At 37.8% G+C, this 288,358-nt stretch overlaps 2 protein-coding genes across 11 annotated transcripts in view; both read right to left on the bottom strand.

Moving 5' to 3' along the window:
* Positions 1–13,649: 13,649 nt before the first annotated feature.
* Positions 13,650–162,714, bottom strand: RAPGEF6 (Rap guanine nucleotide exchange factor 6). 8 transcript variants are annotated; one of them, XM_087709549.1, is made up of 31 exons: positions 161,994–162,709; positions 125,022–125,092; positions 124,399–124,455; positions 123,378–123,461; positions 108,852–108,921; positions 101,598–101,741; positions 69,140–69,271; positions 62,557–62,737; positions 60,007–60,143; positions 59,039–59,197; positions 58,147–58,299; positions 55,639–55,803; positions 54,449–54,556; positions 52,989–53,192; positions 52,481–52,589; positions 50,642–50,885; positions 49,459–49,616; positions 46,533–46,547; positions 45,270–45,510; positions 44,163–44,546; positions 42,391–42,602; positions 41,576–41,699; positions 40,841–40,864; positions 36,037–36,257; positions 34,670–34,861; positions 33,993–34,127; positions 33,101–33,211; positions 27,988–28,213; positions 26,079–26,596; positions 21,095–21,391; positions 13,650–18,874 (listed from the first exon to the last, which is right to left on the bottom strand). In XM_087709549.1, the coding sequence occupies exons 1-31, from the start codon at positions 162,060–162,062 to the stop codon at positions 18,849–18,851; spliced, it is 4,971 nt and encodes a 1,656-aa protein (XP_087565675.1). In that variant the 5' UTR covers positions 162,063–162,709; the 3' UTR covers positions 13,650–18,848. The 8 variants fall into 8 exon arrangements, with proteins under 8 accessions (XP_087565675.1, XP_087565679.1, XP_087565676.1 ...); XM_087709553.1 differs by lacking the exon at positions 21,095–21,391; XM_087709550.1 differs by lacking the exon at positions 46,533–46,547 and having other exon boundaries at positions 161,994–162,708.
* A 35,213-nt stretch (positions 162,715–197,927) lies between these two features.
* The window catches only part of FNIP1 (folliculin interacting protein 1), a 102,890-nt gene continuing 12,459 nt past the window's right edge, over positions 197,928–288,358 (bottom strand). Inside the window, exons 1-18 of one of the 3 annotated variants that reach the window (XM_014051999.2) lie at positions 263,792–264,766; positions 253,626–253,752; positions 242,496–242,639; positions 238,928–239,028; positions 236,169–236,243; positions 235,838–235,929; positions 228,429–228,512; positions 227,463–227,534; positions 226,652–226,787; positions 225,281–225,482; positions 223,141–223,226; positions 211,916–212,062; positions 209,307–209,476; positions 206,421–207,843; positions 204,490–204,658; positions 202,646–202,843; positions 201,249–201,364; positions 197,928–200,316 (exon numbers count right to left, since the gene is read on the bottom strand). In XM_014051999.2, coding sequence (XP_013907474.2) covers positions 200,238–200,316; positions 201,249–201,364; positions 202,646–202,843; positions 204,490–204,658; positions 206,421–207,843; positions 209,307–209,476; positions 211,916–212,062; positions 223,141–223,226; positions 225,281–225,482; positions 226,652–226,787; positions 227,463–227,534; positions 228,429–228,512; positions 235,838–235,929; positions 236,169–236,243; positions 238,928–239,028; positions 242,496–242,639; positions 253,626–253,752; positions 263,792–263,802 — 3,432 coding nt within the window. In that variant the 5' untranslated portion in view covers positions 263,803–264,766 and the 3' untranslated portion in view covers positions 197,928–200,237. Of the gene's footprint in view, positions 200,317–201,248; positions 201,365–202,645; positions 202,844–204,489; positions 204,659–206,420; positions 207,844–209,306; positions 209,477–211,915; positions 212,063–223,140; positions 223,227–225,280; positions 225,483–226,651; positions 226,788–227,462; positions 227,535–228,428; positions 228,513–235,837; positions 235,930–236,168; positions 236,244–238,927; positions 239,029–242,495; positions 242,640–253,625; positions 253,753–263,791; positions 264,767–288,358 lie in introns of those variants that run through there. The other 2 variants (XM_014051998.2, XM_014052001.2) reach the window with 2 other exon arrangements.

Genomic DNA, 288,358 nt, shown 5'->3' on the forward strand with positions numbered 1-288,358 from the left:
TTCCTGAATTTATATGACCCAGCCAGGATTCTATCTGCCAAACTGAGTTCTGTGGATGGCTTAATATTATTAGTACACAACCATTAAATGACAGTTTGTTTTTCTGCATTATAATCTAAACATTAAATTTGACCAAATACAGATTTTATTCCAAACTGAGTGCTTTTTCACTTCTAAACTGGCTGCGATTCCTGATAAATTGTATGTCTTTATATTAACAAACTACAGTTTCTTAGCAAAACTTGTTTGCATCTACGGAATACCACCAAGATTTGGGCCTGTTATTTTACTTTATTGGCAATAAATACTTACCAAAACAAGATCTTAACAAAAGATCTATACTTACCTTCCTTCAGTATTTTTCCTTCAGTATTTTTTTTTACAAGCCTTTGTTTGAGTTACTACATATGAAGTATATATGCAGATTAACCAATATTAGTCCAATCAATTATTTTTCATGGCTCTTAATGTAATTAATGTATTTCAAGGACCAGAATACTTGATCACATATAGTGATTTGCATGCATGGTCATTCACATATACAGTTATTTTATAATGTGCTACTTGTGATGCCTATATATATATATATATATATATATACAATTCATATTGTAAGGAGAAAAATATGCAAACATTTATACTCTACAAGAAAATATCTAAAGTGCTTCATGCTATTCTGTGTACTCTGTTTTAAAAGGAATGTAGATAAACTGGAGTGGGTTCAAAAGTTATAAGGGGGAATCAGGAGACTGGAAATTGGTTTCCAGAAAGACTGATGGAGAATAAATTTCTCTAGTTTTGAGAAAGAATAACTGAAGCGAGTTTGCATATTTCTGAAACTCTGTCATACAGAAGACCATTGAACACAACACAGATTACAGAATGTGTGTCTTAAAGTACGAGAGGGAATATTCCAGTTGAAATGTTAGGGAGCAATTTAGTAGGAGAACTGATTACCCAGAGTGGGGCTAGGCTCCTTTTACTCGATCATTCAGACAGAAGATGGAAAGCCATCAGTTGGAGCTCCTTTAAGTTGGATTGGATTTGATGACCTAAATGCATGGGTTTCCATAAGGGAAATCTGAGCTGCAGTATAAATTCCGTCCCTAATCTAGTTGCATGCATAATGTGAAAGAGTGGAGGTTGCTTTGTCATGTCATTAGACAGGTTTTGTAATATTGGCCTAAATGTCTCCTTCCACTTTTATGATTCTGTAATTCCATGATATATTCAAAATGCTACATTTAAATAAAAATTAGTGTGCATATATGAAGTGCAGATACATATAAGAATACATGCAAGAAGGCTATTCTCTTGGACTAAATAACAGAAAAGATTTAAATGTTACAACTTTGAAAGCCAAATCTGCCCTTAACAAGTTAGTCCTTCAGATGGAAAAGAATAAAGATAAAATTGAAACTGTGACATTTGCAGAAATTGTGTAAGAAATGATCGATGAAAAGGATAATTCTCAAAGATGCTTCAACTGTTTTTTTCTTCTTTGTTGCATATATATGGAAATTTTTAATGATGGGTTTTCAATTCCAGATGCAGTGCCCCAAGTTATTGAAACCTGTTTTATCACCTATATTAAAAACAGTATCATCCAAACAAGTGTTAACATATGAGAAAGAAGATGCTTGTATCAAAGCACTTGTTAAGTCCAAACCTTTTATAATTAAATTGCTTCTTGTTAATTAGATTTTTGTTCTATAAATTGCTCGTTTCAGTGTTGCATTAATTCATATCTTTCAGAGAAATGGAAATATACCTGTTTAAAAACACATGCACATTCAGATTAAGTAAGTGCTGGCTTAAATTGCCACTTTGCAAAGCTAATTAAAAAAAGAACATTGCAAATGAAAACGTTTCTCATTTATTTTGTTTCTTCTAGCGGCTGTCTGTTGAACAAGACATATATCTAACAACAGGTAAAAAGTACAATCTGTCCTGCCATTCATTTCAAAACTGTCCATTCAGGAGAAATTCCACTAAAAGCTGCCTTGTTGTAAAAGACCCTCTATTTTGCATAAATCAGTTTTATTAGCACAAGGCTATTGTACCTGATGCTCATATATTTCATGTTCTCAACCTGAGTCCCTCTGAAAAAGGTGGGCTATTCTGAATTTTGCATTAAGGAAATCTATACCTCAGAAAATCTGCACGATAGGGGAAATAAACTTGATGAAATGTAACTTTTTTAAAAAAAATCTAATCTCTATTAATTCTAGAAACAGAGCTATAAAAGAAAAATTAAGATTCCCCCTTTCCTGCCCTATAGTCAATTTCACCAATGAATGTACAGTCCAGTGGCTGACATCCTCTTTGTTTAGAGTACGTTTTTTAAATTTTCCCTGATAAAGTGATGGCTGCCTCCTATAAAAACAAGCAGAAGTCAAGGATTTTGAGTAGTCTTAATACTCTATTTAAAAGGGAAGACTAAAGGATAGGAGATTGTAATATTCCAAGTCTTTAAAACATTATCTAGTCAATGCAGGTTGCTAAAACTATATGGTAGAAAAAGTAGAATAGCAATAGCACTAGACTTACATACCGCTTCACAGTGCTTTATAGCTCTCTGTAAACAACTGGTTTACAGAGTCAGCATATTGCCCCCAACAATCTGGGTAATCATTTTACCCATCTCGGAAGCAGTGACGTGCAGTGAGGTTTATGGCTGGTGAGGCACTGACACAGTGGTGGGTTTCAAATTTTTTTAGACTTGTGGACTTGAACTCCCAGAATTCCACAGCCAGGCATGCTCAGTTCCAATTTAAAACAACATCATTTGTTTTTCTCCTTTGCAAAAGAAGTTTCCTTCTTTCTTTTTCTTTTTCTTCTCCCTTCCCCTCCTTCCTCCCTCCCTCCCCCCTATCTCAAACACACACACACACACACACACACACACACACACAGAAGTTGGATTGGACTATCTCTCCTACCCCCTTCCCTCTCTCACTCACTCTCTCTCAAACAAACACACATACACAAACACACACACACACACACACACACACACACAAAGTTGGATTGGAGGGAGAGCACCAGCAAGGAGACCACAGGAGGAGGGAGAAAGCCAGTCAAAGAGTCATACTGGAACCACACACTTTCCCCCAGCCCCGGAAGGATCCAGCCCAGCTTCACTGATTACAGGTTTGAAAAAGCAATGTGGCTCTGCCTGCAACCAAGCTATACTTGGGGAGGGAGAGCAGAAGCGAGCCAGGGTCCTTCCCTCCAGCCTTTGCTCAAAGCCCCACACAGCATCAGGAGGATGAAGTTTGAATTCCTGCCCCTCCCTCCGACCCACACATACCTTTTCCAGCTTCTTCAGAGAGGACTTCAACTCTGCTCTTGCCTCAGGTCCTCTGAAGAAGCCCCGCCCAAACGAGCGCCCTCTACTATGAGGCAGGAGAACTGCGTGCCTCACCTACGTCAGGAATTTTTAGGCTTTTAGGCCTCTGCTTAACTCTGCTCAAGCGATCATAAAACGCCTAAAAAGTCAGACTAGAAGAGGCACACAGTTCTCCTACCTCATAGTAGAGGGCGCTTTTTAGAGGCTTTTTTAAACAGTTAAGCAGAGTCATCCACAGTGAGGCAGCAACTAGCTCAGCCTCACCTCAGCTCTCGCCTTTTTCCTTTTACATTTTTTTTCTTTTCATAATGACAGTGGTGAGGCTGTGCCTCACTTGCCTCACCTGACTGCATGTCACTGGTCTCCAGTTTCTCCCAGTGATGGTGAAATATCCTAGATAACAATCCAGCATTTATTATCTGGTCTCTTATTAAACTGGATTTATTCTTTAAGCAAAGCATCAAGAAAAAGGAAGAGATAGAAACTGAATGATGAAGCAACGCACTCTATAAAAGATTAGAGGAATTTCTGGTTTATGTACAATGTTAAGTGATATATTTTCTCTTTTTTGTTTTTCCTTCTGGGTGTGGCCTTTCTGCTGAGCCAACTCAGGACATATCAGCTGGGACATTAATGTCATAGACAGACAATCTTGTTTTGGTTAAATGAGGCAGAATCCAGGAGTGGACTGTAAAGTGAGATTAAGAGGTCCTACCTGGTGGAAGAAAATCTTTTGATATTATATTTATATCTTGTCTTTCACTTCAAAATGGCTCCCAGGGAATCTTTGGCCTGACTTTGGATTTTCTAGAACATCTCTGTCTAATTTGTACTGATTTGCTTTTCATTACCCATTCCATGCTTGGTGTCTCTTTAGAATGTATTTCTTCTTGGGACTTCTGGATTCCTGGTTTACTTGTTAAAGAAGAAAGAGTAGAGCAAATATAGCTAAGTCTCAAGATTACTATCTCTATACTTTGCTGCTATCTCATCAGAATTACTTGAAAATGTAGACTTTGTCTCTTAAATCAATCAAGCCCCTTTAAAAATAATTATATATGCAACCAGACACAAAATCTAAAATTCCAGGAACAAGCATATAGTTTCAAGTATTCAAAGGACAAAGAAGTTTAAAACTTCTTAGATGTACGAGAACACAGATTTCAAAAGAAAGAACTATGAAACAAGTCGGACAGGGGGTTGGGGGAATCTTCTAAGTTTGGTAAGAGGTGCTGCTGGAGGGAGAGGCCACTGGATGAGGCATGGAGCAGATGTATCAGCAGCTGGGAGAGATAGTAGCCAGAGGATACACTACTAGGGAGAACAACTCACAGAAAAGGGCCAGCAGAAAAAAAATGCAGCTGTGGATTCAAGACTATAAAAGAGTAAACTCCACATGATTCAAGGGCTGGATCACTGGGAGTATTAAGAGTTTCAAGAGCTGGATCACTGAGAGTATTAAGAGTTTCAAGGGCTGGATCACTGAGTGTATTAAGGAGAGAAGCTTTTGGCATTCCTAAGTCTGTAGATAAATAAAAATGGGAAGAGGAAGAAACTAGCAACAAAGCATTTTTGTATCCAAACACAACGGGACAAATGTAAGTCATTCAATTACAATCTAAGTATGAATTTAAATGTTAGTACACATTTATATTTCTTCATACTAAATGGATGCACATACATGCATACATGTGTTATTGTGTGTGTATATAAACATATGTACATAAAGTCATTTAAATACACTTTGCACTATATTTTATATTAAAGTCTTCACTTGTTGGCTGCTCATGTTTGTATTGGACTTTGTTCCCTTGTTCTTAATCCATTGTCGCCCTCTGATATATCTACATCTACCACTTCTTAATTTTTATTTTATATTTGGCAGTCGTGATGCAATCATGATTTTTATAAAAGGGATTACCAAAATGTTTGCTTTCCTGTGCATGTGAATGGAACTTTGCTATTGTATCAGAAATCTAGTATTTTGAAACAGCACATTCAATTCTAGTGAACATATATTATTTTTATAGTATGTGAAGAATAATATATGCTTAGCTTTAAGGCAGGGGTGTCAAACTCGAAGGCCCGGGGGCCGGATGTGGCCTGCAGGGTGATTAGATCTCACCCGCATGGCTGCCCTGCAAACAGCAAAGGACTGACCCATGGTGCCTCTGCCAGTGAAAACAGGCTCCTGAGCAGTGGTGGGTTCTGGATCCCATTGCAACCAGTATGGTGCAATGGGGCCGGGCGTCCGGCACATGCATGCCCACATGCATCCTTACCACCTGCAATGCTCCAGCTGCTTGGTGGAGAGTCACACAGGCGCCGTACACTCCATGCGCGTAGCAATAGCAGTAATAGCAGTAGACTTATATACCGCTTCATAGGCCTTAAAGGCCTCTCTAAGCGGTTTACAGAGAGTCAGCATATTGCCCCCAACAATCTGGGTCCTCATTTTACCCACCTCGGAAGGATGGAAGGCTGAGTCAACCCTGAGCCGGTGAGATTTGAACCGCTGACCTGCTGATCTAGCAGTAGCCTGCAGTGCTGCATTTAACCACTGCGCCACCTTGGCGTAAGCCCCGATCGGCTCAAATGCAGGTAAGGAGGGTGGGCAGGCAGGTGGGCCCTCTGGTGCACCGGAATGGAACAGTACCTGGTGCTCCCAGCAGCCACCTGTATGCCTGTACTGGGGCGCACTGGTCATATCCCACCACTGCTGCTGAGCTCCATTTTTGGCTGCGATGGCCTCCTGCAACCCTTTGCCACAGAAAACAGCTCAGGACGGCCGCGGGCTCCATTTTCTTTGGCAGTGGTTTGCAGGAGGCCCTTGCAGCCAAAAATGGAGCTCAGGAGCCTGTTTTTGCTAGCAGAGTGCTCTGGCCACCACAGGTGCTCCTGACACAAGTGTCATCAAGCTGGCCATGCCCCCCCCCAGCCCCCTGAGGTCAAACACAACGGTGATGCAGCCCTCAATGAAATCAATTTTGACACACCTAACTTAAGGAGTTAAAGGTACATTCTTAGTTAATACCTATAAATTGAAGATTTATATTCCATTCAGCAGCAGGAGAAAAGTATCATGGGTGAAAGGCAAAGAGGAAAGATGAAAGGATGTACATAAAACCTCTTTGGCTAGACTCTCTAGATCAAACGTTCACTGAATTATTTTACCATTAACTCAAATCAGAACATGAAAGATGTAGCCTGAGTCATTAGTTGACAAAGTACTCCCAATGAGCCATTAAATTGTTCCTTTCTGGTGGATTGCTGCACAACATAAGGCAATTGATGGGATGGCAGCTATTTTACCAACCCTCCATCTACATGGTGTCATTGGAAAAAACCTGAATCAGCTAATTCAGAACAGCTGCCAAATCCAAGAATGATCATTAATCCAATTTAGTCCCTCTTCTTTTTAAACCAACGGTGCCTTTTCCTGGGTTTGTGCTGCAGCTGCAGAAGTCACAGTTGGTTTAAGGAGTTTCAGAAGTGCTATGTGAGCATCTCACATTCTCTGGAGAAACTTTTTTTGTCTTTGAACCTGAAGTGCTATCCAAATATTTATAGACTTCCATTTCTTTCTCTCCTTTATTGTGCAACAAAAAACCTATTGGATATGTTAAAACAAGATATGAAGATTTGCTCAGTCATCTACTGCAGTGGTCCCCAACCCCCGGTGCCGGGCCGTGGAGTACCTGGCACCGGGCCGCGCAGCGGCGGGGGGCCATGATCACTGCAGCGGCCGGGGGCCATGATCGCTGCAGCGGCCGGGGGACATGATCGCTGCAGCGGCCGGGGGACATGATCGCTGCAGCGGCCGGGGCAAAGGCTCCTGGGCCGTGCGCAAAAGCTCCTGGGCCGTGCGCAAAGACTCCAGGGAAGAGAGCCCCACGCTGGTACGCACGTGATATATAAACAATCAATGTGTCGTCGCGAACAACGCCCCCCCACCCCTGCGCGCGCTCAGCGGGCCACGGTAAAATTATCAAAGGCTGACTGGTCCGCGGCGATAAAAAGGTTGGGGACCACTGATCTACTGAACTTCCATGGTGGACTTCAGCTTGTGCCTTTCAGGTTTTAGTTCCAAATCTTAATCACTGCACAAACTGGCATTCATTGACTTTCTTGCCCGCCACAACCAAGTTGGCTGTCTTCTTTCTAGCTGATGGACAATGAACGTGCATAGTATGTGGACACCATGTCCATGGAGTCTCCTTTGCGATTATTCTCCCTCTCATTCGTGAATCATAAGGAAAAAAAAACATTTTACCTAAATTCTAGGAAGGAACAATCCTCAAGAGGAGTTCCTTTCTGTGCAAGTGACATAGCAAGGTAATACTAGAAAAATAAACTTTGAACATCCTAATAACAAAAGCAAAAACAGTGATAGGCCTGATATGATGGCCAAATTAGAAAGGTACAGTTTTGTGGCTTAGAGATAAAAGCCAAGATATCCTTTTTCCCTATCATTTTTAATTTTAGCCCCGAGTAAATTATAAAAGGAACTTCTGTGGAGGAAAAAAGGAAAAACAAATGTGTCATGCTGTCCTCTGCTGGTAGATTATTTTGCTGCTGTTACATTGCTATCTAAATTGCTTAGCTGAGCAGTAATGCAAGTGCTGTTTCAATATTGATACGGTCCACAGAAGTTTCAAGTTAAATCCCAACGTTAGGTAGAAACTAGGGGGAAAATGTTTGCTCTTCTGCAAGTCCTCATTCCAAGCTAGTGCTTGAACAAGCAAAATTATGTTTTACCAAGGAAGCAGTTGGCAGCCCTGCCTTAGTCAGGGTGAAGAGATGGATACTCAAAGAGTAGGAGAAGCTACAGCAATAAAGGGAGGGTTATTCTCTGGAATGGCAGGTATAGGATGTAGCAGAGAACTGAATAAAAAAAACTTGAGCATGAATTTAAGAAAAACTTTTGACAAATAAGATGTCTCTTGTTGTAATATAGTCTCTGTAATGAGATTGGAGGGTCTCTGCTGCCTGGTATATATTTGTATAAGTTGAATGGCTTTTTTTACACTACAGAAAAGGTACTTTTTGGTACGATTGGACAGGAAGGAGATGCTTAAGATGTTTGCTAAGGATATTAGTCAGTCTCTTTTATGCCAATTTACAATTAGCAAGTCCAGAAAAGTATGGCAGATATGTTTGCCAGTTGTGAAAAACATATTAAGTAAAAGAGTACTTACTTGAAATATTCATGTAAAGATAATGGCTGAGTGACAATTACAACCTTGTCCAGGGAAAATTACTATTATTTATTAAGTTTGCATGCTTCCCAACTCTCAGTAACTCTGAGAAGTTTATAATTTTTAAAAATTATTATTCACAAAGAAAAAAAACATCTAAAAGTGCTTAAAAATGAAAAGAACAGAAATAAAGAAGCAAAGGATATTATAAGTTAACAGAATTGTGTCTTTTTATCTAATATAATTAGTATTTAAGTCCATATACATTTAGAATACATTGATATAATCGCCATCTGTTTTTAACTTGCTGTATTTTGTATAAATTATTTCCATATTTCATTACATTTATCCATTCAAAATCTACATCTACAAGCAATTCACTCTTAGATGGCAAATGCAGTCAGGCGTCCACTATACATTTATCTTTCTAATGTTGTAATATTAGTCTTTTGGTCACAGTAAGGACTTGAAGAATATGACTACCTTGCCCAGTTAACATATTAGGTATGTAATTCAAGAGAATATTACCTTTTGAAAATGTAGCTTTTGTCACAAATAGTCCATTTTCTCTCAAAATTAAGTAAGTAAAGGACATAGTAAAAATGTGTGTTTTAAAGATGCACTGCCCATATTATATCTCCAACAGAGCATTTGTATTAGTTGGTCCTTTTCTATTATAAACATAATGGAGACCAACAAATTCTAAATATAACTTTTTGTTGTGTATTGTCATAGTTTAATTAGTATTTAAGTCCATATACATTTAGAATACATTGATATAATCGCCATCTGTTTTTAACTTGCTGTATTTTGTATAAATTATTTCCATATTTCATTTAAGGTCAATTGTCCTTCTTGCTATAGAAGTTAAGACACTCTTGCATTGTCTAGAACTGTGATGGCGGACCTCTGGCACATGTGCCACAGGTGGCATGCGGAGCTATTTCTGAAGTCACATGAGGCGTTGCCCTGTCAGCTCCAGCACTGATTTTCAACCTTGGTTTTTGCCCATTTTTCACCCTCCTGAGGCTTTCCTGAAGCTTCTGGAGGGCGATAAACCTCCCAACAAGTAAACTGGAAGTTCGGGAATCGACTTCCGGTTTGAGCATTGGGCTGTTTTTCGCTCTCTAGAGCGAGAAAAATGGCCCAACAGGCAAACTGGAAGTCCTTTCCCGAACTTTCAGTTTGCGTGTTGGGCCGTTTTTCGCCCTCCCCAGGCTTCAGGAGGCTTCCCTGAAGCTCCAGAAGGCAAAAAATGGCCCAAGAGGCCCACTGCAAGTTTGGGAACTAATGTCTGGGTTGCCCGTTGGGCCGTTTTTCTCCTTTCGGAGGCTTCTGGAGGTTTTCCTGAAACCTGCAGAAGACAAAAAAAAACCGGCCCAATGTGTGCCCCAGAAGTTCGGAGGCTTCAGTGAGATCCACGCGCACACGTGGATGGGCTTGTGCACACATGCGCAGGGCGAGGGCATTGCATTATGGGTGTGGCACATGCCTGCACGACCCCCCCCCACGCTCCCCCATGCTTTTGCCATGACTTGACAAAAAGGTTAGCCATCACTGGTCTAGACAATATAGGAGTATCTATTTCTTTATTCTACTCATTTTGTGGCGTCTGAATACCAAATTGCCAAAGACCCAGTTTGGCCTAGGCACCAGGCAAAAAAAGTGGGAGATTTTGAATTCAAATCTTGCTTTAGGTGTGAAAACCAGCTGAATGACTTTGGGCCAGTTACTCTCTCTGAGCCCTAACCTATTTCATAGGGGAACATAGGCGGAGAAAGGTATGTTGGGTGTTTGCCACCTTATATTTGTAGAAAAAATAAAGGCAGGTTATAAATACATGAATGAAATGAATGAAACTGATTTATTGATTAATAAATACTTCTAAGTAATAGTGGGTTTTTGGTTTAAAGACCTGGGGGTGGGCATGAAAACAAAACAGCCAGGATGAAGAATCCCCTTTATTGTTCCAATATTCCACCAAATCTCCCACCATTCACTGGAAGTCCAGGAGCAAAGCTCTAAACTCGCACCTCCATTAGTTCCTGGCTACTATTAGTCCAGAGGAGCAGCATAGTTCTGAGAGTTTGGTTTCAGAGATTCCTTGTCATAGGAAGAGTTCCCTGGGCCTGCAGCACCACCTGGAGTATAACTGTGTTACTGTGACTTTGCATATAGCCAGGCCAGCATAGCAAACAAGGCAAACAAGACAACACACAGCAAAGTATCCATATGACAGTAACAGCATGTGAAGCTGGAAAAAGCAACACTTGTTTCCGACAAAGGCCCCTCCCAACAGTGTCTCTTTAACTCTCATTTCCCAGGTGAGCCTTGTGAAGAGGGGTGGGGGCCAGAGTTGGGTTCCTACCAGTTCGCACCTATTCGGTAGAACCGGTTCGTCAAATCTACCGAACCGGTTAGAAGAGGTTCCACCAGTGGACCCGGAAAGCAGGCCACACCTACAGAAGAGGTTCCAAACGTTTTTGAAACCCACCACTGGTCCTTGGATATGATTATTCTACACTATCATGCTCATATTTATAAAACTCAGTGCCTTTGTGAAAGGTAAGGATGACTGCTGCGTTTGTGGTGCAATCAGAACATTGCGTGTGTTGAAGTTGTTTTAACGCAAACCAAAGATGACTTTTAAAAAACAAGTTTACATCATATTCTTATGCATGCTGGTGTTGTGTGTGAGGTAATTTAAGGTGGTTCTGACAACTGTCGTCGGCATCTTCATATCTGGTCACATGGGCGGCAAGCCACTCCCATCCGGTCACATGGGCGGCAAGCCACTCCCACAAAGGAGGCCACACCCACAGAGTAGGTACGAACAATTTTTGAAACCCACCACTGGTGGGGACTCTCCTCACGAGTCGTCTGGTTGCCCTGTGCTGATCCCACTCCCTCCCCATTCTTTGTGCTCGGGGATCAAGGGGAGAGGTAATTGTTAGTCACCGGAGCTCTGTCACTCCTCTAATCCACAGCTTGTCCTGTTTCCCCTCTCCCCTGGTCTTCCTTCTCTTCCTCTTCCTCGCTGGTGAAACTTCCCTGGCCGGTCATTCCTCCATTGGCCCTAGCTGTGTCATCTTCTTCCTCAGACTCAGTCTCTGATAGGGCCTTGATATAATTTAACAAGTTATTCTAGTATCTATTCATCCTGTATCAGTTGGTCAAGTCAATATCCCCACTTCCATCCCATTTTTCTGTATCACCATATTTTCCCCAGCTTTTCAAATTGTGTTTCTTTATAAATTTAGCATCCGGAAAAGGATCAAATCTTTTATTCCATATTACACTTCATCATTTTCTAACCGACATGTTTCCAGAGTTCTAGTGTATTTTTATCTTAATACTATTCATCCAACCAAAAGTATGTATATTTCAATAGTTGCTCAAATGGGTAAAATGACACCAATTTTTGGCTTTTAGTATTTAATACTTGACAATAAGTAAGACTGATGATATAGCTCCAAATTAGGAAAGCAAATCCTCCCTTATTGATTAGCAGATGCAATTTTTGTAAATATATTTTCAAAATTGAATCCCGTAGAAATGTTCTAAACAATTTTTTTTTTCTGAAACTACTTTCCAGATATATAAATTGGAATTCCTCTCAGAATATAAATTAGGGAGTTTTGCGAAAACTAAACCTGTTTAATGCAACAAACTGTTTATATATTTTGTCATAGACTTTTTCAATGTCTGATAAACTTATAAACTGATGTTTTCATGCAAATCTATTAAATCTACAACTAACCTAATGTCTGCTGCTTGCCTACTTTTTATAAACCATTCTTGATTATTCTTAAGAACAAACGATATTGCTGGCTTTAATCTATTTGCTAACACTGCTGTAAAGATCTTTGTAGCAAGATTAAATCAATGAGATTGGATGAGATTTAGCAGTGTGTGATTCTTCACCTGGTTTTGGTATAACTGTAAAATAAGCCTGATCGAATGCTGCAGATAAAATTCCCTTAGCAAATACCGCATCACACAATTGACAAAGTTTTTGCACTAAAAATAATTCATGTAACACAGTATTTTAAATTACGTGGCAGCTATTTATTATCTGTGCCACCCATTTCAACCCCCTATCAGTTCAGCAGTTCGGCTGTTCAAATCCCACCAGGCTCAAGGTTGACTCAGCCTTCCATCCTTCCGAGGTGGGTAAAATGAGGACCCGGATTGTTGTTGAGGGCAATATGCTGACTCTGTAAACCGCTTAGAGAGGGCTGAAAGCCCTATGAAGCGGTATATAAGTCTAACTATTGCTATTGCTATTGCTATCCACTTAACTAGAACTCCTGAGGCTTCAAGTTAGTTGGCACAGTCAGTCTGCTCTAATTAAGCCTAAGTTGATGGTGCACTTTTTAATTTTTTTGGTTTGATCACTTTATTACAAAGAGAAATCTGATTCTTTATTGTCCTTCAGTTTCTATCCACAGGTAATCCTCAATTTACGACAATTCAGCCTAAAATTTCTGATGTTAAGTGAGACATTTGTTAACTGAGTTTTGCCCCATTTTACAACCTTTCTTGCTATAGTTGTTAAGTGAATTGCTGCAATTGATATGTTAGTAACCCAGTTGTTAAGTGAATCTGGCTTTCTCACTGACTTTGCTTATTGGGTTGCAGAAGTGATCACATGACCTTGGGACACAGCAAAGGTCATAAGTATGAACCAGTTGCCAAGCATCAAAATTTTGATCATGCAATCATGGGGATGCTACAGAGGAACTGTGAAAAACGGTCATAAGTCACTATTTTCACTGCCATTGTAACTTTGAATGGTCACTAAACAAACTGTTGTAAGTCAAGGACCACCTATGTGGTGTTAAAAATTATTTTTGCTTTCTCACTGAAATGAGGCTACTTACAATAATGCAAAACAGAACTCTTAGAATATTATTGCTAACTGCATTAAAAAAATGACCTCCTAATCAGAATCCTGTCATAAGCATTTGTAAGCTCATTTTAATTGAATGAGACTAGCTTCTTGGCCAACAGTTCTAGGACTAAAGTATGGAAATGATCCAAATATTTATGGGGGAGGTGCAGAGAGAAATGTTGAATAAAAATTAACTTACCCATAATCCATGATAAGTTTGTTTATTGGTTCCAACATCATTAGTAGATTGGATATTAAACAATACTTTTAAACATTCTCTTAACCAAAAATATAACAAATATTTACAATCACCCAGTAAAAATACAAAAAAGCATACAGAGGCACTGTCTTTCTAAAAGACATAAGTGTAAGAGGTATAAAAAAATAGAAGACAAACATTGCTTGTTACAGAATACTTTACAATCACTGATTTGTGCAGTTTTACAATTGCCATTGGAATACCATTACAACTGTGCAGTTTTTGCCCATATGCTCACATACGCAAAATGTCATGAATACCAAGCTAAACTGCATTCCATGTATATATAAAGAAATTAAAGACACAACAATGACAAGTACTACGGGAGGAAAAGGGAAAGGAATGAACTGGAGGTGAAATTCATTTGCTACTCAAGAGTTTTAATTGTTGGCATTAAACATTTCAATCAACGAAGTAGTTTTTTTTTTTCCTGATCAGTTTTTGGAAGGCAAGTGCAATGTTTTTAAAATTGCATATTGGGTAATATGCATTACGTGAACCTGTAGTAGCACTCTTTCCTATACATTATTTGTATGAATGCAAGGCTGAACAGATCAAAGCTTCTTTCATTTACCTCCTGAGATACATTGACATAATGGATTCTTATTGAAAATCCATTACTCATCATTTGGAATCGCCTCAGCTGTGCAGCAGGATCATATCTCAAGAAGTGTTTTCAAAAGCTGAAGGGAGACACCGTGTTTTTTTTTAACATTAGTGCAAAATTCTCTTAACTTTAGAAGACAAAGGCTGGCCGTGTACTTATTTAAGTGAAATCAAAACCTTTTTAATTTACCTTAGATGACACTCTGTGTCAAGGTAACCGAAGTGCATCTTACAAACCACTGCTTTGGAAAACATTTCCTTTCACGACTTACCGTAGTTTATATCTTCAGTATGATCCTGTCTCGAAGAGCAATCAAATGGCAAATTATGTACAGGCCTACTTACATATTACAATACAGGGTTTCCTTTTCCTCCTATTCATGTAAATTAAAAACTGATGCTTGTTCCACCTTTGAGATTTTTAAACATTCCTATTGCGTTTTTAGCATAAGGCCAACTTCCTCACAATACAATTTAAAAAGAATAAATGTTATATACAGAAAAGCATTGGCCCTTTCAAGAACTTGAAAAAAATTGACACGTAATATGTGTATGGAGGGGAGGCAGCACATGCTAGTAATAAGTTGTTATATAACGAATAAGCATTATGTAAACAGCACAAAATGGGATTAAGCAGTTTTATAATGAATGGCTTTAAAGAAAAGAAGAAGAAATTTATCTCCTTGGGTTCACCCAAGCTCCATTTCAGTTTGGCTACTGTCCCTGTACTATTCATCTGGCAAAAACCAAACCAAAACTCTAAAGGATCAGAGCAAGAACAGGTTGAGGCAGTTTGCACTGTGCAAAGAGGAAGCAGTTAAAAGGGCTGGCTGGCCCGCTGCATATTTACACTCTACAGGCTCTGCATTTTTTAAAAATGTATTAAAAGTCGCCCAGTGATTTTAAAAATAATGTAATTTAAAAAGCAAACTTCTTTGATGCCGTTGATACAAATACATCAAATTTAAGCGGGCGGTTTTTGGCTCATTAGATTTTCAACAAGGAAAGACCTCGAGGTGGGTTGGTAAGGTAACAAAAAGTACTACCAAAGAGAAAAGGCGTAAAAAATGTTTTGTATCTATAAACTGAAATATTTGAAATTTAAGAGAAATGCTATAATGTTGGCCCTTAGCACTCTACCATCTAGAAAGTTCAAAGTTAAGTTTGCACTTATAAACTGCATGAAACGTTGTATGAACTGGACTTGCGGAGAGCTCAGAACTCAAGATTTAAAACTTTACTTTTGACAAGGGTAACTTCCTTCTCTGACAGCCCAGGAATATCTGAAAGAAAGCATGTCCATACCACAGACATTCATGTCCATCAAACACTTTTAAACAGAATAACAACACATCTATTTGGTTGGACATCAGCTCTAGTAAAAACTTTTAACAGGTGCTATACAAATGCCTTCCGATCTCTGATATGGGTTTTTAGGAGACAATCCGTCAAAAAAACACATTTTTCACAAATCTATGAAACAATGGGAACTGTACTACTATGGAGTATGTGGGGTTTGTGTGCAGGAAAAGTTCAACTCTGTTGTGCCATTATTCATTATGAATGCTAAAATTATGGAAGCCAAGCTTCAATATTTTATCATGTTGGTTTCCTTAAGGTTTTTTTTGGGGGGGGGGGGGGTGAGAGAGAGAAAAGAGCCCTGATGTCTCAGCTATTTATTCTAGACATTTAAGTAGTAACATATATTCTGCAATTAATTGTTGAGTTTGGTTATCAGTTCTATGTTCAGATCTGCAATTTCATGTTACAAGGCATTGAAGGAGTTCTACATTAAATTTAGAACTATCCAAGCATATTTCACATAGGCTTTCTGGGAAAGCTATCACTGATCTCATATGCAAACAGAAGAGTTTGATTTTTGTACATAAAAGCAACATTCACCTTGCACAGAAATGTAAATCTGAAAACTCTTTATAACTTGAAGTGTAAAATATAGAATTGATTTGAGGCACCTTTAAGACAGACAGACATCCTTCCTTCTACCCTAAACTGTAAACATTTATGATATTAAGGTTTACAAGTAAACTTTAAATATACATTGAGACATTCATGTCCACTGATTTATGTTTGACTAGGCAACCATTATGCAGTAGGGGAAGAATATAAACACAAATAATAACTCCAGTTTCTGCTATGTACTCTGGTTGGCTAAGTAAAGCTGCCATGTCATCCCAATCTTTCTTTTTTTTATTTTACATAATACACATGCAAATGTGCATTATATATATGAGCCTGGGATTCATCTTTCTATGTAAATAGCACCTTTGTAATCACCCCACCCTGCAGGACAGCATCTCTTCCAGAGACACGTGGTGTGGAACTAGAAATGCCTGCAGCTTCACTGAATTTTAAAATGTGATTTGAAGTCACGTTTGTTGGACATTTCCAAAATCCAGCATATCAACTTGAGATAAGAGAGTAAATTCCATCTTGCAATTATACCAGGCACTTGAGAATAAGAAGTACTGAAGTTTCACTCTCCATACCACCACCCACCCAAAAAAAGCTTAGAGCAAAGCATACCTAAGCCTTGTCTCTTTTTCTTTTTAAAAATGTGCTTACTGGGGGTGCGTAAGTGACAGCGGTAAGTGACTGTGGTCACTTCATTTGCTTCATTTTACAAGTTCTCAGATTTGTACATCTTATTTTAAGCGTTCAATATGTTCGTGGGATGATCCAAAGCGATTTTCCTCAACATGGCAACTAGTTGGGATGTTACATGGGATCTGGAAAATTATTCATCTCCAATGTACTTTAAAGTCGCTGAATCTGTGGGAATCTATTACGTGGGATTTTCTAGATGACGTGTGCAGGCAAGTTTAACTCTCAATTGTCCATGAAATAGCATTGTGATAAATGTTGAAATCATGGATGTCAAGCTTTAGTATGTTCTCACTGTTGGTTGCTCTTGGGGGAAATAAAAGAAGAGTTTTGATATCTTAGCTACTCATTCTAAACATTTAAGGTTAATTAATAAAATATATTCCATTAATAATTCTTAAATTAGATGGGTTGTCCACTCCCTTCTATGTTCAAATTGTAATCACATTTTAGATATTCATATTTCATAATTTTTAACTTGCTGATTGGAATGCAAGGAATTTCTACCCAAATATATTGAGAGGACAATAGGTAGAGAAAAGATGATATAGAATAATGTTATACAATATTTTTGGCACCAAGAATGGTAGTCCAAATGCCAGTAGCAAAGTCATCAATGGCTTAAAATGTTGAAAAATGCCTTTCATTTCAAATCTACAAAATTATTTGCCTTTTTGTGTTTGTCATGGATTGAGAATTATCATTTTTTCAAATGCAAGAGCTCTTTTTGGATTTCATTAAAAAAAATTATGAACATTTTTTTAAAGTAAGGGGAAAAAGTCTTACAACCAAACTGCTCTTACAGAATGGGAAGAGTTTCAAATAAAATTGGAAGTCTAAAATAAATAGACTTTACTATCATCACCATCACTAACACTACCATCATCTAATAGCATTTTTACTTCTATCTCTTTGCTCCTAAATTTGCAAATTTGAACATTTTAAGCGAATTTCTAAAAAAATGTAATGTGTTGAATACTTTTTCAACGCAAGTCTTGTAGAAGGAAAAAAAAACATTTGTAATGATACAAATATGCTATGAAACTGTTTATAGACAAGGGGGAAGAAAATGGAATGTAGGAAAGGGAAAAAAATGCAACTGCTCCCTTATAGTGATCATTTGGCAGCTGAAAGAAACTGCATGAATTTCACTGGTTTTAAAATATAGAACCAGTAGATGGCAGTGTTTCACTACTGTATGCACATCAAATCACACTCAATATATACTTCTGAAGACTTGATATTTTAGTTTGATGTGACCGATGTCCTCTAGCTGCATTCATGAACATCCAGTTCCTCAGAAATCAAGTGTTTTGCTTAGCATAAGACATCACACTAACACTGAAACAATTTGCTTCCTTATTTTCTTTGAAAAAGCATTCACATTAGCCAACCAGAGCATTCAAATACTTTACAAAAAAAAAGAACCTTATATAAATTCCAAATTAATAAATTACTCTTCAGATTGTTGCAGAAGTTTCTTTAGTTTTGATGTAGCTTTTCCAATTCAGGTAAGTACATAAAATAACTTTCTTCAATTGAGAGCCATAATAGTTAGAAAGAAAATATCTGAACAAAGTCTACTTAAAAGATTCTATCGTTCTTTTACAGAAGTTTGCTCCCAAGCTGGCCCCGACGCATCATATGTTAGGTCCTTCTTGATACTGCAATGCAGGGTCAGTATTTCTTAGAATGAGTATTTTCTCTTTCCAACAGAAGACTCCATCAAACTGATTGCAGTGGGCTGAAGCAAATTCAAAATTACAATCCAGATAGTTCATCCTACTAGTTGAAGAGCGCAAACACAATTCTTTGAAGTCAATAGCAGCAAGCTGTCAGCTATAGCTGACAATACTGTAAAATTCCTTCCTCCAATGTTGGTAAATTTTGAAACAAGTTTCACAGGAAGCACAGAGACTAGACTGCCGATACTTGTTCATCTTCTGTGAAATAAGAAAAACAATGAGAACTCTTTGTGTCATAAACATACAATATATTTCAATTAAAACTGTGTCGTATCTACTGTCAGAACCCTAGGATTTTTTTTTATGAATTAAAATAGATCTTTTTTTTAGACAATTAAAAACAGTTCTTTACTGCTATCCCTGTTGCTCATGCAAAGAATGATGAACATTAAAAAAACATTTTCTAAAACTTATCTAATTCTAAATCATGATGGCAATTTAATATGATGTAGCTCATAATGTTGGAATTTGGGGTAATAATTCATAATACCATTCAGAGGCCTTAAAGATAGTTGGCTTGGCTTGTGCCTTTCATACTGAAATGCCAACATGACATTTGGACACATTAAAAAAAAGTAAATGTGGTAAATTACACTCAGTATTGACTCTCAGCCATACTCTGCAAATGAGCTAACAAAATTCTCACAGAATGAGACAGTGTGGTAATGTAAAGTTCAATGTCTAGGATTGGGGAGGACCAGTCAGTCACTGAGTAACCCTATTATTAGTCATAGTCATCAAACAGAATAATTTGATTCTCCACTCATTTGATTACACATAATGCAATATGCAATTATAGGATAGTTTTGCATTAGTGGCTACATAATCTATCCTAAGTGTCTATTTGGTAGGGTGGTTAAGGCATCAGGCCAGGAACTCACAGGAGACTGTGAGTTTAACAGTGTGACCCTGGTCCATTCACTTTATCCTCTAGGAAAGAGGCAATGGTAAACCTCTTCCCCCAAAACATTTCCAAGAAAACTACAGGGGGCTTGTTCAGGTGGTCACCAGGAGTCAGAAATGACTCAAAAACACAAAATATAAAAGTAAAATCCATCTTAATCTATTGTTTTTGAGCTCTCTGGCATGTAGATCAGAAACGTTGGCTTATTCTCCAAAAATAAGTGCCTGATGAACCAATGCTTACAATATTTCATAGAAACATAACACTTTAATCAAATGTTTGTCTAGGTTCATATTCATATTCATAGAGACATACACACATTGGACCCACCCATTTTAAGAAAACATCGTGCTCTATAATGCGACTTACAAGCTGCTTTTGTACAAAACAACAAAATGATTTCAAAGCAAACTGGACAAGATTATAGTAAAATTCCAGTCTTATAAAAGCAAAATCTGTGAAAAGCGTTCAGATTCATGGATTTAATTAAAAGCAGAACAAAGCCAGACAAAGCACAAATAATGGCAGACAACAGAAAATGGAATGCAAATGTCATGGAAGTCAAAATTGCTTATTTCCAAGGGGTAAATGAGCAACAAAGAGAAATGTGAAAACTCTAGATTCAAGGGTTTGGGTTTTTTTTAAAAACTTCATTTTATAAATTCTGTTTGTTTTTTTTAATATTGCTTTTGAGGTTTAAATGGTTCAGAACAGAGGTCAAGTATAAGGCATCAATGTGATACAATTAGTGGGTCTCTGTGGATTTGATTTTGTCCAGTGAGCAATTTCAAGTCTTATAAATAATTGAAACTGCAACTTAAAGCCTCAGCTGTTCAGCTCTTTTTGATCTAACAGTGTCCACTTAGAACCTTATTTGTGGAAGCTAATACCCATGTACTGCTTGGCTGCTCCGTACATACACCTACAACCCTTAGCTTCAGGGAGAGGCATCACGTTGAGATTCTAGCTAGGTTTAATAATGCTCTGTTGAGTGGCATGTTAGGAAATACTCAGTTTCCTGCACAACAGGAACCTTTATCTGAACCTGTGTCTGCACTTGGTTAAACCTGCTTCATGGAACTCCATGTAGCAGATAAGACACTGCTAATTATAATACTATTTATCTAAAGTACATAAAAGTGTAACGTAACTACTTTCAAAATCATTTCTGTTACATCAGTCACAGCCTTTTAAATTACTGAGAACAATTTTCTTCTTTTTATTGTGGATAGCATAAGGCATTTTGGACCGGTTTCTTCCAAATATGCTAGCTAATAATTAGCGCCTAATACATTTTCTGTTTATTTCCCCCTTTAGAGTCACTTTATTCTCACATAAGCATATGTAAAGCATATACAAATGAACAAAGAAGGGAGAAGAGGGGAGGAAAGAATCATTGAGGCACATTCACGGAGAGGGTTGTAAGGTAAAGACAGACTGTGCACTTTCCCAAACTTAAAATAAACCACATACGACTTTACTCAACAGCTATCAAAGGAGATCTTTTAACATACCATCCTCTTCACTATTTGCGCCAGTCATATCTGCTAGCTTAGGATGGGACGGTTGCCGGCCATGCCACTTAGGCATCTTCTTTGGAAAACAGGCCACTGGTTCGCTACTCAGAGGAGTGGAGGAGAGCCTAGACAGCATCTTTGACCTCTGCACCGCCACACTATAGTCTGGAGGCTTTAGGTGTGGGTGGTGGGATCCTTCTTTTATGTCCGCTAAAGAAATCCCCATATATCCTGGCGGGGTGGGCGGTGGCTCCCTATATCTAGTATCTTCCTTAGATGAGGTGACACAGTACACTAGTACGAGAAATAAGCAATGGAAATGTTAATGAAGGAAACAAAGACAAAATAAAAGCATTTTTAATAAAAAAAACAGTGAAATGTTATAATGACTTAATCAAAAACTGATTAAACAAAAGGTAAATGAAAATCACTCATAAAACTCTATTTTTCTAGAAAATGTTCAGATATTAGATTAATTGCCCTGGTCTTAAAAAAAACTATATTATTTTGGAAAATTTCTCATATTGGCTGATATATTAATATGTCAATAGCAAGCCTCAATGACACCAAAATGACCACACATGTGTGGTGATGTCATCACACAGATGCCATCCTTACATACTTGTGTCAAGAACTGAATGCAAATTGTAGTATTTGATGACATAGTCACACATGATATATCTGTCACAAACATTCTTCTAAATAAGGTGCCAAGATACCATCCAGAAAATTCGTGCACTAAAGATTCTTCAATATCATTTTTGTTTAGGCAAATTGTTCACAAAGAGGAAATTTGGATTATGAGATATCTCTGTTTTTGGAGTTATATTTTAAGTGATTGGCAGAAAAAACAAGGCAGATGGAATAAATACTCAATATTGACCTGAACTATTTGATGACTGGAAGTTATTTTTCAAAACCCTACTTCTTAAAGCAACAGTGGATTACAAACTATTTTGATAAGTCACTTGGTTCCCAACAATCTAGAATGTACTGACCAAAGAACTTAAAATATAAAAATAAACAGCACATAGTGCAACCAAATGCAATTTAGTTTGTCCTTTCCACATCCAAAAATTAACTATACTTTATATATTTAATACAGCCTATCCTTTAATTCCAGCAATATTTGTAGGAGTCCATGCAATTAAAATACCCAAGTACAATTAAAATCATTGTTTGTCTTCATAAAATTTTGATGTGGTTTTGCTGGCAAAGCTTCTTGTCATTTATTTGTCCTCAACTTTAAAGCTACCTCATTCTTACTGTAAGAGACATCTGCCTCTGCAATGCACATTAAAAAGAAAAAGGGTTTCATCAACTGCATGTGCCCACCTGCCAGACTGACTTTTTGGGTGCCCGAGTGTGATCTCTCTTACAAATTTAGATTTGTAATCTTCCATTTTCTGAAAAGGTAGCTCAGGGCCCTAAAATGCTATGTATTTCTTCCTTTTGGAGACAAGTAGGGAGGACTGATCTTGGAGAAATATGAATCGAAAATTTCCACAGATATTGGAGTAGGAGAAAGAGATTACTTGATTTGTAATGCCATACTGAAAGGCAATTTCTAAATTCTGAACACTTATAATTTTCCAAGTATATTCCAGTATTATATAATGTCAGTTATCTCTGGCTGTCACCTACATATACATATTGGTTGTCCTCAACTTACAACAGTTCATTTAGCGGCCATTCAAAGGTTAAAAGCACTGAAAAAAGTAACCTATGACCGTTTTTCACACGATCATTGCAGCTTTCCCATGATCACATGATCAAAATTCAGATGCTTGGCAACTGGTTCATACTTATGACCTTTCCTGTGTCCCAAGGTCATGTGATCACCTTCTGACAAGCAAAGTCAATGGGGAAGCCAGATGCACTTAACAATTGGGTTATTAACATATAACTGCAGCAATTCACTTAACAACTGTGGCAAGAAAGGTTATAAAATGGGGTAAAATTCACTTAACAAACGTCTCATTTAAAAACAGAAAGTTTGGGCTCAATTTTGGTGGTAAGTTGAGGACTACCTGTATAAATTAAGGCAACAAATGCAGCCTGAAATCTTGAAGAATCTATTAATGGGGTGGAGAAGCAAAAAAGGGTTAACTGAAATATTATGGTCTATCTTACTCTTCCTAGTCTACACCCAGTCACATCTACAAAAGACAAATCAAGGGTGCATTGCTAAAGCTCCTGAAGTTTCTAGGTCAAGATTATTTACTGTGAGAAGGCATGCAATTTGCAGCCATTTCAATTCTAAAACAGCTGGTTTTCAGAAATGGTTAAAAAAAACCAGGACTGCCAAGTGACAGGCTTCATTTTATTAAAATCAGTATTTTATTGAAATGGAGTAAGCCTCTTTTGGGATATTAAAATAAAAGGTAACATTCCATTATAAATAGGTATTTTGATTAAGTAGAAAGCAGATGATTGCATATCATGTTCTAATTCTCAGCTGTACTATGAATCTAAGTAATTCTTTTTAAAGTGTGGCTTAATTCTGCATCCTTAGGGGGTGGGAAAGACAGCTGCTAAAATTAGTAAGGCAAGAACAGGGTCAAAGTTGTGAAATGGTAAGTTTGACTAGGCAGACAATACTGGATTTATGGAGATCAGTGCACCAACTTTCAGTAATTTTAGTTTTGCCTTTATGAATGAAATGTTCATACATGGCCTCTTGCTTTTGAACATGAAAGTAATAGTACAAGCAAACTGTTTATGAACTGGGTTTCATTCTACCTATTTGTGATAAGGGCTATTATTATATTGTTATCCCACTTTTTAAAAAATATATTTCGATCAACTCAAGGCAGTGAACATACTTAATACTCCTGCCTCTTATTTCTCCCACAACAACCCGTCAGGTGGGTTGGGCTGATAGTGAATGACTGGCCCAAAGTCACCTAACTCAGGGGTCCCTAACCCCCGGTTTGTGGACTGGCACCGATCCGCAGCATGCCGCAACCAGGCCACACAAACAAGCGAAGTCCCATCTGCGGGAGGCAGGTTGCATGCAAAACCACACCTCCTCCGGTCAGTGGAAAAACCTCTCTCCACAAAACCAGTCCCTGGGGCCCAAAAGGTATAGGGTCGTTGGTCCAACTTGGTTTCATTTCTAAATAGAGACTAGAACTCACAATCTCCTTGTTTCTCGGTCAGCGCCTTTACCATTAAACCAATGAGCTCTTTTTTTCTTTTGCTAGAATGTTGGTATTCCTGCTTTTATTTTTTCTTAAACAAAATTATTATTGATAGTTTTTTTTCTTTAATTAACATAATGTCAGCAATTCTCTTCCCATTTGGCACTAGGAAATTTGGAACTCTTCATCAGCAGAAAGCAGTATAGAATTTTTTGAAAACTAAACAAACTGGGAAAACTAAACTGCATGGAAAAAAGGAGAGAAAAAAATCTAGGTGCTAGAACAGTATTTCTCAATTTCTCAATATTTATAGTCTTCTGTTTCATTTACTACTCCCTTTAACGGATGCTATTATTCTCTTGCTTCTATTTTCAGAAGATTGTGGATCCATGCTGTCAAAACTGATTGACAAGCATGTGACCTGACAGGCAAAGGGTGCAAAAACAACCTAAAATGGAAATCACCAGAAAAGTAGAGTAGCAAATAACAAATTGCCTAGGTAGGTCTGTTCAGTGACGTATGCTTTTCAAAAGCACTTGAAAAAGAAAGGCATTAGGTTTCAGGGAATTGGAAAACTTTCAACAAACAGAACTCTAGAAGAATTTTTTTGAAATACCTAAATTGCTTTCCCATAGCCATGCCATTGGGAAACTGGAAAGTAAGAAAGGCAAACATAGCTTTTCTCGCAGAATGTGAAAGGTACACTTTGGTACAGTGGTTATGATACTACGCAGCATATGATTCATTTAGACATGAGTTGAAATCTGAAATAAATATAGATGCGAAGACAGCATCTGGGAACAGAGACCATTGGACACTCAAGAAAGCCACTTTTTTTTAAAGCACTGAGCACAATCTACTGTTCCTTTCTATGCATTCTTCCCATTATATCTGGCTTTCTAATGCCTTAAAATATTGCTTTCACATTCCCTTCCACGGTATATAGGCATGACTTATGTGACTGTAGAACTGCCATCTTCCAGAATGTGCCCTTTAAGAAAGGGTGTTCGAAAGAACCAGGGGACAATTCTTGTGTACCTGTAATAGTACTGCGCTTTCTTAATTTACAAAGAGAAATAAATACATGGTATGCCCATGCCATAGTTAATCTTTTAATGTCTTCACTACAGATAATCTATTCTATGTTAATATCCAAGGACAACATTTTGAGTCAGTGCAAGGACAATAATTTCTTAAGTACCCTTTTGTCTGAAAGCAATGCTACAAATAGACAAGAGGATATTTTATGTGACATCTTTCATCCTCAATCAAAAAATGGAATTTGGCATGGAGTCTCTGCTTCTTCTCAAAATAGTTGTATCTACAATAATAGGTGTTTGATTGATGGCCAATATGACAAGCTTGGGAAATGATACATGAAGATGATTTCCTTCCTGTCTTGAAGGCAAGGCAAAAATGCGCGCATTGCCAAATTGCTGGAGAGAAAAATATCTCAACTGGATTTATCCATCACAAATTTTCTCCCCAGACTGGTGTTACCTTCGTGTGAATGGTTAAAAAAAATCAAATTCTTTAACAAAGAACTGCAAGAAATTTCTTATCAGAAAATATACAAAAAGTCCCAAAGTAACTACACAAGCTGTCTCTCTTCCCTGCCAATCAATAAATCATGCTGCCTATTATTTTAAATCCCATCCTTCCCCCAAGGAGATCTGGAGACATTCCAGCAGAGGACTTGAGTTGATTGAAGACATGTGTAGAAGAAAAACTTTTTAAATGCAAATTGGCCATGAGGGCTGTTGAAACATTCCTTAACAGCTCAACTACATAATATACAACAGCTGTGGAAACATGCACTGGCTTTTCATCATGCTTACCTATGAGGCCATGTTCTGTACTTGAAGTGACAGTTTTGTAAGCTGTGTCACTGCCTGTTTTAGTGTCCAAAACCTCAGCTTGCTCTGTTGTTAAGCTCTCCAATCCTCTTCGTTTTATGGTCCCATAGTTTGTTTCGTGCATGTCTGACAGGGAAGTAGATGAAGCCCAGCTGTGCCGGGACTGGTCGAAGTCCATTCCAGTTTTGGGTTGCCGACTACTGTCTGAATTGCTGTGTGACTGCAAATGAGTCTCCTCAGGACAGCAGCTGGATGGCTCCACTTCAGCAATAGCCCTTTCCAAATGAGCATGGCGGTAAGAGTTTAAGAGGTCCCACCCCTTTTGGTTCTGTATGTTTTGAAAATTATCATGAGAGTTACTCGAACAAGAGGTCCAGCTTCCACGGCCGCTATCTGCTGCTTCTATTGTGAGGTGCTCATGAGACATCTCCTCGGTGCTCATGGAAGATGGGACAGGCAGCCCTCGGATCACTGGAGGTCTAGGCAACGGCCAGCTTAAACTGAAGACAGCATGAATGAGAAGGAAAATAAAATTGCTGTTGAAATGGCCATGCAAGCAAATCGGTAGGGACAGAATCAGTGTTAAAATTGCAAAGTTTTATAGTTCAAAAGAGCAAGGAAATATATTTTGCACTTCCTTCAACATTTAAAAAATATTAACTGAATGTGGCAAGTCTTAATTATTGTTTGCCCAGGTATATCTAATAACAAGCTTGATCTATGATTTTCTTCTAGATAAAATAATTGTCCATTTCTGCCAAGTTTTTCCAAAGTCAGCAAATAGAGTTTATCTTTTTCCAGTGAGAACTAGTAATATTCATATATTCCTGTTTGTAAATAACAGAAATTTCAACATATTTATAAACTCATCTTTGTATTTAAAAGACATATAAACATTCCATTAGGGAATTAAACATTGGGATCTTTATTTTATAAAATCCTTTGGTAAGGATTATGTTTGTTATTTTACTTATACACTGCTCAGAGTCAGTTAGACAGTGAAATGGGTGGTACGTAAATTTAATAAAAAATATAAAATGTTATTTGTCAAAGGCAGGGAATAATCAATAGAAATTAAAACATGGGGTTGTGCTGTGCTTCGAAGAATATTATGTGAATGTGCCTAGAATTTTGTTGAGAGACCAGAGCCACCAAAAATACTTTTAAGCTTTTAAAACAAGAGCCATTCTTCAGTCTTCTGCTGGCAGAAGCCATAACAAAAATAATCAGAAGGGTGACTACATATAATGGGCACATGCCTGGAAATGCATCTCTTCCTTGCATGGCCGAAATATGAAACAACTGGCTCCAATCACTGCATCATGTTATATCTAAAACAAACCCAAATCTTGTTAATACGTTTGAAGCATGCTATTATCAGAGGGAATGTATTTAAATCTCACTTCCATGCATTTTCTCCCACTTATATTATCACACCAATTGAAGCTTTTCCAAATGGGGAGAATTCTAAATCCGAGGTTCTTTCAGCAGAAACTTGCCCTTCTGAAGTGCTAAACGGCTTTTCAGCAGGCTAATAATCCCCTTGAGTGTGATGACACCACAAGCAGCAAATGACTTGAATGCAACATCTCAACGTTATGGCACACCAGTCAATTATCACCACCTGTCTGTGGGAAGGATCTCTTAAGAGGAAAGGAGGCAGGGAAGAAAGAGGCAAAGACCAATCCAGATGGACCTTTTCTTATCCTTCCACAGGGCCATTAAACCAAGGGCCATGGGAAAGACTCTAGAGATTTGTTAATTTATCTTAAACATCTGTTGTGAGATTTTCAACGTATAATTGTTCAAATAGCTTATAAGCTGCCTTTTTTTTTTAGTCCTCAAAGATAAGACTATCAATAACCATTCTGGAGGAAGAAATGATTCTTACCCAGAGCAAGACTGGTTGTATTCAAGTGGTGGCTGAAAGGGCTCTCTCCTTTCCCCTGCCCCAACTGCGTCCATCACCATTGTCGGAGGCGGACACCTCTCATCCTGAAGGGCGGCAGTCATGGAGTCAGCAGAACAGTTGCTGACAATGCTGGATCGTGAGGAGATCTCACTATGGCTGGAATCGGAAAAATTCTCAGATTTGGCAGACGGGATCAGGGCATAGCCTAAACATGACACGAGAAGACAGCGTTGAGAGAAAACGTAATCACACCACCGTTCAAAATAGTTTTGCTCGAGAAATAGTTTTTCACTGTTTCATCTCTTCTCTTACAAGACTTTCCGTCACTTGTTTTATGTGAGTTCCTTTTGCTCAATGGAAAACAATAAAATGCGACAGAATGGAATAATTCCTTTATGAATTAATTTGATCGTTAAGAGACTAAAACTGTGTAACTTCTTTCACCGATCCGTTTCAAAGAGGCTGTTATGTGCTAAACCAACCAGGACGTTCAAGGGCAGCAAGTATGGCTTCTTCAAAAGCTAGACAAACCCAGAAGAACCTTGCTTTCCAGTTGATCAAGTAAAAAGATACTGCAATCAAAAGCAATGAGCCAACTACAGACACAATAGAATCAAGTGCAGACACTTTTTCTGCAGGTTGAATGCCTTCTCCCAAAGAAGCAGTCCTGTTTGCGTAGTTACATGCTATGTCTCCTGCATTGCTTCTATTTAATTAACATATTAAATAATGACCTATTGATTTAGCTGTGCAAGTACAGCCTGAATTCTCTGCAAGTTTTGTTTCTCTGTATTTGCAAATACGGTAAAAGTTTGTTTTCTGAAAGATCAGATATTTAAGAAAATATCTAATTATATCGTTTTAATTTTGTTTCTCATTTAGCATAGGATAGGAATATTGGTCTAACATCTCATTTGTGACGAATTGTCTGCAACTCTCTTTTTCTGCTATGGGGACAATTATAGTTAACTGTTGCTTTATCAGAATTGACTTGAGATCTTCTACTAGTCTTTGGATGATTTATGATATGAGGGTTTCTTATTATCTATTATATTAAAAATATACTTTTAACCCAATCCTCAGTTTCTGAAATGAGAAAAATGTGGTGAAGCTGGAAAACAAAAAACCAAATTAAAAATTGGTGTGGATCCAGCAAAATCCAAGGAAATAAATAAAAATGTGCACCCTTTTGGTGCCCTCTGATAAGAGCAGCAATTGTACATGTCCTATATTCAAAGCACCCTTCTTCCTGGTCACATGATTTGAGGCAGAACTGCTATTGGAGGAGTTGGAAAGAATTCTAGAAGCTTTGCTTTGCCTGCTTTGCCTACTACATTGCCTATACAGTGTTCTATACATCGCTGTAAGATAATGTGTTTAAGGAGGTAATTATTCTTTACCAGCCTGAACTAAGAATTATACGGAACAAGAAAGGAATATAATATATGTGCAATAAGGAAAAATTAAACACAGTTATTATAGTTAATCTGAATGTCTACTTTTTCAGTAAGTTTAATTAAAAATAAATGGAGAGTGAAATATGAGCTACTTTTGTCTGTTTCCAGAATTCCTCTGGAATATCTGTCCTGGCATATAGTTATTTTTTGTGAATAGCAATAGCACTTAGACTTATATACTGCTTCATAGTGCTTTTACATCCCTCTCTAAGCAGTTTACAGTGTCAGCATATTGCCCCCAACAATTTGGGTCCTCATTTTACCCACCTTGGAAGACTGGAAGATGAAGATATCCGTTTACCTGCCAGTACAGGGAAAAAATAATCTCTCCCATGATTATCAATGAGTGTCAATTATCATTATATATCAACCTTAGAGCTGACTCACAGTATGTCACTGTGCAGGATTCCTACAAATTTAACCTCATTAAGTTTCAATCTTTTTAGTCTTTTGGACTATAAACGTTGAAGTTTGTATATTCTGTTCTGATCTTAGCTTTAAAAAGATCAGAATATGCAAGTTTTAACATTTGTATTCCATTTTTTAATTACTTAAACTGAATCTCGGGCAAAGTTAATCTCTTATTTGAGATAGCAGCTGAAAGCTGATTCAGAATTTAAGGGAAATTTCACAGTACCTACAACATCTTTATAGTTTTGGCTTTAGCTGACATAACAGACTCTGAAGGTATAGAACAGGTGTGCCAAACGATTTCACTGAGGGCCGCATTAGGGTTGTGTTGGACCTTGGGGGGGGGGGGGTGCTGGGGGAAATGTGGCCAGTTTTATATCACTTGTGTCGGGGGTGCCTATGGTGGCCCGAGCACTCTGCCAGTGAAAACGGGCTCCTGAGCTCCATTTTCGGCTAGGACGGCATCCTGCAACCCTTTACCAGCAAAATCAGAGCATGTGGCCCTCCTGAGTTCCATTTTCGCTGGCAGAGGCAACGTGGGCTGGGCCTTGGCTGTTTCCAGGGGGAGCCCGTGGGCCACATCTAAGTATCCAATGGGCCAAATCCAGCCCCCAGGCCTTGAGTTTGACACTCCTATATAGAATATGAGAGTCAAATATGAGCATAATAATTTGAATGTCTTTTCTTTTTTACATTAAAAAGGACAAACACAACAAGAGTTGCCTGACAGTGAGATGGGCAACACAAAAATTAAACAAATGAATTTGTTCAGTGATTCTGCTTACTGAGAAACAACCTAGAATATGAAGTTAAAATACCCTAATACCTAAGGACACTTCACGTTTCTCATAGTAAGTTTGTGTCTTCTTTGCTTATGTATGCAAATGCATATAGGTACTATATATCCTATTAAATATTGTTATTCCCAGTTTAGAATTAAAAAGACACTAGCTTATTTAACAAAACTAGCTATGACAAAGGAAAATACAACATCTATCACAGTGTTTCTCTTATTCAATAGTACTATGTTTTAAAAACATCTTGCGGGTTTCATGATTGCAGAAAACACCCCCCACAATATGTACATTATTTCTCCTTAATGCCTTTTAACAACCTTCTCCAGCCCAACATCCTCTGGATATGTTGCAAGAATTCACATAACTCCCATCAACATGACCAATGGTTGTGATAAAGCAATGGGGAAGGGAAGGCTGCCAAATACTCTTCTTCACAAGTTTCTTTTTAAATTTGGGGTATATAATGAATTTGAATATTAAGTGGAAGCAATCACTAAAATAAGTTCTTCCCTAATATACTGTACTTGTGAGGTTTACAGATGAGATTTGTTCCCCCATTAAAAAGTAAACGAGTTTTCAAGTCAATCTCAACTCCTTATGGTTAAATTCATAGAGTTTTCTTGGCAGTATCGTAAGAGTTCATTTGCTTCGGTATTCTTTTGGCTGAATTTTCAATTCCTGAGTCCATTAACCAAGACGAACTCTTTTCAATAGTTGAAATCAATCAACTAAGCTCAACTATATGCTATATCCTACCAAGGTAATGAACATTTATATAATATTTCATCTGTTGTCTCTGAAGGACTTAATGACTCTATACAATGGTCTGGTAATCTCAAAAATTAAATTAAATTAATTTATTATAGCCAAATATCAAAATCTTCTAATTTTAAGAATATTTATTAAAGTAAAACATTGATTGATCATGACTGAGCTATTCAAGTAAAAGTAACATTACTTAAAAGGAAATATATACATTTACAATAGTTATTTGGCTGATGCTGATATGCAGTTCAATATCTATATAACTAATATTTGTATGTATTCATTAAAGTTATATTTAGGATGTGAAATTAAATTATCTGATTATGCAAGTTATGCAAAAATATTATTTAAAAGTAAATAATCTACAACTGTATAAATTATGCTCTATAAATTACACATTACTTCAAAGACATGCATTTAATATAAATAACTGTATGTTTACCATACCATACTGATGTTATAATAGCAATTATAGTTTATGAAGTTTTTAAATATACACAACTGAAATTTTTTCCTCTTAGTAAACTGCAAAGAACAATCTGAATCTGTATATTATAACTAACTGGGATTCTAAACAAAATATGAAAAGTGACTAATCCATGCTTAAGTTTTTGAAAATTCCTTGGGCTTCCTTTGGACTTCTTTCCAAGTAAATAATAGACACAAGCAAACAGTAACACTTAAATTATCTACTCAGATTTTATGTTTACAACTTTAAATGTTTCAAGCAGCTTAGCACTGCACTGTTTTATTTATTTTGCTAATATAACTGCAATCTGTGTTAATTATCTTCACTAATAGAACTGTACGTATATTTTTTTAAAAACTGCTTCATGGAAGTAACTAGCTATGTGACAAAGCAGCCACACCATTATTATCTCAAGTGAATGAATTGCATATGATATCATATGAATGACTAAGGGCTAGAAAGAATGATAGTAAAAGCATATTTAAACTGGAATGTTATGTAGCCTATTAATTGTTTATTGACTGTTTGCCTATACACAAAGCTAACCAAGCTCCATGAACAGAAAGTCAGAATCTGATACTTAAGAAGGGCTAAGCTTGGTTTCCTAAAAGACAGCTGGAACAATTAGTGCTCAGAGATCACCATCAGAATTGGTGGCATGTTTTTTTTTTCCTAAATCGCCCACAGAGGCGAATGCTCCCCACTTCTACTAATAAATTCATACTCAAAGTGAACAAGATATAGAAAAAAAGGGGGTGGGGGTGGGAATGAGAACGATAAACAAAATATTTAACATCTATGAGTGCACAGCAATGCCATGAGCTGAATTGACATGGCTTGTCACATTGTCTTCCTTCTTTTCGGTCTGAACTGTGGACACAACCACATCAGTGAGCTACTGTTTCCATGGTCGCTGACTGTATGCTCCTCGATACTGGGCCTGTCCTTTTGCTTCTCACTTCTATCCCTCTCTCGTGTGCATGCTGGCTCCATACGAAAGGTGAATGCTGATCTTTCCCTGGAGATACTTCTTTCCCTGAATCTTCCAAAGGGGGACCCCATTCTTTTCCTGGCTTTGTACAAAGGCTCCGGCTTGCCTCTATCCTCCTCACTTTCTCGCTTTTCGATACTGACTGATCTTTCTGCTGTCTTGCTAGTCATCTGCTGGATTTTCTTTTGCAAATAAGCCCCACCTATTCCATAGCTGCGATGTCCACTGTTCTTGTTGCTTGTTTCACTTGCAAGAGAGGAAGACGAACCAGACAGATTAAGCTGGCAGTTTTCAGACCTCTGTGAGTTACTAACTATAAAAAAAGAACATATAAAATAAATCACATAAACTGCTTTTCTTCAATATATATATAATATTACACTTGGATAAAGTACAGAAGGATATATACTCCTGAATTTAAATAGATAATGATTAAACTGTAGATGCTTCATTAGTTAAAGGACAGATAATCTAATTTTAGTTCTGTAATGAAATGCTAATCAGTGCAGGAGCTACTTTTGTCAAACAAAGTCTATTCTTAAAGGAGAAAATTCTGACAACAAAAAATAATAATCAGTCAACAAACATAAAATAGTAACCTCAGAAACATAAGAAAATAAACTAAAACACAAGTTTATGGAGACAAATTCCAGCAGAAGTAAAGTTTGGCGAGTTCCAATGAAATGAAACTTGCCAACTAAATAGTCAAACAAAAAATATACACAAAGTTCTCTGGCTTTTATTAAATGTAATCATTTTTAAAGCACACAGAAGAACACAGCAGTTTTGGAAGGATACTGCAATCAATAACAAATGTGTCTGTAATTAGGAATTTATCCAAAGCATTAAACTCTGAGCACAATCATAAAGTATTTTGGGCACTATTTTAAAATACTTTAAACACATTTAGATACTATACCCAATAAGCTTTTCATAAATGTATTAAGAATGAACAAATACAGTAAATGTATTTTTACTGTGTTCTCCACAGTAAAAATATGGCTGAATATAAATGCCTAAAATGCCTTGAATGTACTGAAGAAGGCAAAGTCAGACCAACTATGATGCAGTCTCAAGACTGAGAACGCTCTTACCTTTGCGTGGAGATTCCTGAGGGGAAGCAGGAGGGCTGGAATGCAACGATGATGCCACAGACATGTCATCTTCTGTGTGCTTTTTACTGCTTGGTTCTTCAGATAAACTAAGTGACTTTTGAGGAGAACTTGCACCTATGGATGAAATATTTACGCTTATAATCTAACCTGGAATATTCCTACTAATGATTGTTTTGTTTCATTTTGTTTTCCCAAGATACTTTCAATGATTTTTGAATTTTTGGACTTTGTTTTTCTTTTAAGACATTTCGCTACTCATTCAAGAAACTTGTTCAGTTTCTTTGAAATGTATTCTAGGAAGAACGAAGTCCAATTGCCTTTTGAAAAAACACCTTTGGGACAATCATGACCTGGATGACTGAGAATCTCCATAGATATTCAAGGTGATTTGATGATTATTTCTGGATATCATCTATAAACCTCTTTTCCTAGAATCAAGATGCATTTCAAGTCCAAGAACTCAGAAAACTCAATGCAGATTAAAACTGCAGAGGTTAAGACTAACAAACTGCAAGTTTAGATTCAACTTTGATCAGAGTTGAAAGACTTTCCTTTTTTTAATTCTATGTTATGTTTTGACATAAGGTTTTTTTATAAATATATATTTTATTGTGTGTATGAACCACCAAAGAGAACAATGTAGAAAAAATACTCACTAAAAACGACATGGTCTTTTACTGGTCCTTTTTTCCGAATGGGGTACAGATTAACTGCTGGAACTTGAAGAACTTGACTCATTCTGTTTTGTTGATGTAAGTGGGCTTTTGTGGTTTGGCCAACGGACCTCAGTGGCATCGGAGACATCTCTGATGCTTTTGTACCTCGTCTTTCACTTAAATTTTTTGTCACTGACATTAGAAAGAAAAGGAATATCACAATTAAAATATTAAATGGGATGCTATTGAAATACTAAATGACATGTTGAGTGGAGTATCTCTTATACAACAAGCTATGCCATCAAAATTAGGAGAATATAACACAGCTATGATTAATTGGCATTCCACAGATGGCTATAGGTCCACTCCCCTATAACTAAATCTAAATCCAGTTTCCTGATCTGAATGCAAAACTAAGGAATATACTTATTCCTCAAAAGGTATACCCATAATTCCACTGGGTGGCATACTCAACTCACAACAAGTTATTGTATTTCATTTTTCATTACTGTTTTACCAGTACGAATTGAATTCTACATTTGTTGCTATGCTACCAGGAACAATAGATTCCTCATGTCCTCCTTATTCCTAAGAGACTAAGGTTTTAACATTAGAAGAATAAAACTATAGCCCCAGGTATTCAGTAAATTAAAGACTTGGTGTTACTGCAAATTATGAAGACATTGCTAATAAATATGGAGCTTACATGGATAACTACAATGAAATAAAGAATATAATCACCCTTTACTGAACTTTATACAAATAGCACAGCATCAAGCAAGGTCCATTTCCAAGAAAACGGCTAATAACCATGTAATGCTTGATGGTCTGTCATTTGTATAAAACTAAGTAATTTCTAAAATTAAGTATCAATTGTGCTGTTCTTCATATATAAGAACTGAAAACTGCATTTTGGAATTAATTACCAAATATGTGTAAGCTTTATTATTAATGTAATATACATCAATGCATTCTAAATGTCTATTGTAATACTATTTACATATTAAATCTATGTTAATAAGAAATCTATTTTTTTCCATTTTGCATTATGAAGGTATAATTAATGTTCTTTTGTGATGATATTTCATTCTTTTGTTTTCTTGGTATTCATACTTTTATTATTCCTTAATTCTGCAAAGTGCTAAATTGGCAATAGTCCAATGTACTAAGAGAATTTTGGCAAACACAAAGATTACTAGTAAAAAGAATCTTTTCAATTTTATGCAAACTCAATCAAAAGTCAAATAATTACATGATAATACAGATCAGGTCTTTTCAGAAAATTCTGTATAACATCCTGTTTTAAATGACTTGCATATTTATTTAGTGAAAACATCGCCCCTTTCAAACTTTTTTTTAAAACTTACAAGTGCTGTATGTAGGCTCACACTGAAGTGACATTATCTGGATTTTTTCTTCATCTGTTTCCACATTTAGGTTGGATAAGTATTGTTTGACTTTCCTGGCCATCTGAGCATCTTCATACAACTTCTTTGCATTTAAAAGAGAGCTGCGCCGAGCACGTTTTTTGTGAGCCCCTCCTTGAACATCCAACATGTTTGAATTTGTGCTACCCTGACTCAGTGACCTGAAAAATAAGACAGCCATTATGTTTTAACTTTGCTTTGATTATGAAGAATCAAAGCAGAAAACAGAGGCAAATGTTCTTCTATTAAAAGCGCATGCTGATGTCAAGTTAAAAAGAGATGAAATGTTAACACATTGGTTACAAAGTAACTCACAAAACAGGTAACAGAATCCAGAAAAACATATTAAATAAAGAGTGTAATAAACAAAATTGGGCAAAATACGACATAGGTTCCTTCTAGTGAATGAAGCCAGGGTCCTTTCAGACTCGAACTGAAAACTTAAATATGGAGTTAAGTATATAATGGAAGATGACTTTTTTTAAATTCAGGGATAATAAAAGTAATCTGGCCCAGCAGTCTGAAGTAAGTACAAAATGATTATTAACCATATTTCTTTTCCATTCTGTTACTGAGCTTGAGAAATTGAAAGGACAATGTACTATAAACATTATCATTTCAAAAATAAGGAGAAATGTCTTCATATTACATTCACTTGCTTGTAACAATATTCTGCATAACAGAACATTGGTTCAATATTCTTAACATCTTTATGAACAAACTGAATGGTATCGCTGTCAAGAAAGATTAATTTGACAGTTTCCCGAGACTTGCGATAATTTACTACTGCTATACTGCTATTTCTCAAAGGAAGCAAACATATTTCCTGGGATGAACAGATTTATGTATGAAAGACCTATGTGTACTACTGGACAATCTTCTTTGTTATTTTATGCCAGTTTTCAAGCTTGGAACTGAAGACTTTGCGTTGAAGTTCAATGGAGGAAACTGCTGGAGAGAAAGTAAATACAATGCCCCACAGCTACATGAATGGATTACGATTTGTGCTTGAATAATCAGAGCATGTTTTGTCATGAACAATTTTACTTATTCTCACTGTATTTAAAATATAATATGGACAACTGTGAATATAACCAAGTTGTATTACTTTTCAAGCCATGTACTTTCATAATTCCAATCCTCCACTTTTTTATTATAAAGTACAACTGAGATTTCACTTTCATCAGTTTAAACAATATGACTAACATTAAATAAAGTAATAATATTTGGCATGAGCTGCGGTAACATTGATTCCCTACCAGCAACCCCTACATCCTTTAAAAATCAACTATACAACATGAAACTTCTTCAACAAGATCCTGAAATTCAGCAAAGGGCTTTGCTAGTACTTGCAGAGGGCAACAGGCCCTATTTGTATGGCAAATATTTAATGGTTAATATTCTCTTCTATTAGTGTTGAATGTTCTTTATATTTTTTCTAGCAAGAGTTTGAAAAACACACGTTCATTACTAAATTAAAATTATCTATTCCAAGATGTCAAATAAACAGTAATTTAAAACTATCAACATATATTTTAAAGAGGGCATAGATACAAACATTCCACAATAAAAAAAGATGAATCTGAAGTTTTTCTTCCTTGCCTTTTTTAAAGGCAAGAGAAAAAAAATCAATAATAGGTGTTCTGGTAAGCTGTCGAAGATCTCTAAATTACAATACAGGAATGAAGAATGATTTAGAACCTCTGTCATACAATGCAATAGAAGGAGAGAAGTAAAACTAAATAATGATTGATTTCTAGAATGTAAAGCTGAAAAAAGGAGAGGAGCAAATATCAGATTCTAAAATGTGAGCTTGAGATCAAATGAGAATCATTTCTTGTTCATTTTGATAAAGGCTATTAAAGTTTCAGATGTACTCAGACTCCTTATAATCTCTCTTTTAATATTTCTGAAAAGAAAAAAATAAGAACTAATTTCAAAGCTATAACTATTTCAAACTGATGCTACATACAACGTATGCTTCACAATCTTCTGTGGAAGATAGTCATTTATTTCTTTCTGATATGCTTATACAATTCAAAGTTAAAATATATAATATTAAATACAGAGTGTAAATTCATCAATCAAAATATCTTATCTGCATGAAAGAGATTTTCAAACTTTGGAAGCATTTATACCAGCACAGCAGTATTTCAATGGCATATCCTTTAAAATACTTGTGCTGAACAATAAACACTGGAAGATTTTGTAAAGGTAAAAGATACATTAATTTGAACTATGGGAAGGAAAAAAAGGATATTGAATTAACAAGCCATACAAAGTTAAGTTAATACACAGAATGGAGAAATGGGTTTAAATAAATGCAAAACTGTAACATTATGAAAACTGATTGCTAATTTATTAACATTAGAAAAAGCAACAGGTTTAGAATGTTGCACACATTTTTCAAAAGGAATTTCACAAACCACAAGCTGAAAAGGTGAAACAACTAATAATAACATCTAAGATTATAAACCAATTTACCTGAATGACATGGATACATTAAAGATATATTTTAACAGTTCGCCAACTGAAAATTGGCATAGGTATTTTTCTTAAAACAATCATATTATAAAGCTCATGTTCTTTGTTTTTTGCAAAGTAACCATTTATACTGGTTGGAAGGAAATGGGATTTTGTCTCTTGTGTTCCTACTCTAAGCAATCAAGAATAAATAACTATTCATTCTCTGCAACACCTTCACCTGTCCCTGTGGGAACAGAAAGTTCCAAGTTTAAAATACAAATAATCTAAAGGAAGTTCTCACTATATTATACATTATTTCTTATTATTTATATATTTGTATCCCACCTTTATTACTGTATATACTCAAGTATAAGCCTAGTTTTTCAGCCCACTTTTTGAGCTGAAAAAAGCCGCCTCAGCTTATACTCGAGTCAGTGAAAAATTTGCCTGAAATGGAGGAGAAAAAGGGGCGGGGCCATGCCGCTGGGTGACGCTCGTGAATGGCCCAGCGCCCCTGAGTTTCCCCTCCCTCTGTGTCAGTTTGCCGCGCAGCGTGCACCGCACCATCCCCCCTCCTCACGTTCTAATGTAATGCAGGGCTATCTTACGATTCCCCTTCCTCCCCCTCCTGCCGCTCTGCAATGATGTCCCACCTCCTCCTTGTTATGGCAAGCAGCCACATAGCGATGTCCCACCTCCTCTGGTACAGTGATCCAATGATAGGAATCACTGTGCCGTGTGTCATAGGAGGCGGGACATCATCATCACAGCGGGACATCAGCATCATGAGGTGAGTGAAGTATTTCATTGAATACACCGGTATTGTGTGATAATAATTTGTTATGCAGAGCAAATTTTTACAATGGCTACTGTATATTTAATGGGCACAGGCAGGCTGTATATGTTATTCAATGGGCAATGGCATTATTGGTATCTATTTTTATTTTTGAAATTTATCGGTAGCTGCTGCATTTCCCACCCTAGGCTTATACTCGAGTCAATAACTTTTCCAGTTTTTTGTGGTAAAATTAGGTGCCTCGGCTTATATTCGGGTCGGCCTATACTCGAGTATATACGGTATTTTTATAAATAACCCAAGGCGGCAAACATATCCAACATAGTTTCGTCCTCCTATTTTCCTCACAACATTGTGAGAGGAGTTGGGTTGAAAGAGAGAGTGACTGGCTCAGAGTCATCCAGCTGCTTGCAAAACTAAGGCAGAACTAGAACTCAGAGTCTCCTGGTTTCTAGCTTAAGTACTAGACCAAACTGACTATTATTCTTTGATGCATATCCAGATGGTCTTAGTACAGGCCTCATTACATACTATTGTGTCAGGATAACAAAAAGACTGCAGTATATTGGTCTGGTCACTGCATCATTAAATATGACTTCAAGATGTGATGTACTTTATGTTTTTGCTACTTATATAAAGATGGAAAGAAAATGAATCATAGTCTCTAAATTCACACATCTAATAGATTGGAGCTGATTCTGTTTCCATGAATAACACAGCTGAATTTCATAAATAATGCCAAATTCTATGTACATGAATATGGCATTTCAGATATGCTGAGTGCAAATACATTAGGAAATAAATTTATTGTGTCTTATTGGAATTCCTTTGTATTAACAGGATCACTTCCATAATGGGCATGGTTAAGCTGTAGCTAAACTTCCACAGAAGTTTGTAATACTGATGAACCCAGAGCTATACATGGCTTCTGAAGATACTTGTCTTAATCTGTGGGAATTGGGCATCTCTCAACTTCTATACAGGCCATTCCTGGCACATTTCATGGCAACAACATTTAGTCATTCCTTTTCCACTCCTAAACATTAAGCAAGCTTATTTTTCAAAGAAATTATAAGCTATGGAATTTCTCTAAAGTTCTGACATGTGTGTATCTGCTAGATATCCATTAACAGACATTTGTAAATGTGTGGTCCGTGTTTTATAAAATCTTCAAGCAACACTTAAAATAAATCAGGTGTCAATAAAAACATTTTATCTGAGTCCAAATTGAGTAAATTTCAAGGACTTTAAAATAAATAAAAACACTAAGATTTGCATATAATTTTGATTTTATTAATGTGTGGGTTCCAATTTGTCATCATAAACCTGTGTTATCTTAAATTTGGAAATAGTTAGAACAAAGTATTGCAGGGTTAATAAAATGCATGCTGTTGTTGAGGTGCATGCATTAATGATGATGCAGAATGTTAAAAGTTGCATAATTTTGCTTTAAGTCTTAGTTGCATTAATCTCTGCACTTACCCCAAACTCCTCCACCTCTTCTTCCTGTAACCAAGAGCCATATACAATGAAGCATGTATTTAAAAAAAGAAAGCAAAAGGGGGAAAATCACAGTTGAGAGTCAGAAAGGAAAAGGATGTAGACAGGAAAAATAAATGAAAATTTTGATCAGGTAAAAACACTTTTCAAACCAGTAAAACAATTTTTTACAATGGAATACAGAGACAAAACTTGTTAGAATACATGGTGAACACAGAACACACAAAAAACAAAGATCTGGGCTTCAAAGACCATGTTTGGGGAACAGGACAACAGGCAGAGGAGCTTCCAGCTAAATGTGGGTATTGTTTTCTAGAAATAGTCCCCTTTTTATCTATTTTCATATGTAGAAGATTCAAAGCTAATGAACACTATCTGCTTAACGTAATTTTAGACCCAACCCAATAAATAAAATATTGAGTTACAAATTTTATCAATTTAAAAATGATTTAATTTAGATATGCCGAGTTATGGTCTAGTTTGTGCAAGATAGACTCCTAATCTAAAATTTTATATACTGTAATATATCAAACATAAAAAAAGATTTATTAGCTATATAAGCATTTCAGACCTCAAGGCAAGTATTGAAAATTAACAGAACATATGTTTGCTTTCCGTTCACATTTACATAACAAATGAAATTAAACAAAAGATAAACATGGAAGTACAAACATGCAATTATTTATATTCCACACTTTTCTATGTCTAATGCCATACCTTTGTCTGAACATCACAGCAGGATCCATATTAGCAGAAGTCATTCTGACCACCTGGCGTATCTCTTTAGCAATCATTCTCAGTTTCTCAAAATTTACCAAACCATCCACCTTTGAATCATTTCCTGTACAATTAAAATATGTGGGGAAAACATTTAAGATTTTTGAACATACTTCTGAAGCTGTCAAGTTAGTTCTTTTATGTATCGCAACATATTATTACATGCTAATATCCTTGAACGCAAGCAAGACGTTGCAAGAAGCTTTAAGACAAGGGAGAGGTGCCTATCATAATCCCCAAATATCCACACCTATTTTTTTAAAACATCAGTAGTTGTCAGCAAAAAGAACATATAACAATAGATCTAAACCGCCTTTGAATTTTCAATAATAAAAGAAACTGATTGCAAGGGAGTTATCTTAATTTCTACCACTGCTTGTTATTTTGGGAAAGCGATGTTTATTTTTCCTAGAATTTTCAACTTTTTCAGTCTGAGAATCGATTCTTAAATACAGATCCAAATCCAAGAAACATTTTTTAAATTACATTTGGAAGCCGGGCGGAATAAAAGCTTAATAAACAATAGTAAAACATTTGCTTATCCCAAGTCATTGGGAAGGACTCAATAGGTGTACAAAAATAACAAATCTAATCTAAACAACTACCTGATTATGTGACTAAGTATAATATATTCCATAGGTAAGATAGGCCTCTACTCATAGTGGAAAGGTGAAATTCATTTTTGGTGGGCCAGAGAGCTTTAAAATAAAAATAACTGAATGCACTTTATTTTTAATGTGTGTGTCCAGACTTACCTTCATGTAGAAATGTAATATCTTTCTTAACCACTGGGAATAGTGGAATAATTGGAGGCTGCATGCTCTGACTGCTAAGGATATTGCGATACTTTGCCATGTTCCTAGATGGATCAAAAAGATCCTGAAGGTCTCTAAGGTGTTTTTCATATTTGCTTGGTAACTTTTCCCATGTACCTCTGAGTCGAGCCACTGGTGCCAGATTAAGACCACTGCAAGAAATAATTCAATAGTTAGTATTGTACTGATGTGCTTTATCAAAAACACATATTTTAAAGACTGATGTGCTTTATCAAAAACATATCCTTTTAAAACAGCAACATTAACAAAAGCATAGGTGCTCTAACTGCTTTCTATGGGACAGCCAGCAACTCCTACCTGAAAAGGATTTCCTACAAAACTACTTACAGAAATCCCTCTGAGCTTTGATAAAAATACTTCTTGCACAACAGCATCTTACTTAGATGTGATTTTGCAATTTTAGATCTTGCAATGTGATGGAGCACCACCATAACAAAACCATTCTCTTTTTTCCTTACATCTCTGCAGTGGAAGATTTCCACCTCAAACTGCAGTTAGCATTACACTGGAGGTGATAAATAATAGCTATAGCGAGACTGGATTAAGCAGATATTCTGGATAGCCTTAAAACTCTTATCAAAGTATTATTATTATTTTATTCCTTTGAGTCAGTTTGGATTCTTGACAACTGCCTGGACAAGTTCCTGCAGTTTTCTTGGCAAGGTTTTTCTTAGCAGTGGTTTGTCCTTGCCTTCTTCTTAGGGCTGAAAGTGACTGGCAAAGGACACGTAGCTGGCTTTGTGCCTAAGACAGAGCTAAAATTTATAGTCTCCCAATTTCTAGCCTGATGCCTTAACCAATACACCAAACTGGCTCTCCTAACAATGTACTACTTTATGATTTAAAATAGTGACAGAACTGTGGCTCGTAATCTCTGGAATACTTAATCATATTGGCAGTATTTATCTATAAATAATTTCTACCAAAATAAAAAACTTAAGTAGATATGATTGTTAATATTTTCAAATACAAAGATCCTTTTGAGTCAAGCTCAACTGTTCAGGACATGTCCGTTTTCTTGGCAATAATATGGAACTTGTTCTGGGATTCCCCCTCCCCTTCTCCCCCAGTTTCCAAGTCTAGCCCACAACCCCACTACAGAAAGTGCTTGGATTGCCATGGCAACTGGGACTGGAATTTCTATTGCCAATTGTTGCAATTGTAAAGTGCAATGTCACATGACTGCAACGTTCAGCAATGGAAATCCCAACATTCTCAGTTGCTGTCATAATTCCAGAAGCACACCAGTCATTAAACAAGAAGAGGAGAGTCCTATGCAAGGAACATTGGGGAGAGAACAGGATGCGTAGGTGCTACAGGTGGATGTTAAGGAGTGTGGGCAGGGTTTCAGGGGCCGCAGACTGGCACCATAGAGCACAATCAGGCCAACAGGAGCTGCGGGCAGGCATCAGCCAACTCCTGAGGCTATTACTGTTTGAGAAGTAAAAATCAAACAAAAACTGTTAGAGACCTGCAAATGGATTTCTACTTCATGCATCTAAGTATCCACAACTAAATTTTTAAAAAGCTAAAATTTCACTAATAGCACTAATAATAAATAAATATTTAGGTATCATGTTCATTATAAGTCTGCAAGTAACTTTTCAGTTTGTTGGATAAAGTCTATGATCTTCTATATTCCACTTGCAGTTTCCTGCTCCTTTTTTATTTTTTAAAAGAAAATAACCAACCTAATAACAGCAAACATAGAGTTGAAATTCTTGCATTCTCTGCAATGAAGAGCGATTTTTATGAAATGTTTTACAATCTTCATCCTTTTCAGCTGATTTGTTTCAGATAGAATTTCCGTAGCAACCCAAAACGTTTCTTGATTAATAACATCCTCAAATTGTTTCAGGTTAGTATTTCCTGTTTTAGAATACAGCTTATATAATTCATCAATATACTCGGTAGGCTCAATGTTTCGAAACAATTCAAAGTCTCTCATTGAAAGCTGAGTAGCCACTTCAATAGTACTCAGCTGTAAAAGTGAGATTAGGCTCTCTCTTAGCAATTCTTGAGCATCTTCATCTGAACACAGAGTCTCCGTTTCCATATTATTTTTCAAATAATACCTAAAAATACAGTGAGAAGCATATATGATTTAATAGAGTTAATACCTTTGCAGAATTCTAGTCCAATGTAATAAGCTAAATAACACTGAAGAAACTGCCTCTATCAAAGACAAAATATTTCCTTTTCACCCTGCTGCTCTCAATATCTCTTTAAAATTACTGTGGTTAGATGCAGATTTGTAGAATGAGGCAAAGGATAGGAGAAAAGTTCATTAATACAAATGGAGAGATTAGGTATTTTTGCCCATTACTCCTCATTACCAATCACAAGGCTTTTATATAAATTTCTCATATAAAGTATGATTGACCTTAAACAAAAACATTGTTAAATGTCTACACCATCTTGCCATGGCTGCATTCATTCTCTAAGAGTTTCTTCTAAAGCAGATTTTTCCATTTTCCCAGAAACCATGTTCCTTTTTGGAGTGCATTAGTGTACAATCTTAAGGTTAGAGCTAGGTTAAGTCAATATTTTTTATCTCTGATATAGTATTTCTCAGCTATTATTTTGTTCTTGTGATTTTTATACTTCATATTATGAGCTATCTATATTTTAATTATAAAATACCTGTTGATGTAGCACTTCATTTTTATTTTTTGTTTACTAAACATAATCTGGCAACTATGTAGCAAATCAAAGGCAATAAAATCTGTTTACGGTAAGAAATGTTCCCTCTTTTTAGCATTTTCTTCTCTATCCCCATTGCAAAATGAAATATTTACCTCCCATTGAGCTGAATTCGGTCTGCTAACTTTGAGAACTGGTCGGGAAGCCTTCTCTGTTTGATGACTCCTTCAGTGCTCACAGAAACTTCACACAGAGAATAAGTCTCTGGGGTTCCTGTCAAATTGAATTCATGTACTGCGTGGCTTACAACTTCTTTTGCTGTAGTGTCTTTGCTGATGATAATGTAACAACTCTGTTGATCAGCTTTGAAGACTCTTATAACCTGATCGGGAATGTCTGAGATTAAAACAGAAGAGTTAACACGTTAACTTATTTCCATGGATAATGTATTAGTTCTATTTTTAATTATACATATTTCTTTTTTAGCCTTTATAGAAAACTGACTTGCAATAAAATACTTTCCATAAACATGTATTTATTATTTTGTTATTGGATAAAGAAAGCACACTTCATTCTGCACGTCATTTCTCGGAGATCTAAACCCCTTTTAAAAATCTTTAAAAGGCTGTAACAATTTTGATTGTTTTACTCCTCCTAATGGCTATCAACTAGGTTATTGTTTATATGCTTTATAGTGCTACCAAGGAAAGAACTGTAATTGTTAACCTGACATGGATTATGAGAAGAAATAAGTGTATCATGAATCAATAAAGCTTACTAAACTTCAAGTATAGTGTATTGATTGCTTTTTCCTTATGGATAATTCATTCTTTGTTAAACAGCTTTGCTACATGATATACCTTCTGGTTTGGAAAAGCCAACAGAGAGAGGGCAAGGGCATATAATTTAAATGAACTGACATTTATTTTCTTCAAACATTTCTACTCTGATCACACATAAATATACAAAACTCTCTGCAAAAAAACTGAATTTATAAAATAACCTTTACAGAATGATACACAACTGTGCCAAGCAGAGTCCCATCTTAGAATATGATTCAAATATGCAAAGAAAACGTAAGGTTGAAAACTTTCTCACTGTATTCCAGTTGCAGATTTAAGATAGAACCATATTCATAAACTTTATTCATATAAAAACAATTTCCCTACATACAGAAAAACATTTAGAAGGCTTGTTTAAATGATTGTTTTCCTGACATGGTAGCTTTAAAAAAATACATGGAGCAACACTGGAAACTACTATCTGAAATAGTATAATCAAGGAAGCCTTGAGATGAGTTGGGCAACAAACAATTTTAATAAATTTTAAAAAATCAATCAATCAATCAATCAATCAATCAATGCTACAATTAAAACATTCACATTTTAAAAAAAACATTGAGATGCTGGGATACTTACAGTAAAAGCCAACTGCTGCAGAATGAAAAAGGGGGGAAAGTCAGAATCTAGATGTTATGCCACAAATAAAAATATTTACATAATTTCCTGTAATAAAATCTAAATGTTTTGTACAAGTCAAACATAAAGTGCTTGTGTCTGCCTTTGAATCAATATTGACTCCTGGCGACTGCTGTTTTCTTGGAAAGATTTCAAAAGTGGTTTGCCATTGTCTTCCTACAAGGGCTGAGAGAGAGTGACTGGCCGAAGATCACTCGACTGTCTTCATGCTCAAAGCTGGACTAGAACTCCCAGTCTCTCAGTGTATAAACATGTTGCCTTAACCAATGTGCCAGATTGGTTCACTTATACAAACAAATGGTGCTGAAATTGCATTTAAAGATAAAAAATGCAAACAATATACAAAAACACAAGCAAGTCAAAGGCTTTTTTATGGAGGTCTCTCTCTCTCATAAACTTGCCAGGAATAAATATGAAAACAGATATAATGAGATTTTTAAAAACCTGAACTATACTTGGGAATGAGTTTAGATAGGAGCTCACAAGGTTGCAAATTATTGAAAACCTCTAGAGCAGAAATTATCTAACTCAGTGGCTGGTAATAAACAAATAATTATAAATTAAATTGAATGGTTTGTCTGTTTCAAGAAAAGTACCCCACCCCTAAATACTATAATCCATGTTTCTTAACTTTTTTCTCTTGGGACTCACCTTCCTAATTTTAACCATTATGGAGGACCTCAAAAGAACTTCCCCTCCCCCGTGGATTAACTTGGATATTTACTGCATTAAAATTCAAATTTTTACCATTTCTCACAATTATTTGATAGGATTTTAGAATTTTATTTATTTTCAACATAGGCTGGCAAATAATTTTGATTTCACAGTCCCTGGCAGAGTCTTGGGAAACCAACTGGGATCTTAGGACCACACTTTAAGACTACTGTATAGCATGCACAGAGAACCTGTAGCCTTCTGATATTGGTAAAACAGAACTACCAAAATGCATGATAAGGCACAGTAGATCAGCAGTATCTAAAAGGCCACAGGTTCTCCCTTTCCAGTTTAGGCATTTTGTGATAATGTACTTTCTTTTAAGAAAACATTTTACATAAATTTGTCTGTTATGGAATTAGCAGATACCTAATTCTCAGTATTTCATATGCTCCGGATTCTACAAATTATATTATAGAGTGTACCAAAAGTCAGGTCTCACAGCCAATTTATTATGTAAATTACATTAATGTTCAATTTAGTTGCCATTTTTTTTAAACATTTTATTTTTCCAATGCATAATCTTTTTAACATTCTTAAGTACAGTACATTTTTCTCTGGGGAAAAAGTATTAATAAATACATTGTATTGCACCTGGCCTATGGGATATGGCTTTTAGTACAATCTGTAAATTAAAGATATTAGTAATGGCATAAGTATGATTTGCGTTTCCTATAAATGCATACATTCTGTTTTAAACAAATTCTGTTTAGGTGCATTTTATTCTTGTTCTTACTTAACTACTGAGTATTGGCATTTATCTAAACATGCTAGAAAAAATGATACTACAATTTATCCAGATATACAAGGATAGATCAAAAGATTACAGCAAATACATTGAACATATATATGAAACTGCTGGGAGGGTAGTTTGAGGTGAGATATTATCAATATATTAATGTCATCCATTTACACAGTGACATCCTGGCCAAGCCCACTGGATCAGTTGACAGCCATCAATATCTGAGCAACATAATAACATCAACTGTGGTAGTTATTCTTGACCGAATCACACTACCCCCTAAATTAGTGTGCAAATTCTAGGTTCTTTGGCTTCTGTACCCAGTTTCTGAACAGTTTATATTTACCTGGGAAGCCTTTAATGGAGCAACTCCAGAACATATCAAAAAAATACCATGTCAGAATTAAACCCATTCAATCCTATGATTAAGAAAGGAGGGTTTCTTGCAGCATCCTTCTGCTTGAACATCAGGCATTCTTAATATGCCCCTTATGTTATCAAATATCCCTCTCTAAGCACACCCAATAATATTTTATAAACAAGTTAAAGCAATTTTGCTCTACTGTCAGTTTTGTGCCTTACAACTACAGTAGCTGGCTTTAAGGATATTTTAAAGGATAAGGATGTCTATGATGAAGTTTATTAATGGCTTTTAACATTACTGTATTTTTCGGAGTATAAGACGCAGCAAGGTTTTGAAGAGGAAAATTTTTTTAAAAAAAGTTTTTGCACTCTGCAAACCTTCCAAAAACGGCCCATTTTTCACGAAACTGGGCCCGTTTTTTTTTTCCAAAACAAGGGCATGAATAGCCTTTAGGAGGCTTGTAGAGTGCTCCGGAGGGGCGGGATAGCAAAAACAAGCAAAAAAGGACTGTTTTTTGTGAAAACAGGCCTGTTTTTTTGTCCAAAAAGGGCATGGATAGCCTTTAGGAAGCTTATAGAGTGTTGCTGGGGGCTGGGGAGACAAAAAACGGGCCGTTTTTCACTCATTTCTGCCCTCCCCAGCCCCCAGGAGCTCCTCTGGAAGCCTTCTAAAAGCTATTCTAAAAGCATGGCCATTTTGGTGAAGGGGGCGGAGTTTCGGGAGACAAAAAATGCTGTATTCAGTGTATAAGACGCACCCAGATTTTCAGCCTCTTTTTTAAAGGGAAAAAGGTGCATGTTATACTCCGAAAAATACAGTACTTTATGTTATACTTTTACTTTCATTCTTCTATTTTACAACTGACTTCATTGCACTGCCCAGAGTCCATTAGTTTTAGGTGGGTTATAATCTTGGCAAAATATGCCATTAATGGACTCATAATATTCCTAATACTGATTTACAAACAACCATTAACAACTAAGGCTTTTTTTCCAATTGAAGATGAACTTTAGACACATATCACAATAAAAAGAGACTTATTTCACCTGAAGGATTCGAAAAATCCAACATGCTAGTTGTGGGTTGCAGAAGATCAGGACTGCTAGATGAAAGAGTGCCAGGAATAGGCATAATTGCCAAACTGTGTCTGCACTGTCTTGTTCCCACAATGCTGTCATCTTGTGACTGGCTTACACTGCCATCACTGTAAGAGAGTATTAGAAAGCTGTCAATATAGATGATCCAGAAAAGAAATTATTTTAATAAAAACATAAGTGATGGAGGAACTCCAAAGGTACTTAGAAGAGCTAAAAGTCTGGAAATTAAGAGACACAGATGGAAATATTCCTTGCATAAAACTATCATATTGTTGATAGAGATTAAGAAATAGATTATTTATGGAACTCTGGGTTAAGTAGTAACATTTATTCTACTTGGCTTTTTTAGAATTGGTATAAAAGACAAGACTATGATACAGGTGGTCCTTGTTTAACAACTACTCATTCAGCAACCATTTGTGTTTGCAATGGCACTGAACAAGGGTAATTATGAGTCACTGAAGTTCTAGTCAGAGCAGCACCCCATATAACTGTGATCTGCACCTTCAGCCTTTGGTACAGATTTTTGACCGCTGCAGTGCCCCATGGGCATGTGACCACAATTTGTAACCTCCTCTAAAAATCAATGGAGCAGCTAACAGGAAGCTGGATCATTTGAGTTCCTCATTAATGACCCACATGTTTCTTGTTTAACCAGGGACTGCCAGAGCTGCTGTTGCTAAGTAGCACAGTCATAAGACCTTGTGCTTTATGACCACGGTGCTTAGCAACAGAAATTTATCCCGAATACCATCATTACCTGTAACCTAAAAGAATGCAAACTCCTTTTCTACACTGAATTAAAACTTCCCCTGAATGCAAGTAAGATCCCAACACAAAGATAACTTTTAATTCAGTTAATAAATCTAGACCTTATGTTCTTGCATATGTACTGATAATATCATACTTGGAATAGTGAAAATGAGTTCTTTAGTGTAAAAATTCTAATTTTTATTAGCACTACAGCTGAAGAATTCGATAAACAGGAATTTCCTTTAAAAATCTCAAGAACTAAATAAAAGGGTTGACGGGATAAAAAGATTGTACAAAGTTGGATCACCAGTAGTACTCATTTTAACAAATCTTAAAACATTTTCAGTTCCCTTAAAAAAAGTGCAATATTTTATCATACCTGAATAGTTTTGGAGGCAAGATACTGAATCTTGTCTTGTCTAAAATTTTCTTGATTCTGTTTCTTCCTCCAGACACAGTGTTTGCTTTCAGTTTCTTGTTTGCTTTCTCACGTGGAAACATTTGTTCCACATCTCCAGGAATATCTGGGATGGAGTAACGATTATTTTTCTTTTCTGCTATTTTGGGAATATGTGGAACTCCATTCTTCTCCTGTCCTATCCTACTAAGTAGTTCTTTGAATACTGTAAAAATGTAGAAAATATATTCCTTTATTAGAACACATGCTTGTTTAAAACTGTATTTAGAATCAAAGGTAGTTAAAATTCACAGTAAATCAAAGATAATAGTAAAACTTATCAAATTCTCTCTATAGAAATTTTGCTGTACATTAGTGCAATTTAATGATGTGCAGCATGATGACAGTTTTATTCAACTTTTCCAGCTGATGACCACCCGTTTATTTCTAAATAATTATACATCCAACTGTCCCAGAAGTTATGGGTAATGATTGTTATATTAAACTAGATTAGATGGATCAAAAAAGTAAGATGTTATTACAACAGTGATAACTTCATAGCATACACAACCACGAGAGAATTCATAATTTTGAAATGGGAGGCTGAAGGAGTGAAATATACCTTAAATTCCTTCTCACAATACTTTAGTTCTGCCCATCCTAAAAGTGCTCTAGGCCAGGGGTGCCCAACACCCAGTCCGCAGCCCTTCTGCTGGGCCACAGCCAGTTTGGAACCGGACCACAGAAATGGTGGGCAAAACTGCATTTGTGAAAGTGGCGTGCACGTGCATGAAACAATTCCTTCTTCCACCCTCCTGCTGCCATTGCCACCACCTCTGCCAGTTCACCAAGCCTGAAAGGTTGAGACCACTGCTCTAGAGCAAGGGCAGAGGTGGGTTGCTCCCGGATCGGGCAAACCGGTAGTGATGGCAGCAGGAAGCTCCACCCACCCGCCCAGAAACTTCTGCGCATGCGCAGAAGCATTGTGCACAGAGCACGAGTGAACCGGTAGTGCCAGGATTTGAAACCCACCTCTGACCAGGGGTTTCAAACTCAAGACCTGAGGGCTGAATTCCACCCATGGGATGCTTAGGTCTAACCCATGGGGCCAACCTGGACACAGTGAAGGACCCGCCAATGGTGCATCTGCCAGTGAAAATGGGCTAGCGAGCTCCGTTTTTGGCTGTGATGGCTTCCTACAACCCTCTGCCTTCCGAGCTCCGTTTTTGCTGGCAGAGGGTTGCAGGAGGCCATCGAACCCAAAAACAGCTCGCCAGCCTGTTTTCACTGACAGAGTGCTTGGGCCACCAGAGGCACCTCAGACACGAGTGATATTGAGCTAGCCATGCCCACCCTGGCCACATCCACTCTTCCCCCCCACCCCCCGAGGTCAAACACAACTCTGATGTGGCCCTCAATGAAATTGAGATTGATACCCCCTGCTCTAGACAATGATGGAGATGTGCAGTGTATACACGTGAAGTGTATAAACTGTACATCTCTGATAGAGTACATAAAGGAAAAGATATCTCTGAACTCAACTGAAAACATCTGAAAGTAACTCTGAAAGTTAATCATGCTCAAATTACTGCATGCCAGTCCAGCTTAAAAAAAAGTGTGACCCTTATCACAGCAAGCCTATGAATTAGGCTGTTTACATCTTACAGTCCTAACTGCTATGATATTTACCTGTTGTATTGGATTAGAAAGTTCCCCACATTTATTTTATCATTTAATATTCCAATCCCTTTTTTCCAAGGGAGAATTTTTTAAAAAAATCTGCACTTAGGATCTTGGTCAACATCTCTGCAAGATACTCACCAAAAATATTTGTTTTTACAGTGATGGAAAGATGAGTATTGTTTCTCAAGATTTCAGTAGCTTTTGAAAATGTAATGTTCTCAAAGTTTTGCCCATTTACTTCCATTACCTATAGAATAACACAAACAAGTTAAGCCTGTAAGACACCATGCTTCTCAAATAATTTAGTACTTGATAACTTTATTGTTGGTTCAGACTGAACTTGACATTTGATTACAAAATCACATTTTATTCATCTTAAACATCATCAGATTCAGTTCTCTTTTTTTTCCCTTTTTTTCTCAGTACATAAGAAAGAGATCTAATGGTTTGGCTTCACTAAGAAATGAAAGCCACAGTTTAACAAAGTTTTCAACTTATGATTGGAAGGATAACGATGTATTGGGGGGGAGGCATCTGAAACCAATAGAAAATATCTTGGCCAATATATTCAGCTAAATGTGTATGCCTATCTGTGTGTCACTTAACAAAATAGATAAAAAATATAACTGTTAAAATTTAAGCTCACCTGATCACCACGTTTAAGCCCAGCTTCTGCTGCTTTGCTTCCTGAGTCCACTGACTCTACAAAAATACCAAAACCTTTTTCGCTCCCTCCAAGAAGACTGAAGAAAAGTGGTGACTCTCTAGAAGGCTTTTGCAAGGTGACTTGTCTCCACTTTGCTTTTGCGGCACATGCAATGTTTAATAACCTGAGATGTCCTTTCATTTTCTGTAAATGGTCGGACAAGCAAACATGAATGTTCTGTTCTAAACAACATGAAATCCTAATTATGAAGGAGGAACTTATATAACCATTAATCATCGACAGTCATTGAATTTCTCAGATGGGAGATTTGTGAATAGGAGTTTTAAATTTGCAGCGTCAAACTGGAAGCCCACGGGTCGGATGCGTCACACACAGGCCACGCCCACCCCAGCTCCGCAAATGGGAAAAACTTCACAAAACATCACATGACAGCAACGTGATGCCGAGGGTTTGACACCTGTGCTCTAGATTCTTGACAGAAATCCTGTGCACCATGGATATCAATTATGATTAGGCACAACTCTGACTACTCCTACCAATTTCTAACAACAATGTGACAACAATGGAACCCTTAGAAGGAATTATGACACCACGTAGACAGGAGTGTGAGTGCAAACTTAAACTACTTCAGTTAAGAACCAGTTCTCACTGCTCTTTGTCATCCACGTTTATGGATAAATATTCTACCTTATTACAAAGTCTGCATCTCTTTGGGATTGGAAGCCCATAAATAGTGTTGAATACAAATTGAAGACTGAGCCCAGTCTTGCATAATTCCAGCCCCACAGTTCTTGTGGACTGATTTCAAGTTATAAAGTGAGAACTGCTGCTTAGGTGGCTCATAATAGTTTAGAAAAATGATGGTAAACAATTCCACTCCCCTTGGAATATCAAGAACAAAAGCCAGTTTCTTTGAAATTAAACAGCTCTATACAGATTGAAAGATTGGATAAATCTTTCAACACCCAAGGTTAAATGAGCAAATGACCAATTGAAGAAATATTGAGAAGAGTGGAATCCTGTCCAGCCATCCTGTGGTACGCATGGATCACAAGATTTCTACCAAAAACCCATCAGCTCTAAAAAAAAAAAAAATGAAATGAAATGCAGCTTTCTATAGGCATAAAATACCTCATTGTGAATCAGAGACCACAGGGAAGAACAGTCAAATTACTCAGTGTAATGTTCAGATTGTATAGGACTATCCTCCTGATGACCTTGATTCTAGGTTATTTGCCAAAACTGTGATGTAAAAATAAAAGTCCAACAGTTTGGGCTTAAATATATATACTTTCCTGAATGACATTCAAAACACAAATATTAATGATTTGTAGGACAGCCTTCTAAAAATGCTTTGAACAGTTTTTTTATTTTTAAAGAGGTCTTAGAAGATATAAATATAAAATATATACTATATAATAGTTTATATTGGGTCCTACCGCATTTTCCAAATGTTTTTCAAATTCTTCCAAAAATCTTGTCATGGCTGGATCTCCTTCAAAATCATTGAAATGGTTATTCACCCATAGCAGTACAACTCGAGTAACCTAAGAACAAATATAAGTTGACATTTCTATAAAATTCTACTGCTATTTCTAGATAAAACAATGCTTAAACTGTTTATCATTTCATTTTATGAGTTTAAATTACAAATTTAAAAAAAGAGAAAAACCATTAGTACAATACAATACAGTTACACTTAAGAGACCCAAGGATCCATGTAGTTTTAAAAGGATTTGAGAGCAGCCCTACCAGAATTTAAAAATTATAATTTATAACAGGGAAAAAATTAAATACATGAATTAAATATAATAATTTTAAATAAATTATTTCAAATTGAAAATACTGTAGGTTTATGGATGTTTTCTTGCAACTTTGAGACATTTTAAATGCCCAAAACTTCCAAATACTATTATGCTGATAATGAGTTCAAAGGCTACGAAAACAGGAATACATTCTTCCATTTAGCTATACATTACAGTTCAATTATTTCTATACTGGCCATTTCCCAATAACCTTATCAATAGCAAGAAATACCCAGTCACATAAAATGTTAGTCCAGATTTTGAACTGCAGTAACTTTGCATACAAAGTCAACATTATTTATGTCTTTACAATTTCTCAAGTACACCAACTAGTAATGTTTTTTTAAAAAAACTTTTTTATACATAGAGAGTGTCCATCTGAAGTAAATGAAGGAGCATGAACTACTTTTTTTCTGTCCGGGAATTACATAGCCTATTACAAAGATCAGAAGGAAATCCTACCAGTCTTTATTATTCATTGCTTGTTTTTTTGACAATGTAAAATATGTCCACTTTGAATGTACATGTTTTTTAAAACAACTCGAACCTTCCTTTGGCAAAAGCTAACTAGATTGAAGTATGTTTATTTAAATTAATAACTAGAATAAGCTTAATTTGGGATGCTACTTTTTGATAGCATAGCATGAATAATTGCATAGAATTTGTTCCTGTTAAAATCTCTCAATATACTTCAGAGAAGATAAAACACATCCAATAAGGTACAGCAAAAAATTCAACTAGTTTTCATCAGTAGAAGTAACATTTATTTCAAACATGTGACAATTAGAAACACCAAATCAGTAATGTTTAATTTAGGAACCAACCTTGTCCCTGAGACTGTCAACCTGAAACCACTCTAAAAGTTTTTCTCCAACTTCCAGAGGGCTTGACAAAAATGTTCTGAATGTTAATAAAAAGTCTTCAATGTAAGTTGGATCCACAATAGAGTGCTCTTCTATTAAATGCATAATGAGGCGTTCAGGTGTAGCCTTAAAAACAAAGAGATTGCAGTGAATCTCCTGACAATTTAATTTTGTAGTATTATCAACCATGATATAATAAGAGATAGCGACACATAAATTCAATTCCTAAATGTCATAAACTTTTATGCTAAAACATTTGCCCACCTATCCTCCAAATTTTTCATATTAAAATCCTTCCTTATAAATATTTGCTATCCCTTGTTATTATTTCATGATAAACAATTATTTTCTCACCCATACACTTAAATGGGATAACTACCATTCTAATTTCTGATGCATCACTAATGCATTTCTAACCTAGCTACAATTATTTTTTAACAGCTGGGCCTGAGAAGCAATATGTGGCAGTTTCTTAGCCCAACACTCACTGTAAGGAGAAAGATAGATATGATAATCTAAATTGAAAGTTTGGAGAGATCAGAACAGAAAACCTATATTATCTTCCTTTTTGGGAAAAGAAATATACTTGCTGTTATTTGTCAGGTGCCCATGTAACTATAGGGATGTCTTATTTAACATCAGTAAAATACTAGAATCTTAGCCAAAGACCAGGTCAATATAATAAGCTATAATAACTCATTCTATTCATAAATCTTACTAATAAATACTACAAATAAACATTTAACTGTACAAATTTTCTAGATATTTATTTAGCATTATAATTCATACCATTTCTACATATTCAAATACTAAATTCCTTTTATATATCTATGAATCAAAGAATTCCTTTGTCAGGCTAGTGTAGGCAACTCCAAAATTGCTTGTCCTTGGAGACTTCAATTTATTACCTTGTCATGTTGAGTTACAGTCATGTCAGGAATTTATGGGCTCTATGGTAATACGGATTGTCCTAAACAATAGAAGGCTGAATGCATTACTGGAGGTCATACATTGCATTTTAGTCTTAGGGCAATTGCAATGTGATCTGGTTTTGAAGATATTACCATTAGTCTACTGATCATTTTTCAGCTGCTTTTGATAGAATCAACTATGGTATCCTTTTGAACTTGCTGTGGAGTTTAAGTTTGAGGGACATGGCAGCCAGTCTCAATCACTGTTGATAAGAGGGGAAGTGACTGGGGCCAAAGACCCTCACTAACGAAGTGCAATACATCTCAATGCTCTTGCCTCTTTTTTACATGAAACTACCGGGTGATCCAGAGTTAGATATTAGGTGGCTATATAAATGTTTTAAATAAAGAAGTAAATCACCCATTGGTTTATATCCATTGGTTTGCTTTAGATATTGATTCTAGTCCAAGCAGGTGATGCCATTGAAGCTTGTCCCCAATGTCTGGAGACTGTGTGAGTCTTGAAGCAAACAGATTAAGACTCTATCCTGACAAGACTATAAGGCTGTCGATATTTGAGTCCCCTTACATACGATAATTTTCTATCTTTGTTCTTGGATGGGATTGCATTTCCCCATTCAAGACTGCTGGAACTCATCCTGGACTCGCATCTCAAATGACAACAGTGGCCAAAGGGCTTTTGAGCATGTACATCTAGTGCACTAGTTGCACTCTTTCCTGGAATGGAGACCCTTCAAATAGTCATCATAGTCACCTCATGGACCATTGTAATGCACTTTCTATGGGTCTTCTCTTGAAAACTTCTAGGAAGTTCAAGCTAGACCAGAATGCAGGAGTACAGATAATGGTGGGCATACTTCAGTATGCCTATGTGACCCCCCACTGCTCTATAAAGCTGCTCTGGTTAACTGTAAGCTTATGCATACAATTCAAGGGACTGGTTATCTTCTATAAAGCCCTTAATGGCATAGGGCCAGGTGGTTTAGCTGATAAACCACCTACCATATCTCCTGATAAACCACCTATCTGATAAACCACCTACCATATCTCCTGCAAACTGCTGATATTGGGGCACAGTGCATCAGGGGTTCTATTAATCAAGCAGTGTCATGTAGGGGAAATCAAGAAATGTGCCTTCTCTATTGTGTACCTGCCTCTAGAATAATATCCTCCAAGAAATTTGGATAGCTCCCACTCTAATGATATTCGGGAAACTATTAAAGACTGACTGTTCACACAGGTGGTGGATGGAGCACCTGTTGTGTGATTTTTGTTGTTGTTGTTGTTTAAATGTCTGTCTTAGGCCACTTATATATCTTTTTCTTTCGGTATTATTTTTATTTTTTTTAATTCTAAACTCAAGAGTTATTAAATGTTTAGCAGCCTTTAAATAAATAAAATCCAGCAATATAGTTCTTTGAGTTCTTTAATAATCCTTTATGATAAGAAACAAGATTTATCCTGAAAACCAATCCTATGATATTCATAAAAGCTGGAGATTTATGAATCCTTAGTAAGATATCGGTTTTTTTGTTACCTTAATGACAATGTGTCCTTTTCTGGTTCCACTGCGGTCTAATTCTCTATGCTCCTTCACCATAACAATTTCTCCTTCTTCCTCCACTTTATGTGTATTTTTTTCAACATGGTTTAATATACGCCAGTAGTCTTGCTGGGCTATACATACAAACTGTTCCAAAACAAGAAGGACATTTTTTTTAAAAAACAGCAATATCATGTAAAAATCTATTGCCAAAAATTCTTTTAATACAATAAATAAAAATCAAGTCATTTCCAGCTTATTTCTTAAAGATAACTATGTGTTAAGTTCAATCACAAATAATACATTCAATAGAACAGACCTTATTGAGAACTGGATTTTTAAAAAGAAAATGGTCCTATTCACATTTCAGTGGAAAACAGCTGTCAATTAACCAAAGATTAAATAATAAATAGTTGTTACTTGAAAAAGTAGTGTTATGAGTAAAAACATTATAAATGAAAGTTATGTTTCTAGAATCTATTTATACTATAAAACTCTCCTGTCTTTCTGTTTGTAACTTTCAATTAGCCAAAATGAACATATAGAAGAACAATTTTCTAAATCAATGTAACTTAAATGGGCTAACTTAATATGTTTTCAAATTCTGGACCATGACTCCCGTGGAATTGAAATTTCAACTATCCTTACAAAAGTTGTATTTGCAGTGGGTCGTGGGTTGTCTAATAAGTGCTACATCCAGCATCAGGTAAATGGATTTCTAGTTACAGAAAATTAGGAATGGACAAGAAAGCATCAGAAATTTGACTGTTATTAGGCCTGTCACAGTTGGATAAATTCTTGATTATTTTAAAGGATATTATATTATGAGTGTTTATAACAAGCTTCACAAAGTTAAAGTATTTTACTCTTATATCATCTATCTTACCTGGCAATCATCTACTTTGGTCCTAACCACACCATTCATGTGTTGCTTTTCCAGAGATGGGGTAATTCCAAAACTATTTCCCATACAAAGACTTTCTGTTTTCCCATCAGGATAGCTAATTTCCACAGTGCCATTTAAAATAACATACCAAGAGTCAAGCTAAAATTTTAAAAAAATGAAATCTCAGTTATCTTGCTATGAATCAAAAATTCTCATTCAACAGGTAAACATGAGATTTGATACAAGTCCAGTTTATACTGCAATAGTGACATGACAATTCAAGAAACAATAAATATATTAAATTCAGAGTTATGATAATGATCATTGCCTTTATTACACAAAACAATTAGAAATCAATGAACACTTAAGAATTTCTGTCGATTACCACATTCTACAAAATCTTATCTTGTGGTAAACAGCCTGTTCTTGTATGACACCTAATCCCACTGATAATTGCAAATGGATAATTGACATATTATTGTGGTTAGGTAGAAAATATATAGCAGAAGGATATGAGAAACTAAACATAAGGTTTATAAATATGAATTTATTTTTTCCAGAGTAAGTATACATAAAATATAAAGTACATAAAATTAAAAAGTATAACAACAGTATCCAAATACATGTTAATAGAGTCTACTTGTACAGTGGTATAAGAGTATTTGTGAATTTGAGAACTATGGAATCTAAATATTCACCACAACAATGCCAAGAGTATATAGCTTTGCTATCCTCATGGATATTTTAATATGCTTGTCAGCCAAAAAAGAATATCTCCACCTGATCTGACTCATTAGGGAATACTAACATTGAGAACTTCTCATTATATATGTAATAATGCCAAAGTATTGTAAGTTTCAGTAAACATTATTCAAATGGTCATCCTATTTGCTCAATAGAGAAACTTAAAAATATATGTATCTCATGTATAATGCAGTAACATTTCTATGGCAACATGCCCTACTTACTTCTTGCCCATCTTCAAGGATGATGGCTCCTGCTTGCTCTACTACTTCAAATATCATGACTGAACAAAGTTCTCTTCTTACTGACATAGTCATGTTTGCAAATGCTGGAAGCTGATGCATAAATTCCAATAATTGTTCTAGACGAACAAAAGTTTCATGTTAAATGTAAATGATATACTTTAAAAGGTAAAACTATCATGTACATTGTCAAATGTTATTTAATTTTCAGAACAAGACTAAATTTTTATCTCTATCATCCATCAACTCAAGATAATTAACATAGGTAACTTCACTGACTTGAATTCAATGCTGGCTTTTTACATTGAAAATGTACTTTAATCATATGGAAAGGTTATTATGTACTACAGGTTACATTGAGGGAGAGAGGGAGGAAGAGATTAAATGCATAAAAACAAGACCTACTATTAAGCAAAAAAAGTTGTAACTACCATTTTCTGACATTAGCATTTATTTGTATGCATGCATGCATGTATGTATCGATTTAAAAAGACTTACACAGCCGCCCATCTAATATCCAATAAAACTGAGCAGCAAACAAGGACACAATAAAACATAAAAACAATTCTCAGCAGTCCAAAACAAATTCCTCCACCACTGAGCATTCACATTTACTAGGCTCTAATCGCACACTACCCCGTCAGTCCTTGGGGAGAAAAGCCAACTTTCTAAGGCTTTCCAGAAAGCCAGAAACATTGAAGAAGGGTGTTTCATAGGACAGAAACAGCTACAGAGAAGGTTCATTTCCTAGTCCCATCAGATGACAACATTTAATGGAAGTGTCCTGGAGTATGACCACTCTATCCTATCTGGCAGAACAGATACCCTTAGAGAGAGGTATTTTACAAATAACCTGGTCCTATACCATTCAGGGCTTTAAAGAATTATCTTTAAACCAGCATCATGAATCTTCATCTAGAAAGAAACTGGGTTCTAGTGCAGCTTATAAGCAATGGCATATAATGCAGGCATAGTGCCTAGATCTGCAGATGCCACTGCATTCCAAGCCCAATTGTAACTTCACGATCGTATTTAAGGGCAGGCCTGTGTATTGAGTGTTGCAGTAATCCGATCAGGAAGTGATCAAAGTGTAGACAACAGTGAGCAGAGCTTCCAGGTTGAATTGGTGCTCAAGATAAATTTGTCCATCTAGGGGTGCTTTCCATTCATCTCCCACAGCACTTCCATTAAACAGAATGCTATACAGGATCCACAGTCACAGAGATTCTGCATAGCATGATCCAATCACAGCCCTTGTCACTTGCCTATCTCAAGCAGCAACCTGGATTTCAGCTGGATAGTATGTCACAACCTTGGAAAATTTCCAAGTTCCTTCTACAACCCAATTGTGGTGGGATGATTGAATACGACCCATCGCCCTACTATAGGGGATAACTACTCAGAACTCCAGATACAAGAAAATGTGAGTCCACCATAGTTGCCAAGATGATCATGAACTCCAAAGCCATCTCTGACTCAGGTCTGGAGAAGACAGATAGAAATCCTCCATAAACAAAAGCCTGGAGAAATCTATCCCGAAATTGGCCAAAAAATTGAGAAATTTGAGTAGGGAGGAAGATAAGCAAGCAGCAGTCTCAAGTGATCCCTATAACCCAATTTAATTAACAGAGAGTCCCAGATCTGGCTATGTCTGTGGTAGTACCTCTAAAGCCCACCAGGGCCCCTAAATGACAACAGCCACATTTCATCCGCTTGCAGGTGATGCAAAACCCTAAATCTAGGAAGATACATTTGTGAGAGAAAACAGCACTTCCCATACTCAATCAGGTTTAAATGATACATGCCAGGCCTTTGGTCCATAATCAAGTCATCAGTGAGATGAACTTTATTACGAAGAAAGCTAAGGTTAAATAGCAACTGTCAGAATCCAGAGCTCCTAAATCTTCAGGAACCAGATCTTGGGACTACATACAAGAGACTAGAATGTAGAATTGGTCTCAAACCCTCGTCACTTTCCTTAGGCATGAGTCCCACCATACCTTCAGGGTCCTATCATGAGTGCATTGTTCCCCCTGCTCTCTTTCTCCTACATAATTTATTTTCTTCCCCATGCCATTCCACTCCCAAGTTGAGGGTATCTATCTATCCAACGATCCATCAACAAATGGGGTAGCTCCAAGCAGACTGCCGGAGCTTCTGTAATACACATTTTGGACAACTCTTTTCTACCACATCATCCAACCACTACACTTCACTGTTTTCTCCCTAACCCTTCAGCCACTCTGCTGTGACTCAGGCCAGAATCAACTTTCAGATCTCAGCTAAACTATTAACAATAACAAAACATATCTTAAGTCTTTGGTTCATCCCACTTTTTTTCCCTTCCTACACAGTTGTATGTTTACAGTCTCTTTAGTTGGCTGATGCCTATTGCTACAAGCATGATATCCTTTAACTTTTATAATGATTACTAATTGGATAATTCATTACTGCATCTCTATGTATTAATTGTAATAGCTTGTACAACAATATAACATATTTATTTATGGAGGTAATATTTTTATTTCTCACCAATATCATCATCTGTTTTGTCAGCAGGTTCTTTTTCAAGACACTCTCGAACAACATCTCGCCCTAGCAGAGGATCAGATGTTCTATCAATGTCTTCATCTTCTTCTTCATCATCTTCAGAATCTACAGGCGCTTCTGGGAGGCCAGTTAAATCTACATCTCCCATCTCACTTTCTGTAGCCTAAACATACAAGCAATAAATGATATTTAAGTTTCTGAAAGTTAAACATTTATGCATGTGAAGCTGGCTAATTGTTTTTCTTTTATTTCCCAAGGCAATAAATCCTATGATCCATCTGCCAAACCACTCTTTGGGAAATCAAGTAAAACCCATTACCATTAGTTAAACAAATACCAACACAAGCAGTTATGAACCTGTATCTTACTATGGATATCTGAATAACTTGCTGGATTCTAGATTACTGTTTAACTCTCAAATCAAATAGTTAACTGAGAATTATCTGTATCAGATTTAAAGTTAAGTATGTCATAAGATGTGAATAAATTCAAATCCAAATCCCAACTTTATCTATATTTAATAGAGCCAACTAATTCTCAATTTGAAAAGTTCCAGATTGCTTTTTATTAAAGGAAAACAATATTTTCCTTCATAAAATTCTTCACAATCTATCAAAGCCTCAATTAGTTTAATTCCTATTTGGCTAACATCTAAAATAGGAATAAGAGGGATCAAATGATGACAACTTAAAAATTAGGAGCTTTATTTAGCATTTCTACAATTTTTCAATGCAAGAGGATTTTTGTTTTGTTTTGTTTTTTAAAATACCAATTTATTCTTTAGAGAAAAAGCAGGATTTTTTTGTTCTTAATACTGTATCCAAGAATTTTCTAACCATAAATTATTTGAGGCATTAATAAGAGTTACAAGAGGGATCGGCCAATGTTTCTGACTACATAGCACGAATTAGGAAAAAATGTAAATATTTTAATTGTCTTCTTCTCTTATTTCACTACTCTAATACCTTCTAACCACAAAATAAAACTTGGCTGATCTGAAAAGGCACAGAGGAAAGAATTACATAATTTAACTGGGAGGAAAAGATAAATGCCAATGTTCAGTTTTCTCTGGGGGAAAATGTTAATATTTCTGGAAGAAGGAAACCTTATGTATTAGAGTAAGGTAGTCTAATATTCTTAATGGGTTCAGAAGAAAATAACATCATAACTAGAAAAAATAAACAAGTATTCCTGGAATATTGAGGTCTACGTTTGAAAACATTTAAGACCATGATACTGCAGAAGCTAAGGAGCTTTGCATAAAAGAAATATTACATAAAGTCATATTTAAGAAAAAATATTAATATGACCTATAAATAGTATTTGCTGGACAGATTACATAGAATAATATAAAAAACATCCAAATTTGTCCATAATTAATATCTTCCGTACATGCTAGTGAAGGCCTAGCTACATTGCCAAGAAACTCTGGTTTGATCAGGATTAACAAGTTTTAAAATTTATACAGCAAGCAATTGTTCCCTTGCCAGAAGTTAGTTAAATACCCATAAAATTTATCCCTACCCCTCTGTTCAATGTTGTCATAGATGGTCTCTTTAACCCCTCTTTCAAACCAGCGGTCCTCTCTGTTCAAAATGTGGACTTTGCTGTCTTCAAAAGAGGTCTCTGTCTTTTAAATGTGGATGGTCTGCTGAATCTTGTCCTGGTGGGTTTGTTCTCCTATGTTGTGCCATGAGTTTAAAAAGTGGTTGTTTTGTTTCCCCAATATACAGATCTGCACATGTCTCACTGCATTGTACTTCATATACCACATTGTGCAGCTCTGTACATTGGCGAAACAAAACAACCACTTCAAATTGATTCAAAATTCAAATTGAACAGCCCTCTCTCAACAGAGGGAAAGAGAGATGCATGACATCATCTATCTCCAGTCTACAACATGGTGCTTTCAGCAGTTCCAGAATGCTCCACCCCTATTTGCACTACTCAAGTGATCGTAAGGACACAGATAAACCTCCAAATGGCCTCTACGACTATCTAAAAGAATGCAAATGACCAGCTGTCTGAAAGGAATATAAATCCTTCCATTCCCCACCATCCACTCAGAGCAGAAAAAGCTTCTTGGATGAGAAAAGTCTTCAAAGAAAAAAGAAGAAAGTCCAGTTGCCTCTTGAAAAAGTATCTTCAGGACAACCATGATCTGGATGACTGAGAATCTCCATAGATATGATGATGAATAATATTACCCAGCACTTCATGTAGATATTTTAAACTGGAGCCAAGAGAGCACCAAACCCTGAAGAAAACCACGAAGTAGGGATCAAGGATAGGATGTCTCACTATGATCAATTGGAACCAGTTCAAAGGAAGAGGAGAGCCAGCACAATATATTGACACTCACCTCCAATTACTTCAGCTGATCTAGAAAGTCACTATGGTCAATAGGCTGCCAAGGGATCAAGAAAAGCCAGGTGCACTACTCTACATCCAGCTTACTCCAAGGGTTGCACAAAAGGGTGACAAGTGCTGTCTCTGCCCCACATTTAGGTCAGTATCACATCGCACAATTTCTAATATATAAATATACACATGAATATGTTCTATGTTATATTTATTGGCTTAAAATGAGCCTTTAATTCTATTCCAAGGGACAGATTCTGATGGAAGTTATCCCTCATATTTATTGATCACAATTTTATTTATATAACAACTTGTTCCAATAAATATGAATAAGCTTACACTATGCAGTGCAGTCATGTCATGATTTATCATTTTTAAAGTATACATCATCCAAGGATCAGATTGCAATACAAACAAACAACGTGTCTTCAGAGTCAGTACAGAAGTAGAAATATTACATCTCTGCTGTGGTACATTACCAACTTCACTTAACGCAATGGCTTAAAGATAATTTGGGAGAGGTCCATTCAAAATTAGGATGTTGTGTACCTCACTTGATGGCAATGGTGGTGAAATAGCAAAGCACTGCTAGCAACATTTTTATGATTTATTCCTCAGATACAAGTATAATATCCAATTTCATAGAGATTTGGGAGGAAGGTAATCCATGCAAAAATTAAAAGGAACATAAGTCAGATTTGTTTAACAACTGCCTCATACAATGACTGTTTGCAATTATGCCAATGATGAAAAAATAACTGCACCAATCCTCACATTTATATCTATAAAGCAAAGAAATACTGAAGATCATAAAGTGAAATGGTATAGTTGCCATTTCACTTTAGTTTGACTAAAGTCAACAGCCAACTTACCAGTCCCAATTATGGTTACATATTAAAATATTCCAAACCTCTACTTTTTATAGCATTATATTACTGTTTTCTGATATTTAATATTGGGGGGCTAATTTTGTGAACCAATAAACGGTTATAGCAGCAAATTTAACAACTTGTGGCACAATGGATTCATGAGTCCACACTTCTAATTAATATGTATATATTGGATATTGATTATGTCAAAAATCTATTGTTTTTCTATTAGTTTATGACCTCTGATCATAATAAAAAGGTAAAGGTTCCCCTTGCATATATGTGCTAGTCGTTCCCGACTCTAGTGGATGGTGCTCATCTCCATTTCAAAGCCGAAGAGCCAGCGCTGTCTGAAGACGTCTCCGTGGTCATGTGGCCAGCATGACTAAACACCAAAGGTGCACGGAACACTGTTACCTTTCCACCAAAGTGGTTCCTATCTTTCTACTTGCATTTTTATATGCTTTCGAACTGCTAGGTTGGCAGAAGCTGGGACAAGTAACGGGAGCTCCCTTAATGTTACGTGGGATTTGAATCACTCTACTGCCAACCTTTCTGATTGACAAGCTCAGTGTCTTAGCCACTGAGCCACTGCGTTCCTTTCCTGATCATAATAAAACACCTCAATTTCATGATTTCATGTTTCCATTGGATGAGAATTCCCAGGTGGGATTCCCAGAATTCTGGTATCCCCAGAATTACCACCTTTAAAATTCTCAACAAAAACAGGAAATTTCAGTCACAGCATTAATCTCGTTACGGAAGGCAGATGTTATAAGGCAATGATGAAAATTATATCCAAATTATTTAAGCAAAGACTAAAAACAAAGCAAAATTATTATATTGCTTTTTAGAAGCAGAGAATGGAAAGTACACACGTCTTCCTAAACTTAGTATTTTTTTCATCTGAACGCCTCAGAGCATTCAGTAGATTTTCCTCCCAGTCTGTAAAAATTAAAATTCGTGTGCCTTGTGAAACATACCCAAAAAGCAAAAGAGAATATAAGGGAAAGATTAAGCATCCCTCTGCCTGCTTCTTCATTTAAATCAGATACCCAAATTTAAAATTCATATACCAATGATAAGATTCTTCATAATAAAAATACTAGAAGGATCATCTTGTGACACAGACATTTAGAAAGGATTAGTGAGATTTTCACATCCACAGCTGGAAGTAATTTGCTAATAAATTTAATTAAGGTGCAAATCTCATATCTCAAATCTCATACAATAAAATGATTATAAACTAGCAGCCCAAGTTATGAATTAAAAATTTATGTCCCATCCATTTCAATTGAAAACTTAAGCACATAACTGTATATAAATCTGTCCAGTGGAAATCCATGAAACTAAACATGCTTAAACATCTACTGGATTGTGCCCAAAATAATTATAGAAATATAAACATAACATAGAAAAGACAAACGATCTCTGTTGAATACAGATTTATATTGCAATCTATGTAGGCAGATTGGGTGCAGATATATGCATATGTAAGCAATGCATGCATTGGGCTTCTGCCTTAAGATATTATTGCACCAGCCTTAATAAAGTCTTTAAATTAAAAAAAAGTAAGGCTGAGTATATGTAAACTAACTCCAAATGTTAATTTGACTAACTGTGGGTGAACAGATTTATTTAAGGTATTTTAATGCCACCCAACTTCAAAGAGGTCCAAGCTGATTTGGCATTTTTCATTTACCATATGAATGTTTATAGGTTATTAAGTAATATACAAGCAGATATTGGTTGAAGCATCTAACAGTTTAATAAGGTGAAGCACATAGCCTGTGAAGAATTTATTCACATGCATAAACCTGCTGTTTAAAAACTTTTTCAATATAGAAGTTTTTCTGCAATCTGACCATTACCACCACTACCATTATCAGCATTGCTGATTTAGTCTGATAAAGGAACTAGTAACTTACTTCACAGATAGTAACTACAGTAAAAGAAGCTATTGTTTCACACATCTCGTGCCATCACATTGTCATTTTAAAAGATTTTTTTTTCAATTCACACAAAAGGAAAAAAAACAACCAAAAGTGACAAGGAATACTTGAAATTGACTTTTACCAACCAAAGGAATGCAATGGGAAAGAATAGAATAAAATAGAATAGAATAGAATAGAATAGAATAGAATAGAATAGAATAGAATACTTTATTGGCCAAGTGTGACTGGACACACAAGGAATCTGTCTTCAGTGCATAAGCTCTCAGTGTATATAAAAGATAAAAGTGATAAATCATGATCATAGTCATCATAAATACATTCATCATGAATCATAAGAGACAACACTTAGTGATTGTCATAGGATACTACACATTAGCCTGTGAAGCTCAGTATTACATCTACTGTCTGGCACTGATGTACAATCTGCGGTTTTCGAGATGTGTTAAAAGTTCATTTTCTGTAATCAATATACCCAATTGTGCATTAAAATACAATTGTATATATTCCTACTCTGTGATTTCCTTCTGTTTAAGAGATACAAGAAATAAAATTTAGTATTCCTCTACATGGTATGAGCAATATTCTATCAATGAGCTATATATGTTCCTAAATAAAATTTTGTTTTGTTTTGCCTATAGTTTATGTTCTAGTCTTACCACCTCTCCCCCAGCAGCATGGACAGAAGGAGTTTGCTGAATTGGGGATAGGAAACCAAATATAAATCAAATGAATCTTGGTTGGATTAACCAAATTCCTAAGCCTGAGTTAACAAACATAGTTGTGTCCACACATTATTTTACTACACCACTCTATTTTGGCTTAGTCAAGCTTGTTCCTAATAGTCAACTGACTAAAGAATTCCAGCTACTTCATCTTAACAGATTCAAATCTTTAGCAATTATAGTATTACACATTTTTAAACATCTATTTTCTTTAATATCCTTATCTTTCCTTGTTATAATGCAAACAGCATATGCATTACTAAATTGTCAGCACTAATGGATCAATAAAATCTTCTCCATTTAAACTATTTCCTCAATAATTCCATGGTAAAAACTTGTGAGATTAACTTTTCAGTTAAAATTACTTGCAAAAACAAAAGGTAACATCATCAATCAGTGCTCTTGTGTGGACAGTTTGTTTACATATAGTAACTTGCCCTGCCACTTTTTGAGGGAAGTGTATTTTTCTCCTTGGTAATATTCCTTGATTAGGCTATTGTTTTCTGATTGACTGATTGATAATTGATTGCTTGGTGTTAATCCCTGCTTGTCATTGTGTTGGCTATAGGAGAGAAGTCACATTTAACAAAAAAAACCCAATGCTACACTTTCTCTATTCTGTGAAATAAAATAAAAAATAAAAGAGCTTTAAATTTACCTGATAGATGTCTGATAAACTGCTGCTCCCAGAATCACTGGCAATGCTGCAGCCAGACTGACTTGAAGGGACATGTGTCACCTGTGGATGTTGATTATCTGTGAGATGCATCTTGGTAAGGTCTGCTGGAAGCTGGAAAGAGGGGGAAAGAGGGGGGCAGTATTAAATAGAGTTGCAAATTCAACCAATTAATATTCTCTCTGGAAATAATTTGACAGTATTTTTTTAAAAAAATAGGTAAACAACTTATTCTCCTTCAAAGTAGAAAGTATCTTTTCAGTGAGAATCATCAAGTGAAAGTAGAATTGCAATTGAATCTGAGTGAATGCAAAACACCTTACTAAATGGAGAAGTTCACTTTCTCATTAACTCAGATATTCTTTTGTCTTGTCCTTTTTTTAAAGTTTGCTAAGACTTGTGGCTCTTTCCAAAATTGATACTGGACACAAATTAATTTGTAAACTACTTTTAGAAAATAAGGAGGTGATGAAACAGTATAAGACACACATTTTCCCCCCCAAATTTTTTTGGGATTTGGATTTATTGATTTATATGCCGCCCTTCTCGATCCCTAGGCCTCTCTAGCCCCCAGGAGCACTTTGCAAGCTTCCCAATGCCTCTACATATCCATTTTTGCAAAGGGCGGCAGGGTTTTGGTAGGCAGAAAATGCTGTATTCAGTGTAAAAGAAGCACACCCTCTTTTTTTGGGGGGGAAGGTGCGTCTTATACTCCAAAAAATACGGTAAGCTCTGACAAACTGTGTATTTCTCTCAATGGTTACCACAAAAATATTTAATTTAATTATTATTTCTATTTTATGTATTTCATTTATATGTATACAATATATACATTTGTATAGTTTACATGTATTAATATTAAAAGCTTGAATATTTTAATATTGATAAATTTTACATGTACAGATTAAATTTTATTTTAGTTTTATTTTCACTATTTGCTTTTATTTTGAGCTTTAGCCAGATAATGTGAACTGACTATGCCCCATTGTCTACTGCAAAGTAGATTGATTAGAGTAATTAGACAAATACTTTCAATCAGCTCCCTCACTAATGGCCCAAATACTGATGTTTAATATATTTATGTCTACAGAACGGATGCTACAAATGGACCTCTAGAACTTGATATGAAAGTGATCCTTAGAAGCTTCAGCCTCAGTTTTAAATAATTGCTAATACAAACCCTTAAATGTGTTGGCAGTATATTTTGATATTGAAATTCTTAAATAATTGCTCAGAATAAAAATTGTTTATAGGAACTGTTGGTTCTAGCTTATATAAGTAAAAAAGTCATAGATTTTAAAAATGAATTTACAAATGTGATCATTACTACAATAATGGTTTACTTTTTATATTTTAAAAAACAAAAATTTAATACACATTGGGTAGAAAGATATTTAGGAGTGCATTAGTCGCAACAAGCACCAAGCTTCCTTTTGTTGGGCTACTTATCTTACTTAAAAGTATTGTATGTATTGAGGTATTTCATTTGCTTTAATCTGTTCAGTAGACAAAATGGATGTTGAATTCATAGCTCTTCAACCCTCTTGGCTACTATTGGAAGTAACAGAAGCTGTTCAACATCCTCTATAATCACAGATTCCAGTACACACACACACACACACACACACACACACACACACACACACACACACACACACACACACACCTGCTTAAGCAAAAATTATTTTCAAAAGATCGTTCCCAGAAAATACATCATCATTTGAAGTCAAGCCAAAGTGTGGAATAATCTTTAAAATGCTCTTTTGCAAAGCATTTTGCTTTCTAAAAGCAACATTTATGAAAGTTTGCAATTGTACTCTCATTTTCACAGCAGCCTAATAGCATATTGTCATATATATCAGTAAAATATCAACTATGAGGTGGAAGATAGCAAAGTGGTAGACAGTTTCTGCTTTTCAGGATTAACGTTCAAGAGTAAAGAAACAGTTAAGAAGCCATAGATTAGCATTTGGTAGAGTCTTGGAAAAAAATATTCAGATACCATGAAGTATCTATATCTACAAAAATCAGAATGGTGGAAACGATGTTCCTTCTGACCCAAGTGAAAGTTGGGTTTTATAAAAAGCAGTATAGGAAGAGTATTAATGCTGTTCAAGTGTTGTAGACGACTCTTGAGAATACCATGGATGCCAACAAATATATGGATAATTAAACAAACTATATTTCTAACCAGAAGTCTAACTCAAATTGTCTTATTTTGAGTACCTTATGTGAAGACCTAGCTATCTGGAGGAGATTCTAATGCTGGCAAATGTGGAAGGAAGAAAACATTACATCACCAGTAGACCTGAAAGGCCAAGTTAGGGACAGACTGTCATGAAGAAAATCTATCTTTATGGTCTCTAAGAATTGATAACTACTTGATGGCATATAATCAAAATTATTAAAACCATTATTATATCCTTAAGACAATATATACAGGAGAGGTCATCTCAATTTTGAAATACTATATTTCCCATATTTCTATATAACATTAAAATATCTGATTCAGATAGACTGTTCTGCATGATAGCTATTAAAATTTGTATTTTAAGACACGCATTAGTGCCTCTACCTGAAATGAGGTAGTAAAAAACTTCTTTTCCAGTGAAAAGATTTCAAATGCATTCTTTTTTAACTTTTTTTAAAAAAGAAAATTGAACTCAGACCAAAAATCTCTAAATCAGTATTTTCCAGAATACTTCTGCTAAGGAACAACAGATGCTAATTAGTGAAATTGTTCCAAGGACATTAGGAAGTTTCCAAATTTGGATAGTAAAAGTAAAATCAGTTTCCAACAGATTGGGCAGAATGTCAGCCTGCTTAAAATAACAAGCAAGCAAGCTGGGGGTTGGAAGGTGATCATTTCCCTGACTGAGAATTGGATTGCAGATTGTCATCAGATTATTATCTGAGATGCATTGATATGACTTCTTTAGGGAACCACAAAGTCAAGTCTCAACCATAATACCTTGTATAACAACCTAAATACCTAGTACAACAACCTAATTATTCTATTTGAATGTACCTAAATACCAAATACTAGCTCATATAATTATTGTGGGAAATCATGCAGGATGCAGGAACAAATGAGTTAATAATTCTAGCGTAGTGAAAGTTACTACACATATCTTAGCATTAAGTAAACATATGATGGTCCATCAAAACTGCTTTTACAATAGTTCACAATGTAAAAATAAAAATAACTTAATATCAGTATCTAAAATTATACGCCCAACTATAGATGTGTTTGTTTTGAAAGTTAGACTCCTGGTTATTTTAATGAGATAAATGCCTATTACATCTGAGAGGGAATAACATTTTAATTAGATGTTTAGGAGTAACAATTCCTTCTAGAAGAATTTTTAGGTTAAAATTCCTGAATTTTGCCCACAAAATTGATATTACTTTTAAACTATCCATTTACTTTACAAATATTTTATTTCTAGCTGTTCTAGTATCTCATCCCAACGTAAATTTCAGTCTCTATTTTCTATATTTATTTCACATATGCTGAACTACCTGCGTAGTGAACTATACTTATACTTAAGATAGACATGACGCTAATCATTTTTTTTAAATGCAAGAGATTTGCCTCTCAAGGCCAGATCGTTACCTGGTTTTAAAATTCTTCTTATAAGTATTCTTCTGACATAGTGTTATTTGTTCAACTGTCTGAAAAAGTTTCTTTCATATGTATATTCTATTCCCTCCCTTCCAGTGATATGGATCTATATATAAAAATGTGAAAACACTCACACAGGAATCACGAAATCTCCAGAACTGTAAAGCCTACAAACTTGAAATTTGGCACAAATGTTCCCCTTGGCTTCTTGGTGCTTTAGTAACAAAGGATTTTTCAAAATGACCATCAGAGCATTAGTATTTTGTATATTATTATTAACATGCTCTGATGCTAAGGACTTAGACATTCTACTCACCTTCCCAACCTGAAAACTTGGATGTAGGCGTGGCTAGCGTGTGACTCATCTGGCCTGCTGGCTGGGAGTTTGGAGAGGAGCTGAGGGAGAGAAGGTGATAAGATAGATGGGGCTTCTCTGGGGCAGGCCTAAGGGAGAGAAGGTGATAGGAGAGAAGAGGCTTCTGTGGGACAAGCCTGAGGGAGAAAAGGTGATAAGAGAGGTGGGGCTTCTGTGAGGCAAACCTGAGGGAGAGAAGCTGATAGAAGAGAAGAGGCTTCTGTGGGGCAAGCCTGAGGGACAAAAGGGGATAGGATAAGGGAGGATTCTATGGAACAAGGCTGAGGGAGAGAAGGGGATAGGATACAGGAGGCTTCTATGGGGCAAGGCTGAGAGAAAGAAGGGGAGAGGAGAGGTCGATGGTAACAACTCAGTAATTTTCAAGCTGGAAGTGTCAATTTATCAAGCCCGATCACATAGTTTTGTAGCGGATGTTAGGAATATAATCCTAACGGTTGGGTTGGCAATATATAAATCATATAACAATGTTGTACCTGTTTCTTTAAATCATACTGTAAAATGTGATTGGTTGCTGTTTTTCCTCAATCAGCCATAAGAGGGAGCCAGAACGACTGTTAGTTCTCTCTCTTTGTTTGTTAGATGCTGGGCTGATCTGGAGGTGCTGTGAGCTATTGTAAGTTTTGCAACTGTTAGCAAACTTTGAGTACTGAACTGATTATATGATACTGGACTATGTTATTTGGATTATCCCTTAACTGACAGTCATTGATGACTGACTGTCTTACCCGTGTATGACTTGGACTGTTTGATGGACTCTGATACCTCTATTTCCATGAAAATAAAAGCCTATTTAAACTGCAGTGTCTCTGTATGCTGGTTTGTGTGTTCTCCAACACAACTCTCACAACGTTTCGCTGAACGTACTCGCTTTCCCAATGGGGAGCTTACCTAACAGTGGAGCACGGGTATTCAGCTAGTTATTAATATATTGCACTTCATTATAACTATTTCAGAAACTTTCTCACTTTTTTCAAAGAAGAATACTAACTACATAACATAATCTAACTAGTAGTCAATTTCAAGTTTTAGTGCCGTTATCTCTCTTATCTTGGAAAGATCCTTCTGAATTTGCTCTTCTGGCAGAGATGTCTGCCTTACTAGAAATGTGCAAGGGATCTTTTCTGTATTTCTCTGGCACTGTGTCCCCAGTTGTTGTTTTCTTTTAAAATTAATACAGTGAATGTTTCATCATAACTGTTAAATTATTTTAGTGCCTAGTTTAGTGTTAACTTTCATTTCTTATTTCATTTTTGATACTATTCATTTTTAAAATTTTGTTAACCAACCTGGACTACTCAATAAGATTTAAAGGCCAGAGTGTAAATCAAACAAGTTAGTATTTGCTTTTCTTAGATTGTGGGACATATATAATGGATATCCCATTTCAGTTAGATTTTATTGCTATATGTCACATTGTCCAAAAACTATTTTGCCTTCGCTTTTCTGCATTCCTCAGTACAAGAAATAAATTTTGAGATTGCTGCCAGCTGCTTGATTGTCTCAAGATCATCCATCCTTCTTTGTACCACAGCTAATTTATGTTTTATAGACATCAGGCATCTTTAAACTTTTTATATCTTTTAAAGTAGATTTATTCACCTCTTCTTATGAAACATGTGATAACATGAAAACATTAATTGCTCCAAGGCTTTATCTTTATCATCCATTCATACACTTTCTCATTGCAAATATCACAGTGGATCAGTCAACAGTGACTTTAAATTTAAGTGTCTTGAATGAACTCACCAAGTGAATTTGGGTTTTGCTTCAGATCTATATGGGGGATATCTCAAAGGATTATTATGAAATTCTTAAAAAGAGATACACAAGCAAGAATACATTAATATTGTTTTGTATTAAATAAAATATTAATCTACATTCTATTTCATCCAAAGTATAAAATTATCTAGAAAATAGTAGGAACATACCATTGGATTATATAATATAGGTTGCTTAGCAACCACACATTCAGTGTCAATTTGAAATTGTCATAGCGCTGAACAAGTGGTACTTACAACCAGTCCTTGAAGTCTGGCCTTCACACCACACCTGCAGTCATGTCATTGCAATCTGGGCGCTTAGCAATCTGCTTGCACATAAAAGAGATGCAGCACTCCAGTCATGTGGTTGCCATTTGTAACTTACCCTGCCAACTTCCCACAAAAAGTCAGTAGGGCAGCCAGCTGGAAAAGTCGCTAGTCACTCCATTAAGTCTCTCCTGCCTAGCAGAAGACACCCCCAATCCTGTCACACCTCATTGGTTACCCATACACCTCCCTCCCCCAGCAGCAATACCCCCCCCCCAGGCCTGAAATTGCATGCACCATTCCACCTACCCAGGTGCCTGCCCCATACAGCAGCAGTCATCCCTGGGCTCATTGCTCACACATGCCATTGTACCACCTGCATACCCTGCTCCACCATTCCTGGGCCAAAAAGTGATGTGCACCACTACAACCGACCTTGCCCTACCAGGCAGCAGCCATTTATCTACCCGTTAGTCTGCTTGCAAGCTGCCTGGGACTTCCAACTTCCTTCCAGTTTCCCCACTGACTTCGCTTGTTGGAAGCCAGTGATTGTGAGGAGATCCTAGCTTAATATCTATGATTCTCACTTAATGATAGAAACAACTACTGCCGGGATTGCCATCTCTAAGCAATAAAGGTCATGTGATATCAGACTTTATAACTGCATTGCTTAGCAGCTGAATAATTATGTTAAAAGTCAAAATCCATGTCCACTCTATGTAACTTAATGGGCTACAAAAAGCAGAATGATTCACTATATGCTTTGTGAAAGAACCTTTAAAACAATCACGTAGGCAAATAATGGCTTCTCCCACTTAGCTAAACTAGTTAATGTTGACAAAATATGGAATCTGCTGTGCAAGATCTACATACGCCATCATGACTATAAAAACTATAAACTGCATACTAGTACAGTAGGCCAAATATAAGTATGTATATAGACTACAATACTGGGAATGTAAATTTCTAAATGGTGTCCTCCAAATGCCTACAAATTTAATTGGTGTGATCAATTTATTTATTTATACCTGGTTATAATTCCACATATTACTAACCTGAAAGTTAATCACTTAGTATGTTGAATTAGTTTAGGAAAAACAAATGATACATCAAATAGAGAAACCCACCGTATTATTATAGTGCAACAAATTTGCCATTACTGCATCTAATAGATTTTCTCCCATGCAGAGCATCAGGCTAATCTTACTTGGAATCATAAACTAGACTGGAAAACTGAAGAAAACATTTGAAAGTCAGGGTCAAACTACTTCATACTGCTGCCAAGAAAAGATACAGATACTTTTGTTAAGTCACCTGTTTGTGGAGATTTTATTTTTTACATCTGTAAATTTTTAAAATCTATAAAACACATGTGATGATTTAAAATCAGAAAATTGTTTACTGTTATTATTTATTTTACATAATCTAGGAAAATTGGAATTGCATATTCCACCTTCTGAATAATTTTTTTTTTATATAAGTAATAGGATTTGCAATTCCCACATTTAGGTTTACACCTAAATGCTGCCTACATGGAAAGATTATGCTTTCCCAAACTGTAAGAAGTGGTCTTGAGAATTCAAAGATTTTTTTTTACATTGAAGTATCTCAATATACATAGCTGAGTCTACTGTATCTTGTGCAGCTTCAGATTTCATAGTAACCATGACAACCATGGAGCTATTTAAATTATACTGTGCACAATCTATGTCGCAATATAGAGAGTGAAGATGGTTTTCAATACTGAATGAAAGAGTAAGAGATTTCTGATTAAAGGATGCAGAAACATAAGTGAATTTACTCAACTTCTACTGGTAGTAGCAGTATTAGTTTCTAATATTCTAGCCAAAATATGGAACAATACACATAATTTATTAAGAAACACATTTCAAGTATCAGTATGGCATTGGGGAGTACATATATTAATGAAAGAAAAATGACTGGTTATACTTCAGAACAAATTATGTGTGCAAGTGGGTAGGTGAAAGAGGGAGAGAAGAAAGAGGGGACTATCAACTTATCTACAACTTGCAAAATTCAACTGTATACATGGAAACATTTTTTTTTACTATAGGCTGTTTTTGGACTACAACTATTTGTTCAGCAACAATAGTGGTTGAAGTTACAATAGTGGTACTTACAATCAGCATTTCGGCTGTCCCAGCACCCTATAGTCCCATGACTACAAGCCCCATGACACTTATAAATAACACATAAGCACTGCTTGACCAAGATCTGCAGTATTACCAAGGACCTTATACATCCCCTCCATGACCAGTTTTCATTACTGCCTTTTCGGAAGAGGCTTTGTGGTATCCAAAGCAGAACAACTAGATTCTATAATCGCTTTGTACCTTATCCTATCAACCTTGTTAACTCTCAAGGCTCTTTTTCTGCTATGTATTCAAAATTGTGTGTGTGTGAGAGGGGGGTGGGAGGGAGGGAGGGAACGAGAGATTTGTATAACTTGGCATTTCTGGATGCTGCTGCTATTATTATATTATCTTCTTTGGAATTGTGACCTTGGGTGGTGGGTGGCATCCTTCCTTCGAGAGCGGTGATCAGAATTTCATTTTAATCTGTGCTACTGTATAATACAGGAAAATGACAATAAATGTTATTTTAATGTATGATTACATGATCATCATTTGAAATTTTTCCTTCCAGTTACCTCAGAAAGTCAATGGGCAAACTGATAGGGAAGTACGCAAGTTGCTTGAATGAGTCTATCCCACTCATGTACTTTCCACCAGCCTCTCTGCATTTACGGCACACCTGACACTCACACTACGAGACATTCTCCCAACCATTGCCATGCCTTCCTCACACCATTGCATGCTATCCTCAACCATGATGCACTTATTGCACATAACCTTGCACTCTTGTAAACTCCCTTCAATCCATACTTCTCTGACCTCATATACCCCACTTCCCAACATGTGCCATACCTCCCATACACCTTCTGATCCTCCCCTGCACCCCACCCACCCCCAAAATCCCTCTCCATCACCAGAAGCCATTTGGCTGCCTGCTAGGCTGAGACTTGTAATTTTCCACTGACTTTGGTTGTGGAAAGCTGGTAGGAAGTTGCCTCACCTAATGACTGTGAGGTCCGGTTAACAATGGCAACCAGGATTGTAAGTGAAGTGAAGAAATCTCACTTTACAATTAGATTGCTAAGAAATGGAAACTGTGGTCCCAATTGCTGTCATAAGCCAAGGTCTACCTGTATAGCATAATAAAAAGAAATAGAATACCCAGGAGAACTCAAAAGGTTATTTTTTAAAAAATCACTTTGAAATTTCTTAAAAGCTTTTATAAATCCTCCTGTATTTGAAAGATGGCAGCACAGAGATGTTTCAGATGAAATTCAGAAAAATGCATCTATATGGATCAACCTTTAAAGCATCCTTTAAAAATGTGCATGTTTTTTTTTCATTTTACATTTCAGATAGCCCTGTCAACCACTTCAGATTTTAATTCACTGCTTATACTTTAGGATTTCTACCCACGGTCAACATAAAACATGGTAAGAAATTTGCCCACATTTGCTGCTGTTCTAAATTATTTCTTATAAAATAATCTATGCAGAAAAAAATAATTTAAAAATCTTCTTTTCAAACACCTCCCATCTCTGAAATCATATCATAGAACTCATTGCTTCTTAAATCCTATCTGGCATTTCCTCTTTTATCTTTCAGAGATACATTAAAAACCTGGTATTTTTCAAAGCCTTTGGCTTCTTAATCAGGGTAAGGATGAGAAGTCTTTCCTTTTAACTGATACGTATGTATAATTACAATTTCATGAATATAGTTATATATAATGTGAATGTACACATTACATAATTTAAATCTGGTATTAATTATTCTTGTTAGTTCCTCAAATGTTTTAGCAGAAAAGTGGGGTAATAATTATTTCCCCCCAAAAATATCAGCATCTAAGTGCAATTCTGAAGTTTGACTCCAATGTCCATCATCTGAAATATAAAAATTTTCAATGAAAATTAAATTAAACCGCAAACTACTGACAGTATATAATTAAAGTATTTTGCGTGATTACCTGTCTCCATAAAAATGTCTTCCAACATCTTTAATACCAATTATGATTAATAAAGAGAAGACTACAATATATAGAGTGAACAAAAACTATATTGCTACACTTTTTAGCAATTTAGTTTTTAGAGTTCTGAGAATCAATAAAAGGTATTTCTATATTACTTGTACAAAGAGTCTTATCTTTATCTTAGTCTTCTGGAACCAGGTTTTACTTCCACTGTAGGAATAGTGCTGAAAATCACTTTGATATACAGGATTTTGCTGTATCAGTATTCCTACTGATATACTTGGGAACCAGACAACACATACTGTACATAAATGCAATGTTTAATGTATTTTATATCATGTGTGTATACTTTATAATTTGAAGATCATGCCTAAGGATGCTTTTTCCTTCTATACATTGTTTTAATAAATAAAGATGTCTGGGCTATAATTAAATAATTCCTCACCCACCATGCAATTATGTCCAAATTTATATGAATGTCTGCAAAATATAAGTGTTATCAACTGGCACAATTAGCCTAATCTGCATGATACGTCTGTAATATATCCACAGCTGTGCCATAGGCTCTATTATATACTTTGTGACATTCAGTGTTTCTATGGTAGATCTGAATTCAAAAATATTTAATAAACTTTACTTTCAAAATTATGTCTTACAAGCTTACAAGTAAGTAACATATAATATAATCAAGTTGCAAAAGAATTATTAATAGGCTGAAATACTGTGCCAAAGCCAACAAAATAGAATATGAGATAACAGTTTGATATACTGTAGCAGCTAAAAAAAGAATGACTTAAATTCCATTGAAACATTTTTTTAATTTTAATTCAATCACCATGTCACTTTAGAATAGTATTTTTAGTCTGGACATCTTGTGTTAAATTAGTTAAAATGTTACAAATTAAAGCATACCCAAATAAGGTGGACTACAGTTTAGTGACAGAACCCATGTTTTGTTTACCAACTTATTTGCTTGATAAAAAGTGGAAATTCTTATTTCAAACCTAGACAGATTATGTGAATAAGAATTAACAGCTTTTGATTAAATGACCCAAACATCTGATTCAGTGTATGGCTGCTTCCTTTATGTCTAGCAGGATGAGTGATGAGTCCACCAAATCCAATGAGTAATTGTTGAAAATATTTTTTGAAGAAGATTAAGAGGAAATTTGAGTGTAGATGTTAGATGATGGAATTGAGTCCCGATTATTCCACCAGACAACTAAATTCAATGGGTGAAATATTTTAGAAGTTTCCTAATTACAAGAACTATTTTACAGTGGAATAGACTATTTTAGGAGACACTTTACAGCGTGTGAATTACTGACTGAAGAGTTTACAACATGAGAAAGATTTATGTCATTCAATAAAGAGTTTCAGACAAGAATTTCCAGATAAAAGATTCTATTTAGATTGATTATGCAGGGAACTGAGTAGACTTGATATCAAAAGAAACTATAATACATAACAGTTCTGAAATTTCAACAAAGAGTTTTTGATTTGGGTATGTATATTTTTACTTTCCTATCTAATGGCATATGTGCCGATAACACTGGCACATAATTATATTCAGTCCCAATGCTTCACGATTGTGTGATTCCTCTATCAACAGTTTTTAAATTATACAACAAAGAGGAAGAGTAACAGTCTTATTTTAATTCAATTCTAAATATAGCAATATCAATCCATTTGTTATTTTATAGTTTCACATAATTTTTAGGAAAGGAAAAATATACTTATTTAGCATTCATAATAAATTTATGCAGATTATAAGCTTATATATAGCATGATAACATATTTGTAGGAAAGACAACTCTAATTACAGTCATTGCAAAGCTATTTGTAGAAAAAATATGTAGAATTTCATAAAGAATTTCATGAGCACAAAAAAGTAATTCCTCATTCAAAATGTGTAAGAAAACATTCATATGCTATTCACTGTAACCTACAATGAATTTAAATACTGGATGCATACACGTATAATTTTATTTCCATTGTTCTTTTCCAAAGTCCGTACTTTTATATCTTATATGCAACATTAATTATTTTGGGTGAATTACAAGGGTGCTTATCAGTATGCTTCTATATTTCCTCTATTGGTTTTAACATTATTTCAGACTCCATATAGTAGATTTTTCATCTTGTCATTGGTATTTTTAAGCAATTATATTACAATTGCTAAACTTTAACAATGTTTCTGTTTCAAAATTATAATTCATTCAACTGCTCTTATTTAATTTTCAGTAATGCAAAAGATATTATATATCCCATATGGACTCTGGGTTGTGAGGTATTAAGGAAAGGGACGAAAAAGTGTAACTGTCATCCATCAGATAATATTTATAAGGCGGCTAACTGATTAGTAATTTCCGTACCTATTTGTAACACAACAAAAATTTTGAAGGAACAAATATCTTGAAATAAAGAAAGGGGGGGAGACGTATTTATAGATAAACTACTTAGCTCTTTAGAAACTTCAGGATTGATTCCTACATAAACCTTCCTAAGATGCAAATCAATCATCAATTATCTAAATGGACATCTAAAATTTATTGCTCAGTTGGCAAGTAAATCAAGAATTCTTAAGTTACTGTCTTAATTATAACCATTCAATGAAATACAAATTAAAATTTTTATGACTCCTTGATTTCTACAACAAAATAATAAAATATATTTTATAGAAATATAGAAGCATAATCTATGGAAAATAAAGTTTTATTCAAACTTATACAGAAGCTGTACTGATTTATATCAGCAATGTTCACAAACCACCAGGAGCACCCACTTCCAGGGGTTATTAATAATTATGGAGAATGTTAGGCAAAACCTGAGTTGAAACTGGGGAGACGCACAGGCAAAGGAGCCATGACCAGAAGATTGACAGATTCAGTCTCTGGACAGAGAAGCAGTTAACCCATTCCTTGGATTCTCTACTCAGCACCCTGGAGAAAGTTATCTTTCTTACTCAAATGAGCCACGGTGGCACAGTGGTTAGAATGCAGTACTGCAGGCTACTTCTGCTGACTGCCAGCTGCCTGCAATTTGGCAGTTCAAATCTCACCAGGCTCAAGGTTGACTCAGCCTTCCACCCTTCCAAGGTGAGTAAAATGTGGACTCAAATTGTTGGGTGCAAGATGCTGAGTGTAAACTGCTTGTAAAACACTGTAAAGAGGTATATAAGTCTAAGAGCTAGTGTTAGTGCTAGTGCTAAATATAACTCCATTATAGATGGCAGAACACAATATTACAGATATGCACCCTGATGTAATTATGTGAGCTATCATGGAGGATATTTCTCATGCTCTGCTGCTATAATTAGACTTTTTTTTTAAAAAAAGAACTTTCTCATATTGAACATCCTTTTCAATTCTACCATCCCAGGAGACATATATATGAGCAGCATTAAGATATACATAATATTCACAGGAATAAAAAAAATACTATAACAGTTTTTCCCTAAAATATATGGAACATTAAAATAATTAAGCTAATCAATTTTAAGAACATTTTCAAAGGGAAAAAAGATAAGATCATTCCAGTTATGGTAAAAAGAGTAAAATATATGACAACATAAAAGCATCTATGCTTTTCCACAGATATTCCATCTGTTTTTAGTTTTAGTCTTATAGAACAATACTTAAGCACTGAAACTAACACAAAACAATGCACAGAAAATCAACCATAAATATTTTCAATTAGTAGGCACAATGTTTTAGGATAAAAGTATGAATTTTTTAAACTATCAGAAGTGAAGTTCCCAACTTATGATCTCTGGACACAAATTCAACTTTTATTATACAAATTAATAGGTGGTTATTAGTCTGAATTCCACATTGTGACAATTTCAAAAACTTACAACTAATATTTTACAACTATACAAACGCTTACAAAAATTATGACCTGCAATCTTCAAATCGCAACAGAAGCTTTACTTTGCCCTCTGTTTTTCTACATACAAACACATTAATACTGACAAGAGTTCAGCAACATTTTAATTGGGAGTAACTAAAATAAGTATTTGCCAATGAACTAAAAGAGCTATTTTTAAAATTGTTTCTTAGAGTTAGAAGCTTTAGTGGGGATTTCTCCTGTTATTAAAATCTTCTTATTAATATTCAGTGTTTATCAAGAGATTATGAATGTCCTTATTCTGCAACAGTAGCACACAATTCTTTTCAGGCTACATATTGAATGGTGTTTGTGGGCCAGCATCACTAGTCAGGTCTGATTAGTTTTAAGAGACAGATTTGAAAGCTTGAAGGATAAAAATGAACACTAAAGCACAGGAGACAGTGTTTGGGGAAATCATCCACCCTTTCCTGTTAAAAGTCCAGTGTTTTTTAAAGAAAGAGCTCGTATCTATTGATCTATTTTTTTCCCATGAATATGCCAGTTGTGCCAAATAATAAATATAATAATGTATTCACCTTTGTTCGCAACAACGAAAGACTCAATCAGAATCCTGTTGCTTGCCAGGGTGTCTTTTCTTTTGATTTACTTTTTAAAAAGAGTTTATGAGCAAGGAGCAGCTGACTGGGAATCTACATAGTAATAGACGCACATATTATTTAGATCTTTGTAGGTGAGGCTATTCCCAAGTAAACCATATTGTGTTTCCTCAAAAATAAGACAGGATCTTATTTTCTTTTGACCCCTCCCCCAACACTGCCTTATTTTCAGGGAGGCCTTTTTATTTTTGAGGTGCAGGAGACGGCGAGTATGGTCACCTCATGGCTGCTGCTACGTTGCAATATTTTCAGAGACGGGCTTATTTTAGTGCATGCGCTCAAAAGCCTGCTTGGGCTTATTATCCAGGGAGGTTTTATTTACAGGGAAACAGGATATGATTTTCCCAAAAGAAAATGGAACACAACACCACTGAAATTGAATTATGTATAAATAGCTGGGATGTTATCTAAATTAGATAACAACCACTTCCAACTACCTTCGATGCCACTTCTCTCTTTTGAATGAGCTCTGCTAGTCTGAAATGACACCCTCCCCCCGCTTTTTTGATTGTCTCCCCAACCAAGAAGTTCAATGGAAAAGCTGTTGTGATTCACGTCTGTACCATGGAGCATAAAGAAGCAATAGACAATCTAGGGCCACTGCAGGTACTCCTTCAAATGCCAGCTGGAGACTTATTGTCATGTGAAAAGTAAACCACTTGTTTATTGTATCTCTAGCAGTCGTTAAAACTGAGTGCTTGCCAAGGTTTTATGATCAGTTGAGAATTATAATACTCCTAGCATCACTGTATCTTGGACCTTGATCTACAGCATAGGATGTTGATGTATAGCATTATTGAACCTGTCTTCTCCAATTCCCTAGCTGTTGAATTTTCTTAACAATCGGAGCAAACTAATCGCATGCCCAACAACACTTCTCCCTTTTTCCTACTTTATTTAATCCCAACATGGACTCTCAAAAATAGCTTTAGGGGTTTCAGGGACTTTCCAGAGAAAATGTTATGGGACTGTAAAAGAACAGATTCACACTTTCCAATTCTGTCAACAGGAATTGTTACTGCTAGTAAAAATATATGTTAGGTTTCATCTTAAGTTTTCCTCTATATTTAAGTAAACTGTTTCAGACATACTCTTAACAGGTATATGATGTTATGACAAAAAATTTTTTACTGTGCCAGGTGAAAATTACAAGAGTAATATTAGACTTTCATTAGTAGAACAGGTATATTGTTTCTGATTGTGTAAATGACTTACAGAAACATTAATATTAATTTCCTATCTTCATTAGGTCTATGATATTAAAGAGATTAACTTTAAAAATAAAGAACATGATTGAATTGTATGTGATATTCAGCTTGTCTCATGTGATCAATGCTCTCAGAATCAACACAGATTACTTAATGGAAGGCTCCTTAATTTACTATTCAAATGTTATTGTAGTACAATGTTAAAGGGGGGAAAATCCAGATAAATGGGTTAAAATATATTTCATTTCTTATGACCTACATCTCATGTATCAAAAGAAAAGTGTTTCGTGTACATAATTGAATTTTTAACAGCTGTTATAAGCGCAAAGAGTTCAAGGAATTCTGAATGTCAAATGCAAGCAACCTGTATCCCCAAAGGTACCTATATGGTTAAACAAAAAATCGGAAGAAAAAATGGTGTGCCATAACTCTTCGGTAACAATTTTAAATTAAATGCAGTTTTTAACTTCAGAGCAAGTTGGCAAGATGCAATCATCCAGGATAAAATAACTTGGACTACTAAACTAAAACTGGGAGTAAAACATATATGCTAACTGCATCTGAACAATATATGATTACTGCAACTTATGATTAAATTCAAGCACACCAGTCTGAGGCGACTGGGTTTTCCTCAGACACACCCTGCCTTCAATCACTCCAGGCATCTTTCAATATGAGTATATCATTTCTCTTTTTTACTTTAGATTTCTCTAATTGGGGGAGAGAAAATGGGATTAGAAAACAGACCAAAGGCATCTGAGTTAACTGAAATTATATACATTAATGATACAAATATAGTAAGATGATGCAAAATCTGTCCTTACATATTTGGTCCTAATATCTGATGCAAGTACCTATGTCATAGGTTTTGTATCGCCATGAATCTTTCAACACTTGTCTGTCCCTGACCCCTAGTATTCCTATGAGTCAGATGTTATGTTAAACCAGTCTTTCCCAACCAGAGTGCAATTCTATGTGTGGCCTTTCAAGACAGATTTCTCATCAATATCCATTTTGGCTTGAAAAAATAGTAGACAGGTGGCTGTCCAGTCTTTTCTTAAAAACCTCCAATGATGAAGCACCTACAACGTCTGAATGTAAGCTGTTCTACTATTTATGCTCATCTTCATATTTACACATTCAAATAGGCCCAATACAAACAAGTCTGCCATTTTAGGAGTCAATAAATATTCACTCAGAATTATTTCAAGGCTCGCTGTTCTCAATCTGCTTTGACTTCTTTACATTAACAAGCAGCTATATGGAATTATCTTCCCTAACACAGATTAAAAAATCTTGGAAGTTTTTAAAACTTTTTAAGCCTTTTACAACAATAACAAATGAAGTAACAATGAAGAAAGCAAAATATGAAGTGAAACCAGAAAACATTTTAGGCCCCAAACAAGTCCTTATGTGAATAACTGTTTACCAACAAAAATACAGTGTGCTTTAGCAAGTAGCTCTAGAGTAATAGAAAAGTGTAAACTGTCTTTCTACTCTAATGCCAATACGTTGACAGAATTCATTCATGGTCTAAATAAATCATAATTATCTTTGTTTGCACAACATATTAGTAATGTTTTACAAACCCACAATAACTAATCTAAAACTAAGCAAAGGCTTAACCAGTCTTTGGTCTCAGTTTAGAACTATAGTTCAGTGTCTCAGTGACTGCAGTCAGAATGTTCCATCTTACAGGGCTAGTGGTCTGTTCTTTCCAGAAACAGCAAGGTCAGGACTGATTGATTAAATCAGAAAGGAATAACAGTTCCCATCACTTTAATTCACCTGACTAGAGAAATATAACAGTACAATGATAATGTTGGTTATATACTGTTTTCTGTCTTTGCTCTCATTTCTAGGGACAAAGCGAGAATGAATGTGTAGGATGATCTTGACAGTTGTCATAGCACAGAAAACACAATGTTGTGACAGTCACTAGAGAAAGGGGATAGATCAGCAGGAGACAAGGGATGGGTACAGCAGAGTATCCACACCAAAATGAACCTTTAGGGATTTTTTAAAGGGGTCGGCAAGGCTGCTAAGAAATAAGCTCTTAGCAAGAAAATGACCAGGAGGATACAACTGGATTGAATAGAAAATATGCCAGTTACATGAAATAGCCCCCCAACTGTCTTACAATTTACCAAAGAGCAAAGTTAAGAAATAATTCTCTTCACTTATCAGCAGATGCTTGAAAGCATTATAGGAGAACCAGGTTAATAGAACTCAAACATTTTAATATATTTCTAATTTCCCATGTCAATCAATTCTATTATAAAATATATATACCTCAATTGTTATTATTATTCATAACATTAAGGGGGGGGAATATCAGGTATACTTTTAAGGTATAAAAGCTCTATGAAGGTTTCCTACCACTAGGCAACAGCTAAAGCTTAGCATCAACACAGAGAAAACTTCTAGAACTAATTAATTACACTAAAGATGCAAATGAATAAACTTTTATGAAGGCATAATTTTTCACAAATAAGATTATACAAATTATGTAAAGTATTTTTCTATAATATTGCAGACAGATGCTCTTAAACACTTACAGTCCAAAGTATATGCAAAAGCTGAACCACAAGGCTACATGATTTCAGAAAAGATTGATAACTAGGTCAAAGAGCAATATTAAACATTAATGCACTGTGCTAGATTTAAAGATATTTTTCTCATAGAATTGACTCAGATAAGATCAGTTCTATAGTACAAAGAATTTCAACATCAGAAGAAAATCAACAGGAATTACATATGTGAATATTTTTAAGAGTTATTTATTTTTTACTTTATTCAGTCAGAGGGAAAACCTACTTATAAATCCTTACTTACTTTAGAGGCCCATGGTTGCAGACAATTGGCATAACAACGAACAAGAAATGCCATTTCCTGTGTTTAAAAGGAAAGCTTCCACTTGCAAACAAAAGTCACAAATAATAAATTAAGTAAGATCCTTGGAAGATTCTTTTTTATAAACTATAAATCAAAGATATGGATCTTCAGGCACATGATTAGTCAGATTTTATATTCACAGTGATTTTTAAAAAATTATCATTCAGCAGCTTTCATCTTGCAATGATTACTGCAAAAAAAAATCAGTCAAATTTCAACAAGCAGGTAATTTGACACATTCAAAAAATTCAGCAGTACTTCTCATTTAAAAAATTAACATCAATGAGAATATGCCTGAAACAGCAGACATAGAGTAAATTCAGGAATAGCCTGAAAGTTCATACAATAATTACAAAAAGATGAATATTAAATTCCTCTTAAGATTCTTTTTCTCTGTTTCAAGGCACAGTTAAAGCTGGTTCGTCTTCAGTTTCCCTTTTCTCATCTTCACATTTTATAAAGCAGGAACAGTTTTGCTAAGAGTCTTCTTCATTAAATCTTGGGTGTCCAAAGAATCCTGCATATCAAAGTTTCTTTTTCTTTATACTCTTGCCCACCAAAGCCGCAATACTGAATCCACACACAGCCAGTATCTTCGGAGGCAAAACGTGAGTGTGTGTATGAGGTCTAACAGGTTTGCATTGTAGAATTTCTCAAAGCTTCTGCAATCAAAGCCATTTCCCTCACACCCCCAATGCAGAGTTTAAAATGCTGCAGTATAGGCTAAGAATTCTAATGCAACAACCAGATACCATGGTTAATCCAAATCAGGCATTTTCCAATTAAAATTTTTCTAATACATTACAAAAAGCAACATCCACAGCAAGACTGAATGGTCGAGTCCTAATTCCTACTATCTTTGCTCGTTTCTCAGCAGCTCCCTCAGGAAAAGCTCTCATCGATTGGATGCTCCGCAGCAAGATGAAATATCTAATAAGGAGGGGGGAGTGTGGGAGGGGAATGGAGCTAAAAGGATGACATCACCTGTATAGAAAGCCTTTAGAAACTGCATTAGATCAATTGGCTACTGTATCTGCAGATGCAGCCAGAGCATCTTTATTGACCAAGTATAAACACATCTCTGTACAACAACAATTCAGCAAAATGCAGTATGTTACATTTCATATCACTCTGCTGATCTGACATTGCACACAATTCCTTTGGGTGTTTTATTTTTAGCCACTTAATCTTGAAATCTGTGCATCTACACACATGGTTTTTTTTCCTAAGATGTGTTATAGGCAAAGAATATTTCTAGTTACTGTGATTTAAAATGATTAAGATATTTCCTTCATTATATACATACTGATGATCCCTAAAAAAAATTAAATTGGAGAGCACAAACTTTTTCTAATATTGTATAAATTGATATATCCCTTTTAAATGGATATATCATGCCTTAAACTATATCAAAGCTTTGATATTTGAAGCCTTAATATTAAAAATGAGAAATAATGTTGTTAGCCATCATGGCAAAGAGCCAGACACTTTGAAGGATTTAATGGTGTGGATTCAAAATGAACATACATATCTTCTGTGCAATCAGTTAAGAGGGAAATACATGAACACTGTAGCTACAAGTTTAAAAAAACTGTTGCCTACAAAAGCACAAAATCCAGATTTTGCATTAAATAAGCACTTTTATTTCTGGAAGCATTTTTTTAAATTTCTTATTTGAAACTCAAGCATTGACCAAGTGTTCATATTTCATCTGAATCCTAAAGACAGATTGACAATACTTTAATGATCAAAGCAGGACATTTCACGGTTGGTAATAAATGCCATTCATTCGCAAATTCACATCAATTTGAGATTAATTTCATGTGTATCTGCTAAAAACGTAACAATGTTCTCAGTTTTCCAATGATCAACATGCACATATTTGATCACCTGATTGAAAAAATGTTTTAGATTTCATGATCTGGCGCAAAAAACAGGAAATAGTCATATCAAAAATTTTGTTCAAGAGTGTCTTTCTTGGAAGCTCTTCAATCCAACAGATATTTTTTTTAAAATCTTTTTTAAAATTAATACCCACTTGGTATATCTTTAGACTGCTGAGAGGGGATATGTGTCTAAATATTTTATTCAAGGAATCTCTCTCTCTCTCTCTCTCCCTCCCTCTCTCTCTCTCTCTCTCTCTCTCTCTCTCTCTCTCTCTCTCTCTCTCTCTCCTCCCTATAATTGAGAATATGATAGAACAATCAGCATTTAAAAAAATGTTTTTGTTCATAAGAAAAGGCAAAACCATCCTCGCTATAGTAGCAACTCTGTTTAAATAAAGAGTTCTGTGAGACTGTTCCAAAGTTTCACATAGAACACCTAAGCAGAGTACCATGTCTCCAATAACTTAAGGTAATTATTTAGCAATATACAGTTCTTCCTAAATATAACTTGGTTAAATAAAACATAACTTCTTCTATTACCTAAATATTAGCAAATACAACGTATAGCCTAAAAATTGCCTTTTAAAAACATTTTACTGTGCCATGCAATTCAGTCCACTAAAGAGTATGGCATGAATGCAATATTTCACAGCTACTATAACTGTGAGCCCAATAATGGGTGAAAATTCTATTTCCCCTTTAAGTGAAGATGACATCATCCTTTTCCCTTTCTTACAAATCAGACTGCAGCTACTGCAACTCCCTGGGGAAGATTTTACATGCAACACTGCCAGCCTAACAGCTATGTGCAGGGGGTAAGACTAACCTAATTCTGTGCTAGACTAGAAGCTTCAGAAATTATTTTTTTAGCATTCCCAAGCCAAAATTTTATGAACAAATTGTATATTGTGAGCAAATGTAAAATGATCAAAATGTATTTGCAAAGGAAGTAATGCTTTTACAAATATTTTGTACGATTTATTTCAAGCAAATAAGTCTAACTTTAAAGATACAATGTGCTATACTAAGCCTGTCAGCAAATAAATAAATAAATAAATAATTTAATAAAGTTACAAATGCAAACTGTATACTTTATTAATTTAAAAATATAATGAACTTAAAAAGGAAGAAGCTCAAGAGTCTGCATTAGATATGGATGGATGCATAGACAGAAAGACAGATGTCAAGCTGTAAATTTTCATTCTAGATTGCATTTTAATCATCTTCATGTATTTCAAATGTTTGCTCATATTTTTAATATTTCCATTAGAATTTCTCCAAATGCCCCATATGAAAAAAAACAATTCCAAAAGAAACATGAGGACACACTATATATGAAATTTCTGGATCTATACAGCAAATAGTACTGTAGTTTCAGTAAGCCATTATGCTCAAAATGGAATTCCAGAAGCTAAAGACTCACAGCACCTGATAATTGGAAAGCTGAATGACATGTTACAAAGCAATGTAAAAATCTTTATAGTTTGGCAAACAGAAGTGCTTAACATTTTAATGACAAAGGAGGTCATCAAAAGTTTATTGTAACATATACAAGTGTCAGTTTGAAATGTGCTCTGGAAGAGAAAGGGCCAATGGTGAAAATTATTACTGGCAGATGGGACAACATCTGGCAGCATCTCTACTATGCACTGTATCTTCTGTGATTTAGAATAGCTAAAACACCTACATCATTTAAGCTTCTCTATCTCAAATTATTTTGTTTTCAAGAAAGGTTAGAATTATAATCATGGCATTTAAAAAAACTATTACTATTGTAAGGCTTTGTAACAAAATTATTAAAAATATCCCAATGAGCTTTCCACAGTTTCTTCTTTATTATAATACTATTATGTTTCAATATTAAACAAGGAATGTGTGTTCAATTTCACTGCAGTTACAGCATTCTATGGACTAAAAATCCTACCAAAATAATGTATAAATCAATAATAGTAGAAACATATAACCTATCCTGAGGGAAAGGGAAAAAAGGGGAGGAGAAGGGAGAGAGGAGGGGAAATGTAAGCAAGAGGCTGTCACTAGAACAAAAATGATGTAAGCTTCTAAAAATAGAACTAGAGATACAGAGGGAACAATAAAAAAGGACCATAGATTCAATTTCCCTCTAGGCATTGTAAGCTCCTTTTCTTCTCACAGGTAATATACTATATATTTAAAAATTCTTTTCTTATTTACAGTATTTGACATTTTTAGCTGCATAAATTCCATCTGATTTACTTCATTCACTGTTGATTCATGTATTAACCATATCCATACACCATATGAACAAACAAGTGATTTCTTACATTACTTACACCTTTTTGTAAGTAACACTGAATTCCTCTTAAGAATGTTACTGAAAATTAAAATTATTTAATCAATTTTAAATTAATAACTTGCAGGTTCAAAGACTTGCTTTAGCAGAACACAGGCAGAGGAATTAAAATAGCAAAAGTATAATTATATACAAAATAAAAGCATAGGGCAGCAATGTTCCCTCTAAGTTGCATGCATACTGTTTGTGACCCTCACATGCCCAGTCATGAGACACAGTTGCCTGCTCACTGTCAAAGATGATGCATTAACACATCAGGGAGGGAGGGAGGGAGGGAGGGAGGGAGGGAGGGAGGGAGGGAGGGAGGAAGGAAGGAAGGAAGGAAGGAAGGAAAGAAGGAGGGAGGGAGCCTTTCATCCGGGAAATAGGTTGAAGCCCAAAAGTAATCTCATGGACTCCAAACCAAAAGAGATTAAGACTGAGCAGCAGCAGCAAAGGAAGCGGGAAACAAAAAAGAAAGCAAAGAAGAAAGGAAGAGGAAGAGAAAGAGAAAGGAAGGGGAGACTTCTCATTCAGATCTACGTCAAAGCCCAGATATCTTCTGCCAGGCTACACAGTAAAGGAATTCCCACTGAATGACATTGGGGAAGAAAAGACAAAACAAAGGAAACAAAGCAAAGGGAAAGAGAAGACAAAGCAAAGGAGAGAACAAAATACAACTTTTCAATTTTAAAAAAATAATTTGAAAACTTATAAAGTATGTTGCATGCTATTTTTCAAAAATATAGTCCTCTTGGGCCAAATTTGTCCAGACCAACTCAACCGCTGCTTAAAGATATGACCTGAGCATCTGCTTGCCTGGTTTAGAGTGAACACTGATTAACCTTTGCTTTTTATTCAGGCAAATTCATTAGAAGAAAAAAAATCCTTCCATTCCCAGCGTCCAGTCAGAGCTGAAGAAGTTTCTTGGATGAGAAGCAAAACATCTTTAAAGAAAAAATAAGTCAGTCCAGTTGCCTTATGAAAAAGTACCTTTGGGACAACCATGACCAGAATGACTGAGAATATCCATAGACCTTTAGCCATGCACATTGGAATGAACACCCTTCAAATGGTGTGGGAGTATTCAAGGATTTCCCCCCAAAAAATGCAGACTACAGGAACAATTTGCACTACTCAGGTGACCCTGAGGACACTGATAAATCTTCACATGCCTCTCTAAAAGGATGCTATTAACCAGCTTTCTGCAAGGAATATAAGTCCTTCAATACCCCACCATCCAGTCAGAGCTGAAGAAGCTTCTTGATTGAGAAGCAAAACAACTTTAAAGAAAAAAACAAGAAAGTTCAGTTGCCTTATGAAAAAGTACCTTTGGAACAACCATGACCAGAATGACTGAGAATCTTCAGAGACTAGAAGAAAAATTATTAGCATATCCCAATTTCATATTTTCCCCCTAAATTTGAATGAAGACAAGTCTACATTTTCTTTTGAAACACTGCCAATCTCTCAAACCTCTGAGTAAGACTTAGCTAGTGAAAGGAACTAAATCTCCTTCTGGGTATAAATATTACTGTTATCATATTTTTTTAAAAAAAATTAAAAAAATATTATATGACCATCCTTCAAATATCATATAGATATGGCATATTTAAACTGTAATGGAAGTATCATCTAACATATCATTTATTAACAGATTTTAAAGTATTACCAAGAATTCTACGCAAAACACAACACAAAATTTGGCTGCTTGGAAGATGGCATAAAAACTCATGTCATGTGGAAGGAGAAAATTATAACAAGCTTCCCAGTGCCTCAAAAGGTAAAATAAAACAATAAATCATGTTGCATATAAAGTTCCATACAAAAGGAACAATGACCAATAGTTTTCACTGATCTTGTTCCACAAGGGCAACCATTTTCATTAGATAGCACTTTACTGAATTCTCTACCAATGTAGTTAGAATGACAAGAGTTGGGCCTTGAAAAAAAAGCACTCCAATACTTGGACAGAGCTGGAGCCTTCTGTAACAAGCTGGTTGGGTGCACAGAAATTACATTTCCATGCTTTGATAGTCTAAATTAGCATTTGCTAGATCAATTTGCAGTTCTACATCTGTGATACATTACAAGAAGCCCTTTTACAGGGCATAATTCCAAGAACTCTGATTACAGTCCATATGACAGGGTGTTTTGTTTTTGTATGAACTATCTTTTGCCTAGCTGATTGGAAATTATTAGGTAAAATTAGTGGATATAGTTTTAAGCCAATACATGTGAACAGAGTGTTTATCATATGTAAAACAACAACAACGTGATTTCTTTTTTTTAGACATTCATCATGCTATCTTAGTATAGGACAATTCATCACAGAGTGTTTTGTGCATGACATAGAGAGTTTCAATTGAGCTGCTATCCATTTGTGTCATGAAAATGTTCCATGTGATGTGGAAGCAATTATTTTATTAGGGCAATGCAGCACTTTGCAATCAAAGAGGAAAAGATGCGTCAAATTTTGTAAAGCTAGTCATAAAGCATGCCAGCCATTCCTGAAAGAACCTGTGTCTTTATTCCAGAAAGCCATGATTCCAGAAACAAGTGTATTTGATTTAAAGTGCTCCTCACAATTGCTACTGGACATCTCCTTACATATATAAATATGAGCTATGCAAATGTTGCATAGCTCTATTATGTTATATTAGCTCTATATATTGTATTGTATTGTATTGTATTGTATTGTATACAGTACAGTATAGTATACAATACAGTACAGTATATTAACTTTAAATGAGAACAAACATGCACAGAAGCTGATTTAAAGAAGGTCTCTGTGAGAAAAACAAATTGAAGTCAGGCCATGTTTTCAAATACTATATTTTTTGGTGTATAAGACACACGTTCCCCTGCCCCCAAATGTGTCTTATGCAGAACATGTTGCCAAAGACCCCCCACCTGCCGGCCCCCACCCTTCAGCCGCTGACTCCCAGCAATTTGACTCCTTGCAGCAAACAGCCAGGCCAAAAACTGGACATGCAGAGGTCAAAAATGGGGCACACAGAGGCAGTGATAGGTGGCCACAGTGATGGGCGGTGACGGCGATGATGGGTGGTGGCGATGCTCTGCAGCCTGGAACAACTGATAGGAAATATTCCAGGAGGCAGATCCAACTTCCAATCAGCTGCTTGTGCTAAACCAAGCTGTGCTAAATCTGACCAGGCTGTTTGCTCTAGGAAGTAAATTGCTGGGAGGCAAAGATAGATTTTTTTTCATGATTTCCTCCCCAAAACCTAGGTGCGTCTTATGGTCTGGAGCATCTTATAGTCTGAAAAATATGGTACATTTAATTCCTTAGGCAACTATCAATTTAACATAACATCAGTTCCATGTCCACATAAAGACATCATATAATCAGAATTGGTGCTCAAGTTCATAATAGAAATAATATGGAAACAAGGGCAGGATGAAACTATGGCTGGATGACATCTTCACAAAACAAGGCAATGCATATGATTCATAAATGACAGAACATTGGATTTTTAGTCCTATTTCTTAGACTTAGAAATATTTTATTTCCAGTAATTACTAGGCTAGAGTAAACTAGATATATAATTCCAAACATGATTACATTCAAATTAAAATGAAGATGCTTTGGGAAATGTATGCCAGATTATGAACATTACTTTTTCACTTCTATGTATCAAATTCCCTTATTTCTTTCAGTTTTGCAAAGATTGCAAAGTCAGAAACGGAGAAATGAAAATCCTTCCTCAACTTCAAAAATACAATACATTCTAAGATAGGTCAGCATCTGTTTCTGAGAACTGGAACACAGCCCATGTGACTCCTTTCTTTAAAAAAAAGGAGGGGAAAATACATGAAACTGGAGTTCAACACCTGTTCTACACAAAAGACAAAGTATTATACACCAAAATAGTGAAACATATAAAGGAATAAACCTTCATTAAAAGAATTTAGCATCAGCTGCACCACGCATGCGGGGGGGGTTGTGTGTGCCCCCCCCACGGCCCATTTTTGGTCCCAGACGGCTTCAGGGCGGCCCAAAATTGGGCATGGGGGTCATGCATGCATGCACTGGGGGGAGGGGGTCACGTGAGCATTGTGTTATGGGTGTGGGCACATACATGCATGCTGGCACACACACGTGCATGCTTTTGACACACAAGGACAACAAGGTTTGCCATCACTGTATTAGGTCTTCAGCACTGAATGATTTGCCATTACTAATTACTTTTTGGCAAAACCAACGCGAATTAGTCCTACACTCTCCATATAACTTTAATCATGATATTTAGCATGCAAAAACTTCTTTAAGAAAAAGTTATTTTTTTATTAAAAATATAGGTTTTTTTAAAACTTAATGTACACTGGTTTTTTTTTAGAAAAATAAAGCGTATTTCACTTTAATACTTATATCTCTGATATCAGGCATTTTGATTCAAATAGACATCAACAATTCCTAACAGGAAAACACAGCAGAATGATTTTCCTGAGTAGAACGCTGATTGGAAAAACCAGACACATTTTAAATAATGAATTAATTAATATGTTTTCCAGAGAGTATATTCTTGAACTGTCTCAAGCTCCATATTGAGAATGGGAATTCTTTTTGCATGTTATGCACTGAGCACAACAAACATACACTCCTCTGTTTAAACAGATGAGAATGCACCTCAGGGTTCCACTGTAGAGTGCCTGGTGCTGTGTATGTTCGGTTGGCTGCTTGCAGACATTTCATTATGAAACCAGGTAATATGATGTTACTTCATTTGGGCAATGAAACTTCTGCAAGGAAAAAAAAAAAACCTCAGACAGTCCAAGGTCTCCATATATAATGGTTTGACTAACAATCTGGACTATATAGCAATAAAGATGTTCCATTTTTTTCAATATATTTGAATCAAATGTGATTGATTTTTCTCTCTCAAGGAATGTATCAGTGACGTGCAGTCAGGTGAGGCAGGGGAGGCACAGCCTCACCACTCCCATCATGAAAAGAAAAAAAAATGTAAAAGGAAAAAGGCAAGAGCTGAGGTCAGGCTGAGCTAGCTGCCTCACCGTGGATGACTCTGCTTAACTTTTTTAAAGAGTCTCTAAAAAAGCGCCCTCTACTATGAAAACAGTGTGCCTCATCTAGTCTGAATGAGAACTGTGTGCCTCATCTAGTCTGACTTTAGGCGTTTTATGATTACTCGAGCAGAATTAAGCAAGGGTTAAAAGCCTAAAAATTCATGATGTAGGTCAGTGTTTCTCAACCTTGGCAACTTGAAGATGTCCGGACTTCAACTCCCAGAATTCCCCAGCCAGCGAATGCTGGCTGGGGAATTCTGGGAGTTGAAGTCCGGACATCTTCAAGTTGCCAAGGTTGAGAAAAACTGATGTAGGTGAAGCACGCCGTTCTCCTGCCTCATAGTAGAGGGTACTCGTTTGGGCGGAGACCCGAGGCAAGAGCAGAGTTGAAATGCTCTCTGAAACAGCTGGAAAAGGTACGTGTGGGTCGGAGGGAGGGGGAGGAATTCAAACTTCATCCTCAAGTGTAGATCCCTCCCCAAGTGTAGTTTGATTGCAGGCAGAGCCACATTGCCTTTTCAAACCTGTAATCAGTGAAGCTGGGCTGGATCCTTCCGGGGCTGGGAGAAAGTATGTGTGCTCCACCAGTATGGCTCTTTGACTGGCTTCCTGCCTCCTCCTGTGGTCTCCTCGCTAGTGCTCTCCCTCCCATCCAACTTTGTGTGTGTGTGTGTGTGTGTGTGTGTGTGTTTGTGTGTTTGTGTGTTTGTGTGTGTGTGTGTTTGAGAGAGAGTGAGTGAGAGAGGAAAGGGGGTAGGAGAGATAATCCAATCCAACTTGTGTGTGTGTGTGTGTGTGTGTGTGTGTGTGTGTGTGTTTGAGAGAGGGGGAGGGAGGGGGAGAGGGAGGAAGGAGGGGAAGGGAGAAGAAAAAGAAAAAGAAAGAAGGAAACTTATTTCGCAAAGGAGAAAAACAAATGCTTTCGCTTTAAATCGGAACTGAGCATGCCTGGCTGTGGAATTCTGGGAGTTAAAGTCCACAAGTCTAAAAAAATTTGAAACCCACCACTGTGTCAGTGCCTCACCAGCCATAAACCTCACCACACGTCACTGGAATGTATATATGCATTAAGAATGTAGAGAGTTTTTTTAATGAGGCAATGAACTAAAATATATTTGAGTAACATTAGTCACATATTAAAATGGATGAAATCACGATACCTCCAATAATAAAAAGGGGGCATGCAATTGCTCTTTCATGACTAATTTAAGTGTGATACAGATTGGTCTCTTCTGTTCTAGTAACAAATATCCAACTTCTTTAAAATGATTTCATGATACTTGTTTCTTTCAGAAATAAACTGCTAAAAGGAAACAGAATTGCTTATTAATTTGTCAATGAAATGCCTATTCTTAAACTGCTTTTTTAAAAATATCTGATATGTTGCTTTAGAATCCGTAATCTGGAATTCAACTAGAAAAGCAGCTTCCTGTAAACAGATGACAACATCAGTTAACACCATGACAGACAGGACTATCAGCTCTCCACATATGATGTTAAACCAGCAAGCATGTTTTAAAAAAAATGGAAGGGATCTGCCCACTCTGCTCAATCAATAGAAAATACTCAACCACATAATTTTGCAGCATTCCCATGTAATGTTTTGTAATATATAAGTCAAAACAAACACTTTTTTCCTTATAAGCACTTAGGTAACAACAACTGAAATTTTTAGAGATGGCATACTAAAGTAAATAACCATTTTTATGCTGCTTGGGAAATTTCTTGATAACAGTTATGTCTTTCTTTTGTAAACAAATGTGAATGTCATTTTAATGCAACATTATCACAAACCACAAATAAAAGCCTGAATTGGTATACAACCGAAGTCCTTTTAATTACATGTTGAGCTCAGGTGAGATGAGCAAGAACATGAGATGACCCAAAAAGATTTTGGAAGCAAAACAAAAAGAACATTATTTTTTTCCTTTCTCATGTTTTTTTTCAAAAATAGATGGTGAGTTAAAAACAGCTTTTTTTTTTAACAATAAAGCTGAGAATAGGTCAACTGAAATGAAGAAAATTGAAATAAATTACCCATGAAACAGCAATAGCTAAGTTATCATAAGAGCATACATTCAACAGCATTATTCAATATTATAAGAAATTACTTTTCTTAAAAATGATTATATAACATGCCTTAAAACTGCCAGTAATGCACTGTGCCATTTCTCCACATGTTCATAATTATATACATCTTTATCACAACCTAAGTTTGCTTCATGTTTGCTTTCTTACTCTCTTTTTCTTCCCTCCTCCTCCTCCTTTTTGTAAACAAAATACTGTAGCCATTTGTAAACAAAATACTGTAGCCACTTTTCTGCTAGGAATAATTTCTATTTACTTTCACAATCATTCTCATACAAGCCTGCAATGCTATTAAAATTATATGTATTTGGGTAAGTTAACCAATAAAGGAAACCTAACATAAATCTAATTTATAAGTACTAATACAAACAGGAGAAAAAGAACAACCAACAGCAAAAAGCTATTTCTGCATAAAAGGCTATTGAAAAAACACATTCAAAATATCAAATGCATTCAAGGAAAAAAATCTTAGTACATTTATATCTTAATATATTAAAACATTTTTAAAACATCTCATCTTCTACTGTTTTTAAAATAAATGATCATTAAGAAACTAACAGTTGTAGTTTGGATGGATGAATGCATGGACGGATATGATCCTAAAGTAATAATTTATTTGAAATTAGCTTAGTGTGTTATACGTATCTGATTTAATATATTAATTGGTACATAAAGATATTAGTATGTGATATATATATATATATATATATATATATATATATATATATATATATATATATATCAGCTATATAGTCTAAAGAAGCTTTATCTAACCTAGAAGGTTTAATAGAGTTTAGTACTGCTAGTCACTGGGAATTTGGTTAACATCAATTCCAACGTATCTGGAAGAAATGAGTTTTTATTCATTTGCTTAATAGTATTTATATTCCACTCCAATGTGCAAGAACTCTGGGAAGCCTGAGAAAAAATATATTTATATCCTTTCAGTTTCTTTGATCCTTGAACAAAGTTGAAATTTAAGGACTTAAATTTAAGAAAGCAGTTTTAAAGGGAACAAGATAATTTTCAAAACTGTTTTTGCATGTGTGATAGAGGTGCCTTTATTAGAATATGTATGCTATCTAATAAAGGAAGGATGCTTCTGGGATAAACTCTAAAATTCTGGAATTCTCTTGCAATGGTTGAACAATCCTTATGTTTCTTAGTTTATGTGTACTTCGAAATCTTCTCCCTTTTAGAAGCTGGAATACTGCAAAGCAAAGAACCAATAACCAGCAACACCCCACTTCTGAAAATTCTTCTAGGCTTTAAAGTAGCCCTATGGCTTCTCTTTAGAAAAGGATTGACGGGTTAAGCAGCACTTTGTTTGAAAATATCTTTTTTGTAAACAAGCAAGGTGTATCAGCAGAGCACTCAGGACATATTCTCCAAATGCAACAAGTGCCCAACAACCCAAAATGGTGGAGGGCATATATTAGAAGAAATGAGGAGTATAAATATAATCATATACAAGTAAAAAAGGAATGATCAGCTACTGCTAAAAGACTGAAATATAATATACAAATAACTGAATAAATGTGCATCACCTTCAATATATCTTTTAATGATCAATGATCATTAAAATAAGGTACATTTATGAAGAAATATTCTATGCATTATAGGGATAAAAATGCACATTAAAAATACCTCCCCCATGAAATGTTATTTTTGAAACATGAACAATCACCAAACTTCTAATATCTGCAAAAAAAGACTAAAAGTAAGTGCTTTCTTATTCTATAAATCAATCCCTAGAACAACTTGAGAATTCATCTCAGTCCAAGAAAGGGGATGGGTGGTTTGGAAGAGAAGGCAGTTTCAATTTCTCATCTGTTTTTAAGTAAGTTTTAACATTTTTAAAAATTGTTTTTATAAAAATTTGTCTAATTTCATTCCTGATCAATCTGAGCAATTTTAAAACTAGCTTTTGGGTCTCTGAGTTAAGCTGATGGAAGGTAAACAATCTTGAAAATTCATTACAATTTGATTTGTCAGAAGTTATTGTTTTTCTATGATGCTGAAAGACATTACAAACTAGGACAAAAAGAAATACACTATTAAATTGAAATTATAGCTCATTGGACACAAAAAATGACTTACCAGGCTCAGCATGAATTTTCTTCATGGTAGCTAAACTTCCACAAAATATTTTTAAACACATTTCAATGTAAAAGCTCTCATTGTCCAAAAGTACTAAATTGCCGCAATGTTGATCTTTAGACTTTATAGAGCATTCGAATGAATCTGAGAGACCTAAACTGCTTTGAAAGATTAACTAACATTTTATGATTCTAATTTTATGTAATTTTATATATCTCTTCATTTGTTCCAACAGAAAATCAAACACAGTGAGCGATGAATACAGGTCGGTAAATAATTAACAGTAGAGGAAATACACTCACGGAAAGGTAGCTACTAACATCCACATTATCTGTAATGGTCTGACGTTCTCCTCTCTGATTAATCTTCCGAAACCTCCGGCGAGATTGTCGAAGAGGCACTTCCCTCTGCAAGATATTGTCTTCATTCTCTTTTGAATTATCTACCTGGAACACATGTTCAGGATCCTGATTAAACATCCAGTTCTTCCATATCACTGAAAGTCTATGTAAGTTTAAAAAATTCATCAAGGCAGGCTCAGCATGAGTTAATACTGTGACTGTGTCATGAGAAATCCACACAAGTTCCTAAAACTAAAGCAACACTTCTTCAATTACTCATTACAATGAGCTGAGAGGCCACAATTTCCTTCCGGGAAGCAGTGTTGTTTAAAAAGAAAAGAAAAACCTAAGTAACACTACGTATCTATAAAAACCGTTCACTGTATTTGAACAGTTCTATATACTTAAAATGGCTACCTGGACAAAAATAAACTGTACTATTATGGCAGTTATTACAGTTTGCTACTAAGTTCTATTTGTAAACCACATGTTGAAGTAGAAAATTATCAGATTCACTTCATATAAAGCTAGAATACTGCCTCTAGTTTGTTTCATGAAATACAAATCATAAAAGGTTTGAACTTAATTTGAGCAATGTTGATAACTTGTTCTTTTTCATGTTCATTTATGCTATAAAAAGAAAGTCTACATTCACATTTCCTTTGGAACTCTCAGCCGGAAAGAGCGGAGACAAACACATATATACAAAAGGAGACATGAGATAATTCAAGTATGTGTAAGAAATATGCAGCAAAATATATATACATATATATTTCAAAACAAGCTTTCCTTAATTTTTTGTAATGTGAAGATTTTAAAGGCCAAAAGTAAATATATTTGTATAATTATTTTCAAAATAGGGAAAATTCCTTTCATTGCCAAGTCTTTCACCCAGGAATTTAATAAGAGTTCTATGTTTTGTTGCAATTACTATATGATTAAATTTTTGAAACCATTATTAGATAGCCACAAAGTTAGCATATGCAGAAACAACTGATTTCAAATAGTGAATTAAACAGACATCTAAATGACTTCCACTAAGTTAATGAATCTTAAAAATGCAAATCTTTGAAAAAGACTGAATAATACATAATAGTTATTTCAGGAATGATCCATTTATGACAACAGCAATGTATTTATCCATTTATCAGAGAATATACACGGACACTAAAATATCCAAGTGCTTTCTCCAGAAGTTTATAAATATAATAATTTTGTATTTAAGTACAATGACAATAAAGATTATACTTATAAATTATATATGTATGTTATGTAAATTATTTAAGCAAATCATATTCTTACTTACTTCTTTTATTAAAAAATAAAGCATACTTTTAATCCATCAAATTACTCATGGTTTTATTTAGTTCTAAACACCATTGCAGATGTACCTATAGTTATCTTCAGGCTAGTTCTCATGCTACATAATATGCTGTCATAATGTCATGCAAGAGGCTATCCTGGTTGCTACAACAGAGCCCAGAATTCAAAAGAAAATATAACATACAAATATGGTTGCAACATACAAGCTGTATGTGTACAGCTTGCTGTACTTGAAACATCATACATATTACAAAACCTTTGAGAAGGGGTAGCTAGGCAATTATCAGACATATTATCAGAACTATAATTCTGTTTCAAAAGTTTCCAAAGAAGATTGAACTACATGAGTCAGGAAATTGCTTCTAACTCTGATTCTACGCTTCGTGAACACTGAAAATATAGTAATTTCCAATTAATAATACCTTGCCTTGCAGGGAAACCCCCAATGTAAAGAAAAACCCATGAAATAACCCATGGGAAATATTGCACAATTATTTTGTGTTTTTAAAATTAATGTATTAAAGATTTTAAAAATAATAAATAAAACAAAATAAGACAAGAGAAAAAATAGAAAGTGCAGAAAAATAGTAAACATGTACACAAAAATATATTTAGGTTATTCCCTGAGATTTTCTCAGCAAGAGACTTAACCGCTCCTCCTCCTCTTTGACATTCATAGAACATTTCTTCTGAGATCAATGCTTTTTTGATTGGTAGATCCAAAAATCATTAATTGTGTTCTATCCATTTTCAATAAAAAGTCCGTAAAGTGTTATCAATATTTTAAAAATGTGCTTATTACCTTATCCCTAATTAAACAAGTCAATTTTGTATTCCTTTCTCTTCTGTAGTACTCTTCTGCGATTATTAATTGTTAATTTGATATTGAAATACTGTTATACCTGATCGCTATCTATATTTTCTTCCTCCCATCTTAAAAAAAAAATTCTATGGCTTCAAAGCCTAACTCCTTACAATAATCTCAAGGTTGCTCTGTAGATACTCCGGGTTTCAAACAAGACTCTTTCTCAATTTCCAAATTTCCACCTTGACTATTTTTCACCTGTCTACCCAGTTGTTCTGCAGATCCTTCGGCTTTTTTTTAGTTCCTCTTTGATCTCTTATTTTAGATCTCTTTTAAAGATGCATTCACAAAGGCAGTTATTGATTCTGTTATTGCAGCTATAACAATTTTACCAAATTCTTCAAAGACCAAAGAACATTTGGAAGACCTGCCCTAATTGATCCGGCAGTTAAAAGTGGTAGAGGATCGGGATTTGTACCTTAAGACTTGCCAGATTCTGTTAATGTAGCCTTGTAATAAAATAGAATTAGCTCATCTAGTCAAGTCTGGTTTACCTGGGAGGGATGGTAGCTTTTTTAATATTTCAACTGTTATAGTGTTTTGTATGATTTTAAAAATCTCTAATCAAAATCAAAGGCAAGCTTTTTTCTTCCTTTTTTGCCTGCACTTTAGTCCCTCTCTAGTCTCCAACTTAAATCATAAGATTGTCATGACTTACAGTACACAAAATACTTCTGGTTCCCATGAAAAGCTATTTATTATGTGTGTGTGTGTGTGTGCGCGCGCGCGCACATCTATCTCTATCTCTATCTCTATCTCTATCTCTATCTATATCTATCTATATATCTCCAAATATTATTAAGTTTCACAGAGAAATGTCAGTGTTCATGTGACCACCATCAGGATAGCACTAAACAAAATGGTGTACATGGCAGGGTTGCAAGGAGAAAACCACTAGTTTCCAAAAACAACATTGATGCCACATGAGAATGACTACATGGCTAAGCAGAAGGATACTGGAACAATGTTCTGTGGACAGATGAGATAAAAATGGTACTTTTTGACATAAATGAAAGTCGTATGAAAGACAAGTGCTATATTCCAACATAAGAGCCTTATGCCTTCTATAAAACCTGGCAGCGGCAGTATCATGGTTTGGGCCTGCATTGTTGTCTCTGGACCAGGAGGACTTACCATCATTGATGTAACTATGAATTTGGAATTGTACCAGCAAATTCTACAGGAAAAAGTCAGGTTACCTGTCTGTGTGAACTAAAGACCCTGTGAAGTGAAAGTCAAGGGAAAGTGGGTCATCCAGCAAGACCATGATCCAAAGCCTACAAATCATACGACCAATGAATGGCTGAAGCAGGAGAAAGTTAATGTTTTGAAATGGCCATATCAAAGCCCTGACCTTAATCCTACAGAAATATTGTGAATGGACCTGAAATGGGCAATTTATGAGAGGAAGTCCATCAATATCCATAAATTGAAGCTGTTCTGTAAGGTGGAATGGAGTAAAACTCTTCCAAGCTGATGTGTAGGACTGATCAACAATAACGAGAAAAGTTTAATACCAATTATTGCTGCCAAATGGGGGCAGTTAGTTTACCAGTTAGTAAAAGTAAAGGTTCAGATTCTTTTGTCATACACAAATATATAACTTTGGATCATTTTACTCAATAAATGAACACATATGTTTTTGACTTACTAAATTGGGCTCTTTTTATATGTAATATAATATTGTGTGTTTGTGTGTGTGTGTGTGTGTGTGTGTGTGTGTGTGTGTGTGTGTGTGTGTGTGTTTTCGTATATTTTCACGGGTGTAGGTATGCTGGTCATGTTGTATTCGGGTCTTTTCCCGTGTAAGATTGAGATTGTCTTGGCAACATTTCGGTGAGGTCCCACTCGCCATCTTCAGGCTGGTGTTTTGGGCTTAAAGTGTGGTCGGAGCTGCGATCTTTCAGTAAATCTTGGTGGGGGGGTGGAGTGCTGGCTTTGTTTCAGTAAGTGGATTGATTGGATGTGTGGCTGCATCATGATTGGTAGATTGGTGCTGATTGGTGCTGGCTGTGTGTCCGTTGTTGTTTTGTGTTGTAACAGCCTGGGTGGTGGGTGGGACTCATTTATTGACTAGGGCTGGTTTCCAGATGTCTGGTAGGCGGCAGGTATTGTCACGTTTATTCATGTTGTGGAGGTGTTTCTCTATTTCGATAGCTTCCATAATTATTTTCTTGTTGAAGTGTTCTGTTTTGGAGATTAACCTGATTCCTTCAAAATTAATTTCATGTTCTATAGCTTTAAGGTGCTGGAAAAGGGAGGAAGTTTTTTTCTTTTTTTCTTACTGCGTTCTTGTGTTCTGCGATGCGTGCATTTATTCTCCTGTTCCTTTGTCCTATGTATGTTGCAGGGTAGATTTTGCATTGTATTTCGTAGACTCCTTAGTTTTCTAGCTGGATTTTGTCTTTGGGGTTTCTTAAGATGTTGGCTATTTTTGGTTCAGTGTTGAAGGCTGTCTTGATATTATGTTTGTGGAGAATTTTGCTGATTTTATCTGTGATGCCTTTGATGTAAGGGAGGAGGGCGATGCCGTTGTCCTGTTCTGTGTCTCGGTTTTTGGGGGGAGTCAGCCTTTGAATTAGGTTGGTAATTGTTTTTCTTTGGAATCCGTTGGAGATTAATACGTTTGTGAGAGTGTGTAATTCAGTTTTCAGGTGGTCTTTGTCGGCTAGGCGTTTGTATACGTTTGCGAGACAGGAGAGAGAGAACATACTTCATCCATAATGGACAAAGATACAAACAGATAGAAGGAGCACCCATGGGATCACTCCTCTCACCTGTCATCGCAAACCTATACATGGAACATTTTGAAACCAATGCCTTAGATAAATCTGAACACAAACCCAAACTCTGGCTTAGATATGTAGATGAGACTTTCATAATTTGGCTACACGGGAAAGAAAAACTGGACAACTTCCTCACACATCTCAAAATCCTACACTCCAAAATACAATTCACTATGGAAATAGAAGCAAACAACCAACTTCCCTTTCTGGACATCCTAATCTACAAAAAACCCAATGGCTCCCTAGGACACACCATTTACCAGGGGGGAAAAAACACAGCAACCACTACTTAAATGCACAATCCCATCACCACCCTGCACAGATCAACTCTGTAGCCAAGACCCTCATCTCCAGAACCAAATGCCTAACCGACAAAGACCATGCTAATAGCAATGTCATTCAGGTACAACATCATCATCATTTGCTATAATAATATATAAAATCTTTTTCGCAAGATCAATGTATTGCTTAATATTATTCAAGTTCACTTCTAGTAGTCAGTCTGATGAGAATTATTTGTCTAAAACTATTAAAAATATCTTCAGGATGATATATGAGTGTGAAAAATTAGGGCTCTAAGAATCTTCATGAATTATACACTATTATTTTGTGCACTTCATTGTTTTCAGGTTCTTATGTGACTACATCATAGCAAAATTCCAGATAGAGGCTATGTAATCTGAAAGCAAAATATTAAGCATGGTTGTTACCAGAAAAGCAAACACAATGGATTGTTATCAAGAACTATAGAAGTACGTCAACCTGCTTCCTTCAGATATTGTCAGAACTATTAAACTACAAGCCTTAAAAAAAAAGTTTACAAATCTTGTAATAGTATATTTGCCTTAAATTCTATAAAATAATGTTTTCTAGGTACTGCATATAGTAGAATATGCTATGCAAAACAACTAACAAGTGATCTCAAATGACATTCTTTTTAAAAATCAATGTAATGTTAAAGTTAGTTTTTTTAAGATGTAAAATTTCAAATTAATAGCAATAGCACTTAGACTTACCGTATTTTTCAGAGTATAATACACACCTTTTTCCCTCAAAAAGAGGCTGAAAATCTGGGGGCGTCTTATACACTGAATACAGCATTTTTTGCCTCCAGAAACCCTGCCGCCTTCACCAAAATGGCCGTGCATAGCCTTATGAAGTCTTCCAGAGAGCTCCTGGGGGCTGGGGAGGGCAGAAATGAGCAATAAACAGGCCGTTGTTTCCTTGATTTTGCCCCCGAAGCCCCCAGGAACACTCTATAAGCTTCCTAAAGGCTATTCATGCCCCTTTTTTGGCAAAAACGGACCCATTTTTGTGAAAAACGGGGCATTTTTGCTCGTCTTTGCCCCCCCCCTCCGGAGCACTCAACCTCCTAAGGGTTATTCATGCCCTTTTTTTTTTTTTTTTGGAAAATAAATGGGCCTGTTTTCACGAAAAACAGCCCGTTTTGGGGAGGTTTGAAGAATGTAAAACCTTTTTTTCTTAATTTGCCTCTTCAAATCCTTGGTGTGTCTTATACTCCGGTGCATCTTATACTCCGAAAAATAGGGTATATACTGCTTTGCAGTGCTTTACAACCCTCTCTAAGTGGTTTACAGTCAGAATATTGCCCCCAACAATCTGGGTTCTCATTTTACCGACCTCAAAAGAATGGAAGGCTGAGTCAATCCTGAGCCGGCAGCCAGTAGTTAACAGAAGTAGCTAACAGAACTGCATCCTAACCACTACATCACCACAGCTCAAAAACTTAGATTAAGTTATAGAATACTTTCTACCTTTCCACTATAATTCCAGTGTATGCAAACATTACTTTTCTTACACTCATTTCTTAAAAGGGAGGGAGGGAAGTTATTAAATTTATTTGCCACCCATTTTGCTGCAATACAACTATGTGTGTCTAACAACATCAAAATGAAACTATGTATGTATGTATAAATGTATGTTTATACATACATAAGTATACATACATACATACATACATACATACATATACATATACATATACATATACACGTATACGCCACATAGAAAGCAAGATATGCTTAGAACACTGATATTATATGTATGGCATAGGTATTCCTTTAAAAACATTCAGAGCTCATGCAAGAAATTAATAGAAAATAGAACAAATCAGTGAAAAGCACAGATTCATGAGATAATTTTCTGTAGCCATAGCCACAAGAAGGCAAAATGAATAATTCCTTCTTCCTCAAGCAATTTTTTTCAAAGAATGGTCCTTACCACGATCATTTCTGAAGGTTCCAACACAATGCATTCACAACCTCGTTTTCCTCCAGATTGCTTGCCAAAGCTGTGAAGAAAAATGGGAAAGTGTAAACTCCACATTACATAGTAAGTAGGCAGGACAGAAACAAAATGTAGTAATAATAAAATATTGTGCAAAACAAAAAGGTATCTTGCATTATATTCCATATCACTATTTTAAGGAGCAACAAAACTTTTTAATATGTTTTATACAATTCATTAAAACATCAATTTAGAAAAGCATCCAGAAACATTATGCAAAATGGGGCTATATACTATAAAAGTTACAAAAAATGAAAGCAAAATAAAGAGAGATAATCGTATTAATGACAGGCAGTTTGATGTATAGTTAAAGCATTAGGCTAGAAACTGGGAGACCGTGAGTTCTAGTCCATCTTACCAGTGGTGGGATTCAAAAAATTTTTTACTACCAGTTCTGTGGGTGTGGCTTGGTGAGCGTGGTGTGACTCGGTGAACATGGCTTGGTGGGCGTGGCAGGGGAAGGATACTGTAAATTCTCCATTCCCTCCCCACTCCAGGGGAAGGTTACTGCAAAATCCCCATTCCCTCCCAATCAGCTGGGACTCAGGAGACAGAGACTAGATGGGAGCGGGGCAAGTCAGAGGTGATATTTACTGGTTCTCCGAACTCAGAATTTTCACTATCGGTTTTCCATAACTGATCAGAACCTGCTGAATATCACCTCTGCATCTTACGTACAAAGCCAGCTAGTGACCTTGAGAAAGTCTTAGCTCTAGGAAGGAGACAATGACAAACCACTTCCAAAATCTTGCCAAGATTGCAGGGACTTAGCCAGGAAGTCACCAAGAGTCAAAGGTACACATAAAAAGTAATATTAAAATGTATCAGCAAAACCAACAGAAAGTCTCATGATGTCTTATACTACAGTATGATATCAGCTTCTATAGCTGCATTAGATGACTGTAATATTAGTTTGAGATAAAGATATAGAAAGCTTGCCTTGTAGAATAGAATGTATAATGAGGTAAGAGGGAAATAAAGCAAACACAAAATAGCAAATTAAGTTCCCTCCTTTTCCCCATAATATCTGGGTACGTTCCCAGAAAAATAGCTTCAGTGGTTGGAAGAACCTTTGGGAAAATTTTAGTGGATGGATGGGGTACAAGGAAAAGGAAAACTCCAGTTGGATGTGCAGAATGCCAAGTGCAAAGAATCAGGAGGATATGTTAAGTTCTAGTTAAGATTTATTGCTCAAGCCTCTAGTCAACTAACCTTCAGCACCAAATTGGTGCTGGTCCCTAGGCTCTGCCTCTTCTTCTACAGCAGAATTTCAGTGGTAAAGCATGAGATTTAAACTATAGAAAGATAAACTTTTCTCTAATTCCAGGAGAGGGAGAGGGAGTTGTTGGTGCAGATTGATATAATATATATTTTGATATATTATATCAATTAATATAAATGAATCTATTGACTGCTCAAATTATATTATTTATTTCATCAAGGAAAGAGAAGAAACAACTTTGAATACTAAGGAACAATGTGAAATATGAAAAAGTCTAAAGGCAAATTATTATGCATAAATCACACATGGACAGAAAATATTTTACCATTTATTGTAGCAACTGAATAAGTATAATAGCAAGAATACGACGTAATTTTTCTTAAAAGGTTCTAGTTTTTAGAGAAAAAATCATCTTGTATTATAATATTTAAATATTGTTCATTATTTTTAATGAAAAATAAAAAAGGAAAAGGTGGAATCTACCATCCATTCAACAGGGCCTGTTAAAATCAAAAAAAGTGGGGAGGGGTTGCCAAGATTGCTATTAGAGGTATAGATACACAGTATTTTAAGAAATAGATTTGATGAAACCAATCCAAAAACGTTTTGGAAAATTATTTATCATGATGATTGTGAGGAGTATAAAACAAGAAATTGTCATAACCAGAAAGGATAAATTTCCATTTTATCAGATATCACATACAGTAGAATATGTAACTTTATTAACTGTCTTGAACTTGCATATACTACTAAATTTCTGTGAAGTTCCCAGAAGATGACCTAATTAATTTACGAGCCTCGAGACAAAGTTCAAAAGAAATCCATTCATTTATTGGGATCAACATTCTGGCATGTACTCCTCCGGAGCCAAACTGGCTTCTGCTTAATTGCATTTGAACTTTACCCCTCTCTTTCCTTCCTTCTGTCATGCTCATAGATCATATTCACAACAAGGTTGTAGAAATATGAGATCCAACTCTGGCCGAAGGTATGCATGGAATCCTCCCTCAAATGCCAACCTAATAATAGTCATGGCAACGCTTTACCAGTTGACAATTACTTTCTTCATAGTGAAATGCAGCAAATGATGATTGTGTTAAAATAAATGATTTAAGTTAGGGATAAAAATGCTAAAAGATTATTAAAGCAAGAACTACATTCTGTATCTGCTGAAGCTAATATTCTGCTCAATATTAATGTTAACACATTATTTGAAAATAATTTTGCAGCAATTAAACCCTAAAATAAATGAAACGTTCCTCTATGTCCTATTTATTGAGTTATATATATATATATGTATGTATGTATGTATCAGTGATGGCGAACCTTTTTCTAAAAGTGTGCCAAAATTGTACATGTGTGCCCACACCCACAATTCAATGCGCCCCACCCACCTGTGCACGCAACCCCCTGCACATGTGCACTGCCCCTATGTGGGGGGGGGGAGTTTTTCCCTTCTCAGGCTCCAGAGACTTTCCTGAACCCTGGGGAGGGCGAAAACTGTATCCCCTGACCCCTCTAGAGGCTCTCCAGAAGCCGGAAATGAATTGTTTCTGAACTTCCAGTTGGCCAGATGGGACCATTTTTTGCCCTTCCCAGGGTGGGCCCAACTGGCCAACCGAAGGTTTGGAAATAATAATTTTGGGCTTCCAGAGGGCCTTCCGAGAGGGGGGGCATTTTAGCCCTCTCCAGGCTTCAGGAAAGCCTCTCGAGGCTGGGAGGGTGAAAAACAGGCCTAAAGGGCCAACTGGACATTTGGTAACAAACTTCTGGTTGGTCTGTTGGGCCTGTTTTTTGCCCTCTCCGAAAACGGCCTCCCCCGGCCCTCCAGAAAGCCGAAAACTAACTGGCCGCCGTGCGCATGCGCGCCAGAGCTGACCGCTCTCATGCCAGCAAATAGGCTCTCATGCCACAGGTTCGCCATCACAGATATATAGGATGTTGTAAAATAGTAAAAAAAAAATTATTTAAACTAGACTTGGTACAACATTGATAAATTACACATAGACTCAAATACTATCAGAACAGCCATCCATAGGAAGTTAGCAACCACCCCCTCCTGGGAAAATGAAATATTCTAGAAATATTAAAAAGGCAGAATATTGTATTTCCCTGGATGAGAAATGGAGAAACATGTTTTTTTAGGCAGGAAGCAGACACTCTTAATACCCACCCCCCTCCTCAAAGGATGTTAGCACTTAAAAGATAAAGAGATAGCTAGGTCTATTCATAAGCAAATGCCATCACCCAAGATCCAACAAAAGTAGGATTAGCCCTTTACCCATGTAGCAACAGAACTCACCACATGGTACCTGGGAAGATTACATCACTCAGCAAAATTCAACCAAGCTTGGCACTCAAGGCACTGCAAAGGTAGCCCTGCATGGCCCCATGGGAGTCTGACAACCAATCAGAATTCATTTCTTACATAGAAATAGGAAACTCTAAGGTGGGGCCCAAGAGAGCATCTCTCACCCATGTGGTTTCTTTTGCCCAGGACCGAAAAACTCACGTGGTCCTGTCTACCATTAAACCATCCTTCCAAGCAGTCTCCATGTTTCCAGTGTTTTTTTTCCCTACTTGGAACTGAATCCAGATGGATATTTCTTCCAACTATACAAAATGAAATTTTTGACCTTTTAATTACCACCTTACAGTTTATAGAAAAGAATTTTTAACACGGCATTGTATATATACAATACTTATTTACTGAAAGACATTAGGAGTGTAATAGAAGAATTAGCCTGTAGAAATCTGCTTTCAATAAATCAAGACTAGTGCATTTATTATAGTTCCAGATCATTCAAGAGTTCTTGCATATAGGGAAATTTAAAATATAATACAAACAGTAATGACGTCCATACATTTCAGAATTAATTGCACTAAACAGTGTATTATTCCACTAATAAGAAAGATCATAGCAAAATGATAGAAAATAGGCTTGTATAAAACATTCAAAAAGGTACCTTTGCTTAAAAAAAAGCTCACTGGAATGAGCAAAATGTTTCCCCTCAAACCAGCCACATCCTCTAAAAGGCTTGGTGTGCTGTTTTGAAGGCTTTCCTCAGCTGTCTGCACATGTGCATGCATGCCCAACTGCTGTGCTTCACTGCAGTCGCAGCAGAAATATGATTTATGTATCCATATTTGCATGTGTGCATAAACATGTGAAGCAAAAAAAAAAACCTATAAAAGGTGCTGCACCATGTCTTCCAGAAGACTTTTGCTTTAACACTTTGAGGATATGCCCTTGCTTGTGCCAGCATGCTTGGCAAAGGACTAGTGTGCATTCTATTGCCTTGCCTAACCTCAACGGTGAACACACACTACATGCATTAGCTCCCATATTTAATTCTCATCACCTTCCAAGTGTTATAAGAAAACACCACTATTGAAAATCTGGAAAGTAGCAATAAATAGCTGCATGAATCAAGATCTACTTCAAGATCAAGAGACTTCCAGAAAATGGTATTAGCAATATTATTTTGCTTAAATGTTAAAAAAGAAAATGAGCTGTCTTCTGATTAAATAAAATTATAATTAGAAACACTGTTGACTCTTTGGAAAGGTTGTCTGAAGTTTTCATTTTCTTTTTTACAAGTCATAACACTCACATCAGTGGCCTACTCAACCAGCATTTCAACCTCACTTCTACTTTAAGGAAAATGCTCATAGATATTCATGTAGAACAATTCTTTTCTGCATGCATACACATCCTGCATGCTAAATAGGATGCATTTATCAAACTTGGAAAAATTTCTCCACTTGCTTTGCCCCCTACATCCTTGAGACATAACTCCCAAAATTAAAAGATTAAACACATATACAAAGCTTTCTTGTTTTCAAATATCCTACCCTACTGGCTAGCTTTGATGCAGCACCTAAGTTGATTGTTACAATGCTGCTGTTAGTTTTAATGTAAAATTTAGGAAGCCCTGGTCAAACTACACTTTACAATGAATCTCTAAGTAAACAGACGTTGATAGAATTTCAACCTAGTACACATATTTCTGAAAATTTAAAGCCATACTTAATTACAGATTGAATATGGCAGGTGCAAATTTTGGTCACCCTTATAGGCAGTTATTTCTTTTATAGAAACAAAGAGTTTTCAAACTTTTCTAACAGCCAACTATTTTTGATTTTGGAACCATTTTTCCCACTATTTCTTGCAGAATTCTTCTGATTCAGAAATATTATTAAATCTTGCATGTACAATATGTTTGAAATATCTCTATTCATGCTTATGAGCTATAAAGTATATTCCAAATTCTTTATCTCTTTTCTGGAATTACTTTGTGGTTTATTTGGAAGTAGCAATAGCAATAGCAGTTCGACTTATATACCGCTTCATAGGGCTTTCAGCCCTCTCTAAGCGGTTTACAGAGTCAGCATATTGCCCCCAACAACAATCCGGGTCCTCATTTTATCCACCTCGGAAGGATGGAAGACTGAGTCAACCCTGAGCCGGTGAGATTTGAACCGCTGAACTGCAGATAGCAGTCAGCTGAAGTGGCCTTCAGTACTGCACCCTAACCACTGTGCTACCTCGGCTCTTCCAATCACCCTCTTGCTAATATCCAACTTCTTTTCAGCTTTAATTTGTTCACTAACTAGGCAAGATGAGCTTCAAGACCAAGAACAGTATCTGTTAAAACTGGTCAATCAACTCAAATATCTCTGTAGATGATCTGCAAAAAAAAAAGAGCTGACATTGAAGTAGTCATTTGCTTGTATAGTTAAGATCTGCATGGAACAAGCTCCAGAGGAAAATTTTTAGCACCTCATCATAAACGTCATTGTGTAACAGAACACCTAGATTAGTCTGAAGTATTCCGAAACAGAATTATTTTGGACTGATGGAAACTAACATTGAATGATTTGATCAGAACCACAAAATGTAGGAAGAAGGAGTGAAAAAAATAACAACTTGCCAAACATTTAGCAGAGGAGTTCCTTTATACTTAGGGACTGGCAGCCAAAATTATAAAAATTATGTGGGTAAGAATGAATTTAACTAAATATCAAAATATCCTTGAAGCTGCATAGTGACAGAATTGACACTGAAAAGAGGTATGAGATGCTAACAATAATTAGGAAGTTTTGTGAATTTGGCAAAAAGATAACAGATATTAAAAAAGCAGAATTATTCAACATATATTTTAGTTCAGAATATTCTGAGAAGCGTGCATTTATTGCACCAGGAAATTGAGAGTTGATTGAAGAGGCAGGATTCCTTCGGGAGGGGAACTTCCCCGCCACACTGAAAGCGGCGGTGGTGAGACCCCTCCTGAAGAAACCATCCTTGGATCCAGCTGTTCTTAATAGCTATCGTCCAGTCTCCAACCTTCCCTTCCTGGGGAAGGTTGTTGAGAAGGTGGTGGCCTTCCAGCTCCAACGGTCCTTGGAGGAAGCAAACTACCTAGACCCCTTCCAGTCAGGCTTCAGGCCCGGTTACAGCACAGAAACCGCTTTGGTCGCATTGATGGATGATCTCTGGAGAGCCAGAGATGAAGGACGTTCCTCCATCCTGGTCCTCCTTGACCTCTCAGCGGCTTTCGATACCATCGACCATGGTATCCTTCTGCGACGACTGCGGGAGGTGGGAGTGGGAGGCACCGTGCTACGGTGGTTCTCCTCCTACCTCTCGGACAGGTCACAGTCGGTGTTAGTGGGGGGGCAGAGATCGTCCCCTAGGCCCCTAAATTATGGGGTGCCTCAGGGTTCGGTCTTATCCCCCCTACTATTCAACATCTACATGAAACCGCTGGGAGAGATCATCCGCAGGCACGGGATTAGATACCATCAATATGCGGACGATACTCAATTGTATCTGTCCGCCCCGTGCCAACTCAATGAAGCGGTAGACGTGATGAGCCGGGGCCTTGAGGCCGTTATGGACTGGATGAGGGTTAACAAGCTTGTGCTCAACCCAGAAAAGACCGAGTGGCTGTTGTGTTTCCCTCCCAAAGATTTGGCTACTATTCCACCACTCAGGCTGGGGGGTCAAATTTTATACCCCTCAGAGAGGGTTCGCAACTTGGGAGTCCTCCTGGATCCACAGCTGTCATTTGACCACCACTTAACGGCTGTGACCAGGGGGGCATTCGCCCAGGTTCGCCTGGTGCGCCAGTTGCGACCCTACCTGAATCGGGAGGCTCTCACAACAGTCACTCGGGCCCTTGTGACCTCTAGGCTGGAATACTGCAATGTGCTCTACATGGGGCTGCCCTTGAGGAGCATCCGGCGACTTCAGCTAGTGCAGAATGCAGCCGCGCGAGTGATTGCGGGTGCACCTCGATTCACCCGCATAACACCTATCCTCCGCGAGCTGCGCTGGCTACCTGTTGATCTCCGGATGCGCTTCAAGGTGCTATTAATCACCCATAAAGCCCTACATGGCAGTGGATCTGGATACTTGAGAGACCGCCTTCTGCCAATTACATCCCTGCGACCGATAAGATCCCATAGATTAGGCCTCCTCCGTATTCCATCGGCCAGCCAGTGTCGGCTGGCAACTACAAGGAGGAGGGCCTTCTCAGCAGTAGCCCCGACCCTTTGGAACGAGCTCCCCGTGGAGATTCGTACCCTCTCCACCGTCCAAGCCTTCCGCATAGCCTTGAAGAACTGGCTCGCCCGTCAGGCCTGGGGATAGGATAGTTACCCCTCCCGAATGATGAATGTATGTTGCTTGCTATTTTATTACATGTTTTGTCCTAATGTTTGTATTCCCCCTTCCTAGTTTTTGTGTGAGCCGCCCTGAGTCCCCTCAGGGAAAAGGGCGGCCTACAAATTCTAATAAAATTCTAAAAATTCTAAATTCTAAATTCCTGCTTGACATTACTGGACAGTAAGTAGGGACAATCTACTGCTATTTCTATGGCTATTTCTGCAATTCTTTGGAGGTGTAAATGCCTTGTAAAACCAAGAGACAACTTCATTCTTTCTCTTCCACCTGAGCAAACTTCTCTCAGACAGTACCCTCAGATCAGTGAAGCAGTTTGAGAGTTCTGAAGCGACGGTTTGAGAAACAAATTATTTTCTTTCCCCTGTTAAATGATGTTCTGGTTGAAACTCCAATTCAAATGGGACACAGTTCTTTAAACTATATTTTAAAGATAGTTTAAAAGAGAGTTCTTTAAACTTCCAAAGTGTCTCCGTATCCACTAGGATGTAACTAATTTTGAGACTCTGTTGATAATCCCAGCAATATGCTGATAAAATTGTTAAAACATGGAAGGCTTAAGAAGTTAAAAGACAAAACTGAGAATAAGGCAAATAAGAACATGACTGCTGATACCTAAGAAAAATGAGATACAAAGAGCTGATGGCCTGCCAAGAAGCACTGGACCAGATCCAAGGTCAAGCTAGCAGAAAAATAACCTTCTAAATTTTGCTTATCTGAAACATAAACTTTGGCAGAAATAATAAGGACATTCTTATTTTAGATGGATTCTATTACTGAACAATGCTATCCCCAAGAGGTTAGATGAAGTTAATTTGAGGAGGGGTGAATTTCTGAATTTCTTTCAGTTTGAGCATGTTGCATTATTTACAGTACAAGTCACTACTACCTCATGCTGTTGGAAGAAATGTCCATTTGGGTTCTGTTCCAAAGTAGGGGAAAAGACACTGGAAACATGGAAGCTGTTTGGAAAGATGTTTTTTAATGGTGGACAGGACCACATGGTTTCAGGTCTTGCGGGGAAAAGGGAAGAGATGCTGAGAGTGCCCTGGTTTTATGCCCTCTCTGGGCCCCACCTTAGAGCTTCCTCTTCCTGTGTAAGAAATGTATTCTGATAGGTGGTCAAACTCCCAGTGGACAGGGGTCTTAGCTAACTTTGTAGCTGCCTGTCTCCCAGGCTTGGTCGAGCCTTGCTGGTTGATGTAATCTTCCCAGGTGCCATGTGGTGAGGGCCATGTCTTAATTCCATTACCCAGAAGTTGAAGGGGGTAGATCTTTGTTATATAGAATGAGTGTTGGTCTTAACTGAGACAGGGTAGTGGAGATAGCATCCAGGAATGGGTTAACTCCATCTATTATCCAATTGGACTGAGTCAGCAATCTTTAATGTTACACCTCCTCTGGTAGCTCCTCCCAGCTTTTGACAAAGGCGTTGCTGCAGAGAGAAGTGTGATGTGAAGAAAGTCTCCTCTGGGACACAGGACCGGACCCAATCAGGGTGGGGCTGGATGCTATCTCCACCACCCTGAGAACGGGCATCTCAGGTAAGACCAATGCCCATTCTCCATAGTTGGTGGAGATAGCATCCAGGAATGGGACATACCAAAGCCTGGCCTGTCCTCAAGGGTGGGTTGTTGTCCGGACTGAAGTCCCGTGGCCTGTGTGAACCCGTTGCAAAACCCGCCTGCCTAAGGCAGTGTCCACCAATGCGTAGCTGTTCAATTTGTAATGGAGGATAAGGCGGAGAGGCCCAGGTGGCAGTCCAACCTCCTTTAGCAAGGCCTGTGTTGCCCACGGCGTGGACGCAGCAGTACTCCTTATGGAGTGAGCTGTAATATTTTGTGGTAGTAGAATGGATTGCACTTCGTAGGCTTTCGCTATGCAGGCTCATATCCAACGACCCAGAGAAGGAGTTGCTTTGCCCACCATCGTGGCCGGATGAAAGGATATGAACAATGCCTCCATGCAACGTATCGAAGATGAACCGGCTTGGGGCAAAAGTTCGGAAGCACCAGCTCTTGAGCTCTGTAGAACCATGTGTTGATCTTTGGGACAAAAGAGGGATAGAGTCTCAACACCACTCTATCCAAATGGAACACACAGAGGTCTTGCCATACCAACAGGGCTGCGAGTTCTGACACCCATCTGGCCGATGTGATGGCCACCAGGAAATGTGATAGCCACCAGGAATGCCACCTTCATGGAAAGGTAGCAGAAGCAGGTGGTACTCAGGGGTTCGAAGGGGACCCTGGTGAGGGAATTCAGCCCTTTGGTCAAATCCCATGTTGGAAATCTGTGACAACCGAGGGCCTGAGGTTGGTAGCACCCTGCAGAACTGTCGGATCAAGAGATGCTGAGCCAGTGAGTCCAGAGAACCGCATGAGGGACCTGGAACGTGCGCCCCATTGGCGGTTGATATGAGCCTTTGTGGCCATGTAGTTCATGAGGGCCAGGATGCGTCTGTTGGCCACAAAGTCTTGAATGTGGACAAGGGTCAGCCGGACCACTCAAAGTTCCAGCCAATTTGTTGTGGCTCAGGTCCAACTGGGACCACTGACCATGAGCCATTATTGACTGTAAATGAGCCCCCCAGCCGAAGAAGCTGACATCCATTGTCAGTGTCAGGTGATCCGGCTCCCTGAACAGTGAACCCCTGGAGATGGCCAGGGTCACCACCCCAGAGACCTGGTTACCTCTGGTGGTACCTGCACTATGATTGTCGAGCAACTCCTGCAAGCCCTCTGATGTGGGAGAAGAAACCATTGGAGGCATCTGCTGTGGAGCCGAGCCAATGGGACAATTGAGAAGCAGGACATCATCTTCCCCAGGAGGTGGGAGAGCAGAAGTAGCTAGACCTGCTGTACCGTCTGTACATGGTCCGTCAGATATCAGAGGCTGGCCTGACGCTCTTGGGACAGGTAGACCATGCCCTCTGCAGTGTCTATCGTCCCCAGATGAAAGAGGCTTGTTGTGGGAGTGAGGTTCCTTTTGTCGAGATTTATGGAAAACCCCTGGTCCCATAGGTTTTGAAGGATAATATCTAGGTCCCTCTCTGCCTGGGCTGCTGATCTGGATTGAAGCAGGATGTCATCCAGATAGCCCTGGATCCTGACTGGACTGGTCTGGAGATGGGCTGCTACTGCTGCTAACAGTTTGGTGAATATCCTCGGGGCCAATGAAAGGCCAAAGGGGAGGGCCCTGTATTGAAAATGCTTCCCCGCATAGTGGAAGCAGAGAAACTGCCTGTGGGCCAGGAGAATGGGGACAAGGAGATATGCCTCTGTGAGATCTACTGACGTAAGGAAATCACCCCTCCAGACGCCCTCTGGGATGGTCAGAAGTGAGTGCATCTTGAACCGCCAGTAGACAATGGGGGAGTTCAGGCGTTTAAGATCTAGAATCGCTCACCAGCCCCCCCAAGGTCTTTGGGACGATGAACAGGAGGGAGTAAAATCCCTGCCCCTCTTTCTCCTGTGGAACTGGCTGGATCACTTGGAAGGTGCTGGATGGCTTGTTCCATGAGGAGCCTCTTTCCCCAATCACGAGGTATGGGGCATCTGATGAAAAACCTTGGGGGGTAGTAGAGAAACTCTAGGGAAAGGCCAAATTTCACTGTTTCCCTGACCCAGTTATCTCCATCCATCAGTTGGCAAAGGCGGCTAATCGGCCCTCTATGGGAAGGTTCTCCAGGTGACCTCCCCCACCCCTGAAGGTTCTCTTGGGTGGGAAGCGCTGGCCACTCCTGCCTGCTCTGTCCTGCTGCTGACCCTGTCTGGAGGGGAGTTGTCATTCTGGACGGGGGAGGTTGAATCCCACGTCCATCACTCAAAAAGGTGAGCATCGCTAATAAGGAGAAGGCGAGGCTTGGACCTTCAGTAAAGGTATGGCAGTATCTTGCGTTTATCCTTAGATTCGACAAGATGGGGTTCCAAGGGAGCTCCAAACAGCCAATCCCCTGAAAAGGGGGCGGAGGATAGCCTCCACTTATTTCTGGCGTTTACCTGCCACTGTCTCAGCCAGAGATGATGCTTGGTCGCCACCGAGGATGCAATGGATTTCGATGCGAACCGAGCAGCGTTAAGGGATGCATCTGCAGAGAACTCCATTGCCGCCTTCAGCTTGTTAATGTTAATGAGGGAAATCAACTGTGCAATTGCTTCAACCAGAGCAAAGAAGGTCTGTTGAAGAAGGATGACACCGTGGAGGCTCTTACTGGCCATGCAGCAGCCTGATGGCTCTTGACTAAAGTTTGTTCAGACCTCTTGTCCTCCGGGCGGAGGGCTTCCTCAGAGGCCCTTGTCATGACTAAGGAGGATGGGGCTGCTACCAGGGCAGCAACAGTTAGCACCTCTTGAACCTTGGCAAGATACGTGCCTATGTTATAGACCCTTTTGTCCAGACTGTTAGGGAAAGGACCTGACCCTGGGAAGGTCCACTGTCATTGAATGACGTCCAGAAACAGTCTATGGGAAGGGACCATGATCCCAAGGTCCCTGCAATTCCCCTTGTTGGGGGGGAGCTGAAGACCTTCGCTTGCTGTGGCTGCAAGGCCCCAAATGCCATCCGCCATAGCCAGGACATCTTGTGGCAAGGGATTTGCTCCCGAAATGCTTCTGCTGGCCTTTTCAAGAGGATTGAGCCCTGGGCGATGATGAGAGAAGAGAGCAAATGAGCGGCCTGTCCCCCGCTCAAGTTCTCACCTGGCTCCGCAGTGTGAGGTGGCCGCCAATGTCTCAAAATAGTGCCCGCTATCTTCACTCCCTTATCCTTTTAGGGGAAATATTCTGCCCTTTTAATATTTCCTAAAATATTTCCTTTTTCTAGGAGAGGGGTGGGTGCTAACTTCCTACAATGCCACAGTCAATTTTGTAAACACCATTGACATCACAGAAGATAAAACAATGCTGAGTCTTTCATTTGTGGGAAACATTTCTGGTTTTTTTTTATTTTCCTTTAAAATAGAAGAGATCATAAGCTACATACTTTAAGGCGTGCTTATGTTTTTTGTAAATAATTATTGTCATGGTTGTTATAACAATGCTCTCATTTTTAGTATCTTGACTTTTACAAATATAAGTTTTTAAATACATAATCTTTCTTTGATTACTTGCAACTGTATTTGGCAGGCGTTCTATTTTAGGATTGTACTGAATATCTTTGAATACATTCCTTTTGATATGCTATAAAGTAAGTTTCTGGGCCATGTGATAAAGAGAAACTAAGATATGTTAGCTTAAAAATAAATTTGCACACAAAGAGGGCAAGCCCTCTTGACAATTAATCTTATGAAGAATTTGTAGATAAGAAACCAAGAATTGGTTAACCACTCGTACTAACACATAATGTGATTTACTTGATTTTGGCTTAGCATATGTATAAACTAAATCAACTGTACTTTAATCCAAAAAACCTGATTAAGCAAACCATGGTTTAACACAATATGTGAACCAGGAAAGAAACAAAAAATCAGAACTCCTAATTATCTGATTATACTAGCAAATAGTAGCAGCTTTTTATAAAGTGAGATAAGAGCTTACTTACCTTAATGAGAATTATTCTATAATTATTATAAATGGTATTTAAGTTACTATTTTAAAAGAATATTAACATGCTTAATCATTTTAGTTCTACTGACTTAACTAAAAATATTATCTGTATCTATAATCGTTTGATAAGATTATAGATAAGATTTTTAATTTAAAACACTATAGAAAAAATATTAATTTAAATCAAATATTTTTCTTCCTTTTAAAAACTGAACTACATATGTAAATATCAATCACATTATTCCATTTTGGGATCAAGCAATATTATGCAAAGCTCCATTTTCATGTTGTTTTTTGTAAAATAAGAAATAAATAGACTCCATTACTAATCTGAACCAAGAAACAATACTAAATTATTGGTATATTTTGCTGAATTGTTGGTATATTTTGCTGATAGGTCATAATAGCAATAGCAATAGCCGTTAGACTTATATACTGCTTCATAGGGCTTTTAGCCCTCCCTAAGCGGTTTACAGAGTCAGCATATTGTCCCCAACAATCCGGGTCCTCAGTTTACCCACCTCGGAAGGATGGAAGGCTGAGTCAACCCTGAGCCGGTGAGATTTGAACAGCCGAACTGCTGAACTACAGTCAGCTGAAGTAGCCTGCAGTGCTGCATTTAACCACTGCGCCACCTCGGCTCTATAAGCACAATCAAAGCCCAGTTTTACCCAGTATGCACCTTATTCTAGGTGTTTTACTCTAATCTAGAGACTACTTTGCAAGCAATATATTTTCACCCAAATACCAACAATTCAGCATTGCATGCACTATACAAATACATGCATGCTTTATTCTATGTTATGGTCCTATGTTGGTCTATTACTGTGACATAGATTTGATTTTATAATCCATTATTTTCAATTAAATATTGTCTATGACATTCCCTAGAATTTAAAAAAAATAGATTAAGTGTACAAACTTATTTTTCTCACCATAATTATATGTATTTAAGTGAGTTATCAAGATTACATATTTTTCCTTGTAAACTCTGATTTCTTACATACCTGTGGGGTGGCAAAAACATAGAATCCTTCATAAGCACAGATCCAGAAAGCAGAATATACCAGCATCTTGCAATAGTATCAGAGCTAAAAAAGAAAAAGAAAACATATATATAAAGTGCTTCTTCTATCAAGAACTCCCAATTAAAGCTCTTCAAGAATGTTTTCCTATTCACTATGTTATCTGTCCAAACATACATGTGCAGAAAAAAGGCTTTTCAATCCTGAATGAGTGATAAAACTTGTGAAACACATGAGTTCTGTTCCAGATCTTGAGTGTCAATCTGAATCATGATAAAATTGGTATAAAAACCTGTTCCTGAGAGTCAGGGGTGGGTTTCTCGCCCCGTTCCAACCGGTTCGCTTGGAACGGGGCCGGCAGCGTCCTTGTGCACGTGTGCGATGCGCGCGTGCACGCGTGCGGCGCACACATGCGTACTAGCATCTGTGCGATGCTCCAGCTGCTCCTGGAGGATCGCGCAGGCGCTGTATGCGTCCTGCGCATGCGTGGAAGCGCGGAACTCGTCAAAACCGGGTAAGGAGCGCAAGCGGGTGGCTGGGCCCTTCGCCGTTCCCGGAAGTTACTTACTTCCGGGTTCACCGACCAACCGGTTCACAGGGACCGCCGCGAACCGGTTGAAACCCACCCCTGCTGAGAGTGCAAGAAGTCCTAATCAAGTTGACATGTCTGGTCTAAGTATAGACCGAGCTGAAATTGGACCAGAGAGGGTGACAACAGGGCGTGGCCACAAAGTTGACAGCTCGGTCTCTAAGCAGAACAGATGAGACAACTCCTTCTTGCACTCTCCCGGAAGCACTCAGGAGAACATGAAACACATGAGTTCTGTTCCAGATCTTGAGTGTCAATTATAAATTTAAGTTTGTGGATAGTCTAATTTCTTTGGATCTTTTATTTGGATAATAAATTGAAAAAGCATTACAAAGATATAAATATGATTCTTCTAATTCCAGTTATATGTTTTGTCTGACATTTTCATTTCAAGTAATGATTAAATGTACTTACCAAAATAAAACTTGATTTCCATCATATCTTTTATAACGTGCAGTGGAAGTCATAATTCTAAGAACAAAAATTTAAGCATCATCATATAACATTCACATCTTGCTAGAAATAATCATTTCTATGTCAGATTTTGTAATATTTCAATTTCTTAAAGGATCATGCAAAATATCTCATCTAGAAGAGAGAAGTCTCATTTTATACTTAAAGAATTATAACAATCCACCAAAAAGCAAATTCAAAAGTTCTATCTTTGTAGTGAGGGCTGAAGTACATTATAATTGCCCAGAAATAAGCCCCATTGATTGCAGAATCAGCTCCAGCTAATTTGTTACAGAACTGGGAGGAAGGGTTTTTATTTTGTTTTTAACTGCAAACTTCTCTGTCGTTTACTGCTTGTTGTATTCCATGATTTAGAAAATTCTCCAAAACTGAAAAAGGGGATATATTACATGTTTGTATTGTGTAATTCTTAATTTTTTTCTCTTCCTTAATATTTTAAAAGTAACCATTAAAATACGTTACTTTGCATATCAAAATACCCATGCTATGAAAACCTAACTGTATAAGATGGACATTGTAACAGCATATTTAAACATCCCATTTTCATTTATTAGCCACCTTACCTTAACTGATGCTCCCTGAGATGAGATAATGAATCCATTCCATGAAGATAGTAATAGATAGTATTTAATTCCTAAAAAACAATAACAGCAAATTAATTCATGTAATTTTGAGCAAGAAATTGAATTTCAATCTAGAAACACAAAAAGGTTAATACAGTTTTTCCTGGTACTGCCGCAGCGGGCATATACCAGACTGAAAAAAGTATGTTCTTCTGAAGATTTCCCATTCCTTCCTTTTTCTACAATGTAGGCCCCCCCAAAAAAACCTAATTTCCAATAATAAACTGAATCACATTAGTTTCTCAGTTCCACAGAATAATTGTGTTGGTAATTTAATAAGAGAATAGCCCAAGTATTTTGTATCTTTTGCTTCTGGGAACAATGATGTGACATAAGATAGAATGAGTAAATAATTTCAAAGCGGAACAACAGTTGCCATTGTGTCCTTCCTAGGGTTGAGAGAAAGCGACTGGCAGCTGACTTTGACTCCGAGGCAAGACTAGAACTCATGATCTCCCATTTTCTAGCCTGATCTCTTAACCACTACACCAGATTGCTACATCAATCTTACAACTCAGAGCTAGTGTGGGTGTATTCTCTTGGCTCTGTTTTTCTCCAACCCAATGTTTGGTGCCATTGGGACAATCACCACCCAACCAATCGCAATGAAGTATAATGGGCATGGCCTTGGATGAGTGTAAGTCCTGGATGCCTGGGTGATTAGGAGTGATTTCTTTTCCTTTTTTTTTTTTTTTGAAAAGTTTTTATTTTTTATTTTTCCATAACCACTCATATCATTAATCTTAGTGTATCATCTGGGTACAATCTTTGTGTCATCATATTTAAGAGTTACATCATTTTTAATCTATTTTTATCTTCCATCTACCTTTACCATTACATTTCAATTGCCTTTTATTTCAACTCCTCTCCTATAATTCTGCGTTCTTTTCCAAATTATTCAATTTTCTGTTTCCCTTCAGGAGTGATTTCTGAAGGGGAGTGTGGTGGCATAGTGTTCTTCTGCCACTTGGACAGAAGGGGACAATTACAGAATTTCAGGAGCTTCTGCTGCAGGAAATGGCAGTGCTGTCAGTTGCAGATAGTTTTGTTTTTCCTTTGACAATGGTTCAGTTATGATTGCCTTGGAAAAGGTAATCACTCCCAGAGTGACATAGTCACATTTTGGATGCTTGACAACTTGCTCACATATACAATGGTTGCAACATCTTGCAGCATTACATGATCGCAATTTGTGACCTGAGGTAGCCTTTGACAAACAAAAGTTAATTGGGGAAGCCTGATTCACTTAATGGCTACATTAAACTACCACTTCACAACAGTGGTGGTTTGCTTAATGCCATGGTAAAAATGGTCATAAAATGGAGTCCAGTCACATGATGACCTGCTTAACAAATTGCATTGCTTAGTGACTGAAATCCCAGGCCTAATTGTGGCCATAAGTCAAGGACTATCTATATTGGTGGTGGACAGCAGCATGTTGAAAAAAATATCACTATTTCCCTTTTCAAATGAAAACATTCAAAGGCAAGAGTCATGCAAAAACCAGTCCCAGCAGAGATAGCAGAAAAATTCTTGCCGTCCCTTGGGGCAAAACCAGAAGAGCAACTCTCACGGTTTAAATCAATTTGCAGCCCTGTGCTTTTACAGATAGGTCTATTGAACTTTTGAAAGTGAAGATGTGATTAATAACAAGCTTAGTGATTTTCCAGACACCTGGTATGCTTTGCAAAGAATGAGTCAGATATTATACAGGGAGGTGGACCAGGGGTTGGACCAGGACTCCTTGTTCCTATTTAACAGCTACATGTAGCTGCTGGGCAAATCAATACGGTCAACAATCCAGAGTTTGCCGCTGTTACCCAGTTTTACATTCTAACCTCAGGCAAAATGATGATTCCCACTGAGGTGCTGTCGCAGTATCTGGAGACTTAGGGCCTGAAGAGGAAAGGCTTGATCCCAGCAAGATGAGAGTAGGTTAGGCTTCAAAAGCCATCCGGTTCCACAGAAAGAAGCATCATTAGTTTTGACAGGAACATACTCCCCTGTACGGAACCAACCCTTCACAATTTCATCACCAAGATCATGAATGAAGTATTGCAAACTATTTGTCTGCCAGAAGACAACGAAAGACATTGTTTTAGAACTACAACAACTGAGGACAAATTTTAGCTTCCTCATGAGGACACAGGGTCTAAAAATAGTTAGGGGACTTTTTTTTCTTTTTTGCTGCTGCTGCTGCTGCTATTTGAAAAATGTGTACATGAGCTTCCATTCAGGTATGTGAAACTGCGCCACAATCTTTTAAAACCCATTAAACTCTTACTCTAGAATTCTGGTGTTCGAATTAGACTGCCTGAGTTGTAAAACTGCTTCCTCTTAAACAAAAACAATACAATACAAAGGAATTTTACATGATTCAATGCAAGCAAGCAAGCTGGGTTGAATCAGAGACAGAATAAACTCTTACTGACCTTTTAATTTTACAACTCACAACATTATGTCAAAGAAAAATTACCCAGTTAGTAATATAATCCTACGCTATCGAGATTATTATTTATATATTATGTATTATTTATTTTATTTTATTTTATTATTATTTCCTATTTCTTTTTCTTTATTTTTATTAATTGGTTAGTCATACCACCATACAAAAAATAAAATTCTGCACAGGAGCTAACTCTAGATACAGTAATAAAATAGAAATGTGGTAAATACAAAATTCAGATAAATATAACATCTGCTCACAATGTATACATTTGATCCCTGGAGGAAACAGGGCAATCTGCAGTTCAGATCCCAGTGGGCTGTTGTTCTTTCAAGTAGGGGTTTTATTTATTTTATCTTATTTTAATTATTTATCAAATTTAGAAACCACCCATCTCCCTCACTTTGTTTTTGTCTATTTGCTGTTATCCGTCCTTTGAAGTATTTTAAATATCTAAGCTTAAAAGAGGCATGCAGTTGACAGTCAAACAAAACATGCACAATATCTTTGATAGCTGGGGTACCACATATACACATCCTCTCATGATGGCAGATGGTAGAAGTGCCCATATTTGGTGATGAAATCCAATAACTCAAATCTTGCTCTAGCACAGGCCCTTCTTAAGAATTGTGTCAAACTCATTGCCAAGTTCTTTCCAAATTGTAAAACCATTTTGTTCTTAGCCAACCAATATAAAGAAATTTTTTTAACCAATCAAACCGTGTCAGTTTGGAACTGATGTCCAAGACTCTCTGCTTAAAATTTCCCTTGCCTGGGACACAGTTGAGAGTAAATACTGGATGGAAAACCCATGCTCAGGTTTGTCAATTTTGTCAACTCAACTACTTATTTCTTAGACTGATAACCCATCCACATCTATAGACCCTTGGTGGCTACCAAAATGTGGAAAAAGAAATATATTTTACAAATGTTTAAATCCCATAAACTACAACTTATAAAACAACTGGAATCAAAATGAAAATTTAAAACTAATAACAATAAAATTTTATAATAGCAAGTTAAATGTAGAACGTCCATCACTTGCTTCATGGAATATGACTCCAAAAGATCAGGAGAGTAGCGCTATCTGGAGTGCATGATGTTGTGTGTTTCAAAGAGACAGATGTGCTTTTGAGGTTTGTCCCTTAAAACTGCATTATATTTGAATAATACTTAGTAGAGGAAGGTTCCAATTCAATGAAGTCAAAATTATTACTTACTAAATGTTGGTAAATAGGAAATATGGATAAAATGAAAAATTATAGATGGCTATAAGAAATGTAATTATGTAGTACAATAAACTAAACCAGAACATAATACCCAACTAACTGCTCAAAATGCTATTTATCTATGCCGTATATTAGCTGTCAAAGAGCTTATTAGCCCAAACATGATTTACTGTTCCAAGGGAAACTAGTTAAGCATCACATATTAGACCTCCTGGGATCTACTGTCAAAACATTCTTATCAACAATTATAGTTTATTGACTTACACGGTTATAGTTATTGAAATTGCAAACGTTTTCCTTAATGAATGCTTGAAGAGAAATCATACTGTTGATACCCGGCAACTTGAATGTAAGCTAAAAGACCTGCATCTACAATATTCCAGAAAAACTACAAATGTCTCAGATGCCAAAGAGCTGCGTATGCTTCATTACAAAACAAACTAGCAACCATACACTGTTAAGGACTGAGATAGTTAAGTGATGGTAACCAGGTAACTATCCTTTAAGGATATCTCATTGCCATTAGAATCTGTGTTTGTATCTCGCTTGGTAAATAAAAAGGCAAGTTATTGTGACTGAGTGAAATACACCATCCTGGGATATGTACCTGACTCAGCATTAATTCTTAATTATTGACTGCAAAGAATGTAATTTTCACAACTAATTAGTATTCAATTTAGGCTTTGGAAAGCTATAAGCAAAAAGACCTGTCTTGGTTAGAGATAGTAGCAGTCTATTCCAAAGAACAGATGCCATAGTTTAAACATGTTTTCAAGTCTCAGTTCTCACATCACAAGAATGGCATAGCACCAGCAATATATTCTGCAAGGATATCCTTGGCTGGGTTGACCCTGGGTGAGAATAGGCAGTCCTGCAGTACCCTGGTGTCCAATCATACAAGGCTATATTACTCAGCTACAGCCACCGAACTGCACTTGGAAACCCATTAGTAACCAATGCAAAACTCTTTAAGATGGATCTACTATCACAGTGACTAGCACCAATCAACAAATTATAACTGTACTTTCTGAGAGATATTTAACTTCTACACTACCCACCTCATCTAAGCAACTCTGGAAAGTTTATAAACAATGATTTTAAATGAACCTCACCTAGTGTGCACATTCATTGCATGGTGTAGGCTTTTCTTACAAATAGAACTGGCTCTAAACTGGCATTTCCCCTCCTCCCAAAGTAATGTATCATTCAGGCAACAATTTTTTAAAAAAAATTTAAGAAGTATTTGCCTGTCTGATGCCTAATTGTAAGCCGAGGTGGCGCAGTGGTTAAATGCAGAACTGCAGGCTACTTCAGCTGACTGCAGTTCTGCAGTTCGGCTGTTCAAATCTCACCGGCTCAGGGTTGACTCAGCCTTCCATCCTTCCGAGGTGGGTAAAATGAGGACCCGGATTGTTGGGGGCAATATGCTGACTCTGTAAACCGCTTAGAGAGGGCTGAAAGCCCTATAAAGCGGTATATAAGTCTAACTGCTATAAGTCTAACTGCTAATATGTAAATGACAGTTGCTGAGCAATGTAAAATTCATTCCCAAAAGCCACTAGTTTTGATTGCTCTATAGGAAAATAAATGTGAATAAGAATAGAACAACCAAGACTACATGTCTAGACTCAAAGCAAGCTTTTTAGGCTTGCCTGGCCACTTCCTTCCTGATCAAAATACAGCAACGATATCTAAATTAGGCCAGCATGTCGCTATACAAAAGTCCTATTTTTGTTTTCATTTTTTAACCATGAGTTCCACAAACCCTTCTTTTAAACTATTTAATATGTCTACCTTATTTTTTTTAAATTTCCTTTTCATTATCTCCATATCATCTTTCACAGAACGTATCACCATTGTTAGTCTAAAACACAATAGGGCTTTTCTTCAGACCTCTTTTTGATCATCTTATTTTCTTGTGTCTTTTGGTCTTTCCTTGAAAAAGCATTCTAATCCACCTTTCCCCTTCAAATTCTATTCTATTTTGCCCATTGCCTAAACACCTTTTAAGTATTTTACCTCAAGATTCCTAAACTTCTAGCTTTTCTACCCCATTGATCTCTTCAAAACCCTTATTCATAACCTATGAGACTTTTCAGTCTGAGCATAAAAGCTATTCCTTTTTATTGCAGAAATAGACAATCAGCTTTAAGCCAATTAATATTCCATGTTACAACAATGTGGTAACTCGTGCAATATGAACTAGTTAATAGCTAACACAGGACCACTGCATCCAACGGTTCTGTTTAAAAAGCTACACCGATCTCTGAATAGATTTTTCTAGTTAGGCATATATTTTTCACTCTTCCAAAATGCTCCCTATATTTATTATTTTATAAACAATATAATATAATTATCACATTATTTTCTCTTGTGCTTATTGTGAATGGGGCCCTGCTAATATGTATACAGGTAATCCCTGACTTACAACAGTTCATTTAGTGACTCTCCAAAGTTACAATGACACTGAAAAATGTAAATTAATTCATTGCAGCATCTCCACGGTCATGTGATCTAAATTAAGATGCTTGGCAACTGACTCATAGTTATGATAGTTGCAGTGACCCCAAGGTCATGTGTTCACCTTTTGCGACCGGCTGACAAGCAAAGTCAATAGGGAAGACAGATTGACTTAACAGCCATGTTACTAACTTAACAACTGCAGTGATTCAGTTAACAACTGTGCCAAGAAAGGTCGTAAAATGGGGCAAAACTCACCTAACAGCTGTCCCACTTAGCAACAGAAATTTTGGGTTCAGTTGTGGTCATAAGTCAAGGACTACTTGTACTACTGAATATAAGTTAGTGCTTACTCATGGCTCATTTCTATTAAACGACATCACAGGCAATAAATGTTACTTTTATAATGAAGATGCATTTCCATACAAGTAACTGTTCGAAGTATTGATACTTCAGCCAGATACTGTTTCTTTAAAATTTCTCCACACACACAACCTAAAAACCAGCATCATAAGATTTCCTACAGAAAGAAAGCAATGCCAATCTACTTCTTTGTCAAATTTTGGGTTCCCCTACAATTACAGATCTTACTTGAGCCTCTCATTTGGCAAACAGAGAAGAAAAACCAGTCATTTCTGCCAGTACCAAAATTCATGGATGCCTGGTCATGCTTGCTCATGTTTCATAAATGCTTTTTATAGCAGAACTGTAAGGTTTTTTTTTTACTTTTCAACATTCAAATAAATTTATCATTCCTGGCATAGCTATTATATAACTATTTTGAAAACATCCAATACAAAATTGCTCTACAATTGTGTAAGAATATTTGCATTGTATAACAGCACAAGAAATATAATCCACAATGTCTTTAATTTTTTTTTTAACCTGATACAAAAAAAGACACTTCCTGTTAGAAGGAACTGCAGATTAGTGGGCCATCTAGTGGCAAAGCATTGTAACTCCATTCAAAGCTGACATTCTAAAGAATGAAATACACAAATGTGGGAGGGAGGGGGAGAGGGAGGGAGGGAGAGAGAGAAAGAGAGAGCTACTTATTGTTGTAACTTATATAAGATTATCTTTACCATAGTTAAGGAAAAGTATGATGGACTTTATCAAGAAACATAAAACAAACATGTATACTGCATTTTTAAAATTTATTTTGGTCTTGTAACCCTTGTCAGGACTAAAAATTATTAAATAAATAAACATAGTGGATCACTTAAAGCTAACCTACTTTACATCTCCATTTTTAATAAGTCACTGGTGTAATTGATATTATAGTCTTATGTGCTAAGCACCCTGTGTTTACATGAAAATAAATCTGAGTGGGATTTAATGAAGTGTAACACTGCATTGCTAATCTTAAAAGTGTAAATATCTAGTGGAGAAGATATAATCTTCCACAAACACACTATACAATTAATGCTAGATGCACAAGAATTTACATTTTAGCTGATTAAGCCAAAATATGTAACCACAGAGTCCATTTTCCAAGCAAGTCAAGCAACATCTTCCTACCAGCCTATATTTTATTTATTTATATATTTAAGAATATGTATATGGCCACCCAATTCAGTGACTCCAAGCAGCTTAAAAATATTTACATAAATTTCAAATAGGCATTTACATTTGGTTTATATATAAACTTTTTCCTGATGTAAAATATTAACAACTTCCAGGTTCAGATTCAGTGTAACATCTCTCCTAAGCATCCAAGAATAAAATAAGAGAACACCTTAGATATCACTCTACTACGTTCATAGAAAAGATCGGATACAGATGTACCAAATGCAAACAAAATAATAAATCATATTTACATTATGTGGCAACAGTTCTAGATTTATATAATCTAGAAATAATAAATCAGAGTGTGTGTGTGTGTGTGTGTGTGTGTGTGTGTGTGTGTGTGTGTGTGTGTGTGTGTGTGTATGTATGTATGTATGTATGTATGTATATGCTGGTCTTGTTGTATTCGGGTCTTTTCTCATGTAAGATTGAGATTTTCTTGGCAGTGTTTCGATGTGGGAATGAAGTCGAAAACACCAGCCTGAAGATGGCAAGTAGGACCTCGCCGAAACGTTTCCAAGACAATCTCAATCTTACACGGGAAAAGACCCGAATACAACAAGACCTGTGTGTGTGTGTGTGTGTGTGTGTGTGTGTGTGTGTGTGTGTGTGTTTTCGTAGATTTTCACAGGTGTAGGTATGCTGGTCTTGTTGTATTCGTGTCTTTTCCTGTGTAAGATTGTAAAAAAGATTGTATTTTAAATATTTCTCCAATCAGTTGCTCTAAATTATTTCGTATCTTGCCCAAGTGTTCTCCTTTCCCCGGCTAAACCAGTTTTGCTTCAAAAGTGTAATAATTTATTGTGAGACCTAATTAAAAGATAGGATTTCTTAATTAACTATTTACATCCCTTCAAATATATTCAAATAGGAAAAGGAAAAGCAGGATGATGGTTTGGGTGAAGATTTTTAGGGAAGTAATCAAGTCCAGCAATCTTGCCGTGGAATATCTTTTCTTTCCTTCTTTTTTCTTTTCTTTACCATTACCAGCCTTATAGACTTCTCTAAGATAGGTTCAACATTTGTATCAGATCATTTGTGCTTTGAGTAAGAGCCTGAATTGATTTATTATAAAATCCATTTGTTTATTTTCTTGGCCACCCATGGTATTCTCAGGTGTCTTCTCCATCTCCAAATTTCAAAACTATCAATATTCTTTTTTCTTTTTTCACTTTTATAGTCACAGGGAAAACCACTCTCTGAATGTTTCTAATAATTGTAGATATAAGCACATCATGACATCTTAATTTCTTTTCCAAGGTCTTCGTTGATAATCTATCGAGTGCTGGTATATTGCATATTTTAATCATTTTTTATTTGAGACAGAGGGTGGTTTATAAATGGGAATGAATGAATGAATGAATGAATGAATGAATGAATGAATGAATGAATGAATGAATGAATGAATGAATGAATACAAAGATTTTACCAACAGTGTTAGCAAATGGATTATAGCAAATGATATTGTTCATTATTAAGAAGATCAAGCATGGTTTATAAAAACTAGACAAGCAGCAGATATTAGTTAATCATAGATCTAATAGTATTGATTAAATGTCAATTTATAATTATATTATTAAAGATGAAAAGGTTTTGGGAAAATATATAAACAATATACTAAATATATTTGGAATTCCTTTGGAATTCATAAAATGAATTAAGATACTATATAAGTCATCCATATCCAAAGTGAAGGTTAATTGCATGTTTTCTCCTACTTTCCCACTATTTAGAGAAACTAGACAAGGATGCTGCTGATTATGTCACCCTTGATTTATTTAATATCTGCGTGGAATTCCTGGCTTGCAATATTAGTCAAGATATGGAGATCTACAGAGTAGTACACAACTGCCAGTTTCTCCATTAACTTTGCTTGTTGGAAGCCAGGAAGAAGTCTCAAGTTCTTGGTCAAGTAAGATCCATATGAATGACAGACATTCCTTGGCAATGGAGACTGTCACAATTGACGTTGCTAAAGAATGCACTCACTTTACAGCCATATTATTTAGTGATGGTAATTCCGGTCCCAACTACAATTGTTAAGCAAGGACTACCTGAATCATACCACCTGTGTTATTGTATGGCATTGTTCCAAAAGGTAGTGAATTCAATGTTAAATACAATCCTATCCTGAGAAAGACTCAATATCTCTATCTTGACATCTATTCCAGAAATTTGCAAGATCAAACCAGCTGCAAACACAGTTAAAATACCTTACAACTGGCAATGAATGAAGAGTTAAGATAAAGTGCACTATAAGCAAAAAGGAAATGAAATCTCAAGAATTACTACAGTCATTACAGGAAAAAAATTAAGATCAATAATGAAATGCATAAATTTTGAGATATGAATTACAGGATGGACCGTTGAAAGAACTTTAACTGTTAATCCCATCCCCCCCAAAGTAGCAGATGATGTGAAGCAAAAGCTTGCCAGGTGTTCAGGGTTATAAGAACACATCTGTTTCCAATGTTTACTAACATACGGACAGAACCAACAATTTTCAAACTGTCAAAGACTCAAACATTGCAGCATTTAGATCATGAGTCTAAATATGAACGAGTGTCTGGCAGTTCCCTAAAAAATAAGTAACCACCTTAATTTGGCACAAAAATTGCCATCACCAATGAAATGTGGCCAATTTCTCACTGAATTTCAGTGGAACAATGTTATATGGGGATGGGATGGGTCATTTTAAACTTTTAAAGAATGAAAAAAGACAGTTTGCCTGCCAGAAGCCTTTGGTGCTTACGTAATCTAAATTCAACTCAAAAGGGAAAAAAATGGTAATAGTAGTGGTTTTTACTGAGAAGTCAAAAGATCATTTATGTGACATCAAAAAGCCTGTGTCAAGTCCACAGTTAAGTAATTTTTATGTTTTAAATAGCTTTTTGTTCCTGAAGAACCATATTATTTAGTTCTCTATGCCATGGTGAGCAGTGATACGCAGGACTCTGAAGATAGCAATAGCAATAGCACTTAGACTTATATACCGCTTTAAGTGCGTTACATCCCTCTCTAAGTAGTTTACTGAGTTAACACATTGCCCCCAATAATTTGGGTCCTCATGTTATCCACCTTAGAAGGATGGAAGGCTGAGTCAACCTTGAGCCTGGTGAGATTCGATCTGCCAAATTGCAGGCAGCCAGCAGGCAGCAGGAATAGTCTGCAGTACTGCACCCTAATCACTGCACCACCGTAGCTCATTTTCTTGGTCTGATGTTAGTTGAGATTATGTTAGACTTTAATTTTAAAAAGTTGGTTTATCTAAGGACCTCCACCAATAATTAAAGACTTGAAGAGGGCATTACACTGTATATAATGCATGTCTGATTCATCTGACTGTTGGGGATTTCAAATTGTCAAAGATGCCAGCACTGCAGGATCTTAAATCGGAGAACTAGATACAAAGTTCTGGCTATTCCCTATAATGCTTTTAATAGCCCCAAAGTGCTTTATTGTAAGGTTACACTAAAATAATCTTGCACATCTGAAAGCATTTCTACCACTACTCCTTATATTCTTATTGCTTTTTATTGTTTTTATATTGTAAAATATAGATTGCATATTTTACATTTTATATAAAATGTATTTTATAGATTTTATTGTTTATCTTGTAAGGTGCCTGGCATCAGTCATTTTTCATAAATAAATAATAAACAATCCAGAGAACTGGGTAGGGTCAATTCTGGGGTGTTTCCTGTTATGGATCCAGATTTGATCAGACTACTGTCCAATACTTCAGCATTTCCCTTTGTCCCTCAAGGTTATTCTCACATCCCATTACACATATGTCAGGCTAAGCACAAGAACAATGTGGAACAATTCAGCTTGAGTTCGGTTTTTTACTTGCTTACTTATGACAGGCAGAATCTTACCAGGCCAAACAGCAAGGTTACTACTCCCAACATAACGGATATTCCTCGGAAATTCTAGGGAGTGGTTGTTCTTATTCTCTCCCTCTGTCTCCTATCCAGCTCTGGGGTGTGCTGTTTTTTGTCTCCCTTCCCTTTGTGGAATGTGCTCCCTCCTTCCTGGGAAACTGACATTGTAGTTTTCCCTCTGTGGGAGCTATCTTTCACATATATGTGTAAGTCTGGGTCACCAAAAAAAAAGGGGGGGGAGGGACTAAATGACAAAAACTTAATGAAGAAAAAAAATTAAATACTGCCACTTTTGTAAGTTTATTTGAAATAGGAAATAGGCAAATAATACTTGGAATGAACTATTTTGTTAACATATATTTTCTTTCACAAATAATCAATAATCAGACATCTCTGCCAATGGACAAATTTCTTAAAACTGTCACAAAAGAATTCCACACTGTCTTTTCAATCAAGTAATGTTACAGCAACATTTCTTCTATTTAACTCTATTTAAACTTTGTTCCAAAGTGTAAGTATTGCAAATGTAATTGCAATGCTGCCAGATTCAAGAAAATCCATGTGAATAACACCTGTATCCCCAAACACTGTAACCAAAAATCTTCCTACTGGAGCCAGTATTCTTTTTTAATGGTATCCCATGGACTTCCTTTCTGAGCCAATGATGAGTCCATGTTTTGTCATCTGTCCTTACCTTCATTCTCATAGAGGAGTGGTTCCCAAACTTGGCAACTTTAAGACTTGTGGACTTCAACTCCCAGAGTTCTCCAGCCAGAAGAGCTAGCTGGAGAATTCTGGGAGTTGAAGTCCACAAGTCTTAAAGTTGCCAAGTTTGGGAACCACTGTCATAGAGCAAAAAAAAAAAAAAAAAACCTGCAGAAAAATTTCTTACATTTTTAACTCTGCCATCAACAAATAAGTAACCCGTGTTGTACAAAGCTTATGATATTGAAAAACAACAACTGACACAAATATTCTCCTGTATCACTAATTGACCCATACGTTACTGTGAAATATTCAGCTTGCCAGCAAGTTCCCTTTGAATGATCTGCCAATTGTCCTTAATTAATTCATTAACCTTTCTCATGTGAAACTTATAAACATTCAAATTAAATTTCATTTCTTTTGGTTTGTTAGTTGCGTCACTTATTTTGGCAGTCCTATTTATTATTGAGTTGATATCTTCCCTTGAGGATGGCAGTGAGTTGCAATATGAAGATAAGTTGCTTCTTTTTTTTATTTGGTGTAGTTTAGATGTCCAACACTGGCACTCTTGGATGTTCTACTGAAATGTAGTAAATATCGAATGTTGCATATTACATTCCAATGAACAACACTAATGAAGAACCATAAAGTTTTGAGAAAAATTGTGCAAACTATAAAACAAATGTGATTTTTGTGGGGGGGGAAACATATTCTGCTATGTGTCAAAATGGCAGGGGGAAAAAGAGGAGAGTATAGAAAAAGTAACTGGAGATCCAATGAATTACCGCATTTTTCAGAGTATAAGACACACCTTTTTTCCTCAAAAAGAGGCTGAAAGTCTGGGTGCATCTTATACATCGAATACAGCATTTTTTTGCCTCACAAAGCCACGCCCCTTCACCAAAATCGCCTTGCATACCCTTATGGAGGCTTTCAGAGAGCTCCTGGGGGCCAGGGAGGGCAGAAATGAGCAAAAAAATCCCCCCCAGCCCCCAGCAGCACTCTATAAGCCTCCATAAGGCTATTCATGCCTTTTATTTGAAGAAAAAATGGGCCCATTTTTGCGAAAAATGGGCCGTTTTTGGGAGGTTTGCAGAGTGCAAAAACTTTTTTTCCCTTTTGGAAAGCTCTAACTGATTGATGAGAATTACATTCTCACCAATTGAGTGAATAGATAAAATAAATTTACAGACATCTGTTTCAAATACTTTGTGTAAGTATGAGATTGAGTGAATCAGTGAAGACTAAAAGTTTTTATTATATATGATTTTATTGTTAGTACTATTCATGGTTGTCCCAAAAGCACTTTTCCCCGAGGTAACTAGAATTTCTGGGGTTTTTTCTTTGAAGATGTTTTGCTTCTCATCCAAGAAGCTTAAAGAGTTGAAGAAATTTCTTGGATGAGAAGCAAAACATCTTCAACAACAAAAAAAATTAGAAAGTCCAGTTGCCTCTGGAAAAAACTCCTTTGGGATATTCATTCAGCAATTGTTCAAAATTACAAACAGTGCTGAACAAATGGTACTTGTTACAAGTCCTCATAGTGATTGTGATCCCAGCACTCAGTATCTGGCTCAGCTATAATGTCTTCAATTACTGAGTATTGATATTTTACAAAGTTCTCCAGTTCCTTTTGAGCTTTTTTAGTGTTATTTCATATTAACATGTCTATATTTTTAATTCATTTTCTGCCCATCTGAATTTGGAAAGCCTATAAGCATTTTATGTGATCATTCTGGAACACTTTTCCAACACTCTATAAACAAACCAATAAATCCATACTTTTTGCATAAACTGCAATGCATCATATTTACTACATAATCATGTCGTCCTGTTTTATAATCTGCCCAGGAAATTTCATTAAAGGTTCTGATTATATGGTCAACATCCCATATTTCTTTTTATCTACTTTACATCTGTTGTTTTTCCAGTTTTTTAAATTTTTATTTTTATGACATTTGTTGTTAGTGCTCATCTGTGGTCTGCAAATATAAAATCTTCCATTTCCTTTCTGATGAATCTAATCTGAAAGCATTCTCAAGTTTTGTTATTATTCACTGTGCCTTCAATTTATTTTAGATATACAGAGATTTTGCCTTTTCAATTTTGCATTTGCCACTGTAACTGTTCAGCTTTATATGTCAACTTTGATTCTGTGACATACAAAAGGCTTTCTTTACAAATATTTATTAACCTTGTCTCTTTTCTTGCTTTTACGTAATCACTTGCACCTCTGATTTTATCCCCATTGTCACCTCCACTTGCAACAAACCAATTTTCTTTGGTAAAATACAAGTGATCTGTCATTTCTTGGGTATATAGTGCTGACAACATGAATATTTTTTTTCATTTAAATGTATGGACCATAATCTACAAAACTGACCCAGTACAGCATGTAATTGTTTTTCAATTTCACAGGGAGTAAATGCACTCAAAGACACCAAGAGTTTGGTTCTCAGGGAACTAAAATGGCAGTTGGTCTTACCTAAACTGCTATTTTCAGGGCTGGAACAGGAGGCTCCAGTAGATGGCTGTTCTCGTTCCCTACCAGGATTAGGGCAGAAATCAGGGAGAACAAGCTCCTGCCTGGGAACGGTGGAAAATGGAATTCACCTAAGGAAAGAAGGCTGGGTCCAACCTCAACACGACCCTGTTGTTGTGGAACATGCACAAGTCCTCCCTAGAGGAGAGTGCTCCTAGCTCTGACACCCTTCTAGCCGACGTGATGGCGACTAGGAATACCACGTTAAGGATTAGGTGTTTCAGGCTAATCGTTCTCCATGACAGCCCATAACACAGTGGGAAGATTCCACATGGGGAATCTATGCACCACTGGGAGGTGCAGGTTGGAGACCCCCCGAAGGAACCTCTTCACAACAGGAAGTTGGGTAAGAGGAACCAGGCCCTCACCCGGGAGGATAGTGGCAAGGCCGGCTAGTTGGCTGCGCACAGTCCCCCGGGGGAGACCCTTGTCTAGGCCATCTTTGATAAATTCCAGAACCTGAGGTACCAACACCCTGGTGGGCCCAATCCGCTTTGCCTGGCACCAGGAAACGAAAGCCACCCATGTAGAGTAATAGATCCTCGAGGTGGCATTTCTGCGAGATGCCTCTATGGTTCTAATAACCCGCAGAGAAAATTGAGCCCCCTTTAGGCTCAATCTCCACACAGCTAGTTGCAGCCAGTGTGGTTCTGGGTGCATCAGCCTCCCTTGGTTCAGCTCTATTTCCCTCTCCGGTATCTGCCATGGAGGCTGGACTGACAGGATCTTGAGGTCCGCGAACCAGGGTCTCTTCAGCCAGTGTGGAGCCACCAGGATTAGCTCTGCCTGCTCCCTGACTAGCTTCTGAACTACCCCGGGAAAGAGAGAGAGGGGAGGAAAAGCGTACAGAAGTCCCCTTGGCCATCTTGTGCAAAGGGCGTCGACTTCTTCCGTTCCCTGAGCTGGGAACCGAGAGAAGAACCGCAGAAGCTGGGTGTTGGCCGGAGTGGTGAAGAGGTCCACTACTAGTCGTCCGAACCTCCACTCTCCATTGTCCACCGTCTCTCGACTGAGCCAGTCAACCTGATGGTTGTCAATCCCCGTGATGTGCTCTGCCCGGATCGACCGCAGATGTGTCTCTGCCCAGCGACATCGCTTCGGTGTGCAGTGCCCTGGAATGCGTGCCACCCTGCCGATTGATGTGGGCCTTGGCCGCCACATTGTCGATGAGTACCAGGACGTGATGACCCTCAACAGCGGTCTGGAAATATCGAAGCGCCAGATGGATTGCCCGGAGCTCCAGCCAGTTGATGTTGTGTCGGAGCTCCTGCCAGGACTACTGGCCCTGCACCAACTGGGACCCCAGGGTCACCCCCCAGCCGAATAGGCTGGCATCCGTGATGAGAACCAGGCGCTCCTGGTCCTTGAACTTGCACCCCTTGAGCAAGGCTGGGGACAGCCACCACTTGAGGAAAATCCATACCTAAGGAGTAGCCTTGACCTTGGCCGGTGAGCTGCTGGTGTTGGCTCTCTGGAATGGTAGGAATCGCCACTGCAGAGTCCTGGCGTGCAACCGTGCCCACGGTATTACTTCAATGCAGGATATGAGTTTCCCCAACAAACTGGATAGAAAGGCTAAGGGAACATAACGGTGCCTACGGACCTGCTTAATCATCTTAACCAAGCTGGCCCTGTGGTCCGGGGAGAGAAAAACCTTACTGCATGGGATTCTATGACCTCCCCTAAATGGAGAATTCTAGTTGACGGGGTGAGGGAACTCTTTTCGAAGTTGACGGACAACCCCAACCCACAGGTGGGTCCATGGCTAGTAACTGTAATGCTTGGGAAAAATCTGGCTCAATGTTATAAAAGTCTGTCATTACTGCCCGGGTTTGGGAAGGCGGTAGGCTTTTCCCATTGCTTCTTGATTACTTCCAGGAAGAGGTGAGGGGCAGGAATCTCCTCCTTCACCACCTTGGGTCAGAAAAGACTGGGCCCTGGGGCTTTTTTGCTGCAGGCCCATCCGAGGAGCCTTCCTTGGCCCCTCCCTAGCTCCATCTCCACCCCCTCCTCTTCTACCTGTGCAGTAGCACGCACTTTGCATAGAAGAGTCCGGAATAAATTTGGGGGGAATAGTCCAGTAAATGCCGGAGTTTGCGGCTTGTCATCCTCCTCATCCTCAGACAGGTCAGGATCTCTCTGGGGTCTGTCCCCTGTTACTGAACCTTCACTAATGAGGGAAGGAGAGGTAGGGCGGCTCATGGGATTGGATGGAGGCCGAGCCAGGAATGAGCTGGCTCTAGAATTCCCACCTTGATCTGGTGCTAAGGACTGAGCAGTGGCTGCAATCCATGTGCAATTCCAGAGGCAATTGCTCTTTCAATGAGATTTTGCAGCCCCCTTGGCAGATCATCTACATCCAGAGAATCCCAGCCGGAATTCTCTGGTTTCTGAGCTACCCCAGCTAGGGGAGCTAGACTGGACTTGGGCAGGGCCTGATCCTCTCGAGGATACACGTGGGCACAGGAATCTTCCAAGTCCAAATCCTGGTCCTCCAGGGAAAGGGGAGGAGAAGGAGACCTTTCCCCAAAAAATCTCTGCGGGGAGTCCAGGCTGGAACTCACCCCCCCCAATGGGGATCTGGAATGGGGGGAGAGGCACTAAGCCTACCTTGCAAGGCCCTCAGTTTTTCAGCCCTGGAAAAGGTTTTTGAGAGAGCTTTGTGCCTCCTCAGTTCGTCCCTCTGGGTGGCACGAGAGGGGCAGGGGTTTGCAGCCTTAAGGGCCCTGGCAGAAGCAGTGGGTCGCTGCCTGGTTGAAGGTCCCTCCCCAGGGGAGCATGGGGGAGAAGGAGACCCCCCCCCGTCTCCTCTGCCATCTTGGCCATGTGGGGATATAAGAAAAAAACAAACTGGATGAATGCTGCTTTCTCCTCTTCTGGGCAGCCCTTGCCTCAGCACCGAGAATGGTGTGTTTGGGGGCTACCGCCGAGGCTTGCCTTGGCCCAGGTCGCTTTGCGCGCTCTCCTCTGGTCTGCGGGGCGCTCACAGTTCAAAACAAAAAACTTCTTCGCGCTCTTCACCATGCTCTGTGCTCTCCACGGCTCGAATCCAGCTGCCGAAGCTGTTTCCAGTAGATTGATGCTATGGGGGGACTCTGGGCTGGGAATCCCTAGTCTCTAGCCTCCTGATCGCATAAAAAACCCCAGGGATCGGCACCACATGCTTGGCAAAAATGGAAATGGCTGCCGCGACCTCAGCACTCTCTCTGATCACAAGGATACTAAGTAACACTCCCTGGTGGTTAGAAATGAAAACACATAGAGCTACTTACAGGCTAGAGCAGAGAACTAACTACGATGGCTGCAGTGGCAAGGAGGTTCCAATAGAGATAGAAATTGCAGGAGAAGTTAAAAATATGTCTCGTCTTTTAGCCGGACTAAGATGAAATGGAGAAGAAAGGGTGGAGCACAGAGGCATGTCTTCAGCTTCATCCCAGTCTCGTGGCCAAATGGGCGTGTCAATACCATCCTCTGGCGCCTCTCGTCCCTCGCTCCGGAAAATCTGAGTCTTTCCATCACATTATATCTTTCCTATATATGTGTGGGTGCATGTATGTTGGGTAAACGTGCCTGGGAACGAGTTTATGTATACATTAATATATAGCACCATTAAGATAACCAGATTGTAACTATTATATTTCAAAACAGACTAGATTAGAGGTATGTCCTGTCATTATATTTTTTTTGTAATTGTGAAAAACACATTTTGAATCTTTTTCTAATGCCACATTGATGTTGTAAGATAATCTAGACACTAAAATTGATTTTAAAATCCTGCCAAAAAGATTTAGATGAAAAGTGGGATTCTTACTTTAGATCAATTACAGGATGATATGAATACTACTTGTACACTGCCACCCAATAATATCTTACAAGTACATCAACTGAGATTTCAATGTGGACCAGCAGCATTTTCCGCTTCAGAGAAATCTAATGTATTAGAAGCAATTACTAAATTCTATGAGACAAAAAGCCCATGCTTAAAACTTTTTATAAAGTGTTAAGCAATATGATAGACAAATGTCAAAGACTGAATGGAATAAGGAATTAAGAGATCCATAACAATGTGAAACTATTTGAACCTCAAAAATCTAACATTTCATCTTAGATTATAGCTGACCTCCCTTCCCCCCCAAAAATTCATCTTCATTGTCTTTATATAATTACAAATAAATAAATAATGATGTTAGGTGTGTAAAGAAAATAATGTATTTTATATATATACCATTTGAGCTACAGAGAACGACTCCTTTTATCAGCCAGCCAGGGTGGGAGGTATATACTTAAAGTCACAACCCCTGGTATGCCCAAGTGTGGGAGGAAGGTCACACTTCCACTCTCTGTCATTAGGCTCGTCACAAGAGTCCATCCAGACAGAAACCCAGGGTTAACTCCCTGCCTGGGAGGCAACAGAGCACAGGTTCGAATCCCAGTAAGGATATGGCTAGCTGATGAGAGCTAAATAGCTTGAAATAGATCTATACTAGTCTTCCTTTATTTATTTATCAGCACAAATAAAAACACAAATATAACAAAGGCAACAGTAAAAAAATATTGGGTTTCTGTCTGGATGGACTCTTGTGACGAGCCTAATGACAGAGAGTGGAAGTGTGACCTTCCTCCCACACTTGGGCATACCAGGGGTTGTGACTTTAAGTATATACCTCCCACCCTGGCTGGCTGATAAAAGGAGTCGTTCTCTGTAGCTCAAATGGTTAACTCCCTGCCTGGGAGGCAACAGAGCACAGGTTCGAATCCCAGTAAGGATATGGCTAGCTGATGAGAGCTAAATAGCTTGAAATAGATCTATACTAGTCTTCCTTTATTTATTTATCAGCACAAATAAAAACACATATATATATATATATATATATATATATATATATATATATATATATATATATATATATATATATATATATATATATATATATATATATAATGTATATATATTGTCACATATTCATATATTTTAGATCAATTTTATATGAACCAGAAGGAGCCTGATAATGTATTTTCATTTCTAATGTGTTAAAAATACAAAGTTAATTGGTAAGTTATTTGAAATTTGTCTAACATGTAACCAGCACCTATGTAGCCAAATTGTCTTTTTCTGCCTTGTCTCCCCCTCTCCCATCTCATCCCAGAGTAAACCCTACGTCAATTTAACCGCTCCATTACATCTGATAAAGTGAGGTGTGGCTTTTAAAGTTTGTCAAATAAGATTTGCTGGTTTAAAATACTGCTACTAATCAACACCCCACCCCACCCCCAGATTAAAGTGGATCTTTACCTGCAATATCAAGCGGGGGGGGGGGGATGTCATTATAGTCCCTTCTCTGCAGGTTTTTAAAAAATAAGTTAATGAATGTTCCAAACCAAGGTCATTTTATTATATTTTTCTACATAAGCAGCAGCATACTCTCAAACATTTAAATACCCAAGAAGCTTCTCTAACTAGAATACTAATTACTTTAAGAGTAGACATTAAGAGTTTGTGCACTATGACAATAAAAGACTGAAACCTGGTCATGTTTCTACCTGCTGAGTGTAATTACTTTTGAAATTCATACTGTATTACTCAGTTTACATCTGAATTGAGAAAAGGATGAAATCTGCTTGAGGTGCAAAAAAAGAAACTTTGATTTTGGATTTTGCCAATTAGATAGGTTGCTGTTATATAAATGGCTAGTATATATTATTATATAAAAGTAAAAAGTTGAGGCTATATGTTGGTACTTTATTTTATTGGGCCAAAAATAGTTGGTAATCAATGTTTTTCTTTTTCTTCTTCCTTTTACCCTACACTTTTTTTCCTTCCTTGTTCCTCTTTTTTTCTCATTATTTTCATTTTTCTTTGTATCTCTGTATTTTACATTTTGATATATTAATAAAAAATATATATGAAAAAGGATGAAATTTCCTGAACATGAGCATAATTTGTTCTATTGTATTTATTCCTCTTTATCAATTTATGGTGGAAGAAAAAAGGCTTCTAAATAAAGTGCAGCTAGGTGTTAAGAACAATATCATTCTTTGGCACCGTTGTTGAAATTAATTGATTCTATTCAATATTCGAGAGACCATAACAGGAACACGAGGAGAAAAAGTTCAAAATTCATTAAAATGAGAGATAAATATAATTAAGATTTAATACTTAAGACTGAGACATAAACTCAGTAGCCCAGACAGAAGCATGGTTATTAGGAAGTATTATCATGATTACAAGCACATTACTGAGAAAGGAATTAGTATTACTTTCCCTGGAGAGTTTTTGTTTTCAATAGAAATAACAGTTAGGGACGACTTACTGGTAAAAACAGATCTTAACAACTTAACACAGAGATATCAAACTCTATTTCATTGAGGGCCGAATCAGGATTGTGTTTGATCTCAGGGGCTGGGGTGGGCCAGGTCAACATCACTTGTATCGGGGTCACCTATGGTGGCCAAGTGCAAAGGCAGGGCTTTCCTCAGACCCTCCATCACTCTCGTTATAATCCACCCTTCCTTCCTTCTTTCCTTCCTTTATCTTCATTCTTTCCCTCTTCATTCTCCTTTCTTCTTCCTTTCCCTTTCATTTTTCTTTCCTTGCTCTCTTCCCATCTTTCCTTCTTTGTCTCTCCTCTTTCCGGTCCTTTCTTGCATGCTCAAATGCAAAAGGGGAAACATTTCTCCCTTTGTTTTGTTTTTACCATATTTTTCGGAGTATAAGACGCACCTTAATTTCAGGGGGAGGGGGAAGTAAGAAAAAAAGAATGCTGCCTCTGCCTACCAGCATGAGGATGAGCAACGGCCTCACTTCCACTCGGATTTTGATAACGAGCAGCACAGATCTTTTTATCCATTTAAAACAAACCCTATCACCCTACGGGCATTTGACTAGAATGAATGGGGTAAGGGAATGATATTCATGGGGGCAGAACAGGGACTTGGCAACAAAGGCTCTGCTCCCGAGATGCTCCCGTCTTCCTACCTATAGCCGTAGGAATTGAAATCCTGACTTTCTTGCAGCAAGGCCCGATAGAGACACAGCACTTCAGTCCTCCTGGAGGCTGCCATCTCATAAACATGGTCCCGGGCTTCCTGACAAGTCCCCTGCACCTTTGCTGCCTCGGTCAGAGCCTGATTCCACAAGCGGCCTGGGGAAACTTGGGAGGTCAGGACTCAGTTGGCAAAGCGGGTGCTGCACAGGAGGTGTAAAGCAAGACTAGAAGTGCTGCCTGCCCCTTTTCCAGATGACTCAGGCGGAGGGCAGTCGGCTTTTGCTCCTGGCCCAGGAGGAAAGAAGAGAGTCTGACGAGAAAGAGGAGGAAGGTGCATGGCTCTGCGATGTGCAAAAGGGAGGAAAACTTTTCAGGTGGCAGCGCTGACTGTACACCCCGCGTTTGGATTCAGGAAGGGGATCACAGTGCTGTTGCCTGGAAACACTTTCCTCCCTGATTTGAGCAGAGGCTGCCTGAAAAACGCTGTTCCAGGCGACAGGGATTGCCAAAAACGAGCATCACTTTTTCAGTCTCTGCACGCCGAAACCACTGCCCCTGCGCTTTCATGAAAAAAAGTGACTCTGTGAATCGGGGAATCAGGCCAATGGGCGGTGGTGGCTGGAAAGGAAAAACATTTCGCTTTCGGGGCTCCCACTTGGCTCGGCTCCCAGGAGGGCTTAGGCAGTGGCGGCGGTGACAGCTCCTTACATTGCTGGAGAGGGAATTCATCGTGGCCATTGTCTCCCCTAAGCTGCCCTCCGAGTCTCTGAGATACATGTTGCTTGCAAGAGGAGGGGGCGACGTAAAGCAGCGCAAACTGTAAACCAAAGCCTCTGCCCCTCGAGGGGCAGAGAAGCCGCATCCCGGGCACAAGCAGCGGCAACAGCAACCGCAGCCACCCCAGTCCTTGCTGCCTCATGCAGGGGACGAGCCACAGCAGCAGGTGAGCACCTTGTGAGAAGTGGCCACTTGCCAGGGACACATGTCAAGCATGGCTGGGTGATGTGTCACCGAGTCCTGATTTCCTGAGGAAGGTTGTGGAGAGAGGGAAACAGGTTGGAGGATTCAGTTTGGGTAATCCGGATAGAGAGGCCTTTTGTTCCGCACTGGTATACATGCTTTGCCTTCTCCTGCTGTTGTCAGTGGCAGACATGAGGGAAATGGTTTGAGTGGGGGGGGCAGTCAAGACCCAGTAATCCCCGCTAGCAAGCAAGAGTGTCCCATCCCCCCGCCCCTTTTGGCAGTGTTGCAGTGTTGGAGCTCGGAGGTGAGGTCGGGTTTTATTTTCCCCCCCCTGCCATTCTGGAAGAAATCTAGTGCAGGAGGAGGAGGAGGAGTGGCATAAATTAGTGCTACTTTAAATCAAAGCCTCTTAGTAACTAGGAAAGAAAGCCGCATTTGGAACCTGCCGAAAATCACTGCGCAAAAAGTGCGGCTTTCTTCCCACAACCAGGGCTCGGTGACACACCACCCGGTGACAATTGACATGCGTTGCTGCTGCCGCCGCCACTTGTGCTGTGATGCGGCCCCTCTGCCCCTTAAGGGACAGAGGCTTTGGTTTAAGGTGGCATTGCTTTATGCTGCTCCCCATCTCCTCCTGTAAGCAACAGGTGCCTCAGAGGCTTGGAGGGCAGCTCAGGGGAGACAATGGTAACAAAAAAATTGAAACAAACAATAACTGAGTATCTACAATAGCATAAAAGAATACAATAAGGTTGCCTGCATCAAAGCTTGTTCCAAAGAAACAGTTAGCACAAATATTAAAATATGTCAGTTCTGTAATATCAAATGCAAGCACCAGTTAACTGCAAGAAATGTATCAACTAATGTTCAGCATGGCTGCAATTAGAATTTAATAGAATACTTTATTGGGCAAGTGTGATTGCACACACACATTTATAAGTGGGATGCAAAATCAACAAAGAAGAAAAAAAAACCAAACAGTACTGATGGAAGATCAGGCTGGAAAATAAGATCAACATGCTAAGATCAGATGCAAACAAGCTAGTATGGATGCAAGAAAAGAAGCTGAAAAAAAGAAGAGTACTCAATCAAGAAACATTACCTAGAAACAAGAAAGCAAGACAAAAAAGAGCAAATAAAAATTACAGATCAGCAGATATGAAGTTCTGCTCATTATAGACAGAATTTCCAATTTTAATCACATCAATAATGTTTCTATCCATCCCTCAATGGAGAGACTGCAATCAACACCTGACAAAATAAAAACAGTGCAGTTCTTTCTATGTGCAGCTATGGCAGAGATCCTCAATCTCTGGTCTGCAGCCTACTACCAGGCTGTGGCCTATTTGGAACTGGCCCATGCACACGCATGCAGCTTGATTTGCACAAGTCGCGCTGCACCCACATTTGTGTGCACACTTGCCCACCACTTACACAAGTTGAGCTGCACACGCATGCATGCTAGCTCACTGCTCACATGGCCCAATTAACCTCCCCTCAAGCTGGGCCACCAAGCTACAAAGATTGGCGACCGCTGAGCTATGGAGCAACCCAAAGAAATATAACATGAATGCAGCTTGGATAAAGTAACTGGACAAGGATTAGAAAAAAAGCTGAAATGACACTCTATAATAGCAGCAGAAAATGTGGACAAATGGGACAGAAAAACTGGTCCCTTTTGGTCAGCACCAGCTGAAGATGACAGGTAGGTGAAATGGGCAGTGTAGAAATAATAAAAATGAATGGTTTTTGATTGAAATATCTAACTGATTCATTGCCAAGCAGTTTAACAATATACTTCAAGAAGATGAAATTGAAGATTGATTAACATCTGGCAAAACCTGATAATGAAAGATTCAACAAAAAGGGCAGCACCAGGTAATTAATGGTCAATTGCACTGGACTCCCTGTCACACGATTGGATAATCAGATGCCTAGGAATAACAAGAGTCAAAAGGAACATGAAAGGCTTTGTGCAAAGATCAATGGCACGATGCAAAACAAACTTGTTGGTCAATGATAATAGATTGGAAAAGGTTAATATCAAGAGAGGAATCTTTCAAGGGTTCTCACTATCACCACTCTTGTTTGTCATTGCACTAATACCTCTGGGAACAATACTGAACAAGTCAGTCCATAGCTATCAAACATCAAAAACATCTACCAGGCTATCTCACCTCATTTATATGGACGATCTGAAGCCGTATGGAAAAACACTCTGTGAAGTAAAATCCCTGCTCAATATTGTCCTTATGTTCAGCCAAGATATTGTAATGGAGTTTGGACTAGACATGTATGCCGCCCTCACCACCAATAGGGGAAAAATAGCAAAAACTAAAGGAATCAAAATACATTCAATCAAACAAATAACATCATGAGTCTGGTTGAAGACTCTTGATGTTCTTCAAGTAACACCATCAAATCCACTGATGTCAAGAAGAAAGTCAGAAGTGAATACACCATGATGGTGAAAAACCTAAGCACAAATTCAGTGGCGGAAATACCACCAAGGCAATTAACACCTGGCCAATTTCAGTCATTAGATACACACCTGGAGCAGTAGACTGGACTCAATTAGAAATAAATGCCCTGGCTAGGAATGCCAGAATAGTTAAGGGCAATGAATCATGCCCTTCAATCACACAGCAATATTGACAGACTCTACTTACCAAGGCTTGGAATGTTGCAAGTATGTCAGAGAGCTGAAGAAGAAGAAAGGACATTGAATCATTGAAAGACAGTGAAGAAGGTGCAGTGAAGCTGATGTTAAAAAAGCTTACTGAGTATTGGAAATACCAAACTGGACAACAAAAAAGACCATGTGAAGAATGGAAAAATATTACATGGACAATAAGAAGGAAGGAAGGAAGGAAGGAAGGAAGGAAGGAAGGAAGGAAGGAAGGAAGGAAGGAAGGAAGGAAGGAAGGAAAGAAAGAAAGAAAGAAAGAAAGAAAGAAAGAAAGAAAGAAAGAAAGAAAGAAAGAAAGAAAGAACTACCAGGCAAATCAGATAATTAAAAAAATCTGGGAATGGCTAAGAGCTGGAAAGTTGAAGAGACAGAGAGGTTAATACCAGCTGCATAAGACCAAGCCTTAAGAATAAATTCATATAAAGCCAGAATTGAGAAGACAGCAAGAGAAAGCAAATGCCGCCTCTGCAAGGAAGCTGAAGAAAGAATGGACCACCTAGTTAGCCGTTACAAGAAGATCGCACAGACTGACTACAAACAATGGCATGGCAAAGTAGCAAACAATGATGCATGGGAATAACTGCAAGAAACACAATTTGCCTGCAAGCAAGAACTAGTGTGTCCATAAAATAGACAGAAGTAATAGAAAATAAAGACACTAAAGTGCTCTGGAAATTTTTAATTCAAACAGTCAAGCATCTGCCACATAATATCCCAGATGTAAGAATCGTTGATAAGAATGCCCAATAGCCTGGATAGTGGATGTTGTAATAGCTAGAGATAGCAGAAGAGAAGAGAAAGAACTGCAGAAGCTTACAAAATATCAAGACCTGCAAATAAAAATACAACAACTGTGGCAAAAAAGCAAAGATAGTTCCATTAGTAATAGGCATCTTTTGGATGCAATCCCAAAACAACCAAATCGCCATTTCAATATCATCAGAATTAACAAATCACCATCAGTCAATTGAAAAAGGCAGTTTTTCTTGGACAGCTTATATCCTACAATACTATTAAACAACATCTCCCTATCCCAGGTCCTTTATAAAGCTGTTTGTACAACTACACACAGGCAATTAAATAATTGGAATATTGAATTTTATATTAAAAGATAAGTCAAATTGTATTTAAAAAACAAAATTAGTAGTTTTGGGGGGGGAAATCTCAAAAATATTAAAGCCAGCTCAAAAAATGTATAGGAATACAATGAACAAGAGCCCATGTAATATCATACTGACACAAAGTACGATATACAGTAAATCTTAGAATTAATTCAGACTGAAAGTTTTAATTTTTTTTAAAATGATAATTTACCCCTTCTGATAGATTCAGAGGGCATATAGCTAAAATATTTACCATCAAAACATATTTAAACAATTTAAATGAAAACAAAAGTGCTAAGCCATTTCCAAACTCCTTTTTAGGTTCTTTTTAAACCATAATAAGGACATCAGTCCTCTTAAAACAAAGGGAACTGATTCAAAAACGTGGAGCAACTTCTAACAAATTGGACCTTAAATAATTGGTAGGCAAATCTACAGCTTCTGTAAGGGAAATTCTACAAATGACCTCAACAAGTGAACAATTTTCATTTATGCATTCTTTATTCCTGATTTAAAGAGCCTCCATCACTCTGAACATATACAAAGCTCCAGAGCCAGTTGCTCAGAACATCTAAAACACAGGACTGTCACATAACAAATCAATGTTTCTTATTGGGATAATTATTGTCAGAAGGCTATAGCAATGCTCATAACGAAGCTGTGTCATAACTCAACAACCTCTCAGACTTCACTAGTCATGGAAAATAATTACCTAAATAAGTAAATCTGATAAGTTTTTTCCCCCAATGGGCAAAGTTGAACAATAAAAGGCAAACATCATGAATTTTCAAGCATATTTTCATATCGGCCATCTCCCTTCTTGACCACATCACAAATGACACCATTGGGACAATGTTTTGGTGTGGCACCAATTATAGAGAAGATGACAGAAGACCGGCTCCACTGGTATGGACATGTCCTGAGAGCAGCTCCTTCCACTGTTGCCAAGACTGCCTATCAAATAGAAGTCAATGGCTGGAGACCTCGCGGGAGCCCAAAACAGACATGGCAAGACACCATCAACAAAGATATGTAAGCCGTGGGCCTGCATCCTGGAGACACAGCTGATCATGCAAAGTGGTGTTTAATGATCCACAAAGCGGACCCTGCACTTGCAGGAATATGCTAGGAAGAAACAGAAGATCCCGAATTATCAAGCCATATTTTCCTTCACATTTTGTGAAAAAGAGAAAGGCAACATCAGAGGTAGACATTTACATTATCTTTGCATAGAAAGTACATCAGATTTATTCAACAATGGGAAGATTTATTTATTTATGAAAACAAGGACTAAGCCTTATTGCACCTACAAAATATATGGGGAAAAGTTATTGGAAGCTTTGAAAAAATTCTACTTCAAATACCAGTTATTTCTGGAAACAAGAAGCAGATGTTTTCTTCTGTTTGGCTGAACTATGCAACAGAACAACAGGCCCTTTGTTATGCTGTCAGCAAGAATGTTATTGCTGCCTTTTTTAAAATGTCTATCATTAAAGAATCTGATTGCGTGGTAGGCTGTATAGTAAATGAGAATTAACAATAATGGTTTAGACAAAGAACAGTTGCAATATGAATTATTTCATTAATATTCTTCCATAATTTTAAAGGACAAAAGAATCATAAATGTGTAACAAGCCAACAAATATATTTTAGCAGGTTATAACAAAAACAAAGGTTTTAAGACCCAGGATATCCCAGATTATATTATGCAATTTGAGCTTTATTCCCATTAGAATGCTCCAACAACCGAACAGTTGAAGCTTGCATTCCCTTTTATTTTGAAATTTATAGAAAAAAGGTTTACTTACTGTGGCTCAGTTTGGTTTGTTCATGCACTACTTTGCAAACCCAATGCAAATAATTCTTAAAATCTGCATCAGAACAATTTACTCAAATAACTGCACACAAAAAGGAATATGCACAGCCCTCTCAAGAAATACGTTTTCATATTAGGATTTATAGCCCTACTCATCAAGAAATGATTGTGATTCAACAAAGTTAAAAATAGGTCACTGTGCATTTCTTTGCATGGCGAGGTACAGTAGTTCCAAACAACAAACTATTTTTTTAAAAAAAATCCCTTAGTTCAAATTGATACCACACCCTTGTAAACAAGGGCAGAAACATAATGAAAAAAATGTGGAGTAAAGACTGTATTCATATATGGTAAATAATGGGAACTTAACAAACCTCAGCTTCAGATTCCAACTCCTCACAGCCTCAATAGGTATAAACCACAACAAAAGTTATAGTTCAGCAACATGCCAAAAGAGTTGCTGAAGCATATATTAATGAGAGTACTAGTAATCTCGTCTGTTTCCGAGTGTAGTTCAAGGTGTTAGTTAGTATCTTTAAAGCCTTTAGTGGCATAGGTATAGGATACCTGATGAACTCCTCCTCCCATTAGGACAAGCACGTCCTACTTGTGCTGGGAGAGGGCCTATTTTTGATCCTGTCAATCAAAGAATTCCAACTGTAGGGATCCAGAAGAGCCTTCTCTGCTGCAGCACCTGCTCTTTGCAACATCTTACCCTCTAAAGTAAGATCTGCCCCCAGCCTCCTCTTGCTCTCCTTCCATCTATCTTTCGGGTTATCATATTGATGTGTTTATTCCTGTTGTATTCCTCTGTCTTTATTTTATTGTTCTATTATTTTACTTCTCTTCTGTTTATACATCTTTCATTTTTTTTCTTTTTATTATTACAAGCTGCCTTGAGTAGTTGTGTGGGTAGATAAGTGGCAAATAAATAAATATAAACAATAACAATAAAATAATCTCTGACAATGAAAATGGCCCTGGAGATACCTTGCTACCAAACATAAAGGGTTTTATAGATAATTATCAGCACCTTGAATTTCACTTGAAAGCTGATGCCATGTCCAGAAAATAGTACTCGAAGTTTATTAACTGTAACCCAGGCCATTGATCTATGCAGTTAGGTTAAAGCCCTTTCCTCAACTGGTCAGACTTGACAACTGTCAGTTATGACTTAGTTATACCACATCTGGAATTTATCTGATCCTGAATCATGCTTCCGGAAGTGTCCAGAAGTTGCTATTCATACAAAATAAAGCAGTTAGATCATAACCAGAAATGGTATTCAGCCAGTTCTGACATGTTCTAGAGCAGTGGTCCCCAACCCCCGGTCCACGGACCGGTGCCGGGCCGTGGAGTACCTGGCACCGGGCCGCGCAGCAGCCGGGGGCCATGATCGCTGCAGCGGCCGGGGGACATGATCGTTGCAGCGGCCGGGGGACATGATCGCTGCAGCGCAAAAGCTCCTGGGCCGTGCACAAAGGCTCCAGGGAAGAGACGCCCCCCCACCCCTGCGCGCGCTCAGCGGGCCACGGTAAAATTATCAAAGGCTGACTGGTCCGCGGCGATAAAAAGGTTGGGGACCACTGTTCTAGAGAACCAGTAGCGGAAATGTTGAGAGTGGGGAAGGAATGGGGATTTTGCAGTATCCTTCTCCTGGCACGCCCACAAAGCCATGCCCACAGAACCGGTAGTAAAAAAAAATTGAATCCCACCACTGATCATAACATATTGTAGTCTGGGCTTAGAAGCTAATCAGGCTGAGCCTCATTTGCACTTGAATATGGGAAACCAATTCTGGAAAAAGATTTCAGAAGAAAGTAATGATAAACTATTTCCATATTGTTCCCTGGCATGATATAGCAATACAGTCAATCAGGAACCATGATATAAGAGAATCTTTAATTTTAGACTACTAATTAGTGGAAGGTACAAGGATTATATGAACCCTGTTTTGAAAGGCTTTCACAGTTGCTTACTGCATACTGTTTAAGGCACTGCGCATTAACCTTTAAATCCCTAAACATTAGGTCTTCCTATTTAAACAATCTCCTCTTATGCTATGAAATTGACTAGTTATTATAACCTGCTGTTTGAATCTGTCCTTGCCGCCACAGACCCATCATTTTGGCACATATAACAGAGACTTTTCTTATAATGGTTCCAAGCTATACATTGTGCACTATCTGGAGCTGTGTTGACAGTCTTACCTTTTAAAAAATCTGTAAAATCAAACTTGCTTTTCCTGGTTTTTCAGTGTTAATTTTAGCATTAGTCATGATGTTAATTTTAATCTAGGTTTAATTTTTAATTTGATTTTGTTTTAAAATTGTAACCTCCCCTTAATGAATAATTTCATAGGGTGGTAATTACAACCTAGACCTGCCAAAGCCTTTCTGAGAGCTCTATCCTGCTTGAGTTCTGGAGTCGGGGAGGGGGGGGAGTGAGGGCTTAGGTGAAAGAACTCCATCTGGGGCAGCTGATGAAGTTGCCGATATCAATTCCTGGAGTTGGAGGATGCTTGCCTTAACCCAATCCTTCTGGCTCTGTGGACTGGTAGCGGAATCAGGGGGCAGAGAGGGGGCGGCAGGGGATGGTTTTGTAGGTATGCCCACCACTTACAAAAATGGAGCTTCATACACTCACATGCTCGTCCACCACTTGCACGACCCAGTTCCCAAGAGGACATGCACTGGTATGGGGAGTTGGGGAACCCTATCAAAACTAAAATCTTACAGGGGTAGAAAAAAAGATCCCCCTTCTTGAAGAATAAGTTTTTAAATCAATGGCTCACCCTTTCCATTTTTATCCCATTACTTTTTCCCCGAATTACCAGGCTCACACAGTCCTGGAGCCCACTGAGGTACTACAAATGCAATACTGGATTATTTTAATATCCGCACAAAAAGGACTTGGGGAATAAAATAAAATAGTTCCACCAAGTTATAGAATGGCTAGATCAACATATAAATAACCAGTTCAGTGTAGGGCTTAAGGCACCAGCTAGAAGAAGGGAAAATTGGTTCTAAACTGCTTTTAGGCACAAAACTAGTTAGGTGACCTTAGTCAATCACTCTCTCCCAGCCCTAGGAAGCAGACAATGGCAAAATCTTCCAAAATCTTCCCAAGAAAACTACAAGGACAAATCCAAGGAATCACCAGGAGGGTTCAAGACTGACATGGATGCACCAAAACAAAGTAAACATATAAAAATTAGTATTATTAATCTGCAATCGGGGAAACAAAAACAATCAAGGGCCATAAAATGGGAGCAAAAGTAAAATCACACACAACTGAGGAAAGCAGCACTGAACAAAAAAATTAAACACCCATAATATTTCTCCATAGTTTCCCTGCCAGCTTTATTAGCTTTTCCCAAGGCTTCTGGGCAAGAGGATTGAGCGCCAGCAACAAGACAGAAAATCTAATGTTTCTAAAAATCTGCACCTATTCACACAGAAGAAAGCAAAACATTTTGCTCCCTTTGCCAGCCTGAACTAAACCCACTACACCTAAGGCTTTAAAACTATAGCTAACCTGTAGTACTCCAAATGAACTATCAGCCATTATTGAGAATGGCAGAACCTAAATTTTAACACTAATAAGAATCCCAAATAACACATCTAATAACTCAGTGATGTAATAACCAGAGAGCTGTTAACATTGGATGATTTTATGCATTTCTGCATAGTTAAAAATTGGCGCTGCATCAGAAAGGTTTCTGCAAAATAATGTTTATTAAAGTTCTGCAGCACCAAGATGTCATAGATTATATATTAAAAAATAACCTTGAATAGTTTAAGACCACATTCACTATTGTATTTCGTTTGTTAATCCCTCCACAAACAGTCGTAAATTGGTTTGAAATTGATTTGAGTCAAACATTTTCCCAGCTGATCATGATGGGAGCATTAAAAAAATACATTCAATAAATATTCCCCCCTCCCCCCCCAACTATAGATCACAGAGACACAACCATCCATCATCTTTTCTCCACTTCACCCAAAAGGAAATAAACTGATACTAACCACCCTACCCATCTTGCTATGATAAAATCAATAGTAAACAATGGTTTGGGAGAAGGCAAAACCACCAGCATCCTGCCAGCATTACTGTATTACAAATGAGTAACTGAAGAGACAATCACACTACATTGGCAATACTATGATCAAATGTCTTGTCTCCAGTATCTCTAACCATAATGCATGTTAGTGGAGCAACTGAGAGGCAAGAGAACAAAAAAACTAAGTCTTAATTAATTCAGACAGCTTCTGAATTCTAATTTGAGTAGACTTTTGTGTGATTAAACTCAAATAATTAAAATGTAAGCAACCTATATTTCTAACAAATGTGCAGAACAATGGCCTATGTTTGAATTTGATCTGCTAATAAAGTTTCAATAAATTACTAAGACTATGCAAAATTGCATGTTAGCAAAAAGGGGATTATCTATTGTGTCACAGGTATTCCAATGATTACATTTAAGGTCTTATTATTGTATTCTGTTAAAACAATGGTCATTCCTGACTGCTTTACATTGCTATCAGTTTTCTTACATCGTGCAAGTTCCTGGTTGTAGGTCTTCTCTTTCTTTCCAGCAATCCTATTAAGGACGCAGAACACAACTATCTTGTATCCATATAAAGTGTATTGAAGTATATGCACATTTAGAGATGCATAGCTCTCTAAATCATATGACCACAATAGTCCCCCAAAATTTATGTTGCTAAGTGAGACATTTGTTAAGTGAGTTTTGCTGATTTTTCTTGCCATGGTTATTAAGTGAATCATTGCCGATATTAAATTAGTAGCCTGGCTGTTGTTAAGTGAATCTGACTTTCCTGTTGACTTTGCTTATCAGAAGGTTGCAAAAGGTAATCACATGATCCCAGGACACAGCAACCATCATAAATATGGACCAAAGCATCCAAATTTTGCATAACCATTGGGATTCCGCAATGGTCACAAGTGTGAAAAACAGTCATAATGTCACTCTTTTCAGTGCCATTATAACAATCATTAAATGAATTATTGTAAGTCCAAGAGTATTTAGTTTAGCTATTAGTGTACCTGGGTTAATCATAAAGTGCAATTACAAACATAACTAAAAACGTAATGTACAAATTCTTGGAAATATATCTTTCAGAACTTATGGGGGCATTTATAAATGAAATTAAGTTTCTGTACATGCACATCAGTGGTGGGTTTCAAAAATTTTTAGAACCTCTTCTGTAGGTGTGACCTGCTTTGTGGGAATGGCTTGCTGGCCATGTGACCAGGTGGGAGTGGCTTGGCAGTCATGTGACTAGGTGGGCGTGAAGTACAAACTCACTTAACAACGCTCTTGCTTAGCAACCAAAATGTTGGCTCAGAAACTGGCATTTGAAGCATGCAAGTCTTAAAGCTGTCAAGTTACAAGACCCTTGCACCCCTAACCCTTTAGAAAAAAAACCCCATGGGTGTTCAAACTTGACAGCTTTAAGATTTTTAGATAGGACTCTTAGAGGTGGGCGGGATGATTGAGCGACGGACGGGGCAAGCGTGGTGCGGATGGGCGGGGGGAGCTGGAACCAGTTCTAAACGGCTCTGTAGATTTGTGGAACCTCTTTCATAGAAGAGGTTAGAACTGACAGGAACCCACCCCATATGCACATGCATACAATGACACCTAAGATTTGCTCCTGAAGCAGCAGCGTGAACTTGGAAAGGATGCAACTGCTTTAACAATCCTAATTGTTAGGATAAAAGGGATAATTTAGGCACACTTCTGCATGTTGCAAAGCACTCTGTAGCGTTTGAGCAACGTTTCTAATGATTAGCAAATTAAGCAATGATTAGTTTCTTCTGAAAAGTGAGATGAGGATAGAGAAGTGGAAAAGTACAGGCATTTCTGTAGCAGCATTTTCATTTTTGTGGTTCTTTTCCATTCTGCAGGAGAAATTCATTTTAAAAACAAAGGCAATAAGACAGATATCCATCCAATATTGGCAAAATGGCTCTGATCCTTATCAGTACACACACCAATACTTTCACATAGAAATCCAAACTCTGAAATGATGCCTCTAAAATTGGCTAAGATACCAGTTGGAAAGAAAATGCCCTGGGGTGTGCACCTTATTACAAGCAATAGGGATCTGAAAACCATTAGAAAGAGGTGTTTTACAATACACAGGAACAGGCACATGTGAGACAACTGACTTGCTTTCAACCCAGCTGCCCCCAAGTCTTGCAAAAGATATATAGTAGTTATTTTAACAGGAGGTGCCTTATTCAGGCTTCTGCACATTGAAAAACATCTATTTTAAATGTTTAAATAGCTCATGACTGGATAGGGGAAATTTTTACCTTCTTAACAAAGTAACGTATGACTACTGCCTTTTTATTTGAAACAGTAAATTAATAAACTAGGATAGCAAACTGCTCAAAGTAACTTTTTCACAAGGGATTTTGATAGAATATAATATAGGTAAAAGAGTGTGAAAAGTCTGTCTCAACATACTCGGAATCTAGATCAGACTTTTCTATTTCTTAAAATATATTGGGACATCAATTCTGGATTGATTCTCAGAAGTATTACTGGGTTTAGTAATGATGAATCACAATGCATATTGCTGCTACTTACTAACACTGATTAAATTACACTTTTATTTACATTAGGGAAGATATCTTTTATAATCCTTTCCTCAAAAAAATATGAAATGGTGAACATGTGTCAGGAAGAGTATTCCCATGTGCTTCTCTCTTCACAGTGTTCTTTAATATAAAATACCTAGTTTGTGTTAAATCGGAATTTCCTAGAACATTCTTACTTATGTCAGTTAATTAACCTAAACCAGAAACAAATCTATAAAGACAATTCAACAACTTTTAAAGACCCAAAGATTGTCTGATCTTATGCCATGAAGTCAAATAACTTTCACAAAAGAGTATATTTCTTCAATAAGATACAGTTCGATGTTTTAATTCTGGCTTTTATAATTATAACTGACTTGGTTTGGTTTGATTTGTTTAAATATATATGTTTGGACTTTTATATTATTTCATGCAAATGTATTTTATTCAAATTCTGTAACATTCATCCTCAAAATCCAGAATGATAAAATCAAAACAAGCAAGATTATATATTGCTTGTTTTCCAAATGGTACTTTGGAAAAGTACCATTTCCAAAAAGACTATTTTGGAAATAGTGAGAAGCATTAAAAAGAAGGAATCTAATGCTAAGTTTTAAAATCAGAATGTTGAGTATTAAGGACAGGAATACATGGAAACATCAGTATTTAATGTGTCCCATTTGAACAGATTTTCAAAAAAGGATCTTATTTAGGATTTTTTGCTTACTGAGATTTTTTGCTTACTGCTTCCCTTGAGGTCAACTATAACAGGGAGCCAGCTGAATCTTCCCATTCTGAGCTTTCCCTCTACTTTGTTTGCACATAATCTAAAAACCTAGTACAACTCAAAAGTTCAAAATTGTCAAAAATATTCTAATAAGAAAATATGAAATCTTATTAGTAATTTGCCTAACATAGTTACATTAAATGCAAATTTCTGCTGTTTGGCCATTAGTATTTCTTATTAAGTTGCATTTATCTACTTGGCAAACAATTTATATTGGCATCATAAAACTACAATGCTACAACCCAATGGATGAAGTTTACACAGAGGAGAAAGGATTTTCTGACTTCTTCAAGTGATAATGATAGAGCCCACAGCAAATGCCCTCTCTGACCATCATCAGTCTTCAAATTTTGCTCTTTTTAAGATTAGGAAACACAACCCCAAAAATCCTAAAAAGTAGAGTTCTACAAAGGTAGAATCGGACCATTTTCATAAACTGCACTCTCCAACATACACATACACCTACCAAATACAGATTACTTCAAGAGCTGGGCTGAATAAATTTACCACCCACTGCTTAGAAAGAGCTTTTTGTTTTTTAAACAAAGTGGATGGAAAGACTATGCCTTCATTCCTGCCCTCCTGCACACTGCAAATCAGAAGCAGCAACAAAACATTTAGATTATTCTTACTGACTGCAATTCTGTACTCTTTAATCCAGACACATGAGTGCCTTCCCATTCAAATATGCAATGTTCCTAGAATTGTTAAATGTCATTCAACACCAATAGCCATTCTATAGTATTAGAGGACGTTCACTTACCATAAATGTAATAATTTTACATGCCTCACTTTTATAAAACTCATCAGTATTAAAACAATGTTTTTAAAAAGGCATCAGACACACTATTTTAAAAAAAATCACAATAGTTGCAAAATGACAAAAGTTCTGGTCTTTATCAATATAATTTTCTAAATTTAAAGGATGTTTGCCATATTGCAGAACATTTATACATGTTTATACATATATTGCATTCAGGAACTCAGCAAAAACAACAAATACAGTCGTGTGTTTTGTGATAATGTAGGCATACACTGCAGATTAATATCTGGAATTTTTTCTTTTACACCAAGCACAGTAAGAGTCATAAAAGGAAAAACACGAAAAGAAAGTAAGTTACCTCTTCAGTTCTTTCAGATGGTTTCTTCCTCAAAGCTAGTTTAATCCTGGGATCTATAAGGGATGTCATCCTATTACTCTTGTTATCCAATTACAGAGTTCTTCGGAGTTAAGTTTATGAAAGCGAGCGAGGGAAAACAATACACGAGCTCAGGAGCGCGATTTTTTTTTCCTCCCTTCTTTTCAAGTCCAGCCAAACCCCCGAGTTAAAATGACGTTGGTTTGGAGATTTTCTTTTTCTTCTTCCTCCTCCTTTCTTCTTCTTCTTCTTTCGTAACTAATTCCAAACAACTGGCAAACTCAAAGATTTCATGAAAAGAGGGCCGTAGCCAGCCGAGAGAACTGGAGATCGATCCACCGCCAGCCGCGCGTCCCTCTTCGGCAACCGGGCGGCTTCGGCTCCCTTTGCTTTCGTCCTTACTCTCGAGGAACCCCAAAGTCTCGCCTGCGGAGTTTTCCCCACCCGCGGCTTTTCTCCGTCCCAAACTCGCCCGCTTCGCCACTGCTGGGAGCCAGAAGCAGCCTCCCTAACCGCAACGTCCCAGCCGGCCACACTTGCAGGAAGTGCCTGCAAGTCCGGCCGGCTGGGACGGTGCGGCTGGAGAGCGAGAGGGAAAGAAGGAAATTTTTTAAAAAAACGCCGCCGGGCCACCTCCTCAGGAGCTGAGAAACTCACCTCGCGGCAAGCCTCCCCGCACCCGAAAGGCAATCAAAGGCGCCCACCCACCGCCGAGCTCGCGGGAAGGAGCCCAGCCTCAACTGGGGAAGGGGGGGGTGGCCGGGCAAAAGGGCGGGCAGGAGACGGGGGTGGGGTGGGCGGTGGCTGCGAGGTCACGTGGCAAGGCAGAAGACGCCCGCTGACTGGCTAGGCCCAGGCTGTCATTCAGCTTCAGAGGCAGGGCCGAAGGGAGCCCCACCCCTTTCGCCAAGACGGTTGTGGGGGGGGTGGGGGCGCAAGGGGTATAAAAGGTTCCCTTGGCGCGAATAGCCAGAAGGGGCGTCGCCTGAGGGGAGGGTTTATAGCGTGTGAGCGTTTCAGGGGTCCTGCCGCTGTTTGGAGGACCCGATTGCCCTGGGCCTCTCGAAAAGGGGCTCGGCTGCACTTTTTGGGCACGCCCCGCGAAGCGGGTTGCTTTGGGGGTGGGGGGAGCGGGGTTCTCTGCGAGGAGCGCGCTGTGGTTGCAAAAGCAGGGGAGTGAGAGGGAGGGGAGGAGGAGAAGGCGGACCCGGGATGGGGGAGCCCTGCATGGGTTGAGAGCAGGGGCGATGATGCAATCCGCTGGAGCAACTTTCCCCGGAGTTGCCAGCCTGCGATGGTGGAAGTTGACTCAGGACGGTAAAGCTCGAAGAGGATAACCGCAGATCCATCCGAGTCCCGCGGGCTAACCGCCGCATCCGCTTCTTTTCAGATTGCTCGCACGGTTATAATAGCTGGGCCTGGAGGACCAGACGCATCTGGAAGGCACCTGGTTGGGCAAACCTAACATTTTTTCCATGGGTCAGCTCACTAAATCAATAGCAGCCTGCTGATCTTGTTTTGCCGATTAGCCTACTAGGGGGAACTTGGGGGGGAGATGTGCATGGCTATTACTATAGTGCAAATCTTCGGGAGAGATTCAGTTTATTAAAGGCTCCAGGAAAGTTCATCTTACAAAACAAGTCTTTTTTTTTAAAGCATTGTGTTTCTGTGCGTGGGTTTCTATAGCTTCCGTGAATCCCACTTGAACCTGATTGGGCATTACCAAATTTTTGGGTCAGTGTACTTTTCCATACTGAAGCAGGTCTCTTGAAACCGCCAGAGATGAACTGCACATTAGATGTTGCAGAGATCTAATGACTGTTGAGAAGCTCCTGGATTTCAAAATGTATCTATCACTGGACCTGTTTGGGATACTGACTTTTTTTGGCAGACTGATCCCTTTGTCAAAATATCAAAAAGCACAATTACAGCAGTTCTTTAATAATGGCAAGAAAGAACAATGGGTTATTATAAAGTTTTCCAAATGAAACCAAGAGGAGACAAAACCTCTTCATGTTTTCAACTAAGATTTCATTCAATGCTGCAGTTTAAAAGCATGTTTCTCCCCCCCCCCAAAAAAAAACAAAAGATCAGGATGTGCTTTTTCAAACTTGCATTCATTTTTGTTTGAGCACTCTTATAACTGATAGCTATTAATGATGCAGCCTTGGTATGGTACATGAAGCCAGGAGTCTGTTTTATTGCAAGAGGCAAGATTTGATGGCAAGAGGCAATATTCAAAATTATGTATACTTTCTAGGGATTTGTTCCTCCATTTTTTAAAAAAACTGATCCATCAGCTCTTACATATTTTTGATTCATCATTACAGATTCTTTCTGTAACTAGGAAAAATATGATTATTATTTTTTTCAAACCCATAAAAAAATTATTCAGACCCATAGATATTGTGTACCAAGATTACATTGTTCTCTGATTCGTTGTTTCTGTCTTGGGCAGAACTAGAAGGAATAAAAATATGTACGACTTCAGAAGTTTTATATGAAAAAGAAAAGAATAGCCTTAGCCATCCTTCTAGGAGGAAAGTTTTGGAAAGAAATCCAAGAAAATATTTTCAAACACCAAAAGACTCAAAGAAGAAAACATTTTGGAAGAACTGTGAAGCGTCTATGGCTCCAGGATGAAGAATATGTTTTGAAATTGTTTCTTTTCTCCCACAAATGCCAGAGGTTTCAGCTATATCGCTGAGAGATAATATGGATTTCTGGGGCAAACATGGGCCAGGGGACATAGAACAGTGTGTTGGTTTATAGCCTATGGGTTCCTGCAATCTGCAGTGTGTGCAGATGTGGGATAAAGATGGTAACATAGATGTCAATAGAAGTGTAGAAGTGTTTGTGGCTATGTCTCCATTTATATGAACAGCAGACGGATGCTTTGATGTGGATAATGAAGTGTAAATAAAAAGGGTGTGTGCTAATAGTCTGGTTCTCTGATGTGCATGTGAACTGAGAAGAAAATCTTTATTACAGGGCAGGAAAATTCATATGTATTTAGGACTCATCCAGAGCCCCAGAACATATTGTGTACCTCTCTCCAGAATTTAATTTAAACTGAATGTTCAGTGTTATAGAAAGACATTTAAACTACACAGAAACAACCATAGTTACTTAATTAAATTCAGCTTATCTCCCAGGTCTGTCTTCAGTTAAAATATGGCCCAGTGTATTTTCAAAGACAAGTGTAAGCTTGAAAAATACTGGAAGGCCATTTGAATCCATTTCAGTGAAGAGTATGAAAAAGAATGTGAATTTGTTATATTATACATTTCACATTACTGTTTCCCAACAATAACTGTTCTATAACCATAGCACATTCTGTTTTTCCTTGGCTTGGCATAAAATAAAAGCCATCCCAAAGAAAGAAACTAAGTGCTATAAAGTGTAATGTCTGAGCTTTTGTCTAATGCTTTAGCATGTCAAATCAAGCCCCAAACAAACCACATTACAGTTTAGTGTGATGTTCACCCAGAGTGAAGACAAACAAGAGTAAACTTACCTGTGAGTATTTATGAACACAAAACGCAGCAATTGAAATAAACTAGATGGGCGTATTCAGTTTAGACTCAGAGAACACCTGATCAAGTCAGTGGATTTGTCATTTCCAGATGAGTTTGTTTTGTCAATCTCGTGCTTGAATGCAATTCGTGATTGAAGTGTAAGCCATGCAGTGGTAGCTTCACTCTTAATTAAAGCAAAGAGAACTTTTCATCGTTTACAAGTAAGGAAATCAGTTGAACACTAGAAAACACTGATTAAACTTGCGATTTTGTATGGGGTGAACTAGTTTGTTTTAAACTTTGGTTGGAAATTCAACCTTCGTGCACTAACTCATGTGTTTTGGGTTTGTTCTATTATACATTTCATATTACTTTTTCCCAAGGATAACTGTTTTATAGGTAGCCCTCAAGACCCTAATTAGCAGAATTTCCATTGCTAAACAATGCAGTGATTGAGTGAATCACTCCCAGTTTTACTGAAAAATAAATTGCCATGTTTGTTAAATGAATCATCCAGTTATTAAGCAAATATAACTTCTCCCATTGACTTTGCTTGCTGGAATCCCTCTGGGAATGTCGCAAATAGTGATCATGTGATCTTGAGATGCAACTATTTAAAATGCATGCCATTTTCCAAATTTTGATCACATGATCATGGAACTGCAATGGATATGTCACTTTTCAACACACTTGTAACTTTGAAGGTTGCTAAACAAAGGACTAAATCAAGCACTACCTGTATTTGGCTTGCTCCCTAGTTTTTGAAGTTTCTTTGTTCAAATTGAAAGCTCTTATTTTGAAGAAGAGTAACAAAGGGGCTTTTTTTAAAAAGACCAAATTTCTTTGAGTTTTGTCTATAAAATAATTTTACAGGTTTTTTTCTTTTTAAATTTTACATGTGGCATCTACATTAATCTGCCAATTTAAACCATATAATTTGTTACTAGTAATACTTCATTGAACTTATTAGTAGTTTTGGGTGATTAGTATTTCATGTATTTTTAAATTAAATGCATTATGTTATACTATCTACATTCAATAGTACTAATCCCTTCCCAAAACAAGTCTGCATTATACAGATAAAAACACTGAATGGTGGTAGAAATATGAAAAATAGATATTGTGAGATTGCATATTTCATGCTTGTCATGTTACAAAGCCTTAATCTGCCATTGCCACTGGTCTACATTAAACAAAAGTCAATTTTTTTTTCTTCCAACACAAAAAGCCAAGTTTTTAGACACACTTTTCCACATGCTAAAAGTTTTGAAACTATGCTCTTTTTTATATCTTGTTGATGTGGAAAGAATTTTACCATTCTAGTGAATGGTTATAAAATAACTGTTAAAAATGTGATAAGGACATGTGAAACCCCTGTACAGGTAGTCCTCAACTTACAACAATTCATTTAGTGACCATTCGAAGTTACAACGCAGAGGTGGGTTGCTCCCAGATCGGCCCGGATTGGCTGAACCGGTAGTAGCAGCGGTGGGAGGCTCTGCCCGTCCATCCAGACACTTATGCGCATGCACATAAGCTGAGCATGTGCAGAAGCGTTGCACACCCGAACTGGTAGTAAAAAAATTGTCACCCCCCCACTTTTACAATGGTACTGAAAAAAGTGACCTATGACCATTTTTCACACTTTTGACCATTGCAGTATCTCCATGGTGACATGATTTACATTCAGATACTTGACAACTGGTTCATTTATTTATGATGGCTGTTGCAGTGTCCAGGAAACATGTGATCTCTTTTTGTGACCTGACCATAAAATTGGAAAACCAGATTCACTTTACAACTGCAGTGATTTGCTTAAAAATGTTAGAAAACACATAAATTTTTTAATGTTTTAAAATTTGTAAAATTTAAATGTTAAGTGGGCAAAGCTCACTTAACAAATTTTTCACTTAGCAACATAAATTCTGGGCTCAATTGTAATCATAAGTTGAGGACTACCTGTATTCTTCTTTTAAACCTAAAAATAGACAAGTCCTAAATGTTTTCCAATGATTATTATTAACTGAAATAGTGCTGATATGGAGGTACCGTCGGTGAGGAAATTTAAACTCTTTATAATGGTTGTTTTTTGCCATTCATACTATTTCTCTAAAATTACTTCCAAAGATTCTATTATGTATCATGCAACTATTTTCTGAAGGTGAGGCGCAGGTTTGTATAACTTTATGATAGTTTCACCATCAGCTGGAAGAATGATCAAAAAAATAATCACTTATCACTTGGGAAGGGAATCTCACAATGCAGTGAGCCTGTTTCTTTTTGAGGAACTCCTGTGTCAGCATAACCTGTCATCAAAGTTAAAATGAACATTAAGTAGGATATTTAACATCATTGCAAAGCAATACTTCTGGAATAAGTTACCGTATTTATTGTCAATAGCTCTTTGGACAAAATTTGGGTTCCTGAGGAAGTGTAAAGGCTCCTCAGCAATGTAATGATTGCCAACCATAGACTGGATAAACATCTGTCCTAAAGTGTTCCACTTGTCTTGATTTCGGTGAGGTCAGCCCTTTAAGGTAGTCTAGCCAAGAAACCAAATCATTAACTCTAGGGAGGACTAATTCTAGTTTTATTTTATTTACTTATACCTGGTATAACAGGTATAAGTATAAACAAAAATATGAACACAGTAAATGGGTACGAATAAATGGAGACAGTAGGACAGGGATGGTAGGCATGCTGGTGTGCTTATGCATACCTCTTACAGACCTCTTAGTATTGGGGTGAGGTCAACAGTAGACAGAGGTTAAAATTATGGGGGTTTGGGGATGTAACAACAGAGTCAAGTAGCGCATTGCAGGCATTGACGAATTGCTGAAGTCGTATTTTCTGCAATCAAGTTTGGAGCGGTTTACCTTGAGTTTGTAGCAGGGGTGGGTTTCGACCGGTTCGCACCGGTCCCTGCGATCCGGTTGGTCGCCGAACCCAGAAGTAAGTAACTTCCGGGAACGGCGAAGCCCCCCCCCCCGCGCCCGCCCGCGCCCGCACACCCGCGCCCGCTCCTTACCTGGTTTTTTTGAATTTTGCGCTTTCCACGCATGCGCAGAACGCCTGCGCGATCCTCCAGGAGCAGCTGGAGCATCGCGCAGACGCTAGTACGCATGCGCACGCCGCATGCGTGCGCGAGGACGCCGCCGGCCTCGTTCCAACCGATCTGGTTGGAACGGGGCGAGAAACCCACCCCTGGTTTGTAGCTATTGTTTGCTTGTGTATTATTGTAGTTGAAGTTGAAGTAGTCATTGACAGGTAGGATGTAGTGGATAATTTTGTGTACTACGCTTAGGTCAGACTGTAGGCGGCATAGTTCTAGGCTCTCCAAGCCCAAAATCTCAAGCCTGGTGGCATAGGGTATTCTGTTGTGAGTAGAAGAGTGGAATACTCTTCTCATGAAATACTCTGAACTCTCTCAATTGTATTAATATCTGATGTACAGTATGTATTTCAGGCAGACAAGCTGTATTCGAGAATTGGTCTAGCAAAGGTTTTGTATGCCCTAGTTTGCAGTACAATTTTACTGGAGAAGAAGCTTCACAAGATTAGATTGACAACTCTTAATGCCTTTTTGGCAATGCTATTACATTGAGCTCTGGCAGTTAGATTATTTGAGATGAGTACTCCAAGGTCCTTGACAAAGTGAGGGTCATCTACGAGGTCATATCCGCCCAGCTTGTATTTGGTGTTCTGATTTTTTTTTGCCAATGTGTAAGACAGAACATTTATTGGTTGAGATTTGGAGTTGCCAATTGTTTGACCATTCTGACACATAGTCAAGGTTGCTTTTTAGGGCAACAGCATTGTCGGAGGTGTTGAATAGTTTTACATCATCAGCGAAGAGGACACAGTGCTTGTAATATGATCACAAAGGTCATTTATGTAAAGTATAAAAAGTGTAGGTCCTAAAACACTGCCTTGGGGGACACCGCTGTTAAGTGGTGCTGGGTTTGATAGGGCGCTCGCTATTTTGATTACTACTGTAAGATTATAGTAAAAAAATCTTGGAAGTCTAAAAACACTTCTTCCCCTTCCTTATCTTTATTTTCCAGAGGGCAATGGAAGGTCTTTCCTGACACTTCCTTCAGTCCATTTTTTTCTGTGAGCTGAGATATCTCTTTCTCTTCTTTAACGTCTATGTAAAAGTCCTAGAAAAGTTCATCCATTGGCTAGTTTTGAGCAATATGCTTATAACACTCAGTTACTAGGCTGGAGATGCTATGAAGACCCTGAACCTGTTTCTGGAGGCTGCCAGGAACAGGATAGGATGAAATAAGCTCAGATGAAACAGAAGATAAAAGTGTTATTTGTCTATAGATAACTTGGTAGGAGCATTGGTAGCAAGCCAAGATTTCAGCAAAATAACATATGAATCATAAAATTGTAATGCAAACTCTACATCTTGCTTATTTGTGTGTAACATAACACAAATACCAAAGGGTGGCATTTACATTGTGATGTTGAAGTGCACATTTGCCATTTGCTTCTATGGAAGCCTATGCATCTTAGCCTCCTGAAATACTGGTTCCAGTTGTTTTAGACCAGTTTATGCTCCCACTAAAGGAGTAGCTTTGTGGCTTGGCAAGACTCATGGGCTTGCAGCTCCTGTTGGACAAGCAGATGGAGCCTATAGCCAAGGGGCCTTTAACCAGCTTCAACTGGTATTCTGGTTATGGCCCTACCTAAACCAGAAGGCATTCATAACGATGACTCATGCTACAGCGCATACAGCTGGATTTCTACCGCAGTGCATTCTGTATGAGAACCCTCTTGAAGCTACAACTGGTATAAAATGTATTAGCCAGTTGGCAGGTATATTCTACTACAGAAATAACACATTTTCATTATTTATTGCACACTGGCTGCAAGTAGAGTGATAACTTTACTAATAAAACCTTTATAAGTTAGTGCTCAAATGACTCTGTCCATCCTCTTAGTCCTCAAAGATGGGATAGTTCAGGATGTCACCTCCATATAAAGTTGGGGTTGGGTCAGAAGACAAGTCTTGATAGCAACTAGAACTGTATCAAACATGTCCTGAATATTTATTTGACCTCCTCCCTTAAGCCTAGCCCTAAACCTTTCAGGAAGCTTCTTAAAAATTGTTTTTTCAAACAAATTTTTGATGCTTATTAGGAAAGCAAGGTGCCATTTTTACCTGATTGTTTTTGCTGCTATGAGACTGCAACAGCATTGAACATTTGAAATTATTGTCCGCTGAGGCAGTATGTAAACATTACTTAACTAAATGGAATAGTTAGTATTTTATTTTTATACGCATCACTATATTTTCTCTTCATATTTTTAAGTGAAGTCCTTCGCTCATATTAAAATAGGAATACTTCATTTTACTATTTCAATTTGTATGATTCCTCTTTTATGTAGACCTTCATTCTCTCTGAGTTTGGTTGTTTGCCTGCAGATGTTTCATTACCTGAACAGTTATCATCAGTCTAGTGAGTGTGGGATTTCTGCTTATTTAAATCTTGTTTGTAATGAAGATTGTCTACAAGCAACCGAGTTCAGAGAGCACCAGGGACTTCACAGTTCAGCCCTGAGCTATATATATTCTCATCTATTGGATTCTTCTTTTGCCCAATCGGTATGGAAAAGACTAGTCTATTATTTTACAAATGTTCTATTATCTTAAAAAAAAACCTCTCCCTTATGTCTGACACCTCCATTATCAGTAGAGTGCTTAAAAGCATTGGATAATTCTTAATGCAGTACCGTAATTAAGAAAATGCATGATTCTTTTTATTTTCGAACTAATTTTAAATGTGGATGAAATGATGCAAATTGCTCCTAAACAAACAAGTGGTTTTTTTTTCTAAATTCTGATACCAACCCACTGTCTGCTATAAGCCATCCTTATATGAATGAATGACAGCAGTCATAGAAACACAAAGAAGAATGGGAAGATAACAATGGAGTACAGTACCAATATAGAAGGCGAGTAAAATAACTCTTTGTAAAATGAACTTCCTTCTGCTCTTTTAAAGTTTCAGCCCCAACAATTCTGAATGATTAATGAAAATGTGTTGCAAGAGGATCATGGGGTGATTCCTGTGCTATTAAACATTCTATTTGGTCTGTATCTGTTTAGAAACAGCAGCTGAATCAACTGGATTCCCATTGCTTGCCATTGTTGGTAATTAGATGTGGTTTTCTATTGACAACATTTTTTAATGTTCACAGCTATAAAGCAAAAATGGATTGAACATCAGAACATTATGTGCTACAGTCATGTGCTCATATAGGTTTCCAAATTCCAGCATGGCTTTTTCAAGAAGCAAATAAATACTTTTTTGTATTTGTGTGTTCCAGTAAAATAACAAAACTACTATTCCATGAAGTAAACTTCCCATTATAAATGCAGAGTTTATAATTAAAAAGGATCTTGGTTCTAAAATGCAAAACTCATATTTAAGCCAATTTCCCTGATTACAATTTTAATTAAAAAAAAATCATTTTCAATGCAGTTTAGTATATGTGTTCTCAATGAAAATTACCCTTAATAAAATGTGAATAGCAGATTTCTCCAGCTTTGTACACCCAAGATACATACAGACAACACCCAGAATTGCCAGCCAGTATAGTCAATTCATAGTTGTACTGTTTCATAATTCATGGTCTGGGTTGCATTAGATTAGGGAAGTGGCTATATGATTGCATCTCATATTTTTCATTTCATAGCAATTATATTGTTTATCTAAGAAACTTCAAGTGGCCTCATTTTAGCTTCACAACAAGTGAAGACAGACTGATTGCCCAATGTCATCCACTGAGTTTCACGGCTGAGTTGAAATTTCCCTTCACTTCTAAGCCAGAAATGGAAGATTTGGTACCCTCCATATATTTTGGAATTCAATCTCAGACAACATGGCTACTCTTGAAAAAGATACTGCCACAAATTATAGCTAACTGACGACGTCCTCAAAATTAAAAATACATGGGCTATAGATAGAATATGGACTTTACTTTCAGATTGTTGGACATTTTAATTACCTGGATCAAACATTGACTAATGTGCTCCTACTAGTAGTGAATACTGTATTATGAGTATAAAAGTCTATGGAGATTCTTTAAAAAAAAAAAAGTCCAGTTGCCCTTTGGAAAAGTACCTTTAGGACTATTACGTGTATAAAAGTTTCCAAAGGTGAGTGAGAACTGCATTTTCTCACTTAAAAAGATAATAAACTTTTTTCTAGTAAGCAGCAATTCTTATATTCATATGTGTTAGCTTTTTCTATTACCTCTGCCAATGCAGAGTAGTTCATGACATCTCTGACAGCAAACAGATTTGGGGAATAAGTCATGACCTTGACCATAAGTGCCATAGTCCAGCACTTAAATTTATATATTGTTCCATAGTGCTTTACAGCACTCTCTGAATGGTTTACAAATGTCAGCATATTGCCCCAACAATCTGACTCCTCGTTTTACTGACCTCAGAAGGATGGAAGGCTGAGTGGGCAGTGGGCAGAGTTAGCCTGTAATACTGCACTCTAATCAGGGTGTCGCATATTTTTAAACGGAAGAAACACTGAAACCATGCAAATAATTGCTGTGCATGAGTTTCCTTATGCCTTTCCTAGAGGCTGGCATTGCTGGGTACAACAACCCACATAAATACCTTGCATTTTCAGTGAGAAATTGTCCTCCTTTTTCACTAAATGTGTTGCTGTTTTCTTGGTTTCAGTGTTAAAAACAGTTTCTAAACATATTTGACTGCCCTGGATGCTTGCCAATACTAACTTACCAAGAATCTCAGAGGCAATCCCATCCCAATATAGTTTGGGATTTCCTGTAACCCTTTAGCATTTCATACCCCATCATTTCCTTTGCAGTTTCCATTTTCTGATCCCCAGAAACTAAACAGATTTTAAAGGGGGGCAGGGTAAAATAAATCACAGAATGCCAATATCTTTCATAAGATTACATTATGCGAAAAGTGCAAAATGCAATGAAAGCCTTCTCAATCTGCTAGCTTTGTTATCAGGTTTTTAATCTTGTTGCATGGGGGGGGGTGGAGAGGGGGAAGAGAATTGCTCTGCAGCCCAATATAATTCAAGGGCAAAAGCAAAGATTGTTTCATTAGATGAACTTGCTTCCTGTTCCTACTGAAACACGCAGACATATGCAGCCCTTGTCGAATAAGAAGACAGTGAAAGAATTTTGGAATTCAATCTCAGTGAAAGGGAAATAATTGGGCAACAGAGCTGTACTTGGTAATAGGGCCAAAGGTTCATTTATCAAAATAGAGAAAATGAAATGTACCCGTCTGGCATTCTCTTTGAAACTCCTTCTCCTATCAAGTCCTACTAAACACCTCCGAGAGGCATATTGCAATACTGTTCAGACCAAACCAGTTCATCGGGTCAAAAGTGAAATGAAAGCTAGCTACCTGTTACCCATTATCCCAGAAACTGAATTGAAAAATCTGTACTTGTATGCAGGTTTCACTTTTTCGGGTTTTAGATATTAGGTCACTTTGGAGAAGTTATTAGCTTAACACAAACTATCAGCAGTCAACTGTAGGTTAGCAAAGGATGGGTGGGCAGCTTCATCATTTTTGGAAGCAATCTTCATTTCATTGCTAAATATGGAATTTGGGCAGCAAACAGGATAGATTGTTCAGGGATAAAGAGAACATCAGTTATCAAGATGACACATAATGGGAATGACACAGCTTGAAAGAAGCACAGGTCATAAAGTCAATGGGGTTCAACTTGGAAGCTAATTCTGGATCCACCTGATTGTGCAACACTAGTTTGTGTAGAGAGTTGAATCAGCTTTATTTTTAATAGTGAAGGAGGGCAAACAACAATCACTTGTTCCTTTCTCTCACTGCAAAAAGCAAGGCTGGTATATTTGTCCTATCTTGTAACTCGGATTCCTGATACTCAAATCAAGCAAGCGTATTGATTTGCCCTTCTTTGGCCCACTCGCTCTCCGCAGACTTTCAATAATCCCAACCAATTGGCACACATAAATATTGGGCAATTATATCTATGTGATAATGCAGGCTATGATTCAGGGGCCATAAAAATATGGAGATATTTTTGTAGATGGGCTATAAAGAAACTTTTCACTTAAAGCATTTGTCAGTATTTATTCTCACAAGGTCTGTGAGGAAACAGATAAGAACAAGGCAAAGGGCAGCCTGCTCAAAAGAGAGGGCCAAGTTCTCCATTAGATAGGGTAGAATGAACTCGTTATAAAAAAAGTTTACATATGCAGCTGATTCAGGATTAACTATAGCTGCTGAAATTCTTTGGATACTGCTTTCAACTTTCTTCAGTAAATATTACTCTCAGTTGTACGATCTTGTGGGATTAACTAAGTGGTTTCAGCTCAGCTTTCAAATGAAGCCTGACACATCTTTTCCACAGACTTTGGCATTTTTTCAGGCTATCTTTAATATTGTGCTGTGGTGACAAGTCTTCTTTGCTGCCTCTTTCCCTTGTTAAGAAATTTCTCTGAGGAGCTTCTTTGTTTAAAATCTCTAACAATTCATTGTTATGCCTCCTGAGATGTGCAGTGGGCATCCCTTATTTCTAACTCTCTGCTTGCTGTCCTTTAAGCATAATTCTTGGAAAGTCATGGATGTATTAGTTCCAGAATTTAGTGCCCTTTCTCTCAGGACAGTTTTTTATATTACTAGTCCCATTCAGGGGACTTTGATCTCTTGTGTTAATACTAAAGAAGCTCATGCCTTTTCACAGGAAGCAATTCTTTCCTTTGCCTTATAGTGACATGTCCTTTGAAGAAGGAATGGCACAAATTAGATGTCAGGCCATTAAGATTTTCTGTTTCTAGAATTCAGGAGTTCATATTCTCCAATTTCCTATTTGCTTTCTTTCAGCAGTGGAGAATAAGCACAGCAGTATTATTCAGAGTGTATGTGAATCATGCCCACCTATAGATATAGACTCTGTACATTGTTGTTGTTGTTTTTTATATAAGAGTTATAGAGCATATCAGGTTGGAAATTTTCCCAGTGAAAAACATTCTGACAGATGAAGTCAGTTTGGTGTAGTGGTTAAAGCAGCTGGCTAGAAACCAGGACACTGTGACTTCTGGTCTACCTTAGGCATGAAAGCCAGCTGGGTGACTTTGGACCAGTCACTCTCTCTCTCAGCCCAACTCACCTCACAATGTTGTTGTTGGTGTGAGGAAAATATTAAGGGAAAATATGAAGGAAAAATAGTATCAAGTTAGCAGTCTTGATATTTATCAAAATAATGAAGGCTCAATATAAATAATATAAAATAAAAAATAACTAAATATTTATATATTATGTATGTATATGAATGTATGTATGTATGTATGTATGTATGTATGTATGTATGTATGTATGTATGTATAACCCAGAATATTTCACTAATGTAATCCGATGTTTGGATCAGGGAATGTTAAATTTATATTCACTATGCAAAACAGGCATATGTCAGAAAACCTACCAATTTCCTTTTATTAGTTATCTGAGATAACTAAGAACGAGCTAATATTTCAGCTATTGGAAATTAACTAGCTCTTTCCTTCCTATTAGCTTGTTAGAATCTGCAGATATTCCATAACTACATATAAAACATTTCTTACTCACTGTTCACGATTCTGGGGACTAGAATCTCAAGAGACACTATGATTGGGGAAATACCAAATGCTTCATCCAATATCAAATCCTGCCTTTGTACTAATGCATTTTCTCTCCTCTTTACAGGACTGATCAGCAGTTTGGATAAACTGCATTTCCACACAATTTCCTGCTCATCCATGAAGCAGTTACCCTTTTGTAGAACCTTAGCGGATTTTTGCCTTCATTTTACATTGCTCGCTATCCTGCAGTAAGGGAAGATACACTGTGTTTTTAGGCCCGATTCATATGCATTTCTTCTTACGAAGGACATCCTGTGTCTGTTTTGCTCTTTCAACCGCCACTTTGTGTTTCCTCACTAGCTTTGTAAAGCTCCAGCTGCTTACTCTTGACATTTTGAAAGCAGGCATATGGTCAAATGTGTTATCATCCATCACTGGGTGTGATGGGAGAAATTGTATTTCCAGGACAAGGTAATTTTTGAGCCAGCTCCTAAATTGCCAATTGAGCAACTCTTTTTAATGCTTCCTGCCATCCTGGAACAATCTTCTGTCTGAGTTTTTAAATAGTTCAGGTTCTGGATTATTTAGAAGTGTCCTCTGTTAAATGCAAGTGTGTCCATTCATTCATTCATTCATTCATTCATTCATTCATTCATTCATTCATTCAAATTTATATAGCCACCCATCTCACAAAACAAGTGACTCGGGGCAGCTTAGAAAGTTGGAAACAATAGTTCACAAATAATCCTTTTTATTATTATGGCTGTTTGCACAGTCAGCCAAATATTTAGTGTTTGAGTGATGGTGTTCAAATGGTATTCAGGTGTTTTGGGATTGCACCTACTTCTATTTACTTCTATCTTTTATTTTGTGATTTTTCTCCACTTCTTTCTCTTCTCTTCTGCTCTCTCTAGGTGCTACAATGTCCACTATCCAGATTTGTTTTTTTGTCTTTCTTATCAACCGTTCTTAAGTCTGGGGTATTATGTATTATGTGGCTTGCCTGTTTGAATTCTAAATTATAGAGGTTCATCGCACAGTCAGCCGGGTGTTTAGAGTGGTTTTTTTATCCACCTATTGAGTCCTTCCCAAGGACCTAGGATAGGCAGCTGTTGATGTTTGATAGCAATAGCAGTAGCAATAGCAGTTAGACTTATATACAGCTTCATAGGGCTTTCAGCCCTCTCTAAGCGGCTTACAGAATCAGCATATTGCCCCCACAGTCTGGGTCCTCATTTCACCCACCTTGGAAGGATGGAAGGCTGAGTCAACCCTGAGCTGATGAGATTTGAACAGCTGAACTGCAGAACTGCAGTCAGCTGAAGTAGCCTGCAGTGCTGCATTTAACCACTGCACCACCTCGGATGGTGTAAACCGACTAAAACTGTCTTTTGCAATTGACTGATGGTGAATTTGTCAATGCCGATGGTTATTATTAACATTCAAAGCATTAAAATGCAACAAAACAAATAATGATGGAACAGATGTTAATAATAACAGAACCATCTTATTCGTTTGCCAATCCTCTGGATCCCCGGGCTTGATAGCACAGCCAAGTCTTGAGGGGCTTTCAGGAAATCAGGAAGGATAGTGCCAGCCTCGGGCCTGCCAAATGTAGCTCGCTAAAATACCAATAACTTTGTTTTTTTTTTACTTAAACCTCTAATAGGTCATATAACAATGTCAGTGCCTTCATTAAAACATGTTTCTGATGGTTGCAAAGAAATTTAGAAGGTAGATTTTTAATTTCATGAGATTGTGGAATCAAATGCTACTTAAGCCAACTGATGATAAAATTATGAAGTTCTGCACAGCCATTTAAAGAAGGTTAGAATTGGATAACTGTTCCAATTTGCTACCGCAAAACATTTATAAACATTTGTCATGTAAAATGTGAATGAATAGATCTTTCCTAAGATGTTAATGTGTTTGCCTTAACCAATGTGATACATTTTGCCTTAATCATATATTTTCTAACAAACAACTAAGCAGAATTCTGATTGCTCTCCCATTTATTTATTGCTGCTGTAATTATTGCTGTCATTTGCTACAGCAGCTGCTGTTGTAGCAAACTGAGGCCAAATTAACTCTAGTCACCAAGACAAATACTCTTTGCTATGGTTTCTCCTTGTGTATTTACCTGCTGGATTTGTTTTCTTGGAAATTCCCCTTGGTCCATTCACATCTCATATACACCAAAGCTAATATTACTTCAGGACATTAATGAAAAGATAACCTGGCTTCCTAGCAGCTGTATGTATTATTGTACAGCCATATGCCCAATAAGTTCTGCATACTTACACCAATATTTAGCATACATTTGCGCATGTCTGCAGGCCTATGACAATACATTATTTAATTTATAGTCATCTTTGATTGTATCACATAGCTGAATAATGTCATAATTGGAGCCTGATTGAATAGATTTAATATTTGATATTCTTAAAGTATATTCTCTCATTTTGGAGCCACAGCCTTTCAATAGCTATTTATGAAATCTAGAATCCTAAAACTTGGGTCTTCCATTTGCACATTGTGTTTTTCTGCCATTTTAAAAGCCAGCCTTCTGTAGTTCCAGATGGACACAACTGAACCCTTAACTAATACCCTTTGCCTTTGTTTTCATCTAACCTCATTATTCTCTGCAGTAATTCCTGTGTATCTGCCTTTCATTGCTTAAAACTGTTGCCAAAATAATGTAATTAACTGGAGAGTTACTTCATCAGGCGCTGGCATCTGTATGTGAATAAGCAAAGGAAGAGTAAAACTATTAAAATCTCAACCCCGGGGAGTTTTCAAATATTCCTCTCAGTTCTGAGGTGCTGGAACATCCTGGATAATCACATGGTGGCTGAAGTATGACAAAATAAATTACTTTCTGGCATGTGCTTACAATCTTATTATTTTTAGTTCCAAACATACACATTCAGGTGACAGCTCTGCTAGTTTCCGCTAGAGTCTCCCAGATGCTTCTAGCCTTATAATGCTATCCAACTGGGCCACTTTTCAGACTGGGAAACCATAGATCAGATGGTTTGGAATTGTCTATGTATATTCGCAGGATAAATGGTTTGCAAATTCTCAGCTGCAGGAAAATGGTTAAAGTGCTAGACTAGGCACAGGAAGACTTGGGTTTCTAGTTCTCTCTTTGGCATGGAGGTCAGTTGGGCGAACTTGCGCCACTCACACTCTTTTAGCTCAGATCAGTTTCAGATTCTGCTGGCTGGAAAAAAAAAAAAAGCTCCATTGCATTTTGCATTGGACAAACTTTGCTGTAGTAACTAGGTGAGCACAGTACAAAATAAGTGGACTCTGCAACTAAGTGGAGCAACTGCTAAGAAAAACCAGAACAAGGCAGAATTCGTTTAAACTAATCTCCATTCCCCACACAAATTGTGGACATATTTTGGATATTTCCTATAAGCTTCTTAACTCTCTGATCCTTTCCATGAAATGAAAAGTTAAAGTAGGTTTAGTAAAATTTAGTTTATACGACATGTCCAGTATAGCTGTTCAAAACAATAACATTGGTGACAATGAATTTTCTCTCCAAGATGCCCAAGATCTTTCCTAAGGCTCTGTTAGGAGCAGCTAATGGTGTCTGACAAAAACTCTCCCTCTGAATTAAAAAGAAAGTGCTGTCTGTTCATTTATCACTTTCCTTTCACAATACAGTACTTTCCCCTCTCTTTTTGACACAGCTTAACAGCTTGATGGCCCTTTGAAGAAAGGGTTTTTAAGTGGAGCTTTGTACAGATGCAAGAATTCAAATGCAGCAGGTTTGGACCTGTTCACTCTGCACCCACTAAATGGAAATCCTTCTGATTTCCTGTACTTTGCCTTGGGATTTGGTCCTCAGCCAAAAATGATATATACACCTGGTATTCAAGGAAGCATGTACTTGTAGTTGGCAATGTAGAGGGGGGAAAGCAGGAAGTAGGATGAAATCACACTTTCACTGCTTTCTTTCAGCTAGAGTGACCACTAATTTTTGAAGTCTAGTTTTCTAAAGTGGAGTGTTGCAAGTCCATTAATCAAACCAATGGCAACCATAAAGCGAAAAACAGAACATGATCAGTGGAAATGCATTCTTGGTCTCAGTACGTTCAGTAAATATTCCACTGACAACGCACACATCATTTTCTCTGAATACTCCAGTGCCCTTGATTGGGAAAGATTGGCAAATGCAGTAAGATCTCACAGGTGCTGCTTGTTGATCCTGGGAATGGGACACAATCTGATGCATATCCATCCTATCTAACTTACTAGGATGGGCAGATACACCCTACAAGCAATCCCACAAGTCATCTGGCTCTGTGCCCTGTAGAATGTTAAAGGTGATAACCAGCACCTTGAATTGTAACCCCACAATCATTCTGTCTTGCTTGGGTTGAGTCATAACCAGTTGCACAACCACTCCCTTTCCAGGCTTTTATAACGTTCAGGAACTGAGACAGCACCTGACACCATCACATAAGCAAAGCGGAGTGAGGATGTGTCAGTGGGTATCACCTGCCTTTTGATTATTCTGAACCCCATGCCAATGGATGACCCCTTCCAGTGGTTTCATATAGATGTTAAATAGGAGGGCAAAGAGACTCAAGTATGAACACATCACTCATAATAGGTGCAGTTGGACCTCTTCTTCACCACCAGTATTGTCTGGTACTGAGCATGGAATAAAGAGGAGAATCACTGCCAAACAATGCCAATCATTAGAGCTAGTCCAGCAAGATAACATGGGTGATGGCCTCAAAAGCTGTTGAGAGATCCAGAAGGACCTTGATGGACCCACCACTCCATCCTGAGTTTTCCAAAAGTCATCCACAAGTGTAACTAATGCTCTCTCAGCACTATAACCTGTCTGAATCATGACTGAAAAGAGTCCAGCTAATGCAGAATACAGTAACAGTGTTGGAAGAGATCTTGGAGGTCTTCCAGTCCAACATCCTGCTCAAACAGGAGATCCTATACCATTCCAGACAAGTGGCTATACAATCACTTCTTTAAAACCTCCAGTGATGGAACACCCACAACTACTGGAGGCAAGCCATTCCACTGTTTAATTGTTCTCACCTTACTTCGATCTCTCTTTGATACGTTTCCATCCATTACTTCTTGTTTTCCTCTCGGGTGCTTTGGATAATAGGTTGTTACCCTCTTCTTTGTGATAGCCTCTCAAATATGGAAGGACTGCTATAATTTCACCCCTAGTCCTTCTGTTTGTTATTTTTTTCATTCATCATATGTTTTGGCCTCCCATCACCTGATCAACTTTGTTGCTCTTCTCGGCACTCTTTAAGCCTCAATATCTTTGTTTATATCGTGATGAATGTATAAAGCCCTACTGAGAAATGGATATCATTGGGGTGCTTTCTTTTTGAAGGAGTGAGGCCATGTATTAAACTATGTCCTGTATATTTTCTGCATTTCCTGATTTTAGTTTGAAAGCAGCTGGAACTGCCAAGATGGTAAAGCTGGATTACGCCAAAAACAAATTGGAGCATCATGTATAGGAAGGTAATCTGGTTTAAACAATTGCACTAGAGAAAGGAAGTTAGGAGTGATGTAACAATAGTGGTTACTGTAGCGTAACAGGAAAACAAAAGGGTAGGCATGAAATCATCAGTCTGATTGTGAGTCGTGTGTGTGTATGTGCGTGCGTGTGTGTGTTTTAAAGCATACTTAGTCACTCCAACATAGAACATTCTCTTTACAAGAGCAGTTTTAATAATTTTACTCAGTTATTTCCATATATTTATAAAAATGCTTTCTACTCAATGGACATACATAGAAGTTCAGTGAGAAGGCAAAATGAAATGATCTTCAGTCATTATTTTTTAGTACAATCTGGTATGTATCTAAAAGTTATTTCCACAAAGCACAAAACAAGTCATTTTCCTCTGTCTTCTGGATTGTTCAGACAAAACTTAGAATAGAAGGGAAAGTATGTGAAGAAGTTTTGGAAGTATTAAATATGTTTAGCCTAGAGAAGACTCGGGGCAGGTATGATAACTGTCTTCAAGTATCCCAAAGGCAGCCATGTAGAAGATGAGGCAAGATTGTTCAGCATTGTTCCAGAAGAGAGGACAAGAAGTAATGGATGTGAATTACAAGGAAGTACAGTTTAGCTGGACTTAAGGAAAATTTCTCTAACAGCGAGAGATGTTCAAGGATGCAACAGACTGTCTCTGGAGATGATGGAATATCATTCACAGAAGGTTTTTAAATTAAGACTGGATGGCCATCTGTCACAGATACTGTAACAGTGCCTTGGTTGGAAATTGGAGTAGATGTTCTCCAAGGTGCAGTACCTTCCAACCCTATAGAACAGGGGAAATGTGGTGGTAAACCAATTCTGTCCTATAGCATAATTTCTAAACAAGAGATTTACAAAATAGAAATATATATGAAGTTGTCATTTATATGGAAGAACAGAGCAGGGCATGCAGCGAAAAAAATGGGAAGGAGATCATAAGACTAAATGACTCATATTCCTATGCTAATTGGCAAATTCAGTGTTCAGTGCTCCACCCATATAAACCAAATCCATATGAAGTCTGCATAGATGTATATATTCGCTGGCAAACTCAGTCTAATCATAAAAAAGAACATTTTCCAGACAAAACTAGCTACTACTGCTTCTATTTCTGCTTGTTCTGTTTTTCTTCTACCTTCTTTCACTTCCTTCCTATATTTTACCTGACAGATACCTCAACTTTTGTGAAACAAAAATCAAATATTAAGGATATCTCTGGAAACCATTCCAGTAGACTGATCTGATCCATCTCTATGGGAGCATAATTTATGATATGAATCTATGTTTTTATATTTGGAAAGTCCATATATCATGTTGGAGTGTGAAAGTACGAGTTATTTGTTTCTCTCTATTTCCTCATTCTCAGTAGACTTATTTCTTAGTTATATTTCCACAGGGGAGGGGGATAATGATATCCATACCTTTTTAAAAATTGTAGTAGTGGTAACTGGGCAAGGATTTTCAGTGGAAAATTAGTTAGGAGGGACAAATTTGAAACAGCCCTTTTTCCTTTCTGATTTTTACATGTATTCCCTCTCTCCCTACTACCCACCCCACCCCCCCATTGTAGAAGAGTGTTAAAATATCAATGCCTGGAGAAAGATACTTGGAATTCCATTAAGTACAGTTGATCTCTGTACCTTAGTTATAACGTGATGCACTTGGCCTTGGCTTACCATTTTATAATAACTTGGAAAACATCAAATGTAATAACAGCAATTATTTGCATGTAACTGCTTATACTAAATAGTCTCAAATAGTTTTGAAACATGCCTGTTTCAAAAATGACATACTGCAAAACTGTAGCTGATACTTAATGAATTTTTCAATAGAATGAGTTCCTCTAGGAAAAAAAAATCACTTGGAATGCTTCCCCTAAAGTGCTACTGTTTATGTAATGAAACATGGTTATACAATATGTTTTCAAGGAGAGATTCTTCAAATAACAAAATCTGGCTGAGGATAAGATACTTTTTGGTGGCTTTATGTATAACCTTTGTAATATGTGGATCGCAACTCTGAGGAATATAATAAAAGATTTGATTTGCAAGGAGGTTTGATCATAACACTCTTCTCCCAGACCTTCATTGCATTGAATCTAGTTTTCTTCAAGATAATATGATTACAAACAGTTTGAAAGTAATGGAACTTAAAGACTTGGCTTTGTGCCCAGGTCTGAGGAGGTCTATCCAAGTGTCTTCTTGGTTATGTTAGTGATTATGTTGTGTGATCTATTTTTGACTACAAAGCATTTTAATTTTTTAATTTTTGTAATCATTCTTATGTTTTTAATTTTGTTTGCCATCCAGAGTCACTTGTTGAGGTTGGTGGCCATGCAAATTGAATGAATGAATGAATGAGTCAGATAGCTAAAGCAAAATAAGATAATGATAGTTTTATTGCACTATTTGGGGAAAAGCTGTCTTCAGTTCTTGCTTTATTTCAAAAGAAAGCAAGATTCTTTTCATTGAACTCAATGGGTTGATTGTATTCATGATTTCTTTTTATGACAGACCATCTTTGTATGACCATCTTGTTGTGTACATTGCATGGAACTTATATACTGAGGTAGCATTCAGGTTTGAGTGAATAAATAAAGGGCACAAAGGAAGTACTTTGGAAGAGGTAGGATTCTCTACCATAGATCTAGAGCAGAGATATCCAGCCTTGGCAACTTTAAAACCTATGGACTTCAGCTCCCAGAATTCATCAGCTAGCCTGTCTGGCTCGGGAATTCTAGGAATTCAAGTCCATAAGTCTTTAAATTGCCAAGGTTGGACATTCCTGCTGTAGAAAATTTCAGAACATTTAGATATCCTTGGATAAAATAAAGACAATTGTAGCAACAGATGATGCATATCACACATGCACACATGCATGCATACACACACATTCAAATTCTAAACAGATCTGTATGTTTTATTTTATTTATTATGATTATGTAACTGGGAGTTATCCCAATGAGATATGATACGTTTAGCATGACAAAACTTTTCCCCTTTCAGCTAATCTTAAGGTGGCCCTGACTAAGAATTTTGAAAATTGAAGTCTACACATCTGGAAGATATCAACTGTTGGGGGACTGAATTATACTATATTATATTTCAGCACTGTATATAGTATGCAAATATAATCCTAATCATACTTTAGCCAGCTACATTGCCCAAGTAATCAAGCTAGTGTTTTATTTCACATGGAACAGAGATGGGGAGAAAACACAATAATTGCAAAGAAGTTTGGTGCTACAAAAGAAGATTCCTTACCCATAAGGATTTAAGACTTTATAAAATAACGTCAAATTTATTCAGAGCTTTGTTTTTCCCCTTCATTAACCTCTAATTCCATGAGTGATTAACACATTTATTTCCCCATTTATATTCCTGGAGTTCACTGCAGATGGATGAGTTTCAGCAGAATGTTTACTTTTCCAGAAATGCAGTTTAAAATGACAAAGTACAAGGCCTTCATTTAAATTATTTGCGCTATTTGAGAAAAGTGGATTGTTGAAATAAAGTGAATACAGTCATTAATAACTGGAGTCCAGGCTACACAGCTGTAATTATCGCATTCTCTCTGGATGTTTCCCTGAAAAATTCATCTGCATTTACATATTAATCTACACAATAAGAGCATTTACTTATCTATTGTTCTCATCTGTAAACAGCAAGCGTTGTATATGTTTTTGCAGCTTCCCTGCTGTTAGCAAAACTACTGCTAGTTTATTTCACAGGGTCTACTGACTTTTGTATGCTGAGTAAAATTCAATTCCATGAATGAGATTGGAAAGAATAATGGAAGAGGCATTACTTTGTATACTACATATATTGTTATGGAAAAGCTTAGAGCCTACTCAAAGAAAGCAGTACTTAGCCAACTAATGTGATAAAAAGGGAATGGGGTTCTTAACCACCGAAGTAGCTCATCCTAGCCCACTGTTTTACCATTAAAATCAAATCTCAGTGTGCATAGTGTTGGAAGAAATGTCCATCTGGTTCAGTTCCAAGCTGGGAGGAAGACACTAGAAACGTGGAGGCTGATTGGAAAGATGGTTTAATGATGAAGCAGAACCACCAAACACGTGGTTCTCTAATACAGCTGAATTCATGGAATTGAGAGTGAGGGGTTTTTATGCCTTCTCTTGGGCTTTGAACTTAAGCTTCCTGTTTCTGTGCAAGAACATATATTCTATTGGCTGTTGTCCAGTGGTGGGTTGCAGGCCGAGGTGGCGCAGTGGTTAAATGGAGCACTGCAGGCTACTTCAGCTGACTGCAGTTCAGCAGTTCGGCTGTTCAAATCTCACCGGCTCAGGGTTGACTCAGCCTTCCATCCTTCCGAGGTGGGTAAAATGAGGACCCAGATTGTTGTTGGGGGCAATATGCTGACTCTGTAAACCGCTTAGAGAGGGCTGAAAGCCCTATGAAGCGGTATATAAGTCTAACTATTGCTATTGCTATTGCTATTGCAGGCGGTATGTCCCGGTACAGGTGTACCAGAGCCTGCCCGGAGCACCGGCTACAGTTCCGCGCTGCACATGTCTATGTGGATGCCGCCAGGCCCATTCCAACTATACTGGTTTGAACGGGATTCGGAACCCACCACTGCTGTTGTCAGACTTCCATGGTGTCATGTAGAAATCCTAGGAGTTTGTCTGAGCCAAGCTTGGTTGAAGTTTGGCTGATGCAATGGCTTTAGGAGATTGTGCAATGTAGTGAGCTCTGCTGCTAGTGCATTAATCCTGTTATGTCCTGGAGAGTCATGTCTTAATCCCACCACCCTGAAGATGAAGGTCTTTTGTTTTGTAGATAGGCTGGTCCAGTCCTGCTGGGGCTATTGAGAAAGACCTGAGAGCTGCTTTCTGTCTTTAAAAACATGTTTCTCCTTTAGGGAAATAGTATATTCTGTCTTTTTAAATATTTACCAAAATATTTCATTCTTCTAGGAGAGGTGGCTTACCTGAATAGTAATCTGATTATCACCAATAACCAATTAGTCTAGAAACCAAAGATAATAGATTTTCAATTGATTAATGCTGTTTTTCTCCATTTTAAATAATACACAATGGACAAAATCAGCAATAGTTTATCTGGACTATATATACGGAAGTCATCTTAAGCTTTCAGCTAGTTCCATATGAGGCCCTTTCAACATCTGAAATACATACTCTCCATTCTCCATTCATGTCAACAGAAATAGAAATCAGGGTCAGCATGGATGTGAATAGGGTGGGATTTTAACAAAAAATGGAAACGGTTTTGAGGTATTAATCTGGGAGGGGTTTTTTTTCTTTTAACTAAGATGTGATTATTTCTGGGCTTATGCTACTGTTTTTCTTTGTTTACATCTCAACATGGAAGAAAACGCTGCTTTATATTTCATCAGTCAGAGGGAGGCCAAAGCTTACAAAAAAGGGGAATTCAGGAGCCACAAGCATTTCAGGAACCACGAATTGCCTTCATGTACGTTCTGAAAAGCACGGGATTATGGAAGATTTTTTTTTCATTGCTAGAAGCAGCAATATGACACAGAGAAATTTAGTAAAATATAGCACTTTCTATTAAGGAAAACAAGCTACCACTTTTCAGTGGAGAGTAAGTATTGCCTAAAAATAATCCTTAAAGCTCTACCTGTAGTAGAACATCAAAGGAACAGCAGAATTTTTTGTTTGTTTGTTTATCTGTCTATTTATATCCCACTTTTATTATTTTTACAAATAACTCAAGGTGAAGAAAATATCCAACATACTTTCCTCCTCCTATTTTCCCCACAACAACAACCCTGTTAGGTAGGTTGGGCTGAGAGTGAGTGGTGCAAGGTTACCCAGTTGGCTTTCATGGTTAAGGTGGTCTCTTGCATTCTAACCTGGTACCTTAACCCAGTGGTGGGTGTTCAAAAATTGTTCGAACTTATTCTGTGGGTGTGGTCTCCTTTGTGGGAGTGGCTTGCTGCCCATGTGACCGGATGGGAGTGGCTTGCTGCCCATGTGACCGCAGGGGTGGGTTTCGACCGGTTCGCACCGGTCCCTGCGATCCGGTTGGTCGCCGAACCCGGAAGTAAGTAACTTCCGGGAACGGCGAAGCCCCCCCCCTGCGCCCGCGCGCGCCCGCACACCCGCGCCCGCTCCTTACCCGTTTTTTTTTAATTTTGCGCTTTCCACGCATGCGCAGAACGCCTGCGCGATCCTCCAGGAGCAGCTGGAGCATCGCGCAGATGCTAGTACGCACGCGCGCGCCGTGTGCGTGCGTGAGGACGCTGCGTGCGTGCGCAAGGACGCCGCCGGCCTCGTTCCAACCGATCCGGTTGGAACGGGGCGAGAAACCCACCCCTGCATATGAAGATGCCGACGACACTTGTCAGAACCACCTTAAATTACCTCACACACAGCACTGGCATGCATAAGAATATGATGTAAACTTGTTTTTTAAAAGGCATCTTTGGTTTGCGTTAAAACAACTTCAACACGCGCAATGTTCTGATTGCACCACAAACGCAGTAGTCATCCTTACCTTTCACAGAGGCACTGAGTTTTATAAATATGAGCATGATAGTGTAGAATAATAATAATATCCAAGGACCAGTGGTGGGTTTCAAAAAATTTTTGGAACCTCTTCTGTAGGTGTGGCCTGCTTTCCGGGTCCATTGGTGGAACCTCTTCTAACCAGTTCGGTAGATTTGATGAACCTGTTCTACCGAATAGTTGCGAACTGGTAGGAACCCAACTCTGCCTTAACCACTACCTTAAACTGGCTGTCTGAAGAATACACTTCAGTAGTACCAAATCATTTCAACAAATTACTTTTTAGGCTTTATGCCATATGTATATGCCATACGTATATCTTTTTCATCCACCTTCTCTCATCACTATTCAATATAAGACAACACAATACTGGAGGAAGGAAATAAAGTAATAAGTTTTCCATTTCATTGGGGAGAGTAGTGAAGGGACCATCAAAGAACATCAGCTATGGTTAACTTATGATCCTTGCAGGTTCAGATGCCAGGTGAGCAAGACAACAGCAGTACACTTTCAATTTTGGCTAAGCTAAGGCAATTGACCCCAAAATAAGTATACCACCCAGAGCTGAAATGTTAGGAATGTCAGAATGCCCTTGCAAAAATAGCGTGCATGTTCGGATTTCATTAAACATGCATTACAAAGTCTTGAAAAACAGATGTGCTGGGATATGGAAAACAGCATGATAAACAAGTAAGATACTCCGAGTCACATGAATTTACATTAGGGAGAAAAGACAGGAATGGTCTCCTACAGCAATGGTTATGTAAAATTCCCTTTTTAGTCACTTTTCTATAAGTCAGAAAAAGACCACAAGAATTGCCAATGATTCCATCTACATGCAGTCAAAACTGATTTTGAACTGGGAGAATTGGAGCATATTGCATAAGCCAAACTGAACCAGGAAATAAACCACAGTGTACAAATCTTAGATGCAACTTCTGACCTCTAGTGGTTCCACGTAGTTTCCGCTTAGCATTCCTGTAACCAAAAAGGGAAGTGACTATTCTGGAACAAAGGTTAAAAAGCACCTCAGAAGGAAATAGTAAGAAAGTGGTAATGAATCAGATGTGGAGAAAGTCGGTGTGATGTGCCACTTCACCGACAACACTTGTGGTTTATAACATAGGAAATGAAACTACAAATCATATTGACAGAAAAGAAAAGTGTAGGAGACAGGATAATGGGTGCCCATGGTTGGGTGGGCAGACTCAAGCCATTTCCCATTTTTTGCAGCAGATGTTCTGAGGGAGTTTTACTAAGATGCCAGAGACTCACTGCATTAAAGAAGAACACTTGATGAAGCGGCCAACTCACATGAGATTGGAGGTTTCCCACCCACCACCAATAATAACAACAAAATTAGATAATAATAGCAACAGTGTGTTAGTGAGCTATCTCCACAGCATGCTGCTCAAAACCACCATTAAAACAACTTTCTTCTGTGTATTACTTTCCAAGACTCATTGTGCTCAAAATTGTTGCTGATAAGCAGGGTCTGGTTGGTTTGTTTTTAAATGTCAGTTTCAGATAAGAATGTTACAAGCATTATGATTTTCTTCAAAAATTTGAAGCACATTGTCTTTTCTTCAAAATTGAATATAACTTTGGAAATGAAATGAAAAAGAAAGGATAAGCTTATACCAAGGTAATTGATTTATATTAGAAGTTTTGGTCATAAACTAATTTACTTGTTATTAAAACCTCCATCACCTTATTGAAATATTGCCTTGTCCCAAAATTAAGAAGATGCAGCAATAGATGCTCCAGATTGTCTAGATTTAATAATATATTAAAGGTTGAGCTAGTCCCATACTTTTGGGATATATGTGTTAATTTCAACAAGTGACACTCATTTAAGATCCATAGTGGCACAGTGGTTTGAATCAGTGGTGGGTTTCCATTTTTATTACTACCGGTTCGCTCGTGCATGCGCAGAGGCTTTGCACATGCATAGAAGTATCCGGGTGGGTAGGCGGAGCCTCCTGCTGCCGCTACTACTGGTTCGCTCGATCCGGGCCAAATTGGGAGCAACCCACCTCTGATTCGAATGCAATGTTGCAGGTTAACTCTGTCTACACCTTGATGTTCGATCATGAAGGGGCCTCAAGTTTGACTCCATTTTCCGTGTGTGTGTGTGTGTGTGTGTGTGTGTGTGTGTAGGGCGGAGAGAGAGGGCTTGACCCAAGGTCACCTGACTGGCTATTTGCTTCAGATGTGACCTCTCCTGGTTTCTAGCACAGAGCCTTTGACAACCATTGTGCCAAACAACATTATATTCTAAACTTCTATAATGTGAAGGTGGCATTTCATCCTTTCATCCCAACCCATTAAAAAGTTGGCAGATGCAAAGATTCAACAAAGAATCAACAAAGATTCAGAAGCTGCCAGGACGAAAGGATGGAAACAGCTTATAGTTATTTAGCACAAGCAGCTGCAGGACTTTTATTCAAAGAACACATATTTTTTCATTATATAACACTATATTGTTGACAGAGTTTTCAATTTGTTTGGTCCAGGAAAGGGAAACACAATTTTTAAAAGTATAACAAGAAAAAAGTGGGAAAAATAAATAGGATGTTTCTTCCTTCTTCTTTCAAAAACATGTGCTAGATGTGGAAACGTTTTACAGGAACTTTAATAAAATTTTGATTCCAGGAAATGAAATAGAATAATGAAATGAAATCGGGAAGTTTACCAGTCTCTGCTACTGTTTATTCCATTGCAGATTTTTCTTACCTTCTTAGTTCTAGCTGCAATTATTATTATTAACCTTGTTTTTAAAAGGACTAACAGATTTAAACAATATGGTGGTTATGCCTCAGTATTATTACTGGGAAAGCACTATTATCCTTATGTTGTGATCTAAAGATAGACCATTTTGTAGACCATTTATGATCAAAGATGCTGGACCAGATGGACTGCCTTGTCGGGGAATTTTAGGAATAATAGCCTCAAAACATATGAAATATATTAAGTCGGGAAAGGCATTTGATCTGATACAGGTAGGGTGTTATATTCTTGATGTTTCTGGGTATCTGAAATGCTTCAAAAATGTGTCAACTCTGAATCATGCTGGAAGAAATTATATCCTTATAGCTATTGTTCATGGGGCATTTCTTGTGATTTTGCAACTCGATTCTATTGTGTCAACTTTGCTGAAGTGTCTCATGCATGCTTTCATCATACTGAAAAATTCCAAATATGAACAAGAGTCTCTTTGCTCTAAAGTTCTATGACTTATAATAAGTAATTTGGTCCAAGTAAGAAGCTTTACAAATATTACCTCCCTGATATCATACAATTTAATATTTGTGAGGATTCCTTGCCAGTACAGTGTCTCTGAGCAGTATCGATTAATATTTATAGGAATTCCTTATTATTCTCTTACCCAGAATCATAGCGTGCCCAGTCACGAATATAGCTGTTGTTCAGAATAATATAAAGCAAAACAATTATCAGTGTTTACATATAATTATTTAGTACAAGGAAGCAAATGATTCTGAAATAATTTTAGTGCTTCCAAGAAAGAGATCTGAAGTATTTTAAATTCTTATTGTAAACAATCCTGTTGACTTCCTTGGAAAATACATACTGAGTAAATGATCTTTTTCTGTCAGATTTAAGATAAACATATTTAAATATGTTTCCACATTTACTTAAAATAAAATGATTTTCCCTGCTTAGAACTTCTAAGGAACATTCTGAGAATATTTTGGATCGCTGACTTCTGACGGGAAACAATGATATAAATTCACATTGGAAGTTCTCTTACAACAATTGAATTTATCTGACTCAAGACTTCTACCAAAAATCTTCTCCCACCTTATATAGAAATGCTAGGATCAATTGATAACTTTCAGAACACATAAACACTGGGTTATAAACTTTTCACATCAAGATCATTGGTCCTTCATCCTTCAGTCTCTAAAGACTATGGTATTGTGCTCTGGAAAGAGCTCCTAAAACAACATCTGGTGTGACTAAAAAGGCCAATTTGGGAGTGGCAATCCTTTCCACACTGAGGGCAGATACATTCTGTCCCCTGCCCAGCCACCTGATTTTGCTGGTTCTGGGACTGCCTCTTTGCCTCAGCCTGCTGAACAAGTGTCAATTCGAATTGGAGAAGGCCATGCTGCGTCTTTAGCCTCCAAGCTGAATGATCAGAGGGCAAGGTTTCCCAGCTTTTAATGTCCATTCCCACAGCCTTTAGATCTCTCTTGCAGATATCCTTATATCGCAGCTGTGGTCTCCCTCTGGGGCGCTTTCCCTGCACTAATTCTCCATACAGGAGATCTTTTGGGATCCGACCATCAGCCATTCTCACGACATGCCCAAGCCAGCATAGATGTCACTGTTTCAATAGTGTATACATGCTAGTCCTACCAGGTGATGCCAAGAATACGTCGGAGACAGGACATATGAAAGGTGTTCAACTTTCTCTCCTGCCGTGCGTAAAGGGTCCAGGACACCTTATATAGAACTGCTACGATCAATTGGTAACTTCCAGAACATATAAATACTGGGTTATAAACTTTTCACACCAAGATAATATGATACATAGTTTCTGTGTATCAAAGTGAAGAGGGGAACAAAACTACGTGTAGATAAACTTGAGAGAACAAAAAGAAAGAGAGATAAGTCCTATGCAGATCTTCACCAGGAAGAACTGCTTCAAAGGGATCTTTGCTTTCCAAGAGGAATGTCTAATGCATGGGTGTCAAACTTGCAGTGTCATGTTGCCGTCACATGACGTTTTGTGACGTTTTCTCCATTCGCGGAGCTGGGGTGGGCTTGGGCTGTACATGACACATCTGGCCTGTGGGCCGCTACTGTGTTTCCCCGAAAATACGACAGGGTCTTATTTTCTTTTTACTTACAAAATATGGCCTTGGGCTTATTATAGGGAAGGGCTTATTGTTTTGGGGGTGCCGGGCGGCTGCTCCCTTGCAAACTGGCTCCATCAGTGCATGGAGCTCTGCCCGGCTAGAGAAGGGGGTTGCATGAGCGCCTGTTCCGCCTCCAGCAGCCATGCCTCCTAGCCTCAACATGTGTGGGCCCAGCTCTCCCTGCCATAGCAGCAGCCGCCGTGCTCTGAGCATAACGTCTTCTCCGGTTCCAAACTCCCAAACCTGGTTGGCGAGTCTTCCAGCAGCGGCCGCTCTAGGAGTGCGCTCTATAGTTGTGGGCTGGCTGCTGGAACTCTCTGTAAGAGAGTCTTCCGGACAGAGAGTCTTCCAGAGAGAACCCCCTTCTCTAGCCGGGCAAAGCTCCATGCACTGACCTAGCGGGTACCCCTAATGTGCCAAGCAGCAGGAGCTGGGGATCGGGCAGAGCGCCACGTGGCTTGGTGCCTTAGGGATACCCCCTAGGTCAGTGAATGGTGCTCTGCCCGGCTGGAGAGGGGGCTGCCGGGCGGTTGCTCGTGAGCTTGGTCACCTCATGGCTACTTCGCCCCTGAGGCTGCACCTGGCTCTTCGGGAGCCAGTTCGCAAAGGAGCAGCCGCCCGGCAACTCCCCCTTCCACGCAGGCAGAACGCCACTCCCCAACCTAGCGGTATCCCAAAGGTGCCAAGCAATGTGAGCGCCTTTCTCCTCCCTGCTCCTGCGGCTTGGTGCCTTCAGGATACCGCTATGTTGGTGAGCGGGGCTCTGCCTCTGCCAGAGGGGGGGTTGTCCAGGGGGTTTATTTTTGGGGGTGGGCTTATATTTTTGCCCATGCAAAAAATGTGGCAAGGCTTTAGTTTCAGGACAGGTTGTATTTTTGGGGAAACACGGTAGTTTTATACCCCTGGTCTAATGTTCTGCACATTCTGCCCCGTTAAACATATTCTACTGTTCTCATCAGATGACCATTCCTCCATCCATAGATAATTATTTGGGAGAAACCTCTTGCTATCCTATCGGTAAGGGCTGCACTGCAGTTAAATGTTCACCTTAAAAGGTGAGGTCTCAACCTAAAGCATCGCACAAATGGGCTAAGAAAATACCAACTTGCTCAAGGAAACCTTGTGTCTCCAGGAGATAATACCTAAGCAGTGGTGAAATCTACCTACCAGTTCTGTGGGCATTGCTTGGTGAGGGTCATGTGACTGGGTGGATGTGGGTATATAGTCATGTGACTGGGGGTGTGTGTGTCAAAAGACAGAAACTTAGAAATGTCCTGCTGGAGCAGGAGATTGGACTAGATGACCTCCAGATCCCTTCCAGCTGTGGATTGCTGTGCTTTTTCAAGGTATCTTCTGAAGCTGTGCTTAGTGCCAGGTTTGTGGTCCTTCCTCCCTCTCCTTTTTCCCTCCCATTCCTCTCTCTTTTGCAGCAACCCCCCCACCGCTTTTTAAAGCATTTTTTCCCTGCCTATTCACTCGAACTGGTAGGGAAAAAATACTTTAAAGGGTGTGTGTGGGGGGAGGAAAGCTTCCAATGATTGCACGGCTCACAGCTGAGCCACGCGATCCTCGGAACGTTTTTTTACTACCGGTTCAGCAGGTAAGCAACTGAGCTGTTCTTAAAAATATAGATAATTCCTGATATGCATTTCCCCCCTTTATTCATAAATAGCTCTACACCATTACTTGCAGAATGGCGATCAAAACAGCTATCACAATTAAAGCCCTGTTCTTCTCTATGTGCATGTGAAATTGATACAGGTACAAGACGGATGAGACTGATGTTTGAAATAATTCTAGATTATGCCTTTTTTTTAATTGACAATCTGACACTCTGAATAAAATAAGACAATGTTAACAACTAGCAGTTAAAGGGACAAACTTGTATTTATTGCACAAAGTTCCCCTAAAACTGGGAACAGTTATTATAATACAAGTGCACATCTTGAGATATGTATGTACATTTGTGTATGTGTGTGTGTATGTATATAGTATATATATATATACATACATACATACATACACACACAAACACATATATATTACAGAAAAACACAAAAGATAACAATTATGTACATTTTATCCAGCATATAACACATACCACCATTTACATAATTTAGAGAAGACTGAAAACAAGACAATTAAAACCATTTTTTTAAAAAAAAACCTGTTTTTAACTCAAACAGATTTTAAAAGGCTACATTGAAAAATCATGTTTCAGATTCCCCTTTTCCCTTTGTATTTTTAAACAATCTTGCATAATTTGCAAGTTAACAGAAATAAATTTGTTAGCATTTATGTGCAATACACTTAAATATTTTCAGCCTTAAAATTAAGACATATTAATGGGCATTAGAAATATTGCAAAAATCAAGATTAGTCTTGTACATACATTGTTCTGAACAGCATGATATGAGGTCAATGCTACAGCGCTGTTATATTTCCCTTAGAAAAAAAATAAAATCCAGATAAATCTATGCAGTACCTTGATATTTCATGTACCATATACAAGTTATCAGTCACAAGAAAGCATGCTCTCATGCCATACCTTTTGCACAGTAACTATTCCCATTATATAATTAGAATGAATAACGACATCATTAAAAAAAAACCAATTCAACCAAATGCTTGGAATTGAAGGATAAATTATATAATTTATATATATTATATATAATATAATTATATAATAATTTTGGAGAAATTCATCAATAGTAACACTTATTACTTGAAGAAATTGCCAAAGTTTCTTCTTAATCCAGTGCTTTTCAACCTTGACAGCTTGAAGATGCATGGACTTCAGCTTCCAAACTGGCTGGTGAATTCTGGGAGTTAAACTCCAGACATCTTCAAGTTGCCAAGGTTGAGAAACACCGGCATTTACAAGCTTTTAAAATTGCCAGTGAACATATAAGTTCACTGCTGTAGTGGGAAAACTTCCTATTTAGAGGCCCTGCTTAGAGTTCATCCAAGAAACCATGTAAATGGATGCCTTCAAATCACCAATAGCCGCCATCAAGAAAGATAACAGAATAACTACATACGCAGCTGTCACACAATGCAGGAACAGAGAGGGAACAAATAAGCAAATTCTTTGCTCCAACAAGATTTCCTGTATTTTACAACATGAAAATGGCATACCAGAATATTTTAAGTCCACTTGTACTGTACAAACACCTCTGCAACTGAGAACAGAAGCCCTAAGAGGAACAGGAGAGCTGTAAGGCCAGGCAACACCGCTGCAATCAACAGCTTAATTTATCAATACCACAAGAGGAAAACTAAGATGGAATATCATTTGGGATTCTAGCTTTAATTTGGAAATTAGATGACAAATTGTTAAAGGCCAATCTATATGTGGTAAGAGCAGACTGCCCTAGCTTTACATGTGAATCACACAAGACCACTTTTAGATATGCAGATGATTGCTTTGTCTTCTACCATTTTGAGTAATTATGACCTTCACTTCAGAATAATGGAGGAAAGAAAGTTGACTGGAGATAACAAAAGCTTATGGTGTAAACTGTCCTATCCTTTTGCAAAAAATGTAAGTTGCAGAATATCTGGCATGAAGCTAAAGTGTGGAAACCCCTGTGGGACTTAAACATTTGAGTTAAAATTATGGCTTTCAGTACTGCAGACTTTTATCAGCACGTCCAACACATTCATCACTTTTTTCAACGTGGAAATCCTTGAAACCTGCAGTTTCTTTACTAAACATGTTCAAGGTGATTGTCTGCAAGATATATGAGGGTGAGGGATGGGAGACAGATTTATGTTCAAACTGGAATGCAAATTATTTCTCAGTTGGAAAGAACCATAGAAAATATTATAAATCAGGTGTCCTTGACTATTGAAAACCCCTTTTCCCTGTCATAGTTGTAGCTTCTGTTTTCAGACACTTTTAGATCCCATTGTTTAAAAAAATCAAATTTTAGCACAATTATAATGTAGCCACCTGATGAGAATCACTTAAAAATCTAACCATGCATTTATTTTTGTCCCAATTTCTTTCTATTAAGATATGATAAACAATTGAGCCCATGCTTGCTGTTCTCTGGGGTTACCTTAATGACCAACCCAAGCTTAATTAATTTTAACTACAAAAGGCAAATCTATGCCTACTTAATCCAAAATTTAGTGCAGCCATTAGTGAGTGACATCTGTATTAAAATCAGCCTAAACTCTCAGGGTTCACATTGCTTACTGGGGAGACAGCCTGATTTGCAAAGTTTCTTATCTTTCAATTTGTTCTAAAAACAATGGCCCAAAAAGTTAAATACTAAACCCACCCACTTGCTTACGCCTACCACTTCAAAGGGCCAGCAGACTGAATGTTAATTTTTGAATACACTGTTAGCTAATGTGCAGGTGTAGAGATGAATTTTTATACCAGAAAAAAATATTTTTAAATGTTTGGAAAACTTAGGGCATGTGTAACAGGTAAATGAAAGGGGAGGCCACATTTATCTATGTGGTCTGATGGAAATTGAATATTATTTTATATGGATTTCTATTCACTTCTCAAGTATGTTACTAAAACTGTTCCTTGACTGTCAAGGAACAAGTATTTCTAATGCGGAAGAATAGTCTGTACATATTATTGTGACTTTATTTTATCATAAACTGTATTCAAATAAAAACTGAATTCTTATTCATTTTTAATAGTTTTTTTCTGTAATATTAGCCCCAATCCTGCCTATTGCGGCAAGTATTTGAAAATAAGTGAAAGTGAAAGTGGAAAATAAGTGAAAATGAAAAAAAAAACTTAATAAACCTTGCTTTGTAAGGTAGTTATTTTGTCCAGTTTAAAAAAAACTAAAACACCAAATGCTGGAGAAGCAATCAAACAGTAAGAAGTGGGGAAGCAGGGATCTTTTAACAAGTGATAAGATTTTACTAGAGAAAATAGTTTTAGGCTCTGTCCAATTATTGTTTAAAATTTTAATAGACTGCACAGTCTACTGTGCCATAAAATAAACGATCATTTATTTGTAAAGCTGCCCTATACCTTAACCAGTTTAAACTGTTTTAAAGTTCCCAGATTAATTTAAAAAGTAGGATGGGGTTTCCTCCTATTACTATTAATGCCACAGACCTAATACAGTCATAGTACATAGCAATAGTGTTATCAAAGTAGCTCCATAAGAACTGTTTTTATTATGGACAAGGGCAATGTGAGCATACCTTGTGATATGTTTTCCAGCAACGCCAAGGAGGAAAGACTCTAGCAATCTTCAAAAATAGATCAAAAGAAAAAAAAAGTCAACAACTTCATGTGTGTCTGAATTAGGAAAAAATGTGTTTTGAGTTCAACTGAATCAAAATATCACAAAATAGAGCAATTTGCTATGTTGTTGATGCTTGACTATATACAGGGGAATGTATTTAAATGTTTTTAATGCCATTTCCCCTTATTTAATTCAAAAAAAATGATTCAAAATAATATCATCATTCCCAAATTAAAAACTACTACGTCTTTTGGAACTACAGCTCCCAAAAATCCATTTGACAGAGAATTCTTAGAATTTTAGCTGCAAGACATCTGGGGGGCTCTTCACATTGATTTATAATATTTATAACTTACAGGTCCCATACCAGAATTATTTACTGCTTAATCATGACCAAAATGATAGCATAGGATGAAAGGGGATGGCATAGTTTGCCTTTTCTTCATACTTCCAGGTCTTCCCCCAAAGATTGTAAGTGGGCACAGAGTGATTGCCAGAGGAAACAATTGGATAGAACTTGTAAATCCCATTAAACTTCCTGGGACTTACTTCAAAGCATGCATATGATTAGATTGTAAACCAGTTCTTAATAAACAGGTTAGAAAAGTGATCTCATCAGAATGGCCTAATAATTAATACCATGCAAACAAATTGAATTTTAAGGCTTAAAATTTGTCAGGATAGTTAAAGAATTTAGCAGTCTTTTAATTCTATTACAGAAATTATATAATTTCTAAGGTATAAATTCTCAATAATTCATACTCTTCTGAATTTTTTGAAAAATACGCTGAAATTAATGGAACACCAATATGTAATAAAGCTCTTACAACATCCTCTTTTTTAAAAAAAAAAAGGTTTAACAGCACCTGGTTTTTTCTTTATAGCATCCCAAATCAAGCATGATCAAAAGGGGAATTCTTGTTAAAAAAACTAACAAAATATTACAGAACATTTGTTCAGCTTTTTCCTTTTTTTAATTAAAAAAACAAATATTTGTTTTCTGTAATCTTTAAACAGTAGTATTATCATCATCAGAACATAACAAGCATAATGTCAATTTTGCACCCAAATGGGGGATATAAATGTGTGTGTGTGTGCGTGTGGGCGCGTGCGTGTTTGTATGCTGGTCTTGTTGTATTCGGGTCTTTTTCCATGTAAGATTGAGATTGAGACCCGAAAACAACAAGTCCAGCATACCTACACCCGTGAAAATCTACAAAAACACACACACACACATACACACACACATTCAAATTTATTCACTCATTCTCAATCAATATCAAGCATTCATACAAATATTACACCCAGGCCTCCTCCTACGGAAAGAATTGCACGCTACCTTCCCAACTCCTACCTGCCATTAACAATTAATTTCTGCACCTCTGGCACAGTTGAATTGGTTACAATCCAACTGCCTTTATCAAATAAACATTTTGTTGTCCTTCTAATGCAGTTGAATTGGTTACAAAAAGAGCTTTGTCATTATGCATTATAAATATACTATTCATTGGCTTCAAACATTAGCTGGTTCCAATCCCTTGTACAAGCACCAACAGCACTTTGGAGGTCACAAAGGAGCTCTTCATTCTGGTGATCCTGTAATTCAACAGTCTGCAGTTACAATCACTTTGGCAATCCTTGTCCAAACCATGTACAGTACTCCAAGCTCTAGTGTCTTCTTTAGTCATCTGAATCTCTGTTCCATTGGTTGGTTGGTTGGTTGATTTTTAAATGAATAGGCAAGGAAAAGAAGGGGAACATGTTCGTACATTTATGTGTTCACTTGCAGAGGCACATTATCAAGCTGGCAGGTTGTTCAAGTCACTTGCCTGCAAGCAAGAACGAGTCTGGAAAATGGAAGTTCATGTCTGTTTCCTTGTCTTCCGTTTTATAAAAATAGAATTATTGTCTTTGCCCTTTTGGTGTTTTAGAGAAGAATCTGGGCAACATATGGAGAGTGGGTGCTTGCTACAGCTGCCAATAAAGGGAGGTCACTGGACTCAATCCTACAAGACAAAGAAATATTATCAACAACTACCCTGACTTGAAAAGTTCTGAAGCTCATTATAATTTTCTTCTGTAAAAGTACTTCTAGTTAGTTTATTAAAACATAAACAGCCTGTTTATATGAACTGTCAATGTACTTTAAATATATTAGAGTAACCTCTGGATGTTACTGTAATTAAAGAATGCAAACACTTATTTCATAAATACATATGACGGGACTGATGGTCACAAGAAGCAATTCCCCCAGGACCCCAAGTCTGTTGTCAGAAATCTGACAACAGATTTGCTTTCTAAAGATGTACTTGTTTCAGCTGTCTTGGAAATCAAAAGTAGATAGACGAAATTCTGAACATTTTCAAGTACACAATTTTTGATCACTGGTTTAAGTTTGGAATGCTTTCTTAAAATTAGATATGAATAAATTGGAACCCAAGAAAAAGGAAAGCATACACTAAGAAAATATGTCCTTTGTATTGGCCTTATTTTATATGCTGCTTACAAATATAGCTTTAAGGACTGGTTTTATAGTAGATTCTTATACTGCATAAGAACAACATATTGAGATATACCGTACATACAAACTTTTGTTCTTCCAAAAATTACCCTGTAATTTACCAACAGTCAGCTCTAATTGCTGCCCTTAGATAGACTCTTCTTGCTTAAAGTTATCTTTGTTTCCCACAAGAGTTAATAGCCAAGCAGCTGGTGAAACCTATCTTTCCTGCTCCAAGTAGGTTATAATTTAAACTCTGCAACTCAGTAGATATGCTTTCCTAGTAAAAAGTTCAGTGTGAAAGGAAATTAGATCTGAATTGCAGATCAAGTCAGTAAAGCTGTTCCCAACTATGAAACGTTTGTTACAAATAGTCCTACAAGTTGTATATTCAAAATAAACAAGTAAACAGGACCAAGAATTGGATAGAAAACATACCCCAGTACTACTCCCAGTTCCTTCACATGAACCCGCATTTGGCCTTTGAGATATTCCGACAACATTTTGCTCTTAAAATACAACTCCTGCAACCGATCTTCTAGATGCATGATACACTAGGAACAAATGAAAAAAGAAACAATAACATCACAACATTGGCCGATAGGTCTTTATTGTAGGCACATACAAATCTGAATATGCTTACATGTAGTTGTAACTATAATCAGTAAAGATATTAGACATTAACAGCATTAATTCTTGATAGTTGATGAAGTTTGACAGTTAACGCAACCAGTTAAGGTAAGTCTTCCAAACAAGATTCTTGTACAGCTTTCATTAACTAGGCTTATTGAGTGAGGAAGAACAGGATACAGGAATTTCAGCAACTGGATTCTTACTCATACAGAACTTGAATAATTTCTTAATGTGAAAGCTGACACTCTTTCTCTTAACAAATGTCCTGTGAAGAGGCAAAAATCCATATCTTTGCAAGTCATGGAAAACCTGGCAGCTGCCTGTTTATCAAATCATCTCCTTAATCTTTTTCAGCCTCAGAAGTAATGCTTACAGTAGGTTGCAGAGCTTAATATACCCCCTACTACTTGGGTTTTTGTTAAATTAAAAAAAAAGACTAATGATAATCTTAAAATAGAAGAAAGATACTCAATGGAAAACATTCCTGCTATAAAACTCATCCTGCTACATATCCACAAGTATTTCTGAAATAAAGCAAAAAAAAAAAAAAAAAAGAGTGCAGAGATAATGGATAATCTATTCTGATTTAGTTTCATGAAGATAATTTTAATTGATTGTTGACTATCAGTTTTCAAAATAGCCTTTGATTGTATGCATACAGTGCTCTTTAAACTTTCAAAATCAAGCATATTATAGGAAAAGTGGGAGTGTATGTGAAAGGCTTAGGAAGAAATAATGGAAAAGAGGCAAGCAATGAATAAATATTAAATTGTTGCAAAGTGACAAGTTGTGGCCACTCTGACGGATTTTGTAACATTTTTTCAGTTATTGGGGTTATACATTCAAATATGAAAACTAAATAGTTTGTAGTTTGCAATTTCATGTTTCATTAACGTAAGAAACAAAACCCAAGAGTGGGAGCTTTAGATTATATTTTTGGAGAATAATCTCCATCTACTTCTGCTGTTCTGTTCAGAAACATCAGTCTTGGGAAACAATCAGAAGTTGAAGAATTGCTAAATTTGCTGGGAAATTCCAAAGTTTGTAAGAATAACTAGAGTTCACATACAAAAATAAATTCAACTGAAGTCAAAGAAACTAAAGATATTTTGATTTTTGGGGGAGTGGGCAAATACAGTAATGTAGCAAAGCGACAGAAACCGCAGGATTCCAATTCACAGTTCAGCTGCCCAAGTACTTACAAAATTTGGAGATAAATTATGCTTATAAAGATGAAGAGTGGAATGAAGCAGGTTGGAGACAAGGTTAGAGACTAGTACATCTTTCCCAAGTTTGTTGTCGATGATTCGTCTCTGGCTACTGGCCACTTGCACTGTCCATTTATCAGTATCTGCGATAATGCAGACAGCTTCTGCAATTGGTTCATCCAGAACAGGATGCTGGAAGTCAAACGGATACATGGCATTTAACAAATGTGACTTTGGTATTAAAGATATTATAGCCAACAACCAATGGTGTAGGAGAACTTTCTCAGTAAACTTGCTTTGAGAATGAAAATCTCAAAATAATTTAGAATCAGAGGTCAAACAGGGTATCAGCAACAGCAGAGATGCAGTGTTTTGAGAAAAGCTGCAATTCCACCAAAGGCAGTATCTAATTTAATGAAACAAACTCTTAGTATATTCACTGTAATAAAGACACAGGCTATAAACAAATACAAAAGTCAGTCTACACATTCAAGGCAATTTTGAATTTTGAAGTTCAACAACAGTTCCAGATCTCATTTTCAAGAAGAGCTTCACACACAAGCTCTGAAACTTATTTAAAGATCTCTTTCTCTTCCTTTGTACGTTTGTGCAAGAGTGCTTCGGTTTACATCAACTAAACTGATGTAGATCAAAAGCGCCTTAGACTGGTTCTATCTTTTTTTTTTTCAATTTGCAAATGAAGCTGTTTAAGGATGTCATCTTCCAATTCATATTGTGAAATTGTGAAGTTGTAGCCACAAGCCTGCCTAGGCACAAACACCAGCAGAGGGAGCAAAAGAGAAGCACTTGTAAAATAATGAGTTTGTAGTAGTTCTGAAGCAGATCAAATGTGCCCAAGTTGTTTACATTTGAACCACAAAAGCCTAAATGATTGAGGCCCTCAAATCACCAAAATTATATCCATTCTCTCTCACAGCCAGTGTTGTGTATGGGAACGTCTGTCAATGTGTATGGAGGTCTATATACAGTATATTGTCTTATCACTTAACAAACGGCTCAGTTAGCAATAGAAATTCTGGGCTCAATTGTGGTCATTAAATTGAGATTATCTGTACGGTAATCTGAGGGAAACATTTTTTTTTCCTTTTGTTTGAAAATGAACGGAAAACACCCATTTCAAATCACAAGCCAGAAAATGATGACCTATATTTCCTGAGTAGTGTTAATCTTTAGGTCACTACTGAACAGGAAGTTGTTGGACAAAAATACAACCAGCTGCTAACCTTACAAAGCCATGGCACATGTAAAGTTAATTTTAAGGTCATATTTAATATACATGTTCCTGTTCATAGTTCATTACTAATTGCCTACATTGGTAAGAGCAACACCATATTACACTTTTTAGTTCCAGTAACAAGTGGAAAAACTTAAATAATAATTTAAAATATAAATGTTCCCTTTGTAGATCAGATTATGAATTTTATGAATGTAGAATTCAGTTTAAACAAAGGGCCAACCAGATGCCTTTAAAATCTTCTAAGCAGGACATGATGAGTTCTTTACCACTAATACCTATTTCTCAAACATAAACATTTAATCAGTGGTTACATAAATAATAACACTAAATAGTGAATGCAAGATTAGACTCTAATTTGAGAATTAAATGTGACCTCAAGGAAGAGAACATCTAAAGATCCTTAGCCAAAGTTTCTTAGCCTATAATGAATAAGTCTTTTTTCTATGAAATGATAAGAATATTTTCTGAATGAGATCATGAATTTTTTTTAAACTCCATGCCTGTTCTAGCAAGGCTTCAGAAATATTTCCTTTTATTGAGTTTGAGATATATTTCATCTGTTGAATATAGTTTAAATTACCTGCACAGCATGCGACAAATCTGACATCAAACAGTGTCTCAGTTTCTCATCATTTCCTAGTCCTTGCAAAACAAAGTCAGGTACGTAAAATGGACAGTAGCCACCTAGCAAGGACCTTCCAAAATTGGCAATACTGGGCTGGACAGAGTTCACTTCAATTAATTTTGACCTGAAAAAAAGGTATAACATGGGCATATATACTATAACTAGCACTGATTTCTCTCTACTTCATCGAAAGACTACAGTGGGCAACTATAGCATCAACGCCACCAACATTTCACTGATTTCTGTGGGACCTATACATATATAAGCTCCTATATTGATCATTTTTATGCACTTATGATTATTACAACAGCATTTCCTTGAAAATAGCCAAATTTTAAAATACTGCCTGTAAAATTAGACATACTCCAACTGTCTACCTATGAAATCACCAACATGTAACATTCTTATTCTGTTTTGTGTTTTTATTCTTATTTTAACATGTTTTGTTTTCAACCGATCATAATAAAGTCTGTCTATCGTGCATAAGCATAAGATCAATTTTAGTGCAAATTGGGTCATCTTCACTGTGGATCAAGGTTAGAATATGGATTAAAGAAACTTCTAGTTGGATCATAGAATAGACATGAAAAAACTATATAAACCTGGTTGATAATAGTCATAGTATTTTTTTAAACAACCGTCTTCCTTTAAATAACTTATCCTAAATTAGGGTTATATCCCACAAAGTGTGAAAGGTAATTAGAGACTCTTTAAATTGCAGCTTCAGTGAAATAGGTATCATTTGCATTACTGCATTTCTTAAAAGTAATGCCAAGAAAGAAACCCAGTTAAATAATTACAGTAAATACATAGCATTTTCTCCAATATGAGTTTAACCCTTACACACATACATCTACATGTTTGGCTACTATCTTCAAAACCACTATTTATTTATTTATTATTTATTTGTCTTGTATGCCGCCCACTCCTGGAGGACTCCGGGCGGCTCACAAAAGACAAGGGAAAGGGGGGAACGAGACAAAGACAACATATTAAAAACAAAACCAATATTCACAATTTCTGTGGAGGTAGATGCTTCTCAGCTCCCCCCAGCCTGCTGGAACAGCCAGGACTTGGTGGCTTTGCGGAAGGCCGGGAGGGTAGTAAGGATCCGGATTTCAACAGGGAGCTCGTTCCAGAGGGCCGGAGCTGCAACAGAGAAGGCTCTCCCCCGGGGAGTCGCCAGCCGACATTGGCTGGCAGATGGAATCCAGAGGAGACCCAACCTGTGCAATCTAATTGGTCTGAGAGAGGTAATCGGCAGGAGGCGGTCTCTCAGGTACCCAGGTCCGATGCCATGTAGGGCTTTATAGGTAGCGACCAGCACCTTGAAACGGATTCGGAGACTAATAGGTAGCCAGTGCAGCTCACGGAGGATAGGTGTAACATGGGTGTACCTTGGTGCACCCACAATCGCTCGCGCGGCTGCATTCTGGACTAATTGGAATCTTCGAACACTCTTCAAGGGCAGCCCCATGTAGAGCGCATTACAATAATCCAGTCTTGAGGTCACAAGGGTGTGAGTGACTGTCTGAAGGGCCTCCCGATCCAGGTATTTGGGAGGAATGTAGTAAATCACTGGACAGGGAAGAGGGAATGACCTTGAGGAAACGGGGGAAGAGTTACTACCAAGACAATGGTCAGATAAAAGAGGGCTGAGTCCAAGGTTGATAGTAACCTGAGAGACATCTCAGACAAGACCCTCCCTAGTTCTCACAAAGAAAAAGAAAGGAGGGAAGAGGCACCACATTCAGATTTGCAAGATTCTGTTCTTATTACATATTCAATAAAAATATTGGCCTACAAGACTTTGGTTTCCTCATTTGGTCTACTCTGAATCATCCAGATTTGAGAAAATGTACATTACTACAAGAAATACTACCTACCCAGGAAATGGTATGTCCTCTTCTTCTGTCCATTCTTCTTGTTCTGCCCCATAATAATTGCTGCTTGTCCTTGCAGCATCATGAGCGGCATCCTCACTTTCGCTGTCACCAAGAGCACTATCAGAACTTTCATTCCTTGGAATGTCCCAATCCACACCTGGATCAGATTTTTTTTCTAAGTTCTCTCTTTCCCCATGGGGGATAAATATGGAGAGTTTTTCTCTTTGGTCCTGCTTTGCAAAACAGTTTTTACAAGTCTCTTGACGAACAGATTCTACAAACTTACAAAATTCACTAGGGGATTTGTTATTCTTTGTACTCAAAGTTTTGGGTGGAAATTCTAAGCTACTATTAGAGTCTAGAATGTCTCTTGCTGTTTCCACTGGAATATCATCCATAGTCCTGGTTACAGCAGAACCTTCTTCAGTAAAATATTCGGTAAGCAAATTTTCACTTTCTGCTCTGTAAGGATTCCAATTCTGGACCTCAATAGCAACCTGAGGGAACTTTTCAGGCACATTCTGATCTCTTTTTTGGTCCTCAAGGGTTTGATTTTCACAGTTCTGCTCAGCAGTTGTTCCTTCTTCAATCTCCATATAGCTGCTGTGCCTGGACATTTGTTCTTCAGCCATTTGACTTCGCAACTCAATGTCTGAATCAGGGGACATAGAATCTCCAATGAGGAAAGTCACCTTTGTTTGAGCTTCAGCCACACTACAAGGAATTGCATGAGATGACATTTTATCGGGCGGTTTCTTCTCTACCATTGTACTTGTTGATCTTAACAGTTCCACAGGCTGATTGTCAGAATCCATCAATTCTCTATTCTGCCATAATCCACCAGTTGGTTCCAAACTGGACTCTGGCAACAAACACGTTTCCACAGAAGCTGATCCTGTGAAGACTACTCTTTCTAACTGTATTCCTGCACAAGGCATTGGTGCTTCTTTGCATTTAACTTCAACAGACTTTTCTTCAACAAGAGAAGGCTCCACACTGCTTTCACATGAAGCAGCTTTATTCATCTTTAGGCCATTCTGTGAATCTTCTTTCTCCAGTCCTGAAACAGCATCTGCTTTTTGATCAGGATTAACAGGGCATTTGCAATATTTACAACCACAGTCAGAAGTTCTAACTTCTTCAGTCTCTTGAAAGGATATATTGCTTCTGTTCTTGTGCATTGTGATGAGCACATATTCAGATTCCTCCACCTCACCTTTTGCTAGTGTTGTGGTGATGACTGTACCAGGCATTACTATGGCTTCATCCTCACCATTTTCCAAAAGATGAGTCTCTTGCAATTCCGAGCATCTTATGAAATAAGTAAGGAAATAAAGTAAACGTTGCACAAGATCTTGCCTTTTGCCAACCACAACCGTTTTTGATAGTCTCACAGGTGATCCAATGGCTCCATACAGATCTCCTGGGAAACAGAATATAAAAGCAGCATGTTGTTATTTTTAGTATGCAACAGAATAATTGAATTATAATGGAGATCTTCTGTAAAGACTTAAGAGTGGACTATCTTTTTCAGCTCTAAGCCAAATTGGTGCAGGGAACACAAATCTGCATATACACACACAGTCACACATTGTCTATCTCACAATCATAAACTTGCTGTTAAGGCGGCACTGTCACTGTTGAAATTTATGAGAAGGCAGAGTATCTTTCTATTTCCCAACACTTAGGACAGAAATAACTACCAGGAGAAGAACCAAGCCAGCTGGCTTTCCTATCATGAATTTTGCAATGCAATTAAAAGAGATAGATAGAGATAGAGAGGGAGGGAGGGAAGGAGAGAGGGAAGGAGGAGAGAGAGAGAGAGAGAGAGAGAATGAGAATGCCCCCCAAACTAAACTCTAGGGCTGGGCAAATCATTCAAAGTCATGAAGCCTGATATAGCATTTCTGAGATTATTTATAAATGTCTGGACATGCATAAAGAAATGATTGATGGAGGGTACCTCTCAGAATAGTTTGCAGAGAACTCTGGTTGCATTGGTTCTATCTCAAATTGTTACTATCAGATCAATCTGTTCTACGTTGATGATTATAGCCAAAAACTGTTCCATAGTATGTACAGTATGTTGTAACTTCTCTTCAAACATCTTTTAGACATTCTCTATTTGGAACTATTTCAGATGCAGCTGTTCATCTGGTTACTACTCTATAAGAATGTACAATGACCTTACTGTCAATTGATTCTTACTCCTGTATTTTTTAGCTCATTTTGACCATCGCTACAGATATGGCCCAGGCATAATAAAAACAAACAAACTGGCAGCTGTCTTGAAACTTTGTATATAAAACTCCCACAGAATGTGATTTGCTTAATGCATAACAGTGCCCAATCTATTAAGATCAACTGGATAAATTTCCAGAGTTTTGCACTTCAGAATTCATAATTTATCATAATGCTTATTTCTGAATAAATATGCATAGAATCAGACTGTAAGAAATTTGACTAACAAACCTGGAAATACAGGTAGTCCTTGAGTTACAACAGTTCATTAAGTGATCATTTGAAGTTACAACGGCACTGAACAAAGTAATTTATGACCGTTTTTGACACTTATGACCATTGCACCATCACCATGGTCATGTGATTTACACTTGGATGCTTGACAATTGACTCACAATTATGACGGTTGCAGTGTCCCAGGGTCACGTGATCACCTTTTGCAACCTTCTAATGAGCAAAGTCAATGGGGAATCCAGATTCATTCAACAACTGCGTTACTAACTTAAAAACTGCAGAGATTCGCTTAACAAATGTGGCAAGAAACTAAAGTTCGAATACATCTGTTTTAGCAATCAGGAATTAAACAGCTTAGCAAAAGGATATTTTGTTTATGGAAGAAATATGCTGAGGTAGTTTAAAACATACCTAATTGTGCCCACAGTGGGTTGTACGGGTGACTCTTTGCCAACAAGTCCACTGTCTGTGAGGAATGCTTCTCTAGAAATATTCGAATGGGTGGCTGGCCATTTGGCATGACAGTTGGCACCCAGGCCAGATGGTTAGTCAAAACTGCAGTTAGAAGAGCAGGTAAAAATCTGGATGGGAAAAAAGGAACATTCTTTAGAAACTGAAGAACTGAAGTATGGGATTTTGAATGAATTTACTTCTGTAAAAGGAAGCCTGTAATACATGTCCCTTATGTAAGAGATAATTCAATTAACATTTCCAGATCAGGGAACAGAGTCTAAGGTATTTCCAAAACTCTGACACAGTATCATGTTGTGGTTTCTGTTTCAAAAACGGTACATTGGGGAACAGAATGCAGATGTTGTGTTTTACCAACACACGGAGTTTCTGAATTGTAACCACTAAATACAACGCACTTGGATCTTTGTTTTATTCTACAATGTTAGATTTTTGTAAGAAACCAATACATTTTTGTGCATCTCTTCCATTAATTCATATTAATTCAAATATCTTAACTCAAATGTTTACCATATTAACATCATCATACCTCCACTTTTAGTTGACTACAGTTGATTAAACATCCTTCATCCTTAACTATGCCAAAGATTTAATCCATAACCACATGCTAACATTTCATTTACTTGTTTATAAAATCCTCCATTGACATCAAATCCTCATATCCTGTTTTAGCTAAACATTAGCTAAACTTGTTGTAACCAGCTGATATACTTTTTTATAACATATACTTGTTGTGGGTTTTTTTTTTTTTGGTTTTTTTTTTCTCTGTCTTGTTTTTTGTTCTTTTTTGTTTTGATTTTTTTTCCCCACTGTTGTGGGCATGTGTTGTTTATGTAACAAAAAAAAATAAAAAAAATTATTGGAAAAAAAAAAGAAACCAATACGTGTAATGCTAATAATTTTTAAAGGCAACTAGAATTTCAAATGTACTCTCCCCCCTCCCCCCATTTTTTTTCTGGAAAAGAAGATGCCTTAGAACTTTAAAAGGACTTTTGGCTTGGCCTACATCACATTGTGCTCTCAAGTAGCGCAAGAGGATCTTCAGTCAGTCACCTCTTGACTGGGTTATTGTAACATCCCTGCTGCTTCTCAAACTGCACTGGTTGACAGCTGGCTTCCAGATGCAATTTAAGATCCTGATTATTACTTCTAAAATCTTGCATGGGCCTGATTATGTGAGGAACCACCTCTATCCAGATGTCTCCTGGTCCCATTAATTAAACAGTGACATCTTGGGGAACCTCAGAAGCGTCCCTTCTCAGTGATAGTTCCTGTCCTGTAGAATGATATACACCATCATCCTGAGATTTGAACTGCTCTCACCTTTTTTATTTTCCACAAATTGCTAAAGATCTGGTTGTTTTCTCAGACCTTAGTTTAAGATTGTGCTTGTTTTGCTGTTTGGTTCTTTGGGTTGTGTCCCTGGCCAGTTGTCTTCCTGTTTCTTGATCTTAATTTTTTATCGGTAAGCCACTTAAGAGTTGCCAGGGATTCAAGTGGCTTCAAAATTGAATTAATAAGTAAATAAATAGTATTCTTAAAGAAGCTTTGAAATCTGGATACAATATACGATGGAATTGCATCAGTTCAACTGTCTGCCCTTTGAGTAAAGCAAATTCAAGAAACATAGAAGGCAGGAATTTCAGGAATCTTCTTTATTGTTGGAGGGTAAAATAACAAAATCTTGAAAATCTATCATGCTCCACCTTACATAAAACAAAATCATCGCTTTTATTTAGCTATGTTAAAATCATAGCATAATTTATTTTGATTTCCTTTCTTGTGGTTTCTTCTTTCTCATGCTGAATTTTTTTTTAAAGTTCCCCCTTAATGGTTTGTTCTTTTCTTCACCATTCCCAAGGGCAAGTCTACATTCCTTCCTCCCCCCCCCCAGCTAAGAAAATGTAGTTAACATATGATATTGGGCAGCTGGTAGCTTCCCAGCATCTGGTTACTGAGCACTTTGGAGATTATATGGTTTGGCAGTTCATCTTAAGTTTCCCTTCCTGTTTATGCAAATCTGTATTCTTTCACTCAGCCATCAGGTCTCATTGGCTAAAATCTTTTACAGCAACATTAACTCTCTTTTTTTTTTAGAAACAGAATTGAACCATGACTTAAAGAGGCTGAAAAAAGACTTAAAATATTTTATAATAGTTGTGTTTCAAGTTATTGTTGGCTATCAGGGTTATATAGTAGTATTGATACTAAGCAACTGAATTCTGTTTCATTTTTTGTTGTTTTAATGGTGGTTTTTTGTCTAGAATTGAAAATTATGCTACAATTAAAGATTTAAAATGTTAATTCAGCAGTTTAAATTTGGCGTCAAAGAGAAAATTGAAATTAGTTACCAATTGAGGTAATTTTCTTTTAGGTTTCTACCCTTCACTGTCATCTGAGGGTACATTTTTAGATCCTGATAAATAGCATCCTTTATGGGTTTGAGGCATTTTTATGGGGGGAAAAGGACACTGCTATGCATGTGATCCTTAATAAACTGCTACAAGATTTAAAAAGGAAAAAAAAAAGATAATATAGGAATGCTTTACTGGTTCCTGGAAGCTTGTTCCATTAGGAAAGTAAATTCCTTCATAAAGTGATGGCAGAGTTGATTCTTCTCGGGCATCCCCGACATCATCGTAAGCCAAACTGGTTCTGTAATCCGTGGCATAGTATAGAGGTTGCAAATTGTTGTTCTAAATGCAAAAAAAAGACAAGATTAAGGTTACCTATATAAATGTTATATCACATGGCTCAAAGAGGCATTTTTGTATAGGTGAAATCAAACTGTCCTTTTTTTATAGCCCCAATCCTGAAAAGTCTCACCTCCCTGCTTTCAGCATCTCCTGCATACTGAGGATACTAAAGCACCCCGTTCAACCTTAGGACCCCATCTTCTAGCCAACTTTATATTTACAAGTGCTTCTCTGATATTTCTGTCTGGATGCCTCATTGTCAGCTCAAGCTCAGTATGTCAAAGACTGAACTTCTCATCTTTCCCTTCTCTACTCATTCCATCTCCTTATTCATGTCTTTCAACTTGCCACTTATATTTAGTTGAATGATGACCAAATAACATTACTTCGAAATAATTTATATTAACATTTTTTTTCTTTTTTACAGTATAAGCCTTTTAAGAGCTCTCTTCAGACCTAAGCAACTTATAACTATTTACTGCAGAACATCTTCATTTTCAAGAATCTAAATGAGATTATTTAAAATGTGTTAAAATATGTAAATCATCTATAACCACATTAAATATAAAACACAAACACCATAACTACATCGATCAATTAATCATGTGTGAGTACAAGCACAAATATATTATTAGTAGCATTTAATAGACTTCCTAGATAATGCCACAATGAAGTGATATTTTTTGTCTTTATGCTGAATATTTGCGTAAGTGATCACAAATGAAAAATGTGTGAGAGATTCAAAGCAAGAGAGAAAGGAAAATAAGTTTCTTCTAGAAGATTTCAGCTTTTGCAATATATGGAGAATGATACCTTCAAAGAAGACATGGGGCAAGGTTTCTCAAACAAGAGAAAGTTCCTATGTAAACTAAATGAAACAATGGCATGCCAACAGAAAGATATGAGAAAAGAGGAAAAAAGTTATAAAAATGTATAGATTTAAGACAAGGTACAGTGCATGGTAGGCATCCCAATTCAATTATTGTAGAATCCAGTCCTAGCTTGACTACATAGATCTAGACTTGGATAAATATGCACAGTTATGTAATTACACAAGTGAATAGAGTTTTTCATTCACAAAGTGAACAACAGAAATTGCAAAGCTGAGTTTCAACATGTTCTGAGATTTGTGATAAAAAAAAGGAATAAGTAACACTGGAGAAATTCTAAAGATTTTGTTTATAATAGTGTGACTCAGGGGTGAAATGCTACCGGTTCGGACCGATTCGCCTAAACCAGTAGCAAAGATGCCAAGTGTTCACCCGAACCAGTAGTAAAAAAAATTCTACTGGTTTGGGTGAACTGGTTTTTTCGATGATTAGCCATGCTGCGTGATTTATATTAGCTAGAAAGCAGGATTTCCTGCTTTCTAGCTAATATAAATCGCGTGCCACAGTTTCCCCCCCCCTCATTTACCTCATTGTTCGCTTACTCACTTGTCAGGCGCACTCAGTAGCAGCTCTATCCACCCGCCCAGACATCATTTTGACGCTCTGCGCATGCGCGGAGGTTCCTGCGCATGCACCAGTGGTGGGTTTCGGTTCCTGTTGCAACCGGTACGCTGCAACGGGGGAGGGGCATGCACCATGGGCCCATGCACTGCGCACGCATGCACACCCACCGCCTGCGATGCTCCAGCTGCTCAGCGGAGCATCGTGCAGGTGCGGTACACAGCGTGCGCATACGCAGATGGCCCATTTCCTTCAAATACTTGTAAGGAACGAGGGAGAGAGGGAGGGCCCCCCAAAGCACCGTTCTGGTACTGTGGCTGCTGCTTCGGGCAGGTACCAGTATGCATGTACCAGGGCGTACCACCTGAAACCCACCACTGGCATGCACACTCGCTCACAATGCTACTGAACTGGTATCAAAAGTAAGTGGATTTCACCCTTGGTGTGACTGCTCATCTTAAACAAACAACCCTACTAAACTTCTATTTGTTCTAAATGAATCAGTAGAGATTTTCTTTGTACAATTATGTAGTTATTGGTTCAACTTAACAAGTTTTTGTCTATTGTTGTGTCTTATTTAGGCAGTAAACAAATACAATTTACACACAGTTTCAAATGCTGTCAGTAAATCTAAAAGTTACAAACAAGTTTAAATGTGCCTTCAATATTTCATCATCATTATCATAACATTCATCATTTTTGCAATGTTTATCAATATTATATTTCAATTTGTTTTTCTTGGCAATGTTAGTTGGAAACACACTAACATAGTTGAAGTCCAACATATCTGCAGAACACTAGGCTAAAGGAAAGCTACTCTTCCGTAAGTAAGTAAGTAATTTACTCATCATTAAACTAACTGCATATTCTTTTCCTGTTCACCTTATGTATTTTTCTTTCTTGTTTCCTTATTTTTTCTATTGCACTTATTTTCAGCATGTTTCTCACTTGGGGCAGGGTTGTCATATTTAAACAGCATCGTGTAAATAAATCAATAAAAACAACTTTTCTGCTTAACCAATTCATGTAAAATGAAAGCAATACAATGAAAGCCTAGAAAAATTGGTCAATTTAATTTTAGGTAGTCCTTGACTTACAACAGTTCATTTAGTGACTGTTCAAATTTACAACATCACTGAAAAAAGTGACTTATGACCATTTTTCACACTTACAACCGTTGCCGCATCGCCATGATCATGTAATCAAAATTCAGACTGTTGGTAACTGTCCCACATTTGCAACGATTGTAGTGTCCTGGGATCATGTGATCGATCACCTTTTGTGATCTTTCTGACAAGCAAAGTCAATCGCTAAGCCAAATTCACTTGACAACCATGTTACTAACTTAACAACTTCAATTATTCCCTTAACAACTGTCACAAGACAGATCATAAAATGGGGCAAAACTCACTTAACAAATGTCTTGCTTAGCAACGTAAATTGTGGGTTGAATTGTGGTCGTAAGTTGAGGACTACCTGTATTAACAATATCAATGTGATTCAAATTAAGCCCCTGTAAAAGAGAATTAATATTAGCAGCTCTAAAAGGTCCTGGAGATTATGAAAGTTTGGAAAACATAAAGAAACTGTTCATCATTAGCAGGTGTCCTCCAAAATAGATTGACAAGGGCTAATATAGGTAGTTCTCAACTTACAACCGTGCATTTAGTGGCCATTTGAAGTTACAATGCCACTGGAGAAAGTGACTTATGACCGTGTTTCACATGACCATTACAACATCCCTATAGTCACATGATGAGAATTCAGACGCTTGGCAACTGACTCATATTTATGACAGTTGCAGTGTCCTGGGTTCAAGTGATCAACTTTTTGCACCTTTCTGACAAGCAACAACCAATGGGGAAGCTAGATTCACTTAACAACTGCATTACTAACTTTAACAACTGCAACAATTCACTTAACAACTGAATTGTAAGAAAGGTCATAAAAGGCAAGAAAGGTCATAAAACAGGGCAACTGTTTAACAGCTGAGCAACAGAGCTCAAATTTTGAGCTCACCTTTGGCCGTAGATCGAGGATTAGAAAGGTGTAGAAAGCTATTCTGTAGTATTTTTTTCTATGATGCACAATATTGCTTGCTCTTTCGTTACCAAAGCGTCAGAACTGCAGAATTCTGGGAGTTGAAGTCCACTTTCCCTCCTGAGGCCAAGGTTGGGAAACACTGATCTAGACTCACAGTTAAACATAAAAACCAGAAGAAAACCTACAGTTCTCTCAGGGTGACTTTCATTCCTTTGGCTTTCCTCGACTGCAACCCAGATCTGTCATCCATCAGAATTCCCACCACCATCACCAAAAGCAAAAAAAAAAAAAAACCCAATGCTTGAAGTGGAAGATGTAACTTGCATAACAAAAAACAAAACAAAAAAAAACCCACCCCATTTTGCAAAGCTGAGGTGCAATTCAAAGTTTTCAAACCGGCCTCCTGGGTCCCATTTCAGCATATTCAACACACACACACACACACACATACACACACACAAACCGCCAAACAAGCTTTCACAAAGCTACCTCAGTCTGAATAGTCCATAGGTACTTCGAGGGCGGGAGAGAAACAGGAGGAGGAAGCAAGACTTTCTGTTTTAAGCCAGAGATATTCAACGATTTGTTTTCGTTGAAAGGCTAGCTCCAGTCTTGTGACTCCTTATTTACTATTCTGGTAACTGTGGCTGCATCTGCAACTGATAGTGTTTCCTCAGAGAGATCAGATTCCGCTGGCCGCTCGCCAGCAGGCATGTGACTGCAGCGAAGGGAACCCTCCGTGCCAGATATAGAAGTAATTTGCACAAAGCACTAGGCAGAGGATTAACTGGCCAAGGGCGGGTGAACAGCCTGCCTTGCATTTCTCCCTGGTTCTCTCTCTCTCTCTCTCTCAGGATAAGCAAGCGGCAGGCATCGATTCCTTCCCTCCTCAAAGAACCATCACACAGGGCATAGCCAGAGATTATGTAAGGCCCAAAGCACGTCACAGACTGTTTCAATTCTTTCCCCACATTGACATCTTATGAGTCTCTGGGAAATCTCTTTGTCTCTTTTTTTTCTGAGGAAGGCCTAATCAAGTCGATGTGGCCACTACCGAGAAAAGAGAGTGGGTGGGGTGGGAACACGGTCGCGGCTGGGAAAAAAGGAAGCTATGCATACCTAAGAAGAGGAACTGGGACGAAAGGACACAGGCTAATTGTAGAAATACACATATATCTACAAGTCTAAGCCTACCTATAGTTAATGGGGGTGACTTGTAGGGCAGTTTAGTCACTTGGGCAGGCGTTGATTAGTGGGAAACAAAGTCAAGGGCCTTAGAACTTCTTCTTTTGGTTCCACAGGACTATATCAGTTTTAGACCAGACAGAAGCTGTTCCCCTCCTTCTACTGTTATGATAATTATAATTATTGTATAATTAAAAGGGGTACGGTGGAGTACATTCATGTAACACAATGTTTGGAAACAAGGCCTTGTCATACTGCTCATTTTATATATATAAACACAAATGTAACAAAGGCAACAGTAAAAATATTGGGTTTCTGTCTGGATGGTCTCTTGTGACGAGCCGATAGACAGAGAAAGGAAGCAGTATGCTTCCTCCCATATTTGGGCATACCAGGGGTTGTGATACTAAATACATACTATTTCCCTGGCTCAGCTGATAAAGGAGGAGAACCTTGTGGCTTAGTGGTTAACACATCTGCCTAATATATAATACAGCCCAGGTTCGAATCCCAGTAAGGGTATGGCTAGCTGATGAGAGCTAAATAGCTTGAAATAGATCTATACTAGTCTCCCTGTATTTATCAGCACAAATACAACATATATATGTACGTACGTGCGTGCGTACACACACACACACACACACACACACACACACACACACACACACACACACACACACACACACACACACACACATATATATATATATATATATATATATATATATATATATATATATATATATATATATATCATACCACACAGACTGCGGTATAATATGGATATTCACAATCCAGCTGAGCTGGATAAAATCCTCTCAGAAGATCAAGCTCAGAGCTTATGTCTGTGCTCTGCTTAAAAGCTCCGGTGTTCCCGACCTTTCCCACAGTTGATAGGACAAAATTTCCTCATTATGAAGGGAATGGGAATGGGGCTGTAGCAGGGTTTTTGCATTTTTTGTCAAAAATTGTGGCTTTAACTCAGCGTTCCAACTCAAGACTCTTCTGGATGTAGTGGGAGATAATTTCCATCATCCCAGATATCGTGATCAAGAATATTTAGGGATTGGTATAACAACAGTTAAATCATCTAGCAAGAAAGAGACAAGATTGGGGAACATTACTTTAGACTTGATCACATTCAAATTGAATAAAAAGAGATTAATATCATGCAGTTCTTAGCATACTAATTTACTTATCTCCAACTTAGTATCTAATTAGTTGAAAATTCTACAACTTGCAGTCATAACACAAGTATATAAAGTTAGGGAAGACTATTTTAGGCAATAATTTATAAAAGAGGAAAACAGGCCTAAATTAGGTACTTAGGCAAGCCAGGTTTTGGCAGACTTCCCCACAGATGATACAAGAGTAAAAATCTGCCTGTTTAATGAAGGCCATCAATTTTGAACTTGGAAAAGCCAAAGTGCTGTCAATAACCTGATTTGTTTTGTGCTTATTTTTTCCACTTGTTCTGATCTTAGCCCAAAAGCTGAAAATTTTACTCTGGAAAGGAATAATTAAATTCATAATATGTTGAAGTGTGAACAGGAAAGCATTTCTTGGGGGGTTATTTTTTTGGCACGGAAAATTACACAGACACTTTGTAAATTAAAGAAGTCATGATGCAGGGTGTGTGTGGCCTGAATTCCAGCAACAGGATATGTTCTCCGGAGGGCTCTCTGAAGAACCGTCAGATTCCTGCTGTATCGGGGAATGGGGAGACCTGTAACCCCGCCAGAGCTGTCCTGAAGACACAGTGAAGAGGGGGGGATAAGTGGGTGTGGTTGGGGAACCTGCAACTCCCCTATAACACCTGCTTTTGCCCAAAGAAGTCATGATGCACAAATTGTTTTTTAATGTAAAGATTCTCGAGAGTAGTGGGGTATGTTTTAAAACATTGTGCACACTGGCTTTCAAAGCTCATGATATGTTTCCCATTTGCAATGTGTCTTCCTTTTTCTGAACATTTTCCTCTCCCCATATGGTTATTATTTAAAAATGTAATAGCCACTGAATGCACATGCCAGCAAAATTACTGTATGGCCTCTTGAGGGCTGGTTGCTTTAAGGCTGGATGAACTCATCTTTCATGGGCCTCTCAGTGACTGATTTAAATTCTGAAACTCGTTTCCTCCCTGCAATGTTTCGATGACAAAAGCTCCTTTGCTGTTTCTTTAGTATTTGAAACACTTCGGTGCTAACCAACCTTTTTCAGATTTTTGTCAGCAATTCCAATTAATCATCCACACCCACCCACCACCCACCCATTTGCCTCAAACCTGATAGAAACATTCATATGCTAAAAATAAAACTTGCCTTTATATAAGGCTGGTTTCCTTAAAAAACCAGCTTCTTTTGAAAGCAAGGCAGACTCACACCAGCTGACAACTCTTTCCCCTCTGCCAGCATATTCAAATAAACAAGACAAAAGTTTGGAGGCATCGTCTTTTTTTTAAATATATATAATCAGTGAAGAACAGAAAAGTAAGAATGATGCAATGTTATGAGAGCAGTAAAAACAGGATTCCTTATATTAGAACTCTTGGCATCCTAGTTCTTATTTTTACATTGTTCAAGCTATTCTGTAGCTTGTTGTAAGTAGAAATAAGATTATAAAACACTCACTTGCAGATTTTATGAAAAGCCTATACTTTCCACAAAGAACATTCCCCTCAGGTTCCCACAAGAGATGAACTGCCCTCTATGCATACGTGTTTGTCTAAAGAAAAGTGCAAAAATTGGAAGCAACCAGCAATGTTATCTTGAAGCATTCTTTCTTTTGTACAGATAGTCCTCGACTTACAACAGACCATTCAAAGTTACTATAGCACTAAAAATGTAACATTACCATTTTTCACACTAATGACCATTGCAGCATCCACAGGGTCATGTGATCAAAATTCAGATGCTTGGAAACGGGTAAATATTTATGATTGTTGTTGTGTCCCAAGGTCATGTGATCCCGTTACAACCTGACCAGCAAAGTCAATGGGGAAGCCAGATTCACTTAATAACCGGGTTACTAACTTATTAACTGTGGCGGTTCACTTAACAACAGTGACAAGAAAAATCATAAAATGGGGGCAAAGCTCACTTAGCAAACATCTCATTTAACAACAGAGATTGTGGGCTCGATTGTGGTCGTAGGTTGTGGACTACCTGTATGTGAATGGGTATCATTATCTGCTGGTTCATTTGCTAATAAAGGGTTGGGCAACTTGCAGGTCTATAGCCATTGGCAGCCACTTTGATTCTTTGCATAGCACTCCACTGTGCATTTGAAAACATCCATGTTAGTTCCCCATCATGTGGAAACAGAAAAATACTAGTCTAAGTCCTGATACAAGCTTTTAAAGGAATGAAGAAAACATTGTATGCCTTGGCATGCTGACTCTATAGGGGAGGAAAAAGATTGGAAAGTGAACTAGCTACTCTACTGCTAATATAAATACTTGATAAACTGTGCAGTTTGCAGAACTCCAAAATTCCCACTAGGTTATCAAACACTCTGGCAACAGTAGCTCTTCTACACATTAACGCGATTAGTTAAACAGTAAAATAACTCAGAGGTAGTTTCATCTCTACAATATTTTGGTTTCTATGCACCCAGCTCTGCTGCTGTAGAATATTTACTGTACTTCAGAACTCTGGGGCACATTACTGGCCAAGCACTTCTCTATTTTCCTCCCTCCCAACCAATTACATAATCAACATGTCATGTGCTTAAAGATTTAGTCAACAAATGTCTCAATTATATACAATACGAAGGATTGATTTTTTTTTCCTCTCTGAAATGTTTTCACTTCAGTTGCTCTTTCACTTCAGTAGCAAGCCATCCCTTTTTATTTAATATTCTCCATGAAGGTAAAAAGGGCGAGCCATTTCAAAAAACCAGTCCCTAAACACAAGCCCAAGGCAAGTCCAATCAAAGTTCAAATGAGAAATGTTCCTTCTAAAGATAAACAAAGCAATTCCAAGCCAAATCGTAACTGCAGAGAAATCCTACAGTACTGGAGTGCTGCTTGTCCTGTATGCCTGCATAGTAGCAGCACTAATAATATTAAAAAATACAATGCAGTACAAGGAAACACCTCCTCTCTTTCAAAACCTCCCCGAGTCCATTCCAGGATACAATGTGCTACAGTTTACAAATACTTGCATATTTATTCATGTTAAGCAGACTTTTGGGGGAAGAATGCTAGACCTCTTTAACGACATGAACATTGCAACTAACAGCAATTCCCTAAAGACGTCATCGTTTCCTTGTAGCCATCAGCAACAATTTCATACTAGACTAGAGGATATAAAAAGGAGGCTAGGAAGGCAATATAATACTGCACAGAGGAAGTAATTTTCCCACTGAAGCAGAAACATTCAGCCATTAGCACGTGTTTCCCTCCCCAATTCTAACAGTTTCTTTGTTGCATCTGCTTTTGCAGTGAAGAAGAAAACCCCAAAAACAGAATGTGGGGAGCGCACAAAAACGATCATTCCAATCACTTCTAACAATGTCAAGACATTGTGGCACTTTGACTTCGGGAAGAAAGAAAGAACTATCTCAGTTGTCAGCCGGCAGAACAAAAGGGACATTCTTGGCAGTGGGATCCTGCCAGCCCTGTATCTCTAGAGAAAACGGGTCTTCAGAATTTCCTCTGTAGCATCAGCTGGGCTGAAAGTTAATTAGCAGAAGCCTTCAGAAGCCAAAGAGAACACAGAGATGCAGCAGTAAAGCTAGACTGGCATTGTTTAGTGTTCCTATGTGGAAGGAGTTATGTGATATTAAAACATTAATATGCTGACAGTCTCCAGTGACAAATTGTTCCTTGTTTCCACACAATCCTAATCCTAGCTCTACATTCCAAGGTGGTAATGGATTTCAAATGGGGTGTCCATCTTCCAGGAGAAGAGTCTCCTTTAAAAATCACGGCTATACCTGCAAACATGGCTCAGATCAAAGGCATCAAGCAATGATTCGGACTTCAAAAGAAGTAGCCAAGGGAAGAATTCAAGAGCTATGCTAAGCAAAGCACTTGCTGTTATGTCGCAATTCCATTGAATAAAGACTATAGCAAACATGAGATGGCCTTGTGAAATGCTTTGGCATTGGGCTGTGCACACCTAACTTTCTAGGCTTGGATTTGATTGGCCCATCGAAGTCTGTTCTGCTTAATAGTAGCTCTCCAATCTCTCAAGCAAACTAAACTCCTGTGACTGGGATATGTCAAGAACCGAAGCTGGGACTGCACATACTTTCTGCTCTATTCCTAAGTAATGGCCCCATCAGTACCTCTTCTGCTTTTCACTAGAAACTGATGCAAACCGTCCTCAAAGTGCCAAGTCTGTTCCAAGCCTCAGAGGAAGACACCACAGATCAGCTGAGTTCTTGAAACAGGACTTACACTTACAATAACGTGATTCCAAATATGGAAGCAAATGAAGCAAATAAAAGGAAGAATCAAATAAGACATCAAATAAAAATAAGAATCCAAAATCCATTGCACCTCATGCTTTTCAAACAAACAAACAAAACCCCAGAATGGCTGACTTGAATTGACTACAGAAGTACATTATAAATCCATCATTATTCTTTCTTCAAGCAAACTTTGCAAAATTAAAGGCAGCTAGACAGTAGATGACAGGTTACAGACTTTGCACCCAAAATATAGTTCTGAGTTAGTTTTCTGTGTTGGATGCTTATGAACTGCTGTAATAGCAATCATTCTATCAGCATTACTTCCTCTTAGGAAAGTTGGATTCATTTAAATATCTCTAAGAAATGGCAGCAGATTTGCTTATACGTGACAACTAGAGACTGAATCACTGCGATTGATTACATAAAAGGCATTCACATATATGAAGGTGTTTCTCCCATTCTCTAGGAAAGTTCTTGGTGCTTCTTGTTGCATTGCAATCTTCCAGGATAGGAGTGTCTGCAGGAGCTACACCTTTTGTCATGATGATGAAAGCAACATTGTACTGTAAACACACATTTTTAATGCATGCCATGCCCCCACACTTGTAGAAAAGGGATGCAGACGGGGTGCAATGCCCCCTTTTTCTCTTCTGCAGAAACCTCTGTTCCCAGGGTTCTCCTGCATTACAGATTCACTATAGACCACCCAGATTATAGATCTTTGCCCTAGAACAGCAACAGGATTGAAAGCCTAACATTAGCATTAACATTTCTTTTAGATCTAAAAATAGACAACCAGAAGCCCACTAGTTTCCCCAGCCAAAACATCTGGATGTAGAACATGCAAAGAATATAAGTTAACCACCTCTGTTCTAAACAATAGTTGACAATGGTTTAATTACTGCTCTTCAGCATAGAATAATGTGAATTTAGACTTTATTTTCCGCATTATATGTTTGTTACCAGAAGCATTAAAACACTCACCTGAATTCATTTAAGGCATCCACAATCCTGTTATATGCCAAACTCCGTTGGCTGGCATCAGCTGACCGCCGGCTTGTTTTCATAGCCTTGAAAAAAAAATTGTTTAAACTAATATCAGACAAAACTCCAAGTCATATGCTATGTTTTATCTAAAGTGGACCTGAGCAGGCAAACAAAGGATGGGTTTCTTTTTTTGTTATGTCTGTGTGTGGACTTCTTTTTAATGAGATAAATATTGTCCCTTGATAAGTTTCATATCAAGATAGAGATATGTGAGGAACAAGTATTTACACTGTCCCTTTTTTCTACACTCTTGCTTGCAAGAGGCTATAAAGAGGCCCAAGTTTTCCCACACTGCAAAAGCAGATTACATGTTCAAACAAATCCTTCAGCTAATTGCCTGCACCCAATAGTAAATAGAATTCATTGTTAGCGAGGTAGAATGCAGGTTAATGTGGGTCACAATCCTAAAGTAATCAGATCCATTGTTTTCATCTCTTTATCTCTTTGAAGCAAGTGACTAGGACCCAATTCAGAATTCACATGGTGTTCCATCATGTGCTCCCCACTATCACATAGATATTCCCATATCTGATTTAAGCTCTCTGTGGCTTTGTGCCAACAGGAATGTGCACAATGCACTGTATTCATGTAAGACTGCAACACAGGACACTTTCCACCACTAAAATAGGGTACAGGAGCTTAATGGACATAGTCTTCTATCTATCTATTGTGCATTTTACAGCCTTAGAATTCTCCCTAAAGCCCTGACAGATTTCTATGCAGAAGATATAAGAGAAGTCATGAGTCCAAGGAAGAAGAAATCTTATTCTGCAAGCAGAAGTCAGTTTCCACAGCTGTGGATGTTGTATAATTTTAATATATGCAGAGGAGAGAGAATGGCAGAACTATTCCTTCAACTCACTAAGGCCAATTCCAATAGCCATACTCTTGTTCCATGTCAGAGCTAGCTGGAATCCAACCTACCCTAAATTTGGCGGCCTTTGTCTACCATGTGCTGTGCACTCATAGTCAGTGTATCCAGTGTTGCTGACTGTGTATCTGTAGTATATACCAAAACAAGACTGCAGAGACCTATGTCATCTGCCTCACTCAAGGCAATTGCCAATTGGCACACTGACTGCTTTTCAAAAGCTTTTTGTGATTATTTCAAATGTGCTGCTGATGAATGTGCCCTATTTATCATTTTAAAAAGAGGGGGGAACAGTGGTACAGTCTCCTACACAGGCAAAACAAAAATGAGCAGTGGAGTCACAGTGGTAAGGGACTAGAGGCAAGAGGGACAGTCCAGCATCGCAGCAAAAGAGTCCACAAAAGACACTCGATTACTGATGCAGAATATGTTATGGCAAACTCTCCCACACACATCAATGCACCCCACACTGTCTGCATGGAGTGACTTGGGTCCCAGCCAAATATTACCTACCAGCAAATCTAAATCTGACTTTGGCTCGAGTCAACCACTGGTTTGCCCCAAGATAAAGAGGAGGACACACAGACACAGGTTCATGGAAGAATTGCAGAGGCACCTTCACATCAGAGTGTGGAGAATATGCTAATGTACTCAAAGACACATGTCTATGTCAATGGCATGACTATAATGACTTTGCCTGTTTTGGGGATGCAAAGGGATTTCAAAGGGAAGCCCAAACAGCTTTGGCAAGATAATTGAGCGGAGGAATTATAACTAGGAAATTTAACTCAGAGATCTGTAGTCATACATATTAAACCATGTACCTCAAAAGTAACTAAATCAGCTCAGTACAGCCTTTTTGGCCACTTAAGAGCGATGTCAAAAGCTTTATGCATTTCCCTGAAATAAGACCACTTCCTAACATTAGCATTATAGAGTCTGCATGTCCATCGTCAGCTTGGTCTAACCCTGTGTTTCTCAAACTTGACAACATAATGATATGTGGACTTCAAACTTCCAAAATTTTCTAGCCAGCATGCTTAAATCCACACTTTTTAATGTTGTGAAGGTTGAGAAACACTGGTCTAATGCCTCTAAATGAATTCTGATAAATCTCAACCTTGCAGATTGAACTGACAAAGCTGTATCGTAAAATTACAATTAGCAAATAAATTAAAAGTATGCATAGGTGATGATAGTAATTACCTGTTCTATTGCACTCTTCAGCTTATTCATATGGCTCTCAAAAAGAGGGAAGTGTGAGAAAAAGAACTCATTAAATTTGCTATTTTCTTCTTCATCCTTTGAAAGTGAGAATATCACCCCAATTGCTATCTTCTTTTTCCTGACAATTCCTGGATTTGGGCTCGAGTTGTCATCTGACAAGTTAAAGCTTTCTTCCACTGACCTTTGTAAGAACCAAAAATGAAGAACTGTAAATTATTTGAAATGTTTCAAACTATATTGCAGGTAGAACTTTGATACAGTAAAATAACCTCCTCGCTTGTCTTTTTTAAAATAATAATCTGAAATTAATAGTAGATCTTAGTCTTTTCATCAAAATCCAGCATGCTTGTTCCAGGCATCTGCTATTAATGCCCAGAGTTCTAAATATCATAGAATTGCGAAGAACCATTTAAATCACCCATTTCAACTCTCTGCTGTGTACAGGAATCCAATTCAAGTAATCACAACAGTCCAACCTCTAAACATATCCTGAAAATAGGTCTTTCAGGTAAATGTTATACAACATTCAGCTGGAATATATTGTCATGTTAACTCTGTTATTCCAAACAAAGAACTGCATTCTTTGTTACATCACTTCAAGAGTTTGAAATATTCCATCACATTTTTTTCATCTTCCCAAAACTAAACATTCCCAGTTCTTTCCATTTTTCTTCACAGGACTTAAATTTAAATGGTCTTTGTTATTCTTTTAAGAAACTCTTCCATTTTCTCCAATTTCTTCTTTTAGTGCCCAGAATTGGAGACAATAATGGAAGTGAAGCTGACTCAGTAATAAATATAATAGAATGATAATTTCCCGATATTTGGAAGCTATCTCACACTGCCAGTTCATATTCAGCTTTCTCACAAATAGCTTTGCCAGTCTCCGCCATCTCCTACCTGGGCTTTTGTCTGTTTGCCCCTTCTTAACCCATATCTTCATGAGACTTTATGTTGCAGTAGGCTTATAGTCTATTGCAACATGAATGTCCCATAAAACAGTATGCTCTAGTTTCTTTTCATACTTTTCAAATAAGGTAAGTTGGGAGTGGGGGAAGTAAACCCCACTGAATTAAAAGGAGTCATTTAGATACTGGGAAATAATATGGAGTAAAGTGACTGGGGGTAATTCTGTTTCAAATGATTAGGGACACAACTCTAATGCCCAAGGGAAACCCGCAACATAAAATGTACATTAAGCTACATTCTATGTTCGCACCATTATCCTAAAATATTTACTCTCTTGCAGGAGCACTGAAAGGTGCACCAAGATGTTGGCTTCCAGGCAGTCAGCCAATCACACTTATGCACATCATGTGGAAATTCAAACAGCATTTCCAATCTGCTCACCATCTTGGGAAGACTCCATTCTCCAAGCTTGTCGTCTGACTGCGACGCCAGCGCCGTTGGTAACTGCTAGCACAGCTTCTGTTCAGTGAAGAACCCGGAGATGGAAAAGGAGTGATAAGCAGGCTGCTAAGAGATGCTGCAACAATTAAAAAAAAGGGGGGGGGATTGCATTTAAAAAAACATTTCATTCATGAAACATAGGTTTATTTTGTGAATGTGAGAAGCAAAACCTGAACATACGTAACAATTATTGCTTAAAAGGCTTTCTCCTTTCTGTAGTGGTTATATGTTGCTTCTTCTTCTATAAAAGAGACTATAAAGTAACCCAGATGTCAGATACAGACTACTATCCATATTTATTTTGTTTTGCATCCTGTCTATAGACTTATATGCCCAGGATGCACTGGAAGAAATGTTTTTTTTAGCGGCTGCCTCCACTGTCAAAGACTTTTCGTAAAATTATCTAACCCCACAGCGATACCTTTTTAATACAATATTTCTTTCTGTTAAAACAAGATTTGAGTCTTTTCAAGCTACAGCATTCAGCAAACTGTTTGGCGAGTTATTCTTAAGAATGCCTAATACATTTTATGCTTTTGCTGAACTAGCAAGGAATCTTATGCTAAGCCATGGTTTGCTTACCATGAATGAAAGAAGAATTGGCTCAGTATTGGCTCAATAAGTTCAGTATTGTACCAGATAAAAAAACATATTAAGCCTTAGTAATCCAACCAAAACAAATATACAATGACAAAATAAATATACAATAAAGAAAAACCCAGGCCCTTATGTTACCAATAAATAATATTACCAGATCTTGCAATTCCACTGTCTCTGTCTTCACTCAGTTCTCGGCCAGGCATGTCCATAGGGTTGCTGTGAACTATGCAGAGAAGACCAGCCATTAATCCAAGTTCACAAAACCTTTCTCACCATCTCATGCTCCATTTAATTTACCAAATAATCATGCTCATTGGTGACTTCATTTAGAACTTTGAAAATAACAGCAAGGCATACCCATCACCAAGAAAGGCTGCAAAGCAGATCTAGTCATACACAGTAGCTTCTACAAAGGTTCAGGCAGTATTTGCAGCCCACATCTTCATTTCAACAGAAACGAAATATTATCGAAAAAGGGAGATTAGCCATGGAGCAAAAGCACTTGGTACCAAGCTATAAGCAGTGCTAGAATGAAAAGAAGAATATGACAAGCACTATAGGATAGGTGCTCTACGACGCATCAGATCTGGATTTGCACTTCTATTGCTTCTTCAACTAAGCATGACACTATCTGCATTTGCAGCCAATTCTTATTCACCAGAGGCGAAATTCTAAGCAGAAGCTAGAACTCCAATCTGCCAAATCAAAAGTTTCTTGATCATAATTATTTCAGAAATCATAGATTTGCAGATCCACGGGGGAAAAAAAATCTAAATCAGCCATGGAAATAAAACTTGGATAGTGGAAAGCCAAACAGGAGACGCTTAGTTCAGGTTTAGGCAAATGGTGAAATAAAATGTTTTTTTTTATCATTAAGATTAATTCAGTTTTGCGGAAGCTAATGAGTAATCCCTATAATATTGTTAGGGATTTCCAAACCCCAAATGATTTCCTCGGTTTGACGTGAATTGAAGACAACAGGGATTTCACTTTTGGCAGGAGTGGGGTGAGAGCTTATCCTCTCTTCTGTGACTAAGGGTCTTATTTCCAAGGCCAAACTACAGATCCACTCAGATTTGTCAAACCAACTAGACTATCCATACAGCACATAGCAAACCTGCAAAGAAAGAGGCGCTCCGGATCAGGCGGAGCGGACCTTGTTCAGAGAATGCCCGCCTAGGGCTGCAAAGCTGTGAGAAACCTACATGGCAAAATGTAAAATACACATGAAAGAATGAAGTTAGTAAAGCAGAACAGATTCCGTGGAGGGGAAGGGAAGATGTAAGCCAACACAAACGCAGACCCACAAACACAAGAAAACCCACACCTTTTACAGCTGAATACAGTAGAGGACTTCAAATTGCACTGCCTTCCCAGATTTACATATCAGTTTTAATGCAGGAGGTTTCTTTTTCCCCCCCTTCTGAATAAATCAGTATATGAGGTAAAAGCTTCAAATAATTATAACATGTGTATATACTGTATATAGACGGTCCTGATTTTTTGCACTCTTAGAACAGACTTGTATTAGTATGATGATACACCAAGTACCTAATAATTTTATAAACATAGAAGAATTATCTTTATCTACCAAAGCAGTTATTTTCTTATTTTTTTCTGGGCTGAATGCAGAGAACTGGTTGTTAAATTATTTGAATCCCACTTCAAATAATTTAACAACCAGTTCTCTGCTCTAATGATTTCTTCCAACAACCAGTTCATCAAATTGCTCAGAAATTTAACAACTGTTTCTCCTGAAGTGGCGCGAACTGGCTGAATCCCACCACTGGCTGAAGGGATGCCTTCTGCTTTCAATGTTTATATGTACCTGTGCAGAGAATAAGCCTTACTTAATAAAAATTCTCTTTATAAGGTTCAGAATTCTTCCCCTTCCCCCAATTGTCTCAATTCACAAATCCTCATAGTAAACCCATAACATAAATCATCTATTTTGAAAGCAGATTAAAATATTTTAAAGGAACAACGAGTAGTCCTCGATTTACAACAGTTCATTTAGTGATCTCTCAAAGTTACAACGGCACTGAAAAAAGTGACTTATAATAACCATTTTTCACCCTTATGCCCTCTGCAGCATCTCCATCGTCATGTGATTTACATTTGGATGTTTGACAACTTTTTGTTATATTTATGACAGGTGCAGTGTCTCGGGATCATGTGATCACCTTTTGTGACTTTCTGACAAGCAAAGTTCACTTAACAACGGTGCCACTAATTTAACAACTGCAGTGATTCACTTAATAAATGTAAGAAAAGTAATAAAATAGGACTTAACAAATTTCCCACTTAGCTTAACATAAATTTTGAGCTCAATTGTGGTCGTAAGTTGAGGACTACCTGTAATTTGTGTACTTGCGCATGCACACATAACTTCCACATATGAAATATGACATGAGGGAGGCAAATCACTTTGATAATACTATCCCTCAGCCTTCTAGATTGCAGCCTTCTAACAGGAGTTGCCTTCTTGCCCTCTTACCATTTCCATGGCAATGAAGCCAGAGCTGACAGAAACAAAGACATAATGCCTAGGGCACAGTTCTACATCCCTTTGACATATCCCCATGGTCCCTTCAAAAGATGATCTACAACCTTGCCTTCTGCCCCAAGTTTCAGTTCAACCCAATTTTCCAGCTCTAATGAACGACAGATATTTTTTTCTTCTTAGCCTCATCCAAATCCTTGTGGGATTGATTTATTGCCGGAAAATGAAATGAAAGGAGACCTTTATCTCCCTTATGCCTCTGAGTAATTTCACGTTCACATCTTGTTTCTAACCAAAGAAATGTCATAATATTTTCACCAAAGCAAATGGAAGCTAATACTACATGCTGTGCCTGGAATTCTGGCCCTGTGTATGAATCCCCCCCCCCCACACACACTTTGCAAGAAAGATAAAAAATGTTTTGAGTTGAATGAAAGAAAAGCATTCCTTGTACTTTCTCTTCTGTCAGAAGAAAATAAGAACAGTATCCTTTGATCACAGATTTTAGGTGTAAATCACTAGTACGGGGAGTTCTCAACTTACAACTGGTCGCTTAGTGACCATTCAAAGTTACAACGCATCCCCCAAAAGCTATTTATGATTCATTTCCAGAGTTCTGATGACTACACAAACCCCTCTGGTCATATGACAGCATTTCAGGCACTTGTCAACTGGCTCATCTCTATGGCTGGTTGAAGTATTTTTGGTCATGTGATCATAATATTTGATGTCTTTTGTTAGTTTCTGGCATTTTTAGAACAGCCATATAAATACATTGATTGGTGAACTAGTATTATAGAACTATATTGATAATGATAGGTAGGTAGGTAGGTAGGTAGGTAGGTAGGTAGGTAGGTAGGTAGGTAGGTAGGTAGGTAGGTAGGTCGGTAGGTAGGTAGGGTGGATGGGTGGGTGGGTGGGTGGATGGATGGATGGATGGATGGATGGATGGATGGATGGATGGATGGATGGATGGATGGATGGATGGATAGATAGATAGATAGATAGATAGATAGATAGATAGATAGATAGATAGATAGATAGATACCGTGTTTCCCTGAAAATAAGACAGGGTCTTATTTTCTTTTGATCCCTGAAATAAGTGCTTGACCTTATTTTTGGGGAGATATTATTTTTGAGGTGCAGGAGGTGGCGAGCGTGGTCACCTCATGGCTGCTGCTGTGTGGTAATATTTTGGGGGAGGGCTTATTTTCAGGGGAGGGCTTATTTTAGCGCATGTGCTCAAAAGCCCAATTGGGCTTATTATCTGGGGAGATCTTACTTTCAGGGAAACAGGATATATAGATCGATGGATGGATGGATGGGCTAGAATTATATAACTGTATTGATAATTTTGTGTGTTTGTGTGTGTGTGTGTGTGTGTGTGTATCAACATTATAAAGCTCCTGCCACAAAAAAGTCATAAAGTTAGACTTGGTCACACAGGTGCTTCAACTTACGACCGTCATGACCTATGACAGAAATTCCAGATTCCATTAAGTCATAAATAAAGGACTACCTCCATGAATAACAGTGATGAATATTGAATCCAGGACTTCTCTTCACTGTGTGTGTGTGTGTGTGTGTGTGCGTGTGTGCGTGTGTGCATGTGTGTGTGTGTAGGCATGTATTTTAATATTCAAACAGCTGCACAGTGACAAAAATTCTTTTCTAGTTGCTTCAAAAAATAGTAAGCAGAAGTACTAAGTGTTCCACCAGGAGAAAGATAAGTTGGAAAGGTTGGCTCACCCACATACAAAAGCACACAACAACCTTCTGAAAAACCTAAGAATTAGCAAGAATCAATGACTCATAAGTATTCTTTCTATTTGATTTAGCTTCTAGAATTCTCTGGTTACAGATTAACTCATTTTTGTACTGCCTGACTCTGAAGCATGGACTGTAAACAAATATTGATGAGCGGATTATGCATTAATCTAGGTTTGTATGGTTTTTAATATTCAAAACGACAGAAAAATAATTATATTTCTTAATATACTGCATCAAGTGACGTATAAAAGTAAAATAGGTTTAGGTTTCTCTTTAGGTTTTAAAAAATACATACAAATGGGCTGTTATTAAGATCAATGGTTAGTAAAAAGCAATTTCCTTTATTCAGGAGACTGTAATTATTCCAGTGTGTATATACAATCTTAGACATGCTACTATTGGTTAATGTAGGTCCAGAATTACAGTGGTCTCAAAAAGGGTGCTTTATGGCCCATAAAGAATTTCTGCCTGTTGCAAAATGTTGCACACACACCCATGGTCCCAAGATTACAATCTGGGTACTTGGCAACCTATTTGCATTTACTATGACTGGTTGCCAAACACCCCACGATCATGTGATCATCATTTGCTATCTTCTCTGGTGGCTTCCGCAGAAAATCAGTGGGGAAGCTGGCAGGAAAGAGTGAAAGCTGCTGTCCCCCTACAAAGATAGCTTCCTTTCATCTCTAAAGGTGGGCTGAAAGAGCTGCCTGCAGAGAGGAACGGAACTCATTTGATGGGGTGCAAAAATGGAGCTGAAATCCTCAAGATTCTTCAGAATTTCAGCTCCGTTTTTGCACCCTATCAAACGAATTCTCTTCCATGCAGTGAAAGAGCTGAATTTCTTCAGCAGGGTGCAAAAACAGTGTTGAAATTCTAAAGATTTTAGCTCCACTCCTGCACCCCAGCAAAGGAGTTCCCTTATGTCCATAAAGGGGACCTGAAATCCTTTAGCAGGCAGCTCTTTTAGGCAACCCCCCCCCAAGACAAGAGGGAGGCAAAACCCAAGCAGAAGGTGGAGAGGGAGCCTCATTGTGGAATGCCTCAGGTGGGTGGGGCAGGCCCTGGGAAATCCAGCCTAAGCCATGCACAAGTGTCTCTTTACTCAGGTGCTGAAAATGCTGCTTGAATTTTGGTAGGGAGGGTTTTCAGCTCCTGAGTGGAACCTCCAGGGTCTTCTCCCCCCCCCTAAAGGCACCCCATAATACCTTCCCTAGAACTTCATCCAATTAACTCATGAGATGGCTTAAAGACCACAACCAGAAGTGCCCAAATCACAGTTGTTGAGAGAAACAGTCTTGTATGTTTCACTTAATGACTGTTTTGTTCAACACCCAAGATTTTGGTCCCAAATGTAGTCGTAAGTCACCTATTCATTTAGCTATTTGCACTAGCCATTCATTTTCCATTTCCTTTTGATATTACAAACTTACATATCTGTTAAGTCAACAACTCTTAAACTGGGCATAGATAAGTAAGCAGCATTAAGGAATACAATACCGAGCAGCTTCATTTATGCTACTTTTACATTATGTAATTATAGATTAACACTCGTTTTATAAACCTAGGTTATATTTATAGATCCTACCACACTGACATTATTTCATTATACGGTGCCTAGTGCACACAAAGCTTCCTTTCCATGCCACTGCCCACAGTACCAACCCATTTGAACATAAAACTGGCTTGCAGTTACACTTTGAATCAGAATTGCAACTCTTGTCCATTGTAGTGATCTGTCGTTCTCTGCTGGGGAAGTTTAAATTTAGTAAAGGATAGAGAGGAAGGACAGCAACAGTTAAAATGAATATGTTATGTTGTAGTTTGCAGGAATCAGAAAACTATATTTCAATTATTTTAAGATGTACATGAAAGCAACAGGATTCCATAAGTAAAAATAAATTTTGTTTTATGTTCCTGAACTTTTTCTTTCTATTAAAACCAAGTTGGTTTCTAAAAGGTGAGTGATATTGATTAAATAAATGGATAAAAAGGGTATTGAGTGAATCATTCATCCAAGGATGAAGCAATCCCAATATATAAGTTCAGTATGCATTGATCTTTCAGCCGACCTATGGGTTTTGGCACTAGAAAGCCAAATAATTCATTTTAAACACTAGCAACTAACTACATAAACTGTGTGGGTGCTTAGTCTGAAATCATTGTGCTCAAACAGATGGTGCCTTGGGTAACACATATAAATGATAGGCCTTATAGGAAAAGCAATGGATTTTGTCTGGATCATCATATTCTTGGCAGAGTGCTATTATTGAAGATTAATTAGGCTGCTGAGGAACAGCTATATGAGTAAGGGCAGCAAACAGCAGCCAAAACCTCCAGTAAACATAATCATGGTTAATAAAACTTATTCTTCTCTTTTCCATTGTGTGTGTGTGTGTGTGTGTGTGTGTGTGTGTGTGTGTGTTTGAGTCAGTCTTGATTTCTGTCTGGGCAAGAAATCAAGAAATTCTGTCTGCAATTGTCTTGGCAAATATTTTGGACATGCCTTGCTTTCTTTCTTTGAAGGGCTAAAGGAGAGTGACTGGCTCAAAGTCACCATGTGGCTTAAATGCTTAAAAAATAAAGAGTAGCTAAATCAAGAGGGGGAATGCAAGGCACCCATTAGAATTTCTCCAGCTTCTCTGAACAATTATGCAACATTACAAAGGCTCCCTGAAATCTGAAGAGCAGTATTTTTGGGGCACAGGTGGAGGCTGCAGCATGGTATGAAGTGGGGACCTCTGAGTTCGACTTGACTGTCTCCCAAGTCAACTTAAAAACTTTGGGAAGAGCAAGCCAGTTTTCTTGTTTGAAAACAAGTGTGCTCCTGTTAAATTTTCCTCCTACTGCTGTCATGTGTCCAAAGCAGTTGAAGTGAGTTATGTCATGTATATGGCATATGAAACATATTCATGGATCAATAGATCCATCATTGTCTCTGCAGGCTGTGATGACAACCAAGGTCAGCAAGGATAATTTTTATTAGTGGCAGCTGAGTTATCACTGCAATCCTTTCAGGAGACTGATAGTTGTGTTCCATGCCCTACATTCACTTGTTGAGGTTCCTGCAAAGCAGCTACATAGCCTTGCCAGAGATTCAACTGATAAAGAATACAACTGTCACAATTTTCATTCCTAGGTGCTGCTTATTATGCAAACTTTGGAGGGAACTGTCCCATGTCAGCTTTTAGCATCTTTTTCTGAAGTGTTTTTCTTTATTGGGGGCTATATGATTCTCCTTTCACCATCTATGACCTTGATGGTCAACCTATGGCATGCGTCCCTGAAGTGGCATGTGGAGCCATGTTGCCTGACACGCACAGTGTTGCCCATTCCTCTTTCGGGTTTCGGACACGCATGTGCACACAACAATCATCTGGCCATTGCTGGAAACTGGAAGAGCTATTCTTCCATTTTCCGCCGTGAACATGCATGCCAGTCAGCTGATTGGCATATGTGCATGCGCACCAGTAACCAGAAGACTAGCTGGCTGATGCGCATGCGCGCACCAAAACCCGGTAGTTCATTTTCTGGCATGCACATGCCACCTGGACAGCTCCTCTTCCAGGTTGCGGCTCCGACGAGCATGCACTTGCTCCCTTTTCAGCAATCAGTGCCGAAAAGGTTGGCCATTACTGATCAATGGAGTGGTTTTAAAGACACAAGCCTGATGCCTGTATTACAATATTTTGGGGTCAGGTGAAAACTCCTTTGCCAGGCATTTTTATTTATTACCAGATTTAATATTTTAAAGATGTTATTTGTTATTATATTATTATATTATATTGTTGTGATTGCCCTGAAATGTAGAATGAAAGCGAATGTAGGTATTTAAAATAAACTAAAAACAACAACTGAACAAACCAACTGGAACTATGAACTATACCTCTCATATCACATTCTTTACATATTCACATGATAATAAATATATAATATTTTGTGACATGCACATGTTTAAATTTTAAATAGTGTAGTTTTATATAATTAGAATATAGTTTAATAAGGGGAACACTTTGTGGTTTATGTTAAACTAATGGTTATTCTCATAAAGAGATTTCAACTGACATCATCAACTTCTTCCAAATAGTCACACCGCAGCAAACATTTTCAAGTGTCATGAGCTTTAACTGAGAGTAATGGCTGCCTTAGCCCCTAATCCATAGCATTTCTTTAAAAAGATATTTTAGTATGGGTCAGATCAATCTGTGTCAATCGTTATCATTAAGGTCTTATCTTGCAAATAAGAAAATTACCTATGTTCATAAGCAGTCCATTCATAACTGTGGTATGATCTGGCTTCAAAGTATTATTATCTTGATTAATAAACTCAAGACTGTCTTGAAGCCTACAGGAAAGAAAGAAAAAAAAACAATCTTGTGCTGTGATGTTTGCCTTTGGTTATCAGCTGTGTCTTACCTTCCTTTCCCCCTTTTCCCACTGCACCCTTATGTCTTCTAAGAATGAAAGAGGAATCCTTAGAGGGGAAAAAGGAACTAGAAAGAGACAATCTATTCTCCGGAAGAAACCAAAAACACCAGTCTCTATCACTTCCTAATGATCACATGCTCTTTCTAATGTACTCACGTGTTTAAACTTCCATAAATACTGCTTCCTGTTCGAGCTGTAAAAACTTTGCTCAGCATAAGTTGTGGAGGAGAGCTGTGAAGCCAAGAGAATAAGAATGAAAATATGTCCTCACCAAACAACAATCCCTATTCATAGGGGCACTAGTGTCATAGTCTCTCCAAAAGAGTGCTTCTCAACTTTTAAGAGGTGTGGACTTCAACTCCCAGAATTCCCCAGCAGGCATACTAGCTGGCGGATTCTGGGAGTTGAAGTCCACGCCTCTTAAAAGTTGCTGAGGTTGAGAAGCAAATTCTCAACCTAAATTCTACTAAATTCATTACTAAATGAACATTTCCAAAGCATTCCCCAAAAATAGTGGGCTAAAGGAAAAAAATTAAACAATTTATTTCATTATATTAAAATAGGATTCATTTGCTTTCCCCCCATGTCAGCTAATCATCATAAACACATCTCAGTTTTAGGCATGAAGCACATATAAGCACATAAAAGCAATACTGAACACCAGAAACCAACAATCCTGCCCTGAATTTTAAGAAAGAAACAGTCATGCGATAATACTTTTCTGAGAGCCTTGTTTCGAGGAAGCTCATTGTAAAGTTCAATTTTACTTTATAAAATTATTGCAGGATCCAATCTGGATTGGTCAGTGGGATGAAAAGTTTTGTCTTTCAAGCTCTCGTGCTGGAGCCCATCTTCAGAGAACTTCTCTGTACAAAATTATTCGTAATTTCCCAAATATATGGGTCTACTATTGCTCTTAAATCCCATCATAATCAACTTTAACTTCTGTAGATTCAACCCACCCTGTGATGAGCTTAACAGATGGCAGCGTTATTTTTTCTGTAAAAATTATGTATTCCATGTTTTTTCGCACTGAAGGATAACTAGGGTAATAATGGAACAGCATGCTTATTTGCGAACTGTGGGATTCTGTCTTTAAATGTATACAGATGAAAAGCACATAAAGTAACCAGCTGGGGATAAGCATATCAAAAACAGATAATTAAAATTATTCTGCAAATAATCAACAATATAAAATTCTGGAAAGAAGTATTTGACTATAGCAGGGGTGATGGAGGGCTTTGACGTCATTAAGGCAATGAAGGCTATAAAATGGGTAGGGCTACCTGGGAGGGTCCTGGGAAGAGTTTTGGAAGGTTTGGGCCATTTTTAAATAATCACATGCCTACTTAGGATTTACACTCCATATTTATTTCCCACCTCATATTTCCCATAGCATCCAAGTATGTTGTCAGTTTTCAGTAATCACAATCAATTTGGGTTTCTGGGCTACAAAATGCCTATGGAACATCATGCACACCTAACTGTTCATCTCTTTCCCACTACTGGCACACTGTATACAGTCCAATATACACAGCTATTGAATTTACTATAAATCCCTGATAAAAACTGAAGGACAGGAAATATGTTTCATTGGGAGGGTGTATGGGAGCTCTCCACCGCACTCAACGTGTAGTCCTCAATGGAACTGCATCAGCATGGAGGGAAGTATGCAGTGGAGTACCCCAAGGCTCTGTTTTAGGTCCAGTACTCTTCAACATCTTTATCAATGATTTGGATTAGGGAATAAATGGGGAACTTTTGCAGATGACACCAAGCTGGCAGGAATAGCCAACACTCCAGAAGACAGGCTTAAGATACAGAAGGATCTTGACAAACTTGAACATTGGGCACTATCTAATAAAAAGAAATTCAATGGTGAAAAGAGTAAGGTTCTACATTTAGGCAACAAAAATGAAATGCACAGGTACAGTATAGGTGGTACCTTGCTCAGTAGTAGTAACTGTGAGAGGGATCTTGGAGTCCTAGTGGACAACCATTTAAATATGAGCCAGCAGTGTGCAGCAGCTGCCAAAAAAGCCAACACAGTTCTAGGCTGCATAAACAGAAGGATAGAATCAAGATCACGTGAAGTGTTAATACCACTTTATAATGCCTTGGTAAGGCCACACTTGGAATACAGCATTCCGTTTTGGTCGCCACGATGTGGAAAAGATGTGGAGACTCTAGAAAGAGTGCAGAGAAGAGTAACAAAGATGATTAGGGGACTGGAGACTAAAACATATGAAGAACGGTTGCAGGAACTGGGTATGTCTAGTTTAATAGAAAGAAGGATTAGGGGAGACATGATAGCAGTGTTCCAATATCTCAGGGGTTGCCACAAAGGAGAGGGAGTCAAACTATTCTCCAAGGCATCTGAGGGTAGAACAAGAAGCAATGGGTGAAAACTAATCAAGGAGAGAAGCAGTTTAGAACTGAGGAGAAATTTCCTGATAGTTAGAAGAATTAATCAGTGGAACAATTTGCCTCCAGAAGTTGTGAATGCCCCAACTGGAAGTCTTTAAGAAGATGTTGGACAGCCATTTGTCTGAAACGGTATAGGGTTTCCTGCCTAGGCAGGAGTTGGACTAGAAAACCTCCAAGATCCCTTCCAACACATGCGCGCGCACACACACGCACACACACACACACACGTGAATTAAAAAAAATACTCCCAGTTCTACGGGTGTGGCTTGGTGGGCATGGCAGGGGAAGGATACTGCAAAATCCCCATTCCCTCCCCACTTCAGGTAAAGGATACTGCAAAATCTCTATTTCCACCCCACTCTGAAGCCAGCCAGAGGTGGTATTTGCCAGTTCTCCGAGCTACTCAAAATTTCCGCTACCGGTTCTCCAGAACCTGTCAGAACCTGCTGAATTTCATCTCTGTATATATAACAAAAAAGAATATTTACCGAATCTGGTGGATTTTTAAAGTTGAACCCTTGTAGCTCATAGCCACAGAACCAAACATCATCTCCCCAAGCATATTGGCATCTGACGAACATCGAGAACCCTGGAAAAAAAATACTGCTAATAATTATGTTGCACAGTGATCATTTTTAAAGCATTCTTCGGGTAGGGCATGGGAAATGAAGGAACATGATAGCTATAAATACATTCAACAAAAGACGAGTGCGTGTGTTACAGACACATAAACCCCATCCTCAGGTACCAAGATGTTTATGCGGGTTCGTGTTAGCTCTTTAGATTCATCTATCTAAATGTTGCTGTAGATGGCAGCTGTTCCTCATGCTGAAAATAATCTTTGGGCAGAATCAAAATCTTCTGCACCTGCTGCTTCTCTCCACACATTAACTGTTGTGATTTTATGGCAGGTGTGGATGCCAGGGGCTCCGACATATGTGATGCAAAATGAATGGGATCACATCACACACGGGGCAGGGCCAAGATTTTATTCGGTGTTTGAACATGTGAACAGGGTTTGTTTTCAATTTTTTTCTTCTTTCCCTTTCCCTTGTTTTGCACTAAGGCTGCTTGAGGGCTTACGCTACAATCTTCAGACTTAGCACTTCAATATAGTAGGAAGAGACACTCCTGACATTTGACCAGAGGGGACTTATGATGCCACACACAGTCCCGGAGTAACAAACTGTTCACCCCTATCTTATGGCTTGCCTTGCAGGACATCATGTGCCTCAAAAGCCTGATCTGCTGTCAGTTTTCCTCCTCGCTTCTTATCTTGAGCAAATACTCCAGGCACACGGACTTTGATACTCTCCTTGGTATTTGGCCATTCTGCCTTAAAGGATGTAATTTGATTTGATGGGAGAGGTGCATATTGGAACTAAATCCTGTGAGAAAAATAACAAACCCAGCGCAACATAATAGTCTATTGCCCCATAGATATTTCTGCCTGTGGATTTAAACCAGTAATACAGAATGCACAACTCTTTGAATGGCTTAGTTCACTATATTGTATCTGCTTTTAACATGAATGCAGCAGCTTCTGCACTCAAGCTTAGAATTTCACACACTTTCCATACCTGGTGTCAGAGCACTTAAAATTGTTAGGCAGTAATCACATATGTCACACCACAGGATAATATATGCCTTGATTACCCCGTAGGTACTAGCGTTTTGTACCATAATAGGAGAAATGTTTCTAAGTATCAAGGTGCCTGACAGGAAAGAAAATTATTTTAATGGTAAACAAGATTCTAGGTTATTTTTCCATCAGGACTATAATAGTTATTTCTGTCAATTATAATCAAAACTGACATTTACACCAAATTGTAAAATTAAATATAATAAGATAAATTGACAAAATGTAAAACAAAATAAGCTTATAAGAAAACTTGCTAGATTTTTCTTCTTTCTGGAGGAAAACCCAGATGACTGAAAAAAGTGGATTTACATGGATTACTACTGAAGCAATACATCCCATGACACACTTGATCTGTTCTAGAAATGCATTAGGAGGTAATGAGTTTTGGCTGATCTCATGGATAGTTAAAATTTTCCAGTTCATCCAATTTTAAAGTTGTGTGAAATTTTCTTTACAGGTGTTTGTGTGTGTGTGTGTGTATCTTACATGTAACTCACAATGCTGCCCACTCAGATTAGAAGCAGAATTTACACAGCATGCAAATAAAACATGTAGATGTTTACAAAACTTGTTGTTATACTAATGATCACAAAAGTAGAGAGAAACGGCTGTATTTTAGACTCCTGCAAGACTGATTTTAGCTATTTTTCTATGACAAAAATGGATGAATAAATGTATAATAATTTCTAATGGCTGCCACATATTAATATCTCTGTCACTGCTTAATCCCATAACTGTTCTATACAGTAAGAAATGCTCAACTCATATACGTGAAAAAACACCTATTGTCAATCCATTCATGTTGTTCCTTCACACATCCTATCATCATGGCATAGGTGTAGATCATGAGAAAAAACACTGCCTATTACCTCCTTGTCATTCAATTATAGAATGAAAAAAATGGTCCCTGTCCATTAACAGGCTGAGCTGGGATAAGAGAGGTATTATTAATGAAGTTTGCTCTGCTACATAAATGTTAATTTTACTATCAACAATGTCTACCTATGATGGCTGTTGGAATCTCTGTTCCTGAGACACTAGATCCCTGAAGATCAGTGGCTGGTGGAGAACAGTAAGAAAAAGTGTTGTCTGTAGACTTAAACAATCTTGTCATTTAATAACATGTATATTATGTCCTGCAGCTTTTGATAACTAAAAACCCTTTGTCCATTCTACATTTTACAAATTAACTTCACAAATACTTTGCACATTTATTTATGAAAAAAACAAGTTCCATTGTGTTAGTCTTTTACATACAGTTCCTTATATTTACCTTAACCACTCCCTCTGCACCTCTCAAAGTATGTATGTGGTCTGCCTCTGCAATTCTGAATGCAACACATTCATTGAATATGGGACTACTTGGCAGAAAGCACTGATTAAGACAGAGATCCTTTTAAAAAAACTATCTGACATGGAAGTTAAATGAGGTATAACAGGCTGCAAAATGTTATTCTTATTTTCTATTCTAAGAACAGAATTCAACATAATCCCTGTTCTTTCCTCATCAGCCCATACATTTGGCCATGATGAAGAGATTTAAAAAAATTAAAAAACTACCATTTTCAATTTCACTGGTGTAATACAAAAAAAGATATTGTGTATTTGAGACCGAAAGATAAGGTGTAAATGATAAAACGGGGAGGCTAACATTTTCTTAGTAAAGTTTTGCTAAGAGATCAGGTCCACTGGCATCAGTCAAGAAGTCATCCAGAATCTGTCCAGAATGTGTCCTGTTAGGATCAGACAGTCTTAAGCAGAGAACTACTCCACTACAAAGAATAGAAAGGCTCAACTCTATTTTAGGAAGGCTTAATAGAAAATACTTCTCTCAGCACAAGGTGAGATGACAGAAATACATCAGTCAGATGACTGCCTGTACTAGTAGCCAAAACCTCTCTTAAAGTGTAACTCAGGTTCAGTGAATGCCAGTTCATAACCCTTTTAAAGTGACAGCAAGCAAACATCTATCATTTAACATGTTCCAACTACTTTCTATAAAATGAACTCTACTGTACAAGCCTTTCAAAATATTTTAAATAAGAAAACAAGTGTGCTGCTTGTCAAGCCAGCATCCTAAGCCCTCAAGCCTCTCTGCCCCTTTCCACAATAAAGTTTTAGGATATGCATATTTTAAAAAGCTAAATTTATTTCCACAAGCCTCACTTCCAGGTAAACATAGACTGTGAAATTGGCTGTACAACTGGTTGTCCACTAGCCATTACTCTTCATAATTAATGTTCAGTTCACTGGACAACATCCATTCTGCAGGTAATTGTCTGATTCCAGACTCAGATGATATCAACCATCTGTTCTATTGGACAATCACCAAAGAAGTTCTTCTTGGCTCAGAACTCTCTACCCAAAGGCCCCGCCACTTTTAACAATTTTAGCACAATTCAAAGGAATCTCACCTGAAGTTTTGGACAGTGTTCTTTTGTTTCAGTAGAAGAAGAAGAGGAATTGATTGAGCTGTCCAGAGAAGATGAACTATCTCCTCCAGGTTTCAGCTGGCAACATTTTCCAAACACTTTCACTGGTGCATCACTGCAGAGCTTCTGATAGAGGAAAAAGATGCAATTGCCACATTATACTTAGCAATCTCCAGACCATTGTTTAACTATGTAATAACTCCCACATACAGTGATAACCCAGACCCAGATGGGCTCCATTCTGCTGCTGTTTAAAATCAATTTAATTGGCTTCTTTAATTAAGAATGAGCCCTTCACCCTGGTGTTTGGCAAGGGACGATGAGATCTTCGCTTCATTGCACTTGGTATTTTTTATCTGTATCTTTCATTTATTTATTGTAACTTCTTTTTAATTGCTATGAGCCATCCAAAGTTATTGAGAGTCAGACGGCATGCAAGTTTAATAAATTATTATGGTTCATCACACAATCAGCCAGATGTTTAAACTGAACTTGGCATATTTATCCACCTATCCAGTTCTTCCCAAGGACCTGGGATAAGCAAACATTGTTTGAAGGTGTTAAAGGTATTGTTGCAGAATGTTACCTGTTGCAACTAAAACTGCCTTTGCAATTGCAAAATGAATTGATGTTCATTTTGTCAGCCCTGATTGCGTTCAAGTGGTGCTCCAAATGTTTTGGAATGGCGCCAAAGTGCCTATTACTATTGATATTATCTTTGCTTTCTTTTACCAATAGTTTCTACTTCTATTTGCTGGTTTTGTATTTTGTGATCTGCCCCACCCCCCCCAATTATTATATTATTGGAGCAATATTTGAAAAATAACACATTACAGCTGAGGAATACTTCAAGTTCAGTTTTGAAGATGGACAGGAATTTATTATCTATTGGAATTTATTAAAACAGCTGCATCTTTTCCCAGGATGTTTTGAAAACACACGCATCTAGATTTAAATGAGTTGCCAATAGCTATTGCATTTGTGCTCCAGTACATTTTAAAGTATGTCTTCTAAATTAAACCCAAAGTACTGTAATATGCATACTGACATAAATAAACATTTTCTGGTTTTAAAAGTACCTTAAAGTAAAACTACCTTAAAGGAGACTGCCTTAAAGGAAAAACAATAATTCATTCTGTATCACATAGGTTACTAAACTTTTTGCCATCATAACTCTTTTTAGTGTAATCTTAATGTCCACATCTTTCCAAAAAATTCAAACATTAAAATTAAATACAACTGAACAATAAAAACAATACAACAAACCTTTGGCAAAATAGATTTTTGGCAAAACAGTATAACTAAAACATTCTTCCCTTGATTCTGTCTGCACTTCTCCAAGAGATACACCTTTGAGTTTGAGAAATCATGTTCTATCTCAGTGGGTCTCAACCTTCCTAATGCCGCGATCCTTTAATGCAGTTCCTCATGTTGTGGTGACCCCCCAACCATAAAATTATTTTATGTTTTCCGTATTTTTTCAAAAATATGTGTTTTCCGAGGGCCTTAGGTGACCCTTGTGAAAGTGTCGTTCGACCCCCAAAGGAGTCCCGAGTCCCAACCCACAGGTTGAGAACCACTGTTCTATCTGATATCAGACACTTTTTGATCCATTTATTTTAAATATAGTCTACAAACATAAGTCAGTGCTGCCATTATAACTGGCAACAAATATAGCAAACAAGAGCAATTTGCAAGCATTTCGTTTCAACTGCTGGAGTTGATGTCATAGTTACATTTGTTTCATTTTAGTCTCTGGCATACAAAGGCTTTTTAAATTTATTTATAACAACAATTACGGCCACCAAGTCACTGTTGTCAGTGTATTCTGTTTAAAGGTGGGTAATCACTGTCTTCTCTAAAAGTTTCCCCACCAAATTGTAATTTTTAAAAATGTCAGATGAGCAATGATACTTAATAGACAGGAAATAATCATACTGCATCAAATTCAGTGTTTATTATTTTTCAATGCATATCCCAACTTAACATTCAAAGCCACAGAAGGATCTTAGCCTTCCAATAAAGTTAATAAGCCTGGTTTAAGAGACAGGGAGGAAAACCAAAGATCCCATAATTTAATGCAAATTCTATCTACAGGTAGTTCTAGTTTAGCTATTTATGGCCCATCTTCGCATTTATGACCTTCACAGGTCTGTAAAGCAAAGAAAACTAATGTAAGATCAAATGCATAGTTGTGATTTCGCTTAGTGACTGCTTTGCTTAACAACTAAGTTGCCAATCCTATTATGGTTACTAAATATGGACTTCCTGTGTGCTGTCAATGAACTTCTGAATCCTTAAGCTTTTGGTAGAAATGGTTCCAGGATTAAGCAAACAGATGCTGAACAGGCAGAAAGTATCAATAAAGTGCTACAGGTTGTCATTCAGGCCCACAAGCCAATCTCAGTGGGATGTCCCACTGCATGTGCTGAAGTGAAATTTAACTACCATATTGTCTTTCATTTGGACTATCAAGTACCTTGGCTTGTCCCTAAATTCAAGCCAGCAGTTTTTAAGACAGTAAATGATACCAGCAAGGAACATGATACGCAGGCTTCCCTATTCCTTGAAATGGAGAAGCTATAGAGAAACTTGAGAAAACCCAGTTCCCAGCCAGACATTAAAAAAATGAGCTTTTATTCTGAAGAGGTCTGACATTTCCACAAATCTTGGGATCAGAGCTGATTTTTTTTTAACAGTCTTCAATGAAAACGATTCACAGAAATTCAGACTTTATTTAAAACAGTGAAAGTGCAGCTATTAATCACAGATTGGTCTCCTGATAATAACATTTGCAAATGACAACTTTATTGGGGTGGAAGGAAATAAACCAATAGGCAATTTTTTAACATATGGATTTTAATTCCCCAAGAAGTTGTTACTAAAACTCAGGTAGAGCATCTGTATTAGAGAAGATTAGGAAGAAGCCCTCGGATTTTCAGCCTTTCTGCTGTCAAATTCAGTTGAGAGCTGGAAATTACTGAGACCAGCAGTTGAGAGCCCTAAACTACAGTATTATTATAGAGAGAAATAGACATTGATTTTATGAAGGAACTATAAACCATTATTCAAAATCCACCCTTCTACCCACTTCAAGGCTATGTTCTTACCACACTTTTCTTATTCTTTAATTGGAGGCAAAACTAAATACTATTGGGGAATTTAGTCCCATGGTTTAAGAAATGTAAAGCCAGCTGATTCAAGGCCAGTTTTTCCCCCACAGCTAGAACTTAAGATTGCACTACTTCTCCCAAGAACAACCTCTTATTATGACAGGCCAATGATTAAAAGGACAAAGCTGAACTCGTGCACTGTTAGAATTGCTACTGGCTTCAGGTTGGGGTTTTTTTTTTTTTTTGGCATGCAACAGCTAAAAACATGTGAATAGCTATCATATGATTTCACTAGGAACCCATGAACTAGAATTGCATTTTATCTCTGACAAACAACAGCGTCTTGGATCAGGCTCTGCATCATGTGATAAAACCACACTGAATCTAAGAGTTACAGCATTTTTGTTCAGGCAAGTCACACTGTAGCATTCAGCAAATGCTGAAGGTTTCTTAATCATGCTTGGTTGCAAGCAGGCATATTTCAATGTGGGGAAAAGAGGAAAAGAACTTGACCTGGGATGATAGGATATATTTCCCAAACCATAAATTTCCAAGCTTAACCTAGCAAATCTACATATGTATATTTGAACTGTCTTTCAAAAAGTTCTTGAACGCATTAGTTTTCTACAAAACTGTCCCTGAGCACTGTATCTTGAATGCATCTTTCTTGACTGAAAATACTGGGAAATGTTATATCTTTGGCCTTTACAGTGGAATGCGATGAACCTCAGAATCCCCGTAGGTAAAAAGAGGTCAGATGGTCACCATCTTTTGGATGCCTTCTGTCAGCAGCTTGCCAAAGAGCCAATCATACCGAAAATGTGGAAGCCAGACACATTTTAAAACATGCAAATTTAGAACCAAGCATATGCTCAAAATCAACTCACTGGACATCTGGATCAAATATCTGAGATGTCCCCCCCCCCCCACTTTTCCCCTTTGCAAGGTTCTCAATTCTGAATGTCAATGAAATACAAGATGCAACAAATTGCCAGAGATGATGCCACAAAGGAATTGGCTGTTTGCTGCTTCAAGCACAGATCAAACTAGGTTTCCAAAATTATAAGGAGATTAATGAGTAAATACTACATATAAAGGAAAGTGGAATTTCTGCTCCTTAACAAACATATATGTATAATAAGTCAATGCAATAGGTACCATACTGCTATGCCCTCTGAAACCATGAGGCATGTATACAGTGATTTCAACTGAAATTAACACAAGTTTTTTCAATGTTGCAGGATTTAATCTGAGTTGGTCACTAGGACCAAAGATTTAGTCTTCCAAGGTTTCGGACTCATTCTGGAGTTCATCCTCAGTAAACTTTCTCATATGCATATATAGAGAGAAGTTCCCTGAGGATGGGCTCCAAGCATGAATCCGAAGGTTTTCTGGTCCCTGTGATTGACTCAAATTGGTTCCTGCAACATCTATATTTGCCATCATTTGTTTCTCAGTATTGAAATGAAAGCCACCATGCTTCTATTATGAAGATCTCAATGATCATGAGATGCTGCTGCCATGTGGAGACACAGAAGTCAAACAGATATAAGAGATGATGGTTTTTTCCTTATTCCAGATATGTTTGGACTTCATGTCCAGAATTCCCAAACAGGGTAGAAAAGCTCTATGAGAATTTGAATAGTTTTAATCCCATATTCTGAGTAATGTCAAATTAGGAGCTGAAATATTCAAACAGAAATTTCACTTCTTACTATCACATATCTCATTTTCAGACAAATCACTTAAAATTAAAGGATTCATTTAAGAGATCACATTATTACTCTTATCATATTGTCCACAAACTGTTCCCAAACTACTTGGAATTTGGATGAATCTATCAAGCTTGGGTTGTGTCTCATTTATCAAAACAGTATGCAATTGGGTTTTAAACACTAGTAAAATGCTGCCTTGTTCAAAGAGGATTAAAGTACAGGTACATATAGCTCCCTGTGCCAACTCAGGAATGTCCTCTTTTAAGTCACAATTTTTAAAATCCTCTTTCTCTATGAGTGAACTGAAGCATGTGGGTGTCCATGAAGTTTTTACACTGTTTAATTATAAGAAAACAATGGAAAGGGAAGGCATAGGTATCCCCTTCATAGTCAAGTCACTTGAATGATGAAAAACAGAAATTCCCAAGCTCACATTCTATATGGTCATCCCCAGACTGAACCCACTGATCTCTGCTGCCCAACAGAGCTTTAGCTAATCAAGGATTTCATATCACATTTTGAGTAACACAGAGTAGACACAGACTTGGTTTCCAGCCTTAATCACACCTATGCCACATGCAGCATTTCCTGTTAATGACAATAATTAAACTGGTCAATTTTGGAGCATTTTGGCCAAGGTATCACAGGCTCATCCAAGCCAAGTTTTTGCCCCAGACACATTCACACTATTTTATGCAAGATAGTATTTCTAAACCGGAAACTACTCTGTAGCCAACATACTGCTGCTCACACTCACCCAAAATGTGGTACATAAACTTATACACACTATGCAACAATTCTGATGTGGATGGAACAAGCAAAAAAAAAAAAACCAAAACCCTTGTAAACAAATAAGCTGCCATGCAGAATTTCTCAGTCCATTAGAAACTGAGAAATGGACTACTTTCACATAAACTCACATTTTAAAAGGATAGTTTGATATTTTTAGGAGGGAGAGAGGGAGTATGCATAAGATATTTTCAAATGGAACATTGTTCAAGCATGCACCTGCATAAAAAACAGTAAGTCAAGGTTTTTACAAGGTTTTTCTTTCATCTATATAAACATTACAATATTTGGCACAGATTGAATACATATGTATAGTACTTTTCTTTAAAATTACAAATGTATGCATCTTTCATGCATATGTTGAATTTCCTTTCAGAATGCAACATATTTTCAATAAATTTAGCACTGAGACAATTTAGTACTGGGATAAAAGCTAGTTTAATGTTCACAAAAAACAATTACATGTCATTTAAAACCTTAAAATACATATTTTCAGAACTAGCTTTCATGAAAACATTGTATGGTCGCAATCACATTTTTTGTTACCTCACTGAGAATTTCTCCAATTACTCACTAGTCACATCAATTACAAAGATTTGAGTTTTTCTAGCAGAGTGAAATTCATGGCAGGAATGTGCTGGTTGTATAAATGTGACATGAATGCACATCAACTCCATTAAACTCAGGTCCTCCTAACTTTGAAGGTTGTGTCCAAGGGAAAATCAGACAAAATGCAGGTGACAGGAGGAGACAGACTTATTTACACTCTTGCCTCCTCCTCCTCCTCCTCCTCCTCCTCCTCCTCCTCCACCACCACCACCACCACCACCACCACCACCACCACCACCACCACCACCACCACCAGTACTACTACTACTACTACTACTACTGCAAGATAATAAAAATAACAATGATGTCAGGATCACAATGAAATTCCAAGTGGACACAAGTCCAGCCCACTGCAGGCAAAGCGATCAAATAGGAGAACATTCCATCGAAGATAATACACTTTTCAGGGCTGTAACCATCTTCTCCAAAATGCTTTAATTCATTAGGAAATCCTCCCCAGTTAGTCTAGTACAGGAACAGAGTGACATTCTTGCTTTTCTCCTTTCACTGTGGCTTGAGAACAGAGGTATTGTGTTACACGCCATGAAGGAAAGCCCAGTACTTCAGTGCTATAGGATAAGAAAGTCTTGTGAGGGTTTGCCTTTTGGACTCTACTGTTTTGGAAGCATTTTCATATGAAGTTTCGAAACCATCACCTGCTTGTGACTGGAGATTTATTGTAGCATCATATGATACAGTACACGGTTCTTTGTTTCTTTACATTCCAATTTCTTTTTCTTTCTGGTTAGGATTTTATACTTCTTAGTCATACGTTGTCTTGAATCATAGAAATGTTGGACTTTACCAACCAACTAAAAATAAATAAGCAAGGTAAATACACAAAGCATATCCTTGATTGCTTTTACACTGGATAAAACTGGAGGTTGCTCTTTACTTATCAAATCAAACCTTTATTACCATCAAGGAACAGCATAAGGAGGGTGGGGTGCCCTCAATTAAAAGCATTAAAATACACTGGTCTAAAAATATTATAAAACGTTAAAAAAAATGGGCACGTACACATACATATTCAATTTTAAAAAAATTCCAAAAGAGGAGATAGGAGCATTAGATGGGCATAGGAGAGCATAAAAGGTTATTATGTGGCTAACTAGATCTATAGCTATATAGAGCAGTCTAGAATGACAAGTTAAATGTTCAATAAGACTGTTTTATGGTGCAGGTCATTTTTTTGCTGGATCTTGATGTTGGTGTATAGAATTTGGCAATTGTACGTTGTAGCAGGGTTAGTATCTGAGAGCAGCAGAGAGGTACAAAATTATCATGTGTGCCCTGTACATTTATGCAGTAATGGTGAGATGAGACTAATACAAATGTCTCTGTAATGCAGGCACTGGAGAGGTATATACTCTATTGTCTCTTTGTGTCCAGACTCACAGCATTATCTCCAAGTAGGGGACCTTCCTGTATTGGCCCTTTGGTGGTTAGGTACTTCAAGATTGTTTAAATATGCCATAGAAGGGAGACATACTTATTGTGCTCATTGGCAATAAAGGTTGGGGCCTGGCTAGTTCCATTTGGTGCTCTGTGTGTGCTGCACACTATTTAATGAATGTTTTGGCTGACTGAGATACACCCATGTTACAGCTGTCCTCCGCGAGCTGCACTGGCTGCCAATTGGTCTCCGGACGCAATTCAAGGTGTTGGTTATTACCTTTAAAGCCCTACATGGCTTAGGACCAGCGTATCTGCGAGACCGCCTACTGCCACACACCTCCCAGCAGCCGATAAGATTCCACAGATTGGGCCTCCTTCGGATGCCATCAGCCGGACAGTGTCGGCTGGCGGGCCCCCGGAGGAGAGCCTTCTCTATGGCTGCTCCGACCCTGTGGAATCAGCTACCCCCAGAGGTCCGGACCTTACCCACTCTCATGGCCTTCAGGAAAGCTGTTAAAACCTGGCTGTTCCGGCAGGCCTGGGGCTATTGACCTATGGTTAAGGTCCAGCCCTGATCAGATCGAATGTGTGTTGTGAATTTTAAACTATTCTTTTATTTTTTTTCTTTTCTTTTTTCCTTTTCTTTGTAAGCCGCCTGAAGTCCTTTGGGATTGGGCGGCTTATAAATTCAATAAATAAAAATTAGTCATATCCCATGCTAAGTAGAAGAGCTGAAGAAAGCCCAAAGAGAAGATTCTAATTCTTTTTCCATGTGGACTATAAATTATCCCTCATAGTTAGAAGGACAAGGAGAGTGCTGCAGGAATGTAGTTGCCATTTCTTCTTTTAAGGGTGGCAGATGAGCATTTTCAACAACATAGTCTCCATGAGTTTCCTGCTGTTAGCAGAATGAAGACTTCCAAATATTTGAAACAGGAGACCTGCTAATCGTGTGGCTATCTGTGTTCCAGGATTGGCCTTTAGGCCTTTTGACAAATATCCTGGTCTTGGTTTTCAAATAATTCTTTGGCCACAGCACTTTGAAACATTTAAATATTTAAAACACAGACACACGCGCACACGCACATGCACACAGACAACTTCCAGCCATTTCCAAAATACTAGTTGATTGTATTCCATCACCTTTCTCTAAAGCTGGTCCAATTTCTCTGAATCCTCCTTAAAGTGTGTGTTGCCCAAATCTGGCCACAGTACTTGAGGTCTGGCCATAGCAGAACAGAAGGAAACAGTTACCTCCTGTGATAAGCAAGTTGTATTTCTGCTGATACTTTCTGCAATCATATCAGATTTCTGACTCATATAGAATTTGCAATCAATTACTCTTCCAAGATATTTCTCACAAGTACTATTAAAGGTGGGTTTCTGTCATCTTACATCTGTACTTTTAATTTTCGTTTAATAAGAGAAGAACTTCACCTTTGTCTTTGTTAAATTTTGTTCTATTTCCTTCAGCTAACTTTTCAACACAATTAGGCACTACTAAATTGAAACAAAACCTACCAAAGTCACTTTGAATCTTATTTTGGTCTAGCTAACCCTTTGTATCATCTACAGATCTGATAACATTTCTTTCTACCTTATTTTAGAAATCATTCATGAAAATATTGAGGAATAAAGGACACAGAACTGATCTCCGTGGCACCTCATTTGATATTGCTCTCCAATTAGTTAAATAATTTATTAATGATTGACAGATATCTTTGAAACTTTCTGAGATGCATAGCACTCATTCCAAATCTGAAACAGTGTGACTTGGATCTTGCAGGTATTACTTAGAAGCCAATAATAAGCAACCCAAGTTTAATCACATACTTTGTTCAGTATTAATGTACTCAGTACGCATACACAAGCATGCAACAGCACTGTTTCTATTTTGACTCTTAAAACTGGAACATGAGTGATGACTCTGGAAAAGATCTGAACTATGTAAACATCTGTGGTCATAAATCACCTTTTAAAATTTAGTTTATAGTGAACTACATGGGTTTTGGGGTTTTTTTGGCATGGAAGTGTTCTTTTTATCAGAAGTGCTTTTAAATGCCCATACTTTGAAGTATTTTGTCTTGCTCTGTCATAACTAAGGTGGACTTTCTTACATGGTAACATGTCCCACCAAGCAAAACACTTCAGCCTAGTAAGAGTTAAGAAGGCAATGCTTTGTTGACTGAGGAATGAAATTAAAACATGCTCCTAAAATCTCTTCTGTCTTACTGATGAACAGTTCCAAACATAACTGTGTTTAGTACCAAATGCAGCAAACTCTCTTTAAAAAGGCAATATAAATCACTGAGTATGTGGGGGTCAAAAAGCAAAGGCATGAAATTCTAAAATTCAGTTAACAGATGATCTTTTCACAGTAAGAAAACATTTGCCCCACATACTGTGTTATTTCAAAGGGCAAAACCGTTGTGGGATGCTGATGGAACTTAGCACAGAGTGCCAAGTAAAGGTTGGGAGATACTTGCCACTTAGCTGAGATATGTAATCAGAACATTTCTACTTCCTACCAGCTGATAATTCAACTTTGGTTGTCAGTTATTGGCTTATTTTTGTTAAAAAGTTGATATAGATACAGATACAGATATAGAGTCTTCATTTTAAGTATACAGCATTGCAGCTTAAAGAAATATAGTCAACAATCTGTGTTTCTTCAATCTGTTTATGGCCAAACAATTACCATCATGATTTAGGAATAGCAGCTATTAGAAAATGCCCTCAAAATTCCTATTGTCCTTTTGCTTTATTTTTTATTTGAAAGTGGTTGGGACAAACCTTGATATTAACCAAAAGAGAACTTAAGAACTAATAAAGAAGTAGATTAAAAGGAGTAGTATCACAGTTAAGCCATTAAGGACAAGGGGCATTATAGTTAACAGTACCAACTGACCTTTGTTGATCTCAAAAGAGCTAAGCAGCATTGGACTTGTAGTAGGATGAGAGATTGCAAGGAAATAGCAGAGTTTTAGACTACATTATCAAAAACCTACCCTAGACGAAGCAATGACAAATCACTTCTGAACTGCTGCCAAGCAAATTATACTGATATACTGTATCCAGGATAATTACCTGGAGTCAAACTGTATTCAAGATAGACAGTATCTAACCCTTCGAATATTAATATTTAATATTAATTTAGAACAAGCAGTGAAATGGTAATATATTGTGGGATTTTAAAAAGCTTGCAAATTCAAGAATGAAATGTTGAGAAGTCTCGCTACATTATATTCCCAGCCCAGACCATGACAAACGTCCTCCATACAAAACCATTCCAGGAACAATTTAGTGATTTGTGCATATACCTAATGGGTGAATGCAATCATTTTAAACATAGCAATAATAAACATTTACCTTAAAAGTGCAGTTACCAGTGCAAACATTTTAATGTTAAAACCTACATGGATTAAGCACGTAGTATTTGAAAAACAGTGTGCCAAATATATTATGTTTTAATGAATTAGGTTGCTCACCGAGATTGACACATCTTCAGTTCTTCTCTTGGCATTGGAATCAAATAAAACATTTCGTCCTCTTCTTTCACAGTCCTGGTACACAATCAGTCGGATCTGACTTGGATTAAACTCCGGCAAAGGCCAGCTTTAAAAAGATAGGGTGGGGGAGAAAAGAATTTCACATTAGTTGTGGCATTATTAAGTTCATTAACTAAATGTCTAACTAGACATTTATACTAACAAGAAGAGATTATGGTGATAGTGACAATCACAACAATTAATGAGCCAAACAGGATATCTCTTTTTGAACATTGGTGTAAATGTATCAAACTTTATCAGTAACTTTAACAGTAATATGACATCACTCTTGTTAATACACAGTGCAATGCTATTGCAAAATATGCATTAAAAGCAGAATTGTTATTAATAGAAAGAGCTATGGGGATAAAGAGCTTCAAAAAGGTTTCTTATTGGTTCTTCTTGCCTTGCATCTTTTATAATAAATACTTTCCCACAAAGATGTTTTATGATCATAGAATTCCCACAGCTAACCCATTTGTTTCATAATGATCAAAAGTGAACAGCACATCTCACTGAACTATCCTATTGTAAATCCCCTCTGAGAAAACACAAGAGACAAAAAACAGAGGTTCAGGCCAAAAAATGCCAAGATAATTCCCTAACTACTTTAGAGGCAAGGTTGTCTGCCATCCCAAGGAGGAAGCATAAAAGAAATGTATTGTGGCCTGAATCACAGAAAAAAGTAGCATAGAAACGAAAGGCGAGAATTCAATTTAATTCCTACGACCACCAAAGAGAAAAGAAATAACAAAACATGTCTGCTTTGCACTGTTGCTTTACCCAATAAAGAATTCCATAAATACAATACTGTATTATATTATATTCAATGGTATTCAATACTAAAGGGAAGCCCATTCCACTCTAAGCCATGGCTAAAGCCATTGAAAGAAATAATGGAAAAATTATGCTAGAGACCAAAGATTGACCACTCCCAATTTCCCAACTCCAACCATAATGTCAGATCCCAAAATATCCTGTAAATCGTGAAATACTATGCATGAAAATAATGGAATCACAGAATGAAAAAAATCATTTAATTCAGCCCATGTAGGAATTCACTCCAGAGGTGGTATTCAGCAGGTTCTGACCAGTTTTGGAGAACCGATAGCGGAAATTTTGAGTAGTTCGGAGAACTGGTAAACATCACCTCTGACTGGCCCCGCCTCCATCTATTCTCTGCCTCCCGAGTCCTAGCTGATTGGGAGGAAATGGGGATTTTGCAGTAACTTTCCCCTGGAGGGGGAAGGGAATGGAGTTTTTACAGCCCTGATGGTGAACCTATGGCATGTGTGCCAGAGGTAGCATGCAGTCCTCTCTGTGTGCTATTGTCAGCTGGTCTTCTGGTTTCCCGTGCATCCATGTGCACTGGCCAGCTGGTCTTTGCATGTGCCGGAGGGCTGGGAACCCAAAGATCAGCTAGTCTTTGGATTTCCGGGGCTCTGGCGCGTGCAAAGACCAGCTGGCCAGCGCACATGCGCACTCCGTAAACCAGCTGATCAGTTAGCCTCTGTGTTCATGTGCACTGACCAGCTGGTCTTCGGGTTTCCGGTGCTCCAGTGTGCGCATGCACTCGGTGCCAAAAAGGTTCATCATCACTGTTTTACAGTATCCTTCCCCTGCCATGCCCACCGAGCCTCACCACGTCCACCAAGCCACACCCACAGAACTGGTAGTAAAATATTTTGAATCCCACCACTGATTCACTCCTATATTATCCCCTGAGAGATATACATCTAGTCTGTATAAGCACCTGCAGTAAAGGTGAGCCTTTTGCTTTCCAAGGCAGTCTGTTCCATTTTAAACAGATCTTATTGTTGGAATATTTTTCCTGTTACCTAACCAAAATCTACTTTGGGGCAACTTAACACCATTAATTCAAGTTCTAACTTCTAGAATGATTCTGAACAACTCTGCCCTAAGTTCTCCCAGTTATCTGAAGACATGTCATGCCTCTTTCCAATTTTCTTTTCTCCTGGTTCAGAATATTCAATGTTTCTAACCAATCCTGGCAAGCTTTTTCTTCTTGTTTTTCCTTCCTGATTCTTAATCATCTTGGTCATCTTTGGACACACTGTAGTTTGTCTGTGCATTTCCTATGTTCTAGGTGTGCTCTAATTAGTGCAGAATGAGAGAAATGATGATTTCTCTTGATCTTTCTTTACTTTCTTTACCTCTAATTTCCTTGTCCAATAGCAGGATTGGATTTGGCATAGGGAGAGAAGCTGACAAAATAAAATTCTAGTTCAAAAATAGGCTGGGGGGGGAAAATCACCATATTTCCCAGAATGCATCTCTGCAGAAGAAACAATTGAACATCATATATTAATAACAGATCATAAATATTAGTAACCTTTCCATTCTGAGCTCCCTGCCTCTATCCTGAAACAAAGCACATCATGTGGAGTCCATCCTGTTCTTTCCAGAAGACACATACATACCAACAAAGGCAGACATAACAAATTCTCATTACTGATGCAATATGGCACAAACAGAGGTGTTTTTTATGGCCAGTGCCAGTTGTGAGGTTGGAAAGAATTCCAGCAGCCATGTTCCTCAAGCTTTCCCTCCATTGTTACTTACATCATTTGTTTTAGGAAGCCACCTCTGATGCTCTCCTACCCACTCTAGATTAGAATGTGGACTCAACTGACCAGCTTTTGGACACTGACTTTTAGACACTGTCTAAAAACCTCTTCAGAGGCAAATGAACCAAACAGAGAATTCTGCTGCATTTATCAGCATATGTTATTCAACTACAGTGAACTGGGTTACTTCTCCAGCTATGTTCATGATATTTTAACTACCTCTGGGCTGGAATAAATTTATTCCAGCAGACTATTATCGGCATTACACAATATGACTCTTATTTCGCCTATAAACATTCTTTGGCAGCTGCAGCATCATCCCAGGAATCCAAAGAAAAAGGAAGTGGCAAATGCAGAGGAAGACATTCAGGAAGATCAACAAGGATACAAAAGAGCCAGACAACGGGATTCTCACAGCTGTCCTAGAAGCATGTCTGCAGACATGTGAATGTGCCTAACATAAAAGCAATTATTTCATCAAATGCAATATTACACTTCACCAAGAGATATGATCTCCTCCAAATTTTGAATGCAACTGAAGAAATGTTTAGGGCTTTTTTCATATATATATAAGTGAATTATGAGTTGTGCTTTAAAAGCTTATATTTAATTCCACATTTGTAAAACTTTATTATCTCCAAGCTTTAATCTGAAAATTCAAAAGGGAAAAGCCAAAAATGGACAGTATTTTGATAAGGATTGGGGATAGGCATTATTTCTAAATATCTGACCCATTATTAAATTGTAAATGTAGAATAAATTAATAACCATTATGTATCATCCAGTTAGAAAAAAATATCTGAATAAGGATTTTTGATCAAATCTACATAAGAACCAGATTAAAATGTATACGCTGGTTCCAAATCCTCACTTAAAATGAAAATGGATTTTAAATGGCAGCAAACAAATCTGGCTGGAAACACAGTAGACATATTGCAAATAAGAGGAAGAGCAATTCCAATGTATTGTTCCCTCTTATTTCATTTTATTGGTTCATACAACATAAAACATATAATAAGACTAAAGTATTATATAAAGCAGGGGTCGGCAACCTGTGGCTCTGAAGCTGCATGTGGCTCTTTCATCCCTCTACTGCAGCTCCGTCTCCAGTCAGTTCCACAGTTGATAGGGATTTTGGTTAGGACAGGTAGAGGAAAAAGGGCGCCATGCTAGGATGATACTCTATGGTTGGGGGGGGGGGTAGGAACCGGACTTCCAATCAGCAGAGGAAAAAGGATGCTGTGCTAGGAGGAAACCCTATGGTGGGGGAACTGGACTTCTGGTCAGCTTCCGGTTAGGACCTTTGTGGCTCTTTGAGTATTTAAGGTTGCTGATCCCTGATATAGACAATTGAGAATAATGTAGCTATACTAAACTATTTAAAATATTGTTATCTGTCTATATCTTTATATTCCAAATGGCTAAGAGTTTTTTCTCACAACAATCCTGAGAGATGGCTTGGTTGAGGAGAGCAACTAGATCAAATAGAATTTAACAGCTAAGCAAAATTGGCATGCGGATCTCCAATTTTTATTTCCTATCATTCTCCATACTGAAGTGGCCTATATAGATTTTTCAGTTCATAGAGGATGATGTTGATCCCCTATCAAAAAAAATTAGCAACTGATTTGCTAACAAGGGGAATTTACAAGTTATGGTAAAATGTGTCCTTTGGTACTCTGAACTGTTAAAAGATTCTGTTTTTTTTTTTAAAAGAAAATATTGAATACTTTTAACTTAGATCATACAAATTACATCCCCAATTCCTTACTGAGATCATTAGCTCCAGGGGTGGGTTGCTGCTGGTGTTACTGCCGGTTCAGTGCGTGCGTGCGTGCGCAATTGCCCGTAAATAAGTCTGTGCATGCGCAGAACACTAAAAATGCCCCCCAAAAAACCATGCCACGGTGACCAGGGAACTGGTTTGGAGGCATGGCCATCCTGTGTCATTGTCGGTTCTGCGACCCAAGCCAACATTCTACTACCCGTTCGCCCGAATCGGTGCAAACTGATAGCAACCCATCTCTGATTAGCTCTTTTATTCCTTTCTATGTAGCATTTTTAATACAAGGTTTTTCAACTATAAAGACATCTGGGGTCTTTAGATACCATCTTCTTTAACAATAAAAGAAAAACAAAATCCCAATGGACCCAATTGTCCATAGTTTAGATCAGTGTTTTTCAAACTTGACAGCTTTAAGCTATGTGGACTTCAACTCCCAGCATGCTCTTTACATGTTAAAGTTACCAAGTTTAAAAAATGCTGGTTTATAGAAATATTTAATTATTACCGTGTTTTTGGAGTATAAGACGCACCGGAGTATAAGACGCACCAAGGTTTTGAAGAGGCAAATTTTTGAAAAAGAAGGTAGGTAGATAGAGGGATAGAGAGGGAGAGAAAGAGAGAGAAATACAGTAGGTAGGTAGGTACATAGAGAGAGGGATAGAGAAAGGGAAATAAAGTAGATAGGTAGGGGGAGAGAGAGTGGGTAGGTAGGTAGGTAGGTAGGTAGGTAGGTAGGTAGGTAGGTAGGTAGGTAGATGTTTCTAGGTGTATTTATCCATGTGCTGGAGAAGGAAATCGCTGACAACCTGCAGCACCTAAGACTTGTTTCTGCTGGCACACCACTTGATCAATCTAATTCTCATCAATCACTCTAACTAAAGAGATTTCCGAAAGGGAAAAAAAAAGTTTTTGCACTCTGCAAACCTCCCAAAAACGGCCTGTTGTTTGTGAAAATGGGCCCGTTTTTTTTTTCCAAATAAAAGGCATGAATAGCCTTGGTGGAGCTTGCAGAGTGCTCCTGGGGAGGGGGGGAGAAAATGAGCAAAAATGGCCCATTTTTCACAAAAATGGGCCCGTTTTTTGTCAAACAAATTGCATGCATAGTCTTATAGAGGCTTCTATAGTACTGCTGGGGGCTGGGAGGGCAAAAAACCAGCTCATTTTTTACTCATTTCTGCCTTCCCCAACCCCTGGGAGTTCTCTGAAAGCCTCCATAAGGGTATGCACAGCCATTTTTGTGAAGGGGGCGGGACTTCGGGAGGCAAAAAATACTGTATTCGATGTATAAGAGGCACCCAGATTTTCAGCATCTTTTTTTGAGGAAAAAAGGTGCATTTTATACTCCGAAAAATACAGTAACTATTCTAAATCCTGTCTTGTTGGCATTTGTTTATAAACCTGAAAAATATGCCATTTCTTATTTGTATTTATCACACCAAAATATTAATTTACAATTATTTCAACAATGATCTCCAGACCTATTCTTCATCATGTGCCTATTGTTCCTGTTCTACGGAAAGAAAAGAGCAAACAGGTGTATCTTAATTTTACAACTCCTTTAATCCAACTAAGTTTCTCAACTAAAAAGTAAATATGCCCTCCAGTCAAGCTTGACTCATGCAATATTTTTGGCAGCCTTACGGAAATGGTTTGTCACTGTCTTCTTCTGGGATGTATTTTCCCCTTCCCAGTCTAGCTAAGAGGTTGGTGATTCTCCATCCAAGTACTAATCAGATCCCATTTATTCCCAGATTAGTCAAGGTCAGCTGGGTGCTAAATGGACAGCTGATGAATTCTGTCTACAAGATAAATGTTTTTAAATAATTTTAGAATATTTGCTACGGGAAGTATCCGCAAACCAGATTTAAGGCTTTCAAAAGGAAATCTAATAGTATCATAATGCATAATTACAGTGGCTTTGATCTAGAAAGTTACAGCAACCAAGACTATTTGTTCCAACAGAATATTAACTAAAGTTATGAAAACTGCCTGGCAATGAATCACTGGTCCAAACTATTTTTAAGGACATCTACGCAAATGTTATTTTTAGTTTACGCCAGCTTATCTGTACTGCATGCCTTTCATGTTAGCACCTTTTTAGAACACTGATAGGAACATTTATGCCAGAACAGGTTCCTAGTCCATTTCATATGGTACCTTGGCTTTTTCCAGCAATGCTCACTGCTGAACACAATTGAAAGGATATGCACTACAACTCATTCAGCTACAATACATCCTAATAGACAGAGAAAGCAGCTACCTTTTGCTAAGTAGAAGCAATCTAATTACACTTCGTTGCATGTATCATTCATTTTTACGATGCTGATATATGTACGATAAGTAATACGGCAAGGTTTAGGATTGTGAATTTGGATTTAGAATACAGTAGATTTTAAAAATATTCGTTCCATAGCACGTGAATGCGCATTTTAATTCGAGGTGTCACATTTGTGATTGGTAATATATGCAGAGGGTTTGTGGCAAAAGAGTAGATTGAAAATAGGCGTATGACTCAACATTAGAATACAGACATTGTAGCACCTTGAAAATCTGTCCTTTCTTTGAGTAATTGCTGAAATATAATTTGAAATCCACAGGTGGTTGGTAAGAAAGCAGAGGGCAGAAGAATTACCCTTACAATACACACACACACATACACATATATATGATAATAATGCCAGTGGCCTTTAACCCAAATGAGTGCAATCCAAAAATTCACCATTAATCACAAGCAATTTGGCTACTGAAAGAATAAACTGCTTAAATTTCTTGTTGTGAAAAGTGATTTAATGTATGCGGCTTTAATGATAAAATTCATAACTGGTAGCATGGAGAACACGGGTTAATAGAAAAGCAGTCATCAGATTTAAAAACAAAACAATATAATTGGGAGAAAGTACTCACAACCTCTAGGTTAATTTTATTAGCACAATATGTTTGGCATATTAGGCTCAATAAGCATAATACAATGATGAAGGATGCTGCATATTGAAAACTCCTCACTTAACTCTAGCTTCTGATTCTATGACAACTTACAATCTGTTTTTTTTTAATGCTTTTTCATTTCTGAGGCTCAGCATACTTTTTAAATAAAATATTTTATATTGGGTATTTATATCAACACTGGATTCAGATAGAGTCTGTGAATACTACTGGATTTTAAATCTACTCAAGTAAGTCATTGTTGGCTGGTGATGAAAGATTGTCCTACAGGCCCCTTACTTGTGGAGTACCACAAGTTTCTATTCACTCTCCCCTACTTTTCAATATCCACATGAAATCAGTGGCAAGATCATCTGCCGCTTCGGTATCAATTTGATACCATGCTGATATTAATTATATCTTTCAATTCTAGACCATAGAAGTGAGGCTACTGTGGTAACTTCTGTCCCAATGCCTGAAAGCTGTGTGGGTCTGACATAGGAAGGAGCCATCTCCGAACTCAATCCAACCCCAATTGAATGTTTTGTAGGTATTTGGATTGCCCAGATCTTGGGATATACAAACTATGACCTTGGATTGAGTTGCACTTCCTCATTCAAAGATGGTGCGCAGTTTGGGAGTCTTTTTGTATTGTAACAACTCTTGCTCAAATGGCAGCTATGGCCAGGAAGGCTTTCGCCCAGCTTCAGTTATGCACTTTCCTAGATTGAGACAGTCACTGATGCCTTGGTCACCTCACAGCTTAACTACTGTAACATGCTGTACATAAGACTGTCCTTAAAGACCACCCAGAAACTTCAGATAGTCCAGAATGCAATGGTGAAGGCAGTGATGGGCAAGGCCCTAAATGCCTATGCAACACCTGTGCCTTGCTATCTGTACTTGTTGCCAGTTTATTTCCAGGTGTGATTCAAGGTGTTGGTTGTTACCTGTAAAACGCTATATGGTAAGTCTTGATTACTTAAGATATTGCCTGTCTCCCATAATATCTACTCAACTGGTTTATTTGGGCAGATTGGTACAATTTGGGCTCCATCAATTAGCAATACCATCTGTCCAGGGTTTGGCAACCTTAAACACTCAAAGAGTCACAAAGGTCCTAACTGGAAGCCCCCTGTTCAATTCTGGAGCCGATCGGAAGTCCGATTCCCCCACCACAGAGTCTCCTCCTAGCATGATTTCCTTTTTCCTCTGCCAACCGGAAGTCCGGTTCCCCCCACCATAGAGTCCTAACACGGTGTCCTCTAGCACAGGAGAGGGATGAAAGAGCCACATGGGGATCCAGAGACACAGGTTGCTGACCTCTGATATACATCCTGTCTGGAAGTGTGCTTTCTCTGTAGCAGTGCCTGCCCTCTGGAATGAGTCTCACCCATATCAAAATTTGAACATCTCCCACCCTTTAACACCATTTTTTTGCCCAAGCTTTGGGAGAGCCATCCGGTACCCCTTTTTCCTTTTCTGTTCCCTTCTGTGTTTGTTATCTGGGTTATTTACCATTGTTGTTCTTTTGCATTGTTTTTGTATTTTTTGCATTTCTTTTTTGTTTCCAAATGTTTTAATAATTGAAAACTGCTCAGAGTGGCTGGGAGTCATGCCACTTGTGGAATATAAATTTAATAAATAAACATCAGACAACTGAATTTCATTTACTCAACAACTACTTTAGCTGTACCTGCTTAACTCAAAAACCTTTTATTTGTTTTACATAGAATACAGATATTTTGCCATACCTCATCCAACAGCCTTCTAAAAAGAAATAATTAAACATATTTTAATCTGTCTCTAAATGTTTATATGCCTTAATGCTCAATATTCTCAGCCTGATTTCCCCCTCTTATTGTTTCCACAATTTTCTCCCAATTGTTAGGTCTTTCCTCTCCAAATTTTTCCCTTTGGGTTTTTCTTTTCAGCCTCTAAGTAAGGGTATACAAAATATTTCAATTTTGAAACAGCTGTTCTGGATTTGTAATGGGTTGTTCCAACCATCCCAGAAACATTTCAAAACAAGTATTTGATCTGAATTCAAAAGAGGTCTCAAACACTCCCCAAAATAGTTGGAACAACTTGAGCTACAAGAGCTTGTGCCCAAAACACTTCAAACTCAAAGCGTTTCACACACATCTAGCTACTATCCAGGGACCTATTCAAATTCCATCTCTGCTTGCCTTCTAGATTCAAGCTCTCCAGCTTGCTCTCCCATTTTCCTTTTTTTTAAAAAAAGCAACATAACAGCATCCTTTAAGGTAGATTATATAGATTCTGATAGATTCTTTTCTTGTTCAACTACTGTGGCAGAAAACGTATTAACATGATAATGGGGATTAATCCAGCTCAAGTTAAGCTTTTTAAAAAATTATGTTCAAGACAGGGGAAAAGTTAGCCACGTGCTTAAATGCATCGCCCCATAATTCAAAAATGTTTAATTTTCAAAAGAACATGCCCTATAAATCTGTGTAACATATGAGGACTTACAAAGTATCCACTTTATCTTTCACAATTCTAAAAGCTTTAATGCATGCACGGAACACTTTTACCAGTTAATTATTTTAGGGAATAGTCCTTGCTGTGTAAGCAGTCTGACCTAAACAAGAATCAGCCCTCAGGATTAAAATCTCTTTATAAGAACAATTTTTTAAAAAAAGAAGCTACTTAGAAGTCAGTCCAAAGGGGTTTACTTCTGAATAAGGATTGTGCTACTGGTGTTAATTATTGTAACACAAGATTTTTTTTTTATAAAAAAGCAGATTAATAAACATAGCCCAAATACCACAGTATTTTAATCATACCTGGAAAGCATCTCTGTCCCTCAAGCGGGTTCCACTTTTCAGAATTTCTGCAACTCTTGTTATTATGATCAGCTACCAAATCAGGTTAATAATAGAAATGATCCACATTCATCCAGAACCACAAGACTGTCAGGTGACAGCTTGAGAAGTCTGAATTTAACAAAAACACAAGCCGTTTCCACGCTGTAGCACAAAAAGGGGGGAAAAAAAGAGGAGGCAACCCCACAGATACAGAAGGAAGCTTCTCTCGGAGTCAGGATTCCCCCAAAGAAGAGAGAGAGGAAAAAGTCAGCGGCAGGGATTCCTGAGAGAGAAAACCCGGAAAGCCCTGAAGAAAAATCTGGCCATTCACAGACAGATGCTGCTCTGTATTTTCACGATGGACAGCCTGCCTTTCCATCCTGTGGGTTGCTTCAGAACGTGGGTTACAGCAACCACGATTGTAGTGTACCCCACCTCCTTTGTCTCCTCCTGGGAAGTCTGACTGCAGAAGCCCAATCTCACTCATCAGCAGGCTAAGTCCCCCTCGGCAGCCAAGGCTGACCGCAAAGGTCCATTTAATCTCTTCTCCTCCTTTAGGGAAACCAAGACAGGCAGAGCCTCGTGATAAGGCTCCTTGCCGGCGGGGCGGTGTGTGTGTGTGTGTGTGTGTGTGACAATCCTGCGCCTCTCCAGTCTGGGGTAGGTCAGAAAGGCAGAGTGAGTGGTGGGAGGAAGGCAACAAAGCAGCCCCCCTCTCTTCCTCTCTACTCATTTCCTACATTCTTGGAAGCTGCAAGATGCCGGGGACCAACCCCCTCGCTGACAAGCTCAGCCTGGGAGTGGAAAAGCCACCCTAACAGCCATCACATGACCCAGAGCTGTCAGTAGATGCTACCTGGATCTGCAATGAGGCCGCCAGCCAATCCCAGCTCCGCCTTGCTTGCATACATGCATGTATATTTCAGCAGGAAAATAAAGCGATTACTGTTTAACCATGCAGGGCCCTCATCTGAGTGCCTGATTTATTATTTAGCACAAGCCAGGGCATTAAGCTTCCCATGATGCTTTTTTTCTCACCCTGCTTGCTCATCAGGGAAGAACTCCAGTAAGTATTAACTTAAAGAAGATATTGTTTTCTCCCTCTCCTTCTCTCCCCCTCTCCTTCCTTCCCTCCCTTTCCTTCTCCCCCCCTCTTCTTCCCTCCCTACACACACACACACACACACGCGCGGACACACACACACACACACACCCTGAAAGCTTCTTCTCCAAGCTCGGATCTTCTGTAAGAACAAAGCAGGCACTGTTGGCTCTGTAAAGGTTCCTTAATGTTTCCAGCAAAAAGGCCCCAGTTTCAAAGACTTCTGCACACCAATGAGTTCCTAGCTGTAAACAAGGTTTTATAACCGCTCTTTGGGGCAGCACAGGCTATGGTGAAAGCAAACCGTCAAAGGCACTCATAATCCTCTGTGAGAGTGTTCCTACTTCAGTGTGGGATAGTGATAAAGGTTCTTGACTAAACCAGGCTGGACCAGATTCCCCCCCACCCTTGATCACAAAAGCTCTCTGCCTGTGACTATGACTCAAACTGTCTCTCAACCCAGCTCAACCCTACCTCACAAGGTTGTTTCCAGGGAAATTTACAAGAATGAATGCTATGTACACACCCTTGGGTTCCTGACAGTAAGGTAGCGTACAAGCCCTATGAACTAGCAATATGAAACTCTACTCAAAAGCAGGTCCAACTGAGTTGAATGGGGCTTACTCCTGAGTAAGAATGTGCAGTCCTGCAGCCCCCTCAATATTTCCCAAATGATTTTCATATAATTTTATTTGTGTTTTAAATCCAAAGGACAATTCTAAGTAAAAAAGATGAATGAAAATAAAATGCAAGGGTTTTAAATGGGTCTGTACATTTGAAGCCACTTTTAAAAAAATCATTAAAAGATTACATACTTTATTATTTTTATTAGAAATTGTGAATTCAGACTAATTTCAACAAATATTAAAATAAATAACATCAACTTCAGAGCATCATTAATCTTGTTTCTTGTGTAAATTCAATTATTTGACACCAAGTAACATTTTCAACATGTTTTCCTTTGGAAAATTTCTGAATTTTCTATGAGAAGCCTTTCTTAATTTTCTACAATGTATTTAATTTTATACAACATATATTCTATACAACCAGTGTTTTTCTCAATAGAAAGTCAGTATAGCTGGATTAGGTCATAAGCAGAATTCTGACATTGACAGATTCCACTTAAATAATTTCCTAAATCATACCATGAATTCCATGGAAGAACATCACACACACACTCAGTCACACACACACACACAAAAGCACATGTAGACACGTAGTAGTTTTTTCCAAGCATTAACTACTGTACTCATATGCCAATCCTGAAATACTCTTTTTCAGCAAGATTTGGCCATGCTGCTGTCCAGTTTTGTTATTAAGATTTGACTGTAGACCCACAACAGATACAGACTGATTTGGGGGATCAGAATCTAAAATCTTGATTTTCTGATTTTAAAGTTTTAGAAATGTTTAAAATTGCATTTCTTTTATTCTACCTGCTGGATTTTTTTGTGGATGTGTATGAAAGAGAGAAAAACGCAGAGGCTGAGAAAGAAACGTAACAATTTTGTCTAAGCATGCACAGAGAAATAGCTCACTTCATAAAGTTGATATTGGTTCTGATGAATACATTGAAGAATTATGTTTGAGGGCTGCACCAGTGTTGTTTTGGGGGGGGGAGGGGGAAGGTGAGCATGGCCATGATGGGCATGGCCAGTGGTGGGTTTCAAAATTTGTTAGAACCTATTCTGTAGGTGTGGCCTGTTTTGTGGGAGTGGCTTGGCGGTCATGAGACTGAGTGGGCGTGGCCAAGTTGGAAAATGTGATGAAACTCACTTAACAATGCTCTAGCTTAGCAACCAAAATTTTGGGCTCAATTGTGATCATAAGTTATCTTTCTCTTTCTTTCTTTCTTTCTTTCTTTCTTTCTTTCTTTCTTTCTTTCTTTCTTTCTTTCTTTCTTCTTTCTTGTATGTCTCTCTCCCTCTTTCTTTCTTTCCTTCCTTTCTCTTCCTCTCTTCCTTCCTTCTTTCTTGTCTCTCAAACTTTCTTTCCTTCCTTCCTTTTCTTGTCTCTCTCACTCCAACTGAAGACACACTAAATTTCACGAATGGGTACAGACGTATCAATGCGTACTGGCTGAAAACCACCCTGGGCGTGGCCAGCTCGACATCACTTATGTGAGGGGTACCTCTGGTGGCCCAGGTGGGGCTGGGTGGGTTAACTTTTGCTACTGGTTTGTTTTGCTAGCATCTGCCAATGAAAAAGGAGCCCAGGGGCCCAGTGCGGGCCCCCGGGCTCCATTTTTGGCTGTGACAGCATCCTGCAGCCCTCTGCCAGCGAAAAGGGCCTCTTTGCGCAGCCCTCCCAAGCTCCATTTTCTCAGGCAGTGGCACTGTGGGCTAGTCCTTCTCTGTTTGGAAACAGCGGTCTCATGGGCCAGATTTAAGCACCTCACGGGTCGTAAGTTGACATCCCTGCCCTAAACGATATATATATTAATTCAGCGAATAAAAGCTGGAATTACACAATCTTCATAAATAAAACCCACTTAACTCCTTAAAATATTTAGCTTTTTTGATTATAAAAAGATGTTAAACCCTTTAACCAAGTAAACTGGATTGGCTGTTTCCTTCTAATATGTACAAGTGCATCCAAGTTTTAAATGAGGTTCAGATGTTCAAATGAATACACATAAAAACCTTTACCTTTGACTAGATATTCTTAAAAGGGAACACACAAAGAACATATATTCAAACAGTGATGGGATACAAAAAAAATATTACTGGTTCTGTGGGCATGGCATGGCTTGGTGGGCGTGGCTTGGTGGGCATGGCAGGGGAAGGATACTGTAAAATCTTCATTCTCTCCCCACCCCAGGGGAAGGTTACTGCAAAATCCCCATTCCCTCCCAATCAGCTGGGACTTGGGAGACAGAGAATAGATGGGGGCGGGGCAAGTCAGAGGTGGTATTTACTGGTTCTCCAAACTACTCAAAATTTCCGCTACCAGTTCTCCAGAACTGGTCAGAATCTGCTGAATATCACCTCTGCATTTAAACACCCCTATTACTAACATGAAGTTATGTTACATGCAGGTATATGTATATCATTTTTTCTTAGTGTAGTCAAATGAGAATGCTATCCCTGGAGCTATGTCGTGGTGAAAGGTTAGTGAGCCTAACATATTACAATCATATTTGTTTGCATGAAAATGCCATCTAACTTTTACATGGATCCACATAAAACTGTTTTTATAAATAAGGCACAACTGCAGTCTAGGAAATGATCTGGGAAGTATGCAAAGGGATTTTCTACTAAAGCTCTAGAAATCAGAGACCAGCCTAACAAACAGCCGAAGATAAAAATGACACTGAAACTCTGAGACACTTTTCTATTCTTTCAATCCAGCAGAATGTGGGAAACAATTTTTTGTAAAAGCCCTAGGATTCTGTCAGTCTGTCCATCAGCAGAATAGAACATGACAGAAATCAGGCATGGAGGAGGATGATGATACAAAATAAAAATAAAAATCCAGTTCGAAAGGATCTAGATGGAAGCTGTTGAGGGGGGAAAAAATACCTTAGGGAAAGGCATCTGGATGGATCCCTCTGGCTCACGGGACCCAGAGCAGAGCGATCATTAAAGGTTGGAAGAATTCCATAAATATGCTCGGCACCCTGCCCCTAACTTGTTATACTTGAATCTGAAGATTTAGTAGGTTTACCCTATTCTATAGACCAGCTTTCTCCAACCCAGTGCCTCTTAGGCGTGTTGAACTATAGTTCTCGGAATTCCAAGCCAGCATGAAATGTACCTACACTTCCTGGAAATTATGGCAATTACACTGCCACGAGCAACACATTGGAGAAAGCTGCTATAAATACTAGTACTGAAAGTTTTATCTCTGCCTAAACAGTATTCATGCATGTTAAACCACAGTTCATAGTTTTCTCTCTCTACCTACACACACACACACACACACACACACACACACACACACACACACACAAACAAACAAACAAACAAACTATCTGGAACCTAAGAGGTTTCTTGGCTTATTTCATTGTTCTTAATACAACTTTGCGACTTTGCAAGAGAAGACATGTTAATCCAATACGAACACCCAACTGTTATCTGTTCTTTGTATGCTGGTGATCTGAAAGCAGGAAAAGTCATAAACTGCTCCGGCTGATTCTTGCAAAAAAAACCAAACAAACCCCAAACTATTTTCTTCAAGAATTCAATATGTAACATTTCTATCAATAAGCAGGAAGCAATTTTCAGATAAGAATAGCTACAAGACTTTAGAAAAGCAATGCTCAAATGCTTGAAAGCGACTCTAATTAAAGTTATTTGCCTAGTCTATTTGCTTTGAAGGGTGCTAAAGGTTTAGTTGAGTTAAAAGCTTTTTTTTTAATAGTCAGTGAATAAAATCAGCTACAAAATAGATGAGAAATAATCTCACAAATCATTAAAACTGCACTGGAATAGCAGTGTTTGTTTTGTAATTCGTTCCCAATTGCAATCCCTTATAAATAGAAACCAAACAAGTCTACATAATACCAACTGGTACTGCAAGACAAAAGGCCATTTTTTCTCCTTATCAAACAGTTATTTTATTGTGCACCCAAGCTACTCAAGGAGCTGAAAAATCCTTCCCCACATCTATCACAAATAAAGTGTGCAATCCTCAACTGGTTACCCTCTAGATGTGCTGGAACTACAGTTCCCAGAATTCCCAGCCAACATCTAAGATGATTCTGTGGGTTGTAGTCCCTTAAATCTAGAACGCAATGGGTAGGGAGAACTGAACTAGCACCAGTGGAGGGATACGACCAATACGTCCCGGTACAAGCATAACGGTGCCTACTGTTCCGGTACGGTGCTCCAGAGGGCCTACTGGCCTGCCCGCCCTCCTTACCTGTATTTGAGCCAATCGGGGCTTACGTGCACACTCACGGAACATACGGCGCCTACATGATGCTTCACCAAGCATCTGGAGCATCACGGGCGGAAAGTACGCATACGCATACTGCGCGCATACTGCACACGTGCATGTTGTGGATGCTCGGCCCCGTTGCACTGTACTGGTTGCACTGGGATCCGGAACTCACCACTGACTAGCACATACATTCAATGAAAAGTCTTTGAATGGGAAAATTCCAACATGAAAATTCTTTTGGCCATCTCAGATTATTTTCAGTATCTTTCAAATTAAGGAGAAATGGGTGGAGAGAATGCCTTGTGTAATTGAAGATGATACCTTGACATGTCATGATATACTTCCAGTGGATAAAATTCTCCCACCTCAATTATTTTGCAGCTTTTAGCCAAGCAGTTAAATCTTTGGTTTACCCTTTCTCAAGTTATGCCAACAGTAAAATTACTTAATCGCTTTGCTACTCAATTATTGAAAACATTTCGTTTAAAAAAAAAATCAAATGGTAAAGTTGACTTTGTAAACCATAAAATATTGTATTTTGTATTTTAGAAAACTGAAGCTGGCAGTGCACAATCTAAGGGTGAAGGTGTCTACAATCCTAAAATGATAATCCTTTTTCTCACTTGACAAGGTTACCCTTTAGAAGTCAGGCACAAGAAAACCGTAAACATTTTTAAAAAAAGAATTGTCATATGTTTTATTTATTCCACTAATATTCCTTTTTAATCCAGAGTTCAAGGGCAGTGTGCAAAATCATCCCAACAAATTCCATTTTTGTCCACAAAACAATTATTTAAAATAGGACAGAATCAGGAGTGGGCTGCTAAGGGTTCGCAGGGGTTCGAGAGAACCTCTAGCTAAGATTCTGTGCAGTTTGGAGAACCCCCAAATCCCACTCCTAGTTGACCCCACCTACCTCACCCTGCCCATTCCAGGAGTCCCCACGTGGCCCATTTTGGATGCAGGTAAATGCAGGGCGCGCGCGGAGGCTCGGGAAGTGTGAAAAACGGAAGTTTGGGCCTCCGGAGCCCAGGGAGGGCAAAAACATCCCCCCCCCCACTGTGGTGCAGGAGGCTGACTAGGCCACGCCCACCATGGCTATGCCCACCCAGCAACTGGGCAGAGACCCTCTTGCTAAAATTTTTGAAGCCCACCCCTGGACAGAGTGATAGTCACTGGCCTAAATCCACCAAGTGAACCTTGTTACGAGGTTTCAGAGATAAGTCTGTTCTATATCTATTTTTCAGTTTCAGTTATTCATTCTTCATAACCCATTAAACTCAAGGTATTGGAAGAAACGTTGGCACATCCTGCTCACCTGCAGATTCAGAAAAAAACCACTGCAGAGAATCCTCATGTACATAAGCATTATTTACATCATGATTAAAACACTTATTTGTGAAGAAATGCACATGAATGAGCAAGCAGGAAAAAAAACCAACTAGTTGCACCTACTCATAGAACTATTACTACTACTACTTGCCCAGAGGGCTGGTTGGCTCTCCAGGATTTTAGCAAAACATTTTAAAACAAGCCAGAGAAGGCATGTGGAGATTGCATGGCATCTGCAATTCTTTTCGACAACCTTGATTGGCCATGATTTGAAGAGGTAACACCTGTATCTAGTTCTGAGAAATAAAATAACACCTTATTTCTGTGCGTTTCTGTTTTCCACTCATGCCCAGGAAGCATGATGAGGAAGGGGGAAGCCCTGGAATGGAGCAGTGGCAACATTCCCAAACTCCACCCAACTCCTTTTCCCAGAAAGATTCATTGGGGCACAAGCTACTTGAAATCATCTCTTTACATCTTTGTTGGGCTGAGAAGAATAAAATGGGCCCATCCTGGGTTGTTCAGTTATACACAGAAGTCCAAATGTCTATGGAGACTCTCATCCAGGGTCATAATTGTCCCAAAGGTGCTTTTTCAAGAGGCAACTGGCTTTTCTTTGAAGACATTTCGCTTCTCATCCATGAAGCTACTTCAGGACTGGGAAACTGAGAAACAAAATGTCTTCAAATTAAACCAAAGGAAGTCCAGTTGCCTCTTAAAAGAGCACTTTTTGGACACAGAAGTCCAACTTTCTAGATCTTTGTAATTTACGGTACATAAAAAGCTCAACTGTTCATATGAAATATTCCCCAAAACACACTCTTTTGCCTTATTTCAAGAACAGTTTTGTGAATCCTTTTAAAACAATGACCCACCAATGGAGGGAAGGAGAAGAAGAGCTCTGATAATTAGGCATAAATTGACCTGACTCTTCTTTAACTTAGAGCTTGGAAATAATCATATAAAAAATCAACGGGAAAAAATCATAGTAAATTTTAGTTCATCTAAAACAGCGGTTCTCAACCTGTGGGTTGGGACCCCTTTGGGGGTCGAACGGCCCTTTCACAGGGGTCAACTAAGACCTTTGGAAACATATATTTTAGAAAAAATACAGAAATACAGAAAACATAAAATAATTTTATGGTTGAGGAACTGTATTAAAGGGTCGCGGCAATAGGAAGATTGAGACCCTTGAGATCTAAAAGTTTCAATTCTAAGGGGAGTGGGGATTGTTAGAAATAACTGTCCCTCTTCCTGATATAGTGCATCTGATTGTCAAAGTTTGGACAAACATAAAATACACATGAAAATCAGTCTGTCAAAAACATTTGTTCAGTGTAAATTGCACACCTATTTTGAAAAATGAATGAGAAAGAAAGAACGAAAAAAATAGAAAGAAAGAGAGAGAGAGAGAGAGAGAGAAAGAAATTCAAAGTAATAAAAACCAGCAAGTGGAATTCTAAGCATAACATAACAACAAACCAAAGTGGTATTTTAGTGAGCCAGAGATTCCTAAGAACCTGCTAATTTTAAATGAATAAAGTGGACTAACTAAATGGATGAAATTGTATTCTCAACCCTAACTTCTGATATCAGAATTGAGGTAGCCCTGCTCCCTAGGATCAATTACGGTAGAGACATCTGCTGGTGAGTCCAAAACCAATGCTTCTTTGTTTATTCTCATTCTTTTCTTCTCTTTTAACTAGATATCTGCAAACACAGATTTCCTATGTGTCCTGAAATGATACTCAGAATGCTAAATAAGGGAAAAGAACTTCATTTAAGGCCTCATTTGGGTCCTCATTTGGTCACTTCATTCTTGACCTCTAAAGTTATCTACAGTACTTCAAAGAACCTCTGCTTCTAGATTTGATGTTAATCTAATGCAAATAAATGCATCTGCTAAACTGATATTGGTTTAAGAATGTGCCTCTTGACATATATTTGTCAAAAACTCCCCTAAATGATGGTTTGTCAAACTTCACTTCAGTGTGCATGGGAAATGAGAACACAAACATGCATGACCCTTTTTGAGTGTGGGGAAGTATTACATCAAGCTTATTCGCATGTAATTACTCTATAGCAGGGTTAAACTCATTTTCATTGAAGGCCACATCAGGGTTGTGTTTGACCTTGGGGCTGGGTGGGTGGCCAGCTCAATATCACTTGTATCGGGGGCACCTGTGGAGGCCTCAGCACTCTGCCAGCAAAAATGGAGCTTGGGAAGGCCATGTGCAGCCCTCCCGAGCTCCGTTTTTGCTGGCAGAGGCGCTGCAGGCTGGTTCTTCGCTGTTTCCAGGGAGTCCCCACAGGCCAGATCTAAGCACCTCATGGGCCAGATCCGGTCTGCGGGCCTTGAGTTTGGCAACTCTGTTCTAAAGAATCCCTGTCGCAAGTGAAGAAATTGAACTGGATTCTACAAGGAATGTTAATCCTGTTGATTATGCGAAGGTTCTGGAGTACCATTGTCTGACCCAGCAGATGATAGGGGATACTTGAAGGCAAAGGTTACTTTCCAATGACTATGTTTCCTGCTTCATCCTGTTTCCTGTTAATTGCCCTGATTCATCCACTGAAATTGCAGAAAATCCAGGCCTTCTACTTCTATGTGGAATACCCGATAGCTCCAGAAGATTAAAACCAAGCTGGATAGCAAGTAGGTACACTACAACATGCTTCCTTATTATACTCTTATAATCCTTTAATAATTTGGTCACACCATATATCCCCAGAGATTTGCACAGCTCCCAACCTACAAGAGTTCCGAAAGACTTGCCTGTGCTTCTATGCAACCAACCTTGGGTTAGGTTGGCTGTTGAGCATCTGTGGATTTTTTTATCGTGTTTTGTCACGTTCTTCGCTGTTTCATTGTGTTCCTTTCTTTTAATTATATAACCCACTCAGAAATATTTGGGAATCAGGCAACCTATTAAAACCAAGTCAAACAAAAAATGTACTATCATAAACCACTAATCCTAAACATTGGTGGTCTTCTTGAATAGAAAATACACATTTAAGGTCATGCAGTTGTCTAGCTCTTCTGGCTGGAGAACTCTGGGAATTGAAGTCCACAAGTCTTAAAGTTGCTAAGTTTGGGAAACACTTTTAAGACTTGTGGACTTCAACTCCCAGAATTCTCCAGCTAGCTCCTCTGGCTGGAGAACTCTGGGAGTTGAAGTCCACAAGTCTTAAAGTTGCCAAGTTTGGGAAACACTGGTCTAGAGCATAGTATTTAAAGGATGAGCGGTGCATGTATCTGAAATTGCACCTTTGAACCTCTAGCTTCTTAACATGGTCCTTGGGCCAGAAAGACAGAAGAAATCGATTAAGTGAGACAGTTCTCAGAGAATGCCACTCTGTGGTTATGTTTTCACAATGGAAAACCTTCCTTTCCTTTCCTTTCTTTTAGCAAGAGTTTAAGTGCGAGCATGATAACCAGAGGTGAGCTGCTGCGGTTCGTACTGGTTCAGGTGAACTGGCAGTTCCAACCACCGGCTGGGCCGACCCACCTGCCCCAACGCTATCCCGTCCTATATATCTCACTCTCTGGCTTGCTCGCCCTGCCCTCGCAGTCCAGCTGATTTCCATGCCTAGTCCACTCTACTCACCGCAGCTGCCCAAGAAGGTGTGCTGGAAGCCGCACAGATGAAATCGTTGTGTGTTTCAAGCCGCACACAAGTGTGGAAGGCCCACACAAGAGTGCTCACATTTTCAGTTCTGCACTAGACTAACTGGATGTTAAATTAAGTGAAGCCCACCTCTGTTGATAACAGTCATCATTCCTGGCAATTTGCAAATGACAAAAGTTACCATGATTGAAGAAAACAACCTGTTTCTAGAATGGGAATGGGTCCAATATGATCTACGGTAGAAAACTGCCTTGCCTGGGAAAGCAATAGGGCTAATGGAAATCTCTCAAGAGCCTTCCTTGGCTCTACTTCCTAACCGTATCATTGATTAAAGGACTGCCCTTGTGCCTGGGTGATAATTGAGAAGCAAATCAATCTCCAGACAAATATTTGTCAGTCAGAGTTTGAAAGAGCCAGTGTTGGTAAGAAGATATCACAGGAAACCAAAGATGACAGTAGTTCTTATATTTCACCTAGCACCAGCCAGCCAGAAGCCATGGACTGATTGCTAATTAATTTATTGTGGTAATGAATATGCTAACAATAGTAATAACTTTCTAATAATAACTGGAAATAAGGCTTAACAGTAGCTTTTTTTATAAAGTTCATTTTAAAAAAATAACCAGGGTAATCAGCTACTTAGTTCTTCTAGTTTAATCAAGGGCACACTGAAAATTATTTTTAAAAAAATAGCAGGCAGCAGTTCTATCCCTTTACAACTCATTCTAACACACAGTAACTGAGAATAGACCCACTTAAATTCAAAGGCATTTATTTCTGATTAAGTTGCATTATTAGATCTGGGCTGCAAAAATCCTTATTGCCACAAAATGGCAGCAAAGGATTGGTGTTTTCTATATCTGGTCTTCGTGTGAAAGTTTGCAACCCAGATCTGGTAATGCAAGATTAGGTTTATAGAATTATCCTGGAAATGAATTTCAGTATCAATGCATTGATAGAGATTTGCTGAGGCTTCGAACATGTGCTCATTAGCCAAGTTTAGCATAATGGGCAAGAATGGTTCAAAACCTAAGCCAATCTATATTAATCACCTGGCTGCAATAAACCAGGATTCTGATTGGGCTGACAGCTGAGTTCATTTTCATGACAATGCAATATCCTCCAGATCTCTCGATCTCTCTCTTCAACCTATGACATCCAAAGAGAGTCAAAGGCAGAATCACTTATGGTACTCCAATCTCTTTCACACTGAATGAGGCTTGTGTAAATGTCTGGTTGAAAGTCCAAGACATCTAAGGCCTGAATGTACAATTGGTCAATTGACCACAGCTAATGAAAAACGGGCAGAAACTGATTTATTTTATGCTAGAACTTTTTGAACAGTTATGCGGAAGATTATGTGAAGAGTATGGCGAAAAATAAAGTCATTATGTCGCTCTACTCATGCATTACATCATGGCTTTTTGAACCATGATTTGCTGAACAAGCCAATAAATATGTTAATACAACAAAACATCCACAACAAACACATTCATGCTTATCATTCAAAGTGTTATACACATTAAAAATTGGGTTAACTGAATAAATCATTAACTAGAATTGGACTGCAAATATTCAATTGTTTGTTAACCAGAGTCACGTTGTGTCTATGGGGCATAGTCAACAAACAAAGAAACAAATAGGGATAACCACTAGAGGACAGAAAAGAGATGCAGATAATTAAATTGGGTATTCATGGGTAAACGTGTGTTATAAACCCATCCAAAATCTGTCTCGCGGATGACGGAAGTAATCATGTGCTCCTTCCCATCCATCCTAATTTCCTCTGTTCTTCATTCCTTTTTAAAGTTGTGCTTGTCTTGCACCAAAACTGATCAGAGACTTGGGCAAACCACAAAATCAAACGAAGATCAAGCTGGGGAGCAATAAAACATATGCCTCTGTTTGGACATAGTCTTTTGAGACTGAAGGATGCCAATGACTGTTTGGACATCATGCTAGACCAAAATCAATGAGCCAACAACAGTGAGATGGGTGGAAAGCTAATCCTACCTTTGTTATGTAGAATAGACTTGGCCCAAGCCTTTAATGGCCCATTGACAAAAGTGGGGGGCTATTAAGAGTGAGTCTGTTTCCTGCCTAAAAACATGTTTCTCCATTTCTTAACCAGGAAAATATAATATTCTGCATTTTCAATATTTCCCAGGAAATTTCATTTTTCTAGATGGATGGGTTTTAACTTCCTACAACAGGAGAAGACAATTATAAAAAGTAGTGTTCTTGTTATTTAACAATGGCAATTATATACTCAGCAGTCTACAGTTTTTCTGGCTTCCCATTTTTTCAGGGAAGACATCATGAAGGGACTTTTCCACCCTCCTTTGTTCTGTAGCAGTCCTAGTGTCCTGTCCTTAAGAAGACTGCTAAAATTTTTCTTCTCCTGTAGAAATGTGAGTAAGTCATCCACCCAATTTCTCTGCTCATAAATTTGGAGCAGCGTTTCCATAAGTCATCTACTCCCATTCTACCTGCAATCAGGTGAAGAAGCAGTTACCTTAAGCTTCTTACCACATGGCTAAATTGAATATAATCTCTATCAACCCAGTGCCAAGCTGCTGAAGTGTAACAACTCTTGATTTAATTATATGATCAGAGCCACTTGCCTCCACACATAGTTACTGATCTTACATTGTAAGCTTTTAAGTGGCTAGACTCAGCTCAAGCAGTGCATAAGATACCTCCGCTAGCAGCGACTCTTTGCAAGAGAGATCTTACTGGTATTCTTTCATTCAAGATCCATGATGCCCGCAGAATATAAGCATCGTAATCACGTTGCACAATGAATCAGACATCTGGAACAGGAACAACCTGTTGTATGCAACTGCTCTATATGTGTGTTTATTTGACAACACAAATGTTTCAGTATGCCTTTAAACAAAAGGGATTGGGTAAAGAACTGCAGCTTCTGTCCCAAACAGAGAACACTGATAGTGAATCAATTCCCTTCGGTTATAGCACTTTTGAGTTGATTTTAATCAGAATTGGTGTACTTTATCAGGTTTGGGGGGAGGGGGAGGTAATTCCCCGAGAGAGTTCTTAGAAATCAAGAAAATCAAGAAAAAAAGACAGAAGTTAAAACCCCGGGGGTGAGAGGATGCCTATAGTAACAAAAATGTAGCATGTGGGTGTTAGTCTTCAATTCTGAGGATATTTTGTTCTACCATTAGTGACTTAGCTGCAGTTCTTCTCCCCTCTCCCCCCCCTCCCCGCCCTGTTGCAACTGATCACGGGTGTTTGCATTTCAAAAGAAGCTGGAATTTACATTTGAATTAGACATATGCAAGAATCTGTGAATGTCAGCATTTGATTGCAAGACATAAGCCAGTGTTCAAGATTCACAATCATCAGTCAGCGAGTCCTGTTTGACTCTGTCCCTCATGTGACTGCTTCATTAGCTGTTGATTCATTCAGTCATAAGACACAAGTGAGACGTGAGCAAACAAGGATGCATGGTCTAACCTCAAAGGCCTGTTCTGCCAGTTTGTTGTATTAGCAATGCAAAAAAAGTAAAAAGAAACAAAGAAAATATCCCCAAAAGGGCAGGCCTGTGTCAGTGGATTGCAAAAGTCACTTTAGTTCTGGTTAAATTATTTTTCTCTCTCTCCCACTCTCTCTCTCCCACAAGATTTCTTTTAATTTTATTCTTGAGCTGCTTTATCAATTAATTTCATTAGGTTATTATACCGGCAGCATTTGCTCACCTTGGCTACTGTCCTGTTCAGCCTCGAATCTCATTAATACAGCAGGTCTCATTCCTCATATACACAGGATGACCTTACATACTATATCTTTCTTTTCTCTCCAAATAACACTTCATTCAAGGCTCAGCATTTACATACTGTCTCACCAGAAAAAAAAAAGAGAGAGAGAGAGAGAGAGATAAATCCCGAAGAGACATACTTGAATTCTTTGCTTTCATTTCCTGGCTACCAAAAGTTACATATGATGCAGGAAAAAAAAGTTTAATCAGAGAGCCAGGAATGTCTGCAGTAGAGTTTTTTTTTTTTAAGTCAAGATGGCATCTGAAACTGCACAGTCCCACTTTTTTAATGGGACACTCACCATTTTGACTTTTTAAACTTCCCTTCGGTGAACATATCCTTCCAGAATATGAGAAATGATCAGTTTATAAACCTGTTTCTTAATTTAGGGAATAAATACCCAGGGAGCTAAATTTAATTTAAGCATTCTAATTTGGTCACATTTATGTTTATATTAACTCTCATGGATATAACATAACTTTAGCACCGAATTATAGGCAAGGAATTGTTTCTCTCGGAAATACTTCTTCCATGGTCAAAACTAGATGTTACCTAAAACACTTGTCCTTAAAAAACACCCTGGTGGAAAAAGAATTAAAGATGACACAAATCTCACACACACACTTGCTTTTTCCTATTACACAGAAATCCTTGATCAAGAGGAGCTTGTGACTTTGGCTATACTAATATAGTACCTAATCACATTCTAGTGGTTAGTTGTCCTCTCAGAAGGGATCTAGATTCTAAGTTAGGAGTTTTGAGTGACCTAAAACTATTTCTGACAAGATGAAAATAGAAAGGATACAGCAAAAGTTTTTAGTTTAACACTCTCATTATGTAACCTTAACAACTTCATAATAAACCAAGAACAAGAGACATAAGGAAATCTTGGCAAGAATTCTGCAATAGTCTAACAATCTTGAAGTAGATAATTATTTTTCTCTTCTATAATTATAATTACCAATTAGATTTCTACTGTACCTTTTAGCTACTTACTATCTTGCCATTTTGGAGTCCAGCTTAAATAAAGGATACTTCATAATCCACCGAAAAGTGACGGGTGACCTCTTTTTATATTCCTATGCCAAATGTAACTTGGATAAATTTCCCTGTTGTTGTAAACCAGTGGTAGTCAACCTGGCCCCTACTGCCCACTAGTGGGCGTTCCAGCTTTCATGGTGGGCGGTAGAGGTTTGCTGTAACTCTGCTTCATAAATTTTATAAAGTAAAGTTACTTCCCTACTTTATAAATCACCATTACTGTGGAACCGGTGGGCGGTTAGAAAATTTTACTACTAGCAGAGATACAAAAGTGGGTGGTAGGTATAAAAAGGTTGAGTACCCCTGTTGTAAACATATTAAGAGGCTGCCAAAGACATGGGAATCAGGGGTGGGATTCAGCCGATTCGGTAACTCTGACGATTAGTTTGGCCCACCCGCTCACCCTTGTGTTTTACTTACCTATATCCTCTCAGCTGATCAGCATGGCAGAATGGATTGCTGCCCCTCAGCTGTGTTACTCCCCAAGAAGTAATGTGGAAGGTAAATTTTAGCAAACTGCACACGCGCACGCAGCACGCATCAGGTGCAGACACGCCCAAAACACGAGATCACCGAACCAGTTGTTAAACTGGCAGGATCCCACTACTGATGGGAATGCCTTTCAAAAGAAATCTAATGAGTAAGCATCATACACTAGTTACAGTTAGGACATGAAACCTTTTTCCATTGTAGAATGATGTGCTTCTGTTTTGGGGGGCATTTCATGCCACTCAAAATCCATCACTTTATTCCACCTTCCTCCTTGTTCTTTGCTCACTGATCATCTCTGTGTATATTTAATCTTCCCTTTCTGGGTTTACATTTGTCACCTCTCCTTAGTTTCTAAATGTTTTTGCTATCTATCATGATCTCCTGAGTGATCAAGCATCCTGTTCATGTAAGGATGATGCCATGTAAGCTACAACGTGATCCCCACTTGGAAAATCATTGTGAGCAACAGTTTTAGCTTGTTCCAAGCAATTTCATCTTATGCCAAGACAGTTGGCTGCACATCAGAAGCTTGATATGGCCATGACTTCACAGACAGAAGCCTTTTCTTCTTCCTGTCTTTCCTGGGCAGCAGAATAAATCAGTTTTCCTGCTGCTGGAAGCAGCTCCCAGCAAAATGTGAAGGTGCTCACAATATATTCTAAGGGAACAGGACATTCAGCTCTCCCATTAGCTTAGAAAGCTAAGTAGGGTTTTCCTGACCATTTGAGGGCAAACAGGAAACTCTACACAAACTGCTGGCAGTTATTTGCCAAAAGCCACAAAGAATTGTTCAAAACTCAGTGTGAAGGAAGGTCAGAGGCAAGAACTGTTTAAATAGTCTGACCAATTTGGGGTTGTTTTCTTTGTTTTTGTAAACCTCCCAACATAATTACTTCAGTTCCTTACATGGCCCCTAATGTAATTATTGTTGCTGGACACGATTTTATAACAAATATGCTAATGCTAATAAACTATTAATGCTGTAGGGTCAATAAGACTAGGGAGGTGGGGAGAGACTGCAATCAAAATGAAAGCATTGAACAACCAAGGGAATCTATAGGCCAATCAGCACATCAAGGGGTATATTTGTTTATTCTTGCGTTAACTTTGCCCAACATCAAGTGTTCATTTTTTTAAAAAAAGTGGTCACTTTCACCGCATGGCTGCACTATCCTCTCCATAGTTCAGCTAAAATAAAGTACGAGTTGAAGTCTTCTCCAAGTGAAAGGATAAACTCGTTATAAACAGGGGTGGGCTTCAAAAATTTCAACAATGGGTTTTCTGCCCGGTTGCTGGGTGGGCGTGGCCATGGTGGGTGTGCCTAGTCGGTCTCCTGCGCCACGAGTGGGGGGATTTTTGCCTTCCCCGGGCTCCAGAGGCTTTCCTTGAGCCTCTGGGAGGGCAAAAACTGCCTCCCCAGGCTCCGGAGGCCTTCTGGGAGGCCCGTTATGGAGGTTCTCCGAACCGGCCATTACGTTAGTTACGGTTCTCCCAAATGTGGGCAAACCCGTAGCAGTCCACCCCTGGTTATAAGTGTTAAGAGGCTGAGTAACGATATCTAAGGAAACGGTATTCCCCACCTGCCCGTGTAAAAACAACTGGAATTGTAGAATCAGGCATCTATCTCGCTGGAACAGAGCCAGAGAGAAAGGAAATCTAAGACTATACCTTCCTCACCTGTAACAGTCTATTCAGCTCTTAGACGCGGTGCGTGCCTGTGGTGCATACATTTCCTTTGCCTTTTAATCTTTTAAATGTAGCTCTGGCTTGAATCCAAAGGTGCACATTGAAGACAAACACATATAACTAGACCACTGCTTGCTATTTTAGATGTAGCAGTTGCTCAGTGACACACCAAAGTTTGCTCAAGTGTTGTTGCTGCTGCCCCTGCTGTTGTTATGTGGCCTGTGTTCTTCAGTATGAAGAAAACATGATTGCAGAAACAGATGATGAAAGGTACAGCTGCATATAGTTCTCCACTTGTGAACATATCCCTCTGAACACCAGCCAACATATCTGTCTGCTTGTACATGCTTACATAAGACTGTCTGTATCTATGACGCTAAGCGTTGTGCATATACTTTGCAATGACATAGCTGTGCCAGCTGTGATAAGTGGGTGCTAAATTGCACACTGAGTTCCACCTAATCCAATAAGACTGCTGTTTTAAGGATTTATTTATCAAAGAAAAGAAGATTGGGAATGTTATAAATATGAAGGTGGAATGAAAAGTAAAACATTTCATGTTGCAACTTACACTTGTAACTACTGTAAGAAGCTCTGATCAGTCCTTTAACATCTGTTATTTCACTTCAGTTGGTGTGGGAAGTTGCTATGCAAAAAAGCTACGAAACTATTATATTCAAAAAACAGAATCCTATAGTAAGTACCAGTCAGTGGGCTTGAATCAATATGTCACGATTGAATGATGGAGGAATTCCTGTATTTGAAATTCCCCTCTAAGAACAGGTTGTTCATGATGTTGATTGTATTGACACAAATTGCACCAAAAAATGAAGGGAAAAAAACCCTGTAAACCAGGAACAGTTAGCTTATGTGTTCAAGAATAAAGTAGATGACCTATGACAGCAATTAATGATTATGTGAGAAAGATTAATGAAGTGATTGAAGATAATCAGCAAATCGTTCAGAGAAATTGGTCTCAAGCCTGGCACATCACATTATTGATGTTCTACACTACAGGAAGGTATGTGTAAGACAGATTCCTCGTGATAATGACAGAAATAAAAGCTTAAAAGAGTTGAAATCTGTGAGCAATTTGAGGAATTTTTTCACAGCTTCACAGCAGCTGACAAAATATGAGCTCATCATTATGACCAAGAAACAAAGCATTAATCCATGGAATATCGTCACAACATGTTACCCGAAGAAAAATATAATTCAAAACCCAAACCTTAGCAGGAAAACGCATAGTTATAGATTTTTTGGGACAATTGTAATTCATGATTTTAGTTTTGGGGTGACATTAATATTGTTACTCACATGGATTTCCATGAACCTACATCACTATTAACTCAGAACACCTCAAAAATTGAATGCCATAATTAAGCAGAGTGCAGAAACACAAGAAAGAAAATTTCCCCCCTCACACTTGATGACCCACTGAAGGGCTTTTTCAGAGCTGACACTCACTGTTTTTTTCCCATTTACTATTCTAGAGACTGCTGAGGAAAAGACTGCTGAGACTGAGTGAACAAGCAATGTGTGAAGTTCTTTTGTTACGGCTTTAAGAAACATGTCCATCATTGGCTGAAATGGGTCCTGAACGATAGTGATTATTGAGAGAAATATCCAACGGGTAACAAAAGAACTCATTTCACAGACTATTTTTCTTTCACTTATTAAAATATCTATGTTTAAACTACAGTTGCAGAGAGATGGGCATTACTTTTTATTCAGTCCTTAAACATACATAAAATATGTTGAAAGGCATTGTCCTAGTAAGTGATGATGTCAAACAAACTGTTTTTGAAACTTTACAGTACTCAGGTTCCTGCAGCACCATCTCCTTTTAAATCGATGCTGGGATCTCAAATGTGTTATGCTAAATTTTAACTTTATATGGGACAGGGACAAAAAACTACTTTAACCAATAGCATTTTGGTTATTACTGGATGTAGCATTTTCCCTTCCTTTATGCAATCTTTGCATGTTAAAAAGGCAATGCATGTACCCCGAGCAACTAGGAACTCCCCTTATTCTCTGGGTTGTAGCACAACAATGTAAACCAAAATTGCCGATCTCCTATTTATGGCCATTGCTGACCTAAGAGGAGAGCAGAAAAGAACCTACTATCAAAACTGCTGCTTGTAGGCAGCCTTCATTTCAGTTGTGTTGCTTGCTATATCTTAAGGTTATCTATCGTTCCACTCTGTACTTTCTTAAATTACTCTTTCTCCCAACAACCTAGATGAAAAGTTTCTTTCAAATCAAGATTAACTCTGCTGACTTTACCCAACAAAAGAGCCTAGAGTCTTAGCATTTCCTAGTGGTCTATCACCCAATACCAACCAGGTCAAATCTCGCTTAGTTGTTTTGTTTTTTTTTAATTTACCAAGATCAGCTAAGTACTGCTACTTTGGTGGACAATGTACATTAGGCCTAGAGTATTTTAAAGCAGACCTAACAAATCTCATCCCCGTTCCACTATTTTCTATGTAACAAAATACTGACCTTCACTCCCTAGAGTTTTCATTGTATGAAAACATAAATACTCTTCTAAGATAACACTGGCACTGACTGACAATCAATGAGAGAATTAAGATGTGCCCAATAATACAGGTCACTTAAAAGTGTACAGCTGATGCTCAACAGAATTAGACAGCTGGGTCACAATGGTATAAAAATAAAGACTTCTAAAGATGCCTGTTGGGTCACTATCTGAAAATAAAAGCTGAAATAAGTGCACTCCATCCAGGAACATCAGAGGAGATGGCGGGAGCAGGGAGGATGGCCAAATAGCATCAGCTGATCTAATCCAGCAATGTTAAGCTACTGTCAAACTTGGCCATATTATTAGACCCACCTCGGTTATTTCTCTAATCTTCTCAGACAGGTGGTGGCTTAGTGGGATTTGACTCCCCTCCCTGCCTGATATAGAGCAAATGGATGCCACTGAAGCTGAGGAAAACAAAAGACACGAGGGCTGCAGGCAATCTTAACCTGAAGGTTAACAGTGAAATCCTTCATCATGATTCAGAAAGATATTACTAAATGACCAAGATGAGTGCAGAAACTCACATTCTTATTGGAACTCAGTGGTTTCATATGAAATAGGGAAAATTGATTACACATGCTTTCCATTATGCTGAGAACAGGTACAAATGATAGCAACAACAAATTAAGATCCATAGGAACACTGAAATCTGTTTGCAAACCAGAATTTAAATAAACCACAGTTCTTTAAGTCTGGATGTCACAGAAAATTATTTAGCATAAGGTAATGAATATGACGCGGAGGGGGGGGGGAGAATATGACTCAATAAAACCTTCTTGTAATACGAAATCCTGGTTTTCCCTTGTCTAAACTGCTCTTTGTTTCTGTTTAATTGCTTTTAGTTCTGAAATCAGTCATTAATTTTGCACCAAAAATTGTTCAGAATGAGAGCAACACAGATTGAATCAAAAGCAAATTATGTGATCTGGGCACTGACATCATTGTACTGCTCATCCCAAGGAGGAAACCCTGCTAAAAGGCACAGGCAATGCAAAGCACTAAAGGCCTTTCTAGAGGACTGTGCAAATTAAAGGGTGCCATTTCTCAGCAGCCCTGACTATTCCTAGCAAATTAGATCAACTCTATACATCATAATGGGCGCAATTTAACTACGGGCAAGCTATATCCCTGCAGGAGAGCATGCAGCCTTAAATAAAAACTCCTACCCTACCTACTTGAGTTTAACACCAAAGAAACAATCTTGCTCTGCAAGCAGCTGACTGTGTGTCATTACTTCCCTTTACAAGACATCCTATGGCAGAAATAGTTTCATGCAAGTCAACTGCAAACTGATAAGGAAGCTGCAGACTAACGAGAACATTGCCAGCCTGTTGGAGTAGGATGTATTTCCCACCCTCAATGAACCCATCCTTGGTTGCAATACCCTATTACCTATTTTCAAATTATTTGTTTTCATGTTTTGGAAGCTGAATCCAAGCTGAGTAGAAGCAAGTCAGTAATAACAGAGAATCATCAGTATTTCATAAGAAAACGTCAGAAGGAAGATTCTTGGAGGTGTTTGGGTTTGACAAATGTCCATCTTTTAGTAAGATTATTGTTCAAAGTAATAGCAAGACAATATTCTTATAACAGTTTTAGACAGAAACAATGGAAAGTGTCCCTCCTGTCCAGATTTGCAATAGCAATAGCAGTTAGACTTATATACCGCTTCATAGGGCTTTCAGCCCTCTCTAAGCAGTTTACAGAGTCAGCATATTGCCCCCACAGTCTGGGTCCTCATTTTACCCACCCCGGAAGGATGGAAGGCTGAGTTAACCTTGAGCCGGTGAGATTTGAACAGCTGAACTGCAGAACTGCAGTCAGCTGAAATAGCCTGCAGTGCTGCATTTAACCACTGCGCCTCGGCTCTATGGTAGAGCAGAGTTGGCTCTATGCCACAGATAGTTTTATTTATCATATACATATGATTTAAAGCTAAATACAATGACAAATTATTGGTAATTAAGTAAGTTGAAAGCTCTAATTTTAATCCTCAAAAAACCATTTAGGGAGAAATGAAACTCCTAGAAGTAAATGTTTCATTATACTTTTCTAGCATGTTGGTGGATGAGTGCAAGAAGGGAAGGAAATTCCCCAGAGCCTATTTTGCCATTAAAATTTGGAATGGAAAGAAGGGGGGTGGATGGGAATTCCTGCCTGTAAATCTGAATATCTTCACAAGGAAAAAGTAAATGTAGAAAGGAGGAAAATTGCAACATCAAGTACCAATTTTAGATTTTTAAAGTCAAGCTCAGAAGGGGTTAAAATCTGGGTAAATATTGTCTGAAAGTCAGGAGGAAAAATGGCCATAGTTCCTTGAACATTACTACAATTTGTAAACTTTGATCTGAATGGAAATTGGCAAGAAAAGAAAAATGTCTTCAAGGAAAAAACGAAGAAAGACCAGTTACATTTTGGAAAGTATCTTTGGGACAACCATGACCTGGATGACTTAGAATCTCTATAGACATGTTCTGGGCTTCTTGAGTCATTCTAGTGACTGGAGAAGAAGTTGTTGCAATGTTACTAGAGCAACATAAGTACATGCAAAGTTCTGAGTTTTGGCTACATCATTTTGTGACTTTCCATGGGGACGTGCATGAAACAGAAATATTCATTCTTCACTGAGATCTAAAGATTCCATTCAGAAGGGGCTCTCCCCTTAAGAAGGTAATTCTCTTATTTCTAAAAACAAAAGTAGATGTTCTTTTAAATGACCAGTTCTTAATATAGCTCTGAGTCTCAGATTCTCATCCAAGAACTTTCTTTAGTCCTGACTGAATGACGGGGAATAAGAGGATTGATATTCTTTGCAAACATCTGGTCATTAGCTCATTGAGAGTCATTGGCCCGGCTTCAGGGCTTGTCTGTACCCTCAGGGTCACCTGAATCAGAGTGCAAGAAGGTTCCACACCAATTTTCAGGTGACCCTGAAGATAGAGATAAAACCAGCAAATGGCCTCAATCACTCTCAGTGAGCTAAGGACCTAACCTTCAGAGTGCTAACAACCAGATGAGCCTTTGGGACAACCATGACCTGGATGACTGAGAATCTCCATTGATATTTAACCAGATGTCTGCAAAAAATATAAATTCTTTCATTCCCCACCAGCTTCTTGGATGAGAAGAGAAATTCTTCAAGGAAAAAACAAAGAAAGGCCAGTTACCTTTTGGGAAGCACAGAATATGCACAGCTACTACTACTGAAATCAATTCTACTCAGTTCTCTGAGGATCAATGCCTAACACGAAGTTCACTTAACATTCTAAATCATGGCTTAACCAAGGTTGTTGAATGAAGCACAATGGGTTTGTACGCTAAGCTATAAAACGTGCTTTACAAATTACAGTGACTGGTTTCCCTTGATGTAGTAAGATCAAGCAAATCACACTGAGGCTTAGCACATAATGTATGGGCTATTCTCAGAGATGGTACTGAGTTTCTTATGTTATTCCAGTGGTAGAAATATAGTCGCGCATCTAGAATTTTATACTGGACAGAAAGACAATTGATTTCAGTAAAGCGTAAATATTCCCAAACCATCATAGTAATAAGGCTTTGGTTGAATGGATCACTCTTAAATGTTAACAGATAACATTTTAAAATGTTATCTCTGTGTAAAACACAAAAAGGTTAATACCAAACAAAAATATAATTTTAGTAAATCAATTTGTAGTGTGATTGATAATCCGAAGCACACTATGTTTCTACTTAAAAGATACCATTCTCGTATAACCCTCTCTAGGGAAGCAGTAAGTTTTTTCTTTAAAAAATAGTAAGGTTTTAGCTGTCTTGCCCAACTTGAAGAGAGATTAATGTGTTTTAAGATCAGTTAATCCATATCAAGTGATCTTGGAAACACACCCTAAATGACAAGAAGCTGCTTCCTCTTACTGAACTTGGCACATTTTATCTTACACTGATTTGTTTAAAAAATATATCAAAATTAAAAGAAATTGCTTTTTATAACTGGAGTGAATCAAATGCAATTCAAATTCAGAATGATGTTCACCCATAAAAGCAAGTGCAAGTTCCTTCTTTGAGTTA

Source organism: Thamnophis sirtalis, unplaced genomic scaffold (assembly GCF_051295495.1).
Source record: "Thamnophis sirtalis isolate CommonGarterSnake01/CBP01778 unplaced genomic scaffold, rThaSir2_p1.2 scaffold_3, whole genome shotgun sequence".
In the NCBI taxonomy this organism is placed as follows: Eukaryota; Metazoa; Chordata; class Lepidosauria; order Squamata; family Natricidae; genus Thamnophis; species Thamnophis sirtalis.

What these genes read in the sequence shown, in the direction of transcription:
- RAPGEF6 (XM_087709549.1), bottom strand. Translation starts at nt 162,062, where the DNA reads ATGACATCCCTTATAGATCCCAGGATTAAACTAGCTTTGAGGAAGAAA. An exon ending in ATGTTAGTAGCTACCTTTCC is followed by an intron (nt 69,272 to 101,597) that starts GTGAGTGTATTT and finishes CCCTCTTTCCAG; the next exon opens with CTTCCAGCAGACCTTACCAA. An exon ending in CGCAAATAGTGAAGAGGATG is followed by an intron (nt 18,875 to 21,094) that starts GTATGTTAAAAG and finishes CTTATTTCACAG; the next exon opens with AAGATGAACAAGTATCGGCA.